The sequence below is a fragment of the Rhipicephalus microplus genome, chromosome 1 (genome assembly GCF_043290135.1).
Source record: "Rhipicephalus microplus isolate Deutch F79 chromosome 1, USDA_Rmic, whole genome shotgun sequence".
NCBI lineage: Eukaryota > Metazoa > Arthropoda > Arachnida > Ixodida > Ixodidae > Rhipicephalus > Rhipicephalus microplus.
Window position 1 is genome coordinate 182659846 of NC_134700.1, and position 213007 is coordinate 182872852.

The window sequence follows — 213007 nt, forward strand, 5'->3', positions numbered from 1 at the left end:
GCTAGCGTAACACTCCCGTAAAGTAAACAGTAGCTTCGCGGGGTCGCAGCAAGGTCCTCCTTTGCTTCGTGCTTAATCTTCGGTGGCTAAACGAAGCACAGTGCCACGCTCTTTTTTTTTAAGGAAGCGTCTCTGCAGATCTGTTGCCGCAAGAGCATGTTCAATTGGAGCTCGGAGTGCTCGCGTGCAATATATATATATATATATATATATATATATATATATATATATATATATATATATATATATATATATATATATATATATATATATATATATATATATATATATATATATATATATATATATATATATATATATATATATATATGTATATATATATAAGTAGTCAAGTAGATCCTCCGTGAGCGGTCACAACGTGGTTTATCTCGACATTTCGGCCTAGAGTTCGGCCTTCATCAGAATACCCTACTCATATATATATATATGAGAAGAGTATCGGTACATGTCAGTTTTAACGAATGGCTATACTGTAACCACGTGAGTGTTAGTTTCAGCCGTGCCTCCCTAACCAAGTAGCACAACGCACCTTTGTCACAAACTAGATATTCATGTTGAAATATTAGAAACCCTCGATACTTGCTATTCGAACGTCGAATCGAATAATTCGATTAGACATTTGTTTTCAATTCGAATTCAATACACGAATAGTCGCACATTTTTTATTCATTGACGTTTCAGCCGGGGTTCGACTTTCATTAGAACCCCTGCCGAAACGTCGATAAGTCGCTTCGCCTGTGCGTATGATTCCCCGTTTATTACCTTGTTTTCACGGACCTTTCAAACCACTTTCTTCTCGTGTACACACACACACACACACACACACACACACACACACACACACACACACACAAACATATATATATATATATATATATATATATATATATATATATATATATATATATATATATATATATATATATATATATATATATATATATATATATATATATATATAAGGGAAAGTAGTGTATATTTAAGGGCTAATTTTTACATGTTTTGACACAATATTAACGAAATCTAACAGAGAATAATGCCAAGGAAAGCATAGGGGAGGTTATTATACCGAATTATAAGGTAAATGTGAAGAAAGAAAAGAGGGTGAAGAGAGATAACTTGCCGTGAGCAGGGTCCGAACCTGCGACCTTCGAATAACGCGTTCGATGCTCTACCACTGAGCTACCACGGCGGCTTCCTCCCAGCCACTTTATTGGGTATATATGTCCATTTCAACGTGGGAGTGTCAGTCAGCGCCATCCGTAGCCATGGCGGCGAGTGTGGCACACTCTTTTATGAGCCTGCGTGGCGTCACGTAGCACGTGAACTTATTACGATCTGGCAGCTGACTAATAGTTCCTCGTATACAACCTAAGGCACCAAGTCTGCCAGTCGCCGAATATATCTTTTTTTTTTTTAGAAACAAGTGTGTTTCTCTCTCTTAGAGGGTGTTAGGCATACAGTCATAAGTTATATTGTAGGCGAGATTTGAGTAATGACAGCGATGAGTTATGAATCGACAGATTGGCCTAGCATTGACAGAAACACATCTATAGCCCTGTCGAGAGGAAAAAAAAAACAATCTTGAAAGAATTCTTATGATTTACTGCGCAGAACACTATATCAAGCATACTTCCTTTGAAATGATTGATGCTGCAGCGCTGCTCTATTCGCCAGTTTCCCAACTCATTGGTACTTCGTAAGGTTCACTCAGGCTGAGTTTTTCTTCTTGATTAATTGATTGCGTATGTGCAATTTGTCTCTGGTGAGATACCTAAATTAATGACGTATATTAAACTGCTTGGTGGCTATTGAAAGAGCAGCTGTTATATGCTGCTCAGCGCTGTTTATTTTTTACCTTTACTTCGCTTTGGATTATATAGAGTGAAAAAAATAAGGGTGATAAACAACAAACAAGCTTTCTCTTGAAGTAAGGCCTTGTTCGGTATTCGCATTTTCTCGCATATACTGACCTCGCGTTTTCAGTTATGACAATTTTGTAAACAACTATGGTTTTTTATTTTCGAGAAGACAAAGCTGGAATTAATTACAGTGTTGCGTGCATCTCCCTTCTTTCTCGAACCCCATGCTGGCTTTTCTTCAAGTAACATTAACCACATGGCTCGGTTATCAACTCTTCTGGCTTCTCATAATTAAAATGACGTGCACATTCTGAATGTTTAGCTAGCCCGACCTAACCGCGGGTCTTACTTCCGTGTACAGTCGTTCATATATAGTTCCTGAAGCAGCACGAAAATGCAAGATGGGGCAGCACTGGCGAGAAATCTTACGATATCACAGGTGCAATTATCGAAGTGTGCAAATCAAGAATATAAATACTGTTGGATGCCCATCAGTGAGCTCAGCAGAGAAGGAAAAGCTATTTTTCTCGCCTGCAGCCTCCTGTTTGATTTGCTGGCCTGTTTGTGTGCTCTCTCTTGTTGCGCACTATAGTAAGTATGCGTGATCAACTGCATACTTACTAATAATATATATATATATATATATATATATATATATATATATATATATATATATATATAATGACACACACACACATACACCCATCAAAAGACACCAAGAAACGCACCGATTAACCGAGATATCGGCATTAAAAAGCATTGACACAAAGGTCGACCAAGCTAATTCTAGGATAAATGCACTCGCTCGTGAGTCGACTCACTAGGATTCTCTCAGACTCAAATTGAGCCGTGAGTTGTAGTCTGAGTGAGTCCGGGTATAGTATTTTGGTGAATTTGAGTCCGAGTGAGTCTCGTTGAAAAAAAAAATTAGTGATTGAGTATGAGTGAGTCTAGCCAAAACGCGGACTACAAATCATGAGTGAGTCCTAGTGAGCCCCACAATTTATGCCAACCTGTGTGTGCAAGTATACCAAGGTATGAGAATGACGATCCAAAACATATGCGTCTAAGTAAATGGCAAGATGAACAGGTACAGCGAGTGAAACTATATGCAGCAAGTCTATGTGTATACATTCCAAGCGTTGCCATCAGAGTGGACTTAAGTCGCGTATATAGAAACGTTGATCTGCAGTGTTTGCACGCGTGTGTGTTTTCGTTTATGATTCGTTGGTTCCTACATGCATGACACTGTGTATCTAGAAGGCCTCATTGTGTTATATATTTACCAGCACACGCGATGCTAAGCAATTGCTAAAGTATATATACCAAGCGAATGCAGGTTGCACTACGGCGCCTTGTGCACAGCTGCTTTACCCAGTCAAAACGCAGCCGTTTTAAAGGAGAATGATGCCCCTACCAGCAATCCAGGTGACGCTTGGCCCGAACTCCCAAAGAAACATGCGCCTGATGAGAGGCATCATACTTCGACATTTAGGGGCACCTCATCAAGACCTCTTAACCTGACGAACGAAGGACAAGTTATCGGCATGGTCAGCACCCTGGTCAGTGCTATGCGCGTGCTGGTGTCGCAACTGCTTGACACCATCACTCAAGTTCTCGCAAGTCTTCAGAAGTCTGCTGCTCGAGAACGCAAGCAGCACCATCGTGGCTTCACCATCGGCAAGATTTTGGGTGCATGGAACAGCGCATACAAGTTAATGCAACGAATGTGCTGAATTGATTAGGACACGGATGTGACTCTCCGTCTGTGATGTTAAGCACATAACTGCCGTTTTATCGACGGCGTGAGTGACATTTCTCTCCTTCTCTCTCTCTAACGTTTATTCCCCTTACCCCCTCCCTATATTGCAAGGTAACCTACCAGACTCAGCCATGGTTAACCTCCATGCCTTTCTTTCATCCTTATTCTCTCTTTTTCTGCTTTGGGAGTTTAAACCCCATAAACCAACCAACCACATATTTCAACCATTTTGTACTGCTACAAAGCGTAAAATCATACATAATATTTAATGAAGAAATCTATAGAAGATCCAGTATATATCGCATCTCAACCTTCTTAAACAAGCTTTTCTATACTTGATCTGTACAATGGCGATTTTCGTCTTCCTTATTTCGTTTGACAAAACCGCGTTACGACATATCGCGACATGGCTTACTGTATAGCAAGAAACCTGCCTTAATACAACCTCGTATAGCGAACGTGCAGAGCGTAGAGCTGAAGCATGATAGCTTCTACAGATAATGCATATATGTCCTTACGGAACGCTAAAACAATTGTTATTCTTAATGAGTTATTCTTATTACGAACTTTAAGAGCACAATTGTGTGGCTCTGTGCGTAAACATGCTGGCCCTAATCTCAACGCATACGCTGACAAAGCGATCTTCTATTCATGGTTATGCAACATAAATCGTTTTTCTTTACCGAAAACACAAAGCAGAAGTATATATAACAACTTGTGTTATAGGCTGAAATATTCATACCACATCCAAACCTTTCTTTTTTTTGTCTTGCTAGTAGAAACGTGCATCACCGATGCTTTTCATGGTGTGTTTAACGACATGGTGACATAATTAAGTTTAGCTTTAGAAGTAAGCGATCGCAGAAGCAGTTTTATATGCAGTGATACACTTAAGCGCACGCACACAAGGACAGAGGATAACAACACAGGCGCTTACTTTCAACTGATCATTTCAACTGGACAACTGCCTTAGTACAGGTAGGGGTCCCAGACTCTATTTCTGTTCATTTCATTCGAAACTATAGCTCAACGATACGATCAATCCTTGTCAACACAGCTCCACACACATCATACTTTATACTGGAAATAAGTCTGTTTTTCCTCTTTCAGGCTGCATAGAGCAGGCGCTTATACTAAAATTCAGAGTCAACCCAAATCCTTGACTTAAGTGTCTGGTATAGTGATGCTCGCACGTTGGGATCTGTATATATATTCCCTGGTGGATTCCTCGTATAGGATCGCCAAATTGGATCTTTGAGGCCACGTAGTAAAAAGCGCGTGGTTGACATATGATCCGCCAGGTGCTGCAACGATCGCACCTGCTCACAATATTTCAATGAACAGCGAGAAATAATTAGCAATAAATATCTCACAGTATGTGAGCCCTTATATTGGTCAATGTTATGGAATATCATATGCACCCATATTTATGACTCTTCACTTGAACTGGAAACATTGACTTTTTTTTTGGTCTTTCGGTAAACCGGCGAAGAGAGAAGAAATGATAGAGAAGGAGAGTTATAGGACGTTATAACCAGTTCAGGATAACCATGTGTGCTACCCTACACGTGGAAACAGGATGTGAGATATTGAAAGAGGAAGATGAAAGAGATGAGAGAGAGAGAGAGAAACCGGAAGTATGTGCAAGCTCGGCCAGAGGTGCTTGCAAGAGCATGAAGCGTGTCAGTCGGTGGTAAGAGCGAGAATAATATAGGTATACCAACTAGTGATGCCATACCTATAGTTTATCCCTAGGCTTGCTCAATAGCGGTCAATGCAATGTTCAACTTTTTTTTTTTTCGTCGGGACAGCTTAGTGCTTTCTCACATATATAGTAAAGTACATCGTACTCTGAATCGTTGAGCATTTTGCTAAACACACATATAGAGATTTTCTGGGTCTGTCAGGGACTTCGCATTTTTTTCTTGAATCTATAGGAAATGTTTGTAAGATTCTTCGGATATTGAAATATGTGACCTCATGACATGTATTGCTTAATTATGATGCTTCTTCATTTTTATATGTCCTATAGATGGCTCTCTGGAATGGATGCGGCGCGACAACTACAATCGCTCGCTCGTCTCGTCAAACTTCTACAGTGGAACGCGCACTGGTTCTCAAACTCACACATATATTGAATATATTGACCTTAACGTATACGACTTCACTAACCATCCGGACTCTCCCGTCGAGATGAAACTTCGTTGTATCGCATGTGGTTGGATGTGGCATTTACGAATGCATGCGTTCATCTCACTGCAGGAATGGCCAACAGTGCGGCATGCAACTCATGCGGCTGTGAGGACACCATTGAAGACATTTTATGCCAACGCCAACCTCATCAAACTCAACAACGCGTTCTCGGAGCCAAACACGATCGTCTTTATACAAGGCTACTGTTCGGAAAAAAAAAAGAAAGACTCCGGGACCTTATAGCCCATGGTTCCGGGCATGCACAAGGACACGGAAGCCAGGTACCTGAAGGCAACAGGACTTCGTGAGCGTCTATACAAACTATACCAGTGCTTGTTTGCGTTTGTGTGCGTGTGTTTTAACAGTCAATTTCCTTTTCTTTCTATCTCAAGTTCTCTCTTCTATTATTCCCACTTCCCCCACGTGTAAGGTAGACAACCGAGCCTATAGCTTGGTTAACCTCACTGCCTTTTTCTTTCATTTCTCTCTCTCTCTCATTCTCTCTCTAAATAAAATGATAATTCTCTCTATACTGCTGTCCTTCATTTCAAATCAGCGGTGGTGTTCTTCTGGTCCGGGTGAAGGCGATCAGTTTTTGGGACGCGAGATGATCACATGTTGGGTACTAGTTGGAGGAGCAAAACCAAACCTTGTCGTCGGAACTGTTTAGCGTGGACGCAAGTATCATAAAGAGCACCCTGAGCGATCACTATTACTTCAGTGTCGCTGCATGCCCCACCCATGTACAGATGTGCAAATTATTTCTATCGAATAACCTCTGAACCTGGAGGGAAGAGAGCGAAAGCAGGTCTGACCGTCGCACGCGATGGTACACGCTCTTGAACAGCGTGATGGAAGGAGACGGGAAGAGTGTTCGAGTCTTTTCAGTCATTCCGTTGCGGCGCTTTAATTAGAACGAAAATAGTGAGAAAAATATTTGGCCACATGGGAAGCTGATCGAAAGTGCACTTAATGGCTATCAGCGAGCAAAAAAAAAAAAATGACCTTCGTAATCAGCTGCGCTTCGTGCAACGCTGATTGCAAATGTGGAAAATTAAAAATTGACCCTACCTCGCAAGCTGCACGTACATTAAAGGGTTTACAGAGTTGCGAATGACTCAAAATATCACAGCTATTCCTTCAGTTGGTGGGAAAAGTAACTTTAGAAATTTGTCAGTCTGTGTAACAACGTGAGCCATCTGCACGCTCCTTCTGCGTAATTATTCCACAAAATGTTCAAAAGAAAAAACTTCAGTGGCTGTTAATATGGTGATCTTTATTTCAGGTATAATTCATACAAATAGGGCCACAGCGCTAATGATGGCCTGAATGAACCTGAATATTGACATAAAAAGGTCATTCATGGGTTTCTATTTGAATCTATTTTTGTGGGATTAATTTGGGATAAACCATTGACTTAAGTTGGCATCACTGGTAAGAACAGACAATGAAGCCAACGAGGGTATACAAGGGGACATTATTCCTTGTTTTTTAGCTGTAGTTATTATTATATGAATAAAAGTATATTAAAGTGGTCAAAAGGGCAACATGGCGCCAGCCGGAAACGAATCCGCAACCTTAGAATAACGCGTCCGATGCTTTACCGATTGAGTTACAGGGGAGGTCATACTCTCATCCACATTACAGGGAGCCCTGAAGTTTCCCATTCTTCCGTTTATTAAACGAAAGAAGAAATAGTATAAAAGGAGTTCGAGCTTTTGTTAACACTTAGGTGGCATTAACTAATCAGTTTACCGATTTTTGAAGGTTTTCGGGAGAAAACGCACACGTGCGAGAGAATTCCGGAGGATATGTGCCAGACGGTAAACCGAGAAAGGTCGGAAGGAGTTTCAGTCTTGACAAGCGCGGTTGTCGAAAGGTCCGCTCCAGCGGACGCCTCCTGTTTACATACCGTGAACAGATGAAATACGCACGAGGGGACATCAGCAACTACGGCCAGCGTATCGTATGTAACCGCGTTGTATACAAGTAGCTGCGACATCAGGCAATAGATTTCCTGAACAGGCTGCATCAGGCTATCTACATCAGACCACACCAGGCTATCGAAGGGGTGTACATCAGTCCGTTGAGAGAGAAGCTCACTGCGACAGAAACCCACTGTGAACGACTGCATCCCATCCGAGACGTGCCCCGCCCTCAGAGCAGCACGTCAAGATGGCACGGCGCTGCTTTGTCGTGCTCTCTAATGGACGGCGGCAGCAAGAAGATCGTTCGAAGGCGATTGACTTACGCGAACACCATCCCTCGGAGATCATACGATTATGGTTGTATCAAAAGTTGTCAATTTAGATCGCGGCTCATGACTGAAAAAAAGCAGCGCTTATCGAACGTTTTCTCCGTATAGCCCCGAAGTGACTTCCGCTCCGCTACACTTGTGCATTTCATTTCTTTCTTCTTTTTCTTGCTGAATAACTGCGAGCACGTGCACGCACACGTGGTATGAGACCCGGCTATCCTACAGTCTAAGAAAAAAAAAAAGGTAGTCGTATGACTCTTTTTTGTGTGAGTCACTTTAAAGAGACGCGTCACCTGTCTTTGGGAATCAATATACTCTCTTATGAGAGCCGTGTGACCTACAAGAGAGTTCACGTGCCCTCTTAAAGGAAGTCATAAACATGACAAGTGAGAACTCACACACACAAAAACAGTCAAAAAGACTCTTTTTTCCTTCTTTACAATGTTATGCCTCCGGGACATTCTTTGACAGCTCTATACAGCATTTTCTTGCGTGCGGAAATTGTATCGGATGATGTAGATTTTGACATGAGTGTTTTGCACATTGCATATTATTTTACCATTTCGAAAACGACCTTTCCTGGCGCATATACTGCACAGGGATGCAATACAGGACGATAAATTTTGTTTGTATACCTTAACCTTAATTGAACAGTCCACGTACAGTGCAAAACGCAACACGAATAAACATGCACTTATACAGGATTTTATTTTAGCCCATTTGTCTTTCGCTGGATGGAATTGAGCTCGCGGCTTGGCATGCACGGCACTCAAGTGCAGCTGTGTGTAATAATTCACTGAGTCACGGACACAAAGTGAAACAGGTGCGCAAGCTTATTTTGTTGCGCGCCCGAATCGAGAGTTTGCTATGCTCTTTCTGTCAGTTGTGTATGTACAATATAACCAAGCTATAAGAATCGCGGCCACAATGTTATGTAATAGCAAGCAACTGTGTCAAATGATGCACATATATGTGGACGGTGCGAGGCTGTGTGCCCTCGCATCGTAAGAAATAATAGTGTGCGGTCGTGTGCGCATATGACCAACGCCATATATAATAGCTGCTCACACGTCGTTGCCGTTAGAAAAAGAGTGATGAGACTGTGAAATTAGGGTTATATATATGCGTGTGCTGATTATTTTTATACGATGTATGTTTCGCCATTCCAATGCAGTACTTCTTACTTGTATAGGCTGAAGCAAACACTCTTTTGGAATAGCTTTAGTAACGAATAACAGCACAATAAAGCGCAATCACAAAGACGCATGTGTTCATGCAGGGCGGACAATGAGCCATGTCCGCAAGTTTTATTAAATGAAACAGATGTATAAATGGGCTAAACAAAGTGGGTATGCTGATGAAGCGATAAAGTCTGTACGCTGATGTGGTAGAGATATATAATAAGACGAAAAGGAGGCCTTAGGAATAACGACACATTATGGAAAACAAGCACGCTTTCTGCATGAACTTCATAAAAGTGTTTTTGTGCATTGCATCGATTCGGTAATTAGATATTTGGGAGCTTTCGTCCCAGCGAATCAGGTTAATGTGCGCCCCTTCGAATGATCTAAAATTCAAAGGTGATGTCTCACTCGTGTAGCATAATCCAGCATGGCAGCAAGTTACGTAATTGTAAAGTGAAGCCATCGAACTCAACATATCTGGAAGCCGCTAAACTTTGCAGCCAAACATTTCCTTATATAGGTTTCGAAAGTTAGCAACGCTGTTCACTGACACGCCAGTAAGAGATTTCCTATAGGTACCGCTGCGATACAGCAGTGACAAAACGCGAGACATTCAATGCTCGCCTGAATGTATACATCGGATAATGTCATTGAAGGGTTGCAGTAAATGTACCTGGAATCAAGTGACCCATAGGTTATCACCAGGAATGAGTACTTGATTGTCGAGATATCGAATGACTTCATCAGAAGCGAATAGATGTAGTCTACCATGCATGTATACATATGACATGCAGTTTAAAATACGAAACCACTGGACTTAAAAGGCAAGTTGACATTATGTGTGCAACCCGTTTGCATCGCGGGTGTCTCTCGCCGATGAACAAATGACTGTCATGAAAACACTTCTGGCCCCTGCATTTAAAGTGCAAAGTTATTTTACGGGTTTGTCCACAATCTTGTCTGTTTTGCAATCCACACTCCTACCATATCCCATTTTCAATGTATACTTCTTCCTAACCATGGTCAACGTCCCCATATTTTGAATATTTGGTACCTCTTGCACAAGGATATCTCAGATTCGTGCATCAAAATGTAGATGCTCAGGATAATGTAATCACACCGCCAACGTGCAATGCCAGAGCCAGGCACAAGCAACAGCTGGCCGGTCACGGCAGCAGCGATACTCACAGTTCAACGCATTGTGTTTACACCGCGTGACTCAGCCCATCGCTTCGCAGGGTCCGGGGTGCACTCACCTCGGTCGCCGTCGAGAAGCAAAGCTTGGTGCCTGCCAGCGCTACCTTGAGCGTCGTGCGCCGCGAGTGGGCTGTGGACCATGGCAGTCGCCGGCAGCTCCGTCAGTCCTCATGCCGCCGCTCCATCGGCTACACCACCGCCGACGGTAAGAGAAACACCGCGCGCTCGTCGTGGTGGCCGTGCAAACAGCAGCTACAACACAACGTCGCCGACGATCAGCAACTTCGCGAAGCGAAGCACCAACGCGCTGGCACCAAGTGGTGGGGACGCCGCACGTCCCGTAGCACGCACGCAGTGATCTGGAGGGGGGGGGGGGGTACCTAGTCCTGCTAGAGAGCCGGAGAGAGTCCCTAGTCCTGCTGGAGAGCCGGAGCGCACGAGTGCGTGTCGAGGTCGCGGCGAGCGTGACGCGTTCTGATGTGTGCGCACGCGAGTCTCGATTCGCGAGCCGAGGAGGAGATCTCGCAGGGGTGTCGAGGGGCGGGATCTGCGGGACGCAATGCCCGCCTCGGCCGGGACCGGTTGGCCGCGCCACAGCCAACCGACGCGCGCTACCGCCCGGCGCCGGGAACCGCCTTCGACAACCACCCACCACGGCCACCTCGACGGTCGCGACCAGGAAAGTGCGTGCAAAGGTTGTTCTTCCTTTCTTGGTGCGTCTTGCCGGGCCTTGAGTCATTCCTTCGCATTTCTTTTTCTTCCTCCAGTTTAGGTTTCGCAGGTCGCGTTGCGATGTGTGCGTTTGAGAATTTGTCCCCGTCGCGTCGAGCCACGCGGGGTAATCGTAGCTGCGCTTCTTCTGACGGCCTGGGAGCGCGTTATCATCGCCGTCGCGCAGCTCAGTCCTCTCCCTCGTTTACTGCTCAGACGATGTCCCGGTGCACACGCCGGCTGATTATAGATAGACAGCGGAATCGCTACAACGACACCAGCGAATGCAGTAGAGCAGGAACAACTGGCAGGTGACAGGTGACACTCCGTGTGCTGTTGTCCACTCCGCGTAAAAGAAAAGAGAGACAACACGCGGTAGTGAAGCTGTCACTCGAGCTAGGGCAGCATCGATTACGGGAATTACATCTTCCCTGGGAATGATCGGCCCCTTCGAACGGGACAGATGTACTGTAATTTGCCGAGATTCGCCGCAGCAACCAGAAATTGCCGCCCCGCGTGCAGCTAAGCCTAATCGTCGAAGTGGGGAAGTCTCTGTTCTCCGTGGGTCCCGACGTGATTTCGCCGAATGCAGTCTGCGACAGTTATGGGCATCGCGCATCACTATTTCACCTTGCAACGAACATCTTATCAGTACATCCGAGGCTTCTTAGCACAGCTTCTTTTTGTAGTTTCGCACCCTACAATCAGCGCCGGCCTTTTTGATTGACATTTCTGGTCACCTTCGACAACTGGACGCCGTCGAAGTTTGGGGTTCGAAGCTGTACGTTGTTTCTCGCGATGGTCATTGAACCTCTTTCAAGGTTCTTCCCGGCAAAATGCCGCAGGCTTAAAGGCGGAAGATTTACTGCAAAGTCCAGAAGTTATCATTACAACACAGCGGTGCTACTTCATGCAAAGCGATTCCCACGCTTCAGCGAAAGAAATATTGAAAGCCAGAACGACTGGCCCCACAGGAGATGGCGCAGTGACTGTTGCAGCAAATGCAGACTGGAACGTTTCCTTCGAAAATCTGCAAGGTTATCTCATTCGTACGCCATTCTGTTTAGATAACATCGCAGTTGAATGCAAATAGTTATGTAGTGTAACTAACAAAGGAATGTAAATAACAATATTGTTTCAGCATGTTTCCTGTTGTACTAATGAAAAAAATTGCCCGCAGCTTCCCTCGGGGGAACACTGAGGAGGATGCGGACCATATAATTGGTTAACGGGGTGTTAAAGTGCGACTTACTTGGGTCGATGGCTAAATTGGTTAACGTGGTTGTGAAATGGGGTGTTAAATTGCGACTTACTTGGGTCGATGGCTAAATTGGTTAACGTGGTTGTAGGAGGGGGTGTTAAATGAGTGAACACGTACACACGTATGCGAAAGGGCGGCGCTGGTCGAAGGGACGTCGATCATTGTGTTTGTGGATTCGTTGGAATTCATTCCACCACGACCTTGGACGTCGACGCGCCGTACAAACCAACCGACGAGCGGCAACTGAGCGAGCGAGCGCCGACCTTGAGTATATATACAGCACGACGGCGCATGCACTGTCAGCTGTTGAATGTTCTCGAAGCGCGACGCCACATGCGCGTCCACTGGAGAATCAGGAGCATTGTAGATGTCGAACGCGGTGTGTAGAGGAGGAAGGGTGCACAGATGGTGGAGGAGTGAAGCGCGCGCGGTGTGTAGAGGAGGAAGGGATGCACAGATGGTGGAAGAGTGGGCGACGGCGCGACACGCATGCGCGCGCGTCAGCTGTCGGATGTTCGAGAAGCGGTGCGGACGGCGCGGACGGCGCGGACGGCGCACTACAAGGCGCGAGTATAAGATGCTTCCGCATCTAAAACCCACCTGATTGGACTTCAAAGGCGATGCTCCTCCGCTTGCTGATTTAAGCCGGCCAACGCGCGTCAAGCTATGTCAGCGCTTTGAATCACGAGGAGGAAGAGGAAAGAAGAGGTGAAGTGGAGGAGGGGGTATACGTAGCCAAAAAGTTGCTATACGCTGCTGTGGGTCAGAGAAACATTGCTGTGAAATATGCATAGTGAGACACACCAAGATTTTTTTTTTTATTGCTCTGAAAACTCAACAATTTGAAAGAGGCTGAGTGAGGTCACTCTTCTTGAAGCTGCGGCTTTGCATCTTTTTTTTTCTTACGTCTATATTTCCGTTCGTACAACTAATTGTGTTCTTCAGCCGATCATTTAGAAGTTCGATGACGTGAACTTCCGGCTGCTCACCACTTCTTCCATAATTTACCACTATTTAACATACGTAATTGCTACATTATTCATGCACTACTACTGTTATTCTTAACCATGGCAGTGACTGATGAAAGCTAAGCTGTAAACGATCTTAAACACTGCATGTTTGCAAACGCGGTGGTGTTATAGAGCACACGTCTCTTTACATACAGCTGCTACCTCTGTGGCCTCAAGTTAGAAGTACATCGACACGATCTTTAAAGAGGTAACAAAATGCCCGCTGCTCGCTATTCTATGAAGTCACAATATTTTATTGTTGTATTTTTTATTGCCTAATCAGGGGCCTTTAATTTCTAAAAAAAAATGAAGCAACGAAGCTGGGCGAGAATTCGAATAAGGAAGTTGTCGATCACTTTAGATGCGAAGGGTTTGATGGTCGAGCTCAATCCGGTGTGCGGCACGACCACCCGTACACAGTGCATGCGTGCCCTCCCTTATACGCTCCCTCCTCTCGGCTCGCAACACCGACGCAGGCAGCGTCTGCTAACCTGCGCTCACTCTCTCCTATATCTCTTCTCTTCGCATCCCTCCCGGCATCGTTTCACCCCCCATTGCGCATGCGCGTCTCCCTCTCCTCCTACGCTCCCTTCCCCCCTTTTTCCTCGATACGCCGACGCAGGCACAATCTGCTAGCGAGTTTTCTTATTGAAAAAAAAAAAAACCATCTATTTGCGTTGCCGCGCTGCGTAACCGTTCACCAGCCACCCCGTATGGCACTGTATCTTGACCTCCAAGGTATATACTGCTGGTGTCAGATTTCTCTTTGTTTAACAACAAAAGTTCGCAGCGTGCGCGTTAACTAATTGCGGACTGCGAGACTCTTTTTACAATTGGAGCTTTCTGTTCATTGCTATGGAGAACGAGATGTTATTATTGGCCATTAGCAGCGGTCGGCATGTTCCAGTAGAAAACACCGGTCCATCACTGCGTGCTTTGCACCTCCTCAGGTTTCTCTCTTTTGCAACGCCGCGATGAGTGCCAGCGTCAACGCCGCCGCCAGTGTGAGCTATAGTGCCCACTTCGCATCTGCACATGGTTCACAGGGAGATGGTGTAATTTTTGCATAACATTCAATTAGAAGATTTCTAGCTTTCTGCGCAATAATTATTAGCGTTCTTATACTACAGATTGCCGCGAAATAAAAACAAGAATACTGTATGCCCATTTGCATGCCGTGATGGCAGTGCTCCCTAACGTTCATGCTCCCTTGGCGGCTGTTCATGACAGCGATAAGCGAAATACGTGGTTTTTGCTTGTGCTGCTGACAGAAAACCATGAGTCATCGCATAGCCACCATCAATGTCGCTGCGCTGTTGAGGCAGCACAGCGAACCAAATTCGCAAGTGCAACGTTAGGGAGCACTGCAAGAAAGGTGCCCCTAAGGCGTCCAAGCGGGCATGTCACACGGTATATTTTTTGTATTTCGCGGGTTTCTACCGTAAGCATAAAAACGCCAATAATTAATAAATATAGAAAGTTAACAACCTTGTAATTGGACGTTTCGTACACATATATGTACAACTTTCTCGTTCATATATGTTGCCCAGCTTCATTGCCTTAAAGATTAGTTAGTTAAACATACCAACTAAGATATTAGGAAAGAAACAAAAAAGCCACTTACTCAATGCAATAGTCAGCAAAATTCGATTAGTAACGCCGCTAAAGTGCTTCGCCATATTTTTAAAGACATGCATAAAAGTTGGGGCAAATGCTGTATGCTGCACAGGTACACCTCGCAAAGAGCCACGATAGAAGCGATCGCTCCTGGCATATCTAGTGAAATAAAACAATAACAACGCCGCCGAACATTTCAATCGGTGTTATCTTTTAGCTTTTTCACAATCCAATTACCTCGTGCCACCTCTGCAGAAAACACTCCGCATGCCTGAAACCATTGGGGTCATCCTTTTATAGTTCAATTTTCGCGATGGAAATTGAAAATAAAAGCCAGATAATAATACCATTCCGTCACACTTATCCATGCTAATATATGAGAAGCTCGAGGAGGCGACATGACAACATAAGCTGCTGCTAAATTCTACGCCTGCTTCTGTATACATTACCATCACCCTATGACCAAAACACGACCACGACACGGCGGAATACATAAAATGGCGTGAAGACCACATTCGAGCACATCGATGAAGCTATGAGTGCAAGGAGTGTTAGAAGAAAAGAAGTATGGGGTTGTTTCGTTTATTTTTTTTTCTATTACCCCACGATAAGTGTATGTGTACGCATATATTACCGAGCAACGCAAAAGCAATGTTCGTGATCATGTTATATATGCTTTCCTCTGTACGCACAATGATCCAGAATCATTCGAAACTATATGTGTATCCTTCAGTGTGCGAATATCTCAATTCAAACAAAGAATAATTAAATAAATGAATAAATAAATGAGGAAAAGACAACCTTGTAAGGCGTATTTGCAATAGGGGTGTGATTTCCCGGTTTCCAGAATACACCAATTTTAAACACATTTGGCGTTGCATGCATGCTTACTAATGGGTCATCATGTAAAGAAAATTCGGCCGATCCCCGGCATTGCGGGAATGGGTTTCATTCTAAGCAGTCGGTGAGTGCTGCTGCCTTTTTTGGGTATGAGTCAATCGTTAAGAGGCAGTTCACCATGGTTTCGTATATTGGAGTAGTTGAAGTAATTGTGTGCACATTGTGCACGCTTATCAGGCACGTCGTCACTGAGTTTAAACTGTAACTCATGGTCTGCCGCAATGTCAGCACTCACATTCAAGCACAGGCATCCGTCTTATCGAAAAGAAATGCGCCTGCGGTGTGATGATGTGAACAAGCGATATGTAACTTTCATAAGCATACTTTTCCGGGGTCGAGACATCACTAGAATATCGCTTGCTAAGTCACGAGATTGCACATGAAATCTATGTTATATGGTAATGAAAGTGGAGCCAACGATAGAACCACAGTCGAGGCTGATCCAACATAATATGTGTATCATATAAATGTACATATATAGATAATGAGTGTTACCTTGCTATATTATCAGTTAGGCAGAAGTGCAACCACAGCTTACATTGCATGGACATAATGCCAGTATAGGAACTTCTTACAAAGTAGTAGTTCTAAAACCAGGGATGACGCTGTGGTAGAATCATTGACTGCATGCTATACGCGGAATGCCTGGGTTTGATTTTTGCTGGGATTATGATTTTTAATCCTTATACTGGTTGGGTGAACGCGGCTGAAGCCACATTTTCTTGACGCCCTTGAGTTAAAATAACCAAGTCTGTTCACGTTGTTTCTGCACTCTAAGCCGAAATTTGGCAAAGTTGGACTAACTGCACTAGTTAAACCAATGGACGAACGGTTCGTCCAACAGGGACTAAATGTGTGACAATGCGTGTCTTGCGCAAACGCCCGGCAATGAAGGGACCAACGGGGAGGGCAACTGCGCCGCGATCGCCTCCTGTCGATGCTGCACTGCAATGCTCGGCGTGGTCGGCGATCATGAAAACAAGTTAAATAGGCTATACGCCACTGTGAAAGTAAAGCACTATGAAACGAATAGAAGATGTTATTAGAGGAAAGTAGTACAACACGCTGTCAGTGCACACAGCAAGTGCCCTCGCGTTTCCACTATGCCGGCACGGGCGAGTCGAAGCCAAGTGAAAGTCTCCGCAAACACGGGCAATGCCGACAACTCGCTTTAATGTGCTGAATAAGTTCGAACTACGGTGAACACTGACAATGCTAATAAAGGTAAGCTGTTCATCAGCGGTCGTGTACCCACACAGTGACCACAACTTCAAAGCGATATATAGAAAAAGTAGGCTTCGTACGTCATCGGTATCAAGCTGGCTGCCGGTGTGAGTGCATTGCCGGCACAAGCGAAGGCAACGTCGCGTACAAGTTCACAAAAATAGTAGCTCAGGCAAACTCATGTCTTTTTATCCATGCGACAATCGTTATCGAAAATCCAACGTGTGGGCGATCGCGGATACGACTAATCGTGCGGCCAGCGGTACACAGGTTCACGATGAAAGAACCGTGCCTGCGAACGGTCTCGTCGCTGTAAGTATACAGATATCTACATCACTCCGTAAGACACAGCGAACATGGGGCACTTAGCTATTGTTCATTTGTGACTATAAAATAACGACGACGAAAATTTCACGCGAGCCGCATGTTGCGATCGCCGGTGGTCGCTTAGCCGTACTCGTCGTAAGCCTAGCGACGCCGTAGGCAAAACGACACGGTATGGCATCGGCGGGGCGCCTGCGGCTGCTTCGCCGGCTTTCCCGCACAAGCGCCGCTGCTATGTTTGTGTTTGCGGACTCGTGCGCCAGCACTGCGAACGCTGGTTCGGCCGACATGATCGAATACCAGCTGATAATTCGTAGTCTCGGGCTGGAAGCATGTTGAATATTAGATGGATCCATATTAAAAGATTGGTGCGCATCGGTGCTACGAATTAGCCGATGTAAATTTTCGCGTTACGGTATCAATGTTTATTGTTTTTTTAAGCCGAGTAAAAGTCGCCCACTGGCACTAGATGGGAGGTCAAAATACTGTGCTATATATACCCGAGAGTCTGTTCTTTGTAGTACAGCGCGGGCAGTCAGTGTTTGCGGTGTTTTACTTTGAAATAATAGTGCGTATGTATGTATGTGTGTGTGTGTTGCATTACTAATATACTATGATCTTCAGTGCTGATTAAATTGGAATAAACATCAAATGTACTGCATAAACGCAGTGTCGCCATTTTTTTTTCTCCATTGGTCCAGATGGTTCAACTGTTAGTCCCGCTGGATCATTCTACTGGGGCAAACATTTAAACCAAGTGGAGTAAGTGCTTGGGGTAACAGTTGAGCCCTTGCAGTTACTCCCGCAGTTAGTCCAAAATTGGTTCAAAATCTGTGGCAGCGCATTTAGACCCCTAAAGGACCAATGGCATACCCCACTTTAGTCTTTTTCGGCTTAGAGTGTGGGTAAATATAAAACCATGAATTACGTTAGGCGCACCAACATATCGCGACAGGTATGTGCAAGACGTGGCTGTGGAAAAGGGTTTCATGACATCTGCAGGACAGAATTTGAATTTCGTGTAAGTGGTGTCATAATCACATATATAGGTTCGTACCCTGACGCCCTCCAATGGAAATTTCGGTCTATACAGTATAAGCTAATAGACGACCACGAGAGCGCACTTAGATAGATAGATAGATAGATAGATAGATAGATAGATAGATAGATAGATAGATAGATAGATAGATAGATAGATAGATAGATAGATAGATAGATAGATAGATAGATATCCTCGAAGCAAGCTCCAGCCTGAATTTTATTTGGGGGGGGGGCATCTTTTGAAGGCCTTGAAAAACCTGCACTTTCATTATTTAGTCTTGGCAAAACACCCCCTTCTATTCGAATTTAAGTGGGGAGGGATAGGGCCTGTTTCAAAGTGTATTTGGTTAGCTAACGAATGCTTCGCATTTAAACGAATGATGCACAACATTAACTGGCGAAGCAAACGAGTGATAACTTGAAGCCAGATCACCCTGGAGCCAGTTGCCACGATAAATTCTTTTTGGAGGATGTGAAGTACTTCATCACGCAGGAAATCTTCAGAGAGAACACTTTAGGGATAGCGTGATTGAGTGAGTGAGTTAGTGAGTTAGTGCAAACGAGAATGTCACTAAGTGAGAAAGGGGCACATATATACTTGTTTCCGAGTCGCAAGTATTTCGATCACACATGGCCATCACGAACATTAACCGAAATGTGTTCATATTTCTATATAATTGCGTAAATGTCTTGCATATATTTGTGTAAGGAAACAAGCTCGAGGGAGTTTGGCCTGCTCATCGAATGAAACTAACCTGAAATGCGCGTGGGGTACTACATCGGTCGAGGTATACCAGCTGCATTTTCTACTCGTGCGCAAGGCAGGACAAGGGACACACAATAAACATGGTGATGAAATATTGCACCGAGCGATGCACACGTCATTTTGTGCTGGTGGCTAATACTCATCCGTATGCACTGCGTACACCGCGACAGAGAAGAAGATGAATTTGGCATTCCATGGCACTCATCTTGGACAACATTATAATAAGGAACCAAGCGATCTTTGTTTAGGCTAACATGGTCTATTGACACGTCTCGTGTGACGTCATGAACAGCAGATTTTCGGGTGAACTAATGGGCGTGTCGGTATTGCATAATCCGATGTAAATGGCGCGGAGAAGACGACGGACGATAAAAGAGACACACACACAAGACGTCTAGCCGCAAACCACGAAGGTAAACATGTCGATTGCCACATTACAGTGTGGTCTAAGATATTCCCCTGTCGCGTGGCAAAAAGTACGTTGGCGAAACTCAGCAGTCGAGAGGCTCAGATATATCAATGCAACAATATTGGGAATGGCAGAGAGGGTCACCTGGCAATACTTTGCAGAAATCACAAGTGTGTACCAGAATTTAGTACATGCTATGTGATCGCCAATAGTCGAAATAAGTAGAATATAGAATAATAATTTAGGCAAAAAAAAAGCCCCGCCACGGTGGTCTAAGGTACTCGGCTGCTGACCCGTTGGTCGCGGGATCGAATCTCGGCTGTGGCGACTGCATTTCCTATGGAGGCGGAAACGTTGTAGGCCCGCGTGCTCAGAATCGGGTGCACGTTGTTATGCCAGCGAGTCCTCGTCAAACGTCCGTGCCTCTGAAACCGGCAATCTGGGTCAAGGCCAGCCCGCAGTCCGCCGGGCGCGAACAACTCCACGGCGTGAACACGCGCGGCGCATCTCTGGCCCACGTGCATTGAGTCAGTTGCGCACGTGACAGCGAGCCGGCGTCCTCATGTCTGGTGGTCTGACGCATCGCGCGGCGAACCTCATTGGAGGAGTCTGCTCTGACGACCAGCGGCGCTTCTGATTGGACGTTTTGGTTGGACCCGGTGCAAATAAAAGAAGCCCTGCGGCGTGTCGCGATCAGCGGTCTTAGGCGAAAGGCTGAACTATGTGTTAGAGAGAAGAGCTCGGCTCTTCGAGTCTCTGTCGGCCCCAGTGCCGAAATTGTAACGCCTCTGTATATATGCTGTACATAAACCTTGTTTGACTCACCGTCGTCTCGTCCGCTCGTCTGATCAGCTCTGCGCAGAAGCAGTCGCGAGCTGAGAAACATACGCTACCAAACGGCTGGTGACCTTCCCGGCGGAGTCGGAAGCAGTGGCGCCTTCGGCACCGTGTTGGCGTCGCCGTCTTTCGCAACAGTGGTGGCTTCGGCGGGATCGGTCCGTCGTTCGCAACAGTGGAGGTCAGCGGCGGGATTTCGGAGGTGGCTTCGCAACAGTGGTTGGCAGCTGCGGGATCGGCCGGCGTCAGCGACATCGATGCGGTGAGTGCCTGATGTTTTCCCCTCAGTTCACCAGACTACTCTAGCTCAGGTTGTAGTAGTTTAGAGAAGGGCTGTGTGAAGCATTAGAGTGAGCTTTGATCGTTTCAAGCAAAGTCGAAGTGCTTTGAAACCAAAGTTAATGCGGAGGGGGTAAACACGGGAGAGTTAAAAGTTGCTTGCGCGTCTTGCTAGTTGACTTATAGTGGGTACGGCAAGTAAATTGTTAACAGGGGCAAACAGCAAGAGGCTAGTGTGAACGATGGAGAACCTTAAAGTGAAGGAACTCATCGAAATTTGTGAGGAACTTGGCATTACTTTGGGCCGTGCGAAACGAAAGCAAGCGATCCTTGAGATCATGAAGGATGAGGGAGTGTCGGCTGAGGAAGTCGATGAGGCCTGGGTGGATATTAAAGCACGCCGTGAGGAGGCTGAAAGGCGAGAAGTAGAAGCTCGCGAACGCGAAGAAGCTGAAAGGCGAGAACGTCGCGAGCGCGAGGAGGCCGAGAGACAGGAGCGTCTCGAGATGAAACGAATAGAATTGGCAATCCTACAGTGTTCGCAGGCGCCTAGCGTAGCTTCTCCGACGATTCAGGTCAGCGGTTTTAGAATTCGGGACCAACTACCACCGTTCGTAGTAGGCGAGGACATGGCGAAGTATCTCGTCAAGTTTGAACACGTCTGTGAGCGAAACGCTTTGGAGCGGCCTCTTTGGGCGCGGAACCTGCTAGCTCTTCTTCCCGGCGAAGTGTCCGACGCGATAACTTGCTTGTCGAGGGAAGCGTTTGAGAGCTATGACGAGGTTAAGGAAGTGCTCTTGAGACGTTATAAGTTGTCACCCGAGGCTTTCAGGCAAAGGTTCCGGTATGCTAGAAAGGGGAATGAGTCACACGTTGACTTCGCGTTTCGTCTTAAAGCCGATTTGATTGAATGGCTCAAGGGCGAAGGTGCTTATGACGACCGCGATAAAGTGGTGGAATGCGTTGCACTGGAGCAATTCTACCGCTGCATCGAGGAGAATGTCAGACTTTGGCTGCAGGACAGACTTAGTGAAGTACAGCTAAACAAGGCAGCAGAGTTAGCTGAGGAGTATTATACTCGCCGAAAGTTGCACAGCAGGGCAGTGCGCGTTGAAAAATATGAGAGAAAAGAGGGCTTTTCAAGGAAACCTGATCAACGGAAACCCGTTCCGCACCGTAATTTCAAAAAGGACCCGTCTCTTACGAAGGACAGTGTAGGGGAAGGGCAAGCAGAAGCGGAGAAATCGAGTGAGGTTTCTACCACACAGGCATTTGAATCGGAAAACAAACGGAAGCCGCTAATCTGCTACAACTGCAAAAAGGAAGGGCACATCGCGAGAAACTGTCAGGAAAAGTTTGCCTTCGCAACGATCCGAGAATCAGAAAAAAACATTCGGTTGTTGGAGCCGTATCTCCAAGAAATTAGGGTCAATGAGAAAACGTGCCGAGCACTTAGAGACTCAGCGGCAACCATGGATGTTGTCCATCCTTCATTGGTGTCTCCGGATGACTTCACAGGAGAATGCGCGTGGATCAGGCAAGTCGCCGAGGAGCAGAGTGTTCGCTTACCAATCGCCACGGTTGTCATTGAAGGCCCGTTCGGTGAGCTTCGCACCGAAGCGGCTGTGTCTGCCGCGCTAAATGATCGTTTTCCTTATCTTTTCTCCAACAACTCGGAGCAGCTTCTCAAAGAGCAGGGCAAATCGTTCTTCCCCAACTTAGCGTGCATGGCTCTCACGCGATCGCAAGCGCGAAAGCTTTCGCGGAAGCTTGACTTGGTTCCATGCGGTCAACTCTCAAGTGACCTTGTCGGCGGGTCGACGGAACCCCAGAAAGGAAAGTTTCCGCATGAGTCATGTGAGCAGTCACGCGAGCGGCCCGTCGCCGAACCTAGCTGCGCGGTTTCCGGAGAAAGGGGAGACGACATGGCGCCATTGAATCAGAGCGAGAGGGCTGCAACGCTCTCGCCTGTAGCGGAAAGTTGGAGCGAGCTGCCGAGAGTTGATCGAGAGACGCTCATTCGAGAGCAGCGTGAGGACCTCTCGATTGAAGCGCTAGTGGAAAGCCAAATTGAAGCGCTAGTGGAAAGCCAGAAAAACGCGGCAAAAGTGCTGTCGAAGGAGCACTACGAGAAATCGGGGAGGAGGCGCGCTTTTGAAGTTGATAATCAGGTAATGCGGCTGCAGCCATCCAAAAGGAACAAGCTTGAGGTTGATTGGGAAGGGCCCGCCAAAGTATTATCGAAGCCTTGCGATACAACTTATGAGGTGCAAGTAGGAAGGCGGCAGAACAAAATTTACAACTTGATGAAACCCAATGTTAAACATCAAGCGGCCGTACATCAGCTGTTGAAGGCTTCAGAGGAAGAGGAAGCAGAAAATTTGAGTTCTAGTGAGGTGATCGAAGGGGGATCGAAAGTAATCCGGGAGCAGATAAACCTAGAGCCTAGCTTAAATGAAAGAGGACCTGAGAAAGAGGACCTGAGAAAGATTGTTTCCGAGTTTGGGTATGTGTTGTCGGACCGTCCCGGAGACACGACGGTGATCGAACCCGATATCGAGCTAAGCGGTGAGGAGTCAATCAGTAGCAAGCCGTATCGTTGTTCCCCTGTGCAACGTCGAAAGTGTGAGCCGCTCTTGGTGCCGCATAGGTATCGTCGCCTAAAAGTGGCCGGTTACTGAGGTGGAGCATGTTGCTCCACAGCGCAACTTTGACGTTCGCTAAAGCAAAAAAAAAAAGGGAAAGGTAAACGTTAATGCAGGTGTATTGAGCAGTGCGTTCCAGCTAGTACCTTCTCAACCTTTCGGTTTCTGGCTGGCGATTCGGGGCAAAATTTTGACCTCATCACGACCTGGGCTGAGCGCTCTCGTTCAGAGTGATCTAAAGGGGCCAAATTTGTGGTATTCTAATCTGTTACGTTGTTGTACGTGGGAAAAAAAATTGAGTTGTCATTTTAAGGGTCTTTTGTCCCACATGTGCCTCTTGATGTAGAGGGAACAAAATTCCGATAGACACGTAGATAGGTATGTGTTGTACTATACTTTGTCTGGTGTTCTGTCGGGTGACCGAAGGCACTTGCGTGTGTCGTGTGTTGTCTGTTGTCGATCCGTTCTTGGCAAGTTGCAGAACCATCGACAAGTGCTGAAACCGAAGATGGTCAGAAGAGACGAGTGAAGCTGGTCAGCAAGTTGTGGCGACAAGCCCGTGGAGCTGGGATCCGTCGTCAAAATGGGATGTGTTCCCGGAACAGTCTGGAGCTGTATTCTCCCCATGGCCATGGAGGCGAACCTGGAGGGACCGGGCGAACGAGCGCACCTGACATCCGAGCCCCGTGGAAGCAGCTCGTCTTTCCGGTGCATTGTCTGGCGGCGGGGGTGCTGTTATGCCAGCGAGTCCTCGTCAAACGTCCGTGCCTCTGAAACCGGCAATCTGGGTCAAGGCCAGCCCGCAGTCCGCCGGGCGCGAACAACTCCACGGCGTGAACACGCGCGGCGCATCTCTGGCCCACGTGCATTGAGTCAGTTGCGCACGTGACAGCGAGCCGGCGTCCTCATGTCTGGTGGTCTGACGCATCGCGCGGCGAACCTCATTGGAGGAGTCTGCTCTGACGACCAGCGGCGCTTCTGATTGGACGTTTTGGTTGGACCCGGTGCAAATAAAAGAAGCCCTGCGGCGTGTCGCGATCAGCGGTCTTAGGCGAAAGGCTGAACTATGTGTTAGAGAGAAGAGCTCGGCTCTTCGAGTCTCTGTCGGCCCCAGTGCCGAAATTGTAACGCCTCTGTATATATGCTGTACATAAACCTTGTTTGACTCACCGTCGTCTCGTCCGCTCGTCTGATCAGCTCTGCGCAGAAGCAGTCGCGAGCTGAGAAACATACGCTACCAAACGGCTGGTGACCTTCCCGGCGGAGTCGGAAGCAGTGGCGCCTTCGGCACCGTGTTGGCGTCGCCGTCTTTCGCAACAGTGGTGGCTTCGGCGGGATCGGTCCGTCGTTCGCAACAGTGGAGGTCAGCGGCGGGATTTCGGAGGTGGCTTCGCAACAACGTTAAAGAACCCCGGGTGGTCGAAATTTCAGGAGCCCTCCACTACGGCGGCTCTCATAATCATAGGGTGGTTTCGAGACGTTAAACCCCACATATACCAATCAATCAATTGAGGCAAAAAAAGATTATTGAAGCATGTGATGCTTGCGTGAGCGTGGCATTGATATCTACATTGTAGAGAGAGATTTTACATTGCTGAATGCGACAGCGCAGCGATGAAATGTGACAGCGCTGTCATGGCATAAATAGCGCCCATACTTTTCTTTAGAAAGAAACGTTGTCGAAAGGCACATTGCGTGTTTCTCATCTCGTTCATCGTCTTCCTTGCGCCTTTTACCTCGTATGAAGCAGATTTTCGCCATGAGTTCCAAACGTCCATGGCGTCCGCGATTACGTCAGAACACTATACGTTATGGCCCACTCATTTCCTTGCGCCCCCCCCCCCCTCTTTTTTTTTTTTTTTGCAGTGACATACCTTACTACGAGATTGTTAGGTCTATCAGATTCTCATTCGGTGTCTTGCTGCCACACTCCTGGTGTACGCCTTTACGCCGTTTCTTGGCGTTCCACAAAGATGGCGGCTGCAATGACGTCAGTGGGAACTTTCCGCGTGTACTTGAAATCGTCACTGTTTTACAAGAAGGACGCTCAGCGTTAACGTTCAAAGAAAGCGCTGTGATGGCAGTGTGCTAATATTGCCTGTGTGGCGGGAACCAAAGCCGCCACCACAGTTTCTTGTGCAGCTGCATTTTGTAATTGCCTCCTATAAATAATGTCGATTGTCCGCATTCCTCTCTATATTGTCAACAATGGAAGATGGTCAAGAAATGCATAAACAATGTGTATACAGCACAGTATTTTAGCGAATTACGAAATACGGCTGGGAAATACGGTAGCGCACCACTCTTCCTTTTTTTTTTTTGCTAGTTGCGTTTTGCCGTTCCTAATTCCAGCGAAGCAACCCAAACACCCAGATTGTCTTATATTTTATTTACAGCAGGGTTACATGCCTCATTGTTGCCTGTCAGCCTGCGCGTTGTAACGAAGAACCTGTCACTCAGAGGACGCATGCACTGTCCCTGAAACTGCAGGGGCGTCTATAAAGCACAACGAGCGAGGAAAAAGAAGGAGTGACACGGGAATACCGTATACTGTGTTTCCGTTCCGTATAGTTCAGTAGGGATAGAGAAAGATATAAAGAGCAAGGCCTGGTGGTTAGCCAAATATTAGCATCCGGTTTGCTATCCAGCACGGGGCTGGGGAAATAGGAGCAATAAATATGGTGCACAGAGAAAGAGATATTTAAATAAAAGAAAAAAAAAACGTGTGCGCACACACAGTATCACAAAAAAAAATGCCTGGCCTGCACGTAACGCGCAGCAACAATCCCAGAGCGAAAGCTGGAAGAGTGACTTTTCTAGTCATTTTTAAACGCTCTCGTGGAAACTATACTACAGCTGAGTCGTAACCACTATACTCCATAAATCTTCATATTTTCGGAAAGCAAGAAAGCGTCCAACAATTTTCGTAAATTCTTCATTCTTCGGAGAAGTGATGCATCCGCTACACTCCTGAAAGGCATTCTGCGCACTTTTTTGGTGCTGTGAATGGTGGCGATGTAGAGCAATGTTAAAGTCTTTTGTAACTGGTTGGAAGCATTTAACGACCCACTCGCAACGCAATACGTAGTGCGTGAAGCCTGCTTGTTACTTTACTCTTCTGACAATGTCTGGATTGATAAACGGCACTCTGAGAACATTAATGAGATAAGTTTCACTATCATAAGTTTATTATTAGCGGAGAAAATCAATCAAGATTGAAGGTTCATTTTCATCTTTCGTGCTGAAATATTCGCACGCGACGTCAAACATTTCAAAAATTTTCCATTTTCATGACGCTTGCTCGATTAAATTTCGTGAAAATTCGTACGCTAGGCCTATAGCACCCACAGATGACAATGTATACTTCATTTTTATTGATTAGAAGCTATAAGTAAAATTCAGTGGAGGCATTTAATATCTATAACGTCACGCCGTGCTTGGTGCGGGAATCTCCAGGTATACAGCGCCTCCATTAGCATTTTCTTTTCGCACGTTTTGTCGCTTACCAAGCGACAGAACTGCTGTGTCTCGTGATAATCGTGGCATTTTAGGCATTCCGAAAGTGTACTTCCCTAATACACAGAAACAATATTTTCTCTCTAGTGTCCATCTCTCTCTCTAGGACTTTCAAGCACAAAGGCAGCTCAGTGGTAGAATACAGCAAATTCTCACTTGGACGAATATCGGTTTAACGAATATTTCACAATATTGAACTTTCGAAAAACCCCCGGCAGCTTTCCTATAAGCGTTCTATGCGAAAATCTTTTATATACTTACACATACAACTATTTAACGGTGATCACTTCAGTTAAATGAATTTGATCTGAGGATACGGGCTCATTTTCGAGATCAGGGGTGCTATTCCGGACATTATCGAATTCCGCCATGTTGTCAGATTCAGCAATTGATCAATGCTAATTGGCCAAGTGAGCTGCTATGACATCTCTGATTGGCTTAAAATGCCACCATTACAAAACTTGACAATATGGCGGAATTAGACAATGTCCAGAATAGCACCCGGCCCAGTTCAGTGAAGTTTTGTGATCTGCAGCACTGGCGTAGACGATGCATGCCACCCACAAACCGTCCATGCATCAGCGACGGTGTGATATCGCAAGTGCATGCACCGCCGCCGAGGCAAAGTGGAGACCAAAACGAGCCACGTGCGCTTCAATACCTGGAACACTTGAAACACTTTCACCCCGCCGTGGTGGCCTAGCGGCTAAGGTACTCGGCTGCTAACCCGCAGGTCGCGGGTTCCAATCCCGGCTGCGGCGGCTGCATTTTTGATGGAGGCGAAAATGCTGTAGGCCCGTGTGCTCAGATTTGGGTGCACGTTAGAGAACCCCAGGTGGTCAGAATTTCCGGAGCCCTCCACTATGCGGTGTCTCTTATAACCATATTTTGGGACATTAAACCACACTTATCAAATAATAACACTTTCCGAATCTCTATAGCTCTGCTCTAGCTCCAGCCCATCTGTAGCTCTAGCTATCATGCAGAGCTCTCTAGCTCTGTATGATAGCTCTGCATACGCAGATCTATCAGATTTGGAAAGTTGTTCTAGTGTTCATCTGAAATGGAAAGAAGAATGCGACAGAGAATTCGCAATGCCTGAGGCAGGTTTAAATCCTATATCATCGAGCCGAGGATGTAGATGTCAGAAGGTTGTGAGACTTCAGCAACCAATTGTGCCAGAGGCAGCGCATAGAAATGTACTCTCTCTCTCTTTCTATCGATAGCTTTGTCTCTTCATGTGCTTCACGGCACCATGCAGTTCAAATGAAACTTACAGATATTTTTTTTGGGGGGGTGGGGGATAAACTGCGTTTCACACGTTCCACTTTATTTCTGTTGTGTTCAATCTTGTTCCAGTGAGTGTTACGTTTAGTGGACATCCAGTTAAGTGAGCCATTTCCTTGGTTCCCTATAAGTTCTCTAAAGTGAGAGTTCACTGTATGCTTGGCTGCTACGCAGAAGACCCAGGTTTTAAGTCCATTCTATCCTGGGTATTTTCTCATTTTGTTTTTGTTTTTATTCCATGAATAGCGCGGTTACAAACATCGGTGGCGGCGGGTATAAAGGCGCTAAAATGGACCCCTGTTGTGATCTTGTATAATTAAGGTTCCGCTGTAAGACAACAACGCAGGATTGGTGGTCTGATTACATTCATTCAGAAAGGCCGGACAACCACAGGAAGTGCTATACTGGATGCTGTGACCAGTGAACTTCTAAAGCACTCTAATTATAAAGGTGTGCTGGCCTGTTACTCACTGTGCGTGTAGGTGCATTTTATTGCCTTACAAAGCTGAGCAGTAACGATGCTCTTTCGGCACTGCAGTTAAACATGACGTGTGCCTAACGTACATGTACTCAAATAACTATTCACTCGTTGACCGTTTGGCATGTATACACCAATACATTTAGGCGAAAGTGTCATAATGATGTCGCGCACAAAAATACATTGCTTTGAAACCACTATACTCTAAAACAATTTCCTTACCTCTTTTCCACATCAGGAACCCGTGTGCTAACAGCCATCTTGGTCACGCTGTAATAAAACGCCCACACATTTCATCACAGCGCAGTCGCGAGCCTTGCACAGACGTTCGCGATTGAAGCAATCATGCTTCCGGGGTAAAAGTGTAGAGGTATCTAGCCGGCAATGCGGCTGCCGCTTATGCCCGTGCATATGATTGTATACGCAATTATCTGATCACGGTGCAAAAGAGCGTGTTCTATTCCCGTTAGGAGCCTTCGCGCTAAATTTTTACTCGTGATGATAGTGATCTAATGAAACCTTCCGCATAGGCACTTGCTTTCGTAAGCCATTTTTTTTTCTGGCTTTAATTTTCAATATGCGGGTTGTGTGTGAGAGCATGTACATGTACGTGTATGTCACTGGATGGTTGCGCAGTCGCTGCCTGAAAACGGCTGATATAAATGTAAGAGGAAAAGAAAATATCCACATCAAAAAAGAGATGGAAGTGTTAGCGGCTGCAGCCCTTTCTCGCTCGCAGCAGCTGCGGCTTGAATGCCCGTGTGCCACTTTGTACAACGTCTGAAAAAGTATGGCAGCTTATGTCGACACAGTTATGGCGTTATACAGAGTAAGTTTTCTTTTTAGTATATTCCTACGGTTAACGCATACCTGCGAGATACAGCACCGTTGTAGCCCTTGAGCTCGATTACTCCAAGCGACAGGCATTCCGTGCGCATGAAATGAAACTACGTTACTCACTTGCTAATTTAGAATTCACTATTAAACTACTTTTGTTGTTTACGTGCTGTCGCTACTTGTAAACTGTAGCAACCAAGCAGCGTCACTTATAAAATGAGAGATTGGGGTCGATCACGTGCTTACATTATTTTTTTTAAAATATTACGTGACACATCGCATGAATTAAAACATACACCTAAATGAGGTGAAAAAAAAATATTGTTGAAGCTTCCACCAAGCCGCGCGAGCCCTGAGACAGCGAAACTGCACGATTCTGACTATAACTAGGTTGCTCCCATAGGTTGCTTCTAGATTGTTGTTATTTTGACATGCACTTTGTAGAGACTGATTCCCTGTATGTACGTGACAAAAAATGCCCCAATAAATTGTTTCACGTCAGTGCTTTGTTCTTTCTGTTTCCTTTCTGTGTCGCCTTAATTTGTCGTGAACATCCGGCACAAAACTCCTACGTGTGCAGTTTTTCAATCGTACGATTCGCGACACTCCCCACAAGCCCCATGCATCAAAATTCTAAAAAAAAAAATCCATTGGCCGAAATATCGGAGGTGTGCTCATTGAAATACCAAACGCTCGACACGACGACAGCGCTGCGCGCAGCTTCCGAAAAGTGCGCGCAGAAGGGTGGCGCTCCCGTGCATTGTTGAATTGCTCCCATGCTTCAGCTATAGGTGGTGACAGGTTCTTTATAGGTTTATTCGAAGCGCCAGAGTTAAACCAAAGACAGTCGCAGACGCAGCACGGGCACGTCGTAGTTAGAAAGCCTTCCATCGCTTCGGCATCTGCTATGGCGGCCGCCGTTCCCTTTCTTGTTCCTTCGTGTTCCCTCGTTGCACATATATACAGAGGGTCTTGAGACCCGCCGCCATCGCTTCGCAGTAATTTTTTTTTTTTGGTTGGGGGTGAGGGGTTTTTCAGTTCCTAACTTCATCCTTAGTGGTCTATTAATATGAGTAGCGGGACTTACCCTATTCTTGTGGCGCTTGTTCATTTACGGCGATAATAGTTTTCTTTTTTACAAGGTGGCGAATAAGGAACCATTTACTCAACAGATATTGTCATTTAAACCAGGGCACCTGGCGTGCAAGTCGAGTATTAGCACCGAGCAACACTGCATAGTGCTTGAAACTCCTTCGGGAGAAATTGGGGAACACTCAAGCTTCTCCGTTAAAAGTTTAACGCGACTGCGATATCCTGTCTCTCAGTGCGTAATTCAAATACATAGTTCATAAAATGTTTTGGGACTTGCTATGCACCCACTGCGTGGCCTTCATGGGAATAGGCGCAGTAATGTGTGTACCTTTTGTAGTGGGTGACCGTTTTCGAAAGCATGAGGTCATTATAATTATCGCATGTTCTGACGCCCGATGGCAATGTACCCTTGTATACCACGCAATATTACTGCAATATTTAATCTTGAATTCTTAAGCATCTATACAATGCGCGTAAACTATGAGGGCATTATTACCGCATGTCCTGACGCCCGGTGGCAATGTACCTTACGCATAATTACTGCAATATCTCATCTTGTATTCTGAAGCACTTATAGAGTACGCGTGTGTTTTTAATGCACCAAAGTTACTTTGACTGCAGTTCCAAGCAGAGGAAGTTATTTTCGCTGTATTTGCTAGTAGACGCTTATAGCTGTATCTATAGCATGGCTCACAATTGCCGTGACGTAAACTTAAGCACCATGCTCCCACTATCCTCCTCTCTTTCAATTTTCGTGTCCTGTACGGGAAGTACATCCAGATTTTCTTCTTATACAGCAATCGATACACATGGGTTTGCTTCTTCCTGGAAGCTAAGCCTCTAACGTTCTAAGTGGCAAAGCTAAATGATACTTCAGGCACCATTTCAACTATATTGTGTTTTTCGTGACCTTCTGCTCGCCATTCTTGACCTTGTTAGCATTGGATCCGTAATCACAAATAAAGTAGCTATGCATACCGGAATTTCATGACACGTATGGTAATCAACAAGTCGCTAAGGAGATACAATCAACAGAAAGCGTTCTGTCCATCAGGGCTGATAGTTGAGTCTCTCATACTGCTGTTCACTTTGTATATACGGTATCGTTGTGCTTAGCAATAACTCAATACATCACCACTCGTGGCTTCAGCTTACAAGTGCAATGCGTATGTGCAATAATTCTTCTTTTAGCGGGACGGCTCAGTGCTCTCCCATAGTTGAGTACGAAGTACTCGAAATCGTTAAACATTTTTTTTAAACACACAGTAAGCCATCTTAAGCAAGTCTGGCTTTTTGCTTCACGGGACGGCTTTAAGCTCTCCCATAGTAGAGTATACTATGCTCTAAATCGTTACCCACTTTCTCTACCCCCCCCTCCCCCACACGGGACGGCTTTATGCTCTCCCATAGAGTACTCAGTACTCTAAATCGTTAACCACTCTCATCTAAACACAGTAAATTCTGGCATATGCCGACGATGCGGCTGTTTGTTGTACCGATCAAGACCGTGTTACCACTTACCCCGATACCATATATATATGTCACTGTATATAGTTAAAAGGTTCGGCAATGCAACTGGCAGTAAATTGGGAAAGTATCTGGGCTTCTGGCATGGAGATTGGTCGTCAAAACCAGACAGACGATTTCCGCAATGTTAAGTGGCTGACCACACCTGTTAAGCACCTTGGCGGGCTGCTGCAATATTATAAAGATAGCGAGACCTATACTGGCAAGAACAAGCTAGAGAAATCCACGCGAAAGCCAATAGATGCAACGGTAATCATCTGTCCATTTTCGAGGGCGACTGTGTGCAATCTCTTCTTCGCCTCATAACTTTGGTATGTGATACAAGTATATATACTTGCATTGTTCAAGGGCAAAGATACAGTAGCTCTATCGCATCTTCACAGCGTTTGCGTGGGCCTTGAACTGGGAGAGATGCATTGAAACCAATCTGTTTCGAAGAGTGAAACGCGGCGGGCTGGGTTTACCACACCTTTTCATAAGCCAAGCTGTAAACAGATTTTTTTTTTTCGCTACACAACGGATCCTTTCTTACGTACAGTGCGCCAACTGTGACTGTTACGGGCTTGACCTGGATATGTGGTTAGTATACGAAACACATGGCCGGTGCTGTTAGCGGTTATTATAAGGAAGATATTCTGATTGATAGATATGTGGGGTCTAACGTCCCAAAACGACCATATATGATTATGAAAGACGCCGTAGTGAAGGGCTCCGGAAATTTCGACCACGTGGGGATTTTTACGTGCACCTGAATTTGAGCACACCGGCCTGCATCTTTTTCGCCCCCATTTAAAATGCAGCTGCTGCAGCCGGGATTTGATCCCGTGGCCTGCGGGTCAGCAGCCGAAAGGAGGTTATTCTAAGTGCACAGTTTTTATTTGTTAGATTTTCTTATGATTATTTGTTTTCAGTGACTCACAAAAAATTATACAAAGATGTGTGTGATGTTGTTCTACTTGAACCACTGTATCGTGCCATGTACGCTGGAAGTCAAGGGAAAGATTTGCTTACGCGAGTGAACAGAATGCATCCGCGAAGTCCTTCTCGCGGGTACATTAGTACATTAACAGAGAAAAAAGCAAACATATGCAAACAAATAAACGTGCGTGCGTGCGTGTGTGCCTGTGCCTGTGCGTGTGTGTGTGTGTGTTTGTGTGTTTGTGCGTGTGTGTGTGTGTGTGTGTATGTGTGTGTGTGTGTGTGTGTGTGTGTGTGCGCAGACACTCACACTCGCCTAAGTGCTTGCGTGAATATCCCCACATGTATCCACTCCCCTCTGTATACTGAAGTTCTCCCCTCAATCCCAATGTCTAAACTTACCCAGTTCACTTTAGGGAGCCTGGTTCAGCTCATTAAGCGAAAAGGGAAAGGTACCTGCTTGCCACTTTGCTGACTTTAATTAAGTGGCGGTATTTGACTAACTGTACTCACTCAACGGAAAAGCGCAGGCCTATCGTCTGGATGTGCAACACATACACGAGCCTGACTTGGCGGACGTTATGACGAAACCATCCGGATCGTCTGCAGTATGGCTATATGGTATACGTGCAGTATTACCCCGAATAACCATTTTTCTGTAAATCTATAACAGCTGGTGCTGTCTTAAACACAAACGCTTACCCATCTATCCCCGAGTGACGCCACATTGCAACTTATAGATAGGCGTACGTTCCGTGCGACCTTCGACGCTTTTCATGAGCGCATGTAATATTTGTTTTCATTCTCAAAGGGTTTTCACGTACCGACACATACATACATACATACATACATACATACATACATACATACATACATACATACATACATACATACATACATACGTGCATACATACATACGTGCATACATACATACATACATACATACATACATACATACATACATACATACATACATACATACATACATACATACATACATACATACATACATACATACATACATACATACATACATACATACATACATACCCGGCAGCGAGAACGTGTGCTTGCACGTGAAGGCGAAATGCACACGTCCATTCCGCACGACGCGGCTGCCGTTCCCGAGCCGTTTCTCTCTATAGCGTCCTCATTTCGATGCTAACGACAATAATTAATAGCTCATAAAACCCGTCTGTGTGGGCCACAGCCACGACCTCAATTTGAGGCGTCCACACCACGCGTATACATACATACCCCCCCCCCCCCACGCATTCGCAACAATGCACGCACAAAATAAGCCACGGGAAGCGAGAGGGAGGGAGAACGCTCGGTATCTGCTGGCGTGTGCGCACGCATCCGCTTCATTAGGCAAAAAGCAGGACCCTCAGCACGCGCGCGAAACACAACGCAAATGGCCGCTCCAGTTGGGGCCTGTCTCCGAAGGCCTCCCACCCATTGAGATGCTAATGAGGCTGCGGCGCCAGCAGCGTCTCTCTTCATATTGATCTCGCGGAGGCTGCAGCGCCGTTCGCCAAGGAGGTGAGCGAGCACCTGCGCGTACGTATGCGCTATGGCTAACGCACGATCGCAGCCCGACGCCGCTATTTTGGGGGACGAAGCTCCCTAAGCCATGGGTTGTGCATGCGGGATGTATGTAGTAGTAGTAGTAGTAGTAGTAGTAGTAGTAGTAGTAGTAGTAGTAGTAGTAGTAGTAGTAGTAGTAGTAGTAGTAGTAGTAGTATCTGTTGTAGTAGTCATCGTCGTAGTAGTAGTAGTATCTGTTGTTGTTGTAGTCATCGTCATAGTAGTAGTAGCTGTTGTTGTTGTAGACTTCGTAGTATAGTAGTAGCAGGTAGCCACCTCCATGGGCCGGTCTAGAGGAGCGGCACGCGCGCACCCTTTTGAATTGAGGATGAAACCCACGCACGTAACTCATAAAAAAAAACATAGTTCTTTAAGATTAAATAACCTTAAGAGACAAGTATTGGTGACCAAATATTTAATAAAATTTGCCTTAAGTTTGAGGCTTACTCAAAAAAACTAATAACGGAAGGACGCACTTTCAGCAATATCTGACCAGAAAAGGTTGCCACGTTAAACTCGCTGGGCGTAACCTCCTTAGTCTTAGCAAGGTTTAATTCACGAGGTTGGACAGTAGTGCCATGAACTAGAGGCGGTGAAGGGTGAGAACTAAACACGAAGTGCAGGCAGTAAAGAGTGCGCGCGTGCCGCTCCTAGTCCGACAGTGCTACCTCTCATTTATTCCTTGGAATTTCCGCTGGATCGCGGTACTTCTATATGATGAATATATTGTCATGTGCGTCCCGCGAAAAAGACGAAGGCGACAGCGCATACGCGCATCTGCACGCTTTTATGCTGAACGCAACAACGAGAAAGATGAGGAACTCTCTCTCACGCGGTTAACAAAAAGACCGACCCGCTGCTGTTTTCTCAGCGTCTTCGAGTACGACTTCTCTCTTGACGTCGCGACACTGGTGGAGGTGCTGGGGCCTGCAACCTGTTGCAAGAAAGCGTTGTTCGGGACCGTACACCCAGCCCGGAGCCTCAACGTCTTGATGCGACTCCAGTACACCGATTCAGCCGGCGCCTATCTATAGGCCTAAGCCCAGATTTCTTGACGGCATCTCCTGTTACCAACATGGCGGCCCCTTCAGCGTCTGCGAATCTTCCCCCGGCCCCGGCCCAGACGACTCACCCTTACCAGGTAACTTTTGGGACTCCTCGTGTTCCCGAAGTCTTCCATGGAGAACCGTATGAAGATGTCGAGGACTGGCTCGACCAGTTCGAGCGGACCGCTGTGGTGAATCATTGGAGCGTGCAAGAAAAACTTGGCCGTGCCTACTTCGCAATGGAAAATAGCGCTCACACATGGTACGAGAACAGGGAGCCTACTTTCCAAACCTGGGACAATTTCCGCCAAAAGCTTCTCGAGACGTTCCTGAGTGCGGACCGACGGGATCTCGCACAACAGATGATCGAAGCCCGCATGCAAAAGCCGAACGAAAGCGTGGCCATGTTCGCTGAGAATATGGCCCGCCTATTTCGCCGCGCTGACACTGACATGCCCGAGGCAAGGAAAGTTCGTCATCTGATGCGGGGAGTTAAGGAACCGCTTTTCGCCGGCCTTGTACGAAATCCGCCAACAACAGTGGATGAATTCATCAAAGAGGCGACTGTCATTGAGCGGGCGCTCCGGCAACGATGCCGCCACTTTGACCGCCTGCCCGACCAAACGCCTGTTGGTGCCGCCGCTCAAAACGCTGCCGTTTCTGAAAACTCTTTACGGCAAATGATTCGACAAATCCTGCGGGAAGAGCTGCGGGCCCTCGGCCTTCCGTCTACCGATCCCCCAGTTGCTTCTGTTGCAGAAATCGTGCGCCAGGAACTACGGCAAGCCTTTCCATCACCGGCGCCACCACGCGAACCACGTCCACTGACCTATGCTGATGCCGTCCGCCGTCATCCGCCTGCCCCAGAAGAAGCACCCTTTCAGCCGCGGCCCGTTACCTTGCCGTGGTGGCAGCGTGAACCTGTGCGGCGACCACCAGTACGTCGGACCGACTTGTGGCGCACTGCCGACCGTCGACCCCTTTGTTTCCACTGCGGCGAACCAGGCCACATCTCGCGCTACTGCCGTCATCGAGAAACCCGGTTTGGAAACTTTTCTCGGCCCGCTTCTTTTTATTCTGAAGACCCTCGTGACCATGGTGCTGATCACCTACCGACCAACCAAGCGTCTTCACCAAGTCGTCGCTGGTGGTCTCCCTCACCTGCACGAGGTCAGAATTCCCCGAATCGCCAAAGATACGCGGACGCCACCAGAAACCGCTCCCCAAGCCCGTGCCAGGGAAACTAACTGCCGCGACCTCCGGGGGCAAGGTTGCCAATTGCCGAGACGCCAAAAAGACCCCCTTGCCTCTACACAAAGACGACGTGACGATGGTGATGACGAAGACGACAACAACCACGAGTACTACTGCCAATGAATTTGTACGTGCCGACCTCAGCGTTATTATAGACGGACACCACGTAACAGCACTGGTTGACACCGGTGCTGACTTCTCTATTATGCGACAAGAGCTCGCCGACCGCCTTAAGAAGGTTAAGACGCCGTGGAGTGGGCCGAGTATAAGAAGTGCTGGTGGGCAGCTAATGACGCCAACTGGTAAATGCACCGCTCGGCTCGTAATCGATGATTCGAACTTCGTCGCCACTTTTGTCATTTTACCGGACTGTTGTAAAGAGTTGATTTTGGGTATGGATTTTCTGCGAGAGTACGGTGCTATCATCAACATCCCAGAACGTATCGTCACCTTTTCCGCCCATCCTTACGTCGACGCCACCACTGAAGAACAACTGCAACGTTTACGTGTAGCCGATGATGTGATGCTCCTGCCGAGATCTTGCTGCCTTGTGTCGGTGTTGTGTGAACGGCCGTGCCGTAATGAGGTGATAGCGGAGCGAATTGACACGCTATTGCTTACGCAAGGTGTTTCAATAGCGAGGGGCATTCTGGCACTAATTGATGGGTGGGCAGAAGTCCTCATCACCAACTTCAGCAACGAGCGTCGTCACATCCAGAAGGGCACCGCGATTGCCTACTACGACGACGTGGACCAAGCCAGAGATTGCTTCGCTTTGACACCGGACGAGGCGACCATCCCAGCCTCGACACCTTTGTCTGTCAACATTTGCTCAACCCTGTCAGCCTCGGAAAAACAGCGCCTACTAGAGCTGATACACCAGTTCAAAAATTGTTTTTCGTGCACGTCGAAAGTCAAGCAAACACCACTGACCCGGCACCGAATCATCATTGAAGAAAATACGAGACCGATCCATCAAAACCCATACCGCGTGGCTCCGAAAGAACGTGAGGAGATCCAAAAGCAAGTTCAGAAGATGCTCCAAGATGACGTAATACAGCCTTCCAAGAGTCCCTGGGCATCCCCTGTGGTATTGGCTAAAAAGAAAGACGGCAGCTTGCGTTTCTGTATAGATTACCGCAAGTTAAACCAAGTAACGAAGAAAGACGTTTACCCACTGCCACGTATAGATGACTCTCTTGATCGGCTGCGGCATGCACGCTATTTCTCATCGATGGACCTGCGAAGTGGCTATTGGCAAATAGAGGTCGACGAGAGAGACCGTGAAAAAACTGCTTTCGTGACGCCCGACGGTCTTTATGAATTTAAAGTGCTTCCATTCGGGTTATGCTCAGCGCCAGCCACTTTTCAGCGTTTAATGGACACTGTGCTATCGGGACTTAAGTGGCAGACATGCTTGGTTTATCTAGACGACGTTGTCGTCTTCTCAGCTACATTCGAGGAACACCTAAGTCGATTATTCGCAGTTCTACAAGCTATACGTTCGGCTGGCCTGACTTTGAAGCCAGAGAAGTGCCATTTCGGTTTCAACGAACTTTGCTTCTTAGGCCACGTGGTCAGCCACGAAGGTGTTCGACCTGACCCGGGCAAAATCGACGCTGTCGCAAAGTTTCCCGCACCGCATGACAAAAGAGCAGTGAGACGCTTCTTAGGCCTCTGCGCTTATTACCGACGATTCATCGCCAACTTTTCGTCTATTGCGGTGCCTCTGACGCGGCTCACATGAGAGGATGTCTCCTTTCTTTGGAGCGAAAAGGAACAAACAGCGTTCAACGAATTACGCCAACGCCTCCAAACACCTCCGGTTCTGGCGCACTTTGACCAGGAAGCGCCAACAGCACTTCACACCGACGCAAGCAATGTAGGCCTGCATGGGCGCCGTACTGATACAATGGCAAGATAACTCCGAGAAAGTGATAGCCTATGCCAGCAGAGCTCTCTCTCGCACGGAAGAGAACTACTCGACTACCGAGAAAGAGTGCCTCGCCGTGTTTTGGGCGGTTCTCAAATTTCGACCGTATCTGTACGGCCGCTCATTCAAGGTCGTCAGTGATCACCACTCGCTTTGCTGGCTCACTAACTTGAAAGACCCATCCGGCCGTTTAGCACGCTGGAGGCTTCGGCTTCAGGAGTTTGATATGACCATTATTTATAAATCAGGGAAGAAGCACACCGACGCAGACTGTCTCTCGCGGTCACCCGTTGAGCCGGCCGCTATTAATGACGAGTCTATGGACGCCGCATTCTTGGGAGTCATCAACGCGGCCACTATCTCACAAGAGCAGTGCCGTGACCCTGACCTGCTTTCGCTTATCGATTTCTTAGAAGGACGACGGGAAGACGTGCCACGAATTTTTGCGAGAGGAGTGCCATCTTTTTGTTTAAGGAACAACGTCCTATACAAGAAAAACTTTTCTCCCACTGGCAGCCCATACTTGCTCGTCGTCCCTGCATCACTGCGAAAAGAAATCCTGGAAGCCTGCCATGATGAAGTCACCTCTGGTCATCTCGGTTACACTCGAACATTGTCCCGTCTGCAAAACAGTTACTACTGGCCTAACCTACCTGCTGCTGTGAAACATCACGTCCAAACATGTGCCGACTGTCAAAGACGCAAAGCACCACCCGGCAGGCCGGCAGGCTTATTACATTCCGTTCAAGTACCAGCAAAGCCATTCGCCCAAATCGGAATGGATTTCCTGGGCCCATTCCCAACTTCTACCACAGGGAACAGATGGATCATTGTCGCCACTGATTACTTGTCTCGCTACGCAGAAACTAAAGCCATGCCGAGGGCCACAGCAGCAGAAGCGGCTCATTTCTTCATAGAAAACGTCGTCCTTCGGCATGGTGCCAACAGTTCTCATCACGGATAGAGGAACTGCGTTTGTGGCAGAAATTTTGGAGTCGGTTCTCACCCTTACGGAAACGCCATACATGGCCCATATATAAGTTATATCTGGCCATATATAAGCATATAAGGCAGCATATGTGGCCATATATAGGCATATATGGCAGCATATGTGGCCACATATAAGCATATATGGATGTATATCTGGCGGAGTCGGTTCATGTATGGGGTTATATACGGCCATATATGACGCGGTTGGCCCATATAAGGAGTCAAATTCGGCCAAATAAGGCACGGCCACACCATATATAACATATCAAGTGGATCCTTATATGTGGAAGTGCTCTCTTATTTGGGATGAACCACGTATATATTTAGCACCGTGATCATACTTTTATGCGAATTGTAATATATAACAATTTGTACACAAAGCTGACCTGCTTATTTTTCATAACAATAGGAGTATTAAATATATATGTTGTTTCTGCCGTGCAAAAAAGCCGAAATTTTAGGTAAGCTTTGTGTACGTGATAGTTGCAACCCAGTTGAATGCATATATGCATGCATTCGTGTAATTTAACTCGTACATTTTTAATCGCATTTAGGTTTGAAACAATAAGTTGCAATTAATACGACGTAAATAATGTATACAAGAGCAGACATGTTTTACGAGGAAGGAATCGTGTCAAGTCACAAAACGTATTGAAGCTTCCGAACCTCGCTATTATTATAGAGCAATCCTATATAGTAATATGTAAAGACAAAATGCATGCAACTTATATTGTTCACATTAATGCATTGTTTAAAGTGGCCGCAAGAAATAGTAATTTCAATGCGCTTTTAGCTTCCACATCGGTGGACAATTTTCCTGATTATTTGAAAGTTTTGATGGCTATATGCTCCCTTCATATAACAAGATTTCTATTAATCCTGTTGACCCCTCATCTGCGATTGCTTTCAGCAGCCATTTACTATAATTGCATGCGCAGTGCAATGTTTAAGGAAGTATTTTCAAAAACAAAAAGAACTTACGTGAATGAAACTTCCAGGCACCATTATGATTACATTCAAGATGGAAGTTGTACTAATTTATTGCAAAAATACATCTTTCGTTTCCTTTGCTACGTATAATGTTCCTGGCTGTGCACATAGTAAATTTATCGAAAATTTTATGATTGCACAAGTGAACAATTAATTTAGTGTAATGTTTGCAAGCGTCAAATAAATCTCACGTCATAGACATGTACGTTAAAAAAGGTGCAGCTGACTCACATGTGATACATATTTAATGGACAATGTAATGAAATGCTGAAGCTTTATAGCAACATTTAACGTAGGCTGCCGAATGCACAAAACTTCTATTTTGTGTCGGTGTGTCATTACTTGGTCAAAGTCACTAAAGCGCACGTGCCATCATCAGGATTAGCCTAAACATTGCCTTGTGAATACAATTAGTATGACACATTTTTTGCGGGCTGGCGTGATACCTAAGCCAAACTCTACATTATGTAAACAGCCCCTTGCTGTGCAGGCGCGTAACGATTCAAACTGCTTGCGAACATATCCTTTCAACACCAACACGGTAGTGCACTTATAAGATATGTATGCCGGTACATACCCACCAAACTGACAAGTGTACACTCGCGTATAGGGATTCATGGGCACCCGGACACTGGCATTTCATTCAATGTGGCTAGATATTTTCGGACATGTCAGAATGATATGAGTGTATTATTATTATTATTATTATTATTATTATTGTTGTTGTTGTTGTTGTTGTTGTATTTCGCAAAACGTCCACAGCGAATTCATATGCTGTCATACTGTGTCGTTATGTAAGTTTTTTGAGATCAGTTATCTTGGTGTTCTTTTTGATAGCATGCTGAATTTTTTCTACTTGCATTAAATGTGCTGCCATGCGAGGCCTTCATTCTCTTCCTGTTGGCTCAACATCTCGCGAGAATCCGGTTCTCCTACAGCCTTCTACAAATTGTACACTGCGATATGTCGTCGTCAACTTGAGTACATATGCATATTTGATTTGGAATGGCCCTGCTAAATCCAGCAGTAGCGCCACTGAGTGAGTCCAGAAAAATTTCATAAGCATTTACCCTCACCGTTTCACTAGAATTCTTTCAACACTGCTAGAATATTATATTTGCCATCAGTTAACGGCCGGCAAAATCGCGCTGAGCTGTTATTTCTTTACAAGCTAGTTCAGGGTGAGATATTCTGCCCTTCTCGGTTGTAATAATTTTGAAACTCCACGTAAGTTATCGAGAGAGAATCGACCTTTGCATGTACCTGCCAGCTTCTTTCAACACTCTATCCTTTACAGAATACTGAGTCTATCTAACGTCAACTTTCTTAATTCGTTATGTTTTTCATAGTCTACAGTCATTTTCTTTTTGTCAGTGAGGGCTGCCCTGTCCTAACGTAGCTTTGCACATGCACAGATTCTTCCCTTTTCCGTCTTTCAGGAAGCCTTCGGCACGGTTATGTATATTCTACATTATTTTTCAGTCCCATTCTATGAATATCTAATCTTTTATTTGTTGTTTTCATTGTGCGCTGATTTCTTTTCAACTGCTCGTCTTTGCTCTTTTTATTGATTAGCATTTCTGTGGACAGTCTGTAATGTATTGTTTGTTTTTGTTTTCTTTTCGCGCGCGCCAGCATGAAAGACCCTATGGTTGTTCTTGGGTAGGTTAAAAAATGATTGATTGATTATTGGTAGATTGAATATTATTATTATCATTATAAATGCTTGCGAAATAAGATGATAATTCGGCTGAAACGCGTCTTCGTAGCCAGCGTACACGAAGCAGCGATTTCAGCTCCGCGGAATGCCTGTCTCAAAGGACTTGCACGTGCAGCTTTCTGGGCCCGCGGAAGGAAGTTGAAGTCCATTGTACGAAAAAACTCGCCTGACTGCTAGGTTGCAAGGGGTGCGCACAGTAAAAAAAATACAAAAAAGGGCGCCCATCGGATGGGTGGAAAATTCGGAGAAAGTTGTTCGAAGGAGCGCACGTAGGCACCGTGAAGCCCTGCCGTGGCTTACACCAGTCTGTGGTCAGAGCAGGAAAGAGAGTGCCGCGGCCCATTTCAAGTACCGACGAAGAAAATAGTTTGCACAAACATTCAGTCGTATGGTAATAACATTGCGTCAATAATAGTTAAAAAATGAAACGTCGTTCGCCAATAAGCTCAGGAAAATTTAGTTCTAGTGAAAAGTGCGTAAATCATTGATCTCAAGGAGTAATGTAGTGTCCATTGCAATATTCATTGTCAAGCCTGCGTGCACTGTATCCGTCCGCGTCATTGTTGTTTTTTTTTTTTTGCTCGCCGGAGTCATCGGTGCCGTGCTGATCGAGTTTGTTAATTTTCATTCCTTTTGCTCTTATTTCGTGTTCAACTACTGCTCCAATTTACACAAGATAATCGCGCAGCTCTCAGGAATCTACTTCGCTGTACGTGGCGAAATTGTGGACGGACGTGGAAGTGTTTTTGTGTGCGTGTGCGTCTGTACGCTGCTAGATTGGCGATCGTCAACTTTTCGTGCGAGAAGAAAATGGATACCCACGCTTGCGGGCAAGCGTTCCTTCAAAACTTCTTCCTAAAGCAGTACGAATGGACGTGGTGGCTTTAAGGTGTGAATAGGTTATCAGGATTAACAGGCTCCTTTAAAGACAAGTCTCGGTTAAATGTTAAGGTAAGTTCATCATTTTCATTACCTTCGCACGTTGTTCATAAATATTATGTGAACTCGAAAACATACCACATTGCATGCTTGCTGAGTAAATAACTTTATGCTAATCGTGGTTACGTCATTAGGCTGTTTTGTTTAAGCGATATGACAACACTTTCTTTTTTTTTCACTTGATCCAGACAGTGCTCTATTTAATCAAAAAATCTACGTCAGGAAAATGTTGGTTTTGTGCCATTGTACTTTTCATAAGTATATTGATGTAAATATACTTGTGTTGTATTTTTCTCATTTTAACGTTTGAGAAAAAAGTAAGGATAAATTACAACTTGCGCAATTCCAAATGAAAAATAGTTGCATATCTCCAACTCCAAGGGTGTCATGAGATTTATGAGCCCACGTTTGAATTTGTCTTGCGTTTGAATTTATCTTTCTTCGTCTACGTTCCACTTGTTTTTATATTTACGGGTGTTTTGATAAGGACACGCAGTTAAAATTTTGTCGCTAGTTTGATTCTTCAAAACAGGGTGCAATGTCACGAATCCAAATGGAAAAACTTAAGAATAGCCCGTAATTTCGTTTCCGCCATCTACAATCAGGGTGATATAAGTGTAAATTTGACTGGAATGCGTACATCACAGGCGACATTATCGTTACTGATGTCGCAACATCGCGTGGTTATCTTGAGGAACTGCGCATACCCGCATACATAGTTACACAAAATAATGTGATGTCACGTTTTAATCCGTGAGCATTGTAGATATTTTTACGCAAGCCGACAAATAAAATGGTATGATGCATTAGAACTTGCTACTGTGTGAAAAAACTGGGGGACCGTTAAGCTCCGTTTTTCACAGTTGAACGTGATAGCAGTATCGATCATGTTTCTTGTGTGTAATTCAATCACTTAGTGTGTACTCTTTATTGCATGATGCTACTTGAACAAATTTAATTGTGGAATAGTACTGCGTAATTGAGAAGGTTGAAGGTGTCTCAATGAAGGTTTCGCACATGGCTGCATTTTGTGTAAAAAACGGGTAACACAGTTTAAAGAACAAGAAATATTATGTAATTACTGAGTTGCGCGAAAAAATTAAAATACAAAAGGAACACACCTAGATGCAGCACACATTGACAACTGAAACATTGTTGGAGAAAACAGACAAATGTATATATGCGGTTACAAGAACACGTGCGGTGAAAGAAAAGGATTAGATGAGCAGACAGATTGTATAAATGATGCGCTTCCAGGAAAGCTACCTCAGTAGCAAGCAACATAAGTGAGAGTTACGTGACACATGAATCCCCAGCTTTGTTTATGAAATTCGCCTCTCCGATTTCCCGCGCTATACCGTGTCACTAAATCTAGCTTTAACTACCGTATTCCAAACAAGGGCGCGCAGCCACACTCTCAACAATATGATGATTGGTTAGAGAATGGTTGTTAATTCCTTTAGAGAAGCTTTGTGATCTACAATTATATAAATAAATTCTAAAGAATACTTCCCACATGACAGCGCAGTGCCGTCCATCACACGATGTCCACACTGTGAAAGAAAATGATCATATGTCTGCTCATCTAATCATTTTTTTCCACCTCACGTGTTGTCGTAACCGCATACATATGTCTGTTTTCTCCAATGAAGTTTCAGTTGTTAGTGTGCGCTGTGTCCAGGTGTCTTCCTTTCACACTTCAAATTTTTTCGCGCAACTAAGTTAAGATGAAGTACCAACTCGCCCAGCAGAACGTGCTTCTCAATATAATGTGTGTAAAATGTTTTAGAACTTTATGCACCCACTACGCAGTCGTGAGGAAATACCTGCAGTAACCAGTGTGCCTTTTGTAATAGTTGGCTGTCTTTAGACCGCAAAGTCACGTTGGTAATAATGTGTTGTGATGCTTGATGACAATGCACGCTTGTATCATGCAATATAGCTGTGATATTAAATGTTGTGTTGTGAAACCTGTATGCAGGATACATATATTTGTTAAGCATGACAGTTATTTTCCTTGCATTTACAACAAGAGGAAGTTATTAATGCTTTATTTCCAAGCAGAAGCATAGCTGTGTGGTAGAGAACTTGCATGCCATGCAAATTGCCTGCATGATTTTGATCATCGCTCTTATCCGAAAATTTATAATATTTGTTTTATTTGCATTCTCTCAATTTTCGATCATTGACAAGACGATTTTTCACGGAGAGCCACCGATGCCTACACCGGAATTTTTGCAGAATGAGCTCTTTACTACTGTTACATTAATGATGCATTATTGGCAAACTGGAAAGTGGATTACGTTTACAAAGTACATTTTTAGTGTCCCGTTGGCAAGAAATATTGTTAAATGCCTCCGTTCCCACGCACACAGAGACCTATAGACACCAGTTTTAGCAGTCGTTCTATAGGTCATTAGTCACAATACTTGTACATAACAAGCTTGCATACCAATCACTTTCGACCGAACTCCTTAAAAGTTGATTATCAACTCATTTAAGTTATTCAATGCATACGCAGTTCATACGGTCAATAGCAAGTCAATATTTCGTTTTGACTGACTATGGACGCTCCATTGACACACGAGAAAAGTTTTAAACATAACACACTGTGAAAGATATCTTTACGAAACTCAAATTGGGTTCTTTTATGCTATTTATTTTTGTCAAGTCGGAATCGATAAAGCGGAATATTTACTTGCACCGTACTATGTCTCAGACCGTGTTGACCATAGGTTCAAGATAAGAATAATCGCATGCAAGACTGACGTCTTTCAAAATGATTTTTTACCAAAAAAAATTACAAGATGGAACCAGCTGCCTTTTAGCATTGCCTCTACACTCCCAAATATTTGTTTTATTTCATGTTAGAATTGTTCCGATTTATATGTTAGAACATGTTCCGATTTATATATGAATTTCTCTTGCAGATTGTGATTCAGGTGACTTTGATTATTTGTTTGGCTATGTATTTTTTGTATTCTACTTTTCGTAAATGCTCCCTCAATGTAATGCCAATTGCTGCTGTGGGTAATGAAATAAATAGATAAATAAAAAAGTGTCGATAAGTAAGCAATATATTTAAGCACAAAGAATGTATCTCTTCAGGAAAAGGGGACTAACAGTGACATGTGCCCACCACAAGCTTTAGATATGATGCCAAGTTACATTCTAGCCAAAATTGTTGAGAATAACTTGAGATATATTGAGGAAAACTTAATTGAACAAGAATGTTCAGGGGGTATGTACTGCCTTTGTTTTGGAGATGATAGTGACTGCATGGAAACCTTTCAACAAACAGGTATATTTCCAGCTGAAGAATAATTTGAGCAGCTATATTTTTTGCCGGTGACACAAGCTGAACTAATATAGATGAATCATTTGAATGGCTTTATATAAATGTATCCATATAAGGCCATATATGAAAGCATCCATATAAGACCTTATATGGATGCTTCTATATATAGCCATATATGGCCATATACAGCAACACCCATATATGGGGATATAAGGCCCATATATGGCTATATCAGGATTTGGACATATCAGGTTATATACGGCCCATATATGGGGATTCCATATATGGGCCAGATATGCCCAATTCCTGATGTAGCCATATATGGGGATTTTTATATAGGTCCATATATAGGATTTTTGTAAGGGCAGGCTCAGTGGTACAGCTCACCGGAGAACAACGGCGTACCACCCACAAACAAACGGACTAACAGAGCGGCTTAATAAGACCCTCGCAGACATGCTCTGCATGTATGTCGACACAGAACGCAAGAACTGGGACGAAATCTTGCCTTATGTGACCTTCGCCTATAATACTACCCGACAGGAAACTACCGGAATGACGCCGTTTAGTTTAATACACGGGCGCGAAGTCACTACAACGTTGGACGCTATGCTGCCGCACGAGTGTGACGACACTCACGCTGACGCCGAAGAATTTGGTCAGCGTGCCGAAGAAGCCCGACAGCTAGCCCGCGTGCGTATTTGCCACCAGCAACACAAAGATGCAAAACGGTACGATCTACGACATAAATTGGTAACCTACAAACCAGGCGACAAGGTTTTGGTCTGGATCCCAATACGTAGACGCGGACTTTCAGAAAAGCTATTACGACGATACTTTGGCCCATATCGAGTCACCCGACGATTGAACGACATCAACTACGAAGTTATTCCCGACGGCAATTGCAGTTCCAGTCGCCGAAACTGCTCACCCGAAATCGTGCATGTCATCCGGATGAAACCCTACTTGTCCAGCTAACTCTCGTTTGTCCTGTGCGTGCCGGTGCATATGTGCGTTTTTATAAGTAGAGTGCCTTGGCTGCGCATCGGGACGATGCCATTTTTGGAGGGATGCAAATGTCACGTGCGTCCCGCGAAAAAGACGAAGGCGACAGCGCATACGCGCATCTGCACGCTTTTATGCAGAACGCAACAACGAGAAAGATGAGGAACTCTCTCTCACGCGGTTAACAAAAAGACCGACCCGCTGCTGTTTTCTCAGCGTCTTCGAGTACGACCTCTCTCTTGACGTCGCGACAATATGATGAAAAGGTGTGAGACGGCGAAACTTGGCGTGTTCACTAGATGGACGGACGAATGGACAGACGCTCGAAGGGACAGACGGACAGAGAGACAGATGCACGGACGGAAGGATGGGTGCACAGAAGGACGCATGGATGGACGGTCGCACGGACGAACGCAGGAACGTACGTACAAACGGACGCACGGAAGGACGGATGAACGGACGTATGGACCCATGGACGGACAGATTCATGGACGGACGGACGGAAACAAGAACGGACGGACGGAATCGCGAACAGACTGGCGGATGCTTCGCCCCATTCATCATCATGCACTCCTCGAATACGTCGTGATTTTTTTTTCTCCAATTTCATGCTGTCGCGTGCGCACACATTTTCACACTAACGGGGGCTGTCTGTGTATACGTAAATGAACAGCTTGTACAAGAGAGAAACGACAAAAAAAAAAGGCAGGGAGGTGAACCGGATGCTAGTATCCGGTATGCTACCCTACACTGGGGTTGGGGAATAGGGGGTTGAAATAGAAACGGAGAGTTAAAAAATAAATAAGAGAAAAACACCGACACACACACACACACAAAATCAGTCCACTCAGAGGCGTTCCGACACTGGCCGGGCCAGTAGTTCGCAAGAAGCCCAGTAGCGCTTGCACGGCTTTCTTCTGTGACGATGAGTCATGACGATGGCGCAGTATACTTTCTTCTGATAGCGGCTGGTCATCTAACCTGTTTAGTTTATTGGAAAGCTGTTGTCTTTCCAGGTTGTATTTCGGACAGTCACACAGGATATGTCGAATGGTTTCTTCATCTCCGCAGTGTGCACAGTCGGCGGTGTCGGCCATACCTATGCAGAACGCGTACGCACGGGTAAACGCGACTCCCAACCATAGTCTGCACAGAGCAGTATAGCGTCGCCTCGTCGAATTTTTGTTGGAAGCTGTATGCTTAACGTTGGATCAAGGGATCGTAATCTTGCATGCGTAAAAGGAGGCTCATTCCAAAGAGCCATGGAGCGTTGGCGAGCGAGCATGCGGAGCCTCCTAGCAGCGTCCGTCATTGAGAGAGGTACTGACTGGTTGTTGTCTTCTGTATGGGCTGAACGGGCTGCTTGAACAGCTCGTTCGTTACCGATAATTCCACAGTGGCTTGGCAACCACTGAAATATAACGTGGTGCCCTTTCTCTGTTATATGGTGTAGCATTTCTGCTGTTTCAAATACCAACTGCTCGTGTGGACCACGGCGTAGATTTGACAGAAGTGACTGCAGTGCCGCCTTGCATGCAGTCGCAGAAAATCGTCCACCGTTGCGTGCTTTGGTCATTAATGAAACGCAGTGCAGCGCGAAGTGCTGCAAGCTCTGCTGCCGTTGTTGTGGTTGCATGAGCTGTTCTGAATTTGATGGTTGTGGCGTGCGTTGGAATAACGACCGCCGCAGTTGAGCTGTTTGGCAGGACGGAGCCGTCGATGTAGACGTGGGTGCAGTCTTGGTACTTCTCGTACAGCAGAAGTAAGGCGAGCTGCTTGAGGGCTGGTATTGAGAAATCTCGTTTTTTCTGGATGCCTGGTATTGTCAGGTTGATGACTGGCTGTTTGAGGCACCATGGAGGAACTGAAGGTCTCGCCGCAGGCGTAAAACCAGTTGGTAGAGAGTCACCATGTGCAGTTATTGTTCGACAAAAGGAAGTATGAGATCTATCTGCTGGTAGAGAGGCTAGGTGGTGATGGGGAGTCCGGCCCACATGCCTTATGTGCGTCCTCAAAGCTTCAATTTCAATATGGGTCTGCACGAGGTGGTCTTTGGCTATAGCTATAGTCGCCATTGTTGAGGCACCCTGAGGTAGACCTAGACATATTCGAAGAGCCTGTGCCTGAACGCTTTGTATCATGCGTCGACTTGTTTTGCTGGCGTTTGATAATGCAGGCAGACTGTATCGTAAAAAGCCAAGAAAAAGCACCCTGTACAGTCGTAACATAGCATTAGGCTGCATTCCCCAAGTCTTTCCAGCGAGAAACTTGAAAAGATGGCATATGCCTGTCAATCGCTTTTTTAAATACGACACATGAGGGCTCCATGATATGTCTCTGTCGACTATATGACACCCAGAAATTTGTGAGATCGACAATATGGTATAATTTGACCGTTAATTGACACTCTGTAATTCGACATGGGTTTGCGCGTAAATGCCAGAAGAGCGCACTTTCCGGAGGAAATTTCCAGGCCTCGATTGCGTAGATACAAAGCAGTTGCAGCTCTCTGTATTCTCCCTCGTAACTGCAGGCGAGTTACCGCAGATGTCCAGATGCAGATGTGATCAGCGTATGTTGATAAATAAATATTGTCTGGTAGGTGCGTATGGAGAGCGATTAGTGTACAAACCCGTTGGCTACACACTGTACGTGAGCGTTGTATGCTTGCCTCGGGGGGCACGGTTGACGGGATGCCGACGTGGAAGGCGCCAGCGAGCACTTGCGACTATACAAGTGCTGAACCGCCGGTGATGCACACACAGAACAAGCCGCAAATAGGTACTATGACGTTTACTTGTGTTGTGTGGGTGTGATGCACAATGACAAGTGTAGGGTAGGAAAGTTGGCTTAGTCCGTAATTAACATTCCTACCTTTTTATATTATTTCCATTTAGCTCTCTCTCCCTCTCTCTCTCTGTGCGTGTGTGTGTGTGTAAGCGCGCGCAGTTCTCGTAGAAATATTCGCTACCTTACTCCAAGGAACTGCGGAAGTTTGCGGTCTGATTTTACTAACCCATCATGTGAATTCGCAGCATTTGATGACGATATTGCTGTTGCTCTCTCTGCGCGTTTTCATATATAGGGCTGTGCAGGACACCAAAACGACCAATGAAAACTGTAGAGCCTCACTGGGTGATGATGATTCGCCGAGTTTAAGTAGATAACCAATGCTATCGTGTAATCGGAGCAGCCGGAACTGCCCTGCGAAACTAGCACGCGCTCATGTCTGACGGTGAAACGCACCGGCAACTGATAATGGAGTGCAAGTTGGTAATTCATTTCATTTGTGCAGGAGAGAACAATGTGAGCGTCGTAATTTACGCTTGTTTCCGTGGCAAATTTTACTATATTCAACAGCAAAGAAAGAAGACACGTCAACACTGCCCACATGCTGTGTATGAAAAATTGTGTTTAACGATTTATAGAACTTCGTACTCAACTATGGCCAAGCAGTCAGCCATCCCACGCTCTGAGCAAGTAACCGTAAGTATTCTACATTGCTGTGTTATGGAAAAGGGGCGAACGATTTAGAGAATCTGGTGCTCTACTATGGGAGAACCACATGTTTGTGTCACTGAATTTATGTTGTAAACATGGACGTCTTGGTAGATTTCGTAACCTCACATCACTCTTAAGAGCCTATCCGTAACGGACTTGGCGTCACACAAACGAACAAATATGATTTGACGTATATGTTCTCAGGGTGGGAGAGGCACGGTTGTTGGTGGAGTTTCCATTTAATTCCTCATCCCGCTGTTGCCACGTCGCAAACGGTTACTCCCAACACCTCGTACACTTAGGAAGGTGTCGACACGGTAAGTGAAGCAAGCTAGCCATGAGCCGCGCGCGCCGGCTCCCGAGCGGAGCTGCGAAACTGTGAACTGGCTCTTAAAATGTTTCTCCACCCTACCGCCTTCATGAAAAGCAGCGATGAGATCAGGTGCGTATAGTCGTTTGCGTTCCATATTAAGGAGCTTCGATCATCGGTTTTATTGGTACACGGAGCAACCACTAGTAATTCTTAGGCTGAAATGAAGTGCAGCAACACAGCCGCTCGATTAAAATTCGCACGTGGTAATACAGCCGGGCCGAATTCGGTGATTCAACGCATCTTAAGCCTCGCAAAAATTCCGTTGACACTCCACTTCGAAAGACGCCATACCTAATGTCCATGTGTCGTAACTTCGTCAGTGATTCATACATGCATATCTGTTCATTGAGAGCGCGTGGATATACGGAAGTCTCCATGACACAGGCGACAATATAAACACTTAAATTCACAAAATATGAGAAGAAAAGGCACAGTTCAGTGAGCACACGATAGTTCGTTGGAGCAGCCTAACAACGCTGCGCAGGTTGTAAGCGGTTGAACGCGTATACGCTTACGTACTAACGAGGTCGACTCAGGATCATTATCCTCGGTCATTAATCTCGATGCATTTTGGAAGGACTCTGCGCCATGTGCGAACAGGCGTGTGCGACCGCTGCGCTTCATTCCACGTTAGACAAAATCACCCCGGGCACAAATAAACAAGAGTATATAAGCGCTTCAAAGCAGCTGCTGCGTAATTAATCTTCCACCTAGTTAAAGAAGCGCTAATGCACTTTTCTGTCCCATGTTATGCTTTTCATAATTGCCTTAAAATTACTATCCGACCATAAAAAGAGAGAACAGAAAGAAAAAGTAGGATCAACCCGGCGGGCTTGGCAACACTTAGCGAGATCAGTAAATAACGCTAAAAAAAGACAATATTATAACTTTTCTAACGCGCACAAAATACAGAATAACAAAAAGACAGACATTGGCTCTAACAGATAGGGGATACAGTTTTTTTTTTAATTTTGTTTAGCCATGTATTTTTATGTTTGCCTGTAACATGACTTGCACATGCGATATGCTGCAGTTCCCAGGTACTTACATGTTTCGTTCTTTTCAAAAGTAAAATATTTGACAGGTAGCACTCATCAATCCTTTTCTTGTTCTGTATTTTGTGCGCGCTAAAAAAGGTATAATATAGATACATACCAACTCGCCCAGCTACCTGTTTTACTGCATGAAAGGCAATCTTTAGACGCGAAAGTAGGAAGCTCTTTAGGCGCCCATCAGAAGCGCCAAGTGGGCTTTCCGAAGGCAACGTGCAGAAGCACTTTGAACGAGCTAGGCTATAGAAAGGTGTAAAATAGCCGAATCTACACTAGGCCTACCAATAAAGATATTCGACCGCGCGTGCTTCGGTTCAGCATTTAATTATGGCTCCTGGAAAGTGCCCTTTGTGTGTGCATTGCTCTCAGTCTTGTCTAGGTTCGATATACACGCTGTTTCGAAGTTGATAAGTGTTCTGTTCTTTTATTACAAAAGTGTGATCTCCGGAAAGACAGCTCCTCCTCGTGGCATAAAGATAGAAAGTGGGTTCGTCACATTTAACTTAGTACAGTGTGCTATTGGGTTTCCGTGCGCCACAGCTTATAGAGTTAACGAAGATGGCTTGCTGGGCTAATTGGTATTGCATCTTGGGGAAACTTTACAGCGCACACAGACGGGGTTTTGTGCTTTCTTCTTTTTGTCCAAGTCTGTGTGCCCTGTAACTTTTTCATGCAGAAAGTTAGCCCTTATTTACCACACAAGCTCACAACATGAAAAAGCGGCTGCACACCTGTCACTTGTCTCAAGGCACGTAAACGCGATCGGTTCGCGATGGGCATAGGTTCGAATTCTCGATTCGCTTGCTTTCAGAGCGCACGAGGAAAGTTTCGCGAGTACGTGTGTTTGCATGCCATGTACTCAACCCCCCCCCCCCCACCCCACACACACACACACATGCCCATACGTGCGTGCGTATGTAAGCATGCATATCTTATAGCCAAGGTTGGATGCATCCTTTACACGGCTAATACGAGGAAACAGACACCATGTATCCGAAGTGAGCGGCTTGCCGAAGTCCCGGACGTCACGAACTATCGGTGGCAGCCCGAAGACATCTGCTACTCCAACTCAGCCGCGGTTAAGAAAGTGTCAAAAAAGATAACTTCCCGCTCCCCAGTTCCTCCCTAACGGTCTTCCATGCTTCTTTTCTTTCTCTCTCATTCTTTTTTCAAGCGTTGCGAAGAACCCTTAGTGCTACGTTGTCTTACAAAAGCTAGCCACCCTTGTGCGGTTCTTATCAGATGAGAGGACGAAGTGCTCTCCATTCGGCACGAGGCTCTCAGCTGAAACGTCTTTTTTTCAGCCGCATCGCAGCGCGGAATGAACACCGCACCGTCCGGGGCAGGCGGCTCGTGTAAAGAAAAAATAACGTTGTTGCTGCTCTCGCCTAATTTCGGAAATCGAAATCAAGACGCACCGGTGCTCGCCACGAGAACACAAAGTCGACTTTTCGGCACCCTGTCACGCTCGCTGCCACAAAGGAACCCGCGTGCAGGCAAAGGCCACACAGCAGAGCAGCCGCAGAGATCACGGGCGAGGAATCGCGTCCTTTTGTACACACACGGCACGCACGCACGAGGCTGCAGGAGGAGGGCCGCGCACGCCGCGCCGTGGCCATAGACGGAAACACCTCGCGCACGAAACACCATCCTTGTTAATGAGTGATTAAAACCGAATGGCGCAGCCAGCGCTGCGAGCCGCGCTCACACATCCGGGACACGGCCTTCATCTCTTATTTTTAGCGCTAAGCGGCCGGCTGCATGAGCCCGCCGTCGAAGGCGGGCTTCAACCCACCCTCCCCCCTTTACCAGAGTTTGTAGATTAAAGCTTTGCTTGTCAGAGCGCGTGTGCTTCGCTTGTGAAAGGAAGGACTGACGTGCGTACCGGCCGGCGGCTTTCATGCTTCGCGGAGTTTAAAACTGCCAAAAGGGGGCCCGGCAATAGACACGCCTTCTGGGGAAAAGGCCATGCGCGAAAACAATGCGCGGCTGCCGCCAGGAGGGACCGCGGCGGCGCTGAAGGACGCAAGATGAACAGGAACACACAAGAAAGATGAAAACATAAAAGAAAAAGAAAGAAAGCAGAGGCGGCGGGAAACGAAGAGGTGCCGCGCGCAGCTCTCCAGGTGTCGATGCTATCTTCGCACTGAATCTTCAACCCCTCGCTCGCGCGCGCAATGTGTCAAAATAGGCGAAAGAAAAAAAAAGTGTAATTAAAGAAAGAACACACACGAAACGACGAAGAAGCGAACTGACTTATCAGCGGATCATGGCGCCTCGTATGCGCAGTCGCCGAGCCACACGGCTTCGTACCGCCCTCTCGTTACTGCATGAGAAGAAGGTGTTTTAATGCTTGATGCCTCGGCACGATCACGAGCGGCGCTTAGGCCTCTTAATGCGAGCCCCCTAATCAACTGCTGCCGCGCGCTCTGGTCTGCTGCCGCTGTGCAAAGCCGCCGCCGCAGCCACGTTGGCCCTCGTTTCTTCCTTTCTCGCACAGTGTGGGTATTGGGTGGTACTCGGGTGCCAGCGCAGACACGCCGAAAAGAGCGCCATGCTTCGCGCCTCACTTAACGGCATGGTTCCGGCGCGAGAGGTGTCGGCGAGAAAAGCTCATATGCGTCATCGCAACGTCAGCTCCGCGTTTTTATTGGGTTCGTCACCCTTTCGGCTCCAGAAGAAGAGGCTCTCGCACATTAGGCTGTCAGAATCTTCCCTCCGGGCCAATCACGTACAGGCTTTAGTCTGCGCATATGCGCACGAGCGTAGACTTCATCCATGCAATCTATACAGTGTAGTGAAGTGGCGCTCTTCACAATATAACCGGCCTGCGCAGCCTTTCGAGTGTCGCCTTAACATCTCTCGAAGGGGGCGGGTGCAAATAAACAAAAACGAGGAAGCAACCCTTTCCGACTAATTACCCACTCCGTGCACGCCAGTTACGCGCGGTAATCATCAAATTCGTCGCCTCACTGAACCGCACACATCCTCAGTTTCCCGAGCACTATATGCATGAGAATCTTAGGAAGCGCGCTCATATACTGCCGGGCCTCTTCAGTCATGCAGGCATCTTTCCCTTTTACAGCACGCTGCACCGACTTTTGAGATTCCTTCAAAGAGTTCGAGCAGGCCTCTCATTACCGCCAAGTGCAACGAGTCGGAAAAAAAAGTAAGAAAGGTGACAAAACTAGTCTTTAGGTTTATTACGCGGAAAGCGACTCACTGCAGACGCGGCTATGAGAGTCTAATTAAAACCACACGCTTCATCAAGAGAGCGCGCTTTCAGTGCATTCTTTTTTCTTCGCTCGCATGCTTCGTATGTAGCGTTCAAAGATAGGGTACAAAGTGATCATTCAAGAATAATGACCACCCTGGAAGAGACCCATGTGAGTGATGTGTACGAAATGAGCAGTGCGCTTCTATTTTCTTTTTTCCTCTACAAGACTGCATTATAATGACCCAGCAATGGCTGCTGCAGCAACGAATGTGACCGGTGTGTGCGCTATACGAAGTCAGTTCAGTTTATAGTCTGAGCCGGTGCTGTAATGTTGGCCGGCGCCACATATTCAGGTCGGGCCACACCCAAAGTTACGTATAGGTAGAGCACGAGGGAACTATATCCACACAGCTGTGGCCAAAGGTCCCGAAAAGCGCGATCTCCGTGGCTTTACACTCGTATATGCGGCCTAACACTCATACATGCCGTCTAACTCAGCTTCACGCATTCAGGGTATACGTTAAAATTCCAGCCATCAGCTGTTATAACCATAGGCGCAAAATCGTAACGCTTATTGTTCGTGAGTGTGATTTTCCATTGACAAGCGGGTTTCGATAATATATATCATCTCAAGCAGAGCGATTAACTTAGAGTCTAGGGCGAGATGTTTTTGAGAACGCGAGTTTTGATTTGAACCGCGAAAGTGGTATATGGCTTCTTCTCGTGTTCTTTCAAGAGCTGCCCGCACGGCAGTATCGGCCTGTTCGTTCCCTATGACGCCGCAGTGACTTGGCAGCCACTGAAACGTCACATGATGCCCCTCCTAGTGTGAAGTGTGGAGAAGGCATCTAATTTCAAAAGCTGTTCGTACCTCTCTGCTCTCTATCTTTCATCTCCCCCATCCTCCTCCCATGCGCACGGTAGGAAACCGGCTGCCTATAGGCTGGTTAACCTCCCTGCCTTTCTTTTCCTCTTATTTTTCTTCGAGTTTTGAATTGCATTCCTCTCAGAACACTACATACCAAGGTACGTAGGTCACCGTAACCTTCCACGCACGGCTGTTGTATTTTAGGGGCGAAGCTTTTTATAGCGGCACCCGTTCGTCCCCCGTAGCATGTAACAAGTACAACATTCTGACCTCCAAGGTGGTGCCGGTGAGAGACTTCTTCTGTGCGTTGTTGAACAATAAAAAATAGTGCTCAATGTACATGTCAATGGCTGCTAATAGGGAATGAGAGACAGGAGCATTCGGCTTTTAGTTAACGCGCAGGCTGCGATCACCATTAGCAGCCATTTGCATGTACATTGAGCACTATCAGACAAGAAAGGGTTGCTACGTTATACTCGCTGGGTGTAACCTTCTTAGCTTTAGAAAGGTTTAGCGAGCGTTGAGCCGCAGTGCCATGAATACAATGAACTTGTACATACCATGAATGAACTCGAGGTGGTTAAAAATGGGGAGTAGATACGAAGCGCAAGCCGTAAGAAAGTAAAAGCCGAATTTTCCGCCTCTCATTTCCCATTAGCAGCCATTGGCATGTACATTGAGCACTATCTGACTGAAAAAGTTTGCTACTTCATACTCGCTGGTCGTAACCTCCTTGGTTTTCGAAAGGTTTAGCGAGCGTTCGGCCGCAGTGCCATGAATACAGAGAACTAGTATATACCATGAACTCGAGGTGGTTAAAGGTGGGAAGTGGACCCGAAGCGCAAGCCGTAAGAAAGTGTGCGTGTGCCACCTTTCGTTTAGTCCTTGGAATGTCCGCTGGATGGCGGTGCTTCTATATGGGGAATATATGATGAAATTATGCGAGATATGCGAGATGGTGGTACTTGGAGTGTTGAATAGATGGACGAACGGACACATAGACAGATGCATGGATGGACGCATGAACGGATGCAGGGGCGGCTGCATGGACCAATGCAGGGACGGACGCACGAACAGACGCACGCACGGACGGGCTGATGGACGCATGGACGGTCACACTGACGGACGCATGGACGGACGGAAGCAAGAACGAATGGACGGACGAATTCTTCGCCCCACTCTCCATCATTCACTCCGTGGATATGCTGCCATTTTTTTGCTTTCTTTTTTCCTTCGATGAGTACACAGTTGAGTAAGATGGTGCTGTTGTATGACATATTGAGCGATACGGCTCATGAAAGTGCATCAAGACATATCGCTTACTTTTTTCGTATGTTTATGCATACGTCGTTTAAACGAAAGGTATAAAACTGCACTAAAGAGCTCAATCAGGTAAAACAAAGTTTGTGGACTGAAACTCTGCTTTCTTACCACGTGGCTGACAAGAGAAGACGCAGCCGCACTAAGAAGGATATATGTACGAACAGGCATTTCACCTGTTCTCGCTATTATACATGTTCTCGATATTATGCCAAAGCAACTGCGTATTTCGCAGCGCGTTCAACACTGTATGTACTATATGGCATGGGGGCGCTGGGGCATCACAAGTTTGAACTCACAACACCTACCGAAGAACGGCGGTAAAATCCACTGTTGTGCGTTGGTCTGCAAGTCCAACAAACAATTGTGGATATTGGGGCAAGCTGACAGCGCAAGTATCACGAGAACTCTAAATAAATAAATAAATAAATAAATAAATAAATAAATGAACACACACACACACACACACACACACACACACACACACACACACACACACACACACATATATATATATATATATATATATATATATATATATATATATATATATATATATATATATATATATATATATATATATATATATATATATATATATATATATATATATATATATATATATATATATATATATATATTGTGACGATGGAACGCGTTTATTTACAAGATGGGTAATGCAGAGGTGTAGCTCAGCGACGGATCAACAGCGTCGCTCGCGATCCAGTCGAGTCTCTTCCTCCACTTCGTCGAATATTCGCTAGCGCGTTTCACTTCCCGGTTCGCAGACGATGCCCTCTGGGCGAGTCACTCAGATGGTTGATGGTGGCACGGTTTAAGGCGCGCAACGTGTGTCAGTTGTGTTTTGCTAGAGCGGCGACCAATGCTTGTGACGCTCGAGATTACGTACGTGACGTCGCTGAGGCGGTCAAGAATGACGAATGGACCGGAATGGTGGGCCAAGAACTTCTGGCACAAACCACGTTTGCGGACTGGTGTCCATAACCACACAAGATCGCCCTTACCATAAGATACGGAGCGATGGCAGGCGTCGTAACGTTTCTTAGAACGCTGCTGGGATGCCAAGGTTCGGAGGCGTGCGATGCGACGGGCTTCTTCTGCGCGGCAGAGCGTCTCGGCTATCGAGGTTTCCACGTCTAGTGTAAAAGGTAGTATAGTGTCGAGACAAAATCGTGGGGAGCGAGCGTACAGCAGGTAAAATGGAGAGTAACCTGTAGTCTCATGCTTCGCGGTATTGTACGCGTACGTGATGTAACGTAGCACTTCATCCCAGTTTTTGTGCTTAGAATCGACATAAATAGACAGCATGTTCGTGAGAGTCCGGTTCGTGCGCTCTACGAGACCATTGCTCTGCGGGTGATATGGTGTGGCATGGCGAAAATGGCAGGCAGACAGACGCAGGATCTCTTCAACGACGTCGGCAACGAACTGACGTCCGTGGTCGCTAATGACAACGCGTGGAGGACCATGGCGGAGAATTATACAGCGAAGCATAAACTGCGACACGTGCATGGCCGTTGCAGCAGGTATTGCAGCAGTTTCTGCGTAGCGGGTTAGGTGGTCAACACAGATGACGACCCATCGATTGTTACTGCTCGATTGTGGAAATGGACCGAGCAGATCGACACCAACAGTCTCGAAGGGAGAGTTAGGAGGTGGAACAGGATGGAGAAGTCCTGGCGGCGTAGCCGTGGGACGTTGGTGTCGTTGGCATTGTTCGCATCCAGCAACGTATTTTTCCGTGTCGTGTCGCATCTTGGGCCAATAGAACCTTTGCTGGATTCGTTGAAGCGTTCTGGCGAAGCCCATGTGGCCGCAGGTTGCGTCGTCGTGTAAGGACCGAAAGACGTGAGCCCGTAAAGTGCGTGGAACAACTAGAAGCAGACGGGCGCCTTGTCCGGAATAATTCTTCTTGTAAAGGACGCCATCATGAACCACAAAAGAGCTTGGGTTTGCGTGTTCATTTGCGGAGGCGAACAGAGAATCTAAGGAGTGGTCCTCTTGTTGGGCTTTCCGGAGAGTCGCGAGATCAGGGAACTCAGAGGCAATAGCGCCGATATACTGGTCGAAGTTGTCAGCGTCGCACTCAGTCGTCGGTAGAGGAAGGCGCGATAGGTAGTCGGCGTCTGCGTGCTGGTTACCGCTGTTGTAGCGTACTGTGAAGTCGAACTCCTGTAAGCGCAAAGCCGATCGCGCCTGTCGTCCAGATGGGTCTCGGAGGCCTACCAACCAGCATAGAGAATGATGGTCGGTGATTACCGAGAAGCGACGGCCGTAGATGTATGGGCGAAACTTGTGCACGGCGAAAACGACTGCGAGGCACTCCTGTTCTGTGACTGTGTAATTTCGTTCTGCCTTGCTCAACGAACGACTCGCGTAAGCGACCACGTGTTCAGCATTGTCATGGCGCTGAACGAGCACTGCACCAAGGCCCATTCCACTGGCATCTATGTGAATTTCCGTTTCAGCAGAAGGATCGAAATGGCGTAGTACCGGTCCTGAAGTCAGTATGAACCGAAGCTGCTTAAAGGCTGCTTCTCAATCCGGTGTCCAGTGGGAAGGGACATCCTTGCGTTTCAATATATATATATATATATATATATATATATATATATATATATATATATATATATATGTGTGTGTGTGTGTGTGTGTGTGTGTGTGTGTGTGTGTGTGTGTGTGTGTGTGAAATGCTATTCGGCAATGTCAAGCATGTTGGATATTTTTCTTGAAGACCAGTAAAGCCAGCAGAATACCGGGTCAAGCTGGCAGCGCAGGTATACGTACATGTTGTTTTCTATACAAGAAAGGCCACCCACCATGTATGAACAGGTGGCTATAACATGTAATAAAGTTTACATTCTTTTTCTCACTCCTCCTCTGCATGACGCACACATATTTCTGCAGAAAAACGTTATCGGAAAGTACGTGCAAGTACATCAAATTTTTAGAGACGGCTATATGTAACAAAAACACTACAGAACTCTATCACATTACATAGTATACTGTATTAACAGAGAGCGCTTGCCTCCATTTGACGGAGGCTAAAGATAAGAACAATTTTTGTCACATTCTCAAAACACCCTTTCCCAATCCGAAAAGTACCTTGCACTCTTGGCGCTAAAAGACGCTTGGTAAGCATGAAAACACGTAAGAGAAAAATGCAGGTGGCGACGCCACATTGAAGTTCCCACATTCAGTCACACTAACGTCGAAGGTTACGAAGTTGGACTCCATAGCTCTTCTTCGGCAACAGTGATGTACACTGTTCCCAGAGGGTATACCAGATACTTAATGTACAGCGTTTCAGGAACTTTTGCTGTGCCGATTCGGCCAAAAGGAGTAAAAAACACATTGAAAACCATGATGCGAGATGACATTCATTTGCAGAGATTTCGGTGCGAAACATAAATGCTGGAAGTTTGATTTTCATTTTCCGCCATGCATGTTAGGAAAAGTATAACAGTGAAATTAACGAGAGCCGAGCTTTTAGGTAAGAATTTATAAACTTGGATTGATTACTTCACTTTATTGTCCCTCTCTATTCACGGCGATATTTTTTTACAATGCAGTTAAAGCATGTAGCTTGAATTGAAAAGCTCCTGCTGTAGTAATGCTGTTAGTAAACGCGTATGTAATAGTGTTATACTGGTTAGACACACACACGCACTTGTGTGTGTGTGTGCGTGCATGCGTGCGTGCGTGTGTGTGTGTGTGGAAGGTGATGATATAATACTAATACATATACAAAAGTGCGTGTATGCGTATACGCCAGATGTCTCAAAGGCGCAGCCCACAAACCTTTACCTTGCGGCCAGTGGAGCACACGTTGCAGTCCCATATACACAAGTTAAAAATTAAGCTACTCAGACGAGACTCGTCTCAATCATTTCTTTCGCGAGACTTCCCAAGCAGTCACGATGTGTTAAAACATCACCGTTAAAGACAACTGTTTCAGAACCGACGTCTTGATTTGCGTCATGCAAGAGAACAGCATCGGTGTGTTTGTTTATCGAGTCCCTCCTGACGTAAAGTTCTTGTTAGGAAGGGCGTAAATGTGAGATATAGGACAAGCCTTTCTTCAACGTAGCTGATGTTTTGTTTAAGCTACTCCCCCCCCCCCCCCCCCCCCGTCCACCACTCCTGTCTTCTTCACTGTACTGACCCTCGTGGGAGACTATAGTTTTATGATGGCAGCCCGGTGAGGTGACTTTGAGTGCTCATGGGCATGGGCACGTGTGATTGTGTGTGATTTCGTGTGTGTTTGTGTCTGTGTGTGCATGTGTGCGCACATGTGTGTCCGTGAGTGAGTGTGTGCACGTGTGTGCGTGTCTGTGTGCATGTGTGGGCGTACGTATACGTGCATGTACTACATGTGTGAGCGCGTGAGTGTGTTTGGGTGTGTGCGTGTGTGTATAGCGAGTTCTTTTTCTCTTATCTGAACATAACATTGTATACAGGTCTCGTCTGGCGTACTCGTTCTCGCATGATGAGGTGGCCTAATACTGACGTGACATAAGAAGTTAAGACTCCGTGCACTGTATCGCTATATTATATCAGCGCCTGCGGCCGTGGCCTGACATAACGTGATAACGTGACTGTAAAGAAACATGTACGAGCGGCTGCACTCTATTTAGGCTGGCGATCGTTAACGACTGTAATTAAGAGCCTCATTCATGCGCATCGGGCCTGCCTAATGTACTGTTCTAGAACGTTAGACCATGACCTATATTGGCTGCTGCTCTCTTCACAGTAAAATAGATAAACACCGTCTGCGTTGCATCTCGCGCACACGAAATCTAACTATATATGCAGCGCAAGCCCAATTTCGCGAGAAACCGAATCAGAGTAGAGAGGATATGTGTGTTTCTTTGTATGGGATGTTCCATTGTTAGAACCATGCCAATTGGTGTCGTTGAATTATCTTGTTGCAATCTCGGATGCGAAACAAAATGATAAAAAAGGAAGGTGATCCTGGCGTTTACATTATAGAAAAAAAATATTTAAAAATATGTCAGTAGTGAAAATTCATGAAATAGCTAAAGAAAACCTCGTTTATGTTGTGTAAATTTTTTGAGTGCGCGCTGTCCATTTTCCATCACGGTTTCATGGTCGTAAACGACCAGTTTTTATGGAGGGTACGTATTAAACGGAAAGTACAGTGAGGCACAACGGTTATAATCATATCATCGTGTAGCGCTCACAGAAAGAAGAGCCGAGAAATTCACAGCATACCCACGGAATGAATGATGATGAGTGGGCGAAACATCCGTCCGTGCGTCCGACTATCTGTCTACTCCTGCCACACTATAGAGCACGCGTTGGATGGACGGATGCTTCACGCCACTCATTATTATTGAATTCGTGGATATGCCGTGAATGTCTTAATTTTATCCACTTTATTAATTAACCATTCAAAAACTACTAACGCCGCCATATTATTTCCAAGAACATATACACTAAACGCCATCTAATGAGCAATTCTTAAAACTAACCTGTAGTGGCTACTACTGCAACATACTACTACTACGAGCGAACGACCCACATCCTGAAGAGTTTCGCCCCTATAAAACGGGAAGCAATAGTTCCATAGCGGGGCATCGAACCAGGGACCTCTGACTTTTCAGCACTTGAAACGAGCCACTATGCTACGAAGCGTACGTTGTCGGTCTGGTTAACGGCAAGTCATTTATGTACTCCAGATATTAGTGGTGGTCTTCAGAGCTTCTCAACTTCACAGCATTTCGCTTATCAGTGGCGAGATGGCGCAGCAGCCTCGCGTTGGGCGCCTCGCGCGTTTCTTTGAGCGCACGCCTCCACGAGACAAGGCCTCTCGGACTGCGCGCATGGGCTTAGCTGATCTGACTCGCTATTCAGGAGAGCGCGAAAGTCACTTTACTCGCTGCCGCGGCCGCGTACAAAGGGAGCACGCTAATAACATACGATGAAGTAAGGATTGTGACAGCTGTTCACGGTCGTCCTGTGTATACTTGTGCGTTCGCTTCGTGCGTCTTTCTTTCTGTTTGAGCAACGTGCTTTAAGTGTCGAGCTGAGACAGTTGTTTGTCCGCGATCGTACTATGTATGCTCATTTCCTGCGTGGTTTGTGGATGAGGTGCGCACTGTATTTTCGAACTGCTTGCCGTTCTTCGCACGAAATAGCAATGTGTTGTTGTAGCATTCATTTCTTTGACTTTGCGTAAAAACAAAGCCAAATAAATGCTCAACTACCTCGTTGAAGACACGTTTCACTATCGTACTATACCGATTCTTGAAAGAAGAGATTAGCGATGTTTTTTTTTCTTGTCAAAGTGGTTCAAAGACGGCTCAAAGCAACACTTTGACCTGATGGAGAGCCAGCGCATGCGTTTACGATTTTGGGGAACATGCGTTTGACTCAGGTTCAGAAATCGTGGCAGTCTTAGTTTTACTCTTGACCGGGAGCTTGGGAAGCACACCGTGCCACTGGAACTCGTCAGCAGTATGTCCTTTTTTTGGTCCTAATCTAACCTGTTGCGCTGTCAATTATTCAACGATGAACATTCACGGAATTGTACAACTCATGATTTTGATTCTGGCACAGCTTGAAACAATCAATGTTAATGAACAAACGGTCATTTCTTGGCGGTGTGGTTCTGGTGTTCACTGAGAAGCGAAGAAAGGCTATAGCTTTTGAAAATGCGATGCGAAGGAGGCTCTTACGCCTGAGAGTCCACACCGAACGTCATTGCCTCTGCAAAAGCATTCTGGGACAATGTCAGTGAGCGAGCCCGCCTGACGCCATCATCTCAGCGACGTCATCTAACCCAACGCACCAGTGTGTCTTACGCAACACACGGTGAGCTCCTTTAACCCACGGGCACGATATCAGCCCCATGATGTAAGCGGCACCATCCAGTCTGGCGAATCTTACGCAATGCGTGGTAACATCACTCGTCCTTGGGCTCTACCCAGCGCAGCGGCTCCGGATTGGAGGATCATGACACCACCCAGCAGCGGGTCCCGATTTGCGGAAGCTGACGCCACCAGCGGTGGTTCTGATTGAACGTTGCTGACGTAGGGAATCACCCGGGGCCTACAGAGAAGCAAGCGGGGCGATGCCAAGCAGCCGACGTATGCGTCAGAGAGAAGACATCTCGGGACTCGCTCTCGCTCTCTGGAATTTGTGCCGACCGGTTGTGCCCCTGTGATCTCCGACGACAGCGCAGCTCTGGCCGACTGGCTCGCCCTACGTCATCTCCTGACGCCGACAAGAGCTCTCACTGAGTGGTGCCCCATCCTCAGACTCCTGCGACCGTGTCCATCTTTCCTATCTTCTCCTTACTTCCAGATATCGCTGCCCCTGCGCCACGCTCTCTCTTTGCCCCTCTCTCTATCTCTATACTTTTTAATCCTATCCTTTTGATCCCTCCTTACCACCATCCATCGTGAGCTACTGTTAAGGTGTCGCACTGTGATGCAGACAGTTACGGGGCTCACTTTTATCTTCTTTTCTTTCTTTTAAGAATCATATATGAATAACATAAGAAGACATCTCAGCTCTTCGAGTCCCCAAGCTGTAGGTCCCAGTGCCGAATATGTAACGCCTCTATTTCTATGTTATACATAAATCTTGCCCTAACTCACCGCCGTCTTGTCCGCTCGTCTATCAGCTCTGCGCAGAAGCAGCCGCGAGCTGATAAACGCACTACTGCACAACCTTGGCGGTCCGTGACCTCGGCGCACTACACAACAGTGTCGGTGGCGGTGCGAGTCATAACAAGGCAAGGTGGTTGTGGTGGTGGTCATGGTAATCCTACAGCTGCGATTATCATCCGGCAAACATGGCCGGTGATCGTGCTGCCTGAGCGGTGATGCCCTCGTAGAAGAGCTCGCGAACAATGCCCTAATCAAGTCTCGCTTAAAAGCCACAGGAATGCGAAACATTTCCTTGCCCCCTCTCCATATGCCTCTTAGAGAAAACTATTTTAAAGTGTGATCCTGGGTGAAACATCATGTTTCTCAAGCTGCCCATCATTTGTCTCCTCGTTTTAGAACGTAAGCGCTTGCAGAAGCAGCTAAAAAGCTGCTTATTGCCCGCTTTAAATTATTGCACTAAGTGCACTATGAAGAATAAGCAGCGCCCCTTACCTTTATTGCTGATCAATAGGTGGGTATAGGCCGATAGTCCTAACTTTATATAGGAGGATTGCTTCGAACAGGCACGTTATTAACACAGAGATGAGGCGGCAGTTCCAGCAACGAACGAAAGTGGCAACGAACGACCTATACTCTTAGAGAATTCGTTATCTAAGGGCACTATCACTGTCAACTGTCTTGATGCGCTTCGTTAAAGTGTCATCTTCTGTTGCCAGCGGCACACAAGTACTAATGTACCCATTGAAACGTTACACTAAGCCTCTCGTTTAGGTATATACTTTAATTAAGTGATGCTAATGACTTGGGACAAAACTTGCGAAGAGCAATAACGCGAGATAACTGCTAACTTGGAGTCTCAAGTAACGATGGCATGCTGTACAGGTCCATAATTTAGCTTGCAGCAGTACAGAAGCGCCCTCTACAACAGTTGAAGATAGCATAGCGGTTCCAAACGGCTAGACCATGCCACATCAATAACCGGTATGCAATATTTAGGAGCATAATTGAATGTTCCCCTGACTGATGCCCCTACGTATACCTGTAGGTAGCTTAAAGAATTCGTGTGTTTGCCGATGTTCGAGCACTGACACTCCTCCTTCGAAGACGCCAATATTCATGGGGTACGTTTATTGTACCCCACGGATATTGGAGTTGCGAACGATGCCTTCAAGCATCCGAGATCCCCCCACCACATTTTTTGAAAAGGGTAGCTTAGCTCACGCACCCACGCCCCCAACTCTTTCAACACAACCTCGAAATGAAATCGACGTCTGTAAATATAATAATTTACTCAGCTTTCCGCATCAAAACTACACTACGATTGTGAGGCACGCCGTGGAGAAGTACTCTGGGTCAACTTTGACCACTTGAGGTACCTTAACGTGCACATAAATCTCAGTACATGTGACTTCTTGTTTTTCATTCCCATCGAAATTAGCCTACAATAGCCGGAGGTCAAACCTACGTTCTGGAGCATGGCAGTGCGAATGTACGCAGCTGCTATGCTATAACGGGGGGTAATTCCTGCCACTGAGTCTCCTGCCAAGAGATTTTCCACGGAAGGACTCACTCAGCCTTACAAGCTGCATACATCAACTGCGTTTGGCGACCCAGGACACGTAGCGGTAGAGTGGGCCTTGCATAAATTACTTTATAATGCTTGGAGTCTGAGCAACCAAAGGCTGTGTAAAATCAAAGCAGGACCTATACACAGAAAAAGCAAGCGGATGCCCAGCGAAAACTGATTTAGGTCTCTGATGGATACGTCAGTATAGCATTGGTCAAATTACTGGTTATTCACTACAGCGTTGCATGTCACACTTGCAAGCGCAATTCGCTTGAGGGCATGAAGTTGCTGCAGTGAGGTTTCTGAAACACGTATAGTTGCGATAACAGCTTTGTCCCCATAACAGTTTCGGCTGTCTAAGATGACGCCCATATACTATAGACACTAGGAGTTCCTTATAGTGTAAGACTTCCCAAGTCCAGTTGTAATCGCTTATCCCTTCCTCTTTGCACAAGACATAACGTAAAAGACTACAGTGCTGCTCCTATCAGACCCAAGTTCTGAAATAATGGCTTCAGATAGAGGGAATCGCTGAATGGTCAACATGTACCAAATACTTGTAACTGTATTCGAAGTTCTTATGCAGATGATGTCCGTGTGTATTGGTATAATGGGCTGCGTGCAGTAAAAGCAACCTAAATTTGGCAGAGCTGCTGAGACCGTGTTAAAATGCAGGGAAGGGTGTGTTTGCATGCATTGGCCATAAAAGAGAGGACAAGTCCGCTTGCTCCACCACGAAAACTTTGTATTTTCTCTGTAACAATGTCTCCAAGGTGTATACCTAAACCAATGAGACGACCACGTAGCTAGGTGAACATGAAGCGTAAGATGTGGCCAGTCATTCCCATGCATGGACATTACTTGGTTTATAATACATTCATGCAGTATATAAAATTGTACGATCATAAGATTCTGCTGCTTGTACGGACAAATCTGTTTAGTCGATTCTAATCATTTATAAGGAGCGGATAGTTTTTAAGCTGCTCATAGGCAATATCGTTATTTATTGTATTTAGTATTTCCCCACCCCCAGTGCTGGGTAGGAAACTGGATGCCAATATCTGGTTAACCTCCCGGCCCTTCTCTCTCTCTCTATTGTATTTAGTTCACTTCATTATGCTTCCCTTAAAACAATGTGCGATGTTCTGGTATTACTAATCTATCCGTCAATTAAACTAACATTGAGCTTGTATGCGTTTGTTAACATATTGCTACACAGTTCCACTATTTTTATTATCCATCGTGGCCCAGACAGTTAAATGCAGTCTTTGATCATGCGCACACTGTTCAGTTATTGAAAAGCTTAGTCAGTCAAGAACAAATGTTTAGTGTGCTAGTTTGGTTTTGTGACATTAATTAGGGCGTTAAAATAGAAAAAGAAAACATGTGTGTACACTATAGCTACAACACCCATGTATATACAGTACAGCGTCGCTACAGTCAATCACTTGATCTCATTGCATTCAAGAATTATATAGAGGAGCGCTCGAGTGGCTTTCTGGTTGATGAGATGAGAGACCGGGCTGCCGAGATCCCCTTTTCAGTAAAAGGCCCATCATCAAGTCTTCTCGAGTTACACTGGAGAGCCCGCCTATGTATAGGTCGAATTGCGGACAGCGGCACCGGAAGTTATCCATGCCTATAGTCCTTTCACATTGCCACATGGATGAATCTGCCGTTCCAGTGCAGTTCAAGTTGGTGAATGACACACCTACGCAAAGCCGCCACCTCTCCCGCCAACATTCTGCAAGGGGTACGATGTCCACGATGTCTACAATCTCTTCTTATCTAAAAAGCGTCCCTACACTTTTAATCAGGTCCTAGCTAAATACTGGCTATATTTACAAAACAAGACGAAAAATGTGAACGGTTTTCTTGGCTATATCTAGGTGCGACCTGATTGAGAGTATATAGGCTTGCTATCACGAAAACATCACCATAACCAAGGTTATGGTGATGTTGAACAGGTGTTATCAACGGGACGATTTTATGCTCTCCCATAGTAAAGTACCAAATACTCAAAATCTTTAACCACTTTTTCTAATCACACAAGATATCTGTAAGTTAGCGTGTTTTAATGACGTCATTTCCGTCACAGAAATGACGTAAGTGAATTGTTGGTAAAGCCTGACACAACGCGTTTTCGTGTTGAGATATTTACGTGACCATATGCACGTCGGTGGTTTTTGAACAGGCCAGGAGAGGGTAAAGAAACCGGAAACGAAAAGCAATGTAGATGCTACGGACGATCTTAATAGCCGGCAGGTATGCATGACGAGCTTAAGAGATACAATACCCTAAAATGCAGGCAGCTTGCTGCATGCCAGCCGGCAGTGTATAATTTCAATACTGCCCAATTGCGCGCAGTGTACATCGTTATCCGGTGCTTATTGACTTTGTGTGAGCTCCCCCAGTGCTCTCTTGGTGGTTAAGCGATGATTTAACGCCGGGGTGCCTTTTGCGTCGACAAACACGAGCGCGCAGCAACAGCCGCGACCAGCGCTTCTCGTGATCGAGATAGCGGCAGAAATAAGGCACGATGCTTTAGGCGCGATCGGACAAAGCGCGACGGCGAGTTTCCTCGGCTACGTCGCTGTGCTCAACAGTGTGTTCAGCTACAGTGAGATAGATTACGTCGTTAATCGCCCGGGCTTCGCGAGGCACGCCCAACACTGCAGAGCCGCGGCAGACCAATTTCTCCTTCCCTTCTTCGCGTTTAGTAAACACCGAAACGTTTTGCGCGTAGCACTGCATCTCTCGGCTCGCTCGCTCGCCTTGTCGACGCTGCCGTTTGACGTCCCTACGCGGGCGATGCGAGCCAGCCCGAGAGGTATCTCGTGTGACCCAATTAGCCGCGTATACGCACGCTGCAGCTCCTCTCGCACGCCTGCGAGTACAATCAGTGCACAATGAGTTATGACGCCGCAATTTCCTGCCTCGAACACACGTACGCACGGCCGACGCACAGGAGGCCTCTGCCACCAAACACGTATTTACATATACAGCGCATAGTGGGAGTGTGTGCACAACAACGGGTTTCAACGTATTCCAGCGTGCGCTGCGCTCTACTAGTGCCGCGATGCGCGTCTGACAAGGCACGTCGGAGTGGCCGACCGTGCCGTATTGTGTTGCGGAGAAGACTTTTGAGAGGAAGGTGGGAGGGTGAAGCGCAGAGTTGCTGCAGAGACAAAGTATTATCGGAGATCGCTCATATCGCGCCAGTAATATATTCGCTCTATTTAACACAACGATTTATCTTAACCTCTCTCTCTCCCTATTTCTCTCAATATATATATATATATATATATATATATATATATATATATATATATATATATATATATATATATATATATATATATATATATATATATATATATATATATATATATATATACCAGCGGGTGCGTATAGAGCTCTGTTGTACAATGCTTTCGCAAGAGCAATCCCTCGAGGCTCGAGGGCTGAAAAAGAATTTGTAATGTACGAGCAGAGAAGTTGTTATAAGAGGGAAAAGAAGAGAAAAGTGAGCCCGTAACTGTCTGCATCAGCGTGCGACACCTCAACAGTAGCTCACAAGGAATGGGGGTGAGGAGGAATTAAAAGGATATGATTAAAGGTATATATATATATATATATATATATATATATATATATATATATATATATATATATATATATATATATATATATATATATATATATATATATATATATATATATATATATATATATACATATATATATATATATATATATATATAGGGAATAGGGAGAGAGAGAGAGAGAGAGAGAGAGAGAAAGAGAGAGATGCGCTGGGACAGCGAGTGAGGACATGTGAGGGGAGGCACTGCGCCGTGCGTGCTCTCGACCGGGTTGCAGAAATAAGGTGGCTTTTCTCATCTTCTAACCAATATCACCACCACCACATGTGAAGGGATAGGAGAGATAGGAAAGATGGAAACACGGTGACAGGAGTCTGAGGACGGGGCACCACTTGCGAGAGCTCTTGTCGGCGTCAGGAGATGGCGTAGGGCAAGTCCAGTAGGTCAGAGCTGCGCTGTCGTCAGAGATCGCGAGAGCACAAGCGGTCAGCACGGAATCCAGCGAGCGAGTCCTAATGCACGAGCACGTTTGTTCTAAATACACGTTTTCGAAGTGTTTTCGAAAGACGCGGTGGCAACGTGCCCCGCCGCGGTGGTCTAGTGGCTAAGGTACTCGGCTGTTGATCCGCAGGTCGTGGAATCAAATACCGGCTGCGGCGGCTGCATTTCCGATCGAGGCGGAAATGTCGTAGGCCCGTGTGCTCAGATTTAGGGGCACGTTAAAGAACCCCAGGTGGTCGAAAAATTCGGAACCCTCCACAACGGCGTCTCTCATAATAATATAGTGGTTTTGGGACATTAAACCTCACATATCAATCAATCAATCAATCAATCAATCAATGAATCAATCAGCAGGGCAAATCAAAGCAAATTTCAAGCACCTCTGCGGCTTGCGCGAGCAGCTCAAGAAATCGTGCGGCAAGGCATCTGATACGACAGTGCGTGGCGTACCTACAGCCGGAATCTCTTCACAACTGGAATTCTCGCGCAATGACATGTGAAGAAATGAGCTGTAAATATGTGCCATAAAAAAATGTCTTATTTCATTTTCATTTATTGATAACCTCAAGGCCAAAGGCATTACAGAGGAAAGTGAATATAAAGATGAAAGCCAGTGCAAAAAAAAAAAAAAAACTCTGCAAACTGTAAATCTCGACATAAGTTTTTCGGCTCTATAGATTGTATATAGTAGCTCTGCATGATTGGACATAATAAAAAATATATGATGATACAAAAAATAGTCTTTTTCGTCCTTTCAGCTGCTCACACGTATCTCGAAAAGTGAACGATCTAGGCAAGCGTATTTATAACGAAAGTATTAAATTTTGCTCTTTTTACACTCTTTCTCCTGTCGTGATGAAGTGCGACAGAGTCTTTCAGTACTTTAAGTATTGAAGGACTCTAGTGCTACTATGCTGAAGACAGGTGCTACACATCCAGAAAGGTGCACGATTGGGTCTGGTGACAGAACATACTTGAAAGTTTAGTAGAGGGCGCAAGAAAAACAAAACGTCCTGTTCTTTGTCTCCTTTATTCTTATCGTGCTCCCGTTTGAAACTGACGTCATGCTGTAGATCACTTTTCTTGAGGCAATATCTGACGCTAGACGCTACTGATGATTTATTTATTTATTTATTAGAATACCCTCAGGGCCCGTAGGGCATTACAGAGGGGGTGGGTACAACATATATAACACACAAGAAAAAAAGACAAAATAAAGAAACAAGTATCAGATGCGCAAATCAGGAAGGCAACATAAGATTCCCATTGTATTCGTAGAACAATTCGCACAAATAACCGCTCATCGTACCCACTATGTCCGATCAACAGTTATGACTGTGAGGTCCTTTTGTACAAGAAATTATCCCATAATAAAGAGGACTTGTTAGCGTGGCATGTGCCAATAAATCGTAGGCAGTTGCTACTTAAAACGCCTTGCTGTCGATTCTATCGGTGGACAGCACCATGCACATAGATCGTTAGCTCGGGCCCCTGTCGAGTACAATCTGCGTTCGGATGGGCCGGGCTATAGGTAGGTAAAACTTTTTTGTGGGTTCAGGCCAGGCCCGGGTCTCACTTTTAAGTCACCGGGTTGTGCTTGGGCGGGTAAACTTGAACGAGTTCCGTGCTCGGGCCGGGCCCGAGAATCGTGACCCGTGTTGTAATACATATGCGCGCGTTTTGTCGTCGCAGACATAGTCAGTACCACTTCCTCTCGTGCGGACCATGCTATCAGTATGCATTTTCTTAGCACGTGTGACACCTCTGAATCGCGGAAAAAGCTCGGCGTAAAAACAAGTAAACAAATTATATATCGACTTCCACTTCCAGCGAGCCGAGCTTATAATATCTATACCATGCAGTAGAACTCTCGCCTGGATACCGAAGACTTCTCGAGAAACAAGGCACACGCTACAACGGATGTCCGCTCCAAACACAACGAAAGTACTGCCTTTTGTGCGCGTAGCAGTATGGTAAGGTCAAACGTACCACTTCTTAAACGACCCTCAGCCAAAGGTCACAGAGAGGGGTCATCACCACCGAGCGTTGACGACCTATTGCTTTGCCGAGCGTACTTTATGCTGTTCGCGACAATCCACTCTTGCTCCATGCGCGATATACGAAACATTGTAGTGTGCGTGCACAAGAAGCACAATTTAGTATGGTCGCGGTTCTGAGGTGAAGGGGATGGTCAAATCGCTTTCCAGAGGCCTGACGAAACAGAAGCGCACGCAGTCGACTCGATCATCACTCCTGGACCTCAGCCTATTCGCAGCGAGAGCACCGCAGGAAATCCAGGAACGGGGCAGCGATGGTTTGCTGTCCAATGGCATCGCACCTGCGCTCACTTTGTGAACAAAAGAAACCCCGGTGGCAGCGAGCAACGAGGGAAGGGGGGGTCCGCTATTGTCGGGAGGCGGAACGACGGGCGCGAAATGGGCAAATTGCCCCGACAGATCATTGTGCACAGTCTCGGTTGCTTTGTCTCCAAGCTTGCGTATCGAAGCTTGCGCCCCGAGGCGTCCCTGGGCAAGCTCTCTTTTTTGTACCTGTCGCTACTGTACAGCGGACGGACGAGGGATTGTCCGGGCGTTCTCGTTCCTTCACAAGAGGGCGTTGGAGCAGCGAGCTCCGACGAGATGACGCAGCCGGGTGTGCACACCGTACACGGACGTCATCGTCTCTCGGAACAAATGGTTCAATCTAATGATCCCCGGGCTCGGTCAGCGCGCGTACAGCGTGCCGCGCGAGAGATCGACCGTGGCCGCTTCCCTTAAATGGCCTTTTTGTCTAGCTTAAACGGCCGCGCGTTGGCAACGAGAACTCCTCGCCCTGCATCCTACAGCTTCTGAGCAGGGGCAGCAGCCTCCTTCTTTTGCACGTCGCCCAATGAAACGTCGTTTGCCTTTTACGCGTTTAATGGAACTGAGGAACCCGCCCGTTTGAGCTCGAATGTGGACAGCGCACTCGCATGCGCCGCCAGAGCGAGCTTCAGTGAACCCGCAATTTAAGGAAAGAAACGAGAAGCGTTTGCGACGTTGTCGACGAGACCGTAAGCGACGTCGCACTCTAAGCGATTCGGTTGCAGCTCGCGAGGGCAACTCTAAATCACGGGGGCGGGATGAGCTTGGCGTTCCGTTTTAGCCGCATCACTGAGCAGCCCACGCAGGTGCCGGTGTTGCCTGCGCTACTCGTTTCTTGGTCGCCTTATGTATATATATGTCACGGTTATTAGCCGTAAACACAAAAGGACGAAGAAGCCAGCATCACGAGCGGCAGTCTCTGGCGTTTTCGAGGAAGACGACGCTGCGCGTCTGCTCTTGCGCTTTGTTTTTGTATGTGAATAGAACCTTGCTTTTAACGTCGAAAGGAACCCTTGTGTCCTGCTCTTTGCACGTTGCGACACTGGTGGAGGTGCTGGGTACAAGCCGAACGGGAGAACCATCGGGTGTCACGAATGCTGTTTTTTCTCGATCTCTTTCATCAACTTCTATTTGCCAATATCCGCCCCGTAAATCCATTGAAGAGAAATACCGGGCATGGCGTAGTCGATCGAGAGAATCGTCTATACGAGGCAGCGGGTAAACGTCCTTTTTCGTAACCTGATTGAGCTTGCGGTAATCAACGCAGAAACGTAAAGTGCCATCTTTTTCCTTCACCAGTACTACCGGTGATGCCCAAGGACTTTTTCACGGCTGAATAACGTCATCCTGAAGCATATTTCGCACCTGACTTTCTATGGCCTCACGTTCCCGCGGAGTTACTCGGTTTGGGTTCTGCCGTATGGGTCTGGCCGCTTCATCCGTAATTATGCCATGTTTCATCAACGGCGTTTGGCGAACTCTGGACGTCGAAGAAAAACAGTCATGAAACTCATTAATAAGCTTCAGAAGGCTTTGCTTCTGCGGGGGCAGTAAAATTGGGCCAACGTCGACGGATAAAGGTGCAGGCCTGGTGACATCGGTTTTCTCCACAGTAAAGCAGCCTGCAACCTCAATGAGCTCCTCGACGTACGCGACTGCCATGCCTCTTGCAAGATGTCGTCGCTCAGTACTGAAGTTCGTAACCAGAACGTGCGTGTGTCCGCAATTGAGGATTACGACGGCTCTTGCAACTGATAGGCCATGACTGAATAGCAATGCTGGAATTTGCTCAGCGATGTGGTCGAAGTTGCCTGGGTGGTCGCATGTTACAGCTACGAAAGAACTTGAACGGGGTGGAAGGGTCGCGTGATCTTCGAAGACGCGCAGATGTTTACGCCGCTGGTCGTTACATCTCATATCTGAAACTTGATCCGGAGCCATCAAAAATGTAACTGACCTGTCTGGAATGTCTACGACGGCGCCGTATTCACAAAGGAAGTCCATCCCCAATATCAGGTCTTTGCAGCACTCGGACAAAATCACGAACGGGGCAACGAAAGCTGAATCACCGATACTAATTCTGGCAGTGCACTTTCCAGTCGGCGTCATCAGTTGGCCCCCCGCGATTCTTATGTTAAGCCCCGTCTATGACGTTTTAACTTTTTTAAGCCAATCGGCAAGCTTTCTGCTCATGATAGAGAAATCTGCGCCAGTGTCTACTAGCGCTGTCACAGGGCGTCCGTCTATGTAAACAGCTAGGTCGGCGCTTACGATTTTCTGCGGGGTCGGCGGCGTTGCATCGTTCGTCATATCGTCGTATCGTACTAGTACTGGAGGTATTTCAGCATCTCGACGAGTGGCAACCTTCCCTCCAAAGGTCGCGGCTGTTAGTTTTCCTGATGAGGGCTTGGGGACCTGCCCCAGACAGCGTCGGCGTAACTACGACGGTTCGGCGAAGAGTTCAGCGAGGGTGACGGAGAGCGGGATCGACGATACTGAGCGGATGGCTGTCCTTGCGGGTGCGCGCTGTCACGTCAGGTGTCGAAACGAGGCCGTGAAAAACTCAGCGCATAAGTCTGGTATCTTTGTTCACGATATGGACAGACGCGGTAAACATGTCCAGCTTCTCCGCAATTGAAACACAGTGGGCGGCGGTCGACGGTGCGCCACAGATCTGTCTTGCGAACGAATGGTCGACTGGTAGGCACCGTCGGCGACCAAGCTGCAGGTGTCGGCGGAAGGTAGAAAGGCGGGTAAAACGGAGTTTCGATAGGTGCGTTATATTGCGGCGGCGTCGTCGTTGGTGGTGGCGGCGGCGGCAGCGTGTTGTAGTCTGGTGCCGTCGGCGCGTTGTAAGAATGAGCCAGTGCAGACGAGTTGTACGGCACTGGCGATGGACGACGGGTGGCTGCCGCATAGTTAATAGATCGCTGGGCTGGTAGTGATTCGGGCTGCGAAAATGCTTGCCTGATTTCCTGCCGCACAACTTCTCCAACTGAAGCCATCGCCCGTTCTTGCGGAGTCACAAGGAAGCTGCGGATTTCCTCACGAACAACCTTGCGAATAAGCTCACGCAGAGGATCGTCACAGCCGGCCGTCAGAGCAGAGACGCTGATTGAGGCACCATTTGGTCGGTCGTAATAGCGACACCGTTGCTGCGTGCGCGCTCGATAGCTGTAGCCTCTTTGACGAATTCCGCAACGGTCGTCGGTGGATGGCGGAGAAGGCCGGCAAAAAGCTGTTCTTTGACGCCTCGCATCAAATGACGGAGTTTCTTGGCTTCAGGCATATCAGGGTCAGCCCGTCCGAATAGCCGCGTCATGTCCTCCGCAAACATTGCGACACTCTCATTCGGTTTCTGGACCCGAGACTCGATGAGTTGCTGAGCGAAGTCACGGCGGTCGTTGTTTGCGAAGGTGCTGATAATTTGCTGCTGAAATCCATCCCATGAAGACAGCGTTGCCTCGTGGTTCTCATACCACGTACGAGCGCTGCCGCTAAAGCAAAGTAGGCGCGTGAAAGCTCTAGCTCGGTGGTCCAGCGGTTTGCCTTAGCGACTCGCTCATACTGGGCTAACCAGTCCTCGACGTCTTCGTACGCCTCACCATGGAATGTCTCCGGAATCTGAGGCTGCTCAAAAGTCAGCTGGGAAGCACCTGCAGTTGCCATTTCTCCAGGCGGAGTGCTTTGCTGGGAAAGTTCCAGGGGAATCACCTCAGGACTAAGGCTTCGCTGTCGGCGACTGTAGCGGTGGACAGGGGTATCCACTGAAGGAACGGGTTCCGGTGTCGGACTTGAAGTGCCGGACCGCGAAGGAGTCCCGAGCATCAGTCGTAAAGGACAATATATTTTGTTCTTATGTTGCCGTACGATAGTGCATGAGCTTACTATCGGTAAAATATGGGAGCGCCAAAAGTTACGAGCTTTTATTATGCATGATGGCTGTTACAATAAAAAGAAAACGTTTCTGGTAGGAGAACATTGAGAACTTCGCCCTTGCTCGTCTCCCTCTCCACTCCACGACCTCACAGAGCTATTCTTTTTTTTCTTTTCCTAACGTTGTACGCCACGGTAGAACCTTAGTTATGGGACCCCGGCTGCTGAGCCGAAGATCACGGGTCGGACCGTAACCACCACGGCGGTCACATTTAGATTGAGGTCATACGCCATATACTGTTCACCTTAAGCAACATCAGATGGTCAAACTAGTCCTTCACGTTGGCGCCTCTCATGACCACATCATAGTTTTGAGACGTAAAATCCCGATAATCTACTTTCTTTTAACGTTATCACTGCAGCCACTAGTTCGACCAGTTGAGCGAAGAAAAATTGGACTGAAGAAAATGAATAAGGCTAGAACTGCTCAAAGAAAATCTCGCTGCCACACGATTCATGGCCGGTCCCCCCTGGCGGGTTGAGCCGCTCCTCGAGGACTCAGCCAACCAATCAACTAATAATCGAAAGTCCTGATCCAATAATCCCAGTAAAGAAAGATGAAAATGAAACCAATTATGAAAAGTGTGTTATGATGTTCTCCTGAGAGGCACTGTACGAAGTGCCAAACCCCAGCTACATTATATAAAAATATCAGCTACATAAAGCCGGAAGAATCTAATTAGCGCGCGACTGTTTGAGACGAGGTAATTAGATTTTTAATTACTCAATTTAGTAAGGGACTACGCCGCGTGTACAAAAGAACGAAGGACGGTCCTAATTGGAGCTGAGACTCCTTGGCCTGAATCGATGAAGAAGCAGAAGGGTGGTTACGCGGCGTAAGAGGTATGCGAAGATACATAAGAAGGCATGGCCACTCGACCACACCTCGACCACTCGATACAGAGCAGTTTTGCCGCACCCCCAAATGATGATGGACAGCGGGTGCGCTAAATAGGGGCGATAAGGCAAGCACGAACACTGCATGCTGCCGCAGCGTGCTGCGACTGCCTTGAAGATAACGAACGTGTAATCAGTCGATGATACAATGACGGTGTACGAACGCGGAAGCTATAGAACCGGGATAAGTATATAGTGCCTTGTATACAAGCGTCAGGGGGAAGCAACATGCTGCATGTTGCTGACGAGGATGGCCTGGTGATGGTTCACTCTTGAAGGTGGTTCGGCTGATGTGATATACGTAGTTTGATGGTATTGGGAACAGAAGCGTCGTATGTTACTTCGTCTTCACAACTATATTCCACCCGAGTTCGTGTTCGTGCGCGTGTGTTGATTTGCACCCTTAAGGGTACGTAATAAGTGGGAACGTATACGTGTCAAAACCACGACATAATTACCTTATGCGTATATGCCTAACGTCTTGAGTTTGCTTTAAGAGACTCGCTTTGTGTCCTTGTCCTTGTTGGTGTATCCGTTTGAGTGTCTCGAATCCTTGGACTCGCTTTTGGTGGCGTTGCTGCGGTTGCATTGGAAGCTGCTGAGGTGGGAGCGCTTCTTGAACATCATGCCCGTTTTCTTTACAAATTGATGTAGTGTCCAGTCGGCAGCTGTTGCAACGCTTTTCAGGCAGCGAAGTTGGTAGTACAGATTTGACTCGAGGAACATCAGAGGTGCCTTCGGCAGCATTGATTACGTAGGCTTCTGGAACCTGGCAACCTGTCAGAGTCACTTCCGAGCCTCCTGTGTTTGGGCTTTCAGATGGCTGCACTCTCAATGGCGACGCCGCAACAGGCGTGGTTTGGTCAGATTCCAGTTGGGAATGGCTGCCCTTCTGTGCAACGAACGATGCGTGCTTTTCTGGTGCACGAAACTGAACTGTAGGTCCCGGGCTTAACTGAGTACGCTGCGAGCTCCTCTGCTCTATTCCGACCATAGTAAACGTGTGAGACGTGAGCTGGGCGTTGTGAGCGACCGAAGATCCACGCGATGGAAAAGCATGGAGGTGGGTTCATGCGCGAAGACTGATTTTGACTGTGACGACCAAGCGTCATTTTCTGTGGTTGGTGGGTTAGTAAGCAAGTCTTCGTCGTAGTCGACATTGTATTCTTTAAACCAAACGATCATTTCTTGTTTGATATTTTCCCATGACTCGTCGTTTTGAAATATGTGGGTGCGGTAGAATTTGAAGGCCTCAACAGAGACGTAGTCGGTAAAGTTGGCGACCATCTCCCGTTCCGAACATGATGTAGCGGTTGCGTGGAGCTCGAACAGGTCGAACCAGTCCTGTGCAGGTCCAACGTCCGCTGCTCCGGTGTACTTGGGGATGGGAAGGTCAGTCGATGATTCTGTCATGATGCTGGTCGCTGTGTGCGGCCAGGAGATGATTCCGTAGTCGATGTATGGTCAGGGCGTCTTGTGGAGAACTGCAGTGATGAGACACTGATGAAGTGGCTGAGAGGTCTTCATCCTGTCGGCTCGTGAGACGCTGTGACGAATGGGCGACGTGGCCTGGCTCATACGCCATGTTTATTCCATTCTCACTTCTTCCTTCTCGGCTTCTACTTCTAACTCCTAACCATCACTACCTTCTTACGTTATATATATATATATATATATATATATATATATATATATATATATATATATATATATATATATATATATATATATATATATATATATATCCAAACGGGACCACTGTAAAATCAGACGCCAGGCGCGACCAGCGTCCGTCGGCGAGGCCCGACGGCAACCGGTGCGTTTCCCACACAACATTACGTCTGTCTCTTTTCATGACGGAGGGATGCCGGACGCGCTGAAACGCGCATGAGTCGAAGCAACGCAGCACGGCGCGCGCCTGCGAGTATATGGCAGGACTGGCGCCGGGCCCGGCAACGCCGGCGTGACGCGACGAAATGAACGCCGGCGAGCACGCGCACAGCGTCACGTCGAAATGTATTGGCGTCTTGACCTTGGCATGAAGTCATGTTCTCACACGACACGCATCTCCTGATTATCATGTTTGCACCAGTCACATACCTTCGTCATCCATTGGCGTCGCGTAATACCGAGTTTGGTACATGGGAAGCTAGCGACACGGTGGCGAGCGCGTCATGAACGTAGCATGTAGTCATTTTATTACATGACACGCGTGTTATGATTATCATGTTTGCACCAGTCACATACATTCGTCATCCATTCACGTACTGTAATACGAAATTTGGTATATGTGGCGCTAGCGAAGCGGCCGCGAGCGCGTCATGAGCGTGGAACGCAGTCATGTTGTTACATGACACGCATGCCATGATTTTCATGTTAGGGTCTGTCGTTTGTGTTCATCATGCAAACATGTTATACCATACCAGTTTCGCAACATGCCATGAGAACGTAACCACCACGAGAGCTGCAGGACCATGGATTGTAAATTATAGAATTCAGGACATACATGTCATGATTTTTCATGTTATGACTAGTCAGATATGTTCTTCATACAGTCATGTTATGCCATACCAAGTTTGGTGTCAATACCACTATCGAAACGGCCAGGAGAGCTAAACGTCGTAGGTGGCTAGATAGAGAGATAGATAGATAGATAGATAGATAGATAGATAGATAGATAGATAGATAGATAGATATATAGATAGATAGATAGATAGATAGATAGATAGATAGATAGATAGATAGATAGATAGACAGACTCAAAGTCGCCGAAGTTCGCTAAGAAATGCTTCGCATTTAAAAGAACATTTTTTGTTTGTTCGCGAATACGCACACGAGGCGGAGCTGGGCGTCCAGGCTTGTGGTGATGAGGATTCTCTCCCAGGCCTGACTTAAAGGTGACGGTCCTAGGAGGTTTGCATGGTGAGGTATGGTCCTTGCTGCATACCCATATGACATAAGAAATAAATAAACAACGCAAACTCCCGCTGCCAAGTAAAAGGTCACGCCGCGGCGGAAAAGGTAGATATAAAATTTATCTTCTCGTTCTCGTAATGTTCTCGGGTGTGGCGGCGCCGCCTGTCAATGAGGGACGCATATGAACCTCGGCGAAATAAAATGGTGGTGAAGCATGATATTTCCCATTAAGAATTATGTAATATAGAGCTGGCTTCCCCACAAACTTCCGGTAATTATTACATGCTAAGCCATAAGACACTTACCTACCTATTTATGTCCGTTTCGAACTTCCTACCCTGAGATTTTAAATGATATCGCGGCAGTGATTTACCGGAATTTATACGGTATATATGTAACTCCTGAGGTCAGCAACATTTTCTGGTTTAATTTGTACGAACACGTTAAAGGGACACCAGAGCGAAATCATTAATAGCAGAATTTATCATCAGTTTAGATTGATAAATTCTGCTCTGCAAAATACAATGTCGATAATTTCACCACTATGCATGAATATTTATAGAGGAGAAAATCAAGGTCAAAGATTCATTTTCAAATTTCGCGCCGATAAACGCAACGCGTGACGTCGTGGACCTCAAAGTGTATCTCTCGTACATTCACCGCATTCGCTCTGCTAGATTTCCTGAAACTTGCCATGTTGATGTCTATTGCCCCTTTGAGAAAAATGCGCGATATTTTTACGGATTATGAACGGTGTAGCATCTCGCTGACATCGTCAATGTTTATGACGTAACGTCATCACAATTATTATTATTATTATTATTATTATTATTATTATTATTATTATTATTATTAACATTATTATTAGCACGTTTTCCCACTTATACAGAAAATCTTGTCGCGGCAACAGTGGTAGTTTTTGTGTAGCGAAAGAGCAATTTACTAATACGAGACAAACTGGTTTTCTTTTTACTATTGTTTTAATTGTCATACCACTGAGAGCCCAATGCTTTTTAGAGCTACACTGTTCCGGTGCTTTGCTTTGTGGCTTCTCGTGTATCGCCGAGACCTGCTATTACGGTTACAAATTAAAATGCATACCGCATATACTTTGAAACTCACCTCGGTGCCTTTTCCCGGTTAATATTGGCACGAGCATTGAGTGACATTCATGTTGCTCTTCCGAGCATATCCAGTCGAGCACATACTTCTGGTTTTATGAACATTCATATGAAAGCACGGAAGATAGAAACAACCCAGGAGAGGCCCTGACGTCACTCTGTGCGAAGCCATGGTGGAGCCAGAAGTCAGCCATTTTGACTGGGCGAATTGTCCCCTCTTGTTTCAGAGTGCCGTTACCATACACGACGCAAACATCCCACTCATTCCCGACGGACGCCGTGAACGGACGCAATTGTTCCACAAGACTCAACGCACTCTTCTTCGAATTGACGGCACTATAGAACGAGGACGAGACAATTACAACACGTAGCCAAGACGAAACGTGCTCGAGCGAGCAATGCCTTGAATTGACATGCAGTGCATGATCAGCCTGGTTAGATCAGCAAAAGCAGTGTAGGGCTCACTCAGGCTCGCACAAGAAATATATTTCGCGCGCAGAGGTCGCTGAGCCTCATCCAGACACGGGCTCACTGAAATTTCCCTCAGACAGACTCCCCCGTGCTCAGACGGGCTCATGCTGTTCGGAGCCGGACTCACGCAGACTGCAGGCTCACCGAAATGTTACTCAGACCGGCTCACTCAAACTAGGTGTCACGGCTATAGATACAGATGTCACGGCTATAGATACGAGTCCGAGCGAGTATGAGTGAGAAAAGTGTCTCGATTAGGAAAGAGCGAAAAGGGGGCTGGGCAGTGACGCAGTAACTGTCCCCCAGGCGAGGACACCACAACGGCGACACTTAGGCAAAGAAGGGAGGGGAGGAAAAGGTAGAGGAGGGTAGGGGACTGAGAGCGAGTGGGCGCATCAGTGAGTTGGCCGCCATACCACGTGTTTCGTCCTCGTTTTAGCCCCCCCCATTTATTAACCTGAGTCTGATCAGATAGCTGAATTAGAGATGTTGCATTGATCTTCACACTGAAAATTAAGTTTACGACCACAAGCGCTTCAATATGTCATGATTCCGTGAACAAGCTGCCTGTGTGTTCATAAGCTCGCGCTTTTGGTAAACTATACTTTGAAGTGTATGGTGTAAGTAAGAAAAAAAAAGTGCCGCCATATCTACGAAGTGAATGATGATGAGTGGGCGAAGCTCCGGAGGTAAACCTGATAAACCATCAATCCTCCGTACATTTTGCCCACTCGATTTTATAACAACGCTCCCTCTAGCGTACGTCGCCGCACTAAATCAAACAATTGCCTTCCACCAATGACACGCGCCGTATGTGACATCATTCCTATTTCATAACATCTCGCATCTGTCATCATCAACTACAGGCACCGCCGTCTAGTTTATAGCATCTTGCATCTTTTCATCATCAGCTACAAGTACCACTATCTAGTGAACACTGCAAGAAATAAACGAGAAGTGGCTACATGGATGGATGGATGGATGGATATGGCTGTACCCTTTAAATCGGGCGGTGGCTAGCGCCACCAAGCCGTAATATATAATGAACCAAAAACTATATTTATTTTTTCGTCCTTAAAAAAGAGTTTGAGGATTCGTACTTTGCAGTGAAGAGTTTAATTTTCACTCGCGCCTTGACTTTAGCCACCAATCAGACAACCTCCTTCTAGTGAAGTCTACTCGCTTAAAGTTTATTTTGCCCTCCCGGTCCCTAAACCCCAGTGCTTTGAAAAACTCTGCGCCATCATCCTGAACTATAGGGTGAAGCCCTTTACAGAACATTATCAAGTGTTCGGCAGTTTCTTCTTCCTCTCCACACGCACTGCATACTGTGTCTACCCCTTCGTATTTGGCCCGATATGTCTTGGTTCGCAGTACTCCCGTTCTGGCCTCAAACAGTAGAGAACTACCCCGAGTATTATCATAGATCCTTTCCTTGGCAATTTCCTGCTTAAACGTTCGATAGACCTCTAGTGCGGACTTCTTAATCATGCCCATTCTCCACATGTCAGTCTCCGTTTCCTTCACTTTCTTCTTAACCGATAGTTCTTTTTGGTTTGGCCACATACAGGGGACGATACCGCCATCTAGTGAACACTGCAAGAACTAAACGAGAGGTGGCTACATACAAGGGACGCACAGCCCACGCCTTAAGGAGGTTCGCCCCTAAAAAGTGTTAGCATTAGGTTCTATATAGTTGTGGGGTCGGACATCTTGTGCACGTACGCAGTTATATCAACGCCACCGCATATAGTGAGGCCGTGAATTATTTCGACCACCATGCATGCTTAAGCGCATACCCAAAGCACAGTGTACCCAAACATTTCTGCCGAGTGACCTTATAAGCGAACGGCGACAGCAGCGGCTGCAGGCATCGCCACCATGACCTCACGCATTGCAGCATAACCGTCATGCATGCAAACGTGGCGGGTTCTATGTATTATTGCGAGTTATTGCTTGCATGTTATGGTCTGCTTAGTGTTTCTGAAGCGAGAGGCTGTTCGTTGTCGCAAAAAAAAAAGCTTCACAAAAGTACTTTGTAATATAGATGGTTCACTAATGCCGACATGATTACATTCGTACCATTCAGAGTCAAAAGCAAATGTCCTTCCACAAACACACCCACAACCGTTTAGCAGAAAAAACGCACCCATATAAGCTGTAGATTATCATGGCAGCCCTGTTTAGCTCCCGGTTTGAATACATTCGCCACTCGTGTTTTCAGGTCTGCTGTTCTTGTTACAGATGATGAAAGTATATATACACGTTCGTCCACAATACTGCCATCTTCTGCGAATCCTTTCTAGGCAGGTATCTATTGTTTTAACGTCGTTCTGTTTTTTTTTAATAAAGCAAAATATCGACCTCCTTTTTTTACTTTGCTACGCGCAACTGCGCCAACGTATAGCTAAGAACAACTGTACGGAATCACGAAATAAGGCCAAACTCCTCTATAGGTATTTTTTTTCCTCAGGGAAGTTTCGTGCATTCACGAGCTTTTTTTCCCCCATTTATCGCGCAAAACGACGGTTTTTTTCTTTACTTTCTTAATTCTTAGTCAACGTGACTTTTGTCTCCACACGGCGATACACTGAGCAAGCAAGAACGACTGGTACAGTGAAAAAAGAAAAAAAATAAAACAAAACGTGCACGTATACTATGCGAGTTTCGGTAAATGAAATGGGAAAACGGATTACTGTTCCCTGGACTGGTATATAGCTCGGAAGGCGAGCGTTTGCATATAAGCATCTTTACGTGCTTTCTGCGCAAACGTGGCCGGCGCTAATTGGAACCGAATTACTTCGTACGTGTGCGCAGTCTTAGCTTCGATCAAATACCGCCTCCAGTCCTTATCACAGACCGAGTTTCCTTGTTCATATTTCTTCATCAAAAAAAAAAGGCTAAAAATGAAAGAGTTGTCGGGAAACGCTGGAGCACGTACGTTTACAATCGACCCAGAATTTGGTCGTGCCGACACGGCTCGTTTCGTGCGTTTGCAGTGAACGATTGGCCAGGCGCGCGAGTATCTGGATTTTGCGACTCAAGTATTCGTGACCGTTTGCCGCGTCGAACACGACTTGAAATGCCTCAACACCGCGTGTTGCTAAATTGCATCTCGGAGCGATGATTTATTGCAGGGTAAAGGAGTGCATGATGGCCCGAATCTTTCTTGTTTTTGCTTCAACTACACTTACGATGCAAATGAATGAAGAAAAAATCAGAGCCCTCACACTACTGCGAAGATGCAAGCCAGTGGCTGCACGTTCTGAGCGGCACTAGCTTCAGGACGTCTTCGTGATTTCTGTGATGATGATGGTAGATTTTAATGATGCGAGGGAAACTCGGGCCAAAGAGCACCAAATAGAGATTCGAAATTTCCTCCAAAATTTTCGCTCATCTTTGTCCGAGCGAAAGACGCGTATGCGCCTCACAGCCAGTTTAAAGGGCCAACTGCTGATTACATAGCGCGACCTTCACGTCACGAGGCAAAGGGACACACCGATTGGTAGGAAGAGCGTCCTGCGAGTATTGCGACGCTTGAGAACGAGACACGATATCGCTGCAGTAACAAACCGTGACACTTTTAGTGAAAAACTTGAGCCACTGTTTCAATATTCACTGTATAAGGATGCATAACTTGTAAATTCCAGCCCGTCTGATGTATTCACGCTTTTACTTACATATCAACTTACTTACTTATATACTTACGTATATCTTTACTGTGTCATTTTTCTTCTTACTTTAGCATTTGTATGTTATGCTACGTACCTATGTCAGTTGCATTAGCTGCTTTTCTCTTTATTATATTTGCCACTGTACCCCCATTAGTGAATGTCAATTCATGAAGCACAAGGTAAAGTGAATAAATAAAACTCAGCGGTGACGAGAGGTGTCGAAAATAGTTGGTCTACGAGTTTTATGTCTGCGTACGCGATCAACCAGAACATATATCAGCATGTATACCTTTAACTGCAAAATAGAAAAAAAACAATGGTAGCGAAATGAAGAGAGAAGCGATGCAGTCATTGATGAAAAAAAGTAACAACTCAAGCACGACAACTTTCCCTTAAGATACGCACAGCGATGTTGAACGATACGAATGAAAAGCCGGATGGACTTCATTCTAGCTTGAAGTAAGCGCGCCGTCATTTTTTGGAAGTGGAATTATATCCGAGGGCTTTGCAGTGCAAAGCAGCTCCTCCGTTGTTCAAAGTTTCGGAATGTCGACAGTGAGTAACGCTGTGACGACGTTACGCGTAAAAAATCCACGCATCTCCACGAAGTGAATCCTGACGAGTGGGCGAAGCTCTGGGTATCATTTGTGAGTAACCGTACCTCACCCGAGCGTTGCCCCATATAATGTAAACTGAGTGACATAAAGTATATGCAAAAAGGTACATTTCTTTCGCCTTCCAGTCGTCTTAAGTCACTCAAGGTGGATTTAGAAAATGCTGGAGTGGAGTGGAGAACGTGAGTCGAAGAACCCGTCATCTTACCGGTGACAAGATAGCATGTCAATAAGGGTAATTTGTTGGGACATAGTGCTCGACGTGTGCCTCTGTGTTAAAGGTTTCCTTGAAAAGCCCAAACATCTATGCACATTTTAATAGATATCAAATCATCAATATTCTCAATGTTATTTTTCCCAGTAACAGCGATCTCTTACCTTATCATTAGCCTATGTACACGATAAAGTCTATTGTATTGTATCGCACGTGTCTCACATATGTTTCTATAGCAACAGTTCCGTACCGCGACCACGATGGAAGATAAGGCTGGGTTCTAAGAAGCTTTGCCCCTGGAAATATTTTGCGAAGTGCGCGACTGTTGGATAACCTGCAACTCCTCGCCCGGCGTTAAACGACAAAGCCACAGAACATTCGTCCTTCAAAACACTGACATTCGTCCTTCAAAAACAGAACTTACGCAGAACTATGAGGCGCTAGTATGATTGCTTTATCGCCAGCGAGATGGCGCGAAGGGCGCGCTTTAAAGGTCTTGTGCTTTAAACGTGAACATATTCGACAGTCTGTCAGATCTGTCACTAACCTGGAAGCATTAACCACTCAAATGATACCTTGCCGAGTGTATACGTGCACGGTCTGCGGAGAAACCAGTTTAGAAAACACGGCAGCAACGGCGGGAAGAAGGACGATGAAGTCAGTTGCTTATGATACGGCCAAGCAGTCACTCCTGAACAAGGGTCTGAAACGGTCCCGAAACATTTGGTCAGTTCTTAGTTTTTAATTTTATACTGAAAGCGGCTGGAGAGTTTATTTTATTCGTATGTATTGTGCTTTTCCCGCAAAGTTTGCATTGAAGTTACAGAGTGCACGAAGATCACTTAGCTCGCTGCAGCGGCTGCGTTTGCGAAAGCAGCGAGCTGCCAGCTAGGAGAGCCAAAGTAGGGGCAGTTGGTTGCGCATAGCCGACACCGTTGCAGCGCGCTGCTCATACAAAGTAACAACTGTGACAGATGAAAGTTCGCGATCATCCAGTGTATACTTGCACGCTGGTTTCGCGCGTCATCGTACGTTACAAGTGTCGAGCTGCGACAGTTCGCGCTTCGCCTTGTGTGCGTTTTCACAAGGGTGGCTTTTTTTTTTCGTCCTTTGTGCTTGAGGAGCGCACCGCAAGTTGCCTCTTGCTTGCCATTCTTCGCGTTTCGTTTCAATCTATTGCAATGACATTCATTGCTATCACGTTTTGGTGAAAGTGTGACTGTATTTTTGAGCACAGGGCTTGCTGTCAGTCAAACCACGAGCGGATACATCGCGTCATCACACGGCGGCCACGGTAACAATGTAGCTCACGACGCCCATATCGGCCATTGGTCGTAAACTTTGGGCTATATGAGATCATTGAGAGGAATCAATGTTTAGTTGTAAGTGAACTAAATATAAATATCAGGCCGCGTGCTGCGGCATAATGTAAGGCTCAGATGTTTTCAGAGCCTCAACTACCGATCGGCCACGTTTCCTCACTGAAAGGGGCAGCACCCCTTTAAAACTTGAAATGGGTAGTAACACGAAATCTTTCCTTTATTGTTTTCCTGCGTAAAATGATAGGCCAAGGCCCCGAGCGAGCAGAAAATGTACCAGTATGCGTGAGTGCACCTTGAAAAATTAGCTACAGCGTGCTATTAAAGAGGCCCCGGAAACACTTTTTCAAGGAAGGAACCATGGGATGAATTCACTGGAAGAGCTTATTGCCTCACGAATTCAACGCCGCAAAAATGTTAAGAATTCGTCCAGTGCGAGTGGAATTACAATTATAGGTTTGTCGCATGCTGCCTTCGCATTCTCTCGTCCCGACGAAAGCACTGGAAGCTAAGCGGGGAGGGATGGCAGGGCCACAGAAAAACGTCACGCGCGCCTCATGACCAAGAGAACGTTCTTCTTTTTTTTTCTTCGAATGCGCGGCTTTTTCAGTGTGATCGCGCGCGCACGCGTGGACAAGTAGCGGCCTCCCACTGCGATCTCTGTAACGAGCGAGCACACCATGTTCAAATCAGCCAATGGCTGATAGATGGGCTTACTACGTGCGATTTTGGGGCATATTCCGTGATTTGCCAAAAGAAAAGAAAGCAATTTTTAGCTGACTGACAATTTATTGTGAATTCCAGCCACGTGCTGCGCTATAGTATTTGGCTCGCGTGTTGTCGGGAGCCTCAGATACCAAACGGCAGTGTTTTCTGACCATGCTCAAAAAGTGTTGCAGGGCCCCTTTAAAAGCTAGTTTAGGTTTCTTGTGTACCCTGACGTCATGACATGGTATGAGCAGTGCGTATGTGCATTCGCACGTTTTCATGACGCATCCTTGTCTGTGCGTCGCTTCTTCGATCGTCTGCTGCACGCAACACGTGTGGGAACTGTCACAGCAGGGGGGCACTACGTTTGGATGGCATCATTTTCAAGGCGCAGGTTTTTCGTCGACAATCCGAAGTCAGTCAACAACTGCATGTTGAGCGTGTACGCGTCCGGAGTGAGGTGCAGATAACAGAGTAAACTCCGCTTGGTTGGCGTCCCGTCTCCGCCTCGGCTGTCGCGCACGAAGTTGACCCACGCTTGACCGGACGGGAATTGGTGCAACTTGCTCTTATTAGATGTGAAGCAGCTCTTTGACTCACGTGTGTAACGCCATACGTACGTGCGTCCGTACGAAGCACGCCGCAACGCGTTCCCCTCGCTGCAGGTGATGGAGCGGTGCCAAGTAGATCTCGCCACAGCTGCGCGTTGACGTCACATTTTCCTCGCCGGTGCACGCTGACAACACTCTCTCCCTGACCCGCAGCTGTTACTTCAACGTCGCGTGCCTGCGGGAACCTCTCAGCGTGCACTTCACCGATCACAAGGCCGTGGTAGTCGAGGCGAAATGCGCGCTTGTTCCGGTTCCATCTGAAGAAACAACGACTGCGAAGTCTTGCCAAAGGCTATAATGAAACTTACATGAAGCCCAACGCGCCTCCCGCGTCATTGCGCTTCAAACAAACGTTTACTCCAGTAAACGCTACAGAGAGTTTCGCTTCAAAGCGTTCTTCCGGCACCCGCGTCAACGCCCGTTTCGACCAGGTCAACACTGTGCGCACTGCTGCTGCTTCGAATCCAATTAGTGTTCTCTTCGGAGAGATGGTCCATAATTTTTGTCCCCCCTTTTAACTGGCGCAAAACTTCACAGGACAAAATATTGGCGCCATGACGACAAATTCGAAATCAAACGATTCATTTGTCCTCTGATCAGTTTATATCTTGCATTCGCGTGCACGTACACTATTCCGAAAGCGTACACACACTAGCGTACGGAAGCGTACGTACACTATCCTGTGAGCTTTCGGAAGACTCCGAAAGCTCACAGGTACGCTGGATGACAGTGACCACACGATCGCATGGCGCGAGCAGACGATCGAGAAGGCGACGCGCAAGCTGCCATTTTTTTTGCTTCCGGGTGCTTCAAACCAGCATAGCTTGCCAGACGGCTGCGTGAAGTCACCAGGATTAGTACTGTAGCCTGACGTCAAGTTAGTCGATGTTGGTAGGCGCGCCACGAGAAAATTGACTTTATTTTAAAAACTAAATATCTTATCAGCAATTGCTGAGCGTTACACTTGCTAAGAGCCGTCTCTGTAACAGGAGATTTGTAAGGCAGTGTGAACTCGCCCCCCTCCAAACGTGTCAGTACCCCTTTAATGGGGTCTAGTCCTGGGCGTTTGGTGACGTTTTGGTTCACTTGGACAGACTCCAGAGTAAAATAAGACTGTTTTGTTGTGGGCATGTGTCAGAACGCCATAATGGTCGTAATATCCGGAGCCCTTTACAACGGCGTGGCTCATAATCACATAGTGGTTTCAATACGTAAGACCCCGCATATTAATAACATTATTGAAATCAAACTAACGCCCATTTCGCCCCCACTTCAAGTACTAGCTAGACCTTCAGCTCTCACGACGCATCGACTTCATAATTCATCGTACCGCACGAATTCGACACCGAGTAGCGTCACGAAGATGACGATTAATGCCTGACATCGCGGAAGTATAGACACAAAGCTTATTTATTTGTGTATTGGCACCTTAAAAATTTTATAGCGTATGACAATGCTAGAAATTATTATTTAGGAAGAGCGAACCCGCTGCCACAGTCGACGAGTTTGTGACAAGGCGGATTTTAACTATTTAAGTATGCCCATTCAGCACATTTGATCTGTCTCTAAAGCTGTGTTTACACGACGAACGTGATAGCGGACGAATCACTCAAGTGACGTCCGACTTGATTCTGAGCCAGCCTTCACACGACAGGGGAGAATACACGCTACACAAGCGAAGATTCCGGCATTGTGCTCCCCGAAGATCCCAACTGTGACCTGGGTCTCCGTCGTTTCACGAATCGCTCTGCGCAGACCGAGGCGCAAATGGCTGACGTATGATGACGTAGTACGCAACAAGCAGGCTCGAATAGAGATTTGGTGTGTCCAGTGAATGCAGCTTAGGCAGACCATGCTTCACGTCCGAGTAAAACGCGACATGCAGTGACTGAACAGTTAGATTATGCGTTCAACAATTCTGTCGAACGTTACGACGACGATGACAGTGTATAATGGTTGGGGCGCTTACTCCAGTGTTTATTTTTACACGGGTTATATGCGTGATAGATACTCCATTATTGGAACGCATAAACAACTTCTTGAATGCAGTGAAGGGTAATAGATTACCTACTCAGTAGGTAGCCCAACCAAGAACACGAACCACGATATGCGATGTAATAAACATATCTTTATTACATCATCAAGAGTAAAACGGTGTACATGAGCATGCAACATCTGTAACATCAAAACTAACGTGGCGTGAGAAATTATCGATACAAATGCATTCGCGCTTCGTATATTACAGTCATTATACATTGAAGCAACATTTCAAAACAGAACAAAAAAAACATTGTAAAACAGACACGGACTGCAGGGTTAAAAGAACGCGCTTATCCGCAGACACCGTACATAAAGATATATCTGTAAGTTGCTAAATCATGCAGTCATAAATACTAAACCGGAAAAACACTGCCTCCAAACGCTCGATACTGGCGAAAATGTAAAAATCGGGGCACTCACGCTGGCAGGCTGAGTTTTCGAGCGTACATCACAACTTCGAAGATGCCCGTGAGTCTTTGTGTAAACTATAATTATTCTCGTAAAACACAGTCCACGGCAAGTTTATAAAGTAATTAAAACACTGTGAGACTAAACAGCCACACCCCATTAAAATTTACGAATACAACCGCACAGAAATAAGGACATCGTCATTACTTCTTGCGTTCACAAGTTTGGTCGACAGTGGTTGCACGATGTCTACACTTTATACAACAAAACCCAGCTAGAGCCCTGCTGACAGAATCGCGATACAGTTTCGAAGAGCAGTCGACCAACAAGCCACCCCAAAAAGTTCTCGAAAGCCACTGGGCTGGGAGTAAGGCAAAAGCTTGTGTGGTACCATGCAGCTAAACACTCAACGCAGTGAAGGACAAAATGAAAAACAAAAATTTCAGCGACGCTATATAAACGCTGTATAAAATACGTTACTTTTCATTGGTTTAAGTCACAACCGCATGAAAGGCAATGGCGGGCTGCGCATGGTGAGCATATCGAGTCAGTTGCATACAATGAGCTGATGGGTCGACTTAAATGCACTCCCAGTGATCGTCGCTTACAGGCCACCCTGTAAACCAGATGTAACCGCCAAGATAGCGTATACTGCTAGCGCGCAGAAGAGCGCAGCACTACCACTGTAGTGCGCACTGACTGGTGAGGTGCTACCGGTGCACCGGTGTAGAGGCTTAGTCGAGCAGTGCCCCTTCACTGGCGGCTCGGCTGGCTCGCAGGTCGAACGGCCGGAAAGTGTCGCGGAAACAGTCCCGCATAGACACGACGCTGAATGCACTGCGCGACAGGTACCTCTTGGCCACCTGCTGCAAGTGACGACAGGTCCGCTCGGTCTCTGGACACGTCACGCATGGCAGCCCTGCAACGGGTACACATGATGGTAATCGGCATTATGGTAACGGCAATGGACGAATAAATCCACACAATAGAGCTTGAAATGGGCTGTGTTCTGTTGAGAATGAGACAGAAGCTTTCGATCTCCTGCGTATCGGATAACACAAGGTCGGTCAGTCGGTCATTCAACCACGTCTGCACTTATTGCACCATTGCAGTAATGGGCTGTATGAAGAAGGCCTGTATGAAAAGGATACGCTGACCTTGAAAGCTACGGATCAGAACAGGCCACGGCGGTCGCCGTTCGCTGGGGCGAAACGCCAAAGGCCCATGTGCTATATGCTAGTGCACGTTAAGGAACACCAGGCGGTCAAAATTCGCGGAGCCCTACTCTGTGGCATGGCTTATTATCATGTGGCGGTTTTGGCACGCCTAACACTTGGAAAAATATATACGAAAACAATTAAATAACTAATAGCCCAGACCTCGGGCTCAGACTGAACTGCTCGCATACCAAGTGGAGAGACCGGAATATTAGAAGCCTGTTGTCTGATCACCAGAGCTCACGAGAACCATACGTGTTACGGAGTACGTCGCCACATTTTTTTGACCTTCAACGGCACCATCTTTCAGAGCATCGCCAAACTGAAAAAAGAAAACCCTCGGATAATCAGTCTTTTTTTTTCTGTATTACGGAAAACTCCTTTACTCAAAATAAGTGTAACAGACACCAGAAATAGCGCAATCCATTTTTAGAAAAGATGTAATATGGCCAATATGCATGAAACTTTTATTGCATAGCGCTTCTCGAACCAACGTCAAAACACATATACATATAAAAATAAAAGTAATAACCTCTGCACAGACGCCACAACTTCGTTATAAATGGACGGCAATATTTAAGCAATACGCACTATACGAACCAGACCAACACGAAATATTCGAAATGAAGGAGGGTATAGGCGTTACTCTAAAAAAATAACAAAATAAAAACAAAAAAAGCTCAGCTTGCTCCCGCAAGGAAAAACGCAACCACAATAAACCTCGTTGGGCGACAAAGCAAAACGGCAATTACACACACGACAAAGGCACCCAGATTGAAAGAGAAACCAGAGCCGAACTGGCGCAAGAGGCTGCATAGACAGCCGGCCACCTGACAATCGGACCAGCCTTATTACGATCGTCACCCGAAGGGCAAACTCTCGCACAACACGACAGCCACTGCAGCGACTCGTGGCGTGACGGAATTCAATTACGCGGCGGTCACTTAAAAAAAAAAAATAAAGTGCCATTAGCAAAGGCGCGACCGAATCAAAGGTGCGCCACCCGCTGCACTGCGACACTAGCGGGCATGTGAAGAGCGGGGCTCGGACAAAAGGAAACGTGAGAGACTTCCTTTAGACCCGCAAACGCACACATACATAACGTACACAGAGAAATGACACGAGTACGGCCTGTACGAAAAGAGACCTCCTCTAAAGACCACCTCGGGCACAGCATCCCTTCCTTCCTCCTCACCAATGCCGTACATACAGTCAGCACGCAGGAGAAATGGCGAGGAGGGAGGGAGAGGATTATCCGAATCGGTCATCGGTCCCTAATAGAAATGAAGCGAAAAATTCGTTCCGGCTGGGAGCTAGTGACCAAACCCTAATTGCCGTGAGCAGCGCTTTCACGGAGGCCCCTACACAACATGCGACCGGGCTATGCGATGCGTGCACGAGAGAAACAAATCGAATACGAAGGATTAAAAAAAAGAAAGAAAGCCCACGCGACCGAAGCCAACGGCATGCTATGGGGGGCAACGCTTGGCGGCCGAATCCATCAAGCTAAGGACAATCGCCAACAAAGATCGTATTAAAAGGAAGCCGGAGATGGATTGGCCTGCCGCCTCGGCTGCCGAGACTGCGGTCTATACGGTCGGAGGCCGCGCGCCTGACTGTCTATAGACCTGTTCCACGCTTGTGAACAGCGGTATAGGCGCCGTCGACATATTCAGGCACTTAACTTATAGTTGCTCAATCGCTAATAAACTCGCACTCGACGCGACAGCATATTTCAGTCCACTATTGGCGAGGCCTACTCGTCAACATCACCCAAATGCTCTAACACCCCATTTTGCACGAACTAACATATTCAAATATTCTTTTTTTTTTCCCACGCACCGATAATGTTCGGAACAACTTGTCCATGGGCGGAAAACCATGGTCTTCCGACGCCAATGTAGGCGCGGCCCGCAACTACGATTCCCTAGTTCGTTAGGACCCAAACAAAGTTTGTTGACTGACTGACTGACTTTCCCATGTAAACACTCTATCCTTTTACTGTTTTGCACACCTGCATTGTTTAGCATGGGTTACTTAAAATGCATTTGCTTTTTTTTTTTCAGGGTCTTTTTTACAGTTGTTTGCTCAGGACTGTGTAGTTCAGATTACCAGATTGCTTTACTTTTGTTAACTGATTGCGTTCTGCCTACCCTGCATGGTCTTCGTGTCCGCAGTATGTATTAAATAAACAAAACAAAAATGGCGCCGTCGTCACAGCGCGTAGTCTCCGCCTAGTCCAAAGCTCACCACCACTATCTATGACCACGTGACCACTGGCGCGGCAGCTGCAAAGCTGGCGCTGCGCTCGGAGGCAGCTTTCAAGCCGCTGTGCCTGTTGTCACGTGATCACAGAGGCCGGTGGCAAGCTTTGGGCTTCGCGGCACCGACGCGCCACGACACGGAGGAAGGAAAGATAGGAGTGGGCACCGTGGAGAGGGCATGCCCATAGAGTTTCCCAATATACACTAAAGGGAACTGTGGCGCTAGTGTCTACGGGAGCCGCAATGCACGGCGCTTCAGCGAGCATGGCAATGATGGGTAGTACACACATTTTTCTAATCTTCGTACTTCTGGCCTGCTTCTGGCTCCGTGTGTGTTCGTGTGGCTTAGAGCTGTTTTCTCACGAAAAGAAAAATCAGCAAATGTTCAGCGGTTGTGCTTCACTACCTTATTTCTTTAAAGCTTGCCCTTTCAAATCAGATCACGAAGTTCAAAAGGGTTGACTTTTTTCTTTAAAACGAAATCATAACCGGAAATAAACGAAGCCGCAAGTACGATTCGCCACCCGCAAGTACAAAGACTAGGCAAATGTGTGTACTACCCATCATTCCCATGGTCGCTGAACGATCGCAGCGCCAGAGTCCCCTCTGGTTAATTTTAGGAAACTCTATGGGCATGCCCAGCTGGCGCGCTACGTGAAAAGTGTGGAGGAAATGACATAACGGCGGCCGTGTTCACTGGACACAATGGCGGCGTTGCTATGGTTACGGGTTGCGCCACGGAGGAACGTTTTTCCTTCCTCCATGCGCCACGACGTCGCTGCAAGCGCCTCACTATGTCGACGGCGCTTACACCGCTGCTTACGAACAAGAAATAGAACCTCGCAAATATAGGCAATTTAATACTACATAAACCCCTTGTTGGTTACCGCACACTTCTCGTGTGCGAGAAAGAGCGTTACGCGGCGCAGCCGATAGATCGTAAAATGCAGCCATCGCATGCCGTAAAACACGCCTCGCACATGTGCGTGCGCGCCCGACAAGGGAGAGCCCGCGTTTTCCTCGATCGAGGCTACATCGCGGGGGAACCGGTGCCAACTCCATCATTGCCTTCCAATTGACGCGGCGTACAGTAAAACGTCGATGTATGAATATGCAAGCGTTACACGGCGACTGCAACGGCCAACCTTCTTTTAAGGGGGTACTAATTGTCTTTTGTTGCTGAGCCTTCTCTTCAATCAAGCTAAGTGATGTGTACCGCGAGCCAAATTACCTTCGCTTATGCATACGCTCTCTGAACGCGAGGTTGCACTTAGCCGCGCATTGCGAACGAATCAATTTACGTGTGCGCCCGCGTGCCACTGCTGCTCGACTATATACGAACCGGGGCAACCAACCAATCAAAGTTCGCAGAAACCTGCCGCGTGAACGACTATTAGAGATGCAAGTTGAAGGACGTACGTGAGTTAAAGCTCGCATCGTGCGAAACCCTATACAAATGACGTGTTCAAACGAGTCATATCATATTTACGGTATGTCATTCAGATTTGCTGAGGAATGGGATGTTTTGCCCAAAGCGGCTTCACGGCTATCATAGGAGACGGTCAATTGAAGTGGGGGTTTTAGACGGCACCACTCTGACGTATACAGCGCGCACCTGCCAATTTGAGAACTTACAATCTATTTTGAAGAAAATAAAGTCTTCGATTCCGAGTCATTTTAAGCAAATACGTTAAAAGTATACGTGACTGTTTTTTTTCTATATATATATTTATCGGCACATTAGTAAAGTCGCAGAACTAGACTAAATTCGCAAAAGTAATGAAAAACAAAAACTCAGGCGAGTTATCGGGAAGGCAATAATTACTAGTAAACGACGGCAGAGCTGGAGAAAGACAATCCCTAAATGTAAGGATTTAAAGCTATATATTGGCAGCAGCAGAATATATATATATATATATATATATATATATATATATATATATATATATATATATATATGAGATCTAACAGACAGTAATGCCAGGGAATGTACAGGGGAAGTTATTAGAGCCAATGGAATGTAAATCAGAAGAAAGAAAAGTGGATGAAAAGATAACCAGCCGTGAGCAGGTTATCTTTTCGTCCACTTTTCTTTCTTCTGATTTACATTCCATTGGCTCTAATAACTTCCCCTGTACATTCCTTGGCATTACTGTCTGTTAGATCTCATTAATATTGTGTCAAAAACACGGAAAAACGAGCCCTTCGGTATACACCTCTTTCCCTTAAAAAGAATATATATATATATATATATATATATATATATATATATATATATATATATATATATATATATATATATATATATATATATATATCACTGGAATACAGAGGGTCGTCGCTATACTTCGAGGCCAGTCGACAAGCGAACGATTTCTGATGCCATTTCAGCGCGTACATAGACCGTTCGCACGCGTCCTTATATACAATAAAACTTCGCGCGTTACCATAGTAACGGTTCCATCGGACCGAAATGTAGAGGACAGATATCGGTGACTATACACAACACAACACGACTTTATCTCCACCGGAACGTTGAATGAGGTTGTAGGTGATCTGCAAGCATGTACTACAGTCCATAAATTGTCGGGCTTCCACGCCAATTTGTGGCCGCGGGTCGCCGTTAAAAAAAATAATAATAAATGGCCGCGTATGTGCGCGCTTCGCTGCAAATGTCGCCGAAAGATGATAGTCTTTTATCTGGAGGCGCTGCGTGCGATATGAACGCCATCTGGCAGTAATGTCGGAAAACGGAAGCTTGAGCAGAACGCAGAGCCTCTCGTAGGCGGTGGGACCATGTCGTCTTATAGCGAAGTGAAGCACCCGCTTTTTCTTTATTAACGTCGCATTGTCAGCGCAGTGTAAAAAAGCGCTACGGTCTTTAGAATCGCAAATTTATGCATTTTATATTAAAGAAACACACTACCTGAACTTACGTATTGATGTTGCGTCTACGAAATGCGCAATGTTTGCGTTTTTTGATCGACAATGTTCACACGTATGAACGCAGCCAGCAGATCAAGATGACTGGTGGTTGGGCAAGGCTTTAAACTTTCGCCGGGTGGCTAAATCGATTGACAGACTGACAAACAAACAAACAGACCAAAGTTTCTGCGTTGAAGTATCCGAAGAAAGACTGATGTCGTCTTTAATAACTTTCAGCCAGGGCCCGCTGAGCGGTTGCAGAAGCCCCACTAAAACTTTACGGCGCAGCCATTTATGAAGAACGTGATGATAGAGTGCAACACTTGCAGCATGGATGCGTCCAAAATAACCGATTAGTGCGCGCGTGGTGTCCCACCGTTGGGCTGCTTCAAGTCCCAGTGCGACGCTTGTATATAAGAAGTGACGTAGAGATTAACGACGCGACTCAAATATATATTTAACACTTTTACCCCACATAATGCGCGAGCAGCTCTTCCTTTCTTGTAAGAACGTAATGACACACGCGACGCCAAAGTAACAGACCGAGAGCACACTTCGCGCCTCATTATTACCACTTGCGCTTGAGCAGCCCATGTATCACTGTCCGGCTCCAGTCGGGGCGTTACTCTGACCGTCCGTCATACACGAGGGTCACCCGTAATAAATTTTTAAACATATTCCTTCTCACAAGGTCGTTATATGCCGATCAGTTATCTCTGTAGAGGAAGGGGTAAGTTAATTGAAGGCAAGAGCACCCGCGGCATGCAGTAATTGTTCTTTACTCGCGCCTAGCGTAAGAGAAACAAAGAAAAATAAAACAAATAACTGCCCTAGCTGTACGCACTAGCTCCTTCCCCCGGTAAGACGTCGTGCGTAGACCTTCCAGTTCCTCACAGGCGAGTTTTTCGTACGAGGATCCGTCGTGTCTGACGCAGAATCACTCGCTTCATTACAATAAAATAATGTTATTATTTTATCGTAACTATCATGAAGGTGAAACGAAGATTATTAGGAACGAGTCATAATCAAGGGGAAGGCGAAATTGAACTATGGTTCCTTTATTTATTTTTACGATGCACACCTTCATACCCGTTGGGCAGAAAGTTAAACAGGGTATAGTTTCCGTTTTCGTTTCCTCGGCGTGCAATGTGAGCACAGCTATACGAATCATCAAGAAACATAGCTGCCAGTGTGAAAGCATTTGGCCCTGCGGAATTTCGCCCAGCAACAAAACGTAAAGCCATGACAGCGAGCGAGCGAGCGAGCGAGAGAGAGAGAGAGAGGGAGAGAGGGTTGTGAGATTATATCTCCAGTTTTAAATCCACTCATAAGTCGACTCACTGATGCAGAGCCGTGAGTTTGAGTAAGTCTAAGTGAGTAATATTCTGGTGAGCTTTAGTCCTGAGTGAATTCCGTTGAGTATTTTAGTGAGCGTGAGTCAGAGTGAGTCCGAATGGCGAGGTACGTTTCATGAGTGAGTTCGAGTGAGCTCCTGGCTTTTTTGCCCACCTATGGTATTGATGCAAGGTTAGTAAGCATGAAAAGGGCGATGACATGGTTTTATTCGAATAACCGATGTTCATCGAAAACTTACTAGAGAAGTTAGTGTTGCCAGAGACGTCACATCATTCGAATAGATAACTGCTTTTCAACAGCTCATAAGTCCGCGCTGATGGAAACCGAACGGATACGACCCCGTATGCACACGTTTGTATACGCCCACATCTCGGTGGCTCGGTTGCAGAGGAACAACGGGACCACCACGCAGCTGATTAGCAAAAGCACCTGGATACGCATCGCAAGCAGGAGAACCGAGATTCAGTCCCCCTTACAATGCAGTAAAAGGCAGCAGCAGAGGAAGAACAAAGGCCGCCCACCCTCGAGAGCAATTGCGCGCTTCGCGCTAGGACGAGCACGCGAGCTGGCCACAGGCGTGGCCTCGCGCGAGATCTGAGATCGAGTACGGTATGAGGAGCACTCGCAGCATCAAAGGAGCGAGGCAGTGCAGACTGCTGGTGGCCCGCGCCGACTTGACACTCGAGCGCACGCATCGCTTGGCCCGTGGCCGAACGGGCGCCCGATTGCGGGCGACGAGAAGCATGGCCCGGCGTCGCCACCGCCGAAAACCACGCAGAGAAGGCTGCACGCTCCCCTTCCGGCCGCCCGTAAAAGTATGGCTCTCCTCTCGCACTTCTTCGTTTTCACAATATACCCCCCTCCCCCTTCTTCTTTTCCGGCGTCGACCGAAGCGCGCAGGTGGGGCGCGGAACGCCGCGATCCATCATGGGCGCCCCATAGAAAATTAGACGGACCCGGTTTATTCATTAAAACGCGCCAAGTTTCTTCGGGGCTGTAGCGAGCACGGACAGCACACAAGCTCGAGGGAGAGGATGCGCGGAGGGGGATAAGGAAAAAAAGTAAATGAAAAGAGGAGGCCGACAGCCAGGACGCGGGCGTTGCAGCAAAGAAGGCCGCGACGGGCGACCGCCCGAGTCAAGCTTTTAATTGCCCGCCTGATGCCACTCGTCACAAGGGGAGGAAAGAGGGAGAGAAGGGGTTGCACCGGCTCTCTTATCGCGGATAGTCAACGAGACGTGCGACCACGAAGACCAGCGCTCAACGCGACGCCAGGAAACGGACGCTACCAGTGCGAAAACCGGGCCTCTTCGGTGTTACTATATCATAGTCTATGATAACAAAAGCCAAGGAGGACGGAACTTGCAAAGTTGTTAACAGATGAGCGAGTTGGTCACTGTGGATAGATCAATGTAAGTAACGGCGTTCCGTGGAATAAAATCACTTCCCTGCACACGGGACATGCACGAGCTTTCAAAGAATAGCGAACAAGAAAACACAACAAGAACGGCGAACAACAAGAAAAAAAAGAGCAAGAAAAAGCGAGAGAGAGAGAACCAGGGAACAAGAGCTTAACCATGTTCCCTTATATTTTGCCCGTTGTCCGCTGCTGTCCGGTTTCTTAGTCTCACACTTTGCATTGGCGATAATAGTGTATGTACTTCCACAACTAATTTCCAGTACTTGCACGTAGCGGGGGCCAAAGAGAAAGTTAGAACCCCTCCCGTGTACTACACAACGTACTGCGCTGCGCCACACAACAGCGAGCCATTATGGCTACTACCTTCGGGACTTGCAGTGGCAACACAGGGATCTCCTCTTCAAAGCCTGCCAGCTAGCAAAACTGCGTGTTCAAGGCGACCTCGCAGTATACCCTACAAGGTACAGAGCAGAGAAGACACCTGTCGGAGCCACTTGCCTCGTACCAAGTCCAGGATCGGAGATTCTGCTCTCCATTCTCTCATAAACTCTCCGCACGTTCCCGTCCCACGCTTTCCTGAAATACATTCACTTCACATAGTGTTTACACGATATGCAAACGAGCGCAAAAGAGAAAGAAAAAAAAAGAAAGCCAGCTCGATGTCGCGAAATACTGATGAACCAGCGGTAAAACAGTGATGCTCGTGGATATACGCAGAGGGTTGAATGAAGTAGGTTGAATGAAGCGGGAATGAAGAGGGCGAACGGAGTGGGCATAGTGTTGAGTTGTCGGACTAGTGCTTAGCGGGAAGCGGTGGAAGGGGTGGTTTACAGAGGAATTGCTGTGGGTGAATGCAACTGCAATCTAAGCCGGCCCCTGGACATGAAGGCCTCGACAGAGAACAGCTCTGACCTTAATAGACGCGTCAGGCGAAGTACAGAATTCAATGCCAGCAAATTACGCTATTGGAATGGCACAAAGTCCGCCCTAACGGTGCTATATAAACAAGAAACTACGAGAGCATATCTATATTGATGCCGCCCCGACACTTTCCCACCGTGCCCCGTGACGTCGGACTTGACAGTGTGTCTCACTCATGTACACAGCTTCTTAGCAGGTAATAACCAGAAAATAAAGCAACAGCTTCTTAGCAGGTAATAACCAGAAAATAAAGCAGCTTCTTTAAATATAACTGACCGTCCACCTTACTTCGCGATTTATCTAAACGCTATATGGTTGACGCCATGAAGCGGCAATAAAAAAAAAAAGAAAAAGACGTCTGACCATCAGGGCAAAAAAACACGGTCCTTCATATATATATATATATATATATATATATATATATATATATATATATATATATATATATATATATATATATATATCATTAGTATTCTTGCACACGAACAAATTGATTAAACGTGCACTGTGCGTGCGGGCACGCACGATGACTTTGTTTTTCTCATTACGTCGCTAACTAACAAAGGCTCTACCACCCGTCAATTTCCAGGAAATTTATGGAACAAGCTCGGAGATTGCGTCATGCACCCTTAATTCGTGTATATACAGTCCAGACAAAGAGCAACAGTCCCGAAAAAGGGTGACGCGCGCCTCACACGGTTTACTTTCCATTTAAGGCGATGTCCGCCACAAGTGGCGCCTCAATCACGACAGCGCCATCCGAAGCGCAGATAAGATGAGGCCGGCGCGGGTGCGCGTATATATAAAACGCGCGCGCGCACACACACACATGTAAAACTCGTCCCCATTTTGGTCCAATCTCGGTGAACCAATAAGAGAATGCCAACGGAGAAGACAAGCAGCGCAATGAAGGACGGGCTGAAACGGGTAATCACAGGTTTCCTTGCTCTTTTTGATACACCTTTAGTCTTTTTTCTATCCGCTCAAAATAGGGTGCGTACACTGACAAACAGACGTATAGCCTTGGCTGCTGCTACAGCTTAACGAGATTCCTCCGCCGCAGTCTCCGAAGCATTATAACGACGCGCGCGCCTATCGTCCCAAGGCCAGAACACTCAGCCGCGGAAATCAGCGGCAGCACGCAGCAGAAGCGCGCTCGCAGAGTTCCATTAAGTGCACATTGTCCGCGTCGCATTAATTACGCCGTAAATTACGGCCGATGGGGACACGCAGAGGGAGGCAGCGCCATAGCTCATGTCCCAGACGAGACCGGCGTTTAATTGGATTACGCTGCCCGCAGCGGTCTCGATGGGACGCGCGATGAAAAGCCGCGTCCACCACGTAAGTATTCCCCCTTCCCCGCGCGAATGCCCAGCAGAAAGGCGCGCGCCAAGGTGCTGCAAGACGCAAGTGCTTTGCGGTCGCGCCGAGCGCGTGAAGAACGTGACGAGATTCGGCGGCGCGTGTATGTACGTATACGCATGTGTGTGTGCGTTGTTGTAGCTTCGCTACTGCAGCTCTTGCTGCGCGACCTGCGTTGCACACTGTCGGCTTCGAAATTCCGAAGGAGCCACGACACGGCCACCAAACAATTTGCGATTTTCAGGGGAAAAAAAGGAAAAACGGAGGTTCTTTTGATGCCTATATACGTGTACACGGAAAATGGGCACCGAAAGAGTACCGCTGTGTAAAATAAACCTTTGAATTCGCCGGCTGTAAACGCCGGTCACCGCCAGATTCAACCGAAGTATCAACCACTGCAACTCGTTGCAGCGGGCCGTAAGGCGGAAGAACGCTTAAACGGCTCCACTGCATGCGTATAGACGAACGCAACACAAAATATTTCGCCAAAATGCAGACGTTCACACAGCAGTTTCTTTTTTTTTTTTTACGTGACGGCTTGCTAGTGCACCATGCAGTGTTAGCCTACTCTCAGGCCACTCGCGCTTATACAAATATTCAATTCCAATTTAAGCGCTCGACCGAATGCGCCAAACTTTCGCCAGCTTGTTTGTGAACGCGCAATGGCTAACCGCTGAAACACAGATTGTGATTGAAAACTGCATGTCGTGGTTCCTTGAAGGACCACGAGACGCAAGAACAAGCTTTGATTGATATGTGGGGTTTAACGTCCCAAAACCACCATATGATTATGAGAGACGCCGTATAGTGGAGGGCTCCGGAGATTTCGACCACCTGGAGTTCTTTAACGTGCACCGAAACCCGAGCACACGGGCCTGCAGCATTTCCGCCTCCGTCGAAAATGCAGCCGCCGCAGCCGGCACTCGATCCCGCGACCTGCGGGTAAGCAGCCGAGTACCTTAGCGACTAGACCACCACGGCGGGGCGCAAGAACAAACTGGCAGGCAGCCTTGAATTTAGATATCGGGCCTGTTCTTATTGTGTTATTATGCTGTACTGCACTAGTGCAATTATAATTAACTTATGCATACGCGCCCAAATATGCAAATTTGGCCAGAGTGCGGTGCTTTCTTTAATTAGGCAGGAGTGCATGCGCTTTCTTTCTTGCAGTACTCCGCTGTTGCCTGTTGTACTCGTGGCGCAAGGAGCCGATGGTAAGACGTGTATTAACACGCCTCTTGCTCCAGCATCATGACAATATATGTCTTATGTCTTGCCAAAACTGCAAATGAACTTCAACTTCCATTTCTAAAACGAACTAAAACGCACTGTTAGGTTTGAATAAGGTCACAAATTGCTGAAAAAATCGAAAAAAGGTCACAAACTTTAGCCGATTCTCTGTATTTCAGCCGGTTCTCCCTATGCCATACTGAATGCTACAAGGCAGCATGCAAGAAATATTTTAAGAACACCTGAACGAAGCCAAGTGAAAGAGATGGCGAAACATGCACAGACGCAAGGACGTCACACTATTGCCATTATTTCTGCCATGTGATGTATGGAACAGTGGATCGCTGCCTCCACGGTGCTTCTTTGAATCTCCTGTAAGCAGCTCTGTAAACAAACGACGCACTACTGTTTCGGCGTGGTAATTTGTTTAAACGGCTACAACGGCGCGGCGGTAGGATAACCCAAATTCACTGGAACCGACAGGACGAAGTATGCAGAACAGAGCCAGAGATTACGGAGCTACAAGTACGTCGCTCCCTGGAGCCTCCTTTCGTCTCCAGAGACCATGTATCGAAGTCACGCATGCCACTCGATACCAAGTTGCAAATCGCACAACCACGTAAGAGACGCCATTTACATTCACCCATCGACGGAACAGCCATAATATAATATTATATCCCGGTTTGCAAACCACCTCGTTACACGTCACGCGCAGCGTGCAACTACGACGCCATTGCAAATATTCACCGACCACACACACACAAAAAAGTAATAAGTAGTAAGAAGTAAAAGTGACTGTTACCAAATGCCTAACAGGACCCAATGCCTAACAGGACTGCATCCAAGCCGGCTCAAAGTTTCCAAATCACCTCGCGCAAGCCGAGCCGGCGTGCTCGAAAAAAAACAGAACCCGATATCGCGTCATATGTATGAGGCGCGCCATAGCTCATATACGCCGAGAAGCGAGCGATCGAGCAATCATCGCGTCAAAGCGACTGCGCTGCGAAGAACGAACGCCTTTGTGAACGAATGTGTGTTATACGCTGCATGCCCGTGCTGCGGCGGCTATCGCGCCGAATCCGAAGCCCTCCTCCCAGGCAATTACGGCGAGAACAATGGGCGGCCGCCCCACCACCGTGGCGATCGGCTCGACCACACAAGCTTCACGCCGGCCCACTGGCGCGCGCATAGAGCACCCTTTGCCCTCTTCTCCCCGTGTCGGCCTTCTAGCCAGCCAGGCAGGCAGTACAACGTTGCATATAGTGTGCACACACAACGCCGATGTTTTACGCGCACACATCGCGCAAGCAGAGGGCAAAACCAGCTCAGTCTGAATGGACTCAGCGTGGCTCTGCACGTTTTTATCGCGAGGCCGGCGATGGCGACTCGACGGAGGTGCGAGAGAGAAGAGGGCATGGTTAGGCTCAGTAGGAGAGAGAGGGTAAAAGGGAGCCCCCCAGAAATCTCCATCGATCACGCGGCTGGGCTAATTAACCTCGCCTGCGATTCCCTTGCCTCCCGGACCGGATTATATATCACCGCTGCCCCCTATGCGGCCACTGCGAACGCATGAGTGCCCTACAACCGGCCGCACATGTGCGGCGGCGAGAACAGGCGCGGGCCCGAGGTGCTCACGCAGGGAACGGTCGACAACAGAGCGCGGGAAAGTTGGCGCAGAAAACAACGTCGTCTGACGTCGTCGTACAAGTCGTTTCGTGTCAATCGGCGGATGCATCGGCCTTAAAACGTTAACAGCGAAAGAAAAAAAAAAAGGTAATTTAAAATTGCAATACACCAAAACGCTGGATCGAATTCTCAATAACTTTTGAATACAGTGGTGCTGCTGGAGCAGCGGATGGCCAAGGTTAACGAGATACTATAGCCATCAATACCCAGACGCTAGCTGTATACGGTAGCTACAGCAGAGGAAAGCATCTATGTATACACGGGACGGGACAAGTTTGTACACGGTCACAGGCGCGTAGCCAGAGATTTTCTGGCAGGGGGAAGAGAATTGGCGGTGTGCCAACCCCTGGCCACGCCCCTGCCTGGTCATAAACTTATCGTCGACATCGTGGGCATCATAACCCGTTACAGAAGGTGCTGCGTAGGAAGACAAAGGAAAACATCGCCTTTGAAAGAAGCAGTTCGGGCGAATACCCGGCAGTTATGCAGCCACCGCGTTAGCTTTATATACGGTGAATAGGAAAAAATCGATCACTGTAATCCGGAACGCAGAGTTGAGTCAAAAGCAAATATCGTGGAATATCAAAACAAAAAAAGAAAGCACAACTATCCGCCAGCTTCGTACACAATGTATTTCAGGATATGATTCCGAAAAAAAATTTCCAAATTGAAAAATAGAAGATGTCCCTACTGCCTACATAATTACTTATTAGCGCCATGATACCTTAACCCGACAGGAGACACCAATTACGACAGCATTTAGGCGGATTAAAATAATCGACCGTTTACTTAGTGGATGCAGGCGGCAGGGTCAAATGAAGTAATTGGAGTCCTTCATGCGAGGAGCTTACAGCCGCGCTTTGCTATTTCGAAATAGCAACATGTGGTAATTAGTGCGGAATAAGTTTCGCTTTCTGCACGTTCGATCCCACGGCGTCGTCGGCCACGTTTCGGCGGAATCCAACGCAAAAGCACTTGCAAACTGCACGTTGGTTGCCCATAAAAATGAAAGAAAGACAGCGACCAGGTCACACTTAAGAGTTAGTGTACATGTGTACCTTTACTTAGGCACTGACAGGCACTGCGCCGTGCTCCCGACCGGGTTGCAGAAAATAGGTGCCTTTTCTCATCTTCTAACCACTACCACCACTGTTGCTGTATATACAACCTAAAGGTTGCATATACAGCAACAGTGGTGGTAAGGTTGCATGTATAGCAAAGGTTGCATGTATAGCATATACATATACTAAAGGTTGCATGTATAGCATATACAGTAACTGTATCCGCAGTGAAGCCTGAGTGTCCCACCGTGGCGAACATCGGAAGGGGCCTGCGGGTTTAGAACGGAAGTTAAATCCTATATTTGTTTTAATTTAATTAACCTGATTGTTTCAGACCAAGGAAGAAACATAAGTGCACCAAACCTTATGACAGACAAAAAGAAGAAAACAAAAACCACCCCCCAGAGGCAGTAAAGTTCTACGAAGCTTCAGTGCTTTTCCTCCTTCCTTGACATTTTAGTTTGTAAATTGGTCAGCTTACAAGGCCTCCAAGTAAAGGAAACAACAACAACAACAAAAAAAGCCCGACGTCACCTTGAACAGAATAACAGTGTTCTGCGAATATTGTTTCTGGACGACCTGTCTCTAGTGAACAGTGTGGCTCAGTCTATGCATGCACAAGCTAGCACAGCTTGGTTACACGGAGGATTGAAAAAAAAAAAAATGCGGGAGTGGAAATGATTGCCCAGGAGTGAAGCCGTGCCTATGGCAAGATGGCGGCCGCGGTGGGCATCTTACTAAGGGCATGCATGACAAAGTATCACAGTTCAGCGATTAAGCACGGAGCGTTTCCCTCGCACGCCGAACGAGTTTAATGTGGAAACTTTTTCGGGTTACATAGTGCTCAAAGTGCGCCTTAGTTTTACTGATTTTCCTTAGTAAGCCTCTAATTGGAGGCAGTTCTTTGGAGATTCAGTCACCCATACTCGTTTTTTTGTGTTATTTCGTCGGGAACAATTTTTTAATGTAGAAATAATGTAACATTTACATTAACATATTAAAGCCACTTGATCTTTAAGTGGGCACTACCAGAAAAGAGCACGTTTCCACCATCTTGGCAGTGGCAAAAGCTGCCCTCACTTCTGCTGGCAAGGCACTGTGGGAGCTTCCACTTCAGCAATTTTTTTTTTTGAAATCCTGCTTGCGTGGTTAGCAGTTTTTACACCACTGCAAACCACGTGCTGATTTTCTTTTATTTAATGCATGGGACGACTACGGGACTGATAGATGGCGCTGTCGTAAGCGGCCCTTCTTTACAGACAAGTACAATATAAGGAAATCTCCCAAAATGTAATGCACCTAAACGCTGCTATACGCTGATTTGTCAAGAAGAAAGAGTGCTCTGCGGAAATCCCGCTCATGATTCCCGCCACACCTACAAACGACACGTGCACGTTGCTACTCAGACCAGTGCGTATACGCTGACACGACTGCTTCTGACAAAACTATAAACACAGAAATGAAGCTGAGAGGCCGGCCTCAAGTACCATCGCAATTCAGACGCGGAAACGCTTCTGTCTCATTCCCTCTCTGTAACGCACATACACGCATAACGCGTGGTTTGTGCAGTTAGTGGCAGGTGCGATTTCGGTCGTGACTGTCACTGCAGCATGCAGCAAAGCATGTGTATAGAGACTGGAGATATTGACGAATGCTCTCGCCTTCTCTCTAAACGAGGAAACACACACACACACACACACACACACACACACACACACACACACACACACACACACACACACACACACACACACACACACACACACACACACGGAACAGCTTGCGCAATGTGTTCGAACACTCCTCCCCTCCGTTTTCCGCGGGCCCACACATCATTCCGGTAATCGAATGAGTTAAAGCAGCCATATTAGCGTAATGCAATTTTGTGGGCGGTGCTTCCGCTCGAGAAAAGCCATAAAGCTTTCCGTTGCCCTCGGAGAAACTAGCTCGGTCGAGGTGTGCGTGGCCGCTTGGTCGCGGTGCCCGATGGGTAATTGTGGCGCCCGCTTAATTACCGCGCTACGCTGCAGCAACTGCCGGAAGGTAAAGAAGAAGAGAAGGTCCCTGTGGCCACGTCTGTACGCACAACCATCCCGAAGGCTGCTTCCTCCGGGCGCGTGGCGCCGAGGCAGAAGCGAATTGCGGCAGGTTAATTTGACGGCGCGCGGCTAAGTGCCTTCTCTCAGCGGAAGGCCTTCGAGAGCGCCCGTGTCACGTGGTACGCGCCGCGGATTCTTGAGCCGGATCGCGGGAAATTGCGCAACGAGTAGAGCGCGGTCGGTCGATCACCGTGCATGCATCTTGCGGCCCCCGCTATACGTTCCTCAATTTATCGGTAATTAACGGAGAGACCACCCCTACGCGACCGAACACGCTATAACACAGCCCATAATGAAACGGCCACGGCAGCATTTGCCCGGTTATACGTTCGCACACTGAACCAGCCGAGAGCACAGAACATAAAGAAGAAAAAAAGAAGAAAAAAGAAGAAGAGAGAGAGAAGGGTAAAGCTGCAAGGAGCTGGCCAATTGACGCCGCGCCCGCCCACAGAGTTATAAGCTGGTTTTCGTCCGCAATAAGTAATAACGTCCCATGGGCGTGTTAACGAACGGAATGACCGGAAAAGCGGAAATCAGCCAGCCGTCCCGCTGAGCCCCGAGGTGGAAGCGCGCGCTGTAAATATAAGCCCGAATATTCGTCCGCGATTCCTCATGATGCGTATAGGAAATTCGTAATTCCTCGGGATGCGAGCGAAACGTGTAATCCGGCTGGCGCGCATTATATAACGCACGTTTCAGACGGTGCCAATACCCAGCGGAGGGGGGGGGGGGGCGGTCACTGTTTTTTTTATTGGCGCCATTACGAAGGGCGGGTAAAATTGATTTCCCCCACCACCCGTTATTTGCTTCTCGGTACTGCTCTGACGCAACAGATGTCGCGATGGTATCTGGACTTGTCGCCTCCGTGTATCAAAAAGACTGGCATACGCCATGACGTGAAAGCCCGGGAAAAATATCAAAAAGCGAATCATCTGAATATATTTGCCAACGTGAGTGCTAAACGTAAGGTCGTGGATGTATAAGCGCCAGTTCGCGCCAGTTCATTATTTTTGTTTTCCGCCGCTGCAGTGTAGCGGTTTGGTGCTCGGCTGCTGCCGAAGGTCGCGGGTTCGATTCCGGCAGCGGCGGTCGCATATAGATGGAGGCGAAATGGCCCGTGTACTGTGCGATGTGAGTGCATGGTGCCTTCAGACGACAGACCGAATGGATTTGTCATGGACCGCGGATGATCCGCCTGCAGGCGCATCCACACGACGGACGGTGTCCTAGGAGAAAAACGGCCGGATTACCCTCGACAGCAGATTCGGCGCTCACCGGCGCCCGCTGGCAGCAGACCGGTTAGAGAGCATTCAACATGGATGCATGCAAGAAGCGACGCTTGGCTGCGATGTATGTCGCGTTGTGACAAATGAACGAGGAGTGTTATTCTTTCAGGAGAAAAGGGAGTTGCTGGCAGAATGTTCTTTCGACTAAACTGTTTCCCCCTTGTAGAACTCCTGAACGCGTCTCGCATCCTTCTTTAGAAGCGGCACGTCCCCGGTTGCAGAAGTTAGAATATTTCACCACCATGACGGCTAAGAAATCTCGCGTGTCAAACAATGGCGGCGACATTTCCCGAAACACCAAAAGTGATTTCGGCGTATTTAATCCCCTGAGAACAAAGCCCCCGGAAACTAAGTAAACCGTGCTCAAGCGTAGATGATGCCGACCAGTCACGAAGCTGTCCGCGAGCCATGGAGGACATGCCGCGAGCAGACGAAAAGTGTACTGGTCGCCATAAAGATCGAGCTAATCCGCTGAAGTATCGGCTTTCTCCCGCCAGAATCCCGATGTGAGAAAGAGGTTGGGGTCATCCGTCCGCGAGCCACGCGGACGAGTCGCGGACGAAGGGAATCACTGATGTGAGGTCACGTGACGCGCCGTCCATCCCGCCACATCCGGATTCGGTCCGTCGTCTGAATGCGCCATTAAGAACACCAGACGGTAAAAATTTCTGGAGCTCTCCATTACGACGTTTCTCATTACCGTAACATGGTTTTGGCACGTTAAACCCGAGATATTATCTTTGCATTGCTTTTGTTCAATCGTTAATATGTCGAATTTACGCTACAAGTTAAACAATGCGTTAAGTGTTCCGCACGATGAGGATCAGCAACACCGTAAAAATAAGCAGTACGTGCTACCCTTTTTCCGGTAATCCAGACTTGCCACGTATGCGACTCTCTTTAAAGAGTGACTCTCTTTTTGGTGCCACGACTCTCCGACGAAAGCATGATAATTATCGCCGTACAGTCACACTACTTATGGAGATACCGGTTTTAACAATATATCGGTTTATAACTACTAGAAGCTGCTGCATTGGGAACTTATGTTTTCTATGGTGAAATAACTCGCTCACAACAATTTTCTCATACCGTGTTATCAGTAACAGCAACGAACTATGGCCGCTCGACATCCGTGCCGAAAGGTGATGGGACACGAAATCTTTGAGAACAAAAAAGGGAGCCTAAAAATCAAGCTGCTAATCAAGCCTCCCCCCCCCCCCCCCCGCGCTCCGAATCTAACTTGCCTCAGCTTCCTTTCGAAGTTTTTCATATGCTTCGGCGCAAAGCGCGCAAGTGTTGCGGCAAAGCTGACTTGTAAAATGCGCTACGTTGCGGGTTTGGGGGTGGCTTCTGTGGAAATACGCTTTCGGGCGTGCATTTTGGATAAGAAATAGACTTGCAAACGTTTCAGCGTCCAAAACTTAACATATTGACACACATTGGTCTATAAGGCTTGTGGCGGTCCCATCCGAAAAAAGGGCAGCCTTGCTATCCTTAAGTCTGTTGGAATATTCCATCCGATAGTTTTCTCACAACAGCCTGCCATTTTATTTGGTTTTTTTTCCCTGCAGCACGTTTTTAGCAATTATAGGTTATAACAATGAAATTTTCATGGCACTTGAGTATTGAAAATAGGGAAGTGGGTTCGATTGAATACTACTAGGCAAGCCAGGGTCCACAAAACACAAAAAGTCATATGGCCCCCGCCCCTCCTCCCCACCTCTTTATTGTCGCTGATGACAATAACAAATGCCAGAGAAGAAGTAAATTCGGAAAAAAAGAAGGGACGTAACGAACCGCTAAGTATACACTTTACGAAAAACGTGAAGCTTAGCGCAATCCTGCAATCAACCCCTCGGTGGCATAAGAGCGAGAATGACTGGGAGAGAACGAGAGAGAGAGAACCGACACAACAGCGTTGGCTGCAACTTGTAGCAGACGGTACCTGCTTGGAACATTCAAGAGTTGGCGGCAGCGTTACCGAGGTGATACTGCAGCGATAATAAAGGGCCCCATATTCCCACTTTTGCTGCCGAACGCACGAAGTGACCGACCACTTGCGAAGTAAGGTAGGCCGGAACGACGTAAACAAGCAAATGGTATAGCAGCGAGCTGCGCTAAAGACAGCGTTACCACAACCCTCACCCCCCACGCCTACCGCATCTGTGTATACTAATACGCCCTGCAGCGACGCTAAACGCACTGAACCGAAGCAAGGCAGGAGAGGACGGCACAAAATGGCCCGAATTCCGCACTACGTATCTTACGAATTCGCACATCGCTCTCGTCTGTTCGCTCCTCGGTAACCGATGCGTCGTCGTAAAGCACCAATTTAAGCCACGCACAGATGGGGGAAGGCGGTCGAAACACGACGGACCTCACATGACGTTTTTCCGCCGAGTCGCGCTGCAGCGGTCGAGTGCGATCGGCGGCCGGAACGCGTGCACGGGGAGGCCGGACACGACGAGGACACATTTCAAGGCAACAGGACGACAGACAAGTCACAAAAAAGAGGACAGAGAACCAGCTGCAGAGAGAGAGAGAAGAATATAATCGTACGTTCGACCGGTCGTTTGAGAGCACTCTGATAGCGTTTCAATCAATCACCAATCAATCATCTTTATTTGTGTCCACTTAACAAACAGAGCAGCGGCGAATAAAAGCTGTCTTCACATAGCTTGACGAGCCCGCCGCCCCCATTTACATGGGCACACGGCAGCACAGCGATAGTTAGATTTACATACAATTGGAAAAAAAAAAAACTGAAAAAAAAATTCACATCATTGTAGAGAAAAAAAAAACAGTACATCTTTTGGAAACAACGACATTCAACACGAGGAAAACCAACAAGCGCAAGAAATAGTGATAAAATATTCAAAATAAAAGAAACGAATACATACATATTAATAACCAATAGCGTTTACAAATTTCTAGAGCAACTTGCTTGATGAAAAACAGCGTTTAAGTGTTGAATTCCACAACTTGAAATCTCTTCAACGAGAGAAAGCAAGAATGCAAATCATGTTTATCCTTCCTGATCATGTTTTGACCCGATAATGTCAGTATAGCAATGTTTAATGACCATTTTACACGATTTTCTTGAGCGCCAGCGGAGCACTCGTGACAAATTACTCCACAGGAATCCCTTTGACTTCCCTTCTTCGCTGTACTGCTAAGACAGCGTTCGAAAACCATGCGAGACGGGAACGGCAGCGAAAATAACAGGAAAAAACAGGTGCGCAAGAGAGTGTATAGCATTACTCGACAGAGGCGTCGGGATGCTGCAAAGCGACTTCCCCTATCGACCACGCCACATTTTCTGAAAGACGTCTCGTTGCCTCTGCCCGGCCATTTCGACGTTTTTAAAAGCGACCTCGCGGGTGGCGGAGGAGACGGCGTAAGGAGGAGACGAGGCGATATACGTTTCGCGTCCGCGCGCAGGGCTGTTATCATCGAACTCCGACCCGCGTCGCTAAATGCAGACCACAAGGGCAATAAGCGGGGCGGTGCCGCCAAAACTGAGCCGGCAATTTGCGCCGTCCACGTCGTCTCGTGTCCACAGTGCTTTTCCGCTCCCTTTCTCTTTTGTTTTTTTTTCCTACTCTTCATTCGTCCACTCGCTATCACTCGAGCGCGACCGATATAATTAAGGTCGTTCCTACAAGCGAACGCGTATACAACGATGCGATTTAAGAGACGCGTACGACGGATGAGCGGGACGGGGGTGGAGAGAAGCCACTGTGGTTGGCAACAAGGCAAGCCTGAAGTACCGAAAGGCGTCTATTTGGCGGTGATTCTTCTGCAGGAGCCAGATTTCCGAGCTATTTGTCCCTTCGACAATACGAGACAACGAGCAACGTTAGAGACCCGCTCGACCGACACTGTAAACAGTAAACGCTGTGAAAGGCCGTAGTCCGATATATGGACGCCCGACGAAAGTTTTCAGTTCACTGCCGATTTCTTGCTGTTAATTTTCAACGAAATCGATGTGCACGATGTAGAGCAGTGGGCCTCTCAAACAACAAGGGGGCCGCATGCGACCCGCCGAATTCTCGTTAGCCTACAAGTGTGGCAGCTGGGGCTAGTTGGTATGGCATGACGATAGTTATAGCCCGAGAACAAAACGACGACACAGATCCTTCTTGTCTCTGTGTCGTCGTTTTGTACTCGCGCTATAACTATCGTCTCGTTAGCCGCCCGCAAATGGCTCCCTTCACTGCACCCCCCCCCCCTTCAACAACAACAACAACAAATGTCCAAGTTCGTGAACTTCACAGACATGACTCTAGCCTTAAGCATTTTTTTCTCTTTTATGAGGCATCCCCTGCAGTGACCATGTGTCAATACATCCCCATGAAACACTCAGACTCGGCATCCAGATTTTGGTAATTTTGGACATTAGCATTGACTTGCTGTTGGAATCCTGGCGCCTATAATCCACTCCCTTATGAAGTGAAATATGAACCAGACCTTTCAGACGGCACCGCTTGCTGAAAGTTTGCCGACATTATACTGTGCCGCAAGGAATTAAGCCAAAGTGCAAACCGCCCTCCGGCATTGCTGCATGTATACCCCGAATTTTCGCTCACAACCAAAGACGCCAACGCAAAAATTTCCTGAAAACAAGCTAAGTTTGTCTCGTTAAAAGGCTACTTACAGGGCACTTTACCACGCGCAAGCTTACAAGCGAGTACAGTGTCTAGAAATATATATTTCTAGACACTGTAATGAGAGTATGAGCTCGCGTTCAAGCGACGGCGACACTTGACAGCGTCAGCCGTATAGGATACAGACAACCGGTCCCAATGACCTTTTCTGTTTATCTCTTTGCTTTTGAAGCGTAAGCTACACTGGCCGAGGTTGAGCAGTTTCGCGTGGCTTACGATGAGCAGTTCTGCGCAAGCGCGAGAAGCAGTGACGTCACACAGCGGACAGCTGGCGCGCCGGACAAGGCCAGGAAGCTCCTGAAGTGACGTGTCACTAGTGGACGTGCGTGAGATCGGTCGGTCAATCGTCCGTCCACCCACCCAATCACCCACCCATCCATCCATTCATTCATTCATCCATCCATCCATCCATCCATCCATCCACTCATCTATCCACCCACCCACCCACTCATCTATACACCCACCCATCCGTCCGTCTATACACCCGTCCGTCCGTCCGTCCGTCCGTCCGTCCGTCCATCCATCCATCCATCCATCCGTCCGTCCGTCCGTCCGTCCGTCCGTCCGTCCGTCCGTCCGTCCGTCCGTCCGTCCGTCCGTCCATGAATTCTTCTGCGGTCCGTCCGTCCATGGTACGCTTCCATCTGTGGTTCGTCCTTCCGTGTCCACCCGTAATTCGTCCGTCCATCCGCGGTTGATCAGCCCGTCTACCTATCCACCCATGGTTCGTTGGTCCGTAGCTCACGTTACGTATATTCTGGCATAACCGAGCTAAGGCACTGCTAACTTTTCTTTCCTTCTTTTCTCAGCGCTTCGTCGCGACGTGGTCACCCCGCGTGCCACGCGGCAACACGGCAATCAAAGGCACCAGGGATTGGTTGAAGCAAGCGCTACAGATATTGTGCATCCTCAACGTCCCCCGTGACATCGCGGCCGCTTCTGAAAACGTAGCGCGCGCACCTGTTATTACGCAGCTCGTTCGCGCATACTTGCGCCGCAGGCTGTTCGCACCGAGGGCGAGAATGTGGGCACGGCAGGTGTGCGTGCACCGACAGAGAAGTAGTGAGAAAGGTGAAAGGAAAGTCGACTGCAGCCGTCACAACTTGGCAGTTACTGAGGCAGCCTGTGCTGCCTCTGTATGCACTCTTCTCCTCTGAACCTCCTGGCGGTTTGCGCTAATTGCAGTGTTTGACGTCGCAAAAAGTGAGCTACATAATTACGAATGCAGTATCGGCGCTCCGGTGCATCACGTGTATACTATATCATCTTCGAGGTAGATTAGCAGGTTCGTGTAACTTAGACAGAAATACCTGTCTAATTTTCGCGCAGTCGAACAGTTGCGAACTCAGCGCTGGACGTCAAACTCAATCTTTCGCACTAACTGGCACGGCCGAAATCACTTTATAGATACGAGGGTAGAACCACAAATTTTTTTTCGGGGAAGGGGGGGGGGGGGTTCAACCATACCTTATGCATGTTCATGCGTGCGTTTGTATGTGTGCGTGTATATATACGCAAGCAAAATTGAAAAATTTCAGGGGGGGGGGGGCTGAACCCTCTCCCCCTTGGTTACGCCCCCTGTGAGATAAAGTACGCCAGCAGACGGGGTTGGACGCTGACTCATGGGTGCTCGGGCTACGCAATGGCGACAGTGTCCGAGTCACTTCTATCGCGCCGCTCGACTCGTATTCGGTTCACTACTGTCGGAATCACAGCTTCGTATTCGGTTATATTCCGAGAAATCGTTATTATTTCACCTTATGTCGGGCAATTAGGCAAGGAAACTCACAGACCACCTTAATTGTAGACTTTAAAAAGTATGCAGTAGTTATGAGATAGATTCAAAAAAAAAATTAAAGTGGAGGAGAAACTACACATGTTGTAAATGCATCGGGCGCGCATTTCGAAGCTGGTGGGTTCAGAACTGAACGCGACGGAAAGGGTGATACTTCGAATACCTTAATTCACGAAAATTCAGGTCGCTATTACACTTATAGTTAACAACGACAATTAATATTAGCTAAAAGAAGAGAAAATAGGAGGGTTGCACGTGACGTCATCCGCTTGAGGCGCTAGCGGCGTTTGCCTCTACCGCCATGTCAGTGGTCTAAGCGCGCCCTTTTTGAAGCGGCGAGTGAGATGTTCTGTGCGTGCCGCTACGTACGGTACCAACGTGGTGAAATTCGACTGTGTGCCTACGCGCGTGACTTCCGAAGTCCGGCGAAACTTCGCTACGAACATAAGGTTCACATTTGCGGCGGATATCGACCCGTTCGACTTCAGCAGCGATGAAGCTGTGTGGGATGTGAAGTGTTATTCCCGCATAAAGCTCACGGACATTAAGGAACACCTTGTTGGCGGCACAAGCTTTGCAACAAGGAACGAGCTTAAAGCCTGTAAATTGATGGACGCCCACAACTATGTCACTAGCGGATGAGTCCAACAGCACCGAGTTAGAGACCTCGGAGACGGCCGCCACGTCGTCGTCGGAAACATGACTGGTTCCTCTTGCTCAGTGTTCGGACAAATATTTTTTTTTTTTCACTGCGGTAGTGTCGTTTCCCGAATTCTTTGTGTGGAAAGGCTTCACCATTTGCAAGAGCATGTGAGGTGACACAATTGTCACAGTTCGTTCGTGGTTGAGCTTAAGCCGCTTGCGATCAAAAATGCTCTTTGCTGCAGGGTCCAACGACGCGCGTCGGGCAGTTGCGCACCCAGAGATCACATACGGTCTCGATTGTAACTGATCGACGTTAATGTGATATCACCGTTTAAGTGCTCGGCTCGTCAAAGCATGGGTAAACAAGAACGCACTGCGTCGCTGACTGTTTACTAACACACCGAAATCAGTAACACGTCGCGCCTACCTGAATGATACCGCTCATAAGTAGCGATCGCGGTCGTAGTGCGCGCGCTCGTCTCCTGCTGCGTAAACAAAGCTTCATAGCACTTCGCGAAAACCCAAGTTTCTCACCTCAAAAGCAAACATCTATGATGTTGCATAGGTTCTGAACACTTAGCGGAAATGAAGAGAAATGTTTAACGCACACGCGGTATAGTGTGTGGCTGAACCATCCCACCCAAACCTTTTTGATAGGTTTACAATCATTTTAGGTGTGAAAAAAAAGCCGACATCAGAGGCATTCTCGTCACCAGCCTTCTTACTCGAGTGGTTGTAGCAACCAAATACGGCACAGTTCATCATTATGACCACAGGAATCTTGCACAGACGCGCACCCGTGAGTGCGCCACAGAACACCTGCATACTATAGTTCTGCGACTGCTTGCCCGCGGCGGCAGAGAGACCTCAAAGATGGACGCGCTGCCTCTTCGACACTGGCGCCATCTTGTGGGCCACGCCCCTGTGCAACCCTCCTATACCCCTTCTTCGTTAATTAATACGCCTGTGTGACAACAGCTGACACGCGATGGCGGTTGTATCTACGATAGTTATAGCGCGAGAACAAAACGACGACACAGAGTCTTTCGTGTCCTTCTTGTCTCTGTGTCGTCGTTTTGTTCTCGCGCTATAACTATCGTCATGCCATACCAACTAGCCCAAGCTGCCACACTTCTAGGTTGTATCAAATCAGGGATTCGATTGGACGCCATCATTAATGAAATTCGCACTTCGTAGAGTTGATGAATCGGAGTACACGCACCAAAACAATGCCCACGAAGCGCCTACGCGAATGAAAAGCGAAAGTCACACGGACACCCGTAATTGTGCAAATCGAGGTACTGTCGCTCCTCTGACCGCCAATGTGGCCAGCCGGAGAAGCGGCAACACCCACCTCCGAGGTCCACGGCAGCTCCGCCCTCGGGCCCGGCCGGCACAGCAGCGCGATCCAGCGCGCATGCGCCGTGCTTGCCTCCCCGGTCGCCGCCAAATCGACCCGCCCCGGAAGAGCGCCGGAAAACGGCCGCAATTGAGACCAAAAACGGACGACGCCACCACTTTGCAGTCACCGTCGCGACTTCGACGACAACGGAGGAAAAAAAGGGCGGGGCGATGGCGTTTTACCGCTCTCCTGACTTCGTGACACCGCCGTTTCCCGCTCTCGTAGGGACGCTATTCGATCTCCGTTCGGCACAGCGCCGCGCATAGCAAATCCCCGACAAAACGTCCCTTTCATGAAGACGAAAAAGAAGACAGAGCAGTTCGGTCGGTATAGGACGAAACACTACACGTGGCAGATTATAGAGCGAAAGAAATACGCGTTCAGCATTTGGGCGATCACTTTATTTTTTATTCTCTCTCTCCCCTGTATTTTGGGAACCACCGGCTGAATAGGTGCGGGCACGCAGTGCAGACGCTTTACGAGTTATCGCGATTCAGCTATATCGAAATTAAGACACGGAATCAACAGCACAATAATCCAAGGGCTACCTCAACTTATCAACACTTGGTTGTTTTGTTTACGATGACTTTAAATGTGCCTGCTTACAGAACTATCACCCTCTCAGCTCACTCGATGTAAGGCAAATGCATACGTGCAGTGAAGATTGCTTCATAAACAAGACACATCGGTGTCAAGTTATTGCTCAAGCTAGTTCAATAGCTGACATGATATATTTTCTCTCGAGATGCGAGCGGCATGCCCCTTTTCTAAGATTTTTGTGGCTATGCATGTCACACCCAGAACAACAATTTTTGACACCACTTCTGGCATTTTTTAGTGGGAAGAGCAGCAGCTGGATGACATTGCCTCACACACAGAGCCTGCACTTCCAGGTCACAGTGATAAGATGCGCATTTGACACCCTCAGTGTGACAAAAATTCACCCACAAGACCTACAAACTTATTGCTTCCCTTTGTTTTAGGACCCCACATATCAATCAATTATTGCTTCCGTTGCATTAATACTGCAGCTAAAGCCTACACAAGCTGGTGCCAAAGCCACTCCACTTCTAATAACTCTATTACATGCCACAAAACCATTAACCATTAGCAATACAGCTTTTCACTACTATGTAGCCTGCTTGAGCAATGCTGTAGAAACAGATCCTAACAAGTTTCTTAGCTGACCTACAGTGCTGAAGAACCTATTCAACTTAATGCGATTATTTCAACTCATTACAAAACGTCAGGTTTCACATGCCTCCTGGAATCAAGTGCTTAAGTGCACTTGGATCTTGAAGCCAATACCATCACATATCCGCTTTCACCTTTGTTCAGATGCACAACAGCAACATTACTCTATTTCCATGTTAGGACACATTAACTGGAAATCCTCACATGGACATACCTAGTGCTACCGCTTACAGGCCATTACTACCACTTACCTTACTACCATTACTACATTACTACCACTTACATCATAGTAGGATGGGACCCACACACTGAAAAATAAACTTCATGCCCTTGAACTTGGTCAAAATATTTTAGGTTTCCTTCGATCTTCAAAACCACAGCTGCCGCACACGTTCGGTTGCAGTGTAACCAAAGCTCTCCTGGGGCATAAATAAATATCTCAAAAGGAGTGTTGGCCCTTGACATGCAAGCCCTGTGCAGGATTGTTCCTTGCAGGAACCAGTGCCAGGGCATCCCTAATTCATAAAGAGTTGCTGTAGCATACCGAAGCGATCTCTGATAAAGAAATGCGGATGACTTCAGAGTGTTGGGGTTCAATGCGAATAAACATTCTTGGTTGAGGGCTATTTAATTTTTCCCATTTCAATCAGATTTAATCAGACTGACTAATTGCAGCTGGACATACACCTAAAATAAATTGTATGCAAATTTGCACTGAATTTGTGGCCTACTGAGTAAGTAGGCCTCTTGTTTTCAGATTGATTTTTTTTATTGAAACACGTTACTATTTTAGCTTTTGTCATTTCATTTTCGCATTCATCATTTCATCATTTTTCATTTTTATTTGATAGATTCTTTCAACGTGTTTTATTCCTTCGCATTTTGTCTACGTTCATTACTTCAAAGCTCAAATTGGCTATGCTCTACCTCTGGGACAGACTTTTCTTTCTCATGACTGGAGACCACATTTATAGGCACTAAAAAACTGGGTTTTAGGCACCAAAAATAGGCAAGCAAGGCACTGTTCTAGGCCCCCCAAATCGTAAGTATAGATACAATAAACTTCGACAAAATTCCAAATTTTCGAAGAAATATGTGTGGGATATGTGTCTACGACAGGAAAGCAAACAGGAATGTTCTAGTTTATGATGGCACAAAGGCCATGCAATACATAGACATGCAATTTTTTTCTTTGCAGGGTTTGCAGAATTCGGTCTCTCCTTTTCTGGCCCAGCATAGTGAGTAAAGTATCCACTATGGAATAAACATACTCCTGGGTCTCTTCTTTACTGCATGAGTGAGAAGGACAACACGGAAGCAAATAGCCAGAGCGCTAATAGGCCAGAAGGGTATTTTGGCTCGTATTAACGGGCTAACTGCTCTGAGTCAATTTTTCTTGTCAGTGAACAGCTTAAAGGCCCTTCCCAAGGTTTGAGAATTTCGAGCAAGCAAGAAGAATGCATTGCTCCGATACGAAAGAGAGCAAGGAAAAAATTTGGCTTGGGAAATCTACACCGGTTGAGTGACAATGGTTTCAAGCTCACCTTGTCGCATCATGCTTTCACAGTTTGTAATGAACCAATTAAAATGTTCTAGTGGTACAAAGCTTTTCATTGGGCATGCAACTTCCAGTGTTTAAGTAAATATTCTCATGTAACCTAGTGAAGCGTCATTTAAGAAGTAACCGACAAAGAAAACAAAAATCACGTGGCCATGTTTTTTTTTCATCTCCACTCTTTCTCCTGATGACACTCTATGGTTTTGCATTCATTATTCAACGTTCTACAGCTGCATAGAAGCACCTCCTGTTCCCTATGCATGCGAGCAGAAGCTGGGGAGATGCCGAGCAGACCACTCAATGTGAATGATTACATGTGTAGAGGCTAATCAGCATTCCTAATGGCTAAGAGGCCTTTTAGCCTTGACAGTGCTGAAAGGAACACATGAGATAGAGTATAGGATGCAACCCATAGAGTTTTGAAAGCTCATTTTTGCCTGGTAACACGAATGCTGGTCTCCAACTGCACTTGAAAGCAAAATTACAATCTATATAGCATTCATATAGGCACTGATATTGAAAATAGACATTTATACACACTATAAAACACTATAAAAGCTCTTCTTAACCTCTTAATTCATGCTCATATATCAAAGTGGCACGATAGGAACGTAAGAAACAAAATAGGCATTTGCCTATAATCTGGTCTTTACTCATGTCTAACATACTTCCCAGGGTGCCAGCTATGTAGAGTAGTGCTCATGCAGTAGAATGAGCAAATGCAATGCCATAATTATGAAATTTGCAGAAGTGTGGTAAGATATAATAGGACATGCAACACCATGAGACCTGACAGTTCTGAACAATGCAAGACTTACTCTTTTCGATCTCTGAAAGAGTTGCTTGTGCCCTGGAGAAGTCAAAGAGCTTGCTGAAGTAGGTCAGCTGTCTGTAGAGATCTGATACCTTGTACTGAAAATTAAAAAAAAAAGTGCAAAAAAGGTTACTATTACGAGTTCCTGCTTTACTTAGAAGGACATTAAAAGAAAGCACTAAATCAGACTAGGTTGGCAGGTTACTGGTTATTCATATGGAGCACTTGAGGGACGTGCTTGTTAAAAAGAGGCTGACCTCTAGTGGGGTACACAAGTTTCATGTTTCATGCAAGAATCATCCTGCAATAATGCATATAGTATTTTCACTCACACAGATCCTGCTAGTGAAACAAGAGCAAGCAAACTTTTTACTCCTAATTTCTTTTACTTTTACTTTTAAATTTCCAGCTCACTTATATTGAAATAGGGTAGCTTAAGCGCAGGAAAAACAGCAAATGCAGAAAAAAATTTGTGCTTTAGTAAGGCCCTCCTATGAGCTCGATCTCTTGCCCCGAGGTAGCGAGGAACTGCCTTTCCAAGTAGCACTAGCGCAAGATATACCAAGTGTGTGCGAAAGCCACAAGAAATAATTACACTCACCTCAGGTAGCATGACTGATCGTTGGCACGCCACACAAACAGGGCCGGATTTCGCGAAGGTCTGCGGCACCTGCCGGGTTCTGTGCCCACAACCAGAGTCTTCACAGACAAGCCAGCCCTAGTAATAAACAATGCAATATTGAAGAAGTGAAGTGCAGATATCAGCCATATTTTTCAGCCAGGACGTGAATTGCAGTAGTGTATCAATTGATCATGCTTTTCATGTCCACGTGATGAAGTAGTATTGAAGCACTGCAGAGCATATGAAAGTCACAGAACAGTTTATTTAAAGCACAGTGCAAACAGAGAGCCTGTTTGTACACTACTGCAAAACAACACTAACTCTACAAGTTCACATTTTTTTAATACTCTTGACTCGGAAAGTGCACAAAGCTTTTACACTTTCCACACGAATAATGCAAATCACTTTTTTCCGTTGCTACACTTTTCATTTCATACACTAGTGTATAACAGTGCAAAAAAAAAAAAAAAAGAAATGGAGGGAGGAGGCGGGGCAGCAAGGGTAGTTTTGTGTCCTTTCTGCCAGTCGTCATGTTACTCCTGAGATTTCAAGCAACCCACCACTCTGTGGCCTCCGTTGGTTTCTCATGTGAAGCAGCATGTTTACTGCCAATAAAGAGCCGAGAAGTCGAACATGAGTATTATGAATGCCTTTCATTAATAGGGTGCTGCAAACAATAGTGTGGTGTGACAGTAGCTTTGCAGCATGGCCTTTCTTTCCACAACCACAGAAAGAATTTCCTGTACAGAAGTTTAACCCATTTCCTGTCCCGATAGAATTTCAATACGAGTCTCGTGATGCCACTTAGAAGGAGCCCTTGTGGTTTTATGAAGTACTGTGTAGCATTTAGCTTATTTATTCATAGAGTGGGATCTAATAAACCATGAGGCTGATAAGCACAGCAGTGGAAGGCTCTGTGGTAATTTCGACTACATGAAATACAACTTGCACACAGGTACACCCAAGTACTGCGCAAGCATCTATGCATTGCACCCCTATTGAGATGTGGCTGCCACAGTAAAAAATTGAAACTGTGCCTTTTCAATTGGCAGAAAATTGGTATAGCCAGTACTAGCAAAAACACAGTGATAATGAGACGGAAACAAGATGCTGTTGAATGCAGCCACACTGCATCCAGGCGAGTAGAAACGCTACCTTTTCAGCTTTAAAGGTTCACCCTAAGACTAGATTCCGTATCACTGCAGTGCACAAGAATTTCAGAAGCAATAAGAAATTTCTTTCATTCAACTCATGCAGGAGGTCTCTTGGAAAGTTTATCATAATAGCACTGGCAAGTCTTGCCCTAGAAGACAATAGAAAGTTATTTTACTGTACTTACCAGGTAAAACTTCTGTATAAATGATCGAATGAGCAAAGTCATTTGATTGCAGAGAGCGTTTATGTAGCTGGACAGGTCAGTCTTGCAACCAGGACATGTCGCAAGACTAAATGTCAGGTTCTTTCCCTGAAAAAAGAAACGAATGGAAGCAACAGTCAACTCGGTGGCACAACCACTTTCTCAAAAGGACATCATTCGCATAAGAACGTTCATGTTTTTGTGGGAGGTCAGCGATGATTATTTGTAGCTTACACATATAATTATTACACTTTTATGCATTTACACATTCACAACGTTTTTTTCTCTTCATTTCAAAACTTCCGATTCTCAGCAACATTGGCGAAAGAATTGACGGCCCACACGAAAGAAGTGCGAGCTCTTCATACACAGCAGCTCTCAATATTTTCAAGTACTACTAGTTCATGGGATTCTTGAATAATAAAAAAAACAATATCTACACTTACATGCAGACCGGTAGAAATTCTAAAGTAAGGCTTTCTTTTAATGTGAGAGCACAGACATAACAATGCTACAGGCTCAATAAGTATAGTGCAATATCAATAACAGTGTCAATGGCACCCAACTGCGCTAGAGTTTACAACGAACAAGCCTAGTTGCATAGCGCTGTGTTAAATATATAGATGCAGTCCATTCCTTACTGGAGCACAAAACTTCCCACATTTTGAAGTGTGCACGCTTTCATTCGGACCATATTAAAGAATTGCTTATCCTAAGGTGACTAGTGCAAAAGTTTCACCTAGTTCCCACAAATTTGGTATGCTTTCCTTACGCTGTACTCCTCGTGAGGCTAACTGCATTTTGAGGGCCCTCACTTTCATCTTGAAAAGAAGGAGTCTACTGCTTCAGTCTATCAAAAACATAAAGAGGAACTTATTACTTACAGTTCCTTCAAAGATGTGTTCCACTGTAAGTGTGGAACTGCAGTTGTCAACAGGGCAGCCAAAGCTGATCCTCTGGCAATCCTTGTAATCATTCAGGTTAAGAGTCTTTGCCATGCTCAGCTTGGCACCAGGGTCATCGTCTCTATTGTAGCTGTGATTCCGGTACTGGTGCGGGTCCAAGCCTATGCAAATGGTCAGAATAACAGCACCGATAAGGTTCACTGCTTAACACCGTTGATTGTTTTTTCAATGTTGAAAGTCATTGAAGCGTGTTCTTTACCACACCGTCATACACACGAGCATATCACAGATGTTTATGCCAACAGTAAAACTAGCATAGTGTACATTTCAGAAGCAGCTTACTGGTGCTGGTAACTTAACCACCATTTTTTATATTAAGCACAGAAGCTAGTTTTGCAACACGGCATTAAAATGAGTGTAAAGGCAAGCTACAAAAAACTAGAGGGCACTGTATCTTTATAATGCTTGGCAAATGAAGCAAGATCTAGAGATTGTAGCGCCGGAATCATTTAATGCACAGCAATACAGTCAACTGAAATTTTACACCAACATTTCAAACTTGTGTCGCCGAGCCTTCTGACAGTGCTTGAAAGTTGTTGGAGATGCTTTTACGCATACTATCAGTACCAGAAAAGCTTGTCATTAAACTTGCTTTATCATATTTGCATAATTTTAACTAAACAGATTCGTAGGCACTTACCTCATAGACTAAGTAAGCTAAGCCAGCTGTGTAAGATGTGCCGAGATCATATTCCTGGACATTTGATGTATATCTCATGTGAACTTCATGCACTAATTTATTTCATGAATATGATGATATTGGTAAGGTCATGGAGACCATAAGAAGAGAGAGGGCAAAAAAAGAAGCATGTTGCGTGAGGCTGAGTACTGCGCATACAGCCAAATAAGACAGAAAAGTTCAGGGTAAGATGAAAGCTTGCAGACGTGAAAAGCTCTTGGAGCACGGGGTGTTGCTGGTGTCGTTTTGACAAGTGTTTTGATGACAGCTGGCTCCAGATGCACAAAGACAACGACACACAGGAAAACAAAACTGTGTCTGGCCTCTACGAGCACACTGCCTGAGTACTGTTTTGTAAAAAAAACATTTTTTTTTGTTTCCATTGTCAATAACTCGTGCAATTCACTAATGCATACCTGCCAACCTGGCAACACAGAAATTAATAAAACCCCCGAGCAGGGTAGGGGGACAGGGGGGGGGGGGTACTAATTTTTTAAAAATTTGCAGGTGTGATCGATTTGCCTTTAGCGACAAGAATAATCATGTTTTGCCACCATAGGCAATATCGACACACTGAACTATTTCCCCCTATTTTCGCCACTGAAATATAAAAAAACGTGAAAAAAAAAAAGGGTGGGGGGTATCAAACACAAGCTCAAACATTGGTGTTGCGGTCTTGTAATGGTTTGTGGTGGCCGAACACACGAGGGTAGGGTTTCCCACTAAGGTGAAAGTCCCAAAGGGGGAGCGCAAATGCTTTCAAAATTTTGGCATCATCAAAACAACTATAGCCAAAAAATAAATTCCGTCAAAACAACCCCCGTATGTCTTCACACATGAACGGACTGGACGGCGCAGCTGGCTGCCGCGAAAGCATGGGTCAAAGCTTTGGCTTTGCTCGCTACTAGATTCTTAGGATAGGAATGCCAAAATGCTTCTAGCCTTTTTTACGCCTTTACCACCTTTCATCTACCGCTGTGTCAGCCACGTGTCCTCAGAGCTCGTAGATCGCAACCGCATCGCCGTGACGGTTGCGGCAAATGGTAGTTTTGTTTTCAATTCACGTGCCTTCAAAACTAAGTCGTTTTATGCTATCTATGATCACAAATGCCGCGGCTTTGTTTAACAGCATTTGCGGAAAGCAGCGTTGCTTTGACTGTTTGAGCATTGGCCGCACGCACACTTTCAGAGTTCTGTCAGTAATGTCATTGCCACAGATGATCATGTCGAACTACGGTGGTTTCGTCCACAGCAGTTGTGGCAATGACAACCACACGTACTGTAGAAGATAGAGTGTGCGCTGGTCGCACACATACTTCCGAAGTTCGAGCACCCTGCTCTCGATCGGCCTTCGTTCGACGGTTTCGGTACTACTGGCCCAATGGGCACATGAATTTGGCTGGAGAATTTCACAAGTTTGTATCTGCCGCGGTTTCGCATCACTGAGACTCTACTGTACGTTTAGATGAACGCCTCTCAAATTTGTTTATAACAAAATGCGGTGGGCTCTCAAAAAGCCTGGAAAGGACTGACCTGCACTTCTGTCATTGCGACCAAATTTCACACACAAACTTAGATTTACAGAAGATTTTTATGACAACCGTACAAATGGAAGAAACCGTAGAAATCAGAGCGTCTCCTGGACAATGGGGGAGAATGGCAGGTATGTGATGATAACACTAATACGGATTGTACTCTTTTGGTGGCGGAAAATAGCACAGCGCTGTTTTTGTGGCCCCTGCGACTAAGCTACGTACGGCGATGCACCGTAGCCAATCATGGAGGCCACGCTATTTTACTAACTTTTTTTTGATCGGAAACGAAATATTTCCGGTAAAATTTCAGGTAAGATTTGTAAAATTATAAGCGCGGTCCAAATTCGTATATTTTACAGGAAAAACTCGAAGAGTTGTCAGCACTTTTTGTTCGATTCCGCACACGAATGCGAAGTGGAGGTAGAACTAAAGATTGGGATAACAGTTACTTCAATATGTACAATGACGATGCTAATTGCGCATGGCAGTGGCAGCCACGAGTCTGTAGACAGCAAGTTTTTGAGATCAAGTACTAGAACACAGTGCAATTACAGGTTATATTAAGCACAGAAGCTAGTTTTGCAACAATACTGAATGCATTTAAGCACTTAGTGCTCTATATTAAACATGTATTGAAATACAATGGTTCAGCTGACGCTTTATTCAAGCAACAGCAAGATGAAGAAGAACGGGGCGAAGACTGATGATGGTTATTGACAGATGAGGAAGATGACGTCCAATGAATTCTCGCACTAATTTCCCCCTCCACGGAAGCAGCAAGCCTGGCCGCGAATTACGCTGGAGAACGCATACGATAGGGCTTGAGACGCGAAACGTGCACAATCTCTGTCCCGCGGCAGCGTTGGTCAGTGGGGACATGAACAGGTGTGACAAGGTAGTTCACCGGTGAGGTCTGTTCGACAACTTTGTAGGGGCCAAGATAGCGTGACTCAAGCTTCTCGCATAAGCCAGGCGTTCGCGCAGGAGTCCACAGAAGTACATCGTCGCCAGGGCGGTAGAGAACGACGCGGTGAGTGGCATCGTAACGATGTTTGCGATCTTCTTGGCTAGCTTCGGTGTTTACACGGGCAAGACGACGGCATTGAGCAACACGGGACAGAAACTGGTCGCAAACGAATGGTGAAGAGTTGACGGGGCCAGAAAAGATTGAAACGAGGAGTGGTGATGTCGGTTGGCGTCCGTATACTAGGAAAAATGAAGAATAGCCTGTGGTTCATTGAACTGACGTATTATATGCATACGTGACAAAGGGAAGTATGGCATCCCAATTGCGATGGTCCGGTCGGATATACATGGACAGCATGTCACACAGCGTGCCATGAAGTCTTTCCGTTAAGCCATTGGTTTGCAGGTGATAGCTAGATGTTGTTTTATGAACTGTTTTTGATGCTTGAAGAACTTCTCTGAGCGTGCTTGAAAGAAATGCCTTGCCCCGGTCGCTCAAAAGAACACAAGGGGCTCTGTGACGTAGGTAAATAGCATTCAAGAAGAAAGTTGCTACTTCAGAAGCAGTTCCTGAAGTGATCGAGGCCGTCTTAGCGTACCGGGTCAAGTGATCAACGACGGTGACGATCCATCTCTTGCCGCCTATGTAGTTGGGAGGGGCCCGAAGAGGTCAATTTCGACGACAGAGAACGGCTCTGATGGACAAGGAAGTGGTTGTAGGGTCCCGACTAGAGCAGTTGTGGACCACTTGCGGTGTTGGCAAAGTGCGCACGAGGCGATATATTTAGCTACCGTCGTGGAAAGACCTGGCCAGAAGAATCGACTGCGGATGCGCTCGTATGTTTTGTAGTAACCCAAGTGTCCTTACGTCGGGTCGTCATGGGAAGCGCGCAGAACTTCAGTGCGCAGTGTGCGTGGTACGACGGGAACCCATCGGTGGCCTTCCGGGTGGAAAATGTATCGATATAGCACATCGTCCTCCAACTTGAATAATCGGAGTTGTTTCTGGAGCCTGGCATTAGGGGAAAGTGAAGCGCCGGTAAGCCGACTGATGATGTCAGTGCAGTAAAAATCGGCTCGCTGTTGAGTAGTAAGTACTGACGGACGGGTGGATGAAGGTAGGGAAGAAATGGCTGATATCGACGAGGCGTCCTCCGTATAGCCAATTTGACAAGGGGATGTGACGTGCGCCGAAAACTGCAGCAAAGGGCATCGTGACAAACCGTCGGCATCTTGATGTTGTCTTCCAGTCTTGTAAATGACGTCAAAGTCATAAGATTGTAATCGGAGATACCAGCGGCCAAGTCGTCCCGACAAGTTTTTGATTGTGGACAACCAGCAAAGAGCATGGTGGTCTGTCACAACAGTAAAATGTCGACCATGTAGGTACGGACGAAATTTTTGGATGGACCAGACAACAGTCAAGCACTCTTGTTCGGTTATCGAGTACCTCTGCTCTGCAGAGGTCAGAGTGCGGCTTGCATAAGCGATAACTTTCTCGCGAAAGGCATGGTCGCGCTGGAGGAGTACGGCGCCGACTCCTTGTCCACTAGCGTCAGTGTGTAATATCGTAGGTGCGCTGTCATCGAAATAACCAAGCACCGGTGGGGATGTCAGTGCCTGCTTGAGTTCTTGAAATGAGGCTTCGCATTGATCATTCCAATCGAAGGAACCGGTACTGGCAAGGAGCTTGTGGAGAGGAGCGGCAATAGTGGCAAAGTTGCGAATGAAGCGGCGGAAGTACGATGCGAGTCCAAGGAAACTGCGTAGTTCTTTGGTGCGAAAGGGTCGCGGAAAGTTGAGGACTGCGGAAATTTTGTCAGGATCGGGCTGGATGCCATCTTTACTAACGAGATGTCCTAGAACTTTTATAGCTGTGTTGCCAAAATGGCACTTCTTTGTGTTTAGTTGAAGTCCAGCATTGGAGAGACATGTGAGCACTTGATCTAGGCGTTGCAGATGATCAGCAAAAGTGAAAGAAACATGGTTTTCGGAAAGGATTATCTACCGTAACTCAACTCGTCACACTGTTTCACTCTCTTGCATTAAACATCGATAGACACGGTAAGACAGATATGCTCTTCTTAAATTTCCGCAAAGCCTTCGATAAAGTTCCCCATAGTAAACTCATTTCAAACTTAGAATAATAGGTATACCAGAAATATTTGTTTGCTGGATTTCAGCATATTTGAATAAGCACAAACAGTACGTTGGTGTAGGGGGCCAATATTCGTACTGTCTTCCGGTTACATCGGACGTACCACAGGGCAGTGTGTTAGGCCCTTTGCTTTTTCTATTGTATATCAATGATATTGTTGATGTTATTCACCCTAGTGTGGAAATAAGATTGCTTGCAGATGATTGTGTTTTGTTCAAAGAAATACGTTCCATTAACGATTTCAACGATCTGAGCACTAGTCTTTGCAATATATATGAATGGTGCAACAAATGGGGAATGTGTCTTAATGCGAACAAATGTATGTGCCTTCCAGTGACTTGCCAAAAGAATCCACAATCGTATACATACATATTAGGGTCTTCACCATTGCAACAAGTAAACTCCTGCAAATACCTTGGTGTGACACTCACTTCCAACTTATCTTGGAATCTCCATATTGATAATGTTTGTTCATCTGCCTTTCGTAAACTATGTCTTCTTAAGCATAAACTTCAAAGTGCTCCCATGAATGTTAAAGTACTTTGTTATGTGCGGCCAAAACTAGAGTACTTGAGCATAGTATGGGATCCTTAGACAAAACGTAATATATGCACTCTTGAGCATATTCAACGAAAAGCTGTTAGATTTATATTCAACAAGTACTCCAAGTTAGACTCACCCTCAGATTTAATGCTAGCCAACATCATTCCCTTACTGCAGATGCGAAGACAAAAAGCTAGATTAAAATTCCTGGATCAACTTTTGAACAAAAAAAATAGCTCTAGACCCATCCCTGTATTTGACACCCCTTAGTAGCCGGCCCACCCGACACCACCACCCAAAGGTCTTGATCCCATATTTTGCTCGCACAGACCTACTGAAGTATTTGTACTTTCCAAGAACCATATGTGAATAAAACTGTCTTACTAATACATGTGATGAATGAACTAACCTACCAAACAACCTTTCTCACCCTTTATTGTTTTGTTTCGCAATTATTTTTGTATGTGTATTACTACCCTGCTTGGACCTCGAGCCTGCAGTATTGAATAAAAAAAAATGCAGCATTTATTTAATCGAGTCTACACTGAAAAGTTCAGCATAGCTGGGTGACACTTTACTGCTTAATCTACCTTCAGAGTAAGAAAATTGGGGTGTGCTACTACTGGCACTTGCAACTAACCCTAGAGTAACTAATCAAGCAGGCAAATGTTACTAAAATCACGCTATGCTACTGAGTACTAGTAAATTTGGCTGGAGATATAATTTACGTATTTTGACAAAACTCTTCTGACGTTAGGCATATCAACCACATGCCCTGAAATGAATATACACTCAAACCTGAATATAATGATCACGGATGTATTAAAATATCCATTATAATGAAGTATATGAAGAACAGTCTTGCAATAGACCCAGTGTTAGGAATATACCTTTATAATAAATTTTCGGGTATAACAAACTCATTTTCTGGTAAGATGGAACTTCGTTATTATGAGGTTTGAGTGTACTACTACAAATTAATTCAAAATAGGCAATGTCACACTCACCAAGGACTTCTGCAATCATGGCAGCATCTGTTCCCTCAATGGGAGCACATATCCTGGCCACAACTGGGTGGATTTGTTGAGAAAGGTAGTAGTGCTTATCTGAAAGCAAGAAAAAGGAATTGTAATTTGTTTTAGTATTTGTTTTATGACTGTCTGCTTTCACTCATCAGGGGTGGAAGTGGACTTCAGTGTTTTGGAGCAACTCAGGGAGCAGGAATAACGCTGTTTTAGAGCAGCTTTGGCACAGTAAAGGGAGAGTTTCGGAGCAGGTTCGGAGCACCAAAAGGTGTGTTTTGGAGCAATGCAAGTTCGTTTTGAAGCACCTCTTGAGAGTCGAACATCATCCTCAATGGAAATGAATTCAGGTAAAAAAAATCAATCCGATGGTTTTCACTAAACATTCAGTACTATAACATTATTAATTGTAAAGGTTCTAGCGTCCCAAAGCCATCATATGATTAAGAAAAACGTCGTAGTGGAGGGCTCCGGAAATCTCGGCAACCTGGAGTTTTTTAACGTGCACCTAAGTGCACAGGCCTCAAGCATCTTTGTTTTCACCGAAAATGTGGCCGCCGCAGCTGGGATTCAGCCCCGCGACCTGCTGGTCAGTAGTCGAGTTCCGGTGTGCGTATGTGTGTGTGTGTGTGTGGGGGGGGGGAGGCTTGCGTGTGTGTTTTCATCACCAAACTTCCCAGCTGACTTAGGAATTACGCGGAGAAAACAAGGGACAAGCAATGCTTATCTCTTGTTTCTATGACCGCTAGATAAATACAGCGCACTCGGCTTGGCGAAAGTTTGTTATTTCCACGCTAATTAAACATACTACCGTACTCTGCTCATCTGCGCTTGGTATGGAGCGGAGTGGGGACTAGCAATTCACATCGCAAATCTATGTGTACGGTACAGTAAGACGCAAGGCTGCGACGATGTGGGCAGCATAGGCACCACGCTGCACGCAAATAAACAGGACATGATAAGACTCTACACGACCGCTGCGTGTTTTCGATGAAAGTGTCAGCCCTTGCTTATTATAAGATCGCGGCAGAAAAGTGCAAATATGTATCGCAGACACCTGATGATGTCCGTTCTGTCTCTATCTTGGTCACTGTGTATTACGGACCCTGTAATAGTTCCGAAATGCTCCTTGGAATCGCCGATCGTGCGAAAGCGCTAGTATGTTTTTTACACTTTGGCAAAAAGGAAGAAATTACTCTGGTAGTACTTAGGGCAACACCTGCCATGGTTCTTTATTGGTGGCGATGGCGAAGGTTGATTTGATTGATTGATATGTGGGTTTTAACGACCCAAAACCACCATATGATTATGAGAGACGTCGTAGTGGAGGGCTCCGGAAATTTCGACCACCTGGGGTTCTTTAACGTGCACCCAAATCTGAGCACACGGGCCTACAACATTTTCGCCTCCATCGGAAACGCAATGGCGAACGTCAGGAGATGCCCATTTGTACACGCAAACGCGCACTGCCGTTCTGTGCATGACCATGCCGTCTTCCCAGCTGGTACAAATTATCGAGGTTTCACTGTATTACTAGATAATTCACAGTTACTAATTGGTGTGGCACCACTTTAGCGGCGATACAGTGTACTAGAATACACTATAGCTGGGGGGGGGGGGGGGGGGAACCACGGAGATAACAGCGTTGAGGCGAGCACCAGCATGCCCAATGAATGAACTGAATTACAACGTGATCGAACACTTCATATCATGCTGCCTATGTATGCAGCCGCGTCCTTTGCGTAGCCAACGCTCAGCAGTGTTACCCCGTCAACAATAATAATCGTCTAGGTTTGGCGGTTGCACTTCAATCGTCAATTATCACGAATGTTGCCGTTTATGCACAGCAGGTTGAGATTGGCAGAGAATGGCGCAATCGGCAATCGGCACAGCGCTTCCACCCCCGAGTCATGTGTAATGTACATTTAACAGATAGACTACTGCAATACATACCTATGGAAAGGTTTTCGTTAGTCTTTAACTCTTCTGGATGGTAAGCTCTCTGTGATGCTGGCAGTTGGCTGCCATCCTGTGGATAAGAAAAGTGTAGGTTGCATAAGAACTCATTACTTGTTCTCTGGATCCAAACTGAGTATGAAAAATCAAAGCAGGATGTCACAATGCTGCCTAAACATTACTTAAAGAGAGTGACTGCCAGGTAGTGGCAGTCTGGCATTTACTGGTGGCACGAAAAGACCAAACAAGCATGATTAAAACGTACTGTTGGAGGGCATACTACTCCACCCACATCTTTCTTTCTTTCTTCAAAGCTTTCAAATTTTTAACGCAAATGAGAGTCACCTGTCACAGGGCCCATACAATACCTTGCAATGAAAAGTGAAATACAATGCCAAAGCTATCAGCAAAGGGCCCACTAGTTACAGCTGCACATATTACACAACTCTGGCTGCTCTGCTCCAACCAAAAAGCACACTTTCGTTAATAAGATGACATTTAAAGAAAGCAAGGAAAATACCTGAATCGGGGTCCTAAAACTTTCGATCTCGAAAGGACAGGGTGTTTTAGAGGTATTTCATAAGAGCGATTACCAATCCAGATGTGCTGGTGCAAGAAAATCACGAAAAAGTTCTGGCCATTTCTGCAACTGTGTTTGGCACTTTGTATGTGTGCTCAGGAGTTCGTCATCTTGTAGTGCATTAACATCAAAGGTATGGAAGGGCCGACTCCAAATACTCGAGGAGTGCTCGAGGATGCCGCTTTTAAAAAGAAGTCCTCGCGCGTGCAGTAACGGACGGAAATAAGGTTGCATCGCAGTCGTTCGGAGTTCCCGAAAACGAGCGTTGCGGGACTGGCAGAAACAAAAGCAGAAGATCGTCGACAACGAAGCTTCACGTAAAGGCTTTAGTGGACCACAGCAGGGTCGGTTTCCACAAATTGAAGAGCTGCTCGCCGAGTATGTGCTTGACCAGCGAGCTGCACAACGGCCCGTGACGACATAACTGCTCCAAGTGCAGGCTATGCAGTTAGCCTTAGAAGAAGGGTTAACGCGGAGCCAGTTCAAAGCGGGCAGGCGCTGGCTAACTAACTTTATGAAGAGGAAAGGCTTTTCCCTCTGAAGGCGAACAAGCATATGCCAGAAGTTGCCGGAGGAGTATGAAAAAAAAGCTTCACAGTTTTCAGAGGTTTGTCGTAAATGGCACAACAACGGTTACCTCCTTGGACAAATCGGCAATGCTGATCAGACGCCTCTTTACTTCAACATGCCTGGCACCACAACCGTTAAGAAGGGGGCGAAGCAAGTTGGCGTGCTGACATCAAGCCACGGAAAAACTAGAGTGACGGCAATGCTCTGTTGCATGTCAGATGAGCACAAGCTTCCCCCGCACCTGATATTTAAACAGAAGACGCTCCTGATAGGAGTAGTTTTTTCGAGTGGTGTGATTGTGCAGGCCAACGAGAAAGATTGGATGACGACGGACCTGGTCGCCAATTGGATCGATCACGTCTGGTGGAAGCGGCCCGGCGCCAGTTTGAGCCTGCGAGCGATGCTCGCGATCGACGCGTTCAGGTGCCATCTCGACCAGTGGATCAAGAACAAGCTCACTGCATGCAATACAAACCTTGTAGTCATACCTGGTGGCATGACTTCACAATTTCAACCGCTAGATGCCTGCCTGAAGAAGCAGGTGGAGGACAAGATTCAGGCGCTCTACACCAACTGGCTGATCAATGGACGACATGATTTCATGCCAGGCAACAGGATGAAGTGCACCTCTCTGCAAGACTTCACTGCGGGGGTGAAGGACGCGTGGTGTGCAATACCATCAGCCATGGTCATCTAGGCATTCAAGAAATGTGCCATCTCGAATGAGGATGAGATGCTTTGGGCCTTTGACAGCAATAAAGAGTTGTCTGACAGCGACGAGGACTGACTTATTACGCGACTCATAACGCCGCCATAGTGGTCACAGTTTTAGCTGCAGGGCCGGCTGTTTGACTTTGTGTTTAATATTTCAAAAATTCAGTGCATTAAAACTCAAATACTTGTTCTCAATGTGCGAAGGTTGACTCATACAAACTCTTTTTCCTTTTCTCTTCCGTTGCAAAAATGCAAAAAATGAATGCACGTTTCAATCGATGTCATACTTTTTTTTTTTTTTTTGTCGTGGAAACCAGGTGCACGTTACAATCGAGGGCGCGGTAGAATTGAGTAAATATGGCACATCCCGCTGCACTTCTCAAACGAGCTATCATCAGCGTTTCTGGAACAGATGACATCTGCCCATGAATCAGCAAAACACTTTTTCGTGACCGAATGGACTAGACATCACACGAGCACCTGCATGGGGTACAGTTTGCTGTCAAGCTGACTTGTGTAACGGAAGCTGTGTCGGCACCGGACATGGCGTCATAGATCGGGACGCACTCACAAGGGCTGTCTATTGAGCAGAATAATTTTTGGTCCGTGGTTGTTGTGTCTTTGGCCGACCAATGATCAAACTGCATGTTTTGACAGTGACGGACAACCGCAAACCCGAGACTTTGATTCAGTTTGGCACAAGTTACGCTGGTTTTACCAGGATGGCGTACTAAATTCAATTTGGTGCATTTCGGAGCAGCTGATACTGGAGTGGAATAACTGCATAAACCCCTTGAAACCTTCACGGCTGCTTTCAAGTTGAAAATGATTGATCATGTGATTGAGTGCTGCGAAACGGCAACAGAGCCGCTGGTAGGCACTTTGAAGTCCAGGAGTTCTGTGTTTGCTACTGGCGACGGCAGCACAGGCAGCTGAAAGCCACCAGGACGCGTTGGGCCTTCCGTGTGCCTAAGACCGGGATGAACTGTACGACTATTTCATCGAAAGGTAACTGCAGATGATTCCGCGTTAGAAGGTCATCATCCCACGGTTGACGTCGTACGCTAACGTTTTGCGGGCTCCCGTTGATTGACGAACGCTAACGCTAGGCCCGAAAGTTTTGCACGGTATTCCTAAACTCGGTACTATTTGCTTGCAGCTTTTGTGTCACAAATAATATCTTGCCTTGAGGTAAGTCTTGATTAGTACTTCTCACAGCTTGTAATTAGTTCCTAGCATGAAAATCCGAACTTGCGGCTATTTCGTCTTTTTTCCCCCGCTCTAGGTTTTCGTGGAAAATTTTCCTCGCGTAATTGTCGTACCACCAACTTTTCGTTGGTTTTCCACGAAAAAAAAAGTGCGAGGATTACGCAAATAAATATGGTTATATATACTAGAAAAATTTGTTCAGGATCCCTTTATTAAGCATTGTTTGATTTCGTTTTATTTACAATGACCAACAAGCCTAGTCTGAACATATACTGAACAGAAGCAGAATGAAATATGGAAAGCTGTGCGTGCTTACGTTGCATATGATGTAGGTGACAGTGTCGCCGTGGCGCAGCTTTTTGCCGCCTTTGCTGTTGAGCCGCATAGCAACTTGAACGTGGCACAAGTTTTTTTTGTCTGGGTAGTCCTCAGGATTTTTGGTGAGTTGCTGTAGAGAAGAACGAAGGTGGTAGCAGTCAGTAAATCATAAAAATAACAAGGGTGAGACAAATCACCAAAAAATCAGAGGCTCTTTGTTTTATGCAGGGATAACTCCAGCTAATAGAAAGGAATAAGCCCAATATCTCATTTGCATGATGAAAATGTTGCAGGCAACCAAACTGAGGTGACCATCGTGTCATGTTTGCTAGGCACTTAATCTACAGTACACTCTCCCTAAACGAAACCTGAAGGGACCAGCAAGAATGCGGTCCATTCAAAGGGAGTCTTGTTCACTCAAAGATGAACAGGTGTGCAGAATACAAGCGTGAAACCAGTAATATCAGGGGTGGTCACTCCATTTAGGCAGCAGTCCCATTTAAGATTTTCAGATACTAAAGTTGAATTTTTCACACTGTATGCAAAAGCTTGGATAATTAATCAATTTGTGAAGCAAACCTGAGGAGCTGTTTTCGACGCTCCCTCAAGTGCATCAAAACTATGAGAGGAACTTTTGCAAATCGGAGAATCAAATTATAATAATAAACAAGTTCTAGCTAATCTTTTTTATTTTACTAAAAGTGTGAAAATGGAAGGCAATTCATTAAAAACTGAAACTTAGACATAGAAAGCAGCAAAACACACTGAAAGTTTCTTCACTAGAGAAGTTTGCAAGTTGAATGTAACATACCCTTGTGATGCAGTAATCGGACAGTGGAAGTGAATTTTCCTGGATCTTGGTGGCAAGCTGCATTAGGTGAGTGTTGATCTTATCTACGATTTCTTCCCTCAAGCTGTTCGACAAGATTTGGTTGATCACAAACCTGGAACGAAACAGAGGCATGGTTCAGAACGTGCTGCGACAACAGTACCCATTGCTTAGTGTTCCTGATACAGTAATTTCTCGTTAACTTGGATTTCACGGGACAGAGAAAAATGTTTGAATTGACCGAATGATTTCCTTGTGGTTTCGTGCTACGATCGGGTGCTCGTCTTCTTTAGTTTTCTTAACCCTTTCGCCACCCTGCAAGTTTCCGCAGAACTCATTTGCCTTACGGATGCCGATTTATCAAAAGTACAAACAAAGCAATAGACAAGTGTCTGTTACACCAGTGCATTTTCGATATTTTTACCGATCCAAAAATGCTGGATTGGTGCATTGCCATTTTCTTGGTGAACAATAAACCTAGTGCATATTTCACATATAACCAGTAGCCTCGATTTTTATCATTTGTAACTCCATTTACAATGTGACAGCAGCAGTGGACCTCAGTGGTTTAAGCTGAAATGGGCCATGAACCCATCCCTTTATTACAGACCATCGCCACCAACACCAAATGCGCACTCCACGATGATTTATTTTCACTGGAGAAATGGCCGACAACAGTTGGTTTGCTTATCATAATGTAGCAAGTAGGTTTCAAGTCATCATGTGAACTGCGATTGAAGCTCTTCAACAGCTGCCACCATGTTTGAGTTTTGTGACATTGTATGAACATTGCTTCAAGTCTAAATGAAGTCACTCAGTGCCATATCCGTTGCGGACGAAACTGCGGTCCTCAAAGACACGATCACGCCGTCCATACAGTTCTGAAGGCAGGCTTGCGGCCCACGTCCAGAATCAAAATGAAACTGCTGAGAACCACATGCATCCGCTGCTGAATAAACCTGGCTCATCGATGCACAATCACGGAGAACAACTACGCAGTTCTGAAGACACTCAAAAAAAGAAGATAACTGCACGTCACAGGCTTGACACCAGTGCCTGTTGACGTGATCACAGGTAACTGCCAAGCAGTTCTCATGCGCCGAGTAAAAACAAAAACAAAGCAAGTTTGCCACAGCCGCTGAAGCCTTGGTCGTCTCAGTGATTGTGGTAAGATTGTGAACGGCTACTACGCCCTTCCGAAAGTCTGCAGCCGTTTTGGTTGTTTGTGACTGCCTCATTTTTGCTTCTTTGTATCCCACATTTGAGGCATATTTGAGGCACATTTGTAGCACTTCGTGCTCGGCACACCCCAAGGATTATCTGCACCAACTTGGTAGGGGCCAAATATGACCGAGTTCGATGCCATTAAACAACATACATGCCGACTGAGACCAAGGAACATGTCCGAATAATATGATTTTCCAAAATAAAGGGGGCCAATTAATAAGCTTATGTACTGTATTCATGCATTAGTGCCTAGCTTTTGCTTTGAAATAGAATATTCCCACACAAGCTCACAGCAAAGTGAACAACACAGACAGTGATTAGCCTATCATGACCTTACAATAATATGGCAATTAATTTTCTAAAACTCACAACTGAAATTACTATAGCAATCAACAGTGAGCTGCAGCTTGAGTGGTTTTATTCTCGACATTTCATCACTGATACGTTGCGAGAATGGTGCGACCACTCTGGCAATGTGTACTCTCCCAATTAATTAAAGCGACGGGACCCAGAATCAAATCCACTTCCTCGTACTTAGGAGCACAACACCGTAGCTGTAAAGCCACGATAGTGGGCAAGCATAAATTGCCAGATGTAGGGCTCACAACATTAAAATAAATACTGGTCCGTGTTCAACTTATCAATAATACACAAAGCAGAGCTCCCCTAGTGAAAGCAAACAACTGAAAAAAAAAATCTACTATGCCCTCATCTAAGTCCCAAGAGCAGGGACTTGAAGATAAAAAAATTAGTACTAGGAGTACTAATTTTGTACTTTTGCTACTCCTAAATTAGTACTAGCAGTACTATATTAAGTGTGAAGAAGTGCGCAGGAACAAGCAAAAGACAGAACTGCCTTACACGCCCGTTTTCCTTGCTATCTCCGACCAATCACGGCGCACCACATCCAATCCTTTCAGCTGCTGGGTTTCGATTGGCTCGTTGTTGGGTCCAAAGGTGATGCATACTGCAGCATACTTTTTCTTCTTCAAAAGCAGCATTGACTTGAAGATGCCATCAATGTCTATCTCGAGCTGCTTGTAGAATCTGTTAATTTCTGCTTTAATCTGTATGAGATGCAATGGATAGCTGTTACTAACATGCCACAGTACTACAAGGCAGTGCTGTCTCTGAGCAAGTTAGTACTGGCAGATGTTACCAGGAACTGCACAGACAATAGATGAATATATGTGTGTATTCAAAATGGAGCCAATATTAACAAATTTTTTTCTTTACATTACGAAGTTTTTCAACGGTTACGTAACTGGGAGCGCATCTTAAGTCTTGATCGGGATGCCATCTATTTAGAGATAACGAAATCAAGTTTTGCTGTTATTACTACCAAGATGATTGTAATGTGCTTATGGCAACTAGGATATTTAAACAGAGTAGATTACTATAAGAAACAGACTTACAAAAATTGGCCTTCACGTGAAGCAAGTGCAATCAAATTTTATTCTAGCTAGAGTATCTTGGTGATAAGCTAGAAGATGATAAAAACTGTCTACGAACACAAATACAAATCATAAGTAGCAAAACAATCAGCAGAGTAACGAAGAAATATGCATAGGAATGGTGCAAAACACTTATGACATTAACCCAGTATCTGGGCACACAATGGGTTAGTATGTAATAAAACTTGCACCAAGTCGCATATCTCACCTTATTCCCCAGTTTTGTGACTTCCTTCAGGTCCCTCGAGTTCGTATTGATCATAATAGAATCTGTGTCTCCGTAGATGACTTCAAAGCCCATCTATAACAAAGATGCAACATACATCAAGTAAGCAAGCTACACAATAGAAGCTATACTGCCATGATCAAATGAGGTGAGAAGAAGATGGAGTCATTGAACCAATTACAAATAGGCCAAATACTAAGGAGGTATACATTCGCATCAGTATATTTGTCATGCGAGGTAAAAAAGGGATGAAATATGGATGAGTTCAAGTGAATTCAGAGCTGTAATATTGTTTTTGCCAGCTTCCATTATCACTTTAGTGCGTGGCTATTGATGAAAATTCGTCTAAGTTTTGAAAAGGCTATGAGTGAGATGACAATACTAAAGTGGTCCATTTATTTCCATTACAAAAGTCTCAGCTGCCTGCTTTCTTTATGTGCTTGCAACTTTTGAAACCTTGTGTCACATACCTGCCCACTTACCAATGAACATCCGAAATAAATTTTGAATAGGTGACACTTCAACATTCTGATAGTGCAAACTAATATACTTATACATAACTTATGCCCAGAAAACATATTACTACATGCATATACAGATTTTGCCATGTCATATAAACATACATAAATGTGACCACAGTTTTTGAGCAGTACAAATACTATATGGGGCCTAGTATACATCCTGGAGTTGGGTGTCATATTATGCATAAAGGCTTTGTGTATTTTAAAACATAAAGGCATACATGTGTGCGTAAAAATGTGCAAAAATATTCAGGGAGCATATAAACCTTTTCGACAAGTTCTTTGGACTGCATCAGGATCTGGAAAGAAAGAAAAAATAGTGCCGTGTTATAGGCGATGCTCCTGTGAGCAGCTTAAACGATGTTGAGAACAGCAGATAAAAACTCGCCTCTCTGCCTCGGCTTGTAATGAGTGCTGCGAGAGGCTTCGCATAAAAACGAGAGTTTGAGAATCCCAGGCATCCGTACATGCTGTTAGCCGTCAGCTTCAACGCCTTCTGCCTGATGTCGTACTAAAGGAAAGGCAATTTATATGTTCAAGCACTAAGCAAAGCGAAGTCAAAACTCCAAGTAAATACAGTAGACACTCATTAAAAGGAACCTGAAGGTGCTAGGAGAATGTGACCATTTGACAGGAGTTCGAATCACTCGGAAGTGAATAGGAGTGCAGAGTTCAAGTTTGAAAACAATCATATTAGAGACAGTTGTTCTGGAGCTTCCAGAGAATTGTGGAAATAGAAAATATGTTATGCAAGAAGATGTGGCACTAAAGGCTATCTGCAACCTTGCTATCCATTACGTTGTCGCAAAGTTTAAAACATAGTAGAAAAAAAAGACACACACATTCTTAAAAGGGTACTTAACAGCAAATAAAAATTTGTGTCAGAGTGAGAAATTAATGTTAGAAATGTCTAAAACTGCAATATCATCAACAGCAGTGCTCTGCTAATTGAGATATTACAAGAAATGTACAATGCAAAACTGTTATTTGGCCTAGTTAGAACCTATTCACCTTGAAGTATTGTATTTGTGCAGGCCCATGTGGACAAAAATAACACACTGACGAGTACATCTGTTTTCCACGGGTTTGTGTGTCTCATCCTCGTCCCTATAAACCTGCGCAAGTACTTTGAGATGGAGAATGTACGACGCCACATGCGCTACGAGTGAGACAATTTCGAATGATTCCAATGGCGTCAGACGTTTGTTCAATGGCGGTTGTAGCTCAATCAATCTATAGCTTAACAAAATTTCATTTCCTCAACCTACGAATTGATTGATTGATATGTGGGGTTTAACGTCCCAAAACCACTATATAATTCTGAGAGACGCCATAGTGGAGGGCTCTGGAAATATCGACCACCAGAAATTCTATTTAATGTGCACCCAAATCTGAGCACACGGGCCTACAGCATTTTCGCCTCCATCGAAAATGCAGCCGCCACAGCCAAGATTCAATCCCGCGACCTGCGGGTCAGCGGCCGAGTACCTTAGCCACTAGACCACCGTGGCAGAGCTCCTTAAAGGTGTCCTGCAACACATTTAGAGCATGGTCAGAAAACGCTGTATCAGTAGTAGAGGCTCCCGACAACACTCTAGCCAAATATTATAGCGCAGCACGCGGTTTGGAATTCACAATAAATTATCCAAGTCAGCTAAAAACAGTTTTCTCTTCTCTCGACAAATCCCACAAAATAAGCCCAGTAAGCCCATCTATCGGACATTGGCTGATTTGAACATGGGACGCTTGGTTGTTACAGAGGTCGGCGCGAGAGGCCATCACTTGTCCAAGCATGCGCGCGCGTTCGCACTGAGAAAGCCACATATTCGAAAAAAAAAAAAGAAAAAAAAATGGTGAAGGTCACGAGGCCCAAGTGACATTTTTTGTTTGCCCCTCCTATCCCTTCCCTGCTCAGCTTCCAGCACTTTCTTCGAGATGAGAGAAGAGGGAATGTTATTGCAGCGTGTGACAAATCTTTGTCCGCTCGTACTGGACGGATTCTTAAAATTTTTGCGGCGTTCAATTTGTGAGGTAATATGCTTTTGCAGTGAATTAATTCTATGGTTACTCAAAAAAGTGTCTAAGGGCCCCTTTAAACTACAGATTACAAGGACTTTTTTCTTTCGTAGCAGCTCCCCTTAAACAATGTTTCACTTCATAGATAAAAACTAGAGCTGTGTCAAGAGCATAATTTTGGGTGCGAAGCAAATTCGAATATTCAAGTGTGAGTTCAAATCGAATAAAATACTTTTAGAATATATCTAGAATGTTTTTTGAATAGTTTGAAGCGAAATTGAAAAAAAAAGAAAGAAAGGTTGGAGAGGATTCCTATGCATAATCTTATGAGATCGCAACATTCAAATGTTTCTTTTCACTAGGTTGATGAAGTGCTGACAGACTGGTGTTCCATAGTTGTCTTATCAAGAATGAGGCAATGTAGAGGCCAAATTGCATTTATGTACACTCATATCTCGACATAAACGAACCCAGATATAACAAAATATCGGTTATAATGAAGTCAATAAATATGGTCTTGCAATAGATCTAATGTTAGGAATGTGCCGTTATAACGAGTTTTCTGATACTATAACTAACTTTTTCTTTTGCAAGATGCAACTGAGGTTTGAGTGTTATATGATTTGGTGCAATCGAACTGTTGCCACCAACACTTCACACATGAAAGCCAAAGATGCTATTTCCTCAGCCTCTCCTCTTTCAACATCTCTGGAAGTCCAACTGATGCGCCCGACAAGGGTATGCTCCCTTGCAAGTCTGGAGTTCCAAACCTGCCTTGTAGACGTTAATATATAAAAGCATCTGGAATGTCGAACGCAAAAATCTTTGGCGTTCGTTTTTTTGGACTTGAAGCCATAATTTCAGATCCAAAACAGCATTGAGCCCCCACCTCTGCTAGATATGTCTTCTCTAAATTTCCGACCATAGGGGAGCTTGGGAGACAGCTTCGCCACATTGCTAGAGTGTACTGAGGTGAAGCAAATTGAAAAATATGAAGCAGTTATTTTTATATTTAAAATATACTATTATTACTTGGGAAGTTTGAATAGTTTATTTCCAATCGAATTGAATAGCAAGCACTATCCAAAAATGTTCAAAATTTTGAATATTTCCACACTCCTAATAAAACCATGAAGGCACTTTTATGCATTCGTGAACCGTGCCTTTAAAAAAAGGAGTGAAAAAATAGTCGTGCTTAAACTTCTGACCCTGTATTTGCCAGCAAATGTCTTAGCCTAATGTTCCCAGTTGAAGTGATAGAGTCACAACGGAAAAAGATTAGCACAGGTGACTAGTGCCTGGAGCAGTGAAACTGCGGCATGCAGGGCTATTGTTTCCAAGCATGCCGACCACGAGAGTACCAAGCACATTAAATTTTTGAAAGCAGGGATGACCGGCAGAAAGCAGCTTATCTTGCTGTTGGCCCATCTGAAAGTGCACATCTTATATAAATATTTGTGCATTTTTTATTGACCAATACCTTTCTTTTTCTTTTTGTTCACTGGAATTGCAAGCAATCGTATCTTTACTGCTTTACTGCTGTTGCTCCGAAAAAGCTGTTTTTTTTGCTGGCCACCCCTACTTTGAAAAATAGAATGCACTCGCCAGTCTGTCTATCCGCCTGCTCGGGAACAACAGCGCTATGCGTTGCTATTTCGCTGCTCCGGCCACCAGTAACTTGTACTAATATTTTTCAAACGTGCATACCCGAACACATTACCTTCATCTGTAGGAAACGGTAAAAAAAATTTCAATGTTTACTGCACATGCTTCATAGTATGGAGTGACTGTACTGTACCAATATTCACTTGCTGCTCTTAGCATAACTCACCTGCTGGTACAACTCAGAGTCGCCTTCAGCCCCTTTCATTAATGACTTGACTTGCCTTCTTCTTTCAACAAGCTTTCGAATTTCAGAAGGCAGTACGCCTTGCTCCAACGTAGGGCTAGGCAATTTCGGAATGTAGTCTTCATCCTGTGAATGAAACAGCAAAGCATACCAAGCTACTACGTGATGGTTCAATGAGTCTCTTTTCCGCATAAATGTAAAACTCCCGAACCTTTGCCTCATCGCTGCCAGAAACACTAACAGTTGTGAAACAGATGTTGTACTCCTGAATGATGGATGGGTACAGACTGTTGAAGTCCATCAGCAGAATAAATGAGTCATAAAAACCTAGAAAGAGAGCGAGTCTTCAGATTATGTTTCAGATTATAGTTCCAGATTATGAAGCACAGAAGTAAGTCTAAGAGAGCCAGTGATGGGAAGCCACAGAGAAAGAGACAGCTAATACCGAACCCACCTTTCTTTGGTTCAAGCACCAGGCCACCAGCATAGGAAGGGCCCTTTTTGGATTTCTTGCTGGCAGTCATATGCTCAGCCTCATCCCCATCTTCCTCGTTAATATGCACCTGGAGATGAAAAGTGAATTTTCAGGAAATCTGCTGTCGGCATTTAGCCACAATCGAAAGCTTAAGACATTGTAGCTTGCGTAATTAGGGGGGGGGATTGGTAATATACAAGACCCTAAACACCACTGCTCCAGCGACGCAGTGTATAGCAGCAAAGTCACATTTGATCAAAATTTAGTTGATTTCATCCCACATTTGTCATAATTAGCAAACCAAAATGAGCATAAATGAGCGATTGGACTGTCCAGTCAAATTATTACGACTACGAACACTAAAAAACAAGAAATGTTATGAAGAGCCACAGTTGAACCATAAACCAAGGTAAGGCAATGAAAACTCTTGTCCAAGGTTATCTTTCCATGCTACCTGATCCCACCAGTAACAAAATCCAACTCTTTCTGCATTCCAATGGAGGCGAAAATGCTGTAGCCTCATGTGCTCAGATTTGGTTGCACGCTAAGAGCCCCAAGTGGTCGAAATTTCTGGAGCCCTCCACTACGGCGTCTCTCATAATCGTATGGTGGTTTTGAAACGTTAAACCCCTCAGATCAATCGATCAACTCTTTCTGCCTGAAGACTTAAGGGGGCAAACTGGTCTTAGACATCTTTTTGTTTATTCCTTCAGTGATCTTGTTCAAACTGCACAGTATTATGCAGTTCTTTCAGCTGATTTCAAATATTTATTTAGTTTTCCTGTCACTCATCTTGTTCCTGAGATAACTTTAGTTTTTCACCCCCTATTGTTTAAGGCCACCATGGGAAAAAAGTGCTTAATTAAAAGTGATATTTAAGATATGCCAACATGGACTAATGACTACAGATTGAAAGTATGCAATAGATTTTGTTTTTAGGCCTTTCTTGGTTATTTTACAGCAAAATGAACTCTCCATTTTCGAAAGCAGTTGGAAATATGTTACAATTTTGATGAATAACTAATTAAAAAGGCTTGTGCTCTAAATTCTGTTCCCATACTTGCATTCTACACATATACAGGATTTCATTACAAAAAGAATTATTGTTGTACCTGTCCTAGCTGCAGAGATATTGAGGCTTCAAAACTGAACAGTCGTAAATTTACTTTTTTGAGAAAAATGGAAAAAAACTGAAAAGACACAGCTTCTTCAAAAAGCAACAATCATGGTGTGCGTGTTTTGAAATCCTCATAAAGGTGCTCATAAATTCGTAGCAGAGCCTCTAACATAGGTGCCGGCATATTATAAAGAATATGCCTCGAAGTCGGTTCCCCATTTTTTTGCAGGTTCTGCATGTTAGCAGCACCAAGAATCTAGACAGAATGACATTACAAAAAAATTACCACTCCTCCCTGGTGTGTGAAAATTTGCAGAGATAGAAAATACTTGCAGAAACCAAATATGTCAATTTTAAAAAATACATTTTTGTCACTTTTTGGTCCTAAAGACCAGTCTGCCCCCTTAAATGTACAGAGAAGTACACTTGATAGTTTTGCAGGAATTCTGGCTTATTGCTTGCAGGGTTGAGTAGAGCTTTTAGCTACACGCTGAAAATCACTTTGCTAAATTTAATCCTAATACTGCTTACCACGCTAAAGCTCATTTTACCTAGCGAAATGAAGTGTGGCAAACTAAATGCACTTGACTCCATCCCATAGCTCTCAACGAATTTTCGCCACTACTGGAACACCTGAAAGCCATTTCTAGAGGCTCTTCATTTCAGGAGCACTTGCCCACTGTTGTCATAAAAATAAGTAAACATCAAACTTCCTTCAATGCTTGCAGTGCCAGTGCATGAAAAATGTTTGCCTCTTGAGGCAAGCATTTTTGATGAAGCCGTCTAGTAAGCTGCTGCTATATGGACGTACCTTGGTGCCCTGTTTTTTGAACACCTTGTCGGGGCATATGTAGTTGCGATCGCTGAATGCATGCAGCAGAAGGTATTCATTCCTTTGCGACCTGCCTCCCAGTAATGTCTTGGACTATAAGCAAAGAGGGAGAAAATGTAAAAAAAAAACATCCACCGCAACATTTGTGGCAATAACACGTGATGTCACAATATGAATCGATTCATTGAAACTTTGAATGCGTTAGAACACTGAATGAGCATTGAAAATGGGAATGTCATTCAGAATGTGCAAACAATTTAATAAACAAAGAGAAGCATGTAATTAAGGCAAATGCAGAACACAAGCATCTCTGTACCTATCAACACTGAAAATTTTGAGCTATATTCGCAAAGTGCACATTTCATTGCATTTCAAATAACTAATAGATGTCGTGCTCACGAGCAACAGTGTAGCACTTAGCAATACTAAAAGGCTGTGCACTCAGCAATGTGCTAAAAAGTTATCACTCATAGCTGCGAATCTGTCTGGTTCTTATGCAGAATCTCTTGCAAAGCTAAGGCTTCCTCTTATGTAAACATATGAGAATATGAAATAGTTTTTGGTCGCTCGTCTAGTAGTTAGTTACTGTATGTCCTCACAAATGTGGTATTTCAGTTGTATTTAATTCTGTTGCATGTATTGCTGTATTACTGTTGTATATTTTAGCTCTATAAAAACAAAGTATATCTTAAATATGATTACAACATGCGCATCTGGCATTTTTGTTTCAGCTAATACAAAAAGAAAAAGGAAAGAGAGATAGAGAGACATTTTTCATTTGGCCCATAGAAGCTATAAAAAACTATTTAAAATTACTGTTGGCTTGCAGAAAACACTGTTGATAAGTATCCCATACATGCATTACCGCTTGTGTATTTGCCGTTCACATGCCAATCGAGCAACACATTTTGAGAAGGTTAAGGCAGCAACGGTATTAGAGCATTATTACTTTACTATACTTACCATGACATTTCCAGCAATGTTTGTTATTTGCAATGCCAAGGGAATAGCATTCAGCTCACTGACGACTCGCAGGCAGTAGAGGGCATCCATCATGGTGTGCTCCACTAGTCTCAACAACTGGCCAGAATCTCTAGAGAGTGAAAAAGAAATTTCCTTGCCTTTCCACGTTTCTGCTTTCTTTTTGACAGGTGTAACCAATAAAATGTCCTGTTCTTAGTCATTCAGAAGCCTGTTAGCCAGAAAGGGACATCAAGTAAAAATACTAAATCCCTTCATAAGACACGTTCATTACAGTGCTTGTAAGCAAACGTAAATGTGTTAGATACGTAATGAAATATAGCAGTTCTCACTGCAGATGCTTCATACATTAGCTTTAAGACTACATACGCTGTGTCAATATGTGTTACTGTAGGCTTGTGAGAATGGTGTAAATTTTAGGTTCAAAGAGAATATTGATTTCTTTGAATAATTTCAAATCGAATTCAAATACTAGTATGTATCCCACATATAAAAAAAAGGACACATTTGTCATGACCCAACAAACTTGTAGATTATGATTGTAAACTCAAAACGAGGCATGTGAAAATGTGATTTTTTTTTATTCAAAGGAAGTGAAAGCAGCTTTGAAGTGAAGCAGGATTTAATCATCGGTAGAGTGCAAGTCATGACTGCCTGTTACTCGCGTAATGAACCCACCTTTTTTTTTTTTAGAAAAGTTGACGCCTATTTGGGGGGAGGGTTCAATACGCAGGATGAAAAAGTTACGGAAGTTATAACAGCGAAAATTTTGCATGACGGCTTTGCTCGTTTTGGCCCGTGAAATGCGCGACATATCTTTTTTGTAGATCGAAGCTTTTTTTTTTTCCTCCCGTAATGAATGCACAAGGATCGGCGCCGCAGTGTCGTCCAGCCGCTCTGTTCCCATGCTCCAGCGAATGCTGTTTGTAGCTAGCGTACTGGCCGAATGCACCCTGCGCAGCAGCAGCGGGTGTCCCAACTAAGTTCACAATGACAAAACCGACAACAAAAATGCAGCCTCGAATAATGGTGCACAAACGTTGCGGTAGACGTTGCGAGTGCCCGACGCGCCATCGGCGGGGTGAGTGTACTTGCGCTATGCATAGCCTCTGATATGGTGGTTTCTACGCCGCGCCTCCGCCATTTCGGAAACCGCGTGCTTTGTTTTTCGCTTTGGTTTTGTGCCGCTGTGCTTGCATAGCGCTATCAGCAAAGAGGTTTCTCTTGCATTCAACAGATGGCGCTTTGCCGGAAAAGGCCCAACTTTCAAATGTTGATTGACGTCGTAGGTGCTCGTGCTGCTTGCAACGGTTTAGTATGGTTGTGAAACTATGTTTTCACTTTTATTGCCTTGTTATTTTGTGATATAATGGCTTGATTTAACATTATTTCGATCATCGGCGGCACTGGCTATTGTACTGAATTAAAATGAACAGATACATTAAATTTTTTTTTCGAGGACCAAGGTGGGGGTGGGTCCATTATGCATGTGGGTTCATTACGGAAAAAAATACGATACATTACATTTTAAAACTTATTATACTTAGAGCATATAAGCTGGTAGTCAGGTGGATGATTATGATGATACTAGGAGCATATAAGATGGTGTAACAAGCTTTTAAGCATAAAATTGATCAATCAGTGTGAGGGTAATTTGTTCATTTAACCTTGAAGCGGGGCTTTGCGCCAGTGCATAATTCCCCTGGATAGGTGTACTCACGATATAGCAACCCTTCACTGCCGCAAAACAACCTTTACAGGAGATTACATGCAGATTAATACACATCTATTCAATTCGAATGCTTCCAACTTTCCAATGACTTAAATTCAAATGAAAGTGAACTCAAATACTGTAATACTCGTTTGAATATTCATACTGCTCAAAAATTCGGACAAGCTTAGTTAACTAACAAGTTCTATGTATGTACAGCAAAATCTCATTAATAAAACTATAGCTAGAGTGCAGCACAACTATGCTCCGAATGGTAGTCGCACGCAGCAACCGCCAAGTGCAAATTTACATCCATTGAGGTGCGCTGCAACTGCAAAGTTTTTCCTAATTCCACCCGGTATAGTGTGCTTTCAGAGGCCACGAACAGGCAAGGCAAAGAAGGAGCGGCTGTTCTGCTAACCAGTTCCTCCTCTCTTAGTCAACTCACTCACCAGGCAGGGGAGGGAAGGGTGAGGAGAGTGAAGGGGAAGAATAAAGAAATCTATTGAAAGTTGGGATTCATACCCTTCTGTCACTTTTCTTTACCTCACGTCAAAATACACTAATCTTTGATTTCTCCTGTCTGGCGCTAGATTATGTGACCAACAAGGAATGGCACACACCATGGTACTTATTTGTAATGTTACTGCGTGAAAAGAAATATAAGCATACTTATCAATTCTCCAGAATATTAGCCACAAATTATAAAATAACAAAAACCCAAGAGTGTGACCTAAAAATAGAAGTGCGATTATCACATGCTTGAAAAATGTGCCTAGGGACTTTCCTGGATTAGGTCCCTCCATAAGTTACAGCATGCTTGACACGCTCCTGTCAAAATGCTGGTCCCATAAACGTACCTGTACATGTCCAGGACTTGCTCAGCTGTGAGGGGAACATGTTCCTTACGTAGCAAAGTCCTGACCAACTCGGACAAGTCGTAGCTCTTGCACTGCACCAGCTCTTTGGCAGACACCTTGGCATCGCACACAAGGCGACCGGGTGTAATCTGTCGGTCCGTTGTCTTGCCCTGCATGCAATTCGTAAGCACAGTGGGTCCTTCACAGCAGCGAAACGTAGCACGGTAGTGCCTATAGCGTAATGCTATAAAAGTAACCATCAATGGAAATGGTTGTGGCTAGGTCCCTCCGGTTCTTCAGGCAAGTACAGAAAAAAGTGCAAACCCACACAGTTAAAATCCAAGAGACTGTTGTGCACAAATATGTTCAATTCTTAACTAAGGTGCTGTGATAGATGATGTGTATTTTTATCTAGTCATATTCTTTAGAAAGCTCATTTTAAATCATGCAGTTCAGGAAACTTTAAAGTGTTTCTTTTTTTGCAAGTTTTGCACTACCAAGTTCAATGTAATAAATCACTCTAGTCAGCCTGGAGCATATTATATGGGGATAGTATACATGATTTGAAATTGGTACAGCAATATAGACAGACTACCTGAACTGAGCACAAAGAAAGCACATCTGATCAGCTTAAATTGGTGGCTAGCCTTTCGAAATAACAATAAAAGTTTATTTTGTGGTAAAAAGTTGCATATTCAAGGGGGAAAATTGCATTCTTGCATTTAATGCCCGAGCAACAATGCCCAAGATACTGTAGCGCTGTCAATGACTTTAAGGTAATTTTATGCATTACTTCGATCGTGTTTCGTAATATTATTTGGTATTTATTTCAAGTAGGTGTGCACAAATAGTATTCAAAAATTTTGAATGACAGAATGAATATTTTGAATGACAGAATGAATAGTGTTCTACTTAAGTATTGTAGACACACTGAAAGTTAAGGCCACTGATAGAGAACGCTAAGCATAAAATATTAGTATGGTAAAAATGTCTTCTCACCACATGCCATTTCACTGCAACACTTTGCACTATGCTCCAATTCGTGGCTGATCCCCAACGATATGCCTAAAGATGATGTTTTGTTCAATCTAATTAATGTTGGTGAAACGCACACTTTATGTATTTCCATGCCCAGAACTCAATTTTTCTATTCAACGTGAAATTTCCACCTTTTATTAGTCCTGCGTGTGAAGCTGATGGTAGGATGTTTTATTATGAAAAAAGGGAAAAGTAAAGGCTGGCACAACAGAATGATTTGTAAACTCGCCAGGGCACCAGCGTTTCCAAGCTTTGACCTTCCTAGGCAAGACAAATTACAAATCTTCAGTGTAAGCATGCAATGAAGCAGTACGTCCATAACAGAAACGATTTGTAATCTCACCAGGGCACCAGCATTTCCACGCTTTAACCTTCCCAGACGAGACCAATTAGAAATCTTCAGCGTAAGCATGCGATGAAGCAGTACGTCCAAATCGAAGCTCTGAATGTCATGGCCCTAGGACAAGAAAAAGAGAGACATTAGTCAGAAGCAATGGCAACAAATTTAAAGTGATTTAGTAGTTTAAGACATCCACACTGCAAGCTTGCTGTCAGTGCACTCAAATTGTCTTCACCAGATTCATACTTATCAAATGACCTCCAAACATAGTTAAAAATTTAGTCAGGCATGAGCTATCACACCGTTGTTTCACATTGTTGATTAGTTTTACACGTGTTGGTCATTAAGATGTGACGTAGTGGGTCATTAAGATGTGACGTAGAACAAGCATTCTAAATGGCGTATTCTCTAAACCAGGAGTTCTAAAACTTTTGGGCATAGGAGAGCCCAAAAAGATTCTTGAAAGTGCTCCAGAACCACTAGCTTCATTTCTTAGTTACGAACATGAAAAAAATAGAGAAGTGCACAGCGGGGCTTCAAAGTAGTGACATGGCTGCAATGGTTTGTTATTTTAATCTTGAAGGCCATCGCCATTGATGTGCAACTTAATATAATACGTAGACAGACGTGCAGTTCCTTCCCTCCAACAAAAAGAGCACGAAAGAAAGAGTCCTCTGTGTGAAAATTTTTATCTGTGATGTCCACAATACTCACTGAGATGTCCAAATGCCACAGAGAGACAGCTGAACCACTCTGCTCACTGCACGAAACTTATGGCTATGTCAGAAGGAGCTGCCAATCCTGACTAGCACTTGTGCTTACATTAAAAATTATAATATTAAGATAGGCCCATGGCAACGTTAGCTGCCAACATGGTTGTCAGGTTTCGCTACTTTGCTCCAATTTGGCTACCGTGTAGTGCGGAATATAGGACGAGATTCCACTAAAAAGTCACCCTTTGACATATATACTGGTCCTTGGCATAAACCAAGTGATCGTCTGGCAATAGAGAGTGTCGCATGCTTTTTGGGCATCAGCATCGGCATCGCGTCTTTGGGCCGACGAGTTCTCTGCTGACGCCATTTTTCTTTTCTTGTTCATTCAGAGTTTGTAGCGAGTGGCGACCTTACACTGCGAACAACCATGAACAACGAGACGCGGTGCTAGTTCACCGCCGCGTTTAAAAGAAAAGTTATTGAATTCACAGAAGCGAATGGCAACATGGCGGCACAGCGGCAGTTTGGAGTGTGCGAGAAAAGCGTCAGGTACTGGCGCAACCGAAAATCCAAACTGTCGGTGTGTAACGCGAGCAAGACGTAGTTTCGCGGTCGCCGAGTTGTGCACCGGGAACTCGAGGACAAAGTGGCGGATTTCCTCCGCGAGTACCTTGCCAGATCCCTGCCAGTGAATATCGAGCTCATTTGCTCAAAAGCCGTCGAGCTCCCCCGTGAAACCAGTCTGTCAAAAAAAGACTTCAAGGGATCCATTTATTGGGTCCATCGCTTCATGCGACGCAAGGGATTTCTGGCGTATCAACGTGCGCCCTTCGACGGCGCACGTTGATACGCCAGAAGCTGCCGGAGATGTACGAGGACAAATCGATTGAGTTTCAACTCTACGTGAACAGTCTCCAGCGGCAGCATGGCTACATGTTAGGCCAGATCAGTAACGCCGACGAAACGCCGGTGTGATTCGACATGCCGTCGCCCACAACTATTTGTGAACGTGGGGCAAAAGAGGTGAAGCTTTTGTCGACCAAAAGCGAGCATTCGCTCTTCACTGTTATGCTTTCCTGTACGGCTGACGGCAGAATGTTGCCCCCCGTCATTACCTTTAAGCGGATGGTGATGCTGAAGGAGGCCTTCTCGCGGAATGTCGTCGTCCACGTCAACAAGAAGGGGTACATGAACGAGGCCCTAATGCGCGAGTAGATCCACACAGTGTGGAACCGGCGGCTTGGAGCCATCCTGCAGCACCGGAACATGCTCGTGTTGGATGCATTTCGCGGGCATTAGACGGCATCAGTGAAGAAGAGCCTTCGCGACGAAAAGACGGATCTTGCCGTCATTCCGGGTGGGATGACATCAACGCTGCAACCGCTGGATGTCATCCTTAATAAACCTTTCAAAGACCGTGTGCGTGCATTGTACACCAAATGGATGGCTGGCGACAACCTGCGGCACCCGACAGGCCGGCTGCGCAGGCCACCTCTCGCGACAGTTTCTGACTGGGTCTCCGAGGCATTGAGCTCTCTGCTTGAAGAGATGGTGGTGTGCGCATTCAAGAAGTGCTGCATCAGCAACACTCGAGTGCACTGAGGACTGAATAAAATGAATCCATGAGCAATCCTGCGTCTTTATTTTTCGCTGGACAAGGTAAGGGGGTCGACCTGAATTCCGCATTATATGATACTTTTTTGGGGGCTAGTGGTGGCAGAAAAGATGTCTTAGCTATCTGGCTACATTATGGCCACTTCCTTGTTCTCTCAATTCAAACCAAGTTATCAATATCTAGTGACGTTGCCCCTGCTGCCATTCAGGTATGTGGGGTATAAAAACACGATTGCTGAGGCCTTTTTCCATCTCCCAAAATTGAAATTCGCATTTGCAGTACACAAAAAGAAATATTTTTGGGTGCGTGGCTTGAAAGTGAGCTGAAACGGTTACAGAGAGCATCGTTTTGCATACCACATAATGCTAAACCATAGTTTGAATAGTAATTAGAAGTGAACAGAACAATCAAAAGTACTCAGAATCCAGGACACCCTACACTCATCGGCATTAGAAATGGGATATCTGACAAATTGTTTGTGTTATTTCTTAAGATGAAGTACGAAATGCGTCTGTAGAAGCGAAATGATGGTGGAAGTTACTACAATTTATGACTCAATCCAAGCAACCTTGATGTTAGCCACATACGAGTACACACAGTACTCATTTTTACTATCGCTTCAGGGTCAATACTTCTAGTCAGTTTAAGAAAAGTTACGCAAGACGCATAAAAAGAACGTCACTTCTTTAACAGTGCAAGAAACTCTCATAAAATGCGTACTAAAGTTAATTTATGCGTTAATCAAAGTAATTCTGCATTTAAGGAGTTTGATCATTACTTATTTACATTTCCACCAAACGCTCTTGCATTGGGTCATTTAAATAAAAGTACAGCAGTTGTTTTCACACATGCTTGGCTATGTTTGGCTACTTCTGTGACCCTTGGCTTAAATTGGCAACCTTCTGGCCAGTTTTTCCAATTTTTTGGCAATGTTCTTGTTTTTTCAACTTGGCAACCCTGGCTGCCACTAGTAAGTCTTGAATATGTACATATGCAAGAGGACTCAACAACACTAAAGATATAACGTTTGGAATCTGGGTGCCAGTTCTTTTTTAAACTTTAACTTCACAGTCCATATCTGAGCAATATAGTACTATGATTAAAGCCGAACTTGAAAAATGAATATATATGCAGAGTAACTGCTAATATTGAAGAAAGAAGCCTTGTGAATTTAGAGTGAAGCGAGGTATACTTAACCCTTTACTGCCTAGTGTCACGAATTCATGACATACCGAAAAACTTCAAGCAAGCAAGTCAGGAATGTGTGCCATTTTTTAATGCAGGCTGTCAAGTACTCATGGCGAACACAGCTTTCAGCATTAAAAATCTAGCACTGTTTTGTGTAATGTATTTTATGCTAAAACCAATTGTTTTGTAGATGATGGCCGAGAGCGCGAAGCACATGAAGTCCCCTTCTCAAAACAGTGGCACTTTTACTGTATAGTTTGCAGTAACATGGACAGCAGTACATCCAAAAGACCCAAACCCACCACAATTACAGTAATAAAAAAAACAAATGCAGCACATACAATTAAAATGTCAGGGTCCAACCGTTGGAGCTTAGCAATGAGGAAAGTCAACAGAGAACGTTCAGAGTCCATCACTTCCAGAGAGGTGCCCTTGAAGCGTGCTACGTCATTCATAAAACGGCATGGGAAAAGTGTACCAGACGGCTTGGTAAGCGCTGCAACAAAAATAAAGAATTTTGATTAATGCACTCTGTATGTGTAAGAGTAAGTGAATAAGTAAACACTAGAGGTGTTTGAAAGTTCACATATTTTTCGAATAGTGTTTGCTATTCAATTCACTTTGCACCACAATTTCACTATTTGAACTACTCCAAGACAAATACAGTAAATGTCCGATTGGCCGTGGTTCTCTAAAAGTTTAAATATGCTTCATCCCATCACACTAGTACTGCAGCAAAGCTGCCTTTCAGGCGCTTTTATGGACGCTAATGTATTAACTAAAGAACAAACACCGGTTCTAACAAGGAGATGAAAGATGTGGCAGAGATGGGGCTTAACTGACACCGTTTCGGACCTACAATACAGTTTGGCTTCTGCATTGTCTCATTTTTGATAAGACAACTAGAGAACACCACCCCTTCAGCTCTTCACCAATCTAACCAAAAAAAAGTGCTTTCATGTTGCTATCTCGTCAGAAAAGGCTTACGGGATCCTCTACAACTTTTTTGTGCAATTGTGCTTTGAAGATTCCAAAGATATTCGAGACACATTGAAAAATTATTTGATTCGCACTCAAACTTTAATATTCAAATTCGCTTCGCACCCAAAATTTTACTATTCACACAGCTCAAACTGTAAGAGAAATGTTAGTCAGATGGCACAGTGTACCACCTGTTTCGTGCGGTAGCTATATGATACCTTTGACTACAGTTAAAGAAACAGCATTCACTGGCATAAGTGAACTAGTGTTTTAGATGCTTTGTTCTAGGCTCACCGCAGAAATGAGTCTGATATAGAGACTGGGGTGCCTGCTTGTCAATGGGAAAAGCATGATGAGCCAGCACAGACACAGCGACAATCTGAAATGAGAAAATTTCTTGGTTTTAAAATACGAAAGAAGCTGTGATTAAAGAATCAGCAAGGATGTTATGCACAGCTTTCCAACGCTATAGCTCTTCCCCTTAAGGCAGCCACAAATTTCTGTGTGATAGAATGAAGACAACATATGCCTAAATACAAACAAAAGAAAGCCATTTAAAAAAGTAAAACATACATTTTAATTGAGTACATGGAGCACAGGCCTCAACGAGGAGCATGCCATTAAGTTTTGAAGTAGGGGTGTGGGAATATCAAAATTGTTAAATACGAATAGAATACAAATACATAGCTTTGAATACAAATCGAATATCGAATAATAAAGAGGGTCAATTTTTTTTCGCCAGTAATTTTTTACTCAATCAAATATTTAGGTTGGAAACAGTACAATTGTTATTATAGTCAGTTATTGTGCACAAAATTTTTTTTAAAAATGTCACCATCTGTACTCAAAAGAAAGCATAAGAGTAATAGGTGAGCTTGTGACTGTGATGTTGGGTTCAATTCACATGATGAACAAACCTTTTGTGTCTTTTTTTTATGTGGTAGCACACTATTACAAAAAAAAAAAGAAATGAAATGAAAGCTTTTGTACCTTCCTTGATAACTAGTGAGCATGAGGCCACTGCTTTGATTTTGTAACAGGTAATGCCCGTGTACTTAAGTTTAGGCGATTAATAAAGCAATCTAGGTGGTCATAATTAATCCAGTTTTAGCTCGAAAGACCCCAATTTGATCAATTTATTTTTAATTTTGTCCCCTGTTCTTATATCCTGTCAAGTCACTAAGGAAAATAGGAGTACTTGGGGCATAGCAATACTTGTTATCTCGCCTGCTTCCGTTGCCTTTCTCGAGGACCGCGCTCGTCATTTTACGATAAAAAATGCTGTGTTTTTTCGTTCCTCCCTTCTTCTCCTCGTGTTTCACGAAATGTGTTTCGCGCCTCAGTCATCTGCACCAAGCGAATTTTAGGTTCGAAGCGAATCGTGATTTTTGTCGAATAATTTCGTATCGAATTTGAATAGTATATATGACATATATAAAATGGGCATACTCATCATGACCTAACCTGCACAAATTAAAAAATGAATGAAATACAGCCTCTATGCAAATTCCCCCTTTTTTTTTTTCATTCACAAGAGGTCGAAAGAACTTCGAGTAGGTAGTAGCAGAATGTTACTTTCAGCAGGATGCGAGTCATAACCCTTAAAATACGCAACATTTGAAGATTTTTTATACTTGGGGTATATAAGCCGTCATTACTAGCTTTTAAGCTTAATAAAATGAATTGATTTGAGTGTAATATTTTCACTTAAAGAGGCCGTGCAACACGTTTTCAAGTTGCAATGGAATGCATTCACTAAATAAGCTTATTTATTGCCTCATGAATTCACCGCCACAAATATTTTCCATGCCAGAAGCCGTATAACTTTAAATTTCTCTTCTGGCATGGAAGCTAAACAGGGAGGGATGGCACGAGAAAAAGAAATACGTCACACGTGCTTTATGAGCTTACGAAGTCATTTGCCAAGCGAAGAAAAGAATTTTCAGCTGGCTTTGAGAAATTATTGTGAATCGCATGCCGCATGCTGCCCTATAATATTTGGTTTGTGTGTCCTCGGTAGCCTCGACTACCGATGGGCAGCATTTTCTGAAAATGCTCAATAAGTGTTGCAGGGCCCCTTCGCGGCAGAGCGGATTTCTTCTGAATAGATGCGTTCACGGTTCAGCACCCTTACACTGCAGTGAAACCACCTTTACAGGCGGTACATACGGATTAATATGCATTTATTCGTTCTTTGCGAATACTTCGAACTTTTTAATATTTTAAATTCGAACCAAAGCGAGTTCGAATACCCTACATTTGTTTGAATATTCGAAGCATTTGAATAATCGCACATGCCTACGAACCTATATTTGTGAACATCGAATATACGAGAAATATTCGAGTTAGTTCGAATATTCGAAATTTTTGAATAACTGGATATGGAATCGAATACGAATATTACAAATGCAATATTCGCCGAATATTCAAAACTTTTGAATATTTGCACACCTCTAGTTTTAGCATTCCTGCCTGGGGCAAGTGTGGTAGTTATACACTTGCAACAGATTAAAAAAGACTTCCATTTACGGTGACCCTTGTTTCCAAGTAAACAAAAAAAAAAAATTATAAGGAAAACATTATGCAGGAAGGAGAAAAACACACTAGGCAGTTAAACAGACACGCTACGCAGGAAAACAATCTGAAGTCAATAAAGGTACTCTACTTCCGCCTCAAAAGTAATGCACTGACAGAGCTAGCAAAGTATTGGAGCTATACATGAACTAGATTGTAGCGTTATAGACCGGATACAAGATGCAGGTAACCAACATCCACTTGCTGTCAAACCTTCTATATATCAAATCTGAATGGGATAGCAGCAAAGTATTATATATGTAGGTAATTTCATACATTGAGAGTATATTCAAGTGGATTTTGCAACTGCACAATGCACATAAGAATTCGTTATACAGTCGAGCCCACATATAACGGCCCCACTTAAAATGAACAATATCCACGTGACCGTGAACATATACATTAGTTTAATGGCACGAAATCGCACTTACAACGAACGTCTCCGAGTGCCGTCGATCGGTTACAGTGAACGGAGTCGGCGCTCTGCCGACTTCCCGGGAAACCACTTTCTACTACCGATCAGGCATCAGCGAGGTGCCTATACATTCTTATTGTTAAACGCCGACCCTGCTTCTGCGCCCCTCTAGTTGCCGCTCTCCCCGAATGCTTTTTGTTACGCATCCCCGCTACTCTTGAGAACCTTGCATCGCCAGACGAGGCCCGCGTTTTCATACTGCCACCGATCTTTCGAAGGCGGGTCAGCCATCTTCCCTGTTTTTGATCGCTGGTACTGTCGATGGCGTCGCCAGCCTGTAGTCGTCGGCCACCGACTCTATATATAACGTCGTCGGCCACCGACTATCTGATCATGTCCGCCTAGTGCATGGGCGTAGGCTACCCACCAATTCTGATAATTCGCGATTCATTTCGTGTTTAGGACCTGTTCTCGCTCACTTCACACTCGGCTTAGCAAACCCTCCTCACGTGTGCGGAAGCACGCAAACGGCTGTTAATTTGCGCGAAACAAATCGCGAAACATTGAAGTCGATGAGGCCACGAAAATCCGCCGGCGCAACAAACGACTTTTTACCACGGCCACCAATTCTTTGAACATCGCCGCGCGTGCCGATCTAGGCAGCTGTGGTTTGACTTCTGCGCATGCAGGCACAGTTTCAAGTTTTTGTACCCGCGAGTGGTGCGTTCCACGGACCTTTCAAGCAAGCTACTCGACCTGCCTTCCTCCCGCGTGTTTTGGTTTTTAAGGTCGCCCCCCCCGCCGTATCCTCCCCTCTCTTCTCTCTACCGCAATTCCTCGCCTTTCTCTTGCAAATCGGCTCTCCTCTCTAGATCACAACTCCTTCGCACATCTCCAACGCTCCGCGACGGCAGCCATGCTGGCTTGAATTCAGAAGTTTCGTTTTTGGCTTGAATTCAGAAGAAACGGGCCCAGAGCTGTTCCACGAGTTTTGGCATGTGTGTCTCGTGTGAGCTTCTGGCTAGCTCTTGGTGTTCGTGTGTGGTCAGGATGGCAGACGAGAAGACTTGCACGCTTTTTTCTGCCGCTCAACAAAACGTCCAAAGTGTGCCCACTTGGCTTGGGCGTAATCCGCACGTTAGGTGCGGCGTTGCAAAGCGCTTGCTTATAGCTGTTGACCACCTGGCAGCCAACTTGCCGTTTTGGGCGTCCCGGTATTGAGCTGTGGAGATTGTGCATATTTCTTGGGAGGCGGTGACGGCTACATGCATGTGACACTATTTTCGCGAGGCCGACTTCGTCGACGTCGGGCCCGATGCTGAGCATGAAACTTCCCGACAGAGCCACTACAGCGGCTATTTGTGGCAGCGCGGTGTCGACTCCGACATGAGAGAGCGGGTGGGACATCTGTTGTGATGGTTTCATTATGGCCGATGATGATGCCGACACCGCGGAACCGTGCACGAATTAAGACATTGTGAATGAAGTACGCGGCAAGAGCGATTTGGAGGAATTGGATTGCGAGAACGATGAAACTTTGGAGCCAGTGCCTCATGAAGCTTAGCCACGGGCCTCGGTGAACGAGCACGCTGCCGTTCGAAATAAGCTCGAGACCGCCCATATCGCTTCTGCCCTTGTAAACACGAGCATCACGGACTTTTTTGGGCAAAAAATGTTTGTGTTCTCACTCACAACTTTTTAAAAAGCTGTGTTTCATTTATGACGAACTTCAGGATACAGCGAACGGATGCCGCGCCAGGCTCAGGTTCGTTATAAGCGGGCCCGACTGTATATGTGGGTTTGACCGTGCTAACAGCGTGCGTGAAGTAACAATCAAAACATTGAGAGGTGTACAAATGACCAACCTCATTCTGACTTGTGACCGGGTTATGGACCGTTCGCACACTGAGGGTCGCTGCAACAAGGGGTGGTGGAGCCTCTGCCTTAGACACCACGACATCCTCTGGCCTGTTCAACACAACCTGCAACGAGAGTAGAATTATGAATGGCTAATTTAGCTGGTTGGTACAGGTTCATAACTGAAACCTCAATATAACAAACCCAGATATAGTGAAATATTGAATATAACGAAGTAAATGAAGAATAGTCTTGCAAAATATAGTGTTAGAAATATACCTTTATAACGAATTTTTGGATATAATGAATTGTTTTAGTATATATGCAATTTTTTATGAGGTTTGGGTGTACTATAGCGCAAAACGTGATGACAAAGGGGGGAAATGAGTGATAAGAGAGGACGAGTCACAAATTATCAAATGGAATTGATATCAATAAAACTCGTTTTTCTTATAGAGGCATTAAGCTTTTTGTCAAGCATGAACACTGTAACCATATGCTGTAACGTCGTTTTGTGCCGAAAAAAGCACTGGCATCACACAGTGGATACCTGCACTCCTTGATGTGCGACTACGATGTGGCAAGACACACAGTTATGTACACAGCTACATAAGTGGTCCTAGGGTTCATCCCATAAGGCAGTATATTTTTTTTCCTTAAACAAAGCAGACTTCAGTGTTCAGAGCCCACCCAACAACAAAGAGATTCATAATACTTGCCTCTACTTTGCACCAGCTGACTGGAGCGCTTGAAGATGCTGAGTGTTGCAAAAAGAAAAGAGAAACATGACACATCAAATGATGATTCCAAAAAAAAAGAAAGAAATATGTGACTACAAGAATAATTTCTCAATAAGTACTCTCAGAGAAAAAAAAGGAGGGGGGATGAGGGAATAATAGTGGTAATACATAGCAATGGCACAAAAGCAACACTGATGTTCCATCTCACATCTCCTTTGCATTTCAAATTGAGTTATTCAATACATGTGTGAGAAATATAAGCATGCTTAAAAGGCAGCTTGAGGTGGATGCTCATAGTTGTGTCAGACAATACACTTTGCTGAGCAGTTGGCTGCAAGTGTTTCATCTTCCCATAAATATTTCCCTTCCATTATTACTGCAATATTAAAATAATGATGTACTTTGCCTTGTTACACATGCATTGCATCCTGTAACCACACTTGATAAGACTGTGTAATCTTGCAAGGAACTTGACATTTGCTTTCCGGAAGTCTGTCAAACACCAGGAAAACTAGGAAGACATTACACTAGGCTTGTGCGAATACTCGAGTGCTTTGATTCGAATTTAAATTGTTGAAAATTTTGAAGTATTCAATATGAACAAATAGGTGTTATATTATTTTGCATGTAACCCCCTGTACAGATAGTTTCACGGCAGTGTTAGAGTGCTAAGCCGTGAAAACATTCAATGAAATGTAACCTTCTGTAGAGGTGGTTTCGCTCCAGTGAAGGCATGCTGAACCGTGAAAACACCTATTCAAGAAAAATGCGCACTGCCACAAAGCCCCACTTCAAGGCAGCAATTCATCAATTTTTACAGCGAAAGCTGTTATGAGATCACAACTCTGGTCTTGTGCAGCACTGTAGTTGTCCGCCGCAGGTGTCTGTAACCACTGCCACACGAAATAAGAAAAAAAAAAAAAACCTAGCACCAATGACACAGTGGGGCTCGAGCCCGGGTCGGTTGGGTGCAAGCCCACTGAGCCATGCTGGTGCTTGGGACTTGTTGGCAAACTAGCCTTAGGCAAGCTTAATGCTGGGAAAGCTTAATGCTGGGAAAGAGAATATGAGTAATAAAGCGTTTTAATACAGCAAAAAAACAACAAGGCGTCACACAATGCGAATAGCGTAACGAGTGGGTCGTGCGATGCTCCAACAGATTACAAAAGCTTGTTTTTGATCGCCTATTAACTGTGGCGCTAGCCACTTCAGGCATAATTCCTCGTCGTCAGCCACTGCATGAACAATTGGCACAAAATTCCTAGCAAGTGTTTAGCGGATACCACGCTTCTGAGAAAAATGACAAACAATAGCATAGCGAATGCCGGCCTACTACCCAAAAATGTTTATTATTACGCCATAATGGGTATCAAGCAAGTGTGCTTGCAGGAGTTACCCCAATGAGTGTTTAGAAGAGGCTCTGAGAGGCCGCTCTTTTAGCTTTCGCTGTGACTGTGCTGTGCCTTCTGTGCAGGCCTGGCGTTTAATTTTTTAAGCTTAAAAGCTTGTTATACTAGCTTATACGCTCTAAGTATAGTAACTATTAAAATGTAGCATATTTGACAGTCTATCACTTGCATTGTACAGAAAGTCAAATCCAGCTAATATTTAAAATTGTTTCTTTTCCTGTTGAACCAAAAATTACCTCATCTGCACAGGCCTCATTTCAATATATATATATATATATATATATATATATTGAGCATGTAACTAGGGTAACGAAAAATATGCCCATTTTTCTTTTTAACATGTGATACATATGCTATTTGAATTCGATTCAAAATTATTCGACCAAAATCGCTATTCACTTCGAATATAAAATTCACGATTCGCATTCGCATAAGCCCACAAAAACATGACAATTTATTCAGAATCACGTTGTGAATGAAGCTCCTTCATAACCTATTCATAACTTCAGCAGAAAAAATATGTTTCAGTCCATTTCTTGCATCTCCACCATCAATAAAAGCCTGAATTAAGCCAGGAAGTATTAAAAAAGTTTAAGTTTCAGTGCAAGCTACAATGTGTCTGCAACCGAACTTTGGAGAAAATGCTGTAGTTATGAAAATGGTCTAACTGATTTTTATTCAGTCCATGATCCGGAAAATGCATAATCACTGTAGATGCACCTAGTGTAAATTGTTACCATTGAAGGGTTCGGGCCATCTGCTCTAAGAAATCGAAATAGCCGATAAAAAACTAAAATATTTATTAATAAAGAAACATTTAGAGAAACACACTGGAATAACATGAAACTCAGCAGCCGCAACAGCGCCAACTATTGTAAATATTCCATTGCCCCTGCGGGACCCACCCCGAAAGCTCACACAACGGTCTGTCGCTGACTGTGCGGTCGACGTGTCAGCTGCTCCTTTTGAACTGCACAACTGTGCCTTGCACATCGCTATTGCGCAGCACGTGTCATGCTGAAAAAAGTCATGTGATGGGTGTGACCCTCACAAGAGCAACTGCTATTTGAATCAGCTCCATGATGAATGAAAAAAAAAAAAAAGAACACAGATGTCTATTATCCAGCACTTGTTATTCACACACTGCGTGCAATTTCTAATTTTTTTTTTTTTGCAGGCAAGATGAGAAGTCCCTGGAAATTTATACCATTCATTCGAAATATTATTTTCCTCAGATATCATAATTTAAAGCTTTAAGTAGGAGCATACAAATGCAGCCACAATACCTGATAACAATAATGCAAAGCACTTAAAAGGGCAGATGTGATTCGACAAAAAAAAAAGTTGCGTAAGTCTGTAGCCTAGGGTAATTAAATTGTTGCTGTATAATTAGGCTTCCATATTGATTCCAAGTATGTAATTATATTTTATAGTAAGCAGCACAGTTATGATTTTGTGCCATGACAATGTATAAAGTATAGCTCTTAATGAACAAACGTTTTCTGCCACTAAACTTTTATGGTTCTGAGCCAATAATGGTTTCTTACTGCTCTACCATTACTGTGTATTGCAAATAATTATCAAGAAAGTGCATATAAAATGTTTTCAAGGACAAAAAAAATTGTAATGTGAGAAATCGTAAAATCCTCAACCCGTACCGATTGCTTACTTTAGGTTAGCAGTAAGTCTACAGGCGATATCAAGTTTTAAAGCAGACACTTGCACCCTACACATGTTGAGGATCAGGTGAGAATAATTTCATCCCGATCGGGCTGCCAGAAGTACCAAAAATACGATTTTCCAACTCAAGAATTTGCCGAAAAATGGATCTTGAGACAAACGAATTGTATAGGTTTAAGTGAAAGGCCACCTATGCGGGGAAGAATACGTATTCAAGATGATTTCTTCCTTCATGAGAGCTTGGCAATCATTGTTATTTTGAGCATGTGGCTTTAGTGAACTCATGCGAAATGCAATTGCAAGAGTGACAATTTCCAGGGGACTTAAGACATTGAGCTCTTCTTGGTTTTTAGTAGCCCCCTAGTGCTCCTTCAAAGCAATATTAACCTACTTTGAGTTTATTCACAAGTTTAGGTTTTTTTCAGTGAAAGTAGAGAAGCTAAACTCGTGAAAGCAGATAAAAACAAAAATATGTTTTGTGTAAAAAACTTCCGTTTTTCAACTCGCACCTCTTCTTAATCATTAAAAAGAAGAGAGGCAAAGAAAAGGCCACTCACATGGATTCTTAAGCTCAAGCCAGCAAGGCCCTTTTAGCTTCTGGTTAATGAGCAGAGCTTCCAGGCTTGACGTGTTCATACCAAAGGCAGCACTGAAGGTCTTCCCAGTCAAATCACTAGGCAGTGCAGGATAGCGAGCCTCGATACAGGAGAGAAAAAAAAATTAAAAAAATAAAAACAGAAACAGCGAGTGACATAAAAAGGATAGACCCACAAAGCTTTTCTACTCTATTGTTTCCAAAAGCTTTGCACCAGAGTAGAAGCGCTCCCTTTTGTCCCTTCCCTTGTCCTATGTTTCTAAACGCGCTACGTCTATCAACTTTGCACCATTTTGCTGCCACATCAAACTTTGTCAAAGGGGCACTAAAGAGAAAAATGATTTTTTCGTTATTAGTAAATTACCCTTTCGCAATTCCAAAATCACTGCGCTCGCCACGAGAACTTGCTTGGTAAGTGGGAAAACACGCAAAAAAAAAAAATAAATAAAGTGGGTGCTGACTACACCTTGAAATTCCTGCGCCAAACAAAGCCATGGCATCATGAATTTTGACAGTGTTTACTATGGCGCACGTAACCCTTTATACGCAAAAATGAAGCTCATTATCTGCGGCCGGGGCCACAGACATAACATAGCAATTTTCAAGAAATTTCATGACGCCGATGACGGTAAAATATGACAAATAAAATTTGATATTCAAAATGCCACGAGCACAAATTTTGGCGTGAAATTTAAAAATGGTGCCTTGATTTTCTCCTTTAATGATGAACTCATGATGTCAATGACATCATTAACTATCATGCATAAACCACACGAACATTTCAGCTTGATACTTACGGGGTACAGGATTTCCAGATACCTGGCTTCCATTGGTACACCCTTTTTACCAAAGGCATAAAGCTTTGTGGTCACCTGTAGAATGGAAATACCAATGCATGCTGAACCGAACCAGTTTCCTGATGCCAATTCAGAGGTAGCTTAACTACGTAGCTTCCCTGTGAGATACTACTAGCTTTGCGTCCTGCACTACTTAAGAGGTTCCCGATGGCAGAGAAATCTTTCTGCTGATATTTTTTTACTTTATGACGCGAACTTTCGTCCTTGTTGCTATTACGCGGACATGCACATGCTCCGCGAACTTTTGTAGCCGTTGATTTGCTGGCCACAAACCTAAACATCATATCATGCGTGCTGCTCTTGGATTAGTGCTTGAGCACAATCCCTCTGACACCCAAACTTCATGTTGTTTTGTACAAACTTTCCGCAACAACATGCTGAACCGTAGCCTAGGCCTAATCCCTGTTGTTTTAGGTGGCGGTCGCGGGCTATCAAAGTTACTACGGTTTTGTATCGAATCAACGCAGCTCTCTTTGGTGGCCCTACTTGAAGGAAACCTCCTATTAGGTGGCGCTTGTAACACTCTAACGGTGGTTCATGATTTGATTGACATGTCTTGGATACGGGGGGCGAGCCAGTGAAATCGAGCGATCGATACCGTTCAGCGCATAAAAGGGCATAAAATTTTGGTCGTGAAACTTTGCATAACCTAGGTGGCCTGAAACGTAATCGACGAATTCCCACTTCTTCTCGTTATTTTTTTTTTTGCGCTCACTTCATCGGCAACGCGGGTCTCTCACTGTTAAATTCTCGAAATTTGAATACGCACTGCATCGCATGTTTCGGTTCTTTATGAAAGCCTATGAAAGAAGCTGTTTCAGCTGTAGTGTGGATATTCGTGAATTCGGTGACGTATACGGTATCTGCGGTCACTAGTCAGAAATAAAGTTTTCGAAAATTTTACCCCGTGTAATAGGCCCACCTCAAACTTGGAGCTGGATTTTCAAGAAACAAATCGCACATATTAGGCGACTAAGTATGGTATATTTTTGAAAGCATGGTTTCACTGCGATTATAGTGACAAAGAAGTGCAACTTCTTTCCGAGTCCTAAATAACGGTTCTGTGTGCAATCATCAAAGGACAGCATGTCGCCATATTGGTAGTGAACAACAGTAGACATGTTCAGGTAAAATGCATCGCGGCACATAGTAAGAAGAACTAAGAAGCAAATGACACGAATGCTGTATGTACGGTGCTGCACATTCACTTGGTCATGTCAACCTACCAACTTGCCCAGCGTGTGGTGTTAATCGACAGTAGACTTGGACAAACCATGGCGGAAGGTAACGAAATGAAGTTCCTTCCACGTGGTTAGCGTGAATAAAGCAAACATGGTTCCATATTTGTTTATGTGGCTAAGCAGCCAGCCCAAACACAACAGAGAGTAATTTGAGATTTCTGCGAGTGGTCCTCCTTCAAACAGCAGATTTAAGATAAACTGATGACTTGACACAGGAGACAAAGTAGCACAGTTATGTCCTCTCATATTTATTATTGTCCTTTTCTTTTTTTTGTAATTTAATTTTTTCGAAAGTAATTACATACCTTGGTCTTGAACTCTTCAATCCGGTGCTTCTCGGCGATTTTTGTGAATTCGTCGTAGACTGTTTTCATAAGTGCCATTTCTTCTGTGTCATCAGATGCCTTTGGAAAAGAAAACAGCATACATGCTATGTTAAATAAAAGCGCAAGTGTCATTTGCATAACAGCACGAAGCACAAAATACATTTTGTGCAGAAGACTATTATCAGCCAATCACAATGCTGAAATCTAACAAAATTGCATAAAACTGCTGCCCAGGATGTGAAATTCAAGGAACCATATACAGTAGACTCCTTTTAAACGAAACACGAAGAGACCAGGAAACTGTGTTTTCCTTAAGAGAAGTTTCGTTCATTGAGAGATAAACAGGGGGACAATATCCAAGTAGGAAACCAAGCATATTAATGGCAGTTGTTTCATTTAAGCAGCGATTTCGTTTAAGAGAGTTTCGTTGAAAAGGGGTCTGCTGTATATGAGAATTTGATGGCAAAGGGGACACCGGACTGACATTGACATGTTAGTCCACACCAATGTGCACAACATACGACATGTATCAAAACACTGCATGATCTATGCATATAAAAGGCACAACAGCTGCACAATGTGCACTTTCATCCTAAAACATCAAAGTGGCATTACTTTCACCTGTTTTTACCTTAAAGGTAAAAACAGGTGAAAAAAGTTTTTACCTTAAAGGTAAAAATACCTTCTAATTCTTTTTTAATACATTTACAGCATGGTCAGACAATACTGCCGGTTGGCATTCGATGCTCCTGAGAACATGCAAGCCAAACATGATAGCGCAGCAGAAAGCCTGGAATTTACTATTAAACCTCAAAGTCAGCTGAAATCCTTCACTCTTATCTCTGCAAATGATGTCATATACCAAAAGTTTGTGGCCATTGGCCAATTCGAGCATGGTAACTTGCATAGTTGCAGTGACGGCCACATGGCCGTGCAGGCACCCACAATCTCACTGAAAGTAAGCCGTGCGTTCAATGAAGAAGAAAACAAGAAAGTGCTCAAGATAACGATCCACGCTGACGAAGGAATGCACCTTCTTGGTCCCTAGTCATCCCCCTCGTCGTGTAGCTTTCATTACTTTTGCTAGAATGAAAAAAGAAAGCGCTCGAAACATGCGACAAATTTTTGTACTTCCGCTTTTACTTGACAAACTTTGAAAATTTGTTTGCAACAGTTGATTTGGGAGGCAAAAAGTGTTTTAATGAAGGCACTTGACAATCGCTTGGAAAAGTGCTGCTGGGCTCCTTTAGGAACAAAGATCAAGACAACAATACAATTCTCGTCTAAAGAGAAGTATGAGCAACTACAAAGCTTAGGTTACACTTGAGCATACTGGCATGCTTCATTCTAGTCTACCGACCTATTGGTGTGCACGGGCAGTGCGATACAGCTTCTGTGCAGACATTTGCTCCACTCAGATATGCATGGGGCTCGTCACATGCCAGAAGCCGTATAACTGACAGAACGCATGGTTGTCTGAGCGTCCCATTGGTGAGTGGCTGTGTAATGGCACCCCACGGCACCTACACAGCTGTGCACGCACTCAAAATTGAGCAGACATATGAGCTCAGACTATGAAGGTTAGCCTAAAATCCTTGGAAGACACTTGCCGATTCGTTTGGTAACAGGAACAATCTCCTAGGAATGTTTCGAACTGTGACACAACAGCTGACATGTGTTTTGGAATCCGGAATTCTAACTTTTCCAAACATGTGAACCGTGCCTGGAATAAAGAGAAAAGGACATGCAGGTAAGACAGGAAATAGAAAATAAAATTTAGCCATCACCTGTTATACTCTTTAACAATTTCACAGAGAACCTCCTTTGGCAATTTTTAAGTGAGGCCTAAGTGTAGAGTTTTTTTAAAAGCTGCAGCTATTCCTAAAATATTGCTTTTTAGCGTTTTTATAGTATTTATCAACGTCTGAAATAGCCCCATGACAGGTGCATTTCCCGGCCACTGAAATGCACGTCCGGAATCAAATTTTACTAAACTTGGAATTTTCCTGATGTCTACAATCCTCCATTTCGGCTTTCACTGTTGACCTAAAGTGGACTTTTATTTCACCAATACCAGAAAATTTAATGAGGCAGTCATAGGAAGTTTTCTTCCTTAACATTTCTTTTGCACTGCCAGTACAATGCATTCATCAACTCATGTATTATTGTACATATCTACATTGTCTTCACTCAGAGGACAACAATTTTACTAATTAGGAATGACACATGCCCCAGCATATGCTGTGATAATCTATAACATCCCATTCATTGATTCAGGAATTTCAAGGCAGGGGCGTCACCCGAGTTTTATTTCTGCGCGTTTTCTGGTTTACCAAGCGTATTCTCACGACAAGCATGGAGATTTTGGTATATAAAGGAGTAATCTACTAATACAGGAAATATCGTTTCCCGCTTAAGCGTCCTTTTAGAGCAACACTTCGAATCTGTGTGTCATCGGTTTGGATGGCTGTGGCCTGCTCTATATTTAGCTGAGCCTGACGACTAAAAATCCATGGCTGAGCCCTCAAGCTCCCACTTTATTTACCTGGATTTTTGAAGTAGTCCTCGAAAGCATCGAGCCAGAAGAACTGCACAACGCTTTCACCCTCTTCATTTTCTACAACTGGTAAACCATCCAGGCAAATCTCAGCAGATGGCACCACCTCACTCGCATGCAGACCATTCCATTGTGGGAAGCTGAAAAACAGTGAACACGTGGCATGCACACTGCTTTGAACAGTTGGATCCCATGTGACAGGAACACCAAATATATTTAGATTAATAGAGTATCGTATCTTCCTTGGCAATTCGTGCAATTTTCCCACACCTTCTTTTTTTCTGTCTCCAAGGAGGAGACATAAAAAATATAGAAAAATTGCGTTACCATGTCTTCAGCAACATGTTCAAATGTCATGATGTGCAAACTATTGCACTTAACCTTATTACCCTGAAGGTATTGAAATAAATAAATAAATAAATATTCCAACTGCAAAATCTGCTATTTACGCATAGCTAAAAAAAGTAATAATGAAAAGCTAATCAAAAGTGAAAGCCGATGACGATAAATGCCAATAAACTGCCACAAAGATGATGCCCAAGCACACTACTTCAGGACCCTAAAAATTGGGGGGGAGGAGGGGGGGTCAAGGAATTCTGTTCTACCAGGTAGGAAAAGTAAGAAAGGAACATCAAGCACAACATGCAAAAACAAAACAATTAGATTGATTGATTGATTTGTGGGGTTTAACGTCCCAAAACCACCATTTGATTATGAGAGACGCCGTAGTGGAGGGCTCCGGAAATTTCGACCACCTGGGGTTCTTTAATGTGCACCCAAATCTGAGTACACGGGCCTACAACATTTCCGCCTCCATCGGAAATGCAGCCGCCGCAGCCGGGAATCGAACCCGCGACCTGCGGGTCAGCAGCCGAGTACCTTAGCCACTAGACCACCGCGGCGGGGCAACAAAACAATTAGAGAACCATTACGATAAGAGAGCCGTGTGATAGCATGTAGGGGTGTAAATACAGAGGAGCATTTCAAGACTGTGACAGGGAACATATCTATCAGCAGAGGGACAATAGTCTCGCATTCCCTGATACATGTATGTGCTTTTGCGTAGTGACGTGCTACAGAGTGAAAACGTGCACCGTTTCATTAGAATGAGATGCATGCTACCACAAAAAACTAAAACTTTTGTGCAGTACATAACTTACTCATACCATCACAGCTGCTTCATTATGCTGAGACTGAGAAGTGAATTGAAGGGGTCCCAGACGAGTAAGCAGTGCTGTGGCATGTATCCGCTGTTGCTAGGCTTGCGCGAATATTCGAATGAATAATGCAGTTTTCGAATTCGCTTGAGATCGAATTGAAACTATTAAAAATTCCAAATTATTTGAAATGAACGAATAAATGCATATTAGTTCACATGTTACATTAGTTTGCATGTAGCCCTTTTATAAAAGTGGTCTCACTGCACTGAAGTGGTGCTATGCCGTGAAATTGCACTATGAGAAGGAATCCGCACTGCCGGGAAGCCTCACTTCAAGGTTAAATGAGGATATTACCCTCACATCGAAGCTTGTTATACCGACCTATATGCTCCAAGTATAGCTAATTTTAAAAGGTAACATATTTTACAGGCTCTTACGTGCATTTCACCGAAAGTCAATTCATGCTCGTAAAGTTTACTCCATTTTTTCCTTTGGCGACTTGCACAGGCCTTCTTTCAATTTTTCAGATATTGTGCAGGTTAGTTAGGTCACAAAAATAGTGTCCATTTTTCTTGATGTGCGACATGTATACTATCAAATTCGATTCAAAAGTATTTGACCAAAATCCCTGTTTGCTTCCAACCAAAAAATTGACCATTCAAACAAGCCTAATTGTTGCCTAGTAGAAGTAACCCGTGTGCTTGGAATGCTGCTGTGCCCCACTCACTGCCATGCAGATATTTGAAGATGGTATCATGAAAGTGCTGTCAGCAATAAGTTGTGTAATAGAATGTCAGTGACACTGAGAGTCTATGGAACTGCTGCTTAAACGAAACAACTTCCTTTAATATGATCAGTTTCATACTTGAATTCTTCACCGCTGTTCATTTTTGAGTGAATGAAACTTTTTTGAACAGAAAACACCTTCCTTATTCTCTCAGGTTCTGTTTAATGAGGGTCCAGTGTGCTGGTGCATTAGCCAGTGGCCACCATCCCACTTCCGAGCAGTTCAAATGCTTATATGTACACGGCTAACTGCCGCAGCCTTACCTAGCATCGATGCACTTTTACAAAGTGAGCCATTTGTCGGCTCAAAAACACAGCTTTCATTTTCATCACAGAAAAGTGCAACTCGGACAGCATGGCAATGCCCCTCTATATGCCCTTTTCATCAAAGAAAACATTTAAACTGAAGAAATTTCGAATCCCATCAGCATTGACTAATGTACCCAAACAGTGTTGTTCCCTCTCTTTGTTCGTGTGTGAGTGTGCGCTAAAAGTAAGCTATGCTGCCTAGCCAGCCACACTCATAACAACTTATTAATAGAGCTCAAATAACTTTACTGTCGATGTTCCCGATGATGATGGCATAGTTCCATTTATTACGCAAAGGCAATGCCCCTATATGCCCTTTTTATCAAAAAAAAAATTTATGCTAAAGAAATTCTAAATCCCATCAGCATTGGCTGATGTACCCTAACAGCTGTCTAGGCTACATATTTGTGCACTTGCTGCCACATAGTGCCAGACGGAACTCTAAGTTGTATTTGGTGTCCTCACACGAGCCTGAATGGGTTCTGCAAATGCAAAAGTGGAGAGGACACTTCCATTTGCGCATCCCTAACGACCAACAATCATGCCACCTCAAGGAGTTTGTGCACCTCCTCCAGTTTCATTGTGAAGTGCAGCACAGCCATTAACTCATAGACAACAGGCTTCATATTCTGCACTGTCACATTAAAAATAAAAGGACTGTGAAAGATGTATAACAATATGCTAAAAAACAAAAATGTGTTTCTGAAGCAGGGTTGCCCATCAAGCGGAACATATTTTCCCGGTCCCTTCAGGCTCTGTCTAATGAGAATTTACTGCATGTCAAACAAAGAAGGCTAAAGCTTATAAATAAGGAATAAAATGGAAAATCACCCATTGTCCACCTCCATTGCTGTCTCCTTTTTGGCACCAGTCTTAGCCTCTTCTCTGGTGCTAACTTTGGTTTCTGTGTTGACCGCTCCACTTGCCACTTCTGCTAGAAAGTCATCGTCTCCTTCATCAGCAAAGCATGAGAAATCTTCATCTGTTCAGAGGAAAAAAAAAAGCAACTATGTAATAACAGTGACAAGCTACACCGATCTACTTCATTTTATTCGTAGAAACACTATGCAGGTAGTCCATAATTACAGTGTCCAAACCAGTGCTAAAAGGTTGGTGTCACGATTGAATCGGTTGCCTGCGCAGCGTTCCTAAATATGAAATGTGCTGTGCCAGCCAGTTGCGCAAGTGAAAGCATGCATAGCAATTATGATAGCAGAACACAAGGACCAAGATTCAACTGCCAACTGTGTTGAAATGAGGTAAAGTCGACACATTGAAACTTTCATATTAAAGGGGCCCTGAAACATTTTTTAAAGTAACCATGGAATGAATTCACTGGAAGAGCTTATTGCCTCACGAATTCAACGCCGCAAAAATTTTAAGAATTCGTCCAGTCGGAGTGGAGTTACAAAGATTTGTCGCATGTTGCGATTGCATTCTCTCTTCTTTTGTCCCAACGAAAGCGCTGGAAGCCAAGCAGGGAGGGATGGCAGGGCCACAGAAAAATGTCATGCGGGCCTCGTGACCTTAATTCTTCGAATGCGTGGCGTTTTCAGTGTGATCGCGTGCGCACGCGTAGACAAGTAGCGGCCTTCCGTGGTGATCTCTGTAACGAGCGAGCGCGCCATGTTTAAATTAGCCAATGGCTGGGCTTGCTACGTGTGATTTTTGGGTATTTTTCGTGATTTGTCAAGAGAAGAGAAAGCAATTTACAGCTGACTTTGATCATTTATTGTGAATTCCAGGTCGCGTGCTGCTATAATATATGGCTCGCATGTTGTCGGGAGCCTCTCCTAGCAATAGGCAGTGTTTTCTGACCATGTTCATAAAGTGTTGCAGCACCCCTTTAAATATCAGACACTAGGGCTAAGTCCATTTGTGAGAGTGGCAGAGTACTCTTGCTGGTAAACGCATTTCAACAGATTTCAAAAGCGGCTACTTAATGCCAAAAGTCTACTTTGAAGTAAATAAAACATCATAGCATAATTCAGCAAAAATATATATATATGTATACCGTGCCTCTATGCTTCCCCAGCACTTTGGCGCAGTACTTCATAGCACCGCTCCTAGATGACAACACCATTCCTGCTAAAAGCGGTTAGAACTGTGAGAGACCGTGCATAATGAGTATGTATAATGAAACCTGCTTGTGCTCGTGGTATAGTTGCCGACATGGCCGTCCTCTATGCTCCAGAGCCATAGAGTTGGTGGCTTAATTCCCCAATAGGGCAATGCAGCCAAAGTTGTTCTTTGAACTTCTAACTTATTCGCACGCCCTTTTACTGACATCTCAGTTCCATGACGGAAACGGCATAAGTCGAGTCTTCGTAGACTCCAGCATAAAACACTTTTTCCTTAGAAAGGAAGATAGAGACAGTAAAGCTGATACAAACAACCCATAAATCCTTCCATTTACCTTCAGACTTGACTTCTGCATCAGCAGGGGAGTCCTCGTCAATGTTTGGACTGTCTTGCATGACATCTTTGCTGTAAAACTCATCTATATCAACCGGCTCCTCCTTGACGTGGGTTTTTAGTTTAGTGTACATGCTGGTGTCGGCATTTTCATAATTGATGGTACGTGGCTTGAAGGATTCCCTCATAGGCTGGCTCTTGGGTTTATCTTTGGCAAACGGGTTGAGCGGTGACCTACATGATGAGATTACAGAGGATATGTACCATGAACAACGATTTCTCTAAGCAGCTTTGTGCATAGTAGAGGTCACTACAATATTCACTTCTAGTTTGGTTTTGTAATTGGCTGCTGCTACTCCATACCTCTTTTTCATAGACAAAACTCTAAGAGAAACATATTTTTCTGGCACCTTCAGAATTTGTTTAATGAGATTCTAATCTACATATGAAAATTTGTGCCTCGAAATACTAGTTTGTATTCAACAGTGTCCTTCAAATTTGTTTGAGCATGGCAAATGCTTGAACTGCAGACACTTGCTGTTTCACACTGCACATGACGAACTGGAGAACAAAAACTGGCTCAAATTTTTCACAGGCTTAAGAAAACAGGCAATTAGTTTTATTTTAGGAAAATGAGAGAAATTTAGCATGGAGATATGACTTGACATATTGATATCATAACTTGAGTTGGTTTTGAGCTATTTGCTATTGTTTTTAAGTTATCAATATTGACAGACTCTTATTGCTATCCTCAAATCAATTACATCATTAGGTGGAAGTTTGTTATGATTTTTGCACAAGCATATTTACAAGGGGCCATTCTGCACTATAAAGTTGTTGGTTTATAATTTAATGCTTAAATAAGCACAAGCATTTTTTAACATCCTATAAGTATGGTATTTTCAATAATTTTTGCAAAAATGAATTATTGAAATTAACATGACGTGCAGACAAAAACAGGCCCCTTTATAGCACCGATCAATGAATCCAGATTGAATTTGTTGTGAAATGGCAAAGGGAGGACTGACAGAGACAGCAGAAAATATGAAGCCTAAAACAAAGCTGGCTTTATTTTTCATTGGAGAAGTGCGGCACTGTGCCCATACAGAGCTCCTATCTCTTTTTATTTATGATAATGCCATGCTGGTTTCTCATAAATTTTGATTATGGCACACTACTAAAGTGCTGTTTTCTCGATTTCTACTGTGTAGTTTGTTCTAACATTTTGTCATAACATAAAAAGAAATGCAAAGGTAAAAAAAAATATCCTGACTGATTTGACCATTCGCCTTGCCACATCCCCCTCTAATTATGTGGAGAGCACTGGCAATAAGCTGTTGAAGTGGGAGTGATTAGTTGAAAAATAATATTTTATTAAATAGTTGTACGGGTTACATTTATGATCCACGGTACATATTGCAGCTTTGAAAGGCATTTAATAATAATGTTGAACATTTTATATGACTCAGCTTTGCCGTCTTCATTGCATGCCATCTTAACATCACAATAAGGTCATTATTATCAACAGTCTGTGTAATAAAAAACTAATAAGAAACAAGGAGAATGAGAAGAAAAAGATAAGCAAGGTCAGGCACAAGTAAAAGCTTACTAATTAGGTTAACAAAGCACTAATTAGAAATCTAGGCAAAAGGAAATAAGATATTACCTTGATGTCGATGGTTGCTGTACAATTCTCTCTTTTGGCCTGAAAGACTGGGTAGCTGGTAAAATTTCTGTACTACTCCTGTTTGTAACTGAATTGAAAATGCTGTTGATAAGTTCGTCATCATTCACCGTGATGTTCTTCTGGAAGTGGAAGTAGAATCAAACGTTAATGTGCCTAAGAACAGTGCTTGTTTCATAATGTTCTGAAACCATAACGAAGCAGCCATACTGAACACACTGGTACATGTTCAAAAGTCTTACAAAGCCAATACAATGGCTTTTAGAATCCACATAGAATACATACTTTGCCGCCATTACAGTATCAAAAACATTTAACATTTGTACATACAGTAGACTCCCTTGAAGACGAACTCGAAGGGACCACAATTTTTCGTTTGTCTTACCAGGAGTTCGTCTTATCAGATGTGCCCCCCAAAACCAAATGGTAACAAGCCAAGTATGCCCAAACATGTCGCTTGACAGTGAATAAAGTATACGTATAATGGGAAGGAAAGAAACAAGGAAAGCATTTAAAGTTGATCCCAGACATATTAAACTCGAATATATATATATAGAATTATTGGCTATATCAAACAGTTGAGAAATCCCCTTGAATTTTTCATGCAAAAGTATAGGACTGTTTCACCCGTATATCGAACTCTTGCTCAGCGGGGCATCCGCTATAACAAACGCTGCGCCGAAGCCCTAGAAGTGCATTTTTTTTCCGATCCAATATTGATAAATTTTTGGCCACGTCCTAACAAATTTCGATCCATGTTCGCTTGCAGGTGACGAAAAGATGGTGTTATTTCCTCGCGCTGATCTGGGTCGTTGCGCGGCACTTGCGAGTGCACAGGTATGTTTGATGTGCGATTGGCAGATCTTAACGCACGGGCATAGTGTTTTTCAAAAAAGACCAATTGCCGAGGACACCAAAACGAAAATGAGAAGTGACTCAGTGATCTATATGCAATGTTTGCATTCCCTTCCTTAATTGTTTGTTGGTGCACAATGGCATGCGAGCCTGAAAAGCAAGGCCTTCAAGATGTGCAACCTCGTGACGTACTTCGTGTTTTCGGTTTTAAAACGCATGTCACAGAGACTATGCTTTTTCTAGCTTTTCGCACCAAGCAACAGCTGCCAGCTACAGAGCCACAAGTGACATCGATATCACCAACTTGTTTTAGTTGCAGCCCAATCAACAGGGCTAAAAAGTCTCCCAGATGGCCGATAAGCACGCCGATGCCACCGGCAGCCTTGCTGGTCAGGGAGTGAAACTATGTGCGAGTGTTCTCGCTCATCATCTGCAGTTTCTGCGATGCGATATAATTAGCTTGGTTGTTCTGAAATTTTATTAGGTGTGCCTTTATACAGCATCTACAAGCATGTAGATATAGCTAGAGAAACGTCGCGCTGTCTCATCGACGGCGCAGTGGTGTACGACGCAGGCCACGTTGTTGAATGTGCGCAGCCGATGCTGTCAATGGAGATCGCATCACCGTCGCGGCTCTGCTCATGCAAACACGTGGACTGGTAAACCCGCCACACAACGCCCCCGTGATGATCTAGTGCTGCGCAATGGTGAAGTACTGCTCTGTGCCTCAGGGTGATTCGCCTGCCCGTAAAAAGGATGTTAGCTTTTACAACTATCCTAGAGAGAAGGGCACGCCTGCCCTTTTCCTTAAGATATTTTTTCTGCAGTGTAACGATAGTGACAGTGAACACGAGGATATCTGTGATAATCATCGATTTCTGACACTCTGGCATTTGCAAACAACACATGATATAAATACGGCAGAGCAGCTGTTTCAATTGCTGCTTCGGTAGTCAATGAACGGTTCATGGCATCTACTAATAACGCAAAGCAGCATGAAATTCCCACATTTGAGATAATTGTGCTTGGATTGCAGCTATAGACGTCGACAGGGCACAAACACGTGTTGCATCACAGTAAGAAAAGTCTTGAGGGGTTGGTGCTGGTGTAACTTGGGAAGGGGGAAAGTTGCGTCTTAATGCACCCTCTGGCCAGTGCAAATGCCTGCAGTTTGTCCCAATAATGTTTGTTCAACGAGAGCGACATCATGTAGTTTATATTAATACCCTACAGGGCTGTCGCTCGGGCATCAGAATATAACAAACAGTTATCACTGATTGTATATACAGCGTACAGGGCCCCAAAGATTATGTGACACATACCTCTGTTTTCTTCTTTGGCTGTTGTGCACTGAACATGGCTGCAATGGTGCCAGCCTTTTCCCCAGGTTTCTTAGCATTTGGAGGCCGGTAGGAATTCTTGGCAGCTGCTTTTGCTGAAAGCAGAGAGAAAGAATCTCTGTAACATTTCGCCTCCGCGCATCGCTACCTAGTGTTAGAGAAATATGGATTTCATTACTACCTTTCGTGGGAGCGTTGAAATCCGCTTCATCAACATCATCATCGAATATTTCTCTCCCATCTTCTACGTAACCAGTTCCATCTAAAAAGCGTAACGAAAGCGTGATGTCACAGATGAGTTCATCTTTCAACGGTTGATGTTGCTGGTCACCTACACTTTTCATCATCATGTTTAACAATCTGTAAACGTGTTCGAAGCATTAAATTCTTAGTAATAATTATTACTTTATTGTCAACAAGGTGCTCGCACCGTGTTTCTCTTCGCTCACCTATTCTTCTCAAAATGTTGGCTCGGAAAACATGACAAATTATGCTTAGTCTCCATTTTCACATGGTTTTCATGGTTATCACGTCAGCGAGGAAACGATCGACAGCCTTATAACCCCGAACGACGTCGAAGACACCGCCGAGAGCATCACGGTGATAAAAGAAAAAATCAAACTACCATCGTCAATGATCCAGTCTTCCTCTTGACGTTCCTGTACGAGACGGGAATATTCGTTCTCGTCCACCTCATCATAAACTGAAGTTTCTTCTTTGAGCTGGAAGAAGAAACGATCACATTACCGCGATAAGAAGGACCGGAAACTAGCGGGATATTACAAAGACAGTGATACACACGAAAAATAAATAACTAAATTTATCCAGACTGAAAGATCACACCTCATATTTGCTCCGAGTTCCCTGCTTGACTTGCTTGAGTCTTTCGAGCGCGGCGAATCTGCCTGCTTTATCGGGCCTCTGGCGCTTCGCTCGGGTTTTGACCAACGAATCTGGAACGGGCGAATCGCCGTAGTTCGAGTACACACTACAAAGCAGTTGTTAATACTCACCGGAATCATCATCCATGCTCTGCGCGTATTCGATGCTATGCGCGGTGGAAGCAGAGCGTGCGAGAAATTTGGCGCGAAACCAGCGTGGTAAACAGGAACCGCAATCGCCCGCCAACGATGACTCAAAAGCTGACAATAAAAAACATACGCTGGTAAGTGTGTACAATAATTGCTAAGTTACAATATAAATTTTTATTTAGTGTAATAGTTTGCTTAAAGTAAAAAATAGTACGTTTTTTTTGTAAGTACGTGACACACTACTAACGCCAAACAAAGTATCTTTAGCAACGAAAGAACAATTCTAGCCAAAGAAGCGCAAAAAATTGGTCACGTGACAATTTTGTTTAGAACGTCGACGACGGCTACTTCTGCTGCAGAATTTTTTTCTCGAGCGTGAAATTAATCGCGCGTTTGTCCATCGGCGCTCTACGCATGTGGTTCGCGTAGCCGATTTCGTAAGTTTCATCGCATTCTCTTTCGGGCTTACTGCCTGTCTCTCGTTTAATCGCCGACGTCGTTATTGCACGACTGTTGCGGTGTTTCAGCTGGCTTCCCGCAATCAACAGAAACTTAATTGCCTAGCTTAGGTGCTTGTGCGTACTAACGGCGCACTCGGAGCTGCGATACGCTTCAAGTTCTTTCCTTACCGGCACGATGTTGACCTTGGTTGAAGGGGTACTTTTTTTTTCCTCGCCAGTCACCGGCTCAAAACAAGGACGAGGTCAGCGAGGTTGTGAATGAATGAGGTTTCCCTGGAGCTCGAATTGGTTTCCAGCCTGACAACGAGTGCGAGAGTTGAGATCGGTTTCGTTTCTCGTTTCAGTGTAGTGCAGTGACCAAGACCTCTTACGGACGTCGTGGCAGCAGGTGAACTTTCTAAGGGCGTGTTCCTCAGCTTCGTATATATTTTTGCGTCGCGCGTTTAGTAGAAGGCACAGTTGCCGCATTTGGCAGCTGTGGCCGAGAAACATATGTCTCTGCCGGAACGGTCGAGTCACTTATTAGGCATTCCTTGATTTGGTACGGTGTTTACTGTGCCTGCGTGGACAATTGCGCAATCGCGCGGTCAGACACGTCGCCTTCTGACGAGGCCGCCAACTCGACGACCTATGGGGGAAGGGAAAGTGCCTCGTTTATGCTAAACCGATTGAAGGTGTTGGCAAGCGCGCGCAAGCTGCACCTTCTACGCGTCTCGTCGACGGAGTGACGCACGCGGCTCGTTCGAGTGTCTGGGCCTCGCCGCTGCCAAATCGAGTTTCTCCCTTCGGCTGTTGAACTTTGCTCGCCGTGTCTCGTAGGCGGGTGAAGAGCTGATTGTCCGCCGAGGCAGACTGACAGCCGAGGTTGCCTTGACATGCCCCTTAGCGAAGAGGTGGGATAGCTTTCCTTTCCTTTATCTGAGCCTTCAAATTGAGCTTGAGACACGCAACTTCCGTGGAGATAAGATTAACTTTGAAAGGTTCTTGGGAGCTTCTCCAGGGGGCTCTTCTCTGCCTAGTTTGCCTGATCGTAACTGGAGAACACGTGGTGAGACGTCTATGCTTAGCTCTCATCTCAAAGCACGACTCTCTCCACTGATGCCCAACGCGAATTCATTTTTGAAGTGTTATCTGACATGTAATGATATAGAAGTGCCTGATGTAGTGGTAAACAAAAACCTTCTCTACTGTGCACCTCTTTCTTCAGAAAAAAAAAAAAAGTGACTGTGCTTTTCAATGTTCATTTCAGGCTTGAGGAAGCCTGTCCATACAAACATGTCTGTATCCCAAAGGAAAAGGACACGTGTGGACAATGCTGTCATGCAAGACGGACCTGCCACAAAACGCATGGTCAGTTCACTTGTCTTACTCGTTCTTTTGTATAGTGTTTGCTGTATTGTCTTAGAGTTTTGCTGATTGCATGTGCTCAATGGATGTAAGTCAACCAGGGTGTGCCGATGTTTGGCCGTCATCCTGCAAGTAGCCTTCTAATCACTACTGAAATGGCACTGACCTCATGTTTGTGTGCACCTTTGTGAAAGAAAGTGTGTTGTGGTGAGATGTAACGTACGATAATGGCACGGCATATGAGCGTCCTGCTACTTCGGGGGCCTTGTCGGACACGATGTAGGTTATCACGCCGCTGGTAGGTGCGCTCGTGGCGTGATCTGTGGATTGCATGTGCAGTCTCTCTTCACTACTATCTGGCAAATGCTCAGCTCACGCATTGTCTAGCCATCATGAGTCAGATCGAAATAAGGGAGGTCTCTCGGCTCCTCCATATCTGCAGGCTTTGTACGACATTATGCGCCAGGTAATGACTTGTTTTGGGTGAATAACTTGTTTCTTTTTTCTCGTGCATATATTATGGTTGGGCGTTCATGACTAATGCTTCTATGCTCAGTGGATGGAGCAGCTGTCGATTGCATTTTCATTTCGCTATCGTTGACCTCTGCTGATGTGTTGCAAACTTTTCTGTGTGACAGAGTCTGTGATAGAAGACGTGCGATCATGACTCGTGCAGTAAGTAGCAGCTGCATAAAGCAATCGCTCAGGTTGCCTCTAGCCGTCACATCCGTACTTGGTACGCAGTCAGTTGACTGTGTAAATGTATTGTGTTCTTCACGATGAGCATGATCTTCTTAAACTCGTGGCAGTTGGTATTAATTTGTCACGGGACATTCCTTTATTTCTACGTGTAAAATGTAGCAAGCTTTTAACATGTATATTTATGGTGAAACGTATATTATGCAAGTTCAGTCACTGTTCATTGGTTTTTTTTTAAAGCTCAATAACACTGATTCACGTTTGTTCTGCGTACTTCTCCACAAAGAGAGATCAATGCAAGTAGACATTATGCTTCTAAAATGATGAAATATAGTCTTTTCATTTGTTTTTTAATTTTGATCATTGCATTGGAGCAATTTACAGCCAGTGAGTGCATGTTGAGTTTATAAAACTGGAAGCTCCCTAGAGGGTTGTCAGAATTATGTGAAGTTGGGTAAATTGTAGTTGTAGCTAAAATAGAAATGCAGTTGGGCTGGACGGATTGCCTGCTAAGATAACGATTGGTTTGCCCATTAGCATACATAGCAGCCTGAGCATGTTTGCATGTTATTAATATTGCTTTGTCTGCCATCATTGACTACTTTTGAAAACTCTAAATTCACCCATGTACGGCAAACCTTATTTCGTAACTTAAGCCTTTGAGTGTTTTTGCCGTGCATGTACGGCAGCGGCTTTCCATCCCACTGTGTCTGTGTCATATGGGTGCGTTTTTGACCCGCCACTTAAAATATAGCACCTTAATGAAGGATGCGTGCTTACAGCAAGGTGCTGCCACCTCCTAGGGCTTACAAGAAGCATGGCATCACATGATTGGCAATGACGCCAATGGGCAACACCCATTTGTGTTTTCATTTTTGACACATGATCAAAACGGAGGCATGCAAAACTTGATTTTTATCTTTATAAGCACTTCTTTGAAGGAGGGGCAGAAGTTGATTTCCATCTTTATTCAGGGTTTTCTCGGCTTGCTTATGCGAACACTCGTGAAGTATTTTCGTTCTCAATATTCACTTAGTTTTCTTTGCCCAAGGCTGCTCCACACAGAGAAGATTCTGTGCGCGTGTGCCAACAAAAGTCGGAAAAAACATACATGTGTCTTATGCGTGCAGACCCATGTTTCAAGGAATACCATGCTCATAAGTACCATAGAACATTATGCAGTTATGAGTGGTATTGACCCAAAACATTGTTCTTGAATATCTTATATTTTTTTTTAACATTGCACTTTCTATACATTCAAAAACTACAATTATTTGACCGTCCAGGAAAGTCATTTGAGAAAAATTCTTTACTCAAAGGGTTAAAGTGATTTGCATTCATGAGAGAAAGGTAGTTCTGAAAAACATACACACAATAAAAGTTCTTTATTTCAGACTCGAATGGGACGACTCAAATTAAATTGAGTTCATATTAAGGGTGGGCACTAGAATAAACAGACATGGCACCACTATGCGCGAGCAGAATGAAAAGAAGCCCCACCTGTAGACCTGTTATGGCGAAGGAGGTGTCACTGCTCATTATGTCCCGGTGATTTTGTAAAATAAGTTCATGGAGCTCTTACAGAGAGCAAAACTAATTGATAAACCATTGAAACACCAGAAACAAGCACTGAAAGACATTTACGTGAGCACTGAGCCTTAATGTGGAAATATGTATGGGGCTATTTATGTTCCAAAACACATTTATTTACATAGCAAAGTTGATGCGAATAAAAGTAAGAGTAATCGGGTAATTTGTTTGCATTTTTTCTGTCATTATCCACGAGCATCGTTGCAGCTCCCCGCAGAGTTAGAGCACAGCGTTCGAATTCTTATCTGTTGAGAAATACTACCGTGTTATTGTCTCGCACTGCTGGTAAATTTGGTTTGGCTTGGTTTCGCAAATCATGGTGATCACTCTACACCGACTGCTCCAAGGAACGATGGAAACCAAGGGCTTCCAGGTCGTATGAATTGTTGTGATTACTGACGCGTTCGAATTATCCGGAGTTTTTCTTCGTAGAAATAACACTGGGCTGTGCCGAGACTAGTGTGTAAGTTCAAGTTAACTGAGTTTGAATTAATGAGCTTCTATTGTACCTGCTTCTTATGCAGGGAAACTGGTCTTGCCTGTATTCTTTGAGCAAAGGGTGGCTGAAGACACAAAGCTGCCCAAATATTCACCGTAGGTGTTGTAGAATAAGCAAAAATACTTTCTGTGAAAAAATCTGGAAACTGTTTTGCGGGTTGACTGCATTCAGTAGGTACTGATTTAGTTTTGATGCCGCAGTTTGAACTGGCACTTTGCGACTATGTACTAAAGGACTGTACTGAAACAAATTTTCCATATGGTCATGCATATTTTCAAGGTTTGCTGTACACTGCAAACTCGTGGATGTGGCATATCAAGTTGTATACATTCATGTTTTGTGGTTCAACATTTTGAGCACGTGTTGAAATGCCAAGCTGGTGAAGCAGTCTGCCTATTCGAATACGTTTGTGCACTGAAGTGCCTGATAAGTTTACTTCAAAACCTAACCAGCAGGACTAGACTTGAGTGCTTTTTCGTTTTTCTTTTCCCATGCAGACGCTCTGTGCACCAGCCCCATTCAGCGATGAGCCCGCGGCTGTGGCAGAGCGAGAGAAGTGCGACTACAGCATCAAGATCACAAAGGAAATGGCAGCATCAGGGCAAGGTATGCTCGTTTGTGGGCCTCAAGTATCCCTCTTTCTCGGTGATCTGGAGACGCTGCTGGGATGCCGATGAGTGCAGACGCGTGCACATCGAGCTCCGTATGTTCTTGTCTTTTCTGTATGGTTCAACCCTTGAATCGTCCAGAAATTGCCACAGGCGTGTAGGGGAGGTGCTCCGGTATCGGTGGACTCCAGTTTCACTGAAATCGGACCATTTTTCTTGTTTTTACGGCCACTTCTTCGTTCGCCCATGTGGAGCCTTCGCTACCTCTAGCGACCAGTAGAGGAGCGGCGGCGCGACGCCGGGAGACGCTCGCCCGAAGACGACAACCACGGCGTTGCCGCGGTTGCTGACGGCTATGGACTCGACTGGGGAGTCGCAAACAGCGTCCGTACGACAACCGAACCAGGTTTGGGTGAAGAAGTCATGGACTTTGCCGCGCAAAACCGGGATGAAGCAGCACTGCCTGGGAACTGCAACGCGGCGTCCACGCACGCCGCCGCAGATTTTTCCGCCCCAACGGAGACCGACCGCACAGAGGAGGGATGGCAAATATCCCAATCGCTCAGAGCGAAGAAGAAACAGGCGAAGGAGCGGAAATTTCAACAAGGAGGGGACTTCTCCGCAGGCAGCAGACCTACGACGGACAACCAGCCAAAGCGCCGGGGTCGACCTACAAGACGGAGGCCCCCAGCACTACCCAAGGACGATCTGAAAGTAGTCTTCCGACCTCACCAGGGACTGCCTCTGAAGAATGTGACCACCCAAGCGATCTCCGACGCTATAGTGGAGGCTTGCCAAGGAAAAGTCAGGTGGGATCAGTTTATTCTCCGCATCCGACCGGGGTCCAACATTGCGCTAGCGTCGACTCCAGACACGACCGTCGCGATGGCGATGAGAGGCGTCACGTCTTTGAATATCAACGGAAGACCACACCCGGTCAACGTCTACGTTACGGCAGGTGAAGGAACCAAAAAAGGTGTTATTCACGGTATAGAGCCGCACACCCCGTCTGAGACCATCAAAGCGAGCATCCGTTTTCGCACCCAGAGCGTGACGCTGGTCGACGCTCGGATGTTGGGAGACTCTCAGAGTGCCGTCTTGACTTTCTTCGGGGACATTCTACCAAGATATGTTTACTACAGAGGAGGTGAGAAGGAGTGTATTCCTTTTCGTAACACCGTCCAATTCTGCCGGGCGTGTGGGGCGGTTGGCCACCGCACCGACGTGTGTCCGCAGCCAGACTCACCCGTGTGCCATACCTGTGGAATGCGCAACCCCGAAGTAAACCATAATTGCACTCCGACATGCGCAATTTGCACGGGAAACCATATCACTGGAGACCGCAGTTGTCTGAAACGCCTCAAGCCTATTCGCAAGCAAGCAGCGAAACCACCCAAAAAACCACACAAGCCAGCCCCTCGCTGGTTTCAGTCGGAGGAAGAGGAATCAGAATGGGAGTACGGACGAGGCGGGACCCGAAAGAGCCGTTCCAGAACCCGCACGCCGTCGAAAAACCGTGCCGTGGAGACAGGACAACCAGGACAGCGGCATTCAAAGTCGACTTCGACGCCGAGAGCAATCTCCCAGGACAATCCGAACGCGCAAGCCCTTCCGAGAAGCAAGCCACCGGGGGCGTGTCCTGCACATAGCAACCCACAGGCAGACGCGGTAAGCTATGCGCAAGCCGTATCTCCCACTACCAAACATAAACCCGTTACACCAACGATCACAGAACACCCAGAATACAAGCGGGTAGTAGCTGAAAACAGACAACTTAGAACAGAACTACAGGAGGTTAAGTCTCGAATAGCGCGCCTGGAGTCACTACTAAACCAGTCGAGCAACACACAAAGCCCGGCGAGCACACCTGTTGTCTCGCAGCCCGTTGCGCAGCCCGTGGCAACGCAACCACCACAAACACCGCCGATAGCGTTCCTAGTTCAACAAATTCAACTTGTTTTTGCCAAACTAGGCCAGATGGAACGCACCATAAGCGACTTGAGTCAGGCGCAGAATCCTCGCAAGAGATCTTGTCAGAGCCCGGGTGCCCCCACCAGACAACCTAAAGAAAGTGGAATAACAGATTCCGAGAATACCAATCATGGCTAGACACCGTAACAATAAAAAGACCGAGCAAACGGAAATATGGCAGTGGAACTGCTGCTCATTGAGAACAAAACTTGAAAATTTCAAACAATTTATTGGAGCATCTCCAATCCCTCCTGATATAATCTGCCTTCAGGAAGTAGGCAAATTTCAGATAAATCTGAGAGGATACATAAGACATGTTAACCCAAAGTACCCACAAGTGGCGACATTTACCAAAAAAGATATCGCATTGAGTGTCAGCTACGTGAGCAATGAGGAAGTGCAACACCAGATAATAACAGTGTGGCCCAAAAAACGTGGAGGACCAAAAACAGTGGGGGTCAATATATATAGCCCACCTAAGGAGAGACGAGCGGACTTTGAGAACATTATAGCACATGCGATGGGTTTATTGAAAGAGAAAGACAGGTTAGTTATCATGGGGGATTTTAATGCGCCACACAGAAATTGGGGATATAAGCAGGACAGCCCTAAGGGCAAACTCCTTGTAGACCTTGTTGAACGGTATGATCTCTGCCAACTTACACAACCAGACCTACCGACACGGGTCGGGAATAGCTTAACAAAAGACACGTCACCGGACTTAACGTTTACAAATTCTGAAGGAAACGTCTCATGGGCGCACCTCGGAAAAAACTTGGGAAGCGACCACTACATTCTCGGAATAACTATTAATGCCGCCACGACAAGAAGAATGGGGAAAGCGACAATATCTGATTGGAACAAATTTAGGGAGAACGTAGGAGACCAAAGGGAAATAATAGATCTAGGTAACTGGGTGACACAGATAAAGGAGGCACACAGGAAAGTGACAAAGGAAATAGAAACAAGCGTGGAAATCCCAGCAGTCGACAAGCACCTGCTACATTTGTGGGACGCGCGGAGAAGCCTCACAAAGCGATGGCGGAAGCAAAAGCTTAATCGCAAATTGAAGATAAGGATAGCTCAGTTGTCACAGGAAGCCAATGACTACGCACGTCAACTAAATAACAGTAACTGGAGGCAATTTAGTAACTCACTTAGAGGGACGTTAGGAACCAAAAAGACCTGGCACATCCTGAGGAGTATGATCGATCCAGGGGCAACAAAAACAATGACGAACAGGGCTTTAAGAATTCTGGAGAATGAATTTAAAGGTAACGATGACGCACTTATCTACGAAGTCAAGAAATTATATGTCGGACAAGACGCATGTGAAGTGGTACATGGCAAATATGCAGGAAAAGAACAACCAGAGTTAGACGCTCCTATAACATTTGAAGAGGTTTATGCGGCGGCCCAGTCTTTCAAAAAGAATACCGCCCCAGGACGAGACAAAATAACAAACTCTATGCTTAGAAATTTGAGTGATGCGGCCCTTCGACGAATCACGGATTTCTTTAATGAAAAGGTATGGGTAGATAGAGGAAACCTTCCAGTAGAATGGAAGGACTCAAACATCATGTTAATACCAAAACCAGGGAAACCAAGAGATATTAAGAACCTCCGACCAATCTCCCTTACCTCATGCTTGGGTAAGCTTTTTGAAAAAACAATATTGACTAGATTGACAGACTATGTAGAGAGAGAGGGTCTGCTACCGGTGAATATGTTCGGTTTCCGACCACATGTATCGGCCCAGGATGTTTTCCTGCTGTTGCAAAATGACGTCATGAACCCAAACAGAGGTTCAAGCGACGAATTCGTACTAGCACTAGATATCAAGAAAGCATTCGATACAATATCACACAAGGTGATAATGGAAGGCCTCGAATCGATTAACTGCGGCCAACGAATATATGAGTATGTCCGGTCATTTCTGACAAGCAGGAAAGCTACCATTTCTTTAGGCTCGGTTACATCTGAAACCTTCGACTACCCAAATAGAGGCACCCCCCAGGGAGCCATGCTATCCCCGATACTATTTAATATCGGCCTGAGAAAGCTCGCATGTGAGCTGGAAAATATAAAAGGTCTAGGAGCAGCTCTTTACGCAGACGATGTCACCTTATGGACAAAGGGTGGCTCTTATGCGGACAAAGAAAACGCCCTCCAGGAGGCAGTAGATAAAATACAAGCTTTCGTGACAGCTGCAGGAATGCAATGCTCGCCGGAAAAAACTGAAATGGTTAGAATTAGGGCAAGATACGCAAAGAAAAAGGACTTAATACCGGTAGCAGTACTGCTGGATGGGAGACAAATCAGGGAGGCAGATGTAATACGCGTGCTTGGCATGTGGATACAAGGAAATTCGGGAACGTCACACACACTACAAAGGCTACGGGGAACCACGGCGAATGTGGCCCGGATGATCAGGCGGATAGCAAATAGCGAAATGGGACTAGAGGAGAAAGAAACCATTGCACTTGTTCATGCATTTGTGATCAGCCGAGTTACGTACGCGCTACCGTACCAGACAATGACAAACCAGGAGACAAAGCAAATAAACACAATAATAAGGAAAGCATTCAAAGCAGCATTGGGGATTCCGGAAAATGCCAAAACCGAGAGGGTAGAGAAATTGGGCATATACAATACCTTTGAGGAGTATGCGAATGCGGTGCTTTTATCTCAAAAAGAAAGGCTCAATTCAAGCTATCATGGGAGAAGAATTCTGGAAAAGATGGGATATACATTGCGACCGTTATATTGTGACGAGGAAACGGTGCTAATAGATGCGGAAAAACGCACACATTTAACTGTAGCGCCTATTCCCAGAAATATGCATCCGACGTATCACGCAGGAAGGAGGAAAGCGAGAGCAGACTCCTTACGCAAAGCATTTCAGAATAGCTCAGAAGCCGTCTTTACAGACGTAAGTAAAGCGAGCAGAGGGTCACATGTAGTGGCAATTGTAGCACAAAATCACACCACAATGGCGTCGGTTAAAACTTGTTTCACACGAGTGGCAGAGGCGGCAGCAATAGCCATAGCCATATCCAACGCAGAAATCAGGGGAGAATCAGTGGTTGTGCTCTCCGATTCACAGGCGGCATGCCGAATGTTTCTCCGAGGAACGCTACCTAAAATAGCGTATAAATTTTTGAATAAACCCATAACAGGAGACCATCACATTGTATGGTGTCCTGCTCACGAAGGTTTGGAGGGGAACGTCGTGGCAGACCGTATAGCTCGAGGCATCACCAACCGAGCGACGGCAGGCCACGACGTTGAACCTCTTTCCAATTCGCGTGACATCCTCCTCCAACAAAGGAAACAACGAAAGGAATATGGGCTTCCACATAAGGACTTGGATAGCCAGCAAAGCAGGGATTGGAGACGAATACAAACCAATAGCTTTCCCAATTTGTACCATCTAAGTAGAATATATCCCGCAAGATATAAAGACACCTGTCCGTGGTGTTCACAAGTACCAACACTCAGCCACATAACATGGGAGTGCACCCAGAGGCCCACACACATCGACAGCCCACACATCACGAAGCAACCACACATGCTTCACAGGCAGTGGGAGGCATGGCTTGCGGACGAGGACAAGCAGAGCCAAATAGCTTTGCTTGACCAGGTCCAGCGAGCCGCTCGTGCCAGCGGAGCCCTGGACTGAGGGCCCGACCAAACTGCATGCATTTCAATTTTTTTTTTCTGAATAAAAGTTTCTTCCTCCTCCTCCTCCTCCTCTCGGTGATCTTGTTTTTTCTTATGAGCGCGCTTTTCTGACCTGATTTTTCAATCCTGAGTTATGTAATCGAGACATTTAATCAGCACAATTAATAATTGATTCATCTCAATCTACTTTCGTCCCACAAGGTCGCAGTTTCAATTCTCAGGATGCTGTGTTGCCTCGTGTGCAAGACGGCAATGTATGAAAAATCGGGGCGTGTATGTAATGTTTGCCGGAGTACTTGGTAAATCAAGTTCTTTCAAGATCCTTCACTATAAAACTTTCCTGTGATGTCATTTTGCTGGCACAGGTGTTTACGCTTACCAATCAATTTTGTTTTCAGAACACCTGCTTGAGTAATGCAGTGGCTATGATTTAGCACTCTGACAAAGGTCGGGCCCATCGCTAAAACGTAAAATAAGGAAAATGCTTTTTTTCTTTTGGGTCAACTGCTTGTTTTGTTCAGGAATCATTTTAGAAGTTCTGTTGAAACACTTACCTCTGTGATGTGATCGTTCTTCCCTGCGAGATTGAAAGTGGTACAGCTGGACCATTGTTAAAGAACATGTGTGAGAATTTTAGTGGTTACGAATTGGCATGTTGGTCATTTACACATCAGGTGCAAACATTATCTGCTACATTTTACTGTATGTTTGTTTGTCACTAAATTCTGGGTCGTACACATCTATGTGAAGCAAAAAGAAAATTTGGGGGAAGTTATTTGTAGTTATACTCAAGGCATAGAAATTATAGTATACAGGACAAATGAAAGTGAATGAAAAACAACTTGCTGCTAATTTGAACCTAGCTCACAACATCCAAGTTATGTTGTGCCACTGCACATCTACCAGTTGTGCTATGGCAATGATTGCTCCCTGCAGCCCAGTGCTAAAATATTTGTGTATTTATATGTGACTTGTGAAAACATTCGAAGACTGACAACCACGTTTTATGGTAACTGTTTTATTTAGTGAAATGGAAAGTTTACCAGTCTGACTGCCTAATCATGGAATGGGCAGGTGAACTATTATGTGAAAGTCCTTATCAAAATTTCGCAATGTGCAGTGCCGATCAAGTCATGCATGCAACACATAGACAAACAAGTGTAGGTGGCTGCAATGGTGATTTCACGCTGGTAAATTAGTGAAGCCCTGGTAATCAAACATGTGTTGCTGCTGTTGAGGTTACGGTTCATGCTGATGTTGTCGCACCGTTTCAATGCAAGTGGCTGTTGAATGTCCTGTGAATGTTAAAATTGCATGCACTTTCTTGCTTTCACAGCACCTCGGCCAATTAGGGTGTACGCTGATGGCATTTATGACTTGTTCCACCAAGGCCATGCAAGGCAGCTAATGCAAGCGAAGTCTGCCTTCCCGGATGTCTATCTCATTGTAGGGGGTGAGTAGCACGTCTCGCATAATCTTGCATTTGCCTGCAATTGCTGGAAAACGTGGCTGAGAAACCCATTGTGACTTGGTTGTTTGTAACATTTAGCTAGATGACAGTTGTTCTGGAATACTCAATTCAGGATGAATAACTCTGCTTTATGGTAATTTTTGACGTGCTATTAGCAAGTGCAAAAGTTTCCCTATTTAAGAGGAAGGCTTGGAGTTCAGGATGTTGCTTGCGAAATGGTGCTGCTGGAAGTATACTAAACATGCCAGTCTAATAGCGATACATTCAACTTGGCTTCATGGATGACTGCGGATAATTTCCTCTGTAACGTGTCCACTTTTTCAAAGCCTTCAAAAAAGAGAGCGGCTCTTACATTAGTCCATATGGTACAGTAAAACCATTCATTCTAACTCGGTTATTTCAAAATCCCACATAATTTGAAATATTACCGCAGTCCTGTATTTGCAATGTAAGTCTGAGTGGATAATTTGACGTGGCTGTCAGCACCATTAACTTTGGATGCTGTGTGAGAATTCCCGATCCCGAATTCGCCGTAAATCCGCGGAAATGATGGCCCTTAACAGCCATAAGGCAATGTAACATAGCAATACTAATAAGTGGCAGCTGAAGCACCCCAGCCCCACTATATCCAATGCAAAAAAAAAGGAGAGAGAGAGAAAAAAAAACAGTCTTGTGGCCAACCGAAATGTGCGGCTGCAGAAAACAAGACGTGCTTCTCTTAAACACACTAGTAATGGGCAGGCACCATATTGCATCTTTTTATCTATGTCAGCATGTTATCATATACCTATTCTTTTTGGGATTGTAAAGGAATTTAGTAAAGAAAAGTTTGGCCAAATTCGCAATGTATGTGAACCTCCGATTGCCAGTTGCTCCAGATTTTTGCACATTTATACTGTTGGTGGAGTTCTTGCCTGCAACGCCTACTTCGAAAACTAAGTTCCAAAGCTTCAATGATCATGTTTTCCAGCCAAAACATTGCGAATTTCGTCACAGTGGCCAATGTTCAATAATTTATTTTACCAGAAGGAATGGCCGCATTATGACGTGCTGACTCAGCGAGGAGCAGGCGACAGGCTGCCCACTTGTTACTACTGTGCTGCAGTGAAGCACATCTTGTTTCGCGCATTTCAGTTGATTATGACAGCGTTTTCTCTTTTTTTTTTCGGTAACAGGGATAAGTCACCGTTACTCTGTGTTTGCGGCGAAATTAAGACCAAGTATTGCGGGAAAGCACAACCCTCGGAGCCGCAAACTAGCAGACACAGCAAACGATCAGTCTTGATTACCTTCAATAATTTAAAGTTCATTGCAACCCACTTTTTGTATGTTCTGGTAATTTGAGAATCTGCTTAATTCGAAAATTTCTCGCCACCTCAGTGACTTCGAATTGAAAAGGTTTTACTGTATTTGCACAAAAATGATGAAGATTGCTTGTGTTCATCCAGCATCGGAAACTATCACCATGATTAGTGTTCCTGCACCAACACAGTTATTCATAACGGCTGACAGCTGTGTGAAAGCTGTAGCAGTTGTATAACAATACAGTGGGGTACCAAAACCTACACGGTTGTTACTGCTATCTTTTTTTTTAAACCTAAATATGGATTTCTATTGAAGGCACTTACAATCCTCACCGTTAAGCCCTAGCATATAAGAAGTTATCAGATGCCTATTGTCAAGTCACTCTCAAGGCATTTCTGTCAGGGTCAGTATCATCTCTGTTATCGCTTGAACTTGGCAAAATACTTTTTCACTTAGGATGGTAATAGTTACGTGCGGCTTTCAGGGTTAGGGTTATGAAAGCCAATTTAAAAAGTATTTCATGCACTTAGCTTGTGGCTGCAGAGTAGCGTAAATTGTTTCCAGTACTCCAGAAACTTGCATCTATTGAAAGATATGTATGATGCTTTTGTCATTGCACTGTAATTGTAGTATACAGTAAAATCTCGGTATAACGAACTTCAGGGGACTGCGGCAATTCGTTTGTTATATTGAAAGGTCGTTATAGTGAAAGCCCAAAATTTAACCATAAATACTTTTCTACCGACCAAAACGACTTACCTTTACAACTGTGGTTCCTTGAACTCATTTTTCATGATAAAAAACAAATGCGTCAGTGAACACCAAAAAATGCACGTTTTTTTAAAGAAGTCTTTTATTTATTTTTTGACACGTGCAGCACAAACTTTACAACGCGAAGGCCTCCAGCTTATCCACATTCTCCACTTTCTCCTTAGCGAAAACTGCTTCCGCTTCGTCGCAAGCACAGATGAACTTATTGTAGTAGCACCGCAGCGCGAACGCCGACTTGCTTTGCAAACGTGATAAGTAATCACCGAAAAGGTGAAGACGACTGACAAGGCCTCCTCAGAGAACACCTATACCCCTTTGGCTTCCTAGATCAGATGTAGAAGTGACAAAGATGAGACAAATTCAAAGTGTTGCGGTTGTCACTGCATCTGCCGAAGAAAACAAAGCTAAAGAAGAAAATTCCTCGCATTTAGTTTTCTGCTCCCTCGCTGTCTCAGGTTTTTCGTACCCACGGTTCCTGCTCTGCAACTCCCACACTGCCCTCTGCCTCGCTGACCTTGCCCTCCTGTGTTGCCCTCGCCTCTACGCTTGTAAACCGTTTTAATAAAAAGAAAGAAAAGAAAGTCGTCCTTTTGTGTTTGCCCTCCCCCCCTCCACACAGTCGCGCTTCTTCTGAGAAGCAAGGCGTTGGTTCACTGTGTCCTCTAATTGTGTACCGCTGTGGTGGTCGCGACGGATATCAGAGCATGAGTTCAAAGTACTGGGGCAATAATAATATAATGTGGAACTAAATTAGCACTCGTTATACTGAAGAGTTCGTAGTAGTGAAATAATTTTACATTGAAACTTTTAGCAGTCTGCACGGGATTTTTTAAAAGAATGTTAATCTGAAATGTTCGTTAAAGTGGTATTCGTTCTACCGAGATTTTACTGTAGTTTCAGCAAGACCGAACATCGTATGCTGTTAGTCTCATTTGAGGATGGGTTTTTGGAGTCTTTAGACAGGGACAAAGCTCTTTGTGAGGTTCACAATGAACAGTAATTGTAAATAACTTGTAAAATATGTAATTTCCACCTTACTTCCAATTGTCAGAATTCGATGCTTGCTACCTGTCCAATGTACATTTTGATACAGAACAACCATAGTATATGCATTATCTGCATAATGTTTTAGATTTTTGTTTCACTAAATTGATAGCAAATTTTATAGGAGGTTTCGGTTTACTTAACTAAGTATACTACCAATTGTCCCTGTGTGTGTGGAAAAGTTCCTCTTCTATATTTTTTTTTATTTCATTTACTAGGTTCTCCTGTTAGTTTCATCGATCTTGCGAAGGTTATATTAATAAATTTTCAAAACTTTCAGTAGTCATCCAAATGGGTAACTTTAAGGCACTTGGCTGAACATTAAGGAAACATTTTTTTTGTAAGAGAAGATATTTTAGTCTTGGATTAAGGCATAATTGTGCTTTCAAGTCGAGTATTTCATGGTTCAGCCATGTTTGCTACAAGGGGGTGCACAGAGGGTGTCACGTGACCACTCATTGCAGCCTTTTCGTGTGACAGTTGTTTTTGATTCCCCATTTTCACCAGACTTCGATGGCGCTTTAGTGGTACTGACAACCTTCATATTGTGGTCGCCAGTTGATATTGAACAACTTTCTGAGATTAACTCCTTGTTCGCACCCACGTGTGGCAAATCCTGCAGAGTGTTTTTTGTACTTAGTGTACGCGCTCGCTTTCACCCTCGCAGTGAACAGTGATCAGCTCACTCATACAATGAAAGGAAGAACTGTGATGACGGATGGTGAGCGGTACGAGGCAGTTCGCCACTGTCGATACGTCGACGAAGTTCTAAGGGACGCACCGTGGGTGATAGACGAGGATTTTCTTCAAAAGAACAAGGTATGTGTGCGGTGGTTATTTTGGAAATAAGGGCTGACGTTGGACAGGACAGCATGGGTGTCACATCATTTGTGCATCACTTTCCTGTAAAACATTAGTATATAGCCATCCGGATGACTAATACCAGCGTCTTTTTCCTGAGTTGCTACAGGCTTTTTGTTGTAAATTTTTTCCTCTGGAGTTTCAGTGCTTGCTAAAGATTACTCTTTGCAGTGAAGAAACTTCATTTGTTAAACTGACGAGCACTTTTTTGAGCTTTCCTCTTACTTTCTTCAGAATCCTCGTGGGGATTTTAAGGTTCTTAGTATATATTGAAAATGGTGGCCAGAGTAATAATGTATTGATACCATATTTACTCGATTCTATCGCGCCCTCGATTGTAACGTGCACCCGATTTCCACCACGAAAAAAAAAAAAAAACGTAAGACATCGATTGCAACGCGCACCCATTTTTCTCGCTGGCTCGCACGATCACACCACTCGAAAAAACAACTCCTTTTGGGAGCGTCTTCCATTTAAATATGAGGTACGGGCGAAGCTTGTGCCCATCTGACGTGTAACAGAGCATTGCCGCCACTGTAGTTTTACCGTGGACCGATGTCGGCACGCGAACTTGCTTCGCCCCCTTCTTCTCGACGGTTGTGGTGCCAGGCATGTCGAAGTAAAGAGGCGTCTGATCGGCATTCCCGATTTGCCCAAGCAGGTAGCCGTTGTTGCGCCGCAAGTTTAGGACAAACCTCTGAAAACTGCGAAGCTTTTCATCGTACTCCTCCGCAAAACTTTTCGCATAGGCATGTTCCCCTTCGGAGGGAAAAGCCTTTCCTCTTCATAAAGCTAGTTAGCCAGCACCTGCTCGCTTTAAACTGGCTCCGCATTAGACCTTTTTCTAAGACTAATTGCATAGCCCGCACTTCGTGCAGTTCTGTCGTCATGGGCCGCTGTGCCGCTCACTGCTCAAGCACATACTCGCCGAGCAGCTCTTTAATTTGTGGAAACCGACCCTGCTGTAGTCCACTGAAGCCTTTGCGTGAAGCTTTGCTGTCGACAATCTTCTGCTTTTGTTTCCGCCGGTCCCGCACGCACGTTTCGGGATCTCCGAACGACCGCGATGCGGCCCGATTTCCGTCTGTTTCTGCACACGCGACGACTTTTCTTTTAAAAGCGGCATCGTAGTGCACTCGAGTTTTGGACTCGGCCCTTCCACGCCGTCGATGCTAATGCACTACTAGATGACGAACTCCTCAGCACACGTGCGAAGTGCCGCACATGGGAAACACATAGGCAGAAATGGCCGACGCGCCATGCCGACGCACGTAGGGGGCGGCCATTTCGGATTTGCCGATGGCAATAGATTGACCGTAATTTTTTTGTTCGTACTCGATTCTAATGCGCATGCGATTTGTGAACTCGCTTAACCGGAAAAAAGGTGCGCATTAGATTCGAGTAATTACGGTAATTAGGAAGTCACAGGGGCATTAGGAAGAGGATTGCCAAGACAGGCGTTTCATCTTTTCTTGTCGGTGGTGATTACATCTGTTATGCCAAATAATCGCTAAACATAGTGACAAAGGTGTTTATTGGAGAACGTCTTTGTTGGGCTTGTAGGTCTACTGCCTTCTCAAAGTATAGAGTTTATGACCACTATAAGTGCTTGAGGTGCAAGCTTTGTTTTGATGACGAACACCCCAACCTGCGATGCATCGCCTGCTTGTCACTTTGGCACTATTTAGCTCTGCAGTACGGAGAATATACAAGCTCAGTCTCTCGATTGCTCATTTGCTTGCTTGCATGTCGCGGGATTGAGGCCCGTGTGCTTAAATTTAGGTGCACGTTAAGGAACCCCAAGTGGTAAAAATTTTCTGAACCCTACACTAAGGCATCTCTCGTCATCACCATTGGTTGTGGGACTATAAACCGCAGATATTATCATATTATGTCTCAATTGCAGCAGGGATCACTTTTGATGCTCATTGGTGCGAGCTTGTTATGCACTACATCGCTGCACAGCATCTAGATTGCACTGCCATCTTTGTTTAGATAATGAAGAGAGTCACGAAATGGGATATATGTGATGGGGTCTCCTCAAGTGGAGACCACACGTACACTTGCTGGTTTTTGGAAGAAAGGCCACGTCTTCATGTTTTCTTGCTTAGCCGTGCCTCTTTGAAAATGGTAACTTACGAGACGTGCTGGTGTTTGCTCGCCATAGGTTGTGCAGAAATTACCGTGGCCAGCATTACAATGCATTGAGCTATCTGTAGCACGTGCGTAGGTGTGGCGGTGGCAGCTTGTCCGTGCTGACAAGCATTAATGTAGTTTTACCTGAATGGCTAGAAGAATGGGTTGCTGTGTTTGAGGATAAAGGCACGACGCCTCAGCGGGACACCCAGGTCAAATTTTATTTGAAGTGTGACCTGTTGAGCAATACAGCGGCAGAAACGATCCTTGGGAAGACCCAGAGGAGCTTTCAAAGGACGCTTCACCTGAAGGTTTTCTGTGATCTTCAAAAGAGACTTTTTAAATTTTGGAGCATTCCTGCTATGATCTCAGTTGTAAAACAATTCATTGGGGGTGGAAGAAAAGTTGCAAAAATTACTGTTCAAATAGCTTCCCATTGTACTACTGTGACCTCAATATATAATTCATTCTGGAGGCAAGATTGCAGTGTTATTGCATTTATGTTTTAACTTTTAGGGTTCAACTTTAAAAATAATTGCCTTCCAAGATTTCTTAGGGATTATTCCTAACTTGTATAGTGTTTGTGGATGATATGGTTTTATCATAAATTTTTATGACTATGATTATTACAGTCGTATATATTTACAATTGTGGAACTTTTCAATCCAAATGTGACTTTGTGCTGCATTATGCACTCAGGGGAAGAAATCATGTAAAAATTAAGGAAATATAGTTCGGTATATTTATCTGGAATTTAATCACTTACACTGCATGTAGTGCCAGATTCATTATCTTTGTTTACTATCCTGATTAATACTGAGAATATTTTAAGTGTAAAGGTGTATGTGCTTTTTCCTGGTGTCAATATCTGTCCGAAAGGCTACACGAATTTTCCACCACTGCTATGATAGCAGTACGATGCAAGAAGTACAATACTGGCCAGTAAAATTAAACTGCAATCACAGGAAAAATAAAGGAACTACTACACAGCAAAACTTTAATTTCAGTAGACAGATATGTACAAATGTCTTAAGTGCAATACTCTGCTCTGAGCATGCACTGGTGCGCATTCATTGTAGAATACAAAAAGGGATACCTATCATTTCACTGGTGTTCCTGTTGGTGCTTCCTCTTAAATGGCCAGTAAACAGGCTCCGCCTTTTTTTTCACACCCCCTTATACAAGCTCGGCAATTCGTAGATTAGACCGCAGCGATCACATTTTCTGAATATTTATTACAGTGCTGCGCACTGCCCTGAGCCTCTATTTCAAAAAACAATTCCCGCGCATCTTTTCTATGCGTGACTGACCCCCTTGCTTGCGCAGTGACGTCGACTCAGCGATCGGTGACCTGACGTAGCACGCAGCTCACCAAAGCAGCTCGCCGATTGGTCTAAATAAGGTGTGAAAAAACAGTAGTGAAGTCAACGTCAGTTCCTGTTCCCACCCACAGCTACGAAACTGCCCCTTGTTTCTTGGCACTGTGGTGAAAGAACCAGCCTCGCAGTTGTGGCGTGCACGTGTACACTCCATGCTCAACTACAGCGCCTGTGCGCACATACGAACGTACTTCGCCCTTGACATGAGCAACACAGGTAAAAAGCGTTGCTCTGTCATCGGCTGCAAATCGAATGACTGGGCAGCAGAAAAGCATCGGCACCGGGTGCCTCACTATGGGGCCCTGCGTGGCTGAAGTGAATCGGCCATCCAGCAACATATGTTGGGGACTTGATCGTTTGTGGTCGACACTTTGCACCTGAAACTTACACGCACACGGTTGACCCGCGGCTAGTGCGGCAAACTGTAAACAAACAATCACGCTTTGCAGCGAGTGGAAGTGCGTTGCGACTGATCGAGTTCGCCGATGACGTAAACCACTGACGTGGTGTCAGGTTGGCAAAGTGGGCGGAGTCACGACAATGGGCTACACCTTCCCCTTTATGGAAGGGGGGGCGAGGCTGTGCGAAAATTTGAAACCAGCTTAGACCGATGTTCTAACCCATGTAACTTCCTTATAGCATGTATTCGCAAAATTCTTGCGGCAGCATGTTCGCAAAGAAAAACTGCACATATATGTTTTTTAAAAAAATTTTGGGCCTCAGAGCTGTTTACTGGCCCTTTTAACAGTTTGTGTTTTCTTGTTTTCTTTATTTTTTCCAGATTGATTTTGTTGCACACGATGAGATACCCTATTGTATGGGCAATGAAGAAGATGTGTACAAGCTTATCAAGGAAAAGGGCATGTTTCTCGCCACTCAAAGGACAGATGGAATCTCCACGTCAGATCTAGTTGCAAGGATTGTCAAAGACTACGACGTGTACGTCAGGCGAAACCTCGCCAGGGGTTACTCTGCTAGGGACATGAATGTCTCCTTTTTAAATGTAAGCCCTGCATTTTTGTCATCCTTGTAGGTCTGTGCACGAATTGAGTATCATGTGCTTGCCAACACAGGAACAGTATGTCAATCCCTGTATGACTGCTGTTGCCAAATAAAGTACAATGGATAGTACAATTGCTAAGGTCTCATGATCTTTGGCTACAAGAAACATACCTAGGTTGTGTGCATGTACAATATCAATATGACTGAAAGGGGGACGATGGAGATATTTTGGCGTATTTTATGTGCAAACCTAAATAGACTAGTTCAGTTTTTCGTGCAGATGTGAAATATGCAACACTTTTTCATGAAGCTCAGCTAGTACACGAGTTACGCAAGGCTATCTCCTCTCTTGTTTTTTAGAGACTGCAGGAGGAACTATTTTCTGCAGAAAAGGACACTGAAGCACTTCTTTTAAAAAAAAACAAGGTTATGGTGTCACGATATGTATTTCGTGCAGCAAACTTGAAAATCAAGCCTAAAATTTGCATAAACCAACACAAATATATCTTTATTTTGCCGAAAACAAGCAACAGGCACTGCGGCTGTCATGCCCAGTCTCGCCACTGCTGTGATTGGTCCAAGCTCTATGACATCATTGTCAGGAAGGTGAGGACAGCTGGCTATGCTCGCCAGCAGGCAATGCCGGGTTCATTTCTTGAAATTGGGTCATTGTTGTTAGTACGGAAAACTGTGGGAGTTCGCTGTACATCTGTACACGTTCGAGTCGGTCGCCAGTGTTAGAGCGATGATTGAAGGCTATATCAGTGCCGATAATGTGGCACAAGAAAGGGAGTCCCAACCAGCCACCTTCACCCGCGTTGGAAACATAGATTGGTACTTATAAGATGTATGTCTTATAACTGATACGAATGATATGTTCAACCGTAGATAATAAATCCGATAAGGAACAGCAGCATCAGCACTCGCTTTTAGCCCCGCATTGGCGCAGTGCGTGCTACACGTGAGCATCATGCAGAAAGATCAGCTGTTCGTGTATTTCACTGCTCAGAGGGCAGCATTTTTGATGCAGTCTGTATTGCCCTTTGCAGCGAACAAGAAGGATTCAATGAGTCAGTGTCCCACATGCAATCATCGAAATCGAGAAAGCCTTTATTTAGATTAAGCACTGCTACACGGACAGCTTGGACTATGATTATGCTTCAGGTGGTGGCTTTTGGCAGTGATTGAATGTTACGGTAGTGATTAAATAATGTCTGGCTCATCATATGAGTGCTTGTTGAATCAATGCATCGATCATTTTGGATTTTGATGGAAAAATATTACCCATGCCGGAATCAAAATAAAGTGCCAGTGTTACAGGGTCTCTTTTATTGGTGATCAAGACTGGCTCTGATGAATATTCTTTAGAGGTGCAATCACGAGCCGTCGCAGCAACAAGGAGATCGTGGCCAACTAGGATTCGGATCCAGAAAAACTACGATGATTGGTGTTTGCGTAATGGCTCGCGAACCATGCCTTCCATAAAGATTCGAAGTGGGCGTCACAGAAGAAAGGCAGCACAGTGAGCTGGTCATGGCTGCCATAGACGCGTGCTCAACAACTACCTACATGCTGCTATGGCACATAAGTAGTCTTTACAGCCTTGCCTCAGTTTTTATTTTCACCTGATCAGTTGTGGAAACACAGAAGGAACTGCGTCGCTGTTCAATCGCACCCACTTGATACCAGTGACTTTCTCGCGAAGCCTTTTTTTTTTAGCTGCAGCGGTCCATTTTGCAGCCATCTTCTGATCCTGAAAAAAGTTGTGCTTATCGCGACCGAAAGTGCTGCAGTAGCAATATGCCGTGCAGTGATTCGGCATTCAAGTCCATTTCGACCACGCACAAACATGTCGGATGGTGAAAGTCTCTAATCAGAAGAAGAGAACGGTGCAATGGCAAGAAATTCCAATGAACTGGCTGTACTTATGCTTTGCTAGGCAGCAGACCACGCCAGAAAGAGAAGACACAATCCCGAAGTGAGCAAGCTGAACTGACTGAGCGACGCAGGCAGCCGGTAGCTCGCTTCTTCGATGACGTCGCCTGCCCACCTGTCTATTTCTCCCATGCCCCGCCCCTGCACTCCGCGCACGTTAGGGGAGCGCTCTCTTGGTAAAAGTTTGCTCGCTTATAGCACGTTTGTTTAATGGAAAATCGCAAAAAAAAATCATCATCGGCATCTTGTAAGAGGTCGCATACGGAACTTACAATAAATTAGCAAATGCAAGACTGTTTCAGTGTCCCTTTGAAAGTTTATATTATGAGATAGCTGGATACTATAATATGCCATAAGTGCAATGTAATGCTGCAAACAGATTTCTGATCATACTTTAACTATATATTGTGGAACGGATCAAAATTAAATGTACAAAGGCTCACCCAAAAGTAAGCAGAATAGCACTGTGCTGGGTGTAGCGAGTGCGGTATGCATTCTCATCTAGGCGAGTGTCACGCTGCTCCTTTCAAGTGAATTGTACCTGGTGGCTTCTCTGAGGATGTTTTTCTTTGAGTAAAGCAATTTCTTTTGCGATTTGCATGCTAATCGCTTTTTTTATAGTGTTAGATCAAAGCGAACAGCAGATGGTTGTGAATTTTTGTTTTTGTCTCCAGTAGGGCTGTGGGAAAATACAAAAACTTGAAATAACGAGCTGGAAAGTGTTCTATTTGATTGGTGCTAGAATTAGTGTGTACATGAAATACAGAGTATTTTAAATATTTTTTATATGATAAACATCTGAAAATGCTCGTGTAAGCAAGACGTTGGAACAGTGAGGGGTAACTTATCGTGTTTTCATCAGCGAATTGCCCAGGTGCATAGAGCCCACGTATTAATGCTAGCGGTACGACCAATGCAATATTGATCAAACAATAAGTAGCTCAAGGAAGTATCATCAATTCACGATAGGACATGACATGATCTGACATCTAGGCATTACCATGACATTCGTGACCCATGAAATATGCTCAGTATATTTATTTAGCAGGTTTCATAGAAGTTGCTGACCAACAGCAACGCGTGTTGTCAACAAAGAGGCTGTTGACAGAGTGCCTCATTGAATGCTGTATTCACTGCCGTATTTCACGCTGTAGTTATAGAATATTTTCGAAGGCTCTGTTTGCTGTAGTATAAGAGCTTCCTTCAGTGTAAATAATAGGGGCATTTTTTTTTGTTCTTAGTAATTGTATTGTTTTTGCTAAAGCTTGTGAATATTTGTTCTTAATAAAAAGTGACATTCTTGGGCTTTCTTAAAAATTGTCACCAGAGTAGTCTGGGGCTGCTTTGACAATTGTTGTTGTTCTATTCGAAAACTATTCCATTCATATTTGTTCTTGATCCAGTGTCATGACTATTGTCTTTGTATTCAATTTGATTCTAAAATTCATTATTCGCACACCCCTAGTTTCTGAAAAAATGCCTCGGAAGCTATGGGGTTATTAAACACTTTGGAGGAACACTGTGATGAGAAAAACATCAGGGTATAAAGGGTTTTTTTTTTGTAGAGAAAGGAGAAATCTAGATTCATGACAAACCTTGTGCAGACGCCAGTCAACTTTACAAACAGATGCAAAATATCAAAGTTTTGTGGACACTTATGCTTTGAGACCTACGACATACCATACAAAGCTTGAAGCTATCTTTTATAGCTTGAATCTCGGTTCAACGGATTTTAACAAATTCGCAAATGAGAAGGGTTATGGAGAAATATTTTGCTCAAATTTTGGCAACAAAGCGAAGATATGGTCAAGTGAAAATTGCTATTGCCTACTTTGAAAGAACAACTCCAAATCAACCTAGACTTTTTGCTTCATAGTTGTTACTCGTGACCAATCATAAAATACATTTTCTACCACCATAAAACCAAATTTCATGTACTTAGATTGTTTACTCAAAGCGGCCATCACAAAAGAGGATGAGTGTGTTAAACTTGCTTCATGAAAAAGAATCACTGTAACCAAAGGAGCACTTCTTGAGGAGAATGCACCTGATGCGCTGAATGCGATAGGGGAGGCCCGTAGTCGTGTAACGAGAGAATTTCGTACTACAGCGGCTGTTCTCAGTGCTATTTGGTTTGCTTATGGGTACACTCGTTACGTGCCATGACTACAATAAAAAGTATTAAGTAAATAAATAAAAAAGATTGATCATAAGTTCCTGCGCAGGATATCCGAATTGTGCTTTCAGCACTTTGAGATACAGTTCGGTCTTTATGTTACAAAAGTTAACTTCAGCTGTGTTTGCACGAGATCATGAGATATCGCTCTGACAAGCTAAATGAGTGACCAATCTCTTCAGATTAAGCTCATACCCACTTGCTCTACATTTAACGATTGGAAAGTGTAGTGCTTAGGCACTTTTGGAGCGACAGTTTCAAAACCAAATATGTTCCTCCATGTTATTGGCGTCCCAATGTCATTACCCATTTTAGTACCGAGGCGTAACACAAGGTAGGGAAAAAGAATACGAGGCTGCTGCGTTCCTCTGCACTTCAATAAGATGCCTCCAAGTGTACTGCGTGTCCAGACTTAATACAAATTTGAAAAGGATCTCAGGCGAATCATTTATTTATCATCATAAGTGAAGTGGTTGTTCTCTTGCCCATGCTGTTTCTATTTTATTTCATTTTGTCATATAAGCAGATGTTTCAAGTTCAAAGATTGCCGTTTTTAGCTGCTGTCAGGCACTGCTGCTCAAGCTCTATGTGGCTTTGGCAGGCCTGATATGTGTACTACTTTTTGATAAAATGAGCAATAAAGATTACATGACTATTATTATTATTACTATTATTATTATGAATCTGAACTGGGAATGAAATACTGATTTTAGTAGACTTTATTTTTACATGTGTGAGAATAGCTGTAAATTTGAATAACATAATAAGCTTCCCTTTGATGAGCCCTTTGGTCTGCACAAGCCATTACTCCGTAAAAAAAAAAGAATATTTATTTGTTTATTTATGAAATGTACCTCAAGGACCCTTTTGCAACAGGTATTCTGTGAAGAATGGGGAAACAAAAAACTTAATGTCTACAAAGTATGATTCAGCCTCATTTTTGAAAGGGGCGTGGTCGACGTAAAGGATGATGAGTTCAGAATTGGCTCTTTGCAAGCGTTATCATCGAATGTTTTTGCGCAGATGATGTAAGGCATGTCATGCTTTCATCGGTTGATACCAAGGCATTGTAAAATATAGAGTTTTCTAATAGTGTCTTGTCACAACTGGCTCTTTGAGAGCCTTATAATCGCATGTTTTTGCTCAGTTGATAGAAGGCATGTCACACTTTTATTTGTCGATGTTGGTGATGCTAAGGCTATACAGTGTAGAATTAGTATTTGAATCAGCTCGAATGTTAGTGCAGATAGAATCTTGTGATGAGCTTTGTCGTTACTTCTTTATGGCTGTCTATTTGGTCTGAGGCTCAAAATTCAAATTCTTGTTATATTGTATATATGTGTGTATATTTTTGCCATCTCATGTTGTCAGCATTTCTTGATGCTAGAAAAAACAGATACAGTGGATGTGCATTGTACAGTTTTTGCAAGATGGTTGTAGGCACTCAAAATAGGCTGCTCATTTTCTAAAGCATGTGAGATGCACAGCAACAGAATACCGAGGGCCTGCTCGCTCATGTTCATGCATGGTAATGTGACTGAAGTCACTTCACTTGGTTGATATTACAATGTGCAGACTACATATGTAAAACATGCTGTCATACTGGTACATGCAAACTGCACATTTGTTGACATTCTTTCTGACAAGTCTTTCGAGTTTTATTACCCATAAATGAAGGAATCTACAGAGAGTTTAGAGTTGTTTTTTTCTAAGTTGTGAAAAGTTTTTTAGTATCTGTGACTACAAGAAACTATAATTCTACGTGAAGAGTGTACAAGGCAGCCCTCTATGAAGAGTGTACAAAGTAGTGCACCTCATTGGATCTGACTTTTGCAAATAGATAGCATGCTTTTTGTACCGGCCATTATTCCTCTACAATGCATTTGTATAACATTTGTAACGTTGTCATGTGTGCACTAAGCTTCACTACACGTTTCTTTTACCGACACTTAAGGAAAGCTACTTTCTAAAAAAGATTGTTTTTTTTATTCCGAGCCATCAAAGTTCCTCTAAAGTTATAGTTTTAAGTAATGCCGAAAGGCACAGAGGGAAAACAGATATGTGCATTTTGAACTGAAAAGTGTGAGTTGGTAGTTAGCGAATGACATAAAAACAAAGTAAAACATACAAGCTTTAGGTCGTCGTTATATAGATATGGTAGCGTAACTTGGGAGTAATGCAGAATTGCATTAATTTTGATGCATAGTGTGTGATTGTCGTATCTGCAATGATTGTTTATGGATAAATTGACTGCAAGTGAAAAAAGAAAATGTACTTATGGCTGAATATGGCAGTGTACATGCTGTCACCTTAAATATTTACATTTTTGATGACTGCACACATGTTCACATATTTGCATAAATGAAACCTTTACTCCAGCCATTCTAATACAGTGGTTCAAATAATAATTAAACTGCTTTGCCAGTGTGCATGATGACTGCATCCAGTTCACATTGGCTCAACCTTTGTACTGCAGCACCTCAGCCTTTTTTCATTACTTATGTAAGCTTGTTGTGAGAAAAAGAAAAAAAGTGTGAAAGATGCAGTCAACTTGCTAGGAAAACAGAGCAAAGAAAGCTATAATGCGTGGCATGCTTTTCTGGAAACGAAACATTTCCGTATTCCTGTTTCTCTTTGTAGGAAAAGAAGTTTTTGCTTCAGAACAAGATGGATGATTTAAAAGACAAGAGCAAACAGCTAGTGCAGAATTTAGAAGGAAAAAGGCACGAATTCCTTCAGAAGTGGGAAGAAAAGTCAAGGGAATTCATCTTCAACTTCCTGGAACTCTTTGGCAGGGAAGGAAGGCTGGTGAGTTGCTATTTGCATTCTTTTCTGTGTTTTGCTAAAGATTATTTTGTACGCTTCAGCGTCCTTTGGTACATATAAGTTTTGTATTCTTGAAACACCACCCTAATTGTTAAATTTTGCACCACTACTTTGAGGGTTACGAGGAGGAAGCACTTGGGTGAATAGGGAAAAAGTGTTTCAGTTTATTGTAGGTCATTCTGATAAAGAGCAACGTAGCATGCCTTGCTGACAACGTAGCGCGGCAGCAAGAAGTGGAACGACGAAAACCTCGAGACCAGCCATTAGGCTGAGAGGGCTCTCTCTCTTTTCGCCCTAATAGGAGACAGACCAAAATGGCGCTACCTTGTTGGACACAGATGACGATGGTTTTGCTCCGGGTGCATCCTCGCATTATATGGAAGTATGCAATCTGTTCCGACCACCTGCCAAGATGAGAACCCGACGACCGATGTCCCGAGACACCTCGCCGTACAGACCGAGCACTCCTGCTGGCTGCCAGACGCCGCCGCGTTCCCTGTCGCCACCTCTGCTTCCGATGGATCACAAATTGTCTGCTGAGAATCTCTCCGTGATCGCGAGCTCGAGGGGCATTCTTCCCAAATCTAAGAGCGACGTGAACGTCATCCAGCACAAGGCCCAAGAGGGCGCCATCAGAGCGGGGAGCAAGTCATCTGAAAACATGCAGCCTGCCAAGGCACCCAAACCATCTCTTCTGGCTAGGGTGGCTGACCAGTTGCAGAAGGATGCCGCCTTGCAGAAAGAACACAGTGATGCCAACTGCCAAAATGGCGAGCTAAAGAAGCCGATGCCACATCCTCCAGGGAACACCGCTCCTCCGCAAGGTAGCTCCTCTAAAGTATTATTGGAGACTGATGCCAAGTGTATTTCGCGTAGCATCTCCGATGAAGGCGTCGGTGTGGCCACCGTTCCTGTTGGAAAGAATTCTCAAGATGCATCTCCTTGTGTGTCGCTTCATGCTGTCCACTCGGGTTCTTCTGAAGTGCAGTCGAAGAAGGTTGTCTCCGGGCTGGCAAATGAAGACGCCGAGAAAGTGAATGCTAAGCCCAGCACCTCAGAACCAGTATCACATCATTTGCAAAGAGGCCTTACAGATTTCTACCTTTCTTACTCCAACCCTGCAGAAAATGATTCGGAAGAGTATGAAGTAAGAGAAATAGAACCAGAGCCTGATTACGTAGGTTCAAGTAAAGCTGAACCAAGTGCTACGGCACAGGAACCAAAAGGTTCCGCCAAAGTGCACGAGTCTTCGGTAAACAGTGCCATGGCAGTAGCCCGTGAGGTGACCACCCCTCAGCAAATGCAGGTTTCTGAGGTCAGTGGGGCTGAAGAGGCGTCACCCGGTGCAAAGCAAGGCACAACAAATTCTTATGTCTTTAACTTAAATCCTGTAGCAGTGAAAGCTGACAACTCTATTGACCCTGTTGATGAAACGTTAACCGTGACGGAATTGGATGCAGTGAAAGAACGACCTGGCTCTCCGGTGGAGAGGCGTGAGGAAACTTGACTTCAGGATAGCAGTGTTCCCAACTTCAGCAACGATGTAATAGAGTAAGGGCCAGCTTTCTCCACTTCATTGATTGATTTACACGAGGACAATAATTGGGGAACTACATTACACATACGTTTGAAGCAAAAACTCTGTTCGAAGACCAATCTCAACCACTATAATGCCCTCTGGATCGTGATAGGGCATGGTGAAGACTATGCTGCACTGCCTTAGCGAACTGCAGTGGCCTATTGTGTATGTCTGTATGGGGAAGGACCATATTCTCTAGAAGCAAATTAAGATATTCCTTTCTCCGCTTTGTGCCTTGGGCCGCTTGCAGTTCAATTTCTACAAGATATCTAGTAAAAGATGATACATATTTACATTTACTTGAAGCAGGATTACAAGGTTCTCCAGTGATCGTGTGTGCTTCCTTTACAGAAAGGTGGCAAAAATTACAGTGCCATAAGGGAAGGGAGGGTGTACCGTGTCCCTAAATATGCACTGTCCTTCGCTGAAAGTTTTTGTGTGTTCACTAGTCAGTATGTAGAGCATGGCATTGCCGACACCCTGCCCTTGTTCTCTTTTCAAAATTTGTTGCAGTTAGCTGTCAAGGATGACCAAAGCAGTGGTCATGAAAGAGCACAGCAGTCGACCTTACCGTGACCAAGCTGTGCTCAAGTACACTTTGCACTGTATTTGAATAAAAGCCTGCACCTGTGGTGCACTATCTTAGCTTTTTTTTTTCTTGCTCCTAATGGTGATCCCAATTGCTTGCTTGCCCATTAATTCCCCAGAAGAACTACACATAGTATTTCCGCAACAGGTTATAACGCATGCATTTATTGCTTCACCGTCGCGTAGCTATAGCTTCCTGTGGGAGAATAAGCATTTCCAGACTGTTATGAAGGTCCTTTCGAACATACGTAGTTAATCTGCCCCGAGTATGTTGAGCACTGCTTTCTTGCTGCTTTTGCTA

The 213007-nt window shown here is 45.0% G+C and overlaps 3 protein-coding genes across 8 annotated transcripts in view; 1 reads left to right on the plus strand and 2 right to left on the minus strand.

Moving 5' to 3' along the window:
- LOC119178373 (uncharacterized) overlaps positions 1-29091 on the minus strand; it is a 148319-nt gene extending 119228 nt beyond the window's left edge. Inside the window, exon 1 of one of the 2 annotated variants that reach the window (XM_075888691.1) lies at positions 29004-29091. In XM_075888691.1, the coding sequence (XP_075744806.1) occupies positions 29004-29016 (13 nt within the window). In that variant the 5' untranslated portion in view covers positions 29017-29091. Of the gene's footprint in view, positions 1-10535; positions 11075-29003 lie in introns of those variants that run through there. The other variant, XM_075888685.1, reaches the window with a different exon arrangement.
- Positions 29092-92531: 63440 nt separating this feature from the next.
- PolA1 (DNA polymerase alpha catalytic subunit) lies at positions 92532-182847 on the minus strand. Its single transcript, XM_037429244.2, has 37 exons — positions 182757-182847; positions 182587-182696; positions 182369-182465; positions 181925-182005; positions 181726-181838; positions 179531-179670; positions 177866-178098; positions 176281-176431; positions 173183-173334; positions 172248-172360; positions 170617-170715; positions 169011-169085; positions 168176-168314; positions 164509-164546; positions 163798-163914; positions 159238-159322; positions 158304-158458; positions 154447-154560; positions 153066-153235; positions 150477-150606; positions 149493-149606; positions 147544-147652; positions 147301-147416; positions 147072-147215; positions 143613-143735; positions 143491-143523; positions 142686-142778; positions 141885-142090; positions 139779-139911; positions 138966-139097; positions 135574-135649; positions 133606-133704; positions 126637-126818; positions 125735-125860; positions 124375-124491; positions 123778-123871; positions 92532-93790 (listed from the first exon to the last, which is right to left on the minus strand). Exons 1-37 carry the CDS (start codon positions 182770-182772, stop codon positions 93606-93608), a joined length of 4410 nt encoding a protein of 1469 aa, XP_037285141.2. The 5' UTR covers positions 182773-182847; the 3' UTR covers positions 92532-93605.
- A 233-nt stretch (positions 182848-183080) lies between these two features.
- Positions 183081-212579, plus strand: LOC119178093 (uncharacterized). Of its 5 annotated transcripts, none has more exons than XM_037429255.2 (8): positions 183081-183211; positions 184485-184585; positions 187868-187976; positions 194970-195086; positions 198892-199043; positions 203382-203603; positions 210354-210521; positions 210841-212579. In XM_037429255.2, the coding sequence occupies exons 2-8, from the start codon at positions 184511-184513 to the stop codon at positions 212044-212046; spliced, it is 2049 nt and encodes a 682-aa protein (XP_037285152.1). In that variant the 5' UTR covers positions 183081-183211; positions 184485-184510; the 3' UTR covers positions 212047-212579. The 5 variants fall into 5 exon arrangements, with proteins under 5 accessions (XP_037285152.1, XP_075744841.1, XP_037285153.1 ...); XM_075888726.1 differs by lacking the exon at positions 183081-183211 and adding an exon at positions 183259-183623; XM_037429256.2 differs by lacking the exon at positions 183081-183211 and adding an exon at positions 183707-184128.
- Positions 212580-213007: the final 428 nt, after the last annotated feature.

Excerpts from the sequence above, each read along its gene's own strand:
- PolA1 (XM_037429244.2), bottom strand. Across the intron at positions 164,547-168,175 it reads GCTTGAGCTTAAGAATCCAT|CATCTTCAAGCGCTCCAGTC; the intron begins GTGAGTGGCCTT and ends TGCAACACTCAG. Across the intron at positions 158,459-159,237 it reads ATATCAGACTCATTTCTGCG|CGCTTACCAAGCCGTCTGGT; the intron begins GTGAGCCTAGAA and ends TTTTTGTTGCAG.
- LOC119178093 (XM_037429255.2), top strand. The coding sequence starts at position 184,511 with ATGTCTGTATCCCAAAGGAAAAGGACACGTGTGGACAATGCTGTCATG. Across the intron at positions 203,604-210,353 it reads TGAATGTCTCCTTTTTAAAT|GAAAAGAAGTTTTTGCTTCA; the intron begins GTAAGCCCTGCA and ends TTCTCTTTGTAG. Across the intron at positions 210,522-210,840 it reads TTGGCAGGGAAGGAAGGCTG|GAGACAGACCAAAATGGCGC; the intron begins GTGAGTTGCTAT and ends TCGCCCTAATAG.